General features: G+C 39.1%; 1 protein-coding gene across 1 annotated transcript; it reads left to right on the top strand.

Moving 5' to 3' along the window:
• Window positions 1–110,382: 110,382 nt before the first annotated feature.
• LOC126260400 (dynein axonemal heavy chain 7-like) lies at window positions 110,383–277,333 on the top strand. Its single transcript, XM_049957727.1, has 9 exons — window positions 110,383–110,531; window positions 121,351–121,543; window positions 121,674–121,882; window positions 138,577–138,733; window positions 185,790–185,968; window positions 191,699–191,862; window positions 263,506–263,696; window positions 276,936–277,130; window positions 277,283–277,333. Exons 1-9 carry the CDS (start codon window positions 110,383–110,385, stop codon window positions 277,331–277,333), a joined length of 1,488 nt encoding a protein of 495 aa, XP_049813684.1.
• Window positions 277,334–288,358: the final 11,025 nt, after the last annotated feature.

The raw sequence follows: 288,358 nt of genomic DNA, 5'->3' as shown, positions 1-288,358 counted from the left end.
GGACGGTGGAAAGACACTCTTGGTGGAGTGGGGAGGATTTCATGAAGGATGGATCTCATTTCAGGGCAGGATTTGATGAAGTCGTATCCCTGCTGGAGAGCCACATTCAGAGTCTGATCCAGTCCCGGAAAGTATTCTGTCACAAGTGGCCACTTTTGGGGTTCGTCTGTGGGAGGTTCTGAGTATGAGGAGATGGGGAAGTGGCTCTGGTTATTTGCTTCTGTACCAGGTCGGGAGGTTAGTTGTGGGATGCGAAAGCTGTTTTCAGGTTGTTGGTGTAATGGTTCAGGGATTCCGGACTGCAGCAGATTCGTTTGCCACAAAGACCTAGGCTGTAGGGAAGGGACAAACACAAACATACACACAAAATTCTAGCTTTCGCAACCAACGGTTGCCTCATCAGGAAAGAGGGAAGGAGAGGGAAAGATGAAAGGATGTGGGTTTTAAGGGAGAGGGTAAGGAGTCATTCCAATCCCAGGAGCGGAAAGACTTATCTTAGGGGGAAAAAAGGATGGGTATACACTCGCACACACACACATATCCATCCACACATATACAGACACAAGCAGACATATGATACATATTCTTCCACTTTTCAGCTTCCCCTTCTTTCCTTGCTATTGGGCTGCCATCTGAACTCTTGTTATTCATACAGTTGTTTCTTTTTTATTCCTAATATCTGTTTTATGTTCTTGTAGGTAGCATTTATCTGCCCCCTAGTTTTATATGCTTCTACAGCCTTGCATTTATCCTCTAGCCATTTCCTGCTTAGCTATTTTACACTTTCTGTCTATCTAATTTTTAAGACATTAGTATTCTCCTTCACTTGCTTCATTTTGCTGCATTTCGACAGTTTATCCTCCCATTAATTAAATTCACTGTCTTATCCAGGGATTTCTGCTAGGCCTTGCCTTTTTACCATTGTGATCCTCTGATGCCTTCCCTTTTTCATCTCTCAATTCTTAGAAGTAAAAATTATTGTCATATAGACTGTGAATCCCTCTCTAGGATTCAAAATGTTTTATACTCTGATGCAGAAGTGTATAACAAGTTGCTCATGGACATTAGACACAGAAATCGAAAAATCCTCAAATGCTCAGAAACAAAGTTAAGGAATACCTTATTAGTCTCTATTTCTACGATTTGTTAGAATTTTTGTACCCAAGGCTGTAAATTGTGTATACCATTAATATTTGTATTTCATTCCTGGCTATCTCCTGATGCTCAGTGTTCCTGTAGAGGAAGAAAGCTATAAGAGTAATCGCAGATATTACAAACAAAGTATCATGTCAAAAGCATTTTAAAGAAAGACTTAAACATCTTGACTGTACATTCCCTTTATATTACATGTCTTTTTTCGAAATTAGCTTGCAGAATAGCTATCCATTCCCATGAAATTAGAAACAGAAATACTAGACATGGAATTGACAAGACCCTGCAAAATCCAAAGTAGTTTTAAACACACAAGATTGAAGCTATGTAACAAGCTACTGCCATCAATGACAAATTTACCAAATGATAATTTCGAGGAGCATCTTCATAAATTGTTAGTTGATAAGAGTTTTAATAGTATTAAGGAATTTGAATAAACACAGTAAATCTTCTTATTTCCATGTATTGTCCAAACCCACCACTTATGGTAATAATTATGGTAAGAAGTGAATAGTGGCATATAGTGTGGGGCAGGTAAATAATGGGAACTGATTAATAATTGCTGCTTGAATAATCAAAAAAGGAATTGGAAAGAATAACTGAAAGAAATTGGACCATAGACATATCCTGGATGAACTTTAACTGGTACTAATATCAACAAACCTTGAATTTCAATACATTTAAGATCAATACTGCTCATTTAAAGTTACCTACTTATTCTCATTAGTTCCATTGAGCATAGAGCTGATTATGACAATGCTGTTACTGGATCACCCCTCCACTGCTCATGCAAATTCCTCGTGTCTGCTTCAAATCTCCTGATGCAGGATTCATGTTGTGGGTGAAATGATGAACAGACAGGTGCCAAGTCATAAATATATATATGGATAATCTTGGCTTCTTAATAGCTTTAATATACAGTTGGAATACACATTTTTAAACAATACTGGCATGGTGGAGCTAGCCATACGTCCCCCCACTACCACTTACAGAAACAAACAGTTGGAGATACAGTAATTAATCAAGCGAAGAGCATATCTCTTGTCTTTTTTGTATGAAAATATTATCTCTGGCACAAAGCAATTCATTAATTCATGTTTGGATTTACATGTATAAAAAAAAAAGGAAAAAAAAAAGAAAAAATAATATGATCCATTACAATTGCACCCACTGTGCACCAACATAATTTGCAGGTGCAAAGTGACTGAGATTATTTCTCTTTTTGTCAGTTAATAACCTCAGGCCGGTTTGGGCATAGACTTTATTTTTTACCAATGGAGCTATCCTATATTCTAACATTTTAGATGACAAGAATCGATGTGAAGTTGGATTCACACCTCTCTCACATCAGTTGACTTACTTGATAAGCACTGCCAAGTTTCTTCTCTGGACTGCCGGCTATGTCGATCTCCAAAAACTTCTTCTCCAAAGAGTACTGCTGGATGAGGGAATTTACCAGACTCTCTCTCTCTCTCTCTCTCTCTCTCTCTCTCTCTCTCTCTCTCTACTAATGAAAAAAGTGGATACTCGCAGAATATCTTTAGTTTAGTCTTGGTGTATTTCAACTTCCACAAAGGAGAAATTCATGATTGAAAGTTTGCAAATCAACCAATTCATTTTGTATTAGACTTGATTAAATACATGTACAATAGCATTAGTTTAACAACCACATAATTTATGAACATGTCTTTCTTCTAGCAAGTCTAACACATGAATTACTTGAAAGTCTAATTTCATTTCTTCATTTGTCCTTAACAATCATCACAGTTACTAAAAGGACAGAATAACAGTCCTTGTTCTTCTCTACACATACAATGAAACTCTGTGGATCGTACAGCAGGTACTTGTTGGTGTCGTTCGGCCTCCACGTCCACAATTTGCTCGTGCCTCTTTTTAGACCTTCACACACAAAACATGCAATGTGCAGTAGGTTGGATTCATCTCTCTCACACTTCTATTTAAAATACCATGTGTTCGAGATGGAGAAAGGCCAAGTGGTTCTAGAATTTATGATTTATGCAGAAATTCTCAAAGCACTACAGTATGGTTTCTATTTATATGGGCAAGTCAGCTTCTTTTAACACAAACACACATAAGTTTTCTATTATAACAAAGTGCTTGCTGTAACTGCATAGTCCATTTGTTGTCAATCAGTATCTGCCCAGCATTCAGCTTGCGAAGCATGTGCACACAGCACAACAGTCATTATTGTCCCAGCTCACACTCACATGTTTAATACTAGGCCAGAGTGTCTATGTTCTGCAGTTACTGTAGCTTTCACTGCCCAAATTCGTGAAGTTCATGTTCAGCGACATGATCCTTTGTGAAATCTTCGATGCTGTGACAACTGGTTTCCATGTCAGCAGCCCGAGGAATTTACTTTGTCTTGTGGCTCTCACTTATTCACTGGGGACACCAGCTGTACGTCCAACATCCGTCGACAAGGTAAGTTTCTTGCCACTTTTATGACATTGTAGAGCACAGAAAATTCATATTTTTTATGTTGTTGTCAAGCACAGAAAGTTCATGTTATATGTAGTATTGTCATCTTTAGTTTATAGTGCGCACACCAATGTATATCATACGCACACTTAACACTTTGCAGCCAGGTTTCGTATGTTTTTGCACTCTGTTTTTGAGCATATTTCATACAGTTACATAAAATTTCTGTTGTTTTCTTAACACGTACTATACACATAACATAAAAAAATATAAATACAATTACAAAATACGATTATCCTATTCATTTGCTGGCATGCCATTATCATCATCTATATACATTGTATTTTGCAACATATTCTCTTCCCTTTCCATTGCTTATTGTTTTGTTTTAGTAAATTTTGTCAAATTACAATTTTGTTTCATTGTTTAATTCCAGTTATATGAGTACACATATTACTCTCATTTGGTTACAAATTCTTTACATAACATTCATACAGTAGATCCTGTTTTCCTTTATGACATAAGTTGGGATATGTTTCTTTTTGATTTACAGTGACTTCTTGGCGAAGCATATCACTTCCAAAGAATTTAAGGAGTAAACAGTAGTCGCTACAATAGATACTACATGCCACTCAGATAAATACTTATGGCCTCGCCTCTCTAACATTCTCCAGGAAGGATCTGCACACTACAGGGTTGAGGAAATTCCAACGAATGGCATTTATGTGCTCAGTTGCATCTTGTTACCAAACTTAACTGTGATCCCAAGAACAAAATACTTTGTTGTTTACAAACACAACTCAAATCTGGCAATACTGATCATATCAAATACTTATTCAGTCTTTAAAAGTGCAACTCGGTATTCATTTGTTATCTTCATTGTGTAAAGGATAACCATTTCATATGCTGAGGTTTACAGAGTTGTATCAACAATATGACATGTTACGTACAACGAGTGTAAAACAGTGTTTACATGAGTAACAAATTTGCATACAAATTTCAATGTAAAGCAGGTGTTTGACTCTTTCAGGGGTAGTCAACACTCACAATAGTTGGGTTTCAACCCTTTGATTATTTGGTAGTGTTCAACCTTAGTTCAGCATCGTGGTATGTGAATTACTGCAGCTGTTTTCTTCTTCCCATACATTCACACTATCACATTCGTACATATCATAAACATATAACTGTATTTAACTTGCTGTGTGGTCCTCCTCATTTTTATATGGTACCTAAAACTCTACAAGTATTTATCTTTCTTCACTTTAGGACAGGTCGATGCATTGTTGCAGGTTTTATCATCATCAGGATTTCCTTCCAGTGAGCTGGGTAGGAACTTTGTGAACGATATGCCTCCATTGGTTTCTGTTCTGAAATAGCTTTTCCCTCTCCACTACATTCCATGTTACTCCTCTCCTTCTGTCCATCTCTTTCTAGGCCACCCAACTGGTCTTCTTCCTGGTACCTCCGTCTCCAAATACTGGTGTGGAGTTCGATTCAGGTGCATTCCTTCACATGACCAAACCACTCCAATCTCAAAGCACTTGTTCTCTCCTCTGTAGTCAATGCCACCTGCAGGTATCTCCTTACATGATCATTCCTGACTCTGTCTCTTTTAGTTTTTTGTAGAGCTGACCTAAGGAACTTAATTTCACATGCTTGTATTTGACTCTCTTCTCTCTTATTTATGACACAGGCCTCTAGACTATACATCATGACTGGCAGGAGATAAGTTTTATACATGGTCTGTTTGGCTCTTTGAGGGACTTCCTTGTCCCAGATTAGGTTTCATACTTGGTGGAATAAGCTAGATCTTTTTGTTATTCTGTTTAAGACTTCCAGTTTGGAACTTCCATCGCATGATATGATGCTACCCAGATAATTGAAGCTTTTCACACATTCAACCTTCTCCCCCTCCAGTTGATGTGACAAGATGTGGTTGTCCTGCTCATCTTCATTGCCACTGTCTTGTTCCTACTCACAGCTAACTTGAATTTTTAAAATTTTGTGTTCCAGTAATCTAGTCTCCTCTGAACCTCCATTTCCATCTCTCAAAAATGGCGATGTCATCAGCAAAAACAAAAGTGTTGAGATCTTCATTTTCTTCTTCCTTGAACTGCCTTGCTGGACACCTCTGTTTGTCTAAAACCATTTTGATCTTCCACCTCCTATTTGTACACTGTTCTCACAACCATCATACAGCATCTGGACTTTTTTAATTAATGGTTCAGGAACATAATTTTTTCTCAAGCATTCCAATATATTATCACTTGGTACAGTGTCATATGCTTTTTCCAAATCCACAAATACTACTATCAAGTCCTTTCCTTTTCCAGTATTTCTCCATTAACTGACAGAGGGAGAAAATGAGATCTATTGTTCCCCTATTACTTCTGAACGCATCCTGTTGTTCCTCTAATTGGTGTTCTAGAATTTTCTGCAATCTTTTTTCTATGAACTTTCCATTATCTTAAGGCAGTGTGATAACAGTATGATTCCTCAGTAGTTGGTGCATTTCTTTCTACTACCTTCCTTGAACAGTGGTATTATAATTCCTTTTTTCCATTCATCTGACACTTTGTTTTCTTTCCATATCACCCCCAGCACCCACTGTAACCATTGTATTCCATGGATTCCTGCAGCTTTAATCATATCTGCTGTCATCTCATCTACTCCGGCCACCTTCCCACTTTTCATCTGTTTCACGGAATTCTCAGTTTCTAACCAAGAGATTGGATCCAGCTTTTCCTCTAATTCAATGACTTTGGTGTCACTTTCTTGTGCAACTTCCCCATTCAGTAAGATTTCAAAATAATTCTTCATCTCTTCTCTGATAACTTCTATGTCCCTGATAATATCCCCATCCTCTGTTTCAATCATTTTTATGTCTTCTCTGTCAGATCTTTTAGTTTTCAATAAACAATATAGCAGTTTTTGGTTCCCTTTGCTATCCTGCTCTAGTTTCTGGGTGAATATTTCCCAACTCTTCTCCTTTTCTTCTTTCACAAATCTCTTTGCTTGGAGTTTCTTTTGTCAGTATTCCTTCTCCAGTGTTGCCATCTTGGTTTCATCTTTTGGTACCAGCTCCTGGTTCTGATTTTTTTTCAAGTTCCATGTTTTTACTTAATATTAACTTAAAACTAAATCTTCATAGATAAGTGTATAGTGACCCAATGGCTACTAATACCTTTTTCATATGTTCAACCATGTATTCATTCTGTTTGGTGTGCAGTCATGCTATCACAAAACTTATTTAATGTCATGTGTGCACCTCTACTTACCTTATAAATCTGAAACACATAGTGTATTAAAGGCATGGTGTGGCCTCTTATTCAGTTTACCATTTATATTGTATAATTAGTGCATGTAATTATAATACTTAAATTTGTAAATATTGTGTGTATATAGATATAATGTATATGGTAGCGTAACTTCAGTAAATATGTCATAGTTTAGGGTCCCTTTCTGTGTATATAATCTCTTAGTTTATCTTTGTATGTGTGTATTGTGTAGATAGTCACAGTTGTAGTATAGACTCTCCCTTTATTTTCTGTGTCCCTGTTTATGCAATAGGCTTTACAAATGTTAGTGAAGGATATAGCTCATAAGGTTTGTTTGTTTTCGTTGCTCCAGCACTTCCATCTGTGTATGTCTGACATGCATGTGCTTTGCTGCATCACTCTGATACCACTTATGTCATGGTGAGTTGTATATTGCACTGTGGGCTACCATGTATTTCACAAGTTCATTTGTTTGTTCACAATTGTGTTATGCACAGGGCGAAGCGTTGTATTTAGAGTATCGTCATCTTTAGTCACATAAAAGTAAAATTCTTCCTTGTTACATCCAAACATCTTATTGTTTACACATTTAACATACAAGAAAAAAATACAAACAAAGATTTTTCCTTATCAACCAATATTTAAATTCTGGAATGTGATTTCCAACATCCTAAATCTAATATTATTATACATTATACAAATTAGAGAGTATACCTGCTTTGATTGTATCTGTTAAAACAAGTGTCGATCAACCTCGTGCCCCCACTCTCCTCCATGGTCACAGAATTGGGGCCTACTATGACTGGTTCATGTTTTCTGGCATCGTGGTGGCATTGGTCTCTGAGTTAGGCATAACTTCCACTATATGTACTGTTTGTGTTTGATTATGTCCTATGAGGCTCTCGATTGAAATTCTCCTTGTTTTGCGTGTTATTTGGCATATATGCATTATTTTTCTGGCCACATTCCACAGTTTGTGGATTATTCAGCTGTCTGATATTGTTTTGCGTTTGCCAAGCAATCAGCTGATTATTGCCTGTATCTGCACATATTGTACAGGCTGGCCATTTGCTACTTGCTATTGTAGCTGTGTTTGTTAAATTTTTGCCCATTTCTTTTACATTTGCTGTTGAATTTATAGCTTTGTCCACTGGCGTTGTGATTACCATTATCATTTCCATAGTTCTGTGTGGGTTAAGGTTGCCATCCATGTTGCATTATCTGTGTATTAACAGGCTTGTGTTGTACTGGTCTCTCTTCGTATATCGAATCTATTGAGTGCGGTACAGACTGAAAGTATTCAGTGTCATGTTCCGGAATGGTAATGAGTTTTTCCCTAATGTGGGCAGAAAGATGGCTCTTTAAAATCTTCAGCATGCCTACTTGAGATACCGGGTTCATCCAGTATCTGGTTTTATTCAGAGATTTTTCTAAATAGCCCCTTAAGGTTCCATGTTAGCTAGTGAACGGAGCTGGATTGAATACTGCATGTCTGAGTCTCTCTTGTATGGCCTCAGACCAATATTTATCCAGAAAGACTCTCTCAATCTGTTCATAGTAGTGGCAATGTTGTGCCATGTCCATAGCCCATAGCAAAACGTCACCCTGCATGGATCCAACAACAAATCTAATTTCCTGGACTTTCGTCCAGGTATGAGGTAAAACATTTTGATATACTCTGATAAAGGCCACCTGGCATGTTCTTTTCCCTCCAGAGGTAAATATCGGAAATTGTCAATGCCTAAGTAATCCCTCATCTACCAGTAATGTTGACAAACACCTCACGCTGTCAGTGTCAGGTATGTTTATATTTGCTTGTGGCACAGCATATGGTATCTGTACGTGCTTGACACTTACAGCTGCTGGCAAGTATTGCTACATTCTGCATCCTTCACTATTTTCCTTCGATGAGCAACCCACATATTGTGGTAACCAGTCTAAAAGCATTGGTTTGTTTTCTGTCAAATGTTGTTTGGAAATGTCAGTAGTTTTAGCAACACTGCCTCGTAACCTTTCCTCGGATTCCTTGAGACCTGACTCTATTTTAGCTATAAGTTGACTTCCTTTCTCTTTTAGATCTTCTTCTGCAGTTGTTGTTGTTGTGGTCATCAGTCCTGAGACTGGTTTGATGTAGCTCTCCATGCTGCTCTATCCTGTGCAAGCTTCTTCATCTCCCAGTACCTACTGCAACCTACATCCTTCTGAATCTGCTTAGTATATTCATCTCTTGGTCTCCCTCTACGATTTTTACCCTCCACGCTGCCCTCCAATGCTAAATTTGTGATCCCTTGTTGCCTCAAAACATGTCCTACCAACCGATCCCTTCTTCTAGTCAAGTTGTGCCACAAACTTCTCTTCTCCCCAATCCTATTCAATACCTCCTCATTAGTTACGTGATCTACCCACCTTATCTTCAGCATTCTTCTGTAGCACCACATTTCGAAAGCTTCTATTCTCTTCTTGTCCAAACTAGTTATCGTCCATGTTGCACTTCCATACATGGCTACACTCCATACAAATACTTTCAGAAACGACTTCCTGACACTTAAATCTATACTCGACGTTAACAAATTTCTCTTCTTCAGAAACGATTTCCTTGCCATTGCCAGTCTACATTTTATATCTTCTCTACTTTGACCATCATCAGTTATTTTACTCCCTAAATAACAAAACTCCTTTACTACTTTAAGTGTCTCATTTCCTAATCTAATTCCCTCAGCATCACCCGATTTAATTTGACTACATCCCATTATCCTCGTTTTGCTTTTGTTGATGTTCATCTTATATCCTCCTTTCAAGACACTGTCCATTCCGTTCAACTGCTCTTCCAAGTCCTTTGCTGTCTCTGACATAATTACAATGTCATCGGTGAACCTCAAAGTTTTTACTTCTTCTCCATGAATTTTAATACCTACTCCGAATTTTTCTTTTGTTTCCTTTACTGCTTGCTCAATATACAGATTGAATAACATCGGGGAGAGGCTACAACCCTGTCTCACTCCTTTCCCAACCACTGCTTCCCTTTCATGCCCCTCGACTCTTATAACTGCCATCTGGTTTCTGTACAAATTGTAAATAGCCTTTCGCTCCGGGTATTTTACCCCTTCCACCTTCAGAATTTGAAAGAGAATATTCCAGTTAACATTGTCAAAAGCTTTCTCTAAGTCTACAAATGCTAGAAACTTAGGTTTGCCTTTTCTTAATCTTTCTTCTAAGATAAGTCGTAAAGTTAGTATTGCTTCACGTGTTCCAACCTTTCTACGGAATCCAAACTGATCTTCCCCGAGGTCCGCTTCTACCAGTTTTTCCATTCGTCTGTAAAGAATTCGCGTTAGTACACTCCTGGAAATTGAAATAAGAACACCGTGAATTCATTGTCCCAGGAAGGGGAAACTTTATTGACACATTCCTGGGGTCAGATACATCACATGATCACACTGACAGAATCACAGGCACATAGACACAGGCAACAGAGCATGCACAATGTCGGCACTAGTACAGTGTATATCCACCTTTCGCAGCAATGCAGGCTGCTATTCTCCCATGGAGACGATCGTAGAGATGCTGGATGTAGTCCTGTGGAACGGCTTGCCATGCCATTTCCACCTGGCGCCTCAGTTGGATCAGCGTTCGTGCTGGACGTGCAGACCGCGTGAGACGATGCTTCATCCAGTCCCAAACATGCTCAATGGGGGACAGATCCGGAGATCTTGCTGGCCAGGGTAGTTGACTTACACCTTCTAGAGCACGTTGGGTGGCACGGGATACATGCGGACGTGCATTGTCCTGTTGGAACAGCAAGTTCCCTTGCCGGTCTAGGAATGGTAGAACGATGGGTTCGATGACGGTTTGGATGTACCGTGCACTATTCAGTGCCCCCTCGACGATCACCAGTGGTGTACGGCCAGTGTAGGAGATCGCTCCCCACACCATGATGCCGGGTGTTGGCCCTGTGTGCCTCGGTCGTATGCAGTCCAGATTGTGGCGCTCACCTGCACGGCGCCAAACACGCATACGACCATCATTGGCACCAAGGCAGAAGCGACTCTCATCGCTGAAGACGACACGTCTCCATTCGTCCCTCCATTCACGCCTGTCGCGACACCACTAGAGGCGGGCTGCACGATGTTGGGGCGTGAGCGGAAGACGGCCTAACGGTGTGCGGGACCGTAGCCCAGCTTCATGGAGATGGTTGCGAATGGTCCTCGCCGATACCCCAGGAGCAACAGTGTCCCTAATTTGCTGGGAAGTGGCGGTGCGGTCCCCTACGGCACTGCGTAGGATCCTACGGTCTTGGCGTGCATCCGTGCGTCGCTGCGATCCGGTCCCAGGTCGACGGGCACGTGCACCTTCCGCCGAACACTGGCGACAACATCGATGTACTGTGGAGACCTCACGCCCCACGTGTTGAGCAATTTGGCGGTACGTCCACCCAGCCTCCCGCATGCCCACTATACGCCTTCGCTCAAAGTCCGTCAACTGCACATACGGTTCACGTCCATGCTGTCGCGGCATGCTACCAGTGTTAAAGACTGCAATGGAGCTCTGTATGCCACGGCAAACTGGCTGACACTGACGGCGGCGGTGCACAAATGCTGCGCAGCTAGCGCCATTCGATGGCCAACACCGCGGTTCCTGGTGTGTCCGCTGTGCCGTGCGTGTGATCATTGCTTGTACAGCCCTCTCGCAGTGTCCGGAGCAAGTATGGTGGGTCTGACACACCGGTGTCAATGTGTTCTTTTTTCCATTTCCAGGAGTGTATTTTGCAGCTGTGACTTATTAAACTGATAGTTCGGTATTTTTCACATCTGTCAACACCTGCTTTCTTTGGGATTGGAATTATTATATTCTTCTTGAAGTCTGAGGGTATTTTGCCTGTCTCATACATCTTGCTCACCAGATGGTAGAGTTTTGTCATGACTGGCTCTCCCAAGGCCATCAGTAGATCTAATGGAATGTTGTCTACTCCCGGGGCCTTGTTTCGACTCAGGTCTTTCAGTGCTCTGTCAAACTCTTCACGCAGTATCTTATCTCCCATTTCGTCTTCATCTACATCCTCTTCCATTTCCATAATATTGTCCTCAAGCACATCGCCCTTGTATAAACCCTCTATATACTCCTTCCACCTTTCTGCCTTCCCTTCTTTGCTTAGAACTGGGTTGCCATCTGAGTTCTTGATATTCATACAAGTGGTTCTCTTTTCTCCAAAGGTCTCTTTAATTTTCCTGTAGGCGGTATCTATCTTACCCCTAGTGAGACAAGCCTCTACATCCTTACATTTGTCCTCTAGCCACCCCTGCTTAGCCATTTTGCACTTCCTGTCGATCACATTTTTGAGACGTTTGTATTCCTTTTTGCCTGCTTCATTTACTGCATTTTTATATTTTCTCCTTTCATCAATTAAATTCAATATTTCTTCTGTTACCCAAGGATTTCTATTAGCCCTCGTCTTTTTACCTACTTGATCGTCTGCTGCCTTCACTACTTCATCCCTCAGAGCTACCCATTCTTCTTCTACTGTATTTCTTTCTCCCATTCCTGTCAATTGTTCCCTTATGCTCTCCCTGAAACTCTCTACAACCTCTGGTTATTTCAGTTTATCCAGGTCCCATCTCCTTAAATTCCCACCTTTTTGCAGTTTCTTCAGTTTCAATCTGCAGTTCATAACCAATAGATTGTGGTCAGAATCCACATCTGCCCCTGGAAATGTCTTAAAATTTAAAACCTGGTTTCTAAATCTCTGTCTTACCATTATATAATCTATCTGATACCTCTTAGTATCTCCAGGATTCTTCCAGGTATACAACCTTCTTTTATGATTCTTGAACCAAGTGTTAGCTATGATTAAGTCATGCTCTGTGCAAAATTCTACAAGGTGGCTTCCTCTTTCATTTCTTCCCCCCAATCCATATTCACCTACTACATTTCCTTCTCTCCCTTTTCCTACTGACGAATTCCAGTCACCCATGACTACTAAATTTTCATCTCCCTTCACTACCTGAATAATTTCTTTTATCTCATCATACATTTCATCTATTTCTTCATCATCTGCAGAGCTAGTTGGCATATAAACTTGTACTACTGTAGTAGGCATGGGCTTTGTGTCTATCTTGGCCACAATAATGGGTTCACTATGCTGTTTGTAGTAGCTGACGCACACTCCTATTTTCTTATTCATTATTAAACCTACTCCTGCATTACCCCTATTTGATTTTGTATTTATAACCCTGTAATCACCTGACCAAAAGTCTTGTTCCTCCTGCCACCGAACTTCACTAATTCCCACTATATCTAACTTTAACCTATCCATTTCCTTTTTTAAATTTTCTAACCTACCTGCCCGATTAAGGGATCTGACATTCCACGCTCCAATCCGTAGAACACCAGTTTTCTTTCTCCTGATAACGACATCCTCTTGAGTAGTGCCCGCCTGGAGATCCGAATGGGGAACTATTTTACCTCCGGAATATTTTACCCAAGAGGACGCCATTATCATTTAATCATACAGTAAAGCTGCATTTCCTCAGGAAAAATTACGGCTGTAGTTTCCCCTTGCTTTCAGCCGTTCGCAGTACCAGCACAGCAAGGCCGTTTTGGTTAATGTTACAAGGCCAGATCAGTCAATCATCCAGACTGTTGCCCCTGCAACTACTGAAAAGGCTGCTGCCCCTCTTCAGGAACCACATGTTTGTCTGGCCTCTCAACAGATACCCCTCCATTGTGGTTACACCTACTGTACGGCCATCTGTATCGCTGAGGCACGCAAGCCTCCCCACCAACGGCAAGTTCCATGGTTCAAGGGGGGTCTTCTGCAGTATCTATATTAATTTTGCAATCTAACACTTCCTTTTCATCAAGGGTGTTGCCCTTATCCAGCATCCTGGCTTCAGCTTTTCAGTTATTTCCTTTACATCTTCACATAGTTTATCTCTCTGTTTTTTGGCAAATTTTGACCTTTAACCTAACTGGTCTACTCTTCGACTTACTTTCATACTTTTATAGGTAAGTTTTTGCATACATCTTGCAGCTCACTGACTGCATCCGTCACAATTTTTACCTATGCATCCATTTGGGTTTTCGTTCTCCTGAATTTGAGAATATGCTTCACTAAGGTTTTGTAACTCACCGGAAATTCGTTCCTGTTTATTGTCTATGGATGATACTTTTTCTGTTAACAAATCTATACTGTGGGATATGTCAGTAATTATTTCTTGTTGTAGTTGTTTACCTAGCTCTGTCAACTTCCTGGATAGTTTGTCCAATAATTCAGTGCATATAATTTTGCTCACCTCACTGAACTTTTGACTAATACTATTCTCGAAATCATTAAATTCCTGATTTTTCAGTGTAAACTGTTGTCCTATATCCATAATTTGTTGTGTTATGCTTTCCTGAAATTCCTGTTGCCTCGTAAACTGTTGTGTTACACTTTCCTGAAAGTCCTGTTGTGTTACTAGTTGCATGAGTTGTGTGAAACTGTGTGTGTCACTAGTATTTGCATTATTTGTATGAACTGTTTCCTTTTCTTGCATTCATTATGTTGTGAGCTAATACTCAAAGGAATTTTGCTGTCACATGTTTCAATTTCACTATTTGGAAAAATGTTTACTGGTGAGAACTGACAAATTGTCTCACCGAGTGTCATAAAAGTGACATTGTGATTAAATATATTACCAGTGTCATCATTTTTTGATAGCCATTGCCCAGTTCACAAGTTGGTACATTGCCTCCAACTGTTGCCAAGCTCAGATTTCTGACAGCTTGGCATTTTACATTTTGTAATGAATTTTCAACAATGGCCATTTCCTTTGACTCCATCATGAATAGTTTTTAACAAAATCATGACAAAATTTTTCAAAAAGGAATGTTTGTGTGTATTGGTACTTTTGAACTAAAGTAGAATTATCTGCATATTCAGTAATGAACCTGATTACTCTGTGACACAGTCTTATTGAATTTGATGACTTATCTTCTTTGCACGTTAATGTTGGCTTTATACAAATTTTTGTCTTTTGTTTTAAATGTGCTTTCTGTAAAGGATATTAATTGGATAAGAAATTATTTACTGCCAGAGAGACAGTGCCAAGCACGGCCATATAAGCATACAGCGTAGGAGCTTCCTACGTTAACTGCTGAAATCAGCATTCCGGCACATCTCGTATGTAGGCAGAATTTTAATTTTAATTTGCTCCTTCAATGTTTTTTCAAAATAAATGATTTATCTCATTTTTTTATCTCAACAATTGAAAGGTCTGTTCATAACAGCGCCCTCCTTTAAACGGTTGCCATTCAATAGTGTCATATGAGTGGGGGGACAAACAATGTAATGGAAACTCATTAATAATTGCTGTTTGAATCATCTAAAAAATTAACTGGAAAGAATAACTGAAAGAATATGGATGGTACACATATCCTGGGTGAACATTAACTGGTACTAATAGCAACAGACTTCAATGGCTATACATTTAAGATCAATACCAATCGTATAAAGTTATGTACTTGTTCTCATTAGTTTCATTGGGCATAGAGCTGATTATGACAATGCTGTTACCAGATCGCCCCTCTGCTGCTCAAACAAATTCCTCTTGTCTGCTTCAAACCTCATGATGAACGATTCTTGGTGCAGGCAAAATGATGAACAGATGACAGTAATTAGTGTAAAGATATAAATGAAAAAATTTGCATTCATGATAACTGCTATAACACTTTTTAATATGCGGTTGGAGTACACATTTTCAAACAAAATTGGCATGGCGGAGATAGTCATATGTCCACCTATTACCACTTATAGAAACAAACAGGTAAAGATACAGAAATTAATCAGCTGAAGGACGTATTCTTCCCTTTTTTGTATGAAAACATTATCTTTGGCACAAAGCAATTTGTTAATTCATGTTTGGTTTTATGTGTATAAAAAGCAGAGAATGAAGAAAAAAAAAGAAAGAAAAAATAATAAGATCCATTACAGAAGGAAATTAAAAAAAAAAAAATTCCTGAAACTGTTGAAGTGCCTGCAAAAAAACTACAGAATCATATAATCGAGTGTATACAGTCCTCCTTACCAATTCCAAGTGCGCCACATCAATATGACAGTACTAAGCAAATTTCTGGTGACAGGGTAGTAAAATATTAAACCTGATGTAAAACTTGAAATTTAAGTGTCTATTTTGGTTAATGAGAAATAAATAAATATTAAAATTAAAATACCAAGAAAGATAGAAAGTGATGAAATATTACTTACTGCATGTTTTCAGTATATTATGAAGAACTTTTGATAAAATTTGTAGATAATTTGGTGGCTTACTCGGTGCAGCATTTTGACACACAGCTACAAATTCTGGCAGCAACAATAGCTTTAACCATGCTGGGTATTCAGTCTGACTGATCTTGGATCACAGATATGGATTAGTCGTACCATGATGCTTCGGTTCTGTCCCAGAATTCATCATAGTTGCTGGTGTGTGGTAGTGAGCTAGACTATCAATTAGCCATGACCATATGTATTGAGTTGAGATATTTGGAGGACCAGGGCAACTGTATCATTGTATCAAGATGGGTCAGAACAGCAAGGCCAGGATGCATCTTGCATATGTCATGAAGACTTGGAAGCTAAGACACAGCCACTAGAATTAACAGCCAGAAATGTGTCGAGTGCACTGCCATTGGCAAACCTCTTTCTGCTGCCACGTCAAGGGGAGCCTCAACAGTAGATGCTATGCTGACAGTCACTGGACCTCCAGACATCATTACATGGTCTGTGTGGATTCTGGTCTTGCTGCAAACAGGCCTTTTTCCTGACTCAAGGTCTGTGATGTGGCTGCACAGTCCTTCATGGTCACACAAACTGTTTGGCTGTTCTCCCGCTAGCTTTATGAGGCTGTTGAGATCCTGCATGGAATTGAGCATGGTCATCCTGAACCCATTGACCCCATACTCTGATTCTCATGTTGGGATTCTAGCCAACACGGGCAGCAGTCATTATATGTCTTATAAATGTGAGAGTTTGTGTGTAAGTTTGTTACTCTGTCATGCCAAAACATCTGTGCGAATTTGGAAGAAATCTGGAATGGAATTAGCTTGTACCCTGGATTAACACATATGCTACATTTAAAAGCGTGTAGTACAATCTATTATTGATTTGAAGAATATAACACAGGATGTTGGAACAGTAAAAACCAAATTGAAAATTGGTTATTTTCTTTCTTTATTGAGTTAGTACGTTTGTTAATCCTTCATGCTGAATTGGCTGGATGAATTTGGATGAATGCTGGAATGGAAATAGTCAATACCCTGAATTAACACATGCGCTAACTTTTATTCCAAAACAATTACTTTTCCTGTGGGCTGACTATTGATGTGGGGAGGTTAATATGACTCAGAAGCTATCCATGAAAGGTAACAACCGAATTAATCCTTTAAGTTTAGGACAGAGATATTGGCACCCAAGAGCCTGAGAATAGTCCTGCAGGAGGTGGTAAAACTTCACTTTCTCTGTAGAATAAGAAGAACAAAAACGATTTGTTATGCAGTTGTTTCTGGATTATTTGTTGATACATCATATACTGTAGACTAATTGGGATGATTTATATATGAGTATTAGTTGCTCTTTTTACAGTTCATCAGAATATTTGTATTCAGAGACATAAATCCCTTGTAATTGTAATACTGTTTTTGCAAAACAGTACTGATAATATAAATTACAACATTATGTAGGGTAACAAATAACAACAATTTATTATTGTTCATAAACAGTGTTGTATGAAGGAAATTTTAGTAAATTTGAGGTTGATTAGGTGAGATACAGAGTGTAAAATGTAGTAGACAGAAGTGGTATCTCTGCAGCAATAATGGTTCCAGTATGGCCGGGTATTGCATTAAACTGAGCTTAGATGACAGATATGGGTCTGTCATTGCTTGCTCCTTCAGCTGCGTGCCAGGTTTTTCTGTTATGGTGCAAATTTAAGATGCAGATTGCTAGTTTCTGCTAGGTGCAAATATTTCAGTGCTAGAGAGGAGTTGTATATGTAATATATTTACTGAAATTATTTACATTTTGAATTTCATGAAGAAAGAGTGGCTGAATGACTAGGATGAAGAATGTGTAAGGCATTTACAGTATGATGAATTAAGCATTGAGGAATTGTTAAACTGGTAAGAGTGTGTGTGTGTGTGTGTGTGTGTGTGTGTGTGTGTGTGTGTGTGTGTGTGGGCGCACGCGCTGAGAAGGCAGGTGCAATTATAGGTGGCAATCAACCTTGGCTAAAGTTAACCATTGCAAGTTGCAGTACTTATGCCAAGATGAGTTGACTTTTTCTGGGTGGTGTAGCATGGAGAACTACATCAAACCACTCTTTGAAACTGAACAGTCAGTTTAGTTTGTAATTATGTATGAAATATTTTGGAATTTAATATCATTGTCAAATCTGTGTGTATTTCATTGTAGTCTACATTCCCTTTGTATGACATAATGCATTGTTTTTCATTGCTGGCCAAAGCTAGGTACAAATACATCATTATATGCATCCACCCAGACAACTTTTATTGAGTAAAGCTAGGATGTAGCCAGGATTTTGTCGATTGGGGGGATGGGATACAATCTGTTAAAGTGGACCTTAAAAAGTCTCATGTTTTTCATTTATTCTGAAACATTCCTTAAAGAATGATAAACCATTTTATTCCAAATTAATCTTAGGTTTTTCACCGATCGGAGGTATAATTTCATTACTTAGGAGTGCTGTATTTGGCAAAACAGTAAGAAGCAGCCATGCTCCAATCTCCCTTCACCCTCCAAGGTCATTTTACACTCTTCTTCTTTCAATCTGGATTTGAGCTGAGGAAGTGACCAGGAATGTACAAGTGCTAATTTTTTGGGGACGCTGTGATTATTACCAACAAGGCTTTTGGAATAAAGATACCTGTGTTCAACAGAGAAGGCAGAATAATTTTTGATGTCTAAGACGCAAAGAATCAGGAATTATTGAGCCTTACTCTTTTTCCAGTTTTCCTCATTTAAGTATGCATCTCTCAATTCTTGCAATGTAAGAAAGATCATGTTTTGCATTAAAGAATGTCACAGCAGACAAATGGATGAGCCTAAATGAGGAGAATTTTGATTATTATTTATTTATCACATGGCATGGCCTTTCAATACTGGAAGTCTCCAAAGAGATACTCAGCATGCCTTCAATTCACCTATGTCCATTTAAGCAGAAGGGCTGCATCTTTAAGGGAATTGGAGTCTGTCAGGTAAGAAAGATTTCAGAAGGAACTGGCTGTGGCCTATAATAAGGGACCAATCCTGGTGTTCACCTAAATTAAAAATAGGAAACCACTGAAAACCATTTTCAATATTGCTGGCAGATGGGTTGTACCATCTCACCTCCAAAATCCAGAGATTCCTAGCTCACCAGACTACCCCAAAGCAGTGGAGAATTTGAAAAAAACTGGTTTTTGTACATTGTTTGAAAATAAAGTGAAATGCATCACAACAAAATATTGAATTCTGACATTGCATGTTTTTTTGGTTGGTTGGTTGGTTTTGGGGAAGAAGACCAGACAGCGTGGTCATCGGTCTCATCGGATTAGGGAAGGATGGGGAAGGAAGTCGGCCGTGCCCTTTCAGAGGAACCATCCCGGCATTTGCCTGGAGTGATTTAGGGAAATCACGGAAAACCTAAATCAGGATGGCCGGACGCGGGATTGAACTGTCGTCCTCCCGAATGCAAGTCCAGTGTCTTACCACTGCACCACCTTGCTCGGTATGCATGTTTTTTCCTTGTGCATGTTTAGTCATTTGATAATACATGAAAGCAAACATATATTAAGATTTAATTATGCATTGAATAGCTAGCTTCAGTTATTATAGTATTACAAAAGTGTAAACAGATCCTGAATGAAAGGGCAAGGGAGGAATGCAGTGTGCAGTCAGCTCAGACAAATTCAAGCATCCCACTTAGAAAATCTTTTTTAAATTATCGAACTAAAGAGTGTTCTGTCACCACGTACCCCTTCCCCATTCCACAAACTCCTCCCCATCATTCCACATTCCATATTGGAACTGTTTTTCATAACTGAGTACTGCCCTTGTGAACAAATTTGGCAATATTTTGCCATTTAGACTATTAATAAAAGAATATTGAGCAATTTAATCACCACTTCAGTGGTATTTTTGTTGGTCAACACAATTTTTGGTTGGCTCAGATGAATCCAAGTGTACTTTTATGCACTGATTTTAATCTAATATAATTTTTAATGATATTTACCTCTCCACCGCCTTGTGAAATACTGAGATCTGGCAACTACAGCGTTCTACCAGCCTCCAAATGATGACACCAGTGCTAACATTAAACTGCCGCAGATATGTAATTAGGCTATTGTAGTATTGACTACATATTTTTAACTTACCTTAATGGTAGTGGAAGAAACAGAATCAGATTTCCTCTTCTTTTTAGAAACATATCCATAATTAGAAAATATCTTGACAGTACACAACACAACAACAATAAATGGTAGCACTTACATTAAATTCAGCTGCAAGTAAGAACTGAACTGATTAACAAAACAACTATTGAACTCAAGCAAGGCCATCAACTGCTGTTAGTAAAAATAGAGATGGGCAATAACCAGGAGTGCTATGGACATATACATTGTTAAATTTATCATTTCCCTTGCTGACTTTTGATAGTGCATATCCCTTTTTCACTGTATGATTGAAAATCAAAATGTTTTTCAATTTCAGTACACCGAAGCTAGCTCATGTACAATTTCATCTAGGTGATAAGGGAGGGTCCAGAACCCCTGCCCTCCCCCCTCTTTGCCTCTTTGGATATGTCCTTGAGTAAAGATTACATTATTCAGTCAAGCACACGGGCGCGTAACACATACCTTTGGAAGTAATGGTTGTGTTTCTTTTGCAATCTTTTTGTGACATTTGTGGAGACACTTTAATACATATGTAAAAGCCATCATAACCTTCATTTTAATATAAAACAAACCTTAATAATTATTTGCAGTGTATATAAATTCATTTTAAGGCCCTAGCATAAATTTATATATGAAAATCGAATGTAGATGGACTATGAGTGTCAGTGTTACTTCTGATCTTTTTCCTGCACTAGTTCTGTGACTAAGGGATTAGTGTGCATCCCCCCTCCCTCATCAACTGTGTTCCATTTTCTCCTTTTTTCTGATTTTTCTCTATTTGTTTCCTGACTCATTCTTTCGAATAAGACACTGAGTGAAAAGTTATTGAAGCTAGAGAAAATTTGATATCTGCTGCACACTTGTGAGTTCATCAGAAAAACAGCTCAGTATTTGATAATTAGCAAACTAATGCTTCTCTTCTGTCCTCCATAGAATGAGTGCTGAAATTTGTAGAATAATTCTTTTCTGTATGAAAGATTAAAACTGTCAATAGCAATTGCACACTTTTCTCATTACTGTACATGAAATACATGTCTTAAACAAACACTTTCCTGTATAGGATTGGAAAGTGGTCACCCAGTTCCAAGGTCTCTGGAGATAGTTGACATATCAATACCAAAGGAAGGATTATTAATTGATCTAGTATACACATTTAAAGGCAAAGGAGCATGGAATTATTGGAGTGAAGTTGTCAGAACAGCAGAAATCAAGGAAAGAATTAGCCTCCAACAGACTCTAATACCAACTATGGATTCCGTGAGGTAAGCAGAAACCATATAACTAACAAGGACAGTCATTATTCCTCATGACAGACACAGTACATGTCTTTTTACAATAAGCAGGCTGCGAAATATTAAAAAAAATAAATCTAGATTTGTATCCATTTTCACATTAGCTGATAGAGAAAGTATGCTATACCCCATATTATCTGAAAACTTGAAAATTTTAAGAAACAAATGTTTGAATCCAGTAGAACTGACACTAATCAATTTTTTTAATACAAACTCAGAAAAACTGTTTACGTATTTCACTTACTAACATCGGGATTACATGGTCACCAGACAGCTCATTGTGCGATGTTTCAAAGACACTGTCCTGTTAGAAACCATCATATGGAGAACAGATAGAGCTAATTCTGTTAAAAGATAAGTGACTAAATCTGTTATCTTTTCCATTATGTTTATCAAGAGAGGTAAAACTAATAACTGGAGCCTGCATTAAAACAGTATGTATTTGTGAAATGTGAAAATGATACAATAGTGCACAATTACAGCATCATTTGTAAATCTTTCAATTCTGTTACATATATGAAGTACTTGTGAAATGCTGAAACATAGTGATGTAACCCAATAAACACAAATTATTTGGTAATGTTGAAAATTGGAAGAAATTGTAAAAGTACATTTGGAATTCTGCTGTGATTTAACCTTCATGTTTTATTGTTGGAAATCATCACAAGTGTGACTAGGAATATCTAAAAGAAATACTGCATCCACATTATAAACCATTACATTAGAGTGTATGATAGTGTTACCAAAGTGCTTGGAGAAATTAAATATTAATTCATGGAGTAAAGGAAATATGTTGACATACTTTTGAGTGAATGTAGAGAATGAGTGTTAGTGGTAAGGTGGGAAACAATACTATTTCCTGAGTTGTATATTTAATATCGGGATATAAGTGCAAGATGGCAGAGCTTAGGGGACATATGGAAACAGTACTCTCACTCCACCTGTGAGAGAAGTAAATCAAGGAATGACTAACAGTTACTTGAAGTAAGTCTTATCACATACAGTACAACAATTCATGAGGCATATGTGATGAGACATGATACACTTCTCATTTATTGAACACATTTCATTTATTGAACACATTTCACAAGAACACTTTACATTAATTATGAGTCCAGTATTAGTGTGCGCACAGATTCTTTTGTTGTGTGACAGACCTGATTATTGTTGCAGTTGCTAACAGGTACAGCATCTTCCCACCCCTCTACCACCCCTCCCCCAAGTTGGTACATGGGGTCAGAATCAGCTGACTTTGATAGATCTGACATGGAAAAAGGGACACTACATCAAATATGATGGGTTGATGTTTGTCTTTCTCATTGCCCTCTGGAAGCAAAGTTTGGCTCTGAAAAGCTACATGTGAATCTGCCTCCCAGCTCCATGATGGTATCTTTAGGAGCAACGAGGTCTAGAAGCTGTGATCATCAGAATTGGCAGGTTGAGCCAAGGAGTCAGTGAAAGATGCAGCTGCCTGTTGTGTTGGTGGTGCAGCATGCCAATCTATGCAGCCCAGAGTTCTACAATTACATACCAAGGCATGACCCCTCCCCCAGAATGTTCAGTGTTTTCTGTCATCCATCTCCTATTATCCTCAATGTACACCTCACTGTTGCACTGCCTGACCTAACTAGTCTGCCTTTATTCTTATGTTCACACACATCTTACTACCAGGTTGCCTCCCTAATTTGCAATATCTTGTTTCATCCTGACAATGAAATTGAAGATATCCCCACTGTTACATCTCTAGATGATCTCCCAGACCTTTATTTAAGGTATCCAGACTATGAATGTTAATAATTCATTTGCATTTGAATGACCCCATTATAAAAATTTCTTTTCTAGCTTGGTAAGGCAAGTAGGGAATTAAACTTTTCACTATGTGACTTTTCATTTATCCAATGATCTAAATATTTTGATCTTGAGAAGTGCAGTGCTGTATATTTCTTAAACCTTACCAACTTATGCTACTCTTGTTGTCAGGAAAGTTCCAGGACAGTTTTTTTTTTATTTTTATTTCTGAGTTTGCAATACTAATAAGGAACGAATGTTGTTTTTATGTTCCCTGATGGGTGTACATCCTTGAAATGACCTTGGCCATTTGAAAATTTATGTGCCACATAACTGTGTACTAGGTGGAAAATTTATAGTGTTTTCCAGTGATTTTTAGCCTGTTTTTTGTCTTGGACATATTACAAATTAGTACAATGCAAAATCTTATTTCCCTAAAAATTTTCTGCACAAACTCACTAAGTGGAAGGCTGTGCTTAACAACACACTGAGTAGGTATGTGTTTCAATGGAAATAGATTAATAATTACTTGAATAATGGGAAAAAAGGACTGGAAAGAATAATTGAAAGAAATTTTCAAGGTAATTTATGAATCTGTGCTCAATCCTGGGTGCCTTTAACTGATACCAATATAAACAGACCTTTAATATCAGTACATTGAAGATCAATAAATTGGCATTATGGACTGCTTCACATTAATTCCATTGTGTTTAGTCTTGATTGTGACAATGTTGATGCAGGAATGCTCCTCCGAATACCGTGTAAATTCTTCTTTTCCGCGCCGAACCTCTTGCTGCGGGATCTCGGTGGCAAATGAAATGATGAACAGATAGTAGTTGACCTCTTAACCATGTTAATAATATTCCTTTTCTAATAATGTTTTATAATACTTTTAATGAATGTTTAAAATACACTTTTTTAACAATGCTGTTAGCCATACGTCCATAAGCTACTGCTTTCCGAAACAAAAATATGAAGATACATGTATTAATAAACTGAAGAGCATATTTCTTTCTTTGTTTCAATATTTAATAATGTATCAAAACATTATACTTGCCACAAAACAACTCATTAATTTACCTTTGGTGGTGTCTATAACTGATTCAGTTTACATGTTGTTGTTGTGGTCTTCAGTACAGAGACTGGTCGGATGCAGCTCTCCATGCTATTCTATCCTCTGCAAGCTTCTTCATCTCTGAACAACTACCACAGCTTACATCCTTCTGAATCTGCTTAGCGTATTTATCTCTTGGTCTCCATCTATGATTTTTACCCTCTACGCTTCCCTCCAGCACTAAATTGGTGATCCCTTAATGCCTCAGAAAGTGTCCTACCAACTGTTCCCTTCTTCTTGTCAAGTTGTGCCACAAATTACTCTTCTCCCCAATTTATTCAGTACCTCCTCATTTGTTACGTGATCTACCCATTTAACCTTGAGCATGCTTCTGTAGCACCACATTCGGAAGCTTCTACTCTTTTCTTGTCCAAACTGTTTATTGTCCATGTTTCTCTTCTGTACATACTTCACTCTTTACAAGTACTTTCAGGAAAGACTTCCTGAGACTTAAACCATATTCGATGTTAACAAATTTCTCTTCATCAGAAACTCTTTCCTTGCCATAACTAGTCTACATTTTATATCATCTCTAATTCGACCATCATCACTTATTTTGCTTCCCAGATTACTATTTTAAGTGTCTCATTTCCTAATCTAATACCCTCAGCAGCAATTTAATTTGACTACATTCCATTATCCTTGTTTTGCTTTTGTTGATGTTCATCTTATATCCTTCTTTTAAGACACTGTCCATTCCGTACAGCTGCTCTTCCAGGACCTTTGCTGCCTCTGACAGAATTACAATGTCATCAGCAAATCTCAAAGTTTTATTTCTTCTCCATATAACATTCATACAATAATAGATTCTGTTTTCATTTATAGCACATATTGACATACATTTCATTTCAATTTAAAATGACTTCTTGTTTTAGCTTATTCATAGATTCAAAAAGAATCAAAGAAGTAAACAATAGTCGCTACAGTAGATACTATGTGCCATTCAGATAACTACACATGGCATCACCTCTAGCATTCTCCAGGAAGTATCTACACACTATTGGGTTGTGGGAATTCCACAGAAAGGCATTTATGTGCTCTGTTATGTCTTGTTAATATACTTAACTCTGACTCCAAGAAAAAAATAGTTTATTGTTTCTAAGCACAACTAAAACCTGTCGATACCAATCATATCAAATACTTAATCAGTGTTTAAAAGTGAAGCATATTATTTCCTAGTTATGTTCATTGTATAAAGGGTAACCATTTATTGTGCTAAGGTTCACATAGTTGTATCATCATTATGATATGTTACGTATAATGAGTGTAAAGCAATGTTTGCATAAGTAAAAAATGTGCATAAAAATTTCAATGTAATTCAGGTGTTTGACACTTGTGTAGTCAAGGCTCATTGCAGTTGGGTTTCAAGCCCTTGATTATTTGGTAGTACTCAATATTAGGTCAGCATTGTGATATGTGTCATATTGCAACTCTTTTATTCTTCAAATACTTTCACACAATCACATTCATTCATATTATAAACTTACAACTATATTTACTTGCGGTGTGGTCCTTTCTTATGTTTATATGGTACCTAACCTCTACAAGCATTTATCTTTCTTCACTGTATATAGTAGCATAGCTTAAGTAAATATCTCATAGTTTAGGAACCCTTTCATGTATATATAATTCCTTAGCTTATTTTTGTGTGTGTGTATATTGTGTAGATAGTCGTAGCTGTAGTATAGACTCTCCCTTAATTTTCTATGTCTCTGTTTGTCCAATTGCCTTTACAAGTGCTAGAGCAGGCTGTAGTTCATCAGGTTTGTTTGTCTTGGGCACTCCAACACTTCCAGCTGTGCTTGTCTGATGCACACGCACTTGTGGTTTTTGACTAGCCTGCTCGCCATTGTGCATGTGCTGCATCACTCTGATATCACTTGCATCACAGTGAGTTGTGTATTGCATTGCACACAACCATGCATTTCACAAGTTCATTTATTTCTGTATATCAGAGCTATGCACTAAGCAAATCATTGTATTTAGAGTATCGTCAGCTCTAGACAAATAAAAGTAAAATTCTTCCTTTTTATAACCACTGATCTTATCATTTACACATTTAACATATAAGGAAAATCACAAACAAAAATTTTCCTTAACAAGTAATAACATAAACTCTGGAATGTGACTTCCTTGCTGCTTAAATCTAATATTATTATACATGTATACAACTTAGAGGGTCTACAACCCTCCTACAATATATAAGCATTTCAGCTCATGGCCCCACTCTCCTCCCAGGTCACAGAATGGGGTCCTACCATGACTGGTTCAACTTTTCCAGCATTGCAGAGGCCTTGGTCTCTGGGTTAGGCCTAACTTCTACTATATGAACTGTTGGTGTTTGATTACAGCAGTTCGTATCCTGTGAGGCTCTTGGCTGAAATTCTCTTTGCTTTTGCATGTTATTTGGCATATGTGGATTACTTTGCTGGCTGAATTCTGCTGTCTGTGGATTATTCAGCTATCTGGTATTGTTTTGTGTTTGCCAAGCAGTCGGCTGATTATTGCTGGTAACTTGTGTCTGAACATATAGTACAAGCTGGGCATATGTTACTTACCTGATCTAGTTGTTTTGCCCATTTCTTTTATATCTGCTCTTGAATTTACAGCTTTTGTCATTGCTGTTGTGATTACCATTACCATTACCATATCTCTGTGTGGGGTAAGATTGTCACCCATGTTGTACTATGTATCCATTGTTCACTTGTTGGTCAATACGTCTCTCTGGCACTGTCTGCATATTAACAGGCTTTGGTTGTACTGGTCTTTCTTTGCATATTTAATCTACTGAGTCCAGTACAGATTGAAAGTATTCAGTGTCATGTTCTGGAACGGTAATGAGTTTATCCTTAATGTAGGCAGGTGCACGGCTCGTTAAAATTTTCAGAACGTCTACTTGAGATACCAGGTTCATCCATTGTCTGGTTTTATTTAAATATTTTTCAAAATAGCCCTTAAGCTTCCATGTTTCCTGTTGAATGGAGCTGGGTTGAATACTTGACATTTGAGTCTCTCTTGTATGGCCTCAGACCAACATTTATCCAGAAAGGCTCTCTCAAACTGTTCATTGTAGTGGCAATGTTCCACTATGTCCATAGCCCATAGCAGAATGTGACCCTGCATGTATACAACAACAAATCTAATTTTCTGGGCTTCAGTCCAGGTTTGAGGTAAAACTTTTCAAAATGCTCTGATAAAGACTATGGGGTGTGTTCTTTTCCCTTCAGAGGTATGTATCAGAAATTGTCAATGCCTAAGTAATCCCTCATCTGCAAGTAAAGCTGACAAACATGCCACGCTGACAATGTCAGACTTGTTTATGTTCGCTTGTGTTATAGCGCATGGCAACTGTGCTTGCTCAACAGTCACAGCTGCTGGCAAGTGTTGCTGCATTCTGCAACCTTCGCTATTTTACTTTGCAGGGGTTAGCCACATATTGTGGGTAATCAGTGAAAGTATCTAACTTCTCTAAAAGCATGGATTTGTTTTCTGTCAAATGTTATTTTAGAATGTCAATATTTTTAGCAATACTGCCTTGTAACTTTTCCTCTGCTTCCTTTGAATCTAAATCTGTTTTAGCTAGAAATTGACTTTCTGTCTCTTTGAGCACTTCTACTACTGCATCTACATAATTTTTTCACTCTGACACTACCTTTTCACCAGGGGTGCTACCCTTACCGATCGTCCCAGCTTCAGCTTTTTCAGTTATTTCCTTTACATCTTCACATATCTTATCTTTCTGTTTTTTGGCAAATTTTGACTCTAAACTTAACTGGTCCACTCTTAGACTTAACTTATGTACTTCTGTAGATAAGTTTCTGCACCCGTCTTGCAGCTCGCTGACTGCATTTCTCACATCTTTTACTGACACATCCCCTTGGGATTGCATCTCCTGAATTTGAGAATATGGTTCCCTAAGGTTTTGTAACTCACCTACAAGTTACTCCTTTTTATCGTCTTCAGATGATACCCTTTCTGTTAACATATTTATATTATGGGATATGTCAGTAAGTGTTTCTTGTAGTAGTTGTTTACCTAGCTCTGTCAACTTCCCAGGTAGTTTGCCAGATAATACAGTGCATATAGTTTTGCTCATCTCACTGAAATGTTGACTAATAGTATTCTTGAAATCACTATATTTCTGATTTTGCTGTGTAAAGTGGTGTCCTATATGCTTAAGTTGTTGGATTACACTTTCCTGAAATTCCTGTTGTTTTGTAAGCTGTTGTGTTATTAGTTGCATGAATTGTGCCAAACTGTGTGTGTCACCAGTATTTACATTGTTTTTATGAATTGTCTCCTGTTGTTGTGTTCGCGTGTCGCGAGCAAGTAATCAAAGGAGTTTTTGCTGTTGCGTGCTTCAGTTTCACTATTTGAAATGATGTTTCCTGGTGAGAACTGAGAAATTGTCTCATCAAGCATAATAAAAGTGACATCATGATTAGTTATATTACCAGTGTCATCATTTATTGATATTAGGAACCCAGCCTCATTGTTTTGGTTGCCATCGGCCTGTTCACGGGTCGGCGTGTTACCTTCAACTGTTGCCAAGCTCGGATTTCCAACATTGTAACACATTGCATTTTGTAATGAATTTTCAACAGTAGTCTCCTACTTTGACTCCTTTGCGAACAGTTTAAAAAAAATTATCAATCAAGTTTTTCAGAAATGAAATTTTATCTCTACCGGTCCTTTTCAATTAAAGTAAGTTTAGCTGTATTAGTATTCACTAATGAAACTGATTATTATCTGACACTGTCTTATTGAATTTAAATGACTTACCTTATACTTTAATGATGACTTTGTACACATTTTCATTCTTTCTGTAGAAATGCAATTTCCGTAAAGGATATTATTTGGAAGGGAAACAAAATATGTGCTGCCAGAGAGATGGCACCAAGTTAGGCCATATAAACATACAGCATAGCTGCTTCCTACCTTTACTGCTGAAATCAGCATTTCCAGCTCATCTCTTTTGAAGCAGAATTTAATTTTAATTTGCTCCTCTAATGTTTTTAGGTTAAAGTTAGATATAGTGTGAATTAGTGAAGTTCGGTGGCAAGAGGAACAACACTTTTGGTCAGGTGAATACAGGGTTATAAATACAAAATCAAATAGGGATAATGCAGGAGTAGGTTTAATAATGAATAAAAAAAAAGGAGTGTGGGTAAGCTACTACAAACAGTGTAGTGAATGCATTATTGTGGCCAAGATAGACACAAAGCCCATGCCTACTACATTAGTACAAGTTTATATGCCAACTAGCTCTGCAGATGATGAAGAAATTGATTAAATGTATGATGAGAAAAAGAAATTATTCAGGTAGTGAAGGGAGACGAAAATTTAATAGTCATGGGTGACTGGAATTCGTCAGTAGGAACAGGGAGAGAAGGAAACATAGTAGGTGAATATGGATTGGGGGGAAGAAATGAAAGAGGAAGCCGCCTTGTAGAATTTTACACAGCGCATAACTTAATCATAGCTAACACTTGGTTCAAGAATCATAAAAGAAGGTTGTATACCTGGAAGAATCCTGGAGATACTAAAAGGTATCAGATAGATTATATAATGGTAAGACAGAGATTTAGGAACCAGGTTTCAAATTGTAAAACATTTCCAGGGGCAGATGTGGATTCTGACCACGATCTATTGGTTATGAACTGTAGATTAAAACTGAAGAAACTACAAAAAGTTGGGAATTTAAGGAGATGGGACCTGGATAAACTGACTAAACCAGAGGTTGTAGAAAGTTTCAGGGAGAGCATAAGGGAACAATTGACAGGAATGGGGGAAAGAAATACAGTAGAAGAAGAATGGGTAGCTCTGAGAGATGAAGTAGTGAAGGCAGCAGACGATCAAGTAGGTAAAAAGACGAGGGCTAATAGAAATCCTTGGGTGACAGAATAAATATTGAATTTAATTGATGAAAGGAGAAAATATAAAAATGCAGTAAATGAAGCAGGAAAAAAGGTATACAAACATCTCAAAAATGAGATCGACAGGAAGTGCAAAATGCCTAAGCAGGGATGGCTAGAGGACAAATGTAAGGATGTAGAGGCTTATCTCACTAGGGGTAAGATAGATACTGCCTACAGGAAAATTAAAGAGACCTTTGGAGAAAAGAGAACCACTTGTATGAATATCAAGAGCTCAGATGGAAAACCAGTTCTAAGCAAAGAATGGAAGGAAGAAAGGTGGAAGGAGTGTATAGAGGGTTTCTAGAAGGGTGATGTACTTGAGGACAATATTATGGAAATGGAAGAGGATGTAGATGAAGATTAAATGGGAGATACGATACTGCGTGAAGAGTTTGACAGAGCACTGAAAGACCTGAGTCGAATCAAGGCCCCGGGAGTAGACAACATTCCATTAGAACTACTGACGAACTTGGGAGAGCCAGTGATGACAAAACTCTACCATCTGGTGAGCAAGATGTATGAGACAGGTGAAATACACTCAGACTTCAAGAAGAATATAATAATTCCAATCCCAAAGAAAGCAGGTGTTTACAGATGTGAAAATTACCGAACTATCAGTTTAATAAGTCACAGCTGCAAAATACTAACGTGAATTCTTTACAGACGAATGGAAAAACTGGTAGAAGCGGACCTCGGGGAAGATCAGTTTGGATTCCGTAGAAATGTTGGAACACGTGAGGCAATACTAACCTTACGAGTTATCTTAGAAGAAAGATTAAGAAAAGGCAAACCTACGTTTCTAGCATTTGTAGACTTAGAGAAAGCTTTTGACAATGTTAACTGGAATACTCTCTTTCAAATTCTGAAGGTGGAAGGGGTAAAATACACGGAGCGAAAGGCTATTTACAATTTGTACAGAAACCAGATGGCAGTTATAAGAGTCGAGGGGTATGAAAGGGAAGCAGTGGTTGGGAAAGGAGTGAGACAGGGTTGTAGCCTCTCCCCGATGTTATTCAATCTGTACATTGAGCAAGCAGTAAAGGAAACAAAAGAAAAATTCGGAGTAGGTATTAAAATTCATGTAGAAGAAGTAAAAACTTTGAGGTTTGCCGATGACATTGTAATTCTGTCAGAGACAGCAAAGGACTTGGAAGAGCAGTTGAACGGAATGGACAGTGTCTTGAAAGGAGGATATAAGATGAACATCAACAAAAGCAAAACGAGGATAATGGAATGTAGTCAAATTAAATCAGGTGATGCTGAGGCGATTAGATTAGGAAATGAGACACTTAAAGTAGTAAAGGAGTTTTGCTATTTAGGGAGTAAAATAACTGATGATGGTCGAAGTAGAGAGGATATAAAATGTAGACTGGCAATGGCAAGGAAATCGTTTCTGAAGAAGAGAAATTTGTTAACATCGAGTATAGATTTAAGTGTCAGGAAGTCGTTTCTGAAAGTATTTGTATGGAGTGTAGCCATGTATGGAAGTGAAACATGGACGATAACCAGTTTGGACAAGAAGAGAATAGAAGCTTTCGAAATGTGGTGCTACAGAAGAATGCTGGAGATTAGATGGGTAGATCACATAACTAATGAGGAGGTATTGAATAGAATTGGGGAGAAGAGGAGTTTGTGGCACAACTTGACAAAAAGAAGGGATCGGTTGGTAGGACATGTTTTGAGGCATCAAGGGATCACAAATTTAGCATTGGAGGGCAGCGTGGAGGGTAAAAATCATAGAGGGAGACCAAGAGATGAATACACTAAGCAGATTCAGAAGGATGTAGGTTGCAGTAAGTACTGGGAGATGAAGAAGCTTGCACAGGATAGAGTAGCATGGAGAGCTGCATCAAACCAGTCTCAGGACTGAAGACCACAACAACAACAACAACAACAATGTTTTTATGAATCCCAAACTCACAGACATGTAACAAATACAATGAAAGTTTCATTAGTTCCTTGTAACAATAATATGCATCATTTATCTCAAAAACTTCTATCTCAGCAATTGAAAGATGTGTTTATATTTCGTTTGGTGCTGCCCTGTCATGGTTGCCATTGAATAAGTATGTGAGGTAATGGAAAAGGATTAATAATTGCTTGAATAATTGGAAAAGCTTATTGGAAAGAATAATTAAAAGAAATTTGAAAGGTAATTTATGAATCTGTGCACAATCATGTGTGACTTCAACTGATACAATTATCAACAGGCCTTTGGTATCAATACATTCGAGGTCAATATTCCTAATTTGCATTACATACTGCTTCATATTAATTCCGTTGTGTTTAGTGTTGATTCTGACAATGTCAATGACATAGTGCTTCTCCAGATAATGCGTAAATTCTTCTTGTCTGTACCAAACCTCTTGATGTGGGATTTCGGTGGTGAGTGAAATGATGAACACATAGTAGTTGACGTCTCAACTGTGTGAATAAATATTCCTTTTCCAATAACTTTTTATAATACTTTTAATGAACAGTTAAAATACAGATTTTTTAACAATGCTGGTACAATGGATCCAAGCATATGTCCACATGCTACCCCTTTCCGAAACAAAAAGGTGATGATGCATGAACTGAACTGATAAAATGAACAGTCCATTTCTTTCTTTGTTTCATAGAGGTATTTAACAATTTATCAAAACATTATCCTTGCCACAAAACATCTCATTGACTTACCTTTGGCAGTGTCTATAACTCATTCAGTTTACATATAGCTTATATATAAGAAAAGAAAAGAACTAAAAACTAAACACTCTTTGGATTCTGGCTGCATTAGTTACCCTGACACAGTGGACACTAATTGTGAGGAAAGAGTGAATGTTAAGTTCTTTGTTATACTCAGGGAAACTCCAAGTGAAATGTGGACAATGATTAAGTAAACATATGCAATTGAGGACTTTCAAGAGGTAATGTTTTTGAGTGGCACTAAAGGTTTCATGATGTCAGTGATTCAGTGAAAGGCAATTGCAGAGCTAGTTATCCACATACCGATGCAAACATGGAGCTTGTAAGGCATTTATTGCAAGAAGTGCATCTTGTAACAGTGTGACCGATATCAGAAGAACTTAATTTAAATCATAATGCATGTCATAAGATTGTATGTGACAATTCAAGGAAATGCAAACTTAATGCAAAACTCGTACCTCACCAACTAAAAGATGAACAGAAAGAGGAAAGATGAAGAATTTCTACTGAACTACAGGATATGCTGGGGATGAAAGTCAGTGGTACCAGTATGACTTTCACATGAAGCATCAAATTACTGAATGACAGAGACCTGGATCATAAACCTCACTGAAAGTCAAATGACAACATTTGAGGACAAAGAGAGTGTTCATCATATTCTTTGAAAGTAAGGGGTTAGTTCACCATGAGTATTTTCCTCTAGATCAATCAGTGAGCCAAACTATTTACATCAGAGTCTTGGAAGATTTATGACAAGCAATTTGACATTGTATGTAATACTTAAATAACTAGCTCCCAGCATTATTTTATATGAATGTTTTCTTTTCTTCATTTGTAATAATAAATTTGTACTTTATCACAGAAGATGGCAAAGATAGCCTTTTAAAATTATCTTTCTATCAAAAGAGCAGTGTCCAGGGAATATTCAATTTTTTTAACATTTTTAACATTCTCACTTGAGAGCGTGCACAAACACACACACACACACACACACACACACACACACACACACACACATTCACCCCCCCCCCACCCCCCACCCCCCCCACCCCACACACATATATATAAGAAGAAGCAGTAATTTCTTCCATCCTGCAAGACATCTAGAAATATACCATCTGCTAATCATCAAGATTTAGTGACTTCTTGTTAAGCACCAAGTTTGCTGCAAAATATGAATTGTTTGACTTCAGTATTGGTATGTTGCATTGTATTCTTCTTCCATTGTGAGGAAGACTGTTCAGGGCACCAGTATAGTTTCAACAAGAATTTGTGCTTTAATTTCAATACTGCAAGTAGAAATTATCTCTCTTTACATAAATATCATGCCGATTCATACTCTATGTGTTAGCTATTAGCTGTTGAGCTGCCTCCCAGCACTATTATTCCAAAATCAACCAACATACCTAACACAATTGCCACCTAGATTTATGGAATTCTCAGTAGTGATTCTTACTGCTTGACAATGCAAGATCTTATACCGCTTTATCTGTTACCGAGTGTCTGGCCTGACATTCTGTTATTGTGACCTCACATCCACGATATTTGCCTGACCTCTTGATTTCTGATTTTTTCTTCTTTCTGCAAATGGAAAGGTGACTGAAAGGAAAGCTTCATCAAGATATCACAGACATCCAATAGGCTGTGACAAATTGGTTTTTAGACAACCAAGGGGACTACTTTGCTAGGAGTTAGGATAATTACTTGGTAAGTGCAATTTTATATTTTTACGAAGACCAGTTCTGGAACTTCTCTGACAAAGAGTGTATAATAGTATTGATCTAATAATTGTAGCACTAAGTTTTACTGTTTAATAGATAAGCAGTATTACTTTTCAAACTTTTAAATTTTTCTTCAAAGCCATTTCATGGCTTCACTCTTCTGAGTGTGTAGTTCCCCTCCTGTTGCATTTTCTTCCAAATCTACTTTTTAACTGTCATCCCATCAATTTGATGATGATTTTCAAAATGCCCTCAGAAAATAATTTTCAGTTTTTAATGTTGGGAACCACTTTGTTAAATTTCTCCCTGCTTCCATCAAAAATTTCCCTAGAAATTATTTTTATTATTTGTTTTCTAACCATGTCTTTAGTCTTTTCCAATTCATCCCAAATTTTCCTAAATTACTCTTCTGTTATCTATTAAATGAGTTTTGTCTTTTGTGTTATGTTACACTGTGTCATTCATTCATGCCTCTAACCTTGTAAAAGAGGAATCTGAAATAATTATCCCATATAATTGCTGCAATAGGCCAATACATTTAATCTTACAAGGGACTGCTTGAGTGTGTGTTCGAAAGTTCAGTGTTTAGCGAGGCTCATTCAAAAATGTTGTGTTAATAATTATGGCAGAAAAAATATAATCTGCTTATGACTCACCATGTACTCAGGAGGGTGGACAGAAAATGAGTGTCTGGTAGACGCAGAGATCAAACTTGTGTGTGATGTATGTATTACACTTTACAAAATGGACATCACCAACATTCAAGAAATGTTCAAAGCAAATCGTTAACTTGCACCATGAACACCAAATGAAAAATGGCATGCCTTAGTGCTCAGAAGGGTTTGCACCATCAAGATTGAAGGCAATTTACATGGGAGCTACAAACGATGCGGGACATTCAGCTAGGTATCCACTCTTAAAAAATGCTTATTGTATTGTATTGGTGTAAAGGGGTGATGATAACTGATGCGACATTATGGCATGCAACCAAATGTGAAACAGTCAGTCATGAAGCTTATTGTAAAATTGGCTATCCTTTAAGGTGTGGCTGAGGATAGTGTAATAATATGTTTTATAGACACAGAAAAAAACAACATTCAGAGGCTGAATTTTGTTCAGTGGTTTCAGGTGTATAAAATGCAATGTCACACACTTTTCAGGAGGGACTGTTTGTTCTAAAGGAGTATGATTTTTATATTCAACCAGGAATGAAGCAAAAGAAAGTTATTTTCACCAGCTATTGGCCAAAAGTAGTGCTCATATCATAGTCCACACTCTTGCTTGCTCTGACATAAATATTCCATACTGCCCTTGCAAAATCAGGCACATGAGAAAGAATCATAGGGCACAGAGCACCTATAACTTCTTGCAGCACAATAAATAACATTCCATCCAAGTTACCATCCAGATTAACAATTGGAATAATTATATGCAAATGCATTAAGGCATTAATGTTAGCTGACTTTCATACAGCTCTCTTGGTACCACTAATTTCCAGGGTTCCTTTCATACACATTTCCTCTTCAAATCCCAGAGTTTTTAAAAATCTTACTGAACAACGAGATAAGTTTATTTATGTCATCTATACATCTTTTAGCCAATTCTGCAGTTTGCTGTGCATTGTCAAGTTGACACTTTATTTGAAATTGTGTTATTTTATGTCTTCCAGTTCTGTAGCCCTGTTTGAAGTCACATGACTGTTTCCCTTGAAATCACTGTAATCCATATCATGCACAATTTAATGGGCATGATATAGTAGGTCACTATCATACACATCCCATAAATTGTATCGAGCATCCTTGAAATGTGCAAACACCCATTGTTGTAACAAGTGTGCCTTGTCCTCCCATGAGTATCTGCAGTTTGTCTCATGCACTGTGTGGTCATATTGCTGCAGACTTACTTGAAATTTGTTTCATAAATGTTTTTACTATGCTGTTGATGACCTTCCATCTACATAATTATGTTTAGTGTCTACTCTTTGGACAACAATTGTCCTTTACTATGTTTCACCGGAGACAGGATTCGTGGCTCCCTGTCTGACAGGGATGATGAACTACATGGCTTGACAACTGTTTCAGTATCATTTTCACTTCTTACATGTCTATCTTCATCATTGTACACCGCATGTACATTGTCTGCACAGTTGAGTGACAACACACATTCCACTGATTCACTTGCAGAAACACTAATATTTCATCTGGCACTTCTTTCTCACTCAGCAAAATCCATTTGGTTCCTTTCTAAGGAAATGTCAATTTCAGCAACTGCTGTTGTAGATATAATGTAAAATTTGCTATGTTTATCATTGCCATAGTTCTGTTTTTTATCAACACCACTAGCCCTGTAGCGCTCATTTAATGAAATTTTTCTTGGAATCAGTTCAGTCTTTACTTGGCCTGATTCTGTAAAATATTCATCATATTTTCAAGCTTGCTGATGTGTTTAAACTTGTTTCTTTCAATTAATAATCATTTTTCTTATTTCAACATTTATTTATTCAGTTTTGTAATTATTTTTACAAGCATATATTTATTTAATTTCGTCATCTTTTTTCAGTTTTTAGCATCTATACTTTCAGCATTAATGTGTAAGTCATCAAATAATGGAAAATCCAGGATGTAATAATGACAGTTTTCTGAAAAGGATAAACTGCTACTCACAATATAGAGGAAATATTAAGTCACAGAGAGGTACTAAAAAAGTCTGCTAAAAATGTGAGCTTTTAACCAAAAGGCCTTCTTCTAAAGTAGACAACACATACATTCATGCAAGCATAACTCATAAACACATGACCACTGTCTCTGGCCTCTGTGGCCAGAGCCAGTGGCCATGTGTGTATGAGTTGTGCTTGCCTGAATGTGTGTTTTTTATCTATGTTAGAAGAAGGTCTTTTAACTGAAAGCTCACATGTTTAGCAGTCTTCTTGTTAGGCCTGTCTGTGATTCAGTGTCTCCTCTATATTGTGAGTAGCAGTCCATACTTTTCATAATATTTAAATCATGTGTGGCATGAAGTTGTAAAAGGCAACAATACCACTGAATTTAAGATGAATAAGTTGTGTCCCAACACTTGTGGCATGAAACTGAAAAGTTGTCATGATGGTCACTCTATTGGTAAAAGATTATGGATTAGTCCTCCATTCTGATGTACTAAAGGCATCTCCCAAATGGGAGGTAACTATGAGAAAATATTGGGTAACAAACATGAAGGTAACATTCTATGTATCAGAGTGTGCAGTGTCAGAAGTTTGAACTTAGTAAGAACGCTAGGAAATCTGAAAAGGAAAAAAGGATATGTTTACTACTTAATCTAAGTTAAGCTAACCTCCCCTATGAAATTTCATATCAGTCCAACCATAAAACCTAACCAACCACAGCAGATATAAAAATCCCTAATACAAAATACTTTGCATACCATGTTTCGACTAACCAATAGAACAGTGTACAAAACTTGCAAAATATCCACAGATGTACTAGCCCACTACATCTGCATGAGGAATCATAGGAGATACACTGCAGCATGTATAGATATGTAATATTTTTATCATTTTTATCTAACAGCAGTCACATCCTTAGAACAGCTAGCAAGTTTCACTTTGTTGCATACTCTTATTTATTCACTTATTGTTCCCTGTATCATGAAAACCACATAAAACTCAGACACTTGTGTCCTTACCTTTCATTTATTAAATCTGTACAAACAATACACAGCAGAACTCAACTAGATTCATCTACTTTTCAACTTTGAAGTAAGTCTCAAAATCAGTGTTACTCTGTTCCTATAAGAAGCATCAAGTACACATCCCTAAACAGCTATTTAATTTTCACAGCAGTAGCCTATATATTTTGATATAGGTCATTCTGTTATTGGTACACCTACCCTAATAATCAACAAATTAAAACATAATATTACAGTATTCTGCTTAATACTCCATACCAATGTACTGTCCCCCTTCCTCATTTATTTTGAATGATTCACTCCTCATGTATTTAGAATCCATACATGATAGCTGAGGTTCCTCATGTGCTTCCTGGCAAGTATACTCATTTGCATTCGACTTAATATGGCTAAACCTTAATGAATAAAGTTTGTTTTTAATTCCTTTTTGCTGATGTGGGTTTATGTAACTCCTTTTAAACTTATCTGGATGTCAGCACATCAGACAATTAGCATACACATAAGGTTACCTTCTCTTTGTTTCCCAGTTTGATTACTGACAGCCAGAATTAGCATCATGCATATTTGCTATGTGCTTATGCTGATATACTTCTCAACCCATATGTACATCACATTAAAAAAATTAACTAGAAATATATCATTATGTAGATAATCTCTACTAACTATCTGAAAATCTAGCATGTTGGTGTCCATTATTTATGATTATTATTTTCAATATCTTATGAACATGTTACTTGTTCATAAGATATTGAAAATATCATATGCCAATGTTCAGCATTTTGAATTGGTTAGTTAATTCTGTAGTGTTGGCTCTGATTGTTACTATATTTGTATTTTCTGCCTGTAAAATTACCTGCAAGACATAGTCATGAATGGATATATGGATATTACCATTTTACCATTTGAGCAATTTAATTATGGACATGACATTTCTCATATATTTTGCTAACTAAGCATAAATGAAGGTAGTAATCATGGTAGTTATGGTATTTATTATATTAAGTTATTAACACAAGATATCATTTTTCTGTTAGAGAAGTGGCCACTTTTGACTTGTTATGTACACAGGATTGTTTAAGATAACACAGTTTTAAAAGATGATTGTAAGAAGAATAAGAGACTGCTACATGGAAATATGGATAGGGAATTGTATAACAGACAACTGGGTGCCTTGAGGACATTGTTACACATATTTAATGTAGAACATGGACTTTCCTTAGGTGTATATTCTAGCCTCATATCTTTTTATCATGTCTGTAAAGCCCAATCTCTTTTTCTTTGCTATTTGATGAATCTACAAGAAACTCTATCTTCTGGTGTGGAATACATATTATTTTAAATGGGTCTTCCTAACTGTGAAAAAATGTACTCATCTTTTTCTTTAGGTGAGGACTTGGATGGACATATTTTACTAGCATCATATTGTCCTCATGAAAATTTCATGGAATTACTTTATGATTATCTTCCCATACCTTACAGTATTTTGTTTCATTCTTTTGCGGAAACATGATGGATAACAATTTCAATTGTTATTATGAAACTGTGAGTTTTCCTCCTAAATATAGTTACCTCTTTTTTTGTTTGATTTACCCAGGCTGTCAACAAATATCTATAAATGTTTCACCATTGTCCATCCAAGATACCATATTTATTACCTTACATGATTGGGTAGCCTACATACCAATTCCTTAACCAAATGAGTCTCCTCTACAGGATCATCCAAGTATTTAGATTTAGTTAGGGGCCACTCGAAGTACTTATTATAGCCACCCCAACTATGATTATAGTACCTGGGGTCTAATAAACTCAGCATTAACTTTTCTTCTGGACTTTTCAGCCAATATTTCAAATTTAAATTTCTCCTGAAAATCATCCCATGGAGGGGATTCTTTCTGATGAACAGTTCCCCATTCAGCGGCATCCCTTTCAAATAACTTAGCAAAATCAACTTGTTGTCTGAATCATCATGCTGCTTTCATAGGGATATAGAATACAGCCCTAAAAAGATAGGTAGTATGAACATCAGTTTCCAGTTTAAGTTTTGAAAGTAGTTTGGATAAGTCCATTCCACACCCCAGGTCCAATTCCTCCATTAACTCTATCAGACACATCTCCTTTTTTTTCAGTTCATCCAAGTGACACTGAAATTCACACTCAGTTCTACCTATCTCTGCCATGGAATCAGATGATTCAGATATTTCTTGTACTTTTTCTTCAATTAAATCACTGACACACCCCTCCAAAGCTGCCACAGTAGACTCTGCGATGGCAGTTACATCACAACCTTTACTGCAGTTGTATGTGTGTGAGTTGTGTTTTCGTGTGTGTGTGTGTGTGTGTGTGTGTGTGTGTGTGTGTGTGTGTTCTATTTTTGACAAAGACCATACTGGCTGAAAACTAATGTGTGACAGTCTTTTTGTTGTGCCTATCTGTGACTCAGAATCTCTGCTATACAGTGAGTGCAACTTCCCTTTTCATAATTTGTTACATTCCATGCTGGATTTTCCATTGTTTGATAATATTTAATTCAGTTTTTATGTCTGAGATCTTTTTACACACTTCCAAAAATTCCTGTTTAGCAAAATATTTACTCTCTTTCAGATCCTTATTTACATACCTCTTCTGCTCATTAACTTTATGCCTCTTCTAGTCACATTGTTTAATTAAGTCAGAATGTAACTCCTGTGCTAGAGCAGATATTGTGGCTTGTAATTTGGAAACCTTATTGTTAATTTCTACTTTTTCTCTTTGAGGCTCAGTAACATGTCCTTCAAGTTTCTGTACCTGCTTATCTATTTTATCTTTTAAATCAGTGCTAGTAATTTCTAGTTTATTGTTTGATTTGGCAATTTTTTGTTCTTTTGTCTTACTCAATGTCTTTTTGAAATTCATATCTTGAGCTTTTATTCATCCCACTAATTCAGTTTTAGTTCCTTCTAGCTTGGTATCTAGTTTATTTAGTTTAGTGTCTATTTGCCTAATAAACTCCTTGCTCCAGCTCGTCAAAGATTACTCCATATAATCCTAAATGATTCTTTTCACTATAGGCATACAATCACAGTAATAAGAGATTTATGATTAATCATAGTATGTTCTCAACTGTTACAGTACTGTGAAAACTTTGTTGAAAAAGTGTAAGGACTCTGATTTTCAAACCCACTCCTGGCTACCAACACAGTACATACACCACCACCGCTAAAATCAGTGAATATCACCTTGGATTAAATAGGGCTCACCAAACAATACTTGAGTAACTTGCTGCATCACAATGCCAATGAGTTATTGGATGATTACCCTATACGAATTGTGTTGCTGCTGTAGGAAGGAGCATGGTTGAAGGTACCATTGCCGTAGATGGATGTGTAGCAGATATGATTAACATTAGCTGCTGGGGAAACATCATGGACATGATGACCCAATTACAGCCCTTAGAAGTTAGAGTTGCTGATCTTCCGACTAGTGGGTGTATTACATTATGTTTTGACATAATTGTAGTCAGTGGAACTAATGATTGTGCATAACTATGAATTTTTTTTTGGTTCCTTTTCACCACAGTGCTGCTACTAACTTGTGCAGTATGACATAATCTTGGATGTCGACCCCATTACTAAGGGCAACAGCTCTGTTTAAGAAAATTTTTTCTGATGAAAATTATTATTTTCTTAATACTTATTAATTTAATTTCTTTTCACCTAAATCATGTTGATTTTCCAGTATATAAATGTCCTATTTTTGAGTCGATGTTAGTTGATTCCTGACAGTTTCAGTGGACAGGTGCAGCAGACCCGCAGGCCTACCTCAAACAAGTATATGATGTGTTGTCAGAGCCCTGTAGGCAGCTACTGTTTTTGATTGTAGCTATTATCACTTCACAGTTGAAAGGTAGCAACAGTGTTGTGAGCTGTCAGGGAGCTTCTTACGCTGTCTCAGCTATAGGTTCTGCACTTGGTTGTCAAGATGAAGTATTTCATTGTTTGTGGAAATGATTTATCATTCTGCTACATCATGTAATTCTTCTGATGGATGCCTTCTTGTCTACTGCAGCGGTATCTGTGATGAAAATCCGGAAGTGCTTTTCCATTTCTTCCACTTTCTACTGATTTAATAGAAAGCACTCCTAATCATATAAAATTATATTGATCCATCAGTTACAATATACAAACACTTCATTCAGTGTTCACCTTTGAACATGATTTATGACATCACATGCTCTCAGTACAACTTGATTGATGGTTCTCTTTAGAATGACTGCTCAGCTTGATCTCTTGCTCCCGTGATGTATACCAAATGTCATGTTATTCATTGTTGAAAGGCATTTGATGTGTGTCCGAGCTGAGGTGAGACTGCAGGGAAATAAATAGCCCAACCAGCACATACAGCAAAGTGTGATACAGCTGCTATTGCCATATCTTCTTGAAGAAATGCTGCATCCATTCCAGAAACCATGTACATGCACAGTTAACAAAAGGTTATCCATACAGTATGCAATTCTAAACGAATTAACTAAAAGAAAATGTACTTTCTTGAGTGGCGATTATTCATCGGTACTGTAGTCATTCTGCAACACATCCCTTTACCAAAGTAAAATGTTACAACACACTCCATTGATGAATTTCTTAATAGAACATAGATCTGATATATGTATATGTTATTAATAATATCAAATAAAGTAAGTGTTTTAAAAAGTATGGCATCTGTACGTATTCAGTGCTCTTATGTGATAAATATAAATAACTGCTGCAAACTGCTTTCTGTCTGATGATATATGGCTACTGTAACCAATGAATTAACTTTTGCATCTCTGTGTACGTACATTTTGAAGTTTGTAACAAATTATCGTTACCAATTATGTGGAAATATCTTCCAGGTTTTTTATTTATTCCACACCATTGTGGGCCAGTTCACTTAATATCTATTTAAAGAACATTCACATATCACTTTCTCTCTCTCTCTCTCTCTCTCTCTCTCTCTCTCTCTCTCTCTCTCTCTCTCTCTCTTACCATGTATTCTTGTTTTGTGACATGTGCATCTTTGGAGGTCTCTGTGTATGTATGGAACAAAATACAAATTTATTCTAATCTTCTTCACTTTGTTTTGCTGATTGCATTATCAGCATCTCTAGTCTAGAAATCACAACTGTAAAAGTAACACATTTTTCTTGTCTGTGTGTTACAACTAGTAAGATCTTTGACTAATTTCATAAGGTGGTTTACTAAGTCCCATATTTCACAACACCTTACACCCTAAAATTAAAAGTCTGGTCATGTTGTGCTGTGGTAGTGCCATCTGTGGTTTTGTTACTCAGTCTTAACTTGTGACAAGTGCTGTGAATGATACATATAGAATAATTTTTAATAACTTAGCCTAGCAATGTGTTTTTGGCACTATTTCTTTGAATTTAATTTTAGCTCAAGTAGTTTGTTGTTCTCATTATAAATTGAATCTTTAAGTAAAAGTCATATATTTAGTGATATGTGATATTGCTGATTTTATTAAAGACAGGACAATGAATACAAAGAATGAATTACATGATATTAACATACCTTGTATTTTAGAAACTTTATGAAGAGCAAATGAGAAAAGTAACTTTGAAATTCTTTTTGTTTCAGAATGCATTACTTTATGGAGTTACATATAAATCACAAAGTGCCAATGTTGCTCGTGGGTCCTGCAGGGACTGGTAAAAGTTTTCTCTATCAGAATATGCTGCTATTTAAATTGCCCAAGGATGACTATGCTGTGGACTTCATAACATTATCTTCCAAGATAACAGCAAATGAACTTCAGGTAATGGTAGTGAGTGTATATAAGATGCACTCTATTTACAACAAAATATGAGTACTGGATAAGAGGAGAATACATGCCATCAATAGGTTGAAATTAATTAGTCATATGAAATCAAATAAATTGCATCCAGCAGTATTACATTCAGATACAATAAGCATGAAGGGATTCATGGTTTTCTATGTTATCCTTTTTATTACATAGTGACATACATACTACTGATGCTTACAGGCTTTTTATCTCTAATTGAAATATGTAATCCACTCCTCCCTCACAACATTTGTTAATTTTCACTATCTGTATGGTTCACTCTTTTAATAAGTTGCGAGAGGAGTAAGATTTACAATAAACTTTTTACTTATCTTCTTTTCTCATAGTTGGATCCAGTTCTTCACATATAGGGGCTGATTCTTGAAGTTGTAATTTTTGACATTATCGGTTCTCATGCTTCCAGTTGACATAATAAGTTTTAAAGTAAGCATTTTCAGATAATTTATTCTCTCACGTTTCTCTGTATCAAACTGTCTATTGAATTTTCACATTAACAAAGCCAAAATTACATTGTTATTCCAAACTACAAAAACATGTCCAATCACATCAGAAGCATGCCCACTACTACTTCACTCTGCAGGAATAACAGTATTCCAAAGGGCTTACAAATTGTCTTGGCAACTGAATTTATATTAATTTATATTACTATTTTATAAATGAATCCAAAAATAAACATAATAAATAGGATCAGATTGCATAATTAATAACAGAAATTTTAAGTGTGTCAAATAGTGTGTAACGTCAAATATTTTTAAAAATATTTTTTTCTTTACATTGGCAGCTAGTACAGACCTGTGGAACATACTGTCACAAGACAAATAATACAAAGTTAAAACTACAACATTACAACACTAAACTAAAGAAATAAGTGTAGAGGTGATGTAAGTTACTAGAATTACAAATTTCAACTTCACATAAGGTCACACCTTTAAAATCTTAAAAAGAGAAGAGAAAAAATTCAGAGCCTAAATGTACGATGAGTGAAGCAACTCAAAAAACTCACAATGATGACTACAGACCAGAAGAATATACTCATCATGAGTAGGAATATATCACAAAACCAATCAGCCACATAAACCAGAGTATTTAAGGATATGTTGATTCATGAAAGGACAAAATAATAAAAAAAAAAAATATTAGAGCCTAAGCTTACGATGTGGGTACCAACTCATGAATCCAAACCACATTGGGTACAGAGCAGCAAAAAATGTTTCAACACAACAAAATGAATAAAGTTCATAATCATATCAATAATTTCAATCATACATAAAGAGTAATTATAGGAAGCATCTAGCCTCAATCAATAGTTGTACAATCTTCTTGAGCACACATACATAGTCACGATGACCAGGGGTTCCCAAATCAGAGTTAAGCATGAGTTTGCCAAGAACTCAAGTTCCAATCAGATACATTATTGCAATACTCAGGATAAATACAGGTAATCAGAGTTATAAATAGCTTTGAACGGTGCCATAATCCAGTAGCTTGAGTACCAAAATCAGTGTATGAAATGAGACATGTATACATCTTGTTATACTGTCTATACTAGTAATGTCTTCCAGTCTATTTGCTAATCATTCATACAAACTAACCTACATACATAGTGGCCTAGAAGATTCATTTACAATTGAAAAAAAAGAAAATGCACTGATTTAAAGTTACATAATGTATTGGGAACTTAAACCCCCGACTTGAAAAAACATACATTTATGTGGATTAACACTGTCCATGCCAGTGATGTGTTCCATGAATTCTTCATACAGGATGATTTCTTGTCTAATAATTTACAAATCTCTGTCACAACTCTGATGTAGTTGACAGATGCTTGAGTACATTAACCAGTGCCTATGATCTCTTGTATCTTGGCTGGTCCAGCAGGGTGCAGCTATACAGTAGTGTGGGAGTGGATCTACCCACACCTTTCAGTTTCCTCCCTAGATTTCTCATCACACAGTCCAACAGATAGGTATCTTCCTGTCTAGGATTCACATCAAATCCTAAACATTGTTTTGTGTACTAAATACTCTGTTCAATACCTTCCTGACTTCACATGGCATATACTGTCTATATTTATATTGCAAAAGCAAGTATATAGGATTTATGTCACATAGGATTAAAAAGAGTTCATATATGAAACTTTAATAAACAGAGTTAAATGCTATGGAAAAATGAACTAGTAAGGTGATAAAACACAAATGTATTACAAAACATAATTCAGTAGTTGTATGAACTTATAAATATAGTATGTCATAGATTTAAACTCAGTCAATATATAAGACACAACTTTAGAAATCACATGATGTTACATACTAAATTCCTGACCAACAAAACACAATTATATAGTCACATGAATCTGCAAACACATTGTATATTTTCTTCCAGACTAGGGATCATTATGCATCTATGTTCAAAGGTCTCGATACTAAAAGTTAAACGTACTTGACATTTTACAAACTTGCTTTGCTTACCAGTAGCTCCTCTTGTCTTCACACGTACAATGGACATTGTCAGAAAATTCTCATTATAGCTGATCTTGTCTCTAAATTATACAGATGTACTACAAATTGGACTACCTGTTCAACCAAACAGTTACCTTCCCACTGATCAATGCTAATCTTAATGTAAGGACACCAAAAATCTGAATCATCTTCTCTGTTGTTAGATACTTCATGTAAAAGATCACTTTCAGTTTCATCAAATGCTACATCCACACTGTCTTTACATGGTTTTATCAACTGTACTGGTATCATAGCATTACTTTGTTACACATGTTGTCAGGTAAAGACTGAACACAATGAATGGATTCCATGGCACAACTAACATCACTTATTACAGAAGGAACACAAAATATATCACTGTCAAATTTACACTTCCTGCTTAGATCGTCCTTCACTTCATTCCACCAATTTGGGTATAAATTTTGACTAACCACAGCTAACTTATTCCAGAATTCACATTTATCTATGTTATCATAAATCCGGTGCCAAAAAAACTTAAAAAAGTTTTCACATTTGTTGTCTAGGCACACAGATAACGCACCTTTACTGCTTAGATCATTACTCTGCACTACATTAATGAAAAACTGTTTTGACTGGACTGGTATTCCATGACTCTCACTTACAGCATCACATACATGATTTACCTTACCTGTATTGTCCACATCATTCACAAGTAACTCTGAAACTTTTTAATCTTAAACTCCACAAATACCTGATACTCATCATTATCATATTCCTCCAAAATTCCTAATCAACAACATCTCTAACAATACAAGTTTCATCTTTATCAAAGCCACTTACCTCACCTACTTTCATTTGCAATAAGGTACCAGTCTCAGACTTACCAACCCCAGTTATTTCACAGCTCTCATTCAAGTCTGCATAAAAAATACCACCTAGTTCACATCCAATTCAGTCAGCACCAGATTTACATACATCAATAACACTGTTTTCTGACTAAGAGAAGAATTCATTAGTACATACTGCATCAAAATTCTCACTATTCTCACACTCTGGTTTGTGATTAGCACCTACATCACCATAATTAAACATAGTGCCCCAAAACTTCTGATCAAAACATAAACAAGAAATCTGATATTCCTTCTGTTCAATTTGAGGTACATGTGCCATATCATTAACACCGTTATTATTGTGTAATTGCAAGTGAAACTTGGGTTTCCTGCGCTTGTTGTGTTTCCTCACCCACAAAACTGTGGACCTTCATGAAGTGAACTGCCATTTCCTGAGTAGTTACCTTTATTTTTGTTTGTTGTATTAAAATGCCCATGGTTATCTGCATTGTTCTTATCCTGTTGGTGTTCAAAATTTCTCTCTCTATTGACACTTTGTTTCTGTAATTATTTCTATTGTAATTTCTACCATTCTGATTATTATGGTATGTATTTCTTTGTATTGCCCTATCCAGCCTGTCAATATATCGTACAAATTTTTCAAGACAATCATCAGGTCCGTGTACTAAATCCCACTTCGAACTTCCTGGTAACCTCCTTTTAAGGGCATCAATCAAAGTCATTTTGTCAAATGGTTTGTCAAAGTGTGTTAATTTTTTAAGTTGATTCTTACGAAACTCTTTCAAAAAACCTCCCTGTTCCTATAATTGGGACCATTCCAAAATTCACTTTTCATTCTCCCCTGTTCACCTTCCGACCAAAACTTATTTAACCCTGTTCCACTTCTGACCAAAATTTTTTTAAAAAAAACTTTTCTTGAAACTTTGATATGTTTCCCATTGACTTAAATTTAAATGTACCCATGATAGAGCATTGCCTTCAAGACATATTTTAACAAATTCAATATTTTGATTGTCATTCTATCTCTACAGTGATTCAGAATATCCACTGGATGTAAATTGTCTGATGGAAAAGTTTTGATTGGAGTGTTGGACCACACAAGATCATTGTTTGCACATAGACTTTGGTTCTTACACATTTCCTGAACTGGCGAAATTTTTTGATCTGAAACAGTTAGGTTAGCTTGCATATTGTTTTCAACATTTAAAATGATTTGGTTGAAACTGAAGATGTTTTGTTCCATTTTTTCTGCTACAGCCATCTGTTCAACACTGATGTCATTAACGTTCTTTGATTTCCTTGCTGATTTGACTACTAGCTCATTTTCCAAAACAATAAAGTTATTTTCTAAACATCAACCTTTCATTCACACTTTCTAACCCCTCTGACATCCTATTTTTTATCTCTGTATCTTGATTACAAAGTTGGTTCATTTTATGTTGTACCCTGTCCATTTTACTATTGTTTTGAGTTTTCATGTAATTTAATTGTCCTTGTAGTAAAGTAAATTTGCTGTCATTATCTGTTCTTATTTCGGTTAACTGATCATTAACCGCACTAAATCTGCTATTTTTATCTGTTCTTATTTCAGTTAGTTGATCATTAACTGCACTAAATTTGTTATTAGCTGTCTTAATTTCCTCTCGTTTTGTCAAAATGAACTGCAAAATATCAGTTTTTACTGTTTCTTTGCTGACTATGATTTCACTTGGCTCAGACATGTCCTGGCTGGATCCTACACTTTCACTTCTACATCACTTCTACCCTTGTCTCTATTCATATTGTTAACAAGCACGAGTCCACAAACAAACTAACTTCACAAATAGTTTGTACTTATCTTTCTTTTTTGATGTCCCTGGTTGTAGTTGTAAAGTCCTCTTTTATTCGACCCAGTCCATTATTGTTGGTAGCACCTCTGTGCTGTTGATACTATTTACTTTGTTGGGCAGCCCTAGGTCTTCTTTCTTCATGTGATCAGAAATCCATTCATATATTAACTGCAAATGACACAAGTTACTCTCCCTTCTTCTGCAACAGACAAAACTTAATTATTAGTCATTGATCCCAAACAACGCCATCGCTTGCAATCTACCCCTCCCTCACATCATTTGTTGATTGTCACTGTCTTTATGGTTAACTCTTTTAATAAGTTTCGAGAGGAGTAAGCTTTACAATAACCTTTTTACTTATCTTCTTTTCTCACAGTTGGCTCCAGTTCTTCACGTTTAGGGGCTGATTCTTGAAGTTGAAATTTTTGACATTTAGGTTATCATGGTTCCAATTGACATAATAAGTGTCAAAGTAAGCATGTTCAGACTATTTGTTTTCTTCGTGATAATTTATTCCCTCACATTTTCTGTATCACACTGTCTATTCAATGTCCACATTAACAATGCTGAAATTACGTTGTTATTTCAAATTACAAAAACATGTCTGATCACATTAGAAGCATGCCCACTATTACTTCACTCTGCGGTAATAACAGTATTCCAGAGGGTTTACAAATTTTCTTGACAAATGACTTTCTATTAATTTATATTATTATTTTGTAAATGAATAGAGAAATAAACGTAATAAATAGGGTTAGATTGCATAATTAATAATAGAAACTTTAAGTGTGCCAAATATTTTATAATTTCAAATTTTTTTTTTTTAAGTAATTTTTCCTTTACATTGAGACCTATTATATATCAATTGTAACAAAGGAAATAAATTAATTTCCTTTTACAGATTTTAGCCTGAAATATAATACATCATGTACAAAATCATATGAAATTCTTTTTGGAAAAACAGCTGATATAATGTTAACTATTCAAAATTCATGGATATTTCTGGTATCAATTGCTTCTGTAGAGGAAAAGTAATGCTAGAGGAGGGTCTCTGTTTACAAGTATTTAAGAAAAAAAAAGTTAACCATACTGAGATGTATAGCATTTTGTTGGTACCAATTTACGGATTCCTTATTCAAAGGAAGTTTAGTCTCAGAATTTCTAAATGTGAACTAGATTTTTTCCTAAGAATTATTTATGTAAGTGTAGTATGTTACTAAATGTTCTTTTTGGTGTGACAGGTTACCAAATAGTTTCATAAACTTTCCAACTTTTATCTTTTCTTCGCTGCAGTACATCTACAGCAGTAGTTTTATTGAATGACAGTGGCACTAAAACAGTGTACATGACTAATTTTGGCCATTGGGCCATTTTCAAGGGTTTCACATCTGACCAACAGGGTCCCTTTTGTCAAATAGGACACTTGTACATACTAAAAGGCTCCTGTTATTCTGTTCTGAACACATGGGACTTAGTCTAAGCACCGAAACTAGTTATGTACCATTTTTTATTGCAACTAGATATGCAGTTCAGTAAATCGAAAAACAAAGGAATATACAATACTTCACTCTTGAAAACCTCTTGCAAGTAGGTATTTTATGTCATTTTTGTCACTTTTGTCAACTGCCAATCAATTTGTCTAATAACTATTTAGTAATACAGCTGAATTGTTTCTTAACTTGTAAGTGTAATGTTCACTGCAGCCGGATGTTGCTCATCTGCCTCTAGTCTCCTGAGCCTGTTATTTAGCAAATTTGTGTAAAGCACATTTTATAAAAGACAGTATAGACCCAAAAACATAGATTTTAGACACAAGAAGAGATATAAATCCAAGTTGCTCTTTGCATACCTGCTTGTACTTGATCTTAAGTCTGTATTTCTGAGGAAAGTCCAACCCAAGTTAATCACAGTTCAGTCTATTAGAAGTAGAATAATACCACAGGCAATTTAACAACACCCTCCCTCTCCCTCACCAACCTCATCATTGCACTTCCCACACAGTGATCACCAGAGGAGACAATGAAGATAGTCTGTGGCCCAGAGGAGCAGCCAGCAAAGAAGGCAGCAGTAGTCAGTGTAGAAGGCTGGTGCAAAACAAGGCTGAATAATAGCTGATTGGAACCACAGACCAGACATCTGCCAAGGACAAAGAAAAAAGTGGCAGCTAACTAGGCTAGTGGAGAAAAGTTGGGTTAGACGGCACCGCAGAATTCTATAGGTGGAGGCCACACTACACTTCATGTACCTGTGCCAATGGAGATTGTCCCACAGATCTGCCTGGGAGGTTTAGCATCAGTGTAGTCTGAAGAACATTGTGTACATACAACCCTTAGTTGGAACCCTTTTAATAAATTCTCAAATTAATGTGCATCAAATGCAGGAAATTCTGTGAGTGAAATTCTAATACCTATAGTGACAGTACAATTGAACCACACTTCAAACATGTATGAGCTAATAAGCACCACTATTATAGCCACAGTTGGGCTAATTGGGTCCTACAAACTGCCTTGTCATCCATCAGCCAGTGAAGTCATATGGATGCAGTATGGAAGGGTGGTGGCCATTGTTGGATAACAGACCTGGTGCCACTACCACGCAGCATGTAGCTCCTCAACTGGTATCACAAGGGTGAGTGTAGCTCCTCAACTGGTATCAAACGTTAGTGCACCCAGTTACTGTCCTACCACCAAGGAAAATTCTTGGCAGTAGCAGGAATCAAACCAGTGTCGTCCGCATGGCAGTCAATGATGCTGACCACTCAGCTATGGAGGCAGACACACTTTGAATATACGTTACGAAAACAATCCATGGCATGATTGAATTATAGCCTGATTATCTCAAAACCCTCAAAAATATATACAGTATGACTGAATCATGGCTTAACTCAAAACGTTGGCTTTGGAAGTAAGATTTAATTTATGAAGAACAAAATTAAGTTCAAGATGCAAGTGCATAAGTAGATACAAATACAAAATTTCTGTACACAGTAACTATTGTGATTCTTCAGGCTTTCCCAGCAACCTGTTGACATTTAGAAAAAACAAGTCTTCTTTTGGATGTTTGTGACATACTTGCACGATATTTCGACGGTGTAACTTGCTGTCATCTTCAGGTGCTACCCAAGAATGATCCTTGGGTGGATCAAGTCCAGTATTTATGCCTGTAAGGTACTGGGCACTCCCTGGTCAGTCTGCAATACATCGGGTGTTCCCTCCATAGTCTGCGCCTGCCAGACGCAGCTCCCTTGCTTCTCCTTGGTGTTCCCACTGCTGTCCATGCCCAGCTCGGCCGCTCACTGGGGTCACAGTGCTCTGTAGTGTCTGGTGCTCTGTATCATAAGCAAAGACATTAATTATCAATGTGTGGTAAGGTGCAGACAAATGAAAAAAAAAATCATTCATTTTTCTTTGTACATGTTTCATTTCTCACTCTCTCATATGTAGAAGTTCTGTTAAGATGTGCAGTTTGGAGAACAATGGGCTATGAGTGTTTTGTATCATATATGTTGCAAAATAAAAGAAGTATCAAGTATTTTTTATTGAAGTGAGGTGGAACCAAGGAAGGAGGATTTTCTTATTTCTGACATGCCAAAAATTGTACAATCACACATTTCTAGTTATGCAATTGTAATGTATGTTAAATTAATTTTTTTCCATCCATACATATTTTTTATTATTATTATTATTATAACAGAATGTGTACAGTGGTCAACATGAGTGACAAGCAGCTTGACGAGACCACCTTAAAAGTACTCAGCAAGGGCCTCAACTGAGAAATGACACCTAGGTACATACCTGTTGCAGCTTTCATCAGTGCAGTTGTGCAGGTTACCAACAGGCTACCATCCAGTGTGGCTGAAGAGATCCACAGAGAGACATGCAGGACACTCTCCTAGACAAAGCCATCCAAATCCAACATCTCAAGTGATAAAAGGTTGTCACTCAGGCAACTCTGGGAGGATGACAGCATTGGGGTGATGCCAGCAGACAAGGGGAACTCCGTAGTCATCCTAAAGAAGACAAAGTGTCACAGAAAAGTGCAACAACTTCTGGAGGATCCTGCATACAAACAAACAAGTGACCCCACAGACAAAGTGCACAAAAAACCAGGGCCCTGCTGAAGGAGATGGGCCTGCCTGAACAAGTCATCCAACAGCTGCTTTCCAAAGTGCCAATACCAGCTAGACAGTATAGACTCCACAAAGTTCACAAGAATGGCATTTCTCTTCGACATATTGTTAGCAACATCGGCACTGCCACCTTCCTACCTAAAGAAGATGCTGGTACCACACATGGGCAAATGTGTGCACCACATTTGGAATTCAGTGGACTTCCTACAATGACTGACGCAACTACACATTGTGGACTCTGACATAATGATCAGTTACGATGTTGTGTCTCTTCATGTGAGTACCACTGAATGACTTACTTGATCTTATTGGAGAGAGGTTTGATGGAGCTCTCCTCGGCTTATTCTGTCATGTACTAACCTTGATGTACTAACCTCGATGTACTTCCTATATGGGGGTCAATTTTATGAGCAAATGGAAGGGGTGGTTTTTTTAGATATGTGGATGATACCTTTGTCATTTGGCCCCATGGAAGGGAGAAGCTAGATGATTTTCTGGAACATCTGAATTCCTACCACCTGAATATAACATTCACAATGGAACTGGAGAAGGATGGACAACTCCCATTCCTGGATGTGTTAATCAAGAGAAAGGCTGACGGCACATTTGGGTGCAGTGTGTACCGCAAAATGACACACACTAACTTATACCTACAAGTCATCAGCTGACACCATCCAGCACAGAAGTATGGAATGCTCAAAACTCTAGTCCACAGACCATATACTCTGTCACACCCCAACAGTTTCACGATGGAAAAAGAACACTTACAGTCAATGTTCACCAAGAATGGATTCTCATCTAGAGACATCCAGAAGGCACTTTGACCCACCCAGGCTACTATGGGATCCAGTAGAAGAACCAGAAGAGATGTAGAGGGTGGTATACTTGCCATATGCTGGACCAATCTCTGCTAAGATCAGTAGAATACTTATGAAACATGATATCAAGAGCATATTTTGCTTGCCCACTAAGATTGGGACAATGTTGGGGAATGTAAATGACGACCTGGGGTTATGGAAGCCAGGCATTTACAATATACCATGTGAATGTGGGATGTCATACATTGCCAGACTACCAGGACTGTGGACATCAGACATAAAGAACACCAGAGGCACACCAGACTCAGACAGGCAATGAAATCAGCCATAGCAGAACACTGTCTATATCTCGGTCACTCAATGAACTACAATGACACCAAGATTGTCACACAGACCCCTAGATATTGGGACACTGACATGAAAGAGTCTATTGAGATCAAGACCATGGAGAATCTCAAAACTGTGATACTGGTTACCAGCTCAGCACAGCCTGGAATCTGGCTCTCAAACTTCTGAAAACTCAATGCAAAACACATCGAGATTTCACAATTAACAGGAGTGGTGACCAAGAAAACAGCCAGGAGACAGAGCAACAGACACTACAGATTTGTCCTGACACTCCTGAGATGATGGCCAGCCACATGGAGATCAAAAATGGGCCTGCAAAATCTAAGTGGATACACTTCCATGGCTCCACAGCATCAGCCAAAGAGAAAACTGCCAGTCAGGTGCAGCTTATGCCAGATGTGCAGAACATTGATGGACCACATCTGCAATGACGGATTTAATATTTGAACAGACTGCATGTTATCATGCCAAAACTATTCATCTGGTACATCCCCTGTAGGCCTTATGCAGGAGGCACAGCACTCATTGCACCATAAAGGAGGAATTAAGAGGTGGTAGTGGTCCTTCTCTCAGACACACCATAGTACACCTTGATTTCAGTGTAGCTGATGGTACAATGTTAAATAATGGTGAATTTTGGTCCCGAGCATAATGTCCTGCCATCTGCATTGTATAAAGTCAACAATGTGACATAACATTGGGTACTTGTGGGTGTTAGTCACAACATCAGTTGATGTTATGGGAAAGGTGGAAATGACCAAATCTAGATCAGTATATCAAGCAGGAAACACACCCATTTATGTTTGTTGAAGTCTGGGTTTGGTCACATGGGGAATTGGGACTGCATGTCTGTGTATGCATGTAATGTCCCTGTTTGATAGTGGATAGAATAATGAAAATTAGACAAATACTGTACCCAGTGCTGGAGGTGGTTTGATCTGGTAAGCAATGATTGGGCCCAAAGACAAACAAACAACCTAAGATTATGCACGACAAAGTGAATTTTCTACGTAAATGAATGAGTCAAAATTTTGATCTGTGTAAATAATAGTGAGGGCCTTCTTCTCTGTTAGAGAATAGTGTTGCTGAGAAACAGACTAAGTTTAGAAACACATGTCATAGTATACTTGGTGCCGTCAAAGTATTTATGCTACAGGACTCTGCTAATAATGAGTGAGGATGTCTCCATTGTTATTACCAGAGGCAAAGCAGGAGCATACATCATACACAGTGCCCACTCAAGGCAGTCTTTCAAATCCTAGAAAGCTTGTTACTAGCAATGTGTCCACTCAAAACATATTCTTTGGTGCTGTAGCTGGTTCAGTGGTTAAGAGTTGTGCTACATTTTCAATAAATGTGTCGTAATAAGAGATCTTTGACATTCATGAGAGGCTGCATATTATCAATTGCCATAACTTAATACTTCATTGGTTGTAGTCCATTTACTGAGAGTTTAAACCCCAAATATGGAAAGGAAGGTTGCGTAAAAGAACGCTTACACATGTTGCAATTACGTCGTCTTGTTGCCAGTCTTTGGAACAAGAGCTCAAGGTTGTGAAGCTGATGCTCTGGCATTGCACCTGTGACCAAAATACCATTGAGGTGTGCAGCACAGTTAGGAATGCTCTGTATTAATTGAACCACAAAATGCTGAAATACGCCAGGAACTGAACAGTTCCTAGTTATAATGCTACCATTTGTTGTGGTAAAGGCCAGTGACATGTTGAGCCCTAAGTAAATTTGGGTGCTTCATCCAAACAGGTATGAAAATATATCTCTGGATTGTGAGTTGTTACTGAATAAAATGGCATGGCATAATTTAGTGTAGAATTCATCCAGGATTGATGAAGGGTAAATTTCCACTTCAGCTTGTGTGTTGATTGTTGCTGTGAAATCACCAGGAAATCTTAAGGTGCCATTTCTGTTGTATACTGTTAACAAGGAAGTGGCCCATTGTCTACTGAGAATAGATTGTAACACACCTTCATGAGTGAACTTATCCAACTGTGTTTTGAGAGTGTCCTCATGAACCAAGAGCACTGGTTGGGCTTTGAATAAACACATTAAGAGCGACATGAGATTTGAAATCAGTGATAAATGGCCTTTTTACCACAGTCAGTTTTTGAGCTGACACAAGGCCCTTTGAATAGCATGATGTGCAAAGTTTCAAGTACCATAAATCCAAAAATGTGGAAAGAGTCTACCCCAAAATCATTGTTCACTTTGTGGTCAAGGACCACCAGAAAATTTACTAAACAAGTTAATTGTTTATGAGTAAGTACAAATGGACAATATCCTAGAAACGGCACATTGTGACATCCAAAGGTCAAAACATGTATCTTGGCTCTCAGCAATGGAGGCAAACCTAAATTTAAGTAAGTATATTGGTTTAGCAATGACACATAACACTTGTGTCCAAATGTGACCTCACAGGATGTTTGTTAGTGAGTGCATCAAGTATATTTCTGGTATGGATTCTAGAAGCTACCACTTTTTTAGGTTGCTCACTCACTTTGTTCATTTCCATAGGTTAGGACACACTGGAACTGCTGTAATATACTTCTTGCAAGTGTCCTCCACCTGTGTCATGTTATGCACCAGTGGGGGCACAAGCTATATGCATGGTGAAGGAAACAATGTTTGCATCTGGGCAATGGTGCTGAAGTGCCCTGTCAACAGAGGTGTGATTTTTAACAAGGTCATTCAGGCTGTGCAGTAGGTTTGGCCCCCACTAGAGGTGGTGTGACATCATGCATAGCCGGTGTTGGAGAACTGACTGCTGCCACATTTAATTCCATTGAAAATGAACTCTCAGCTGTTTGGCCAGTTATTTAGGCTTGAGCTATTTTGCGTAACTTCCATCAGAGGTGGATCTGATTTCTTCAATATGTAGTTCATCACTTTCAAGCCATGTGTAACTGAGCTACAATGTCCTTGATAAGACAGTCCATGAAGTCTTGTCCACACAGAATTTATAATTTCATTCCTACTTAACATCTGTAGGTTGATGACCTAGGCCATATTTGTTCAAACAGATTTTGGGTTTGCATCCTGTTGTCATTCAGTACATTCCACAATATTTCAACTTGCCATCTGCCAGTCATCCTCAGGTGAGCCACTGAAGACTGATGTAGGTGGCCTCCATTTTGTGGTATATATTGCACTGTGAGTACTCCACACTTGTCAAAATCAAGTTAACTGATGGACATCACTACCCATCAGCAGGACACTCACTGGTGGAACAGTGGGGCTCAGCTGTCCACTGCATTACGACTTGCCATGGCCATTGTCACACTCTGACATGTTCAATTACAGCAAACCATGGAGATGATAGGATTCCAGACACTGTCCAATTGGTAGCTGCTATCAAGTTCATCATAATTTTTCCAGGTGTATTTCCATAGATTCTTTGATAATGGACTCCCAAAATGATGTTGCTGTGGTCAGAATAACTGTTTTATCACCCTCCATTGAATGTCCAATGGAAATACAATGTTCATACCAGCAGGTTTGCTTGGCTGAAAAAGGTGAGTGCAGCATTGATGATCAGAGCAGCACTTTTTCTCAGTCGTCTGGTCTGATCTATGTAAGCCATACCATATTGGCATGGTATTTTGTTAATTCCAGCCTTTTGCAATGATAAATCATCCTGTAGTGATCCCAGAAAATCTGCAAACTTAGAAGACATGTGCAAAATAACTTTCACCTGAAATTTACAAGGGATTCTGCTATCTTAAATGAATTGTTGCCCACAAAAGGAAGAAAAGCTAAACATTTTGCCACCATGTTCTCCTAAGCTGCCCTTAAACCAACTGCACTGAACATTGATGCTTCTTTTGCCTTTTGGAACCAAGCAAGTCCACTAATGCCAAACATTATATTTCCACTGGATATTCAATTGAGTATGATAAAACAAGTTATTCTCACCATGGCAAATTTTTTTGGTATTCCATTATTAAAGAATCTGTGGAAAGACACCCAGAGGAAAATCTGAGAAACCATGATAGTGGGCTACCAGTTGAAGTATTTTTTCATTGTGCACTGTTCGCCCCCATTAGCTGAGTGGTCAGTGCGACAGAATGTCAATCCTAAGGGCCCGGGTTCGATTTCTGGCTGGGTTGGAGATTTTCTCCACTTAGGGACTGGCTGTTGTATTGTCCTATCGACGTGCAAGTCGCCAAAGAGGAGTCAAATCAAAAGACTTGCACCCGGCGAATGGTCTACCCAATGGGAGGCCATAGTCACATGACATTTACATTTTATTATGCACTGATTTGGTGTTTACACTACATGTAAAATCTGTCACCCAGAAGTATGTATGTTAATTAACTTCGCCTCATAAACAAATTTCAGTCACTGTTGTAGTTAATTTTGTGATCCTGCCATGCAGTGTCACACAGCTGTATTGTTGGACTTCTTCTTGTTGTTGCAATGTCTGGCCACTGGAAGAGAGCCCTGTGTGTGTGTGTGTGTTTGTGTGTGTATGTGTGTGTGTGTGTGTGTGTGTGTGTGTGTGTGTGTGTGTGTGTGTGTGTGTGTCTTTGTGGTGGGGGAGGGGGGGGGGGGGTGAGGATTACTTGCCAACAAGCCTTGGCAATGTCTGGAGCTGATGTGACTTACACTTCACATACACATTCATAAAACAACAGTTTGCATTCTGGTCTGTTGTTGAACTAAGTTGTTTTAGAAGTTCCAAAATGTGCTTGTTCCAGTTTAAATTCTCATCAGTATGGATATATACGAATTTAGAAGTTTAAACATTCCACATGGGAAAAATACACTCCTGGAAATGGAAAAAAGAACACATTGACACCGGTGTGTCAGACCCACCATACTTGCTCCGGACACTGCGAGAGGGCTGTACAAGCAATGATCACACGCACGGCACAGCGGACACACCAGGAACCGCGGTGTTGGCCGTCGAATGGCGCTAGCTGCGCAGCATTTGTGCACCGCCGCCGTCAGTGTCAGCCAGTTTGCCGTGGCATACGGAGCTCCATCGCAGTCTTTAACACTGGTAGCATGCCGCGACAGCGTGGACGTGAACCGTATGTGCAGTTGACGGACTTTGAGCGAGGGCGTATAGTGGGCATGCGGGAGGCCGGGTGGACGTACCGCCGAATTGCGCAACACGTGAGGCGTGAGGTCTCCACAGTACATCGATGTTGTCGTCAGTGGTCAGCGGAAGGTGCACGTGCCCGTCTACCTGGGACGGGACCGCAGCGACGCACGGATGCACGCCAAGACCGTAGGATCCTATGCAGTGCCGTAGGGGACCGCACCGCCACTTCCCAGCAAATTAGGGACACTGTTGCTCCTGGGGTATCGGCGAGGACCATTCGCAACCGTCTCCATGAAGCTGGGCTACAGTCCCGCACACCGTTAGGCCGTCTTCCGCTCACGCCCCAACATCGTGCAGCCCGCCTCCAGTGGTGTCGCGACAGGCGTGAATGGAGGGACGAATGGAGACGTGTCGTCTTCAGCGATGAGAGTCGCTTCTGCCTTGGTGCCAATGATGGTCGTATGCGTGTTTGGCGCCGTGCAGGTGAGCGCCACAATCAGGACTGCATACGACCGAGGCACACAGGGCCAACACCCGGCATCATGGTGTGGGGAGCGATCTCCTACACTGGCCGTACACCACTGGTGATCGTCGAGGGGACACTGAATAGTGCACGGTACATCCAAACCGTCATCGAACCCATCGTTCTACCATTCCTAGACCGGCAAGGGAACTTGCTGTTCCAACAGGACAATGCACGTCCGCATGTATCCCGTGCCACCCAACGTGCTCTAGAAGGTGTAAGTCAACTACCCTGGCCAGCAAGATCTCCGGATCTGTCCCCCATTGAGCATGTTTGGGACTGGATGAAGCGTCGTCTCACGCGGTCTGCACGTCCAGCACGAACGCTGGTCCAACTGAGGCGCCAGGTGGAAATGGCATGGCAAGCCGTTCCACAGGACTACATCCAGCATCTCTACGATCGTCTCCATGGGAGAATAGCAGCCTGCATTGCTGCGAAAGGTGGATATACACTGTACTAGTGCCGACATTGTGCATGCTCTGTTGCCTGTGTCTATGTGCCTGTGGTTCTGTCAGTGTGATCATGTGATGTATCTGACCCCAGGAATGTGTCAATAAAGTTTCCCCTTCCTGGGACAATGAATTCACGGTGTTCTTATTTCAATTTCCAGGAGTGTATATTAAAAAAGATGCTGTGACTTACCAAACGAGAAAGTGCTGGTAGATAGACACAATAAAAATCACAAAAACACACACACAAATTTCAAGCTTTTGCAACCCACGGTTGCTTCATCAGGAAAGAGAGAAGGAGAGGGAAAGACAAAAGGATGTGGGTTTTAAGGGAGAGGGTAAGGAGTCATTCCAATCCCGGGAGCGGAAAGACTTACCTTAGGGGGAAAAGGGACAGGTATACACTTGCACACACACACACTTATCCATCCACACATATACAGACACAAGCAGACATATTTATTGTGTCTATCTACCAGTGCCAGCACTTCCTCATTTGGTAAGTCACAGCATCTTTTTTTAATATACGAAGTTTATTTATTATTTCGTCACCATTAGTGTAGTACTGAATATATTGTGTCTCTTTAAGAAAGAGGGTAAAATGTAAATGTCATGTGACTAGGGTCTCCTGTCAGGTAGGCCATTCACCGGGTGCCAGTCTTTCGATTTGACGCCATTTCTGTGACTTGTGCATTGATGGGGATGAAATGATAATCATTAGGACAAAATAACACCCAGTCCTTGACCAGAGAAAATCTCCGACCCAGCCTGGAATCAAACCTAGGCCCTTAGAATTGACCATCTGTCGCACTGACCACTCAGCTACGGGGGGTGGACAAAATTGAGGGTGAGACCATTTGTAGAAAATCAGTCAATGATGCTTTTAAGAACATCATTTACCATATCTTCTGTTTCTGTGTATATGCTTGAATTGATTACAGTGCTAGTGTCATTTGCAAAATAGAACTAATTCTGTGTGTTGTATATTAATCAGATGATCATTCATGTACATGAGGATTAATAGTGGACCTAAGTTTGAGGCTTGGGGAATCCCCTATATGACTTCTTCTTAGACAAAATAATGTCCCTGTGCTACAATGACTTATTTGCTAAGTACAAATTTTTGCATTCTTTTGGTTAGATATGATGTTATACATTGGTGGGCTATACCATCAACCAGTCCCATAAAACTTAATGTATCTCAGGGAATACTGTGATTCACACATTCAATTGCCTTAGATAGGTCACAGAAAATACCAACCAGTGTTATCTAATAATTTAAGGTCTGTAGAATATGGTGAGTGAACATGTTAATGGCATCCTCAGTAGAGCAACTCTTCTGAAATCGAAACTGTGAGTTGCTGAAAATTTAATTGTTGCTCGAATGAGGTTATATTCTAGAATACATCACAGTCTCAAAAATTTTGGAAAATGGTGTCAGCAGTGAAACATGTTAGTAGTTGTTGACGTCTCTTGTATCACCTTCTTTAAATAGGACTGACAATGGCATGTTTTAGTCTCTCTGTAAAAATGCCTTGAGTTAGTGATGCATTACATATTTCAGATAAAACCAAGCTTCTTATATGAGAAAAAATCTTTTGTACACTTCCATACTGATGTTATCTTCTTCTGTGACTGGTTGTCTTCTCTCTCATTTCATACATTCCATATAGCATTAATTAAGTCTGCTTTTGGAATTAATGACTTCTGACATGTCCATGTTCCTCGATTTTTTAAAACTTTTCTTAGTAATTTTGGGTAGTATTTGTAGTGTGCAGCTACTGCAGGATCCCTACATGTTCTTGCCAACAGATACTTACCCTTTTCCTTTCACAAGACACTTTAATCCCTCTAGTACACCATGGTTTTCTACATGAATGTTTAATGCCCTTTATGATTATCTTATGTGTAAATCCATTTTCAAATAATGACAGGAATTTATCATGGAACAGATTAAACAGATTAAATTTTATGTTAGAATTTGGATCATTTTAAATTCATCCTAGGTCATCTCTTGTAAATTATTCTTAAAAACGTATGTCCTGGAGTCATTAATTACTCTTAACTGATTTCCACTGAGGAGTATTCACACTGTAAGACATTACATTACCTATCCTAACTAACTGTGCATAATGATCAGTGAGAGCATTGGTACTGGGTAAACAGTTAGTTTCTTGTTTTGAGCTTCAACAAAGAAAACATTATCAACCGGAATCCTACTGTTTGGTGATGGAAAGTCAGTTATTGAGATCAAATTGTAGGATCCAAATAAAGTTTCCAGATCATTTTTCATATCAGGATCTTTTAAATAATTGACATTGAAGCCATTGCAGACTATTAACTGTTTGCTGCTATCTGACAGTAGCATAGTAAGGAATCAAGATTACTCGGTGGGGATCTGTATACAGTTACAGTTAAAACAACTATTTTTCAGTATTAATTCAGCACACACTTCTGTGTCCTGATCACTACAAACTCTATTTGTCTGACCATTTGTGAAATTGTGTTATGTCTTTATATATGTAACAACTCCATCAGTTGTCCTATGTCAGTTATTTGTCTAAGTGTCTTCTTGTCATATGTGTCTTACTACCCCACGCAATCCTACTCCAGTAGATTGTAGTTGCCATGATGTGGTCTGCAGAATAGAAGGGTATCAGTGATAGAAATGTTTGAATGTGCAAACACGGAGGATAGAATTGGCATTTCTAGTGGAGAAGTTGGAAAATAAAAAGTAAGACGGAAGTTTCGTTAGGTTTGAAGAAAGAAAGAAAACAGAGCCCCAAAGATAGAATCCCATACCATCCCCCTACCCAGGCTCCCTTCCCTGATGGGTTCTTGACTGAGATGCTGGAAGATGAAGTGTGGTTGGCACACCCTACAGAATGAACTTGTCTCAGCTTTACCCATACAGGCCCTGAAAATTGATCCTAACATAACCCTATTGTAAGGATTGTGGTATGGAGTAATAACAGTCATTCCTTAAGCAGTCGTCATAACAAGTAAATCAGTCTATTGTCATCATCCTCATAAGCTGCTACTGGCTTATAATATGTAACCTTCAATAAAAAAATATCAGGCAAAACCCAATTATACTATTTCATAGCATAGAAAAGATATAAAATTCCCATTTTCTGTAACATACATAATACATGCTGTACTTGCCGATCTAGAATTGTCAAGTATCATAACTGTAACAGGTTTTGTTGATGGTTTCTGAATTTATAAGACAAATCTTGTAAGTTACTCTGTAAAGGAATAGTAATCATCACCCTGTCACTTTTCACCTAAAATTATGGTATGAGAGTGTTGGATATAATTAAGTTAGGAATAGAAAGAGAAGGAGAAACTGCTTTAAAGAAAATGATATGTGAAATACTAAAAAAGCTAACTCAGACACCTAATGGCTGTAAATCTATCCAAAGGTCACAGATTCTCCTGGCTGTTTGAACTTCTTTAACGTGTCAATATTATACAATCCCTCTTTTTACCATTGTCTGGTTCTCCTAAATATGTTGCTTTTGGGTGAGGGAGAGCCAACACCTTGAAGGGTCCTCTGTACTGTGAAAAAAATTTGCTTGTTTGTTTACTCAAATTTGAACTAGGATGGGAGTCCATAACCAACACAAGGTCATCACCCTGAAATGCTGGTGTAATTCCTTGTAACATAACAGGTGAAATTGTGCACAGAGAATGGAGTCATCCACAAATACATAAAGCTATTAGCCTCTGTGGGGACAATTTGTACCAATGTTTCATTTTCATATGTTTATTTAACAACAAAGTTATGTATTAATCATTGTAGAAAGATATGAATAACATGATGCAAAATTGGCAAGAAAGAATAAAGTAGTTGTTTTGATGAGCAATTGCTGCTCTGGTTCATGCAATATATAAAAATGAAAATAATTGTAACAAGAAGATATAATACTAGGTGATAGAATAAGTGTGTACAGAATTGTGTAATGTGTTTAGTTTAAATATTTGTATATTGCGAAAAGTGTTTGTAAATGTATGGGGGTAAGGTATATGGATGTTAATTTGACAAGAGCAGTGTGACGCATGACAAAATGCAGGACAAAGATGCAAGGTAGAGATCATGGTCTTTTGTGTGTTGGTGGGCTAGAACAGCCTGGGCACACGCGTGGTTTAGTTCAGAAGTAGGATCACACTTATAAGATTATTCAGAAGCTAGTTTATCAGTTTTTGACCGGTGAACATCGTGGAATTTACAGAGACGGTGATGTGGTGAACTGTTTGTTGCATGCAACTGTGGTGCTGAAACTATTTTGAGATTCTATTGGACCATTGTGTGTAGGACCATCATTCACAGCTAAGCCGGTTTCTATGAATAAAACAATGATATAAATCCAACATGTGCTAAACATATGTTAATATCCTTACTTCTTGATTTCATTGCTCAGTTTATTCTTATACACCTGTATTTCACTGACTGACCTTATAAGCCATTTCACTGACTGACCTCATAAGCCGCCTTAATAAACATTATAATGATTAATGGAATATCTCATACAAAGATGTGAAACAAATATTAACGAAGAGATAGAGGGGCTGGCCAGTACTTACCTCAGCTCAGTACAGCCAATAGATACACAAAATAGAACAGAAAATTTACATTTCCTAGCTTTCAGAACTTTGTTCCTTTGTCAGGTAGGAGAGACGGGAAAAAAAGGGGAAGAAGGGAAAGTGGATTCAGTTACTCACAGCCCAGGTTATGAAGCAACAAGGGAAAGGTAAACCTCTGTAACATCCTTGTCAAACCCTACAATATTCCCAGACCACCTTCTCTACCCAGCAGTTCCCACCCCTGTAACCGACCGTGCTGCAAAACCTGCCCCATGCATCCCCCCACAACCACCTACTCCTGCTACTTGTAAAACACGCAATTCAACGCAGGGCCACATGTGAAACAACATATGTCATTTATCAGCTGACATGCCTGCACTGCACAGCCTTTTACATTGGTATGATGACAACTAAACTGGCTGAGCTCATGAACGGGCACAGACAAACTGTCCTCCTAGGAGATGCCCAGTACCCAGTAGCAGAGCATGCCCTCCAGCATAATTCTAGGGACCTAGGAATATGCTACACCGTATGTGCCATTTGGCTTCTCCCACCCAACACCAGTCCCTCAGAACTGCAGAGATGGGAACTTGCACTCCAACACATCCTTTCATCCCGCCATCCCCCTGGACTGAACCTACATCAACCAACCTCACTCCCATTTACTCTTCAGTCTTCTCCTATTTCCCTTTCCTCTTTAGCCATTCATGCATCTTTTCATCCTACATAGTTGTGTTTATCTTTATACTATATACCTCTTTACTTCTGTATGCAACCTCTTTGGTTTGAAGCTGGCACAGTACTTACAGTAGAATATCTTTGGCTTCCCTCTGACACCCACATTTACCTTTCCCATATTGCTGCATAACCTGGGTTGTGAGTAACTGAATCCACTTTCCCTTCTTCCCCTTTTTTCCCCTCTCTCCTCCCTGATGAAGGAACAAAGTTCCAAAATCTAGGAAACGTAAATTTTCTGTTCTGTTTTGTGTATCAATCAGCTGTAATGAGCTGAGGTAAGTACTTAATAAACATTATTCATTTGTGTAAGGGCATAAAGCAATGGTGTGCAATGAAACCCCTGTGCAGATGATCCATTTAACAGGTTGTGCACTCACCCCTTGCTGGATTGCTAGCAGCATGAGTTACCGCTAACCATTGATATCATTGCATGCTTTTTCATTGTTGTCCTGTATCCTGAATTGTGCTTGTTTCTGGAGATTTGACTCAACAATATCATGTAATTCTTCCTAGTTAATTTTACTGAAAGTGGCCACTTGAGTAACTTTAAAGAGTGGTTCACCAATACAAGTTGTATTCATACTCTATACCAGTGATAAACCTGTGGACATATGTGATAACTGATTCAAAATGGTTTGGAATTCAGGAATCTTCTGAGCCCATGTAGTATGCCATATCGAATAATATGTTCTACATAGATGCCCAGTCTCTTTCACCAGGGTAGATTCAGGATTATATTTTGAAATGCCTACATGTATCACTCCCTTCCTCACTAAGTGTTCTTTAAAGTCTGTCATTCATTGTCTGCAAGTAGATGACAAAGCCTACCTACATCTTTAAAATAGTTTCTTATACATTTGATTTCTGTGTGTGAGTTGGCTTGTTTAATGGCATATAGTTTTATTTATTTTGACCAACATTGTATTAGTACAAAGATGTCAGTTACCCATCCTTGACCAGTAGGTGATTGTCCAAAAGATCAGCCAAAGTTAAAGCTTGTAACCCTTTTTGTTTTATTGGTGGTAGATTACATTGTAAATAGCCATTACCATGTTTAACCTTCTGGCATACATTGTACAATTAAAGTATGTTTTACTAATTTGCAGCTTCAGTTTCTACATAATTAAATTTGACCATGTGCCTTACACAGTACCGAATACCAAAATTGCCATGGGTTTCCAGATAAACCGGGGACGATCCTCTTCAGTGTACTGCAGTATGCATAATTTCCTTTGTATGGCATACTATTTTGTCTCCAGAATAATTTACCTTCAATTTTTGCCCATATTGTTGCCTCCTCTGGTGGCAACAATACCTGTTTGCATTGCTGAAGTTAGTACTAAAATATTCATGTGTTCTTACTGTGTGCTTTATTAATAAATCTAGATTTTGTACGTTATTTTTAGTTAAACTTAAAGCCAAAAATATTATTCAATGATGGTACTTGGTCCCTCAGTCCATCTATTCACACAAAAAACTAATCTAGACAACGAATCAGGAACTTGTTTCTGAGAACCTTTTAAGTAATTGATTTCTATCTGAAATTTTTGCAAAACCAGAGACCACTTCAGTAAACAGATATGCAGTAATCTGTTTTCTATTAGGAATGATAATGCTTGATGGTCAAAATGATTTTTTTTTCTCCATTTCAATGTCTAGATATTTTGTATACTCCAAATGATAGCCAGCAACTCCTTCTCACAAGCTGTGTAATTGCATTCATGCTTGTTAAGGCTTCTACTCATGAAAATGATATCCTCAGTTTTGTTACTGTGTGTTGGATTGGTGGCTACACTCCATCTGTCATCCAGAAGTATGTATGTTCACTTTATCTTGTAAATAAATTCCGGTCACTGTTCCTGTAGATAGTTACTTTTTTGATCCTGCCGTACAGTTGTCGGACTTCTTCTCCTTGTTGTGATGAGTGAGTGCTGGAAGAGAACTTTAATAATCCATCCAAAATACCAAATGACGTTGAGATGGATGTTCGGGTCTGTTACACCAAACAACACCTTACTATCAGGAGTTCATTTATTCTCCTCTTTACACAGGCAAGGCTTACAAAGAACTAACTATGGTGGAAGAAAGCAAAGATAATCTCAGCTTAGTGTCCAAAGACAATGCTCGGAGTCTAGAGAAAAGCATATATCGATGCTGGTGTCAACCTCATTGGCGCTACATAGCCCCCCCACCCCTGTACGGAGTACTCTTAAGAAGCCGGGGGGGGGGGGGGGGGTGAGGGGGGGGTGACCAAGGTGTCGGCAGGGGTGGTCCATGGGAGCTGGACCACGGTCAGCTCGACAGCTTCGTCAGGGAGCTGCATGGGTAGATGACATGAAGGAAGGTTCGGCCACCGAACCTGGAAGGCGACAGGTGGGCCGGTGGTTTGCGAGTGGAACGGAGCGATGACGATGATATCTCCAGTGGGCATGGTGAACACACAAAGCATGTCCAGGTTGACATCAGGTGAGAGGGGAACACATTTCACCAGGTGGCAGGGAATGGCAGAGGTTGTGTCACGAGCACCGGATGAAGGGAAAAACATGACGAACAGTGTATCATCATGTAGATGTCGTGGATAATGTACAGGAAACAGGCACAAACACCTCGAGCGAGGGCATGTTCAAGATGGGGGGTGTGAGAAACCTTGACAGGGTGAGGCAGCTGATGGGGGAGGGGTCAAAGGGACCGGCGAAGGGCCCGGTGGCGAGGGCGTGATCGTAGGTAAGCTCGATGTGGGGAGCATGGGGTCACTCGTCGGAGTGCGTGAGACCGGAGTAGGGAGCGAGGTCAGAGGAGAGCTCGACGAATGGAGCTGGAGATCACTCAATTGAGTGTGTAAGTCCGACATGGAGGGAGTGGTCAGAGTGTCGTGAGGCACAACAGTGAGTGGCATGGTCGTGGCCTGAAGGGGTGTAGAAGAAGGCTTGACATGAGCTGGCTTAAGTCTGTTGATAGAGACTGTGACAGCTGAATCTTTCATCTGGATGTCATAGGTGTTGGCTGAGCGCTGGAGAACTCGGTACAGGCTGGTATAAGGATGTTGGAGGGGAGCACGGACAGTGTCATCTCGGAGCATGTCGTGCTCGCAATTGTCCAGAGATTTCGGGACATGAACCTTAGGGCGGGAATGACTGGCGGGCAGAGTGATGTGGAAGTTGATGAAGTGGTGTCTGATGCAGTCCACGAAGGAAGAGAAGCAGAAGGGCTCACGAGTTTTCCAGGGAGAGCAATGTTCTGGCCGTATACGAACTCGGCTATTGTGCCTTTGAGGTTCTCCTTATAGATCGCATGAATGACGAGTAGCACCAGGGGAAGGGCCTCCGTCCAAAGAGAGTCGTGGCATCAAAGAGCCACCTTGAAAGTGCGGTGCCAGCACTCAACTAGCCTGTTACTTTGCAAGTGATATGCTGTGGTATGGACGTCCCGGATGCCGCAAATGATATAAATCTTGTTGAACAGGGCCGACTCAAATTGTCTGCCCTGGTCAGTCGTGATTATACCTGGACATCTGAAACGCGATACCCATGACTCGACAGAAGCTCGAGTAACAGTTTCTGCCGTAATATTGGGGAGGGGGACAGCCTCGACCCAGCGAGTTGTTCGGTCGATAGACGAGAGAACGTAACGAGAGCCGTTAGTGGGGGGTAGAGGGCTGACGATGTCAATATGAATATGCTGGAAACGCCCAGGAGGGATCAAAAAGGTGCCGAGGGGGACGGGGGGGGGGGGGGGGGGGGGGTGAAGTGTGCTTGTGTACTTTGCATCGTTGGCACATGATGTAGCAGCGGTGTGCCAACTGCTGGCAATCCTTGTTGACATTCCTCCACACAATGCGCTCCGCTACAAGTTGGGCAGACGCACGAACACCAGGGTGGGCTAAATCGTGCAAAGCATTTAAGATAGCTTGACGGAGCGTGGTTGGGATGAGGGGGCGTAACGTGCCCATACTTTGGTCACACCAGATCTCACCAGAAATGCCAGGGAAGGTGGTGCGGATGAAGTGTAGTGAAGAGGTAGAATCTGAGATCAGGTTTTGTGTGTCCTCGTCGGCAGGTTGGAGGCTAGGCAGTTCAGAGAGGTCTAATAGCAAATGGACGGTGTCGACTCGTGAAAGGAAATCAGCAGCTATATTGTCAGCACCCTTTATGTGTCTGACATCGGAGGTGAACTGAGGTATAAAGTCCGTGTTTCTGAAGCGGCGAGGAGGCGGGTCTGCTGGCGGGTTTGTAATGGCCACAACCAGGGGTTTGTGGTCCGTTAAAACATAGAAAGGGCGTCCCTCAACGTCAGTCTTAAAATGCTTGATCGCTTTGTAGACCGTGAGAAACTCCCTGTCACACTCAGAATATTTCCGTTGTGCGTTGGTCAGCTTGCGCGAGAAGAATTGCAGAAGCGAAGCCTGGCCGTCGATTGTCTGGCTAAGGACAGTGCTGATGGCAGTATCGCTCGTGTCTGTGGTGATGAAAAGCTGCGCATTGGGATGAGGATGTGCAATGGTGCAGGCCTCGGCAAGAAGACTTTTGAGGGTGGTGAAAGAGTCAGTCATAGCAGGGGGCCATGGAACGGTCCGAGATCCAGAAGTTTGGGTGCCTGCCAAGGCGTCTTTCAGTGGAGCCTGAATCTCCGCAGCCCGAGGTAGATGTCGGCGATAATAATTAACCATCCCCAGAAAGCGCCAGAGCTCTTTGAATGGCGCAGGTCTGGGTAGGTTTAGTATTGTTTGTACCTTCTCAGGGGGAGGCGAAATGCCATCAGCAGAGACCCAAAAACCAAGAAAAGAGACAGCGGGTTGATGTAGCTGCAATTTGTCCTGATTGGTCTCAATGCCTGCTGCCACGAGAGTGTTCATAACAGTTTCCATTTGTCGAATGTTGTCCTCGACGGAGGAGCTGAACACAAGAATGTCATCAAGGTATGCAAAACAGAATTTTAGGTCAAATAGCACTTCGTTGATGAAGCGTTGCCAGGTTTGGGTTGCGTTTTTTAGACCGAAGAGCAAGAATCGAAACTGAAATAACCTGATTGGGGAGGTGATTGTTGTCTTCTCGATGTCTTCAGGTGCCATGGGCATCTGGTGGTAGGCCCGTTTGAAATCAATGACAGAGAACGTGGTCTCGCCTGTGAGGGAACTGGTAAAGTCGGCAATGTTGGGTATGGGGTAGGTGTCCATAATTGTTCGTGCGTTTAGTCGACGGTAGTCTCCGCACATGTGCCAGGACCCGTCTTTCTTGGATGTCATATGAATGGGCGTAGACCAGCTACTGGCAGAGGGTTTAATGGCGCCGGAGCTCACAAATCTGCTTTTTAAGGTTGGAGAGGCACTCGGTACAAAGTCGATATGGTTTTCAGGAGATCGGGGGGCCTGATGTGAGGCGAAGCTTGTGAACCGTGCCGTTGGTGATGACGGAAATCTTGCTGGTGGCACGGGAGGTGGTTTGTTTACAATGTGTGTGTGGCGGGCAGGGCAGGAAAGGCGTGGTTGTGGTGTTCGGAGCCACTCAGCAGATCCAACGGGAGCCGAGGCGGTGAAGTGTCCCAGGAGTCAATGCGACAAGATGGCTGCCGGCCCGAAGCAGTTGTAGTGGTTTAATAAAAAGGAAAATGAAAATGAGAAGAAAAGAAAAGGAAAAGGTTGGAAATGTGGGAAGAAATGGTGAATAAAAATGGGTTTTTTAAAATCGTAAATGACCGTGAAAAAAAGGGAAAGAATGAAAAGCAAATCGGACTTCGTATTACAGAAAAGCCATCGGACTTCGTGATTCGGAAAAGCTATTGTTGGGGTGGTCCTTGTGGCGTTTTTGAGCAAAAGTTAAACCAGTTTCCACTACAAAAAGTATTGAAAAAGAACAGAGAATAACAAAATGTAACTGACAGGGGGAAATGGCGTAGATAAGAGTTCATCCTTTACCAGGTTAAACGTCGTCTTTCATGCGGCGTCCAGGTCTTCAAAAATCTCCTTCATTTCTGCGTGAAAGGTCTGCTCCAAAATCTTGCAATAGTCCAGGAATCACTAATTTATACCAATTAAAATCATCTTGATACTGTATGCCATTTAATTTATTTGGCTACTTCCATCCTCCGAATTTCTTAACAACTTCCACAACATGTCTACACATTAAAATCAGATCAAGACTAGCTAATAAGTTTTTTAACGTCTTCATCAGATCACGTCTGCCTTAAGCTTCGGCTATCAAGAGACAATACAAGAAACGGATAGAAAACAAAAAAGGTTACAATTTTGGTATTTTCTCTGCCGTCGAGCGCTCATACCGCTGCGACAGGATACTTTTATCTGAGGGAACTGGTGTAGCGCGGCAAAATTCAAAGTCCCGCTACATTTTAACAGTTCACTTTGTCCAAGCATGTTTATACCGTTAATTATGAAAGCTTACATTTCGTGGTCACATTTCAAAATATATTGACAATATGCAAAGTTTTAACACATATATAAATTTACAAGAATATACACGTGAAATATTTACACTAAAAAATTATACTAAGTCCCATTGGCTTTCTTTTATTGGGGTTTATGGTCATTTTGATTTTCTTTATTAAGGTTTTGACGTGCCAAGGGATATAAGACTTAATGTTTAAAGCACGGGCTTTCCTTCATTTATTATTTCTTTCTTTCTTTTGATTCCATATCTTGGCTGGCTAGTGGTTAACCAGGCTTGTAATGCCATTAATATTCATGTCTTTTTATTCATACCTGAAAGTTTACTGTCACACATTATATTCTTACATTCCATAAACAAACAACACCCAGCTGCAGGAGGTGGTAGGATAATGGAGAAAGAAAGAAAGATAGACTGGAAGAAACTATTCACTACCTATAAACTACCAAATCCTACAGCTACTACATAAAAGAGAACATAATACATTATAACATTTGCATCACCTTCAAGAGGTGTGTGAAAGGAGGTGCTTACAATTTACCAAATCATGGGTAAATGTAAGTGTCCTTACGTCAAGTCTGTGTAGTGTAACGTCATGACAGATTCTCTGTTTGTGTTGTGATTGTTCATATGGCTTAGTGTATTATACCTTAACAAATCCTTGCATGAGTGAATCGCATATCTGCTCAGTACTTCCTCGATATCTCCACTTCTTGTGGATACCGTCTATACAAATGGAAAATATATCTCACAGATATTGTCTCTCTCATAATGTGTATTATATAATAACACATCAAATTTCCTCTCAAGAGTTCAACCATGAACTTTATTCTACTTTAATGAAGGTTAAACATTATGTATGGTGTGTGTGTGTATATATATATATATCATTTCTTTCTATGAACATAAATAAAGAAGTAGTCTTATAATTGACAGTAAAATGTATCTTTCTCAGTGTCCGTTGCTCGACGTCAGCTGCACGCGTGGTCACTTCTCCTTTGCACTTACCTTGCATAGCCTGAAAAGTCAAATGTTGTCTTCAACATAGATGTAATTTTGTCATCTGTTCGCTTAAGTCGAGGTGTCGTACGAGTTGCAAAAACAGCCTTAATAACTCTCCTATCTTTTGCTTCCTCAGGGTTTTCTGTCATATGTAAGTATAAGTACAGTAAAGGCTAACACGGCACTAAATTTCACTTTCATTTACACAAACGTATTCACATGAGGGCTGTGTGAAAACTATATTTCAACTTAATTTCCTTAAAATATCATTCTCCTGTCTGTATAAATGTTTTCTTCCACACCGTGGCTTAACAAAACTTAACAAAAGGTTACCAAGTTACACTTCAAGGTTACCAAGTTACACTTCTGAAATAAATTAAAACTAATGTGTTTCCAAGTTACATTCTTATTACATTTCTTTCAACAGCTGTAATCATCCCATGTTCACTCTGCTTTTCTTGCATTCGTTCATTTTCAAGGGCACTGTAAATAAATTCACATTTAACTTCTTGTACTCACATGTTCTAACTCATCACAAATGTTTCCTTTCAAACTAAAATTCTTATGTAATCTTAAAAATGTAGACGGTTTACTCACTTATCTATGTAGCACAATATTACCAAAACATTCTCACTCATTCCTTATTCACATATTCATAATATATATATCCTTATACATTAAACATATTCCTCATCAAACATTAATATATCAAATACGTGAGGCACTTCCATTCTCATAAAACTCCAATAATATTTTCCTCAAATAATCTCTTGTCTCCATCAACTACTTCACAGTAACTTACCTTCTTATATTAACCTAAATATTAACTCATTCATACTGATCATTCATTCATACGTCCTCATTCATTCTGCTACATACCTATGTCATTACTGATCTCAATAGCTATTATCTCCTGTCATTAGAGTGCCTTGAAATAACTAACTAATTGTTGATTCATCTTATAATTTACAACTAACAACAAATGTAACCTGTGTAGATCTCATTCCTATATGAATATCTCTTCTCATTCAGTAAGTGTACTCACCTGGGTTTACATTCCCTTCATAATTATGTGTACAAGTGTAACTGCAGTATATAATTTCCATAAATTAATGTTTGTGTTCTTAGGCTGTATAACTTAATGTTCGTGTATTCAATACAAGTATTTATAATCTCGTTTTCACAGCAACTTGCTCATGTTCAAATTAGTTGTCATTATATTATGTTGTTTTAGTGCACAAAGGGTTTCAAATTTCTGTGGGGATGCAGCCCCCTCTGCTTGTGAGATAACGGGTATTCTAGGGAGTAGCAACCTGGGTGAGGTATGCTTGCTATTCTGAAAGGACCTGAATATAATAGCTGCCATTTTCTGTTCAGTTGTTTTAATTTTGTAGCCTTGGGATGTGAACGCAAAAGAACAAGGTCATCAACCTGATAGGTTCGTTAATTCCTGTTCTGCTGTCATTTTGTCGTCGTACCTGAGGAAACAAACCGTCTCAGCCGTTGCGCTCTTACAACACCTCACGACCGAAACACGAGCGCTTAGCTCGTTCGTCGTCTGTTTTCCGTCACCTCCTGTGTTTGGCCGGGTTCATTGACCAGCTCCACTATGTTTACATTCCGTCCGGTTGGCACCCACGCGTCAGCTGATGGCGCGCCCCAATTGTTATTGCTACTTCGTGGCGGGGAGTGCATAACTGTACTGGGGAACGGCAGTGGATTCCGTGGAGGGTTATGATTAGTCATGCGTGAATTTTGTGTGTTCCACATATTCTGTCGGTGATTGTTGGGATTGTTCTTGTTTTGGTGGTAATTATGTCTGTTATATGTCATGTTCCTGTCAAAATAACTCGGGTTGTACCGGTTATTCTCACGTCTCGTATTGTTGTTGTTGTACTGTCTGTGATTTTCATTTTGCTTGTAGTTACCATTTTGATATGGGTGATAATTATTGTTGTTATTATTCCACGAATTTCTGCGGTTGTTCCTACCGTCATACACGTTTCCATTTGAATATGTTTCGCGCGCAGGCATCTTATTGTGTCGCGGCGCAGACGGATGGTTCCACCAACCACCGTCACTACAATTCCTTTGGGGTGGGTGCTGATTTTGTTTACTAATATGCGTAAAATTCGAATGGCGTGAATCGCCTCTGTAAACTACGTCCATTTGATCTAAGAAGTTTAAGAAAGTCTTAACGTCATTCTCCGGTACTCCTATTAATGTCTCGGTATGGAAAGGGTAAGTGGCTCTTTAAAGTGTCAATTATAGCTGGCAAGTCGGCTGGTTTGGACCAGTACAGTGTCTTGTCTCGGTACCTCTCAAAGTATTGTCTTAATGTCTCTTTTTTAGGGTCATAGGTCTCGGGGTTGCACACTTCTCTCCTTAGAATCTGTTGCTCATTCTCGGACCAGAATTCGTCCAAGAAGGCTTGTTCGAACTGTTCAAACGTAAGGCACCGCCGTTTCATAGCGGCACCCCACTTAGCTGCTCGTCCTCTCATGAGATTGGTGACGTATCTGATTTTATCGACTTCTGACCAACTACGTGGAAAAACACCGTCAAATGATCTAATAAACACAATAGGGTGGACTTTGTGCTTGTCCTCACTGGAAAATGTCTGGAAATACCCATGTCTTACAAATGTGTCATCGGCCATGCCGGTTGGCGTAACTGTATTGACGTAGTTTGTGTCACTTGCTACTCTAGGTGTCGTACCGTAATATTGCTCGTTTGGTGGAAAAGAAAGCTCCACATTGTAATTTTGATTGGAAATAGGTGATTTCACAATAGGTGTTCTGTCTGTGTCATTAGCCATGGTCTTACCTGTTTTGTCGCTTCCTAGGGATGCGTTTGCACCAATCGCCAAACACGGCACAACATTGTCTCGTAATTTTGTCACTTCGTCATCTATGTGTTTTGTCCCGTCATTAACATGTGTCTTTGCTTTTGAAAGTATGTCCTGTGTAATTGTTTCAAGTTTTTTGTCCAGATAGTCGTCACACAATTTACATTCATGTACAATTCTTTCGGCCATGTTGGTGTCGTTGTTTAGTGACGCGAGGTCCGCTCGGTCTTCTAATTTTTCTATCTTTTCTTTGAGGTGGGTTTGTTCAAGAACTACCATTGTGAGTTGTTGGGTAATATTTCCCACTTCTTTAGTCAGCTTTTCTTGGGTGGAGCTAGCTGAAGTGTGGGCCTCAGCTAACTCTTCCACACGAGTGTTCACTTCCTGCTGCACATTAACTATTTGAGTTAACTGATTCTCACATCGGGTGATATTGTTTTTTGTTTCGTGTGTGAATGTAACCAAAGTTTCTTCCTGTTTAGTGACTCGATCGGACAATGTCTCAAATCACTGGCTGAGCTGTTGAGTGGTGTTATTTAATTCTGTCATCTGTTTTGTCGTCCGTTCAAAATTTTCGGTCATAGTATGGTTTAATATGTCAATTTGCTGACTAACGTCTCGTTTCATGTCTGCAAATAACTCTAATAGTCGGTCCAGTTTGTCAGTTTCCTGTGTCCGTTTTGTGTCACATTGCTGAATTTGTCTCATATTCGGTTCTGACATTGATGTTAACAATGGTGCTGACGGTCTAGTCTCGCGTCCATTCCACATTTCGTCATTTAAAGTCGCCATCTGTGTATTATCACAAATGTTGCGAGTTTGAGGCAAAGTCATTGCATTGATCTGTGAACTGGTCCATGGAGGGAAACGCGGAGTTTCTTGTTGGTTGCACGATGAATGTAGTTCACTTAACTCATCTGCCGAAACTATCTCTACCTTACCACGTTCCATTGTAATAGGATGTATAATCGTAAGTCAAAAGGGAATAATATCAGTCTGATTAATAAAGATTTGACTCAAATTTAGGTTGAAATATTTTCTCGTCAATGTAAATGATTGCTCTATTGCAAACAATGGTTGAGAAAGATGCAGCAGGGCGGACAAAATTTTTCGTAACAAATGACTGTTTGGCGGTCAAATTTACGATCTTCATATGCAGCTACAACAATACTATAATTACCACAACCTACAATAGAGATAGATAATTTTGGAAAAATCTAGAAGAAAACTACAGGATGCGTGGAAAGGGAAAAATGGATTCTGCAGTTGGCTATTGAATGCTTGAATGAAACATAATTGTGTGACTCACCATTAAATTTTCTGTCCTGCAGCGGCTGGTCAAACACTTCTGCATAAATCGTATTCGTCAAAATATGGGTTTTCTTAACACATCTCCATCGGATAATCACCAAAAGGTCTCAAAATAACGGTTTTGCATCAATATATGCCATGCAAAGAAAAACAGATTGAATTAGTTACAAAAATTCTTTACAATATTGTAGTGTAATCATTCGCTTAGGTACAATAAAGTTGGTGTTATTGTTACCCTTTAAACTTCATGATTTTTGGTTATTCTCTGTTGGGAAAAAATACAAATTAAAGTTTCAAATTTGCTCAAAAACGACACATCCGAAAATTGCGTCCTGTCGCGGGAGCCAGTTGTAGTGGTTAATAAAAACAAAAAAAAAAAAATATTAGAGAAGAAAAGAAAAAGGTTGAAAATGTGGGAAGAAATGGTGAATAAAAATGGGTTTTTTAAAATCGTAAAAGACCGTGAAAAAAAAGGAAATAATGAAAAGCAAATCGGACTTCGTATTACAGAAAAGCCATCGGACTTCGTGATTCGGAAAAGCTATTGTTGGGGTGGTCCTTGTGGCGTTTTTGAGCAAAAGTTAAACCAGTTTCCACTACAAAAAGTATTGAAAAAGAACAGAGAATAACAAAATGTAACTGACAGGGGGAAATGGCGTAGATAAGAGTTCATCCTTTACCAGGTTAAACGTCGTCTTTCATGCGGCGTCCAGGTCTTCAAAAATCTCCTTCATTTCTGCGTGAAAGGCCTGCTCCGAAATCTTGCAATAGTCCAGGAATCACTAATTTATACCAATTAAAATCATCTTGATACTGTATGCCATTTAATTTATTTGGCTACTTCCATCCTCCGAATTTCTTAACAACTTCCACAACATGTCTACACATTAAAATCAGATCAAGACTAGCTAATAAGTTTTTTTAACGTCTTCATCAGATCACGTCTGCCTTAAGCTTCAGCTATCAAGAGACAATACAAGAAACGGATAGAAAACAAAAATGGTTACAATTTTGGTATTTTCTCTGCCGTCTCCCGGGTTCGATTCCCGGCGGGGTCAAGGATTTTCTCTGCCTCGTGATGGCTGGGTGTTGTGTGCTGTCCTTAGGTTAGTTAGGTTTAAGTAGTTCTAAGTTCTAGGGGACCTATGACCACAGCAGTTGAGTCCCATAGTGCTCAGAGCCATTTGAACCATTTTCTCTGCCGTCGAGCGCTCATACCGCTGCGGCGGGATACTTTTATCTGAGGGAACTGGTGTAGTGCGGCGAAATTCAAAGTCCCGCTACACAGTGGCACTGTGGTCGGGTGAGCTTGGTAGAGCTCATGAATCATTAGTGAATCCATTGTCTGAGGGTGCAGCCTGTTGCAGCACGGTCGCGGGCGAAGTGCTAAGCACGAGTACACTGTTTGTGTTGTCAGTGGCGGTCAAACGGCGGCGTGCAGAAGCCGAAGTTGCATAGTTTGAGGTGCTGTCCACGAGGGGAGGGGTAGGAGCTTGTCAGTTTGGAAACACGTTACGCTTGTCGCGCATGCGCACTCGTGTCCAGCTGAGTGTCAAATGCTGCTACATTAGGGGGGTGTGGTCCTGTGGAACTGTCAGTACACATTATGGTAGACTTGATAGCACAGTTGCGAGGGGTAGTGGGAGGTATGCACATGGAGGCTCGATTGCTGGGACTACAAGCAGATTCGGCGCACTTACTGACCTTGCTTTGTCTTGCTACAGTGTCTATAATTCCTTTTCTGTGTCAGAGAGCTGGAGCTGAATTTCGTGGAGCCAGAGGGAGAGCTCAAAGTTTTCCTTGTGTAGGTGAGCATCGTTTTCAATCTCGACAAGGCACTTGTGCGTTGTTTCTTGTAACAAGATGAGCATGTACGGATGAGATGAGCCTGGACCGACATGTCACGGGGGGTTTGTTCGACGGAGCACAGGGGAAGTGAGTTTTGGACGGGTGATGTAACATGGTGTTTCACATGAGGTCCGGTGAAAGTTTGTGGTGTCGCAAGAAGTCAATACCTAGTATAGGTTCCTCAATATCGCACACTAAAAACATCCACTCGAGTTTGCAGTTTGCGGTGAGTGAGAGGACATGGGAGGTTGAACCCGAGCACTTTAGTTTAGTAGAATTCATGGCTTGCAGTGAAGTATGATGAGGGCGGATGTTCAATAACACTAAGGACATAGGCAGCAGCAAAACATCGGTGCCTGTGTCCACTAGGAAAAAGTATCCCGACGAAATGTCTTTAATATAAAGTCGTCCGTTATTATCCGATTGTTCCTGGACAGAATGGAGCACTGGGGGGTGCCTGTTATGTTGCACGCAGGAGGCGGCACCTGGACCTACCTGCAATTGGCGTTTGGGAAGCAGCAGGGTGGTCTGCAGTTCCGCACTGTCTCACTAAACCGTGTGTGGAAGTAACAGTATGGGTAGTACGGTTGCATTTCCTGCGGAAAGTTCATTGCCATAGGCGGTGGCCGAGGTTCGGTGGCTGCAGCAGGTTCAATTATAGGAGGGGGCATGACTGTGGACGGAGCCGGTGACATCCCAGCTGCTTGTTTACTGCTTCCCGGAGCGAGCGGAACTGTCAGTACAGTGCAGCCCCGGCCGCGTCTGGCCGCGAGACGAAGAGCCTGAATCTGAGACTTGCCAGGTAGGCAGTGGCTGGCGAAATAGAGCAGTGATGCATCATGTAGTTTGTCAGCAATTCTCATTCATTGCTCGACAGGTTCGGGAGACCTCTGAGCCAGAGGAAAGCGGATGTGAGGAAGTAGTTTATCTGACCAGATGGCGTGGAGAGCTATGTCAGAGAGTAGATCGTCGCTGACCAGGGCCCGCACCTGTCTCCAGAATTGGGAAGGTTTGTCGTTGCCTAGCTGCTCGACGTGGAACACTTGCCATATTGCTGTCTCAGTTGAGTGCACAAGCCGACGTAGAACTGTCTTTTTGGCTAGAGTGTACCGGGTAGCTGAGTCTGGGCCATCGACCAGGTCAGCAATCAAGGCCTCCTGGTCGTGCAGGTGGGTGATAAGGCACAGAAATCTGATTGACTCATCGAGTTTGTGATGGTCGAACACTTCGTCCACAATTTTGAACCAGGTTGTTGCCCTGTTGGGATTAAATGGCGGCAGCATCAGTAAGCATTGTAGAATGTTTGGAAGAACAGGTTTAGTTGAATTCATCGGGGCACTGCCTGAAACGAGCTGTTGTTGCAGTATTCCAGGAGAGTGTGTCTCCAGGATATGTGGCGACAACGGCTGGCCGGGTGGCAGCGTGAAGGTGACACGTTGTGTTTGAGCGTGATCCATCACGACGCAGAAGGCCAACACAGGTGAGACACCATAATGTGTTGATTGCGGTTGTCGAAGTTCAACACGTTGCAGTTGTGTTTGGATTGACGTGTCACAGAAGACCGTCACGGATGAGGCACCGAGATGTGCCGAGAATGGTAGCAGAAGCTTGACTGGAGCCGGTACGTGGGCGACAGGTGAGAAATAGTTCAAAGTTTGAAAATGCGTGCTATTCCACGGAAAGCTCGACTTATGATCAGAGCTGGAGCCACCTGTGTTGCAGGGAGGCTATGGAGGTATGGGCTGTCCAGAAGCACAGTGCAGAAAATGATGTCGAATGTCGGACGGAATGTGTGAATGTTCACTGTTCATGGTCACTCCACTCAGGACGATGTGCAGATAAGGTGAATGCCGTGGCACAAAACACTTAGGCACAGCAGTAGGACAGAGATGGGGGTCAGGCACAGAAAAAAAGTTATTGTTCCTGTTGCAGAACGAGGTATCGAAGCAGGAAGGCATGTGCTGATACTGAACCGAGGCAGGCGCGGGCGTGGTCGGATGCTGAGGAGGTTGACCTGTGAACAAAGCAGGTCCGGTCATGTGGCAGGAATCTGTGTGGTACTGCACAGATTGCAGCATGGCAAATCATTGTCCTGGCGGTGGTAGGTTCTCCAACGAAGCATTTTCAGAAATAGGCATTGGTCCCACACTGCACAGAGATCCATAAGAGGTAACTGCACCATCGATTAGGGAGGGCACATGTGGTGGGATAGCCAGAGTCATGCACACTCCTAACCTCACTTATTGTTGCAGGCTCGAAAACATCCGGCGAAATCAGCGTAATCGTCGAGTGAGAGGCATCGTGTTGCAGTCCTGGCAGGTGTACATCGCCTGCAACACGATGCAAGTTGATCACAAAATCCGGCGTTAGGCGGTGGGCCGCAGCCATTATTTGAATGTTGTGTTGATGTAATACACGTGAAAATAACCAACGCGGAGACTGCGGACACAGTAAAACGGTGAAAACGAAAGACATTACAACTCGGGGTCACCAGTGAGGTGGATGTTCGGGTTAGTTACACCAAACAACACCGTATTATCAGGAGTTCATTTATTCACCTCTTTACACAAGCAAGGCTTACAAAGAAGTAACTATTGCGGAAGAAAGTAAAGATAATCTTAGCATAGCGTCCAAAGACGATGCTCGGAGTGTAGAAAAAAGCATATATCGATGCTGGTGTCGACCTCATCGGCACCACAATGTAAACAATTTAGTGTCAACTCTTCTCTGTTTTACACATAATATTATCTTTGTACATTTTTGACTACAATCGTGGGTAAACAGATCTATATAACTTCATAGCTCAATGACAGATTACAGTATATGTAGCTTGCTTTGAAATCAGATAACAAGTTCATTTAGTCAATAAATGATATTTTTATGCAACCAACTTTCAACTGTTTTTAAAATCATTCACATTCTTGCATTTGCTGCTTCGCTCCTTGGCCTTCAAGGCATTAACAACCCATGACACCCAAAGATCAAGTGCTCTGGCATAGCAGGTGGAGCGTTTTACTTAACGTCGCAATGTGTGGAACTGACATGACTTACAAGTCACCGGCACATTCATAAAACAAGAATGTGCACTGTGGGTTGTCCTACACTTAACAACTACCTAAGGCTACATTATCAACCTGCAAGAACATCTCTTGCCAGTCTAAGAGGATAAAAGAGGAACATGTTGTTCCACCCTATATTATGGTACACAGTTTGATGGTGTGTGTAACTCTACCATCCCAACAATTTACTATAGCCAAAGACAACACAGAGTACTGACAGCCACAGTTGACAATAATGCAGAGGACGGATGAGTTTCACAGTTCCACCAGTGAGGATGCTGCCTCTGAGTAGTGTGGTCTGCCTGTCAACACGAGTTTGTTGCCTGTACAGAATACTCACAGTGCGCAGTATATGGTGGAATGAAGGATATCTTTATAAGTCTTTGATGGCTCACGTGAGGATGACTGGCAGCTACCTGGATGAAATATCATGGAATGTATTGAATGATGAACAACTGCAAGCCCAAAATTTGTTTGAGAACTCTGTTCATTAGGAAAATTGTAAAATTTACATTAGTTCCTATATTTTTAATTGTGACCTTTTCTTCACTGCCAAAATTCCAATCTGGCTGCAATAATATGTTTTTTCTTTGAAAAAATATTCTCTCAATGAAGGATAGATTCTAGGCATCTCAGGTTCTGCCAGATTCATAAAAAGTTATAGTTTTGTATCAGATGATATAGTTTGTTATTTCCTAACAAGAACATAGCCTTTTGTCTTTTTGTATTGGAAATTCGAAAACACCAAAAATATAACTGCAGTTGTCAGCAGTAAGCGCCCCGCTCCTTATGATTATTTATTAAGTGGTTGAAAGGCTGTAAACATGGGTGGTGTGGGAGACATTACTATTTCATTTGATAGCACTGCTTGTAATATAGCTGCCATTAGCTACTGATAACTGTGCACAGTTTTATTTAGAAGCTGTTCTAAACATTCAATGGTTGAAAATCCACACTGTCACCCAATTGCAAAATTGTTCAAAACCATATTTGCACATCACAGGTCCCTGTGCATCACCACTTTTATAAAAGGTAGTCTATGCCTGCAAACATTGAGTTTATTCACAATAATAGATATATGGAGAAGATGCCACTACGGGTAGTGTAAGCTATCTGAAGTCCATATGCCCAAGGAAAGTCTGATCCGAGCACTGTCAGATTTCTATCTATTACAAATAGATTTCAACAGAACAACACAATAGGAAGTATGACAACACTTGTAGTGTGCACTCTAATATTTGCATCAACACAGGTTTAGGCCAGCCCTCAGTTGTCTTATTTTCTTGAGTCTGGTGTGATCCCATCAGAGCATGTGCCTGAGGAACAGCAGCAAACGAGTAGTGGTACTACAGCAGTTGACGGCAATGTTGCACCAACTACTCAGTTTCTATTGTTACATCAGGTGGCACCACTACAGCACATTTTTTGTATTTAAATGACATACTATTTTATTTTTTCAGTTCTACCCAAGCTGCAATATGGCTTGAACCATCTAAGTGACTTGTGGTTTCCAGAAATGGTATGTTGGAGGAAGATATATATATTTCAGTTTTAGAGAGTGTGTATTGTTAATGATGTATGCACTGCCAGCCTATAAAATTGTAACACCATGAAGGTGACATACAGCAAATGTAAAGGTAGCACGAAGAGTACTAAATGTTTGGATATGCAAATGCTTAATGTTTCAGCAGAATGACACAAATAAGTAAGAGTAATGTCATTTATGTTCTGTATACAAGGAAAAATTATGCAGTTTATATCCCATTAAGAAATCACATTTGAATGTCTGTTGTTTATCAGATCAATGTATGCCTCAAATAAGAAGGAGAAATAGCTACCAGCATTTCTCAGAGTTCATCATCTGCAGCATAGTTCCTTATTGAGAATGAGGTATATTATTGCATGATATTGCTTCTCGCATTATTTGAGATCCCATGACACTAAGATGGGTATGAAACTGATGGCTTGAGAAGACTCATACTCAATGCCATGCAGAACCTCAATGGCCCAATATGATTGTCACCCAAGAAAGGAGACATTGTTCACTCAGCCATGCAGATTGTTCAGTCATGTCACATATCTCGAGGCAAGGAATAGGCTTGTTTGCTGTAAGTAAAATATTCACATGGACAGTGCAGTGATGTCTGGAGCACCACTGACTGTCATTAAAGCTACATTTGTTGCTGCTTCCCTTGGTGGGACACCAGAGAGAGGAAAGCTAGCAGTAGTTTGCCCAATGACCATTGTTGCTACTTCCCTTGAAGTGACAGCAGAGAGAGACATGACAACAATGGTGTAACCAGTGAGAATGCAGGACACTGCAGTGGCACAGGGTTGTCTTTTCAGATGAGTCATGTTTCTGTTTTAAACATTGCAATAAACATTTTTGTGTGAGCAGACTCCAGAGAGAATTAATGCTGCCAGATTGCATTCATCATTGTTGTATGGGCCAAGCATCTGGTGTGATGCTGTGGAATGCCACTGGATACAGAACATAGTCACCTTTGAGTCAAAAAGCCAGTCATTACATTTGTGATGTGTTAAGTCCAGTGGCTGTGCCCTGTCTCTGAGGTGTCCATAATTTCATTTTTCAGAAGGGTCTTACTGCAGTGGCTGTTACCCATGACGTCCTGATCTTGATGCAGAGGCTTTTGTCCATTGCCCAGGCCAGCTTGTTCTCAGTCTCTGCCACCCATTGGAAATATATGGCCATGGGTTGCCAAGGAATTTGAATGCCTCCAGTTGTCAGCCACTATGATTGATAAACTCTGGCATAGATCTGAAGCAACATAGTTTTGCATACTAATCTCTGTCATCCAATCTCAGTTTATACTTGATGCACAGTCAGGTTAGACCCTATGTCTCTGCTGTAGATGCCAGGTCTGTGTGCAAAATTTTGCCCCCCCCCCCCCCCCCCATATGAACTACAAGTTTAATCATGCATTCTTTCTATTATACTTTGTATACCTAATTAGTGAAATTTCATTATTCTCTATCCTTCCTGGTGTTGCTGTTTTAGAGGTTAGATTCATACTGTAGAGGTAATTAATCCCATACCACTTATGAGGAATTTCCCTTGTTATTTCACTTACAGTGATGTATTTTACCGAGCACAATTACATTGTAATGAACTAATTTTTTAGTTCTGATAATGTATAAAATAGTTTATAAGAGAATAAGCATCATATTTGAAGAAAATGTTTATTAATCTTGCAGTGGTTGTCTCAGTGTTGGGGCCTTTTTGTTTCTTTCATCATAACTGATAAAAGATTTGTCCTGGATTCTTTGTAATGACTAATGCTGAAACATTATAGTTATTGTTTTCCATTGTAGTTTTTTATTTATATTTGTTTGAAAAATCACTTTTGTTTACATATACATAAACACTTCTTCAAATACACACAGTATAAAACTTGCTCACATCATACAAAGATCATAGTCTGTCGGTCCGGCACACAGTTTCAATCTGCCAGGAAGTATCATCTCAGCACACACTCTGCTACGTAGTGAAAATTTCATTCTGGAAACATACCCCAGGCTGTGGCTAAGCCATGTTTCTGCAATATCCTTTCTTCCACGAGTGCTAGTTCTGCAAGGTATGCAGGAGAGCTGCTGCGAAGTTTGGAAGGTAGGAGATGAGGTACTGACAGAATTTAAGCTCTGAGGATGGGTCATGAATCATGCTTAGGTAGCTCAGTTGGTAGAGCACTTGCCCACGAAAGGCAAAGATCCTGAGTTCTAGTCTCGGTCCGGCACACAGTTTTAATCTGCCAGGGAGTTTCATATCAGTGCACACTCCACTGCAGAGTGAAAATTTCATTATGTAAACATCCCCCAGGCTATGGCTAAGCAATGTCTCCACAATATCCTTTCATCCAGGAGTGTTAGTTCTGCAAGGTATGCAGAAGAGCTTCTGCAAAGTTTGGAAGGTAGGAGACGAACTACTGGTAGAATTAAAGCAGTGAGGACTCATCGTGAGTTGTGCTTGGGGAGCTCAGTTGGTAGAGCACTTGCCCGCAAAAGGCAAAGGTCCCGAGTTTGACTCTCAGTCTGGCACACAGTTTTAATCTTACAGGAAGTTTCATATCTTTAGCAGTTGCTGGCATCTTTCTAATTTCCAGATGAACTTTTTGTCTTCAGAAGTGATGCTACATGAACAACAATATCCTTTCTGATACTTACAGAAATTAATTTACTAAGAAAATATTACATGCTCTGTTGTCATGTGAAAACAGCCTCATAATCTGGTTACCTTATGTAAATGTATATGTTTCAGAGTCTGAAAAAAAATGAGGTAATGAATGAAAACATTTAACATAGAATACATAGAAGTCAGTAATATAATATACAACTCTGATTTGTGAGTTGGTAATACACATTTTATTGTAAATAAGTACTTAGAAATGTAACTCACCCATGACTGGCTATGAAATGTAACAGTCCAATCAAAACTAATAAAAACATATAAATTTTAACCATAAACAATAGTTTCTGACATAGAGGTGTATGGAAATATGTACTTGTGAAAAAGTTACAAAGGAAATAAGTATGGAATCTTAATTACACTAATGTGTAGAAGTCTTTATTGGTAGGAACATTTTATATGATATGAATCTTCTATAATTAGTAAAGATAACAAGTGTGTTGTTAACATTTGATACCTAAGCACTTATATCTTGCCTCAACTTATATAGAGATTAGAATTCACTCATGTGTTTAATATATAAGAATCTAGGTAATCAATGGAATGTGTAATTTGTTTTAGGATGAGAGTTTTAATTGTTAACTAATGAAATAATAATTTTAAACAATGCCAAGGATTGTTCATGATAGTTAAGAGATAATAAATAGTGACTGCCATGTTGGCTTAGTCAGTCAGTCTTGTTTTGGGTTTTGAGCAGTGAGCATATAGCTGCTCCTTTTGTCTACATCTACATCTACATCTATACTCCGCGAGCCACCTTACAGTGTGTGGCGGAGGGTACTTATTGTACCACTATCTGATCCCCCCTTCCCTGTTCCATTCACGAATTGTGCGTGGGAAGAACGACTGCTTGTAAGTCTCCGTATTTGCTCTAATTTCTCGGATCTTTTCGTTGTGATCATTACGCAAGATATATGTGGGCGGTAGTAATATGTTGCCCATCTCTTCCCGGAATGTGCTCTCTCGTAATTTCGATAATAAACCTCTCCGTATTGCGTAACGCCTTTCTTGAAGTGTCCGCCACTGGAGCTTGTTCAGCATCTCCGTAACGCTCTCTCGCTGACTAAATGTCCCCATGACGAATCGCGCTGCTTTTCGCTGGATCATGTCTATCTCTTCTATTAATCCAACCTGGTAAGGGTCCCATACTGATGAGCAATACTCAAGAATCGGACGAACAAGCGTTTTGTAAGCTACTTCTTTCGTCGATGAGTCACATTTTCTTAGAATTCTTCCTATGAATCTCAACCTGGCGCCTGCTTTTCCCACTATTTGTTTTAAGTGATCATTCCACTTCAGATCGCTCCGGATAGTAACTCCTAAGTATTTTACGGTCGTTACCGCTTCCAATGATTTACCACCTATGGCATAATCGTACTGGAATGGATTTCTGCCCCTATGTACGCGCATTATATTACATTTATCTACGTTTAGGGAAAGCTGCCAGCTGTCGCACCATTCATTAATCCTCTGCAGGTCTTTCTGGAGTACGTACGAGTCTTCTGATGTTGCTACTTTCTTGTAGACAACCGTGTCATCTGCAAATAGCCTCACAGAGCTACCGATGTTGTCAACTAAGTCATTTATGTATATTGTAAACAATAAAGGTCCTATCACGCTTCCTTGCGGTACTCCCGAAATTACCTCTACATCTGCAGATTTTGAACCGTTAAGAATGACATGTTGTGTTCTTTCTTCTAGGAAATCCTGAATCCAATCACAAACCTGGTCCGATATTCCGTAAGCTCGTATTTTTTTCACTAAACGTAAGTGCGGAACCGTATCAAATGCCTTCCTGAAGTCCAGGAATACGGCATCAATCTGCTCGCCAGTGTCTACGGCACTGTGAATTTCTTGGACAAATAGGGCGAGCTGAGTTTCACATGATCTCTGTTTGCGGAATCCATGTTGGTTATGATGAAGGAGATTTGTATTATCTAAGAACGTCATAATACGAGAACATAGAACCTGTTCCATTATTCTACAACAGATTGACGTAAGCGAAATAGGCCTATAATTATTCGCATCTGATTTATGACCCTTCTTGAAAATGGGAACGACCTGCGCTTTCTTCCAGTCGCTAGGTACTTTACGTTCTTCCAGAGATCTACGATAAATTGCTGATAGAAAGGGGGCAAGTTCTTTAGCATAATCACTGTAGAATCTTACGGGTATCTCGTCTGGTCCGGATGCTTTTCCGCTACTAAGTGATAGCAGTTGTTTTTCAATTCCGATATCGTTTATTTCAATATTTTCCATTTTGGCGTCCGTGCGACGGCTGAAGTCAGAGACCGTGTTACGATTTTCCGCAGTGAAACAGTTTCGGAACACTGAATTCAGTATTTCTGCCTTTCTTCGGTCGTCCTCTGTTTCGGTGCCATCGTGGTCAACGAGTGACTGAATAGGGGATTTAGATCCGCTTACCGATTTTACATATGACCAAAACTTTTTAGGGTTCTTGTTTAGATTGTTTGCCAATGTTTTATGTTCGAATTCGTTGAATGCTTCTCTCATTGCTCTTTTTTTAAATAGAATAAATTTCCTTTACTTCCCGTCTTGGTCACAAATTTTTATAGCATCGGACTATGGGTTGCGGTCTATAACGACCCTTGTAATAATACGTTAATTTTGTTTTGAAAGTATAATAAATGTGTTTAAAAAACATAATACAAGATTGATTTTTTAATTTTAACTTTTCCGAAGTTAAAATTCTTTACAGTTACTGAGAACTCAGGACTTCATCTGCAACAGATCTGCAGAAAGGATGAGTACACAAAAACCCCAATATAAATTCTTAACCTAAGAATAGTTATGTTATAGCTAGCAGAGCCCTGAGTAGCCACATGTGCCTACTGTGTACAAGATAGTGCATGCTGAGTATTGACAGAGTTTGTCGAAGATTATCAGTGCTAGTCACAGCTGCATGAGTACTTGTACAGCAGGCCATGCAGCTGGCACAGCCGCATGAGGGCTTGTTCACAGCCATGTCGATTTCACGTGACTGCACTCACTTCCACATGGGCTTCAAATTTGCAGAGTGTGCATGCATAATGCACTTCACTTCACAGAGTGCTGAGAAAAATTTATGTGAATGGTGAATAAAGACTACAGACATAAATTATTATTATTGTTATTATTATTATTATTATTATTAGTCGTAAAGCTCCCAACATGGAAGACGCTAAGTAAAGATGGTTCACTTCTGGGGCTTCTTATTCTTCTTGTTTGCCCACCAGGTCTTCATTCTTTGCGAGAATTCAGCTTTTCTTTCTTCGCTCCATTTTGTTCCAGTTCTCGGCGCTTTTGTCTCTGGTTTGACCTCCCATTTGTCAACTTTAAGTTTGAAATTGTTTCTTTTGTTCATGTCTTCAGTAGTAATGTTGGCTAATTCCAGATCTTTCTTTACATTTTTTATCCATTCTCCTCCATTAACAAGGGATGCTACGTATCTTACTATTTTTTTTGTAAGTCTGTGATCGGGAAGTCTCATTATGTGGCCATAGAATTTTAGACGCCTCTTCCTCATGTCTATCTCTATGTTAGAATATTCTTCAATTTTAGAATTTTTCTGTAATCTATACCCCTCTTTGGTCCATCTTGGTCCCAGAATTTTCCTAATGATTTTCCTTTCCTCTTTCTTCAGGTTTTCCATATCTGTTTTCCTTTTAAGTGTCAAGGTTTCGCTGGCATATAGCATTATTGGTTTAATTATCGACTTATAATGTTTAATTTTTGTATTTATAGATAGAATTTTTTATTGTAAATGTTTTGGACCAGCCCTAGACCCCTACGAGCTTTTAATATTCTTTCTTGTTGTGAGTATTTTTCAGAAATTATCTCTCCTAAATATTTAAAGTATGGTACCCTCTTAATTTCTCCATATTTGGTTTGTAACTTAGAAATTTCTAGATTTGTTGTTGTAAACACCGTTTTCTCAAAAGATATTTGTAGGCCAACTTTTCCTGCACACTCTTTTAAGGTTTCTATCTGTTTGACTGCCATTTCACTAGAATCTGCCATTATTGCAAGATCGTCTGCGTAGGCTAAGTAGGGGATTTGTAGGTCATCTTTTTTGGTTCCCAGTGATATTGGTTTCCAGTACTTTTCTTTTTTGAGTTCTTTTTCCCATTCTGCCATGACTCTATCCAGAACTAAGTTAAATAACAGAGGTGATAATCCATCACCTTGTCTAACCCCAGTTTTTATCTCAAATGATTTTGAAAGTTTTCCCGTGAATTTCACTTTGCATTTTGTATTTGTTAATGTCTGCTCTATGATGTTCCGTGTCTTCTTATCCAGTCCTTGTTCTTCAAGAATTTTAAATAGTGTGGGTCTGTGAATTGAATCATATGCCTTTTTAAAGTCAACAAAGACATATACTGTAGGCTTCCTTCGCATTTGTCTCATCCTTGTAATCAATTTCAAGTTTAAAATTTGTTCTGGACATGATCTGTTTGGTCTGAAACCAGCTTGGAAATCTGAGATTTTGGGTTCTAGCAGTTTTTGTGTTCTTTCAAGAAGACAAGCTGATAATATCTTGTATGTGACGGCAAGTAAGGAGATTCCTCTATAGTTGTTCACATCCGATTTATCCCCTTTTTTATGTAACGGATGTATTAGGGCACATTTCCAATCTTCTGGTATTTCTTCAGTAACCCATATGTTTTGAATAATTTTAACTAGCTCATTTCTTGAGTTAGACCCTAGACTTTTGAGAAATTCGGCTACAATTCCATCTTCTCCTGATGCTTTGTTATTTTTGAGTTTGTTTATGTGTTTGATAATTTCTTCTTCAGTTGGCGGTACAGAGTCTTGCTGTTGCGGGGCTTTAGTGCTGGATATTGGAAGAGCTTCTGTTGGTTCTGGACAGTTTAGTAGCATTTCAAAATATTTGGCTAATTCTTCAGTTTTCTTCATCGCTTGGTGCCAGATTCCCATCTGATTTCCGAAAACAGACATTTTGAGGGATATACCCTTTAATTTGGTTTGCAAAAGTTTTGTAGAATCCATGCGTATTATAATTTTTAAAATCTGCTTCTATTGATTCCAGTTGCTGAGTTACATACTTTCTCTTCTCTTGTCTAATAAGTTTATTTGAAAGTTTCCGTGTTTCTAAAAAGTTTTGAAGAGTTTTCTCATTTTTATTTGAACTGTACTTCGCAAAGGCTTCTGTACGAACTTGAATTGCCTTTTCGCATTCCATATTCCACCATGGATGTTTGTGCTTCTTCTTCAGTGGTATTTGCTCCTTCGCTATTTTTGTGATTTTTTCCTTGAATGTTTCCCAGTTGTTTGCGGGAGAATTTTCCCATTTTTTAATTGTTTCTGATTCTGTTAGTTTTTGTAGGTCAAATTTTGGGATTGCTGGTGGAATTCTTGGTGTTTTCCTTCTTGGGGTGAATTGGACCAGAACTCTTGTGAGATAGTGATCTGAGTCAATATTTGCACCTCTCCTAACCTGGATATCTCTGATCTCTTTTTGGAAGTTATATGAGATGGCCACATGGTCAATTTGAAATTCTCCCAATTGGCTTATAGGGGATCTCCAGGTCTTCTGTTTTCTTGGTTTCTTATTGAACGACGTTGAGCTGATTTTCATGTTGAATTGTTGACAAAGTTGGATTAGTCGCATGCCATTTTTGTTGGTCAATTTGTGTGCTGGGTATAGCCCAACCGTCTTCCTGTATTTCTTTTCTCTGCCAATCTGTGCATTGAAATCTCCAAGAAGTATTTAGACATCATTCCTCGGTATCTTTGACATTTCAAGTTCTAATCGTTCCCAAAATTTATCCATATTGTCTAGGTCCTTTCTATTGTCAACGTTGCAGGGTGCGTGAACATTAATTAGGGTGTAATATTTATTCTTGTGTTTCAACCTAAGAAACATTAGTCTATTGCTAATAGTTTTTACAGATTTTACAAATTTAACTGAGGATTTTTCGACCATAAAGGCCATACCAAGCATGTTTGCCCCTTTACCAATTTTTCTGTCCGTTCCACTTTTGAAAATTCTGAAGCCATTGTAGTCAGTGATTTGATTATCAGGAAATCTGGTCACTTGTACTGCTAGGATTTGGATTTTCAGCTTCTTTAATTCTTCTGTTAATGTGTATAATTTTCCGGTTTGTATTAGTGTCCGTATGTTTACTTTTCCAATGTAATCTTCATTTTTGGGAAGTTTTCCAGAGTGCTCCGATCCACTCACAAGTCGTGTAGGTCCGGTCTCCCCAGAATCCGATAGACCGGTTGCCACCTTTCTGCTAGGTGGATGGATTTCACCACCTGGGGTACTTTTGTTATTACATACACGAACCATGATTTTACTTGTAATTGTATTTTGGTCTGACATGTGCCAGTTGGTAGGATCAAGGTTGTGGAGCCTTGAAACACAAATCAGCCGCCACTAACATGTGGAACAGATGCTGTCGGGAAACCGCCACTGATATGTGGAACCGTCGTGCCCTAGTTTGCTAGTTTTGGTCCACCCCGGGTATTTTATTTCCCCAGTACCCACCATATCTGGTGAGCATTCCCCTATCCGCCACCTGGGGAGGCGCCTGGTAGGAGACTAGCAACTCCCCCAGGATAAATGATTATTTGTTATTCATGAATAACAAAATGGCGTCAGTAACAGCATTGTGTGATAGTTTCTCTCAAGAAAACAGTAATTCTAAAGTAATCATGTGTGTAATCTGTAATTCAAATGTGCAAAATGGTTTCAGACTTTGCTTAGAATCACAAGTATGGATACATTCTGCGTGTGTGAGATTCATTAATGCAAAAACTGCGTTTTCATGTGAATGTGATCAGGGAAGTTGTAACGGATTTAACGCCATGTTAGTCGCTTACGCTACCGGACGTGAAATTAATGTGTTACAAAGTGTGTTGTATGAATTGCAAAGTGCTAAAAAAACAATAAATGTCCTAAAAGCAAAACTTTGTGAATGTGAATTGAATGGAGTATCATCACTTAACACAAACTCCGAAATCTACAGCACATCTATTCTTCCAAAAACGAGCGAAAATTTTAAAAAATACGAACTAAAAGCAACTAAAAAGATCGCTGTACAAAACAGATACAATGCTCGGGAAATATGTGACGAGATAAAATCTTGTGGAGAGAGAGTGGAAGCAGTAAGTGTCGTGAGAACTGAAAGTAAACAAGCCTCCGAAAAGTTCGTTACACCTAACATACAAGCAACTGTTAACAGAAACCTTGAGCGAAAACTTAACAACTCAGCCCATAATGTGCTCAAAACGTTAAAATCTGTTAATAATATAATACATAGAGACTGTGAAAAGAAAGAAGATCGTATAATAGTCTGCAAAACTTCGGAAGACTTGAGCACAACAAATAATGCTTTTACTGTACATATACTTGCCGACAGTCTCGGAAAAAGACTGGCAGAAACCCTATATAACTCAGGATGCAGTGTTACTAGTGTAATAAAACCTGATGCTCCACTGAAAGAGATCGTCAGCAACTACGAAAATCTGAGTATCAAGATAAAGAAAAATGATTGTGTTCTAATCCTAGGGGGCGGAGTAGACGTCCGCTGCAATGATGTATTATCAGCAAGACGAGCGCTAAGAGAGATGCTCGAAAAGCTCAAAAATGTACATGTGATGGTAACCAGCATTCCATACGATTTTTTTTAAGAAATCTCGTGTTAACGAAGAAATAAAAAAAACTAACAGACTGTTTCACAAAATAACAAAGTGCTACCCAAATTCAACATTTGTCCAGCTAGATTTCAGAAAACATCATTTAATAAACAGTGGAGATCTCCTAAATAGAGCAGGACAACTGTATGTCTGTGCTCAAATTATGAAAACAATAAATAATTTCAATGATCAACACAAACTGCCTGGTATCCTCACCATAGCAGTAACTGAGCAAATGGAAATTTGCAAGGAAACGTCTAAGATGAGAGAGTGGGGGTAAAACTGTTTAGGACCCACTTCAGATTGCCAACATATTTAATGAACATTTCACAAATATAGCCATAAATTTAATTAAAACTAAATGCAATTCCAATAGCAAGGTAAAAATCCCCATGAATGACATGACAATGTTCCTTTATCCAGTAACTGATTCAGAGGTACTAAATGCTATAAATAAGTTAAAAAATAAAATGTCATGTGGGTGTGATGGGATTCCTGACAAATAAGCAAAGTGCAAGAAACATAGCCTCGCATCTCACTGAAATTATAGATGAATCTTTTAAGACAGGGGTGTTCCCATCAAAACTTAAAATGTCTACTATAAAGCCACTTCACAAGAATGGTGATAAATATGATGTTAGTAACTTTAGGCCTTTATCAATGTTGTCAGGTTTCTCAAAAATAATAGAAAGGATAATGTATCAGAGACTATACAAATTTCTTATTAAGAATAGAATATTGGTTAATGCGCAAAATGGTTTCCGTAAAAATAAATCAACTGAAACAGCTATCTTCAATTTTTTGCAACTTGTTCTAAATTCCATAAACAGAAAGGAATTAAATTGTGGATTGTTTTTAGACTTATCAAAGGCCTTTGATGTCATCGACCATAAGTTACTGCTTAGGAAGTTATATGCCTATGGGATACGTGGAGTTGCCCACAAATGGTTTGAATCATATCTGTCAGACAGGTATCAGAAGGTGGAGATAAGCCAGGCAGATAGGACATATTCATCAAGATTCGAGAGAGTTTTGTATGGAGTACCCCAGGGATCTGTATTAGGGCCATTACTGTTTTTAATATTTATCAATGACCTACCAAGTCAACTATCTGAAGCAGAGGAAGTACTGTTTGCTGATGATACAAGTTTGTTTGTTAAAGCAAATAGTGAAGCTGACTTACAGGAAAAAGTCACATTAGCAACAGACGAAGCAGACAGATGGTTTAATGAAAACAGACTCATTGTGAATGCAAAAAAAAACAACGTGTATCAACTTCAGACATATTACAAATAAAATAAAAACTAACCTTACAGTAGAACTGGGTAAGTGTAAGATTGAACAAGCATCATACACTAAATTCTTGGGAGTATGGTTTGATGAACACTTAAGATGGGAAAAGCATGTAATATCATTGAACAAAAAATTAAGTCAAACATGTTATATACTTAGAATGCTTAAAAGCTCATGTAATATTAAAACAGTGTTATGTGTTTATTTCTCATTCATGCACAGTTTATTAAGATACGGCGTACAGTTTTGGGGGAACATCAGTCTAACAAAACACTCATTTAGACTACAAAAGAAGGCAGTCAGAATAATAAAAGGTATAGGATATAGAGACTCTTGTGGGCAAGCTTTCAAAGAATTAAAAATCATGACACTACCATCTTTATACATATATGAAAGCATATGTTTCTTAAAAGAACACGAGGAATTTTCTACATTAAACAGAGAATTTCACAACTACGAAACAAGGAATAGAAATGATTTCCACAGAGAAATTCATAAAACAGCTATGTATCACAAAAGTGTACTATATCAACCCAAAATCCTCTACAGTGCTCTCCCCAAAGAACTAAAAATAATACCAAAACTGTACATATTTAAAAGAGAATTAAAAAACATGTTATTGAGCAATAGTTTTTACAGTATTGAAGAGTTTGTGAATCGTTGACAATAAAAGCGCAGTTCTATGAAAGTGTGAAACGGTTAATGTAAGAATGTAAATAATCTTTGATGTGAGAATCACTAACCTTTTTTTTTTTTACGTTGTTATCCTACTTGTATATTTTTATGTTAATGTTCTAAAAGTTCTATTAAAATTGTAATGTCTAAGTGACAAGTAAATTCAATTAAAAATTTTCATGTATATGTATTTTAAATTGTAATGTTTATTGACAAGTCCTATATCATTTCGATGATGTACTACAAGGACGCTAATAAATTGAATTGAATTGAATTATTTGAAACAGTATTTATTTACACAAACCAAAACATTCATCATCTGTAAATAAATGGTGTTCAGAACAAAATATAAATCTGAAATGCAGTGCCATTTATTGCTCCAGTTCTTTGTAATTTATTAAAGGTATGCACCTTTTGTTTCTTTTAGGTTAGTGTTCACTACAACTGGTTTTTTTATTATTTTATTTTATTTTATTTCATTTTATTTTACTTATTTTTTTGAAATCTCACCAGAAATGTCTGATTTTTGCAGATTTTCCAGTGTGACACAGATATGGTCTGCACCCTTATAATGCACTTCTTAATTTGTCTTTAATCATAGTAATGATATATGACTTTCAGCTCACAATCTTCATCCGCAAAAATTGAGAAAATATCAGTTCTGCTGCAGGTTTTGGCAAATAATTCATTGTGATTCCACTTTAAATTCAATTGCTCACCATAATATCATTGAAAACTCGTGATCCAATTTCTTACACATCTCTTTGGCTATTACACTGTCCAGTCACATTTACATGAGCCTGAGTAACCATCTTTTGCAGTGTGGATGTCCAGGAAGAGTGTCAATGATATTCTTGAAGGTACTGACAGTGATGTATAACCACACCAACTGCAGTGCTGTGCCCATCTGTACTAGGTTTCTTAGCTGAGTATCCAGCCCAACTGAGGTAGTCCCACAGATTCTTGATTGGGCATGAAAACGGGAAGTTTGATGGAAATTTTTCCCATTTGCTCAGTAGTCAGAAAATAAGGGATTTTTTCCCAAGCCATGAACCCAATGGAACTTTCACATCCATCTTGGAAGTTACATGTGACAAAATGATTTCTGCTTTTGGTTGATTGGTTTATTGGGGGAGGAGGGTGTGTGAGGAACCATACAACAGGGTGATCAGTTCCTCGATCCAAGACTGGTGTATGCAGAAGTAGAGACATCCTCCCACCTCTGCACAGACTTATGCAGCCAGTTAGTGAGGAGAACATCATTTTGGCATGTAATCCAAAATAAGGTGCAACTTGACTTAGCATTGTCGTCATTGTTATAGGTGAAAGATGTTATAAGTAACAGAGAAGCTCATAGCACCAACTGGGCATTGAACAGTAAGCCTTTAGTTTCGTAGTCTTGAACGTAAGCCACTGAGCCACAAAGGGACATTTGTGGATAAACCATTAATAATTTATTTATCAAACAAAAACTGCACTAAGCCATGGGAACAAATACTAATTCTGTACAAGAAGTAAACAAAGAAACTATTGTGGCATTATATGTTATACATTATTAAAGTTAGAGATAATTAATTGGTGAATAAATTTGTTTTAAATAATCTATTTATTTTAAGTATTATCCAGATAGAGATTTATTCAAATAACACCCATCTCTTTTCACCACTACACCTTATGCTTCCTTTCTCTCTCCATTCATATTATCAATTAGAACAAGTCTTATTAGTTCATTTGCTCAGTTTACTCATAAAGACCTATTATGTAGCTGGATTGAAGTTATTTTTTTTAATTACAAACAGAGTTAGCTATTATAGTCCATTGTCATGCTCTTCAATTAAAATCTCATTATTCTGTTCAAAATGTATCCCAATGTCCAGGTGATTTTAATAGCTGATTGAAATCAAACATTATTTCATCAGCTATTCTTTTACATGCATATATATTTCCACAGCTAAAACAATGATCTTCAATAACATTCAACTAAAAATAAATTCTAATAGTAAATGCATTTGAATGGTTTCTGGCACCATTAATGTGGCTACACTGTGACCAAACTGTGTAGAGTCTATGTTGCCTTATCCAGGTAGTAGGACACTGCAGCTGTTGCACATCACTTGATGAGTGACAAAAGCATGATACCTAGTGAGTGAACTGCTAGGCACGTGCTTTCACACGCATGCGTGAGTGATGTACATGAGCATTAGTCATGTGGATTCACCATGCAGATCCAGTGCTTTTTTGGCTACTGTGTGGTATATTTTCATATACTGATACTGAAACATTAACTTTCAAGAGGCTGCAAAATATCAGTAAATAATTATGTATCACAATATCTTCATAAATATCATATTACCCAGTGCAAGATGACCTTGTCTGTAAGACATCAATTTTGGTAAGGAGCTCTGGGGGAATATTGTATCTTTAACTCATTATGTCTAATCAAAATTACAAACTTTATTAATGATGTAAAATATTTGCCTAACTAACATTGTGTCTATTATAAACTTATGCCACTGATTACTTAAATTTTAATAATACGAGGAGAAATAAAATATATGAAATGAAATGATTTATATTAATTTTTATCTTTGCTTCCTCATTTTCTTACTATCTAAAATAGTAGTCTGTGGTAACACTGTTTTTAATAATAACCATCATTACTATATTTGGAAGCTTACTAGTATTTCTTCCTTCCTGATGCTCCTCTCACAGTATGACATCTTTTGAGCCATCCACCATACTTGCAATACTTTTTGAATACTTTCATAACAGATTCGCTGGAGATTCTGCCCCAGGCAGTAAAGATCCACTGCTTTGGCATGTATATTGAGGGTTTCTTTGAGATCACTCCCTGGAGCGAGAATATGGACTTCTTGAAGAAGTCACTCACTGTAATACTGTCATGGATGAACCTTAAAAGATCTTTTCACAACACCATCAATTATTTCAAGTAGTGTGAGGTACTGGCACCAGTAATTATTATTAGGTTTGTCATGTCCTTTGCTGTCAGATTATTAACTTACCGGCTGATGTGTCCCTTGAAAAAACCCAGCACCAATCATTTCCTTCTGTTAAGCAAGGAGCATGGTGATGTGTCCCTAATGACCTTCAACCAGTCTATCATCAGGTCATTTGTAATCATCCCTTTTCTTAGCATCTAAAAATAAAAGGGAATTTTTCATTTGGCATCATTTCCCTGTTAAGAATCACATATGGTGGCAGCCTCCTTCCATCTGCTAGTGCATTACTGTTACTCTTGCCTTTTCATTGTCAAAACTTCTTATAGGAACACTTTTCATGCCCTTTACAAAAACAGTAATATTTGATGGCACATCAAAGTAAACCAGTGGCTGATTGCATTCAAACCAGCAGACGTTATTCAGTGCCTCCAGTTTTCTGAGTGGCTGTTCACTGAGATAAAAATGAATGGCGTGGGCATGGATCTGTTCTTTATGTCTGATGATGTCTGATTTCACCTGAGTGTGTCAGCTCACAGATTCACAGGTTCTGGGCAGTGCAGATTCTGCACAACTTCCATGAAATCCCATCACTTGATCAGAAGATTAGGGTTTGGTGTGCAGTGCCTGCATGCCACAGTAAAGCTCCCATCTGCTTTCATCAGATGCTGACTTTAATGCATTACATTGCCAATATTGAGAAACCATTTGTGGCAACATTAACGGAAGAGGAAAAGGCCTACAGTTACTTCCAACAGGATGGATCAACTGCCCATACATCTGGTCAAACCCTGGAGCACATTTACATAATCATCATGCCAGATGATGTTGTTCACAGGGGTCTGCCCTTCAGATCAAAAAGCCAAATAATGGTTTCTCGCACTCAATGATGTTATTCCCTACAACACAGGAAGAAGTCTACAAAGCAGTCAGCAAACTGAAAAACAAAAACTCAGCTGGTCTGGATGAAGTCCCCATTTTTATAATTAAGGACTGCATCAAGAGCCTACTTCCACCTTTAGTTGATATTATAAATCAATTTTTCAAGCAGGGCTACTTTCCAGACTATTTAAAATATGCTAAATTACTACCTCTGTCCAAAAAAGGTGATGCAGGAAAAATTGAAAATTATAGGCCAATTTCTCTTCTCTCATACTCTGCAAAAATATTAGAAACTATTATGAAAGATAGGCTAATAAATTATTTAATTAAATACAACTTACTGTCTGTTGACCAGTTTGGATTTTGATCAGAGAAAAGCACAGAATCAGCAACAGCACACCTCACAAAACACATTCTAGAAGCATTAGATAAAGAGAAATACACAACAGGTATATTTCTTGATCTAACTAAAGCATTTGATATGGTAGACCACTACATATTGTTAAATAAGTAAGATGAAGTTGGAATAAGGAGACTTGTGAAAAAGCGGTTCCAGTCATATCCAAAAAATAGAAGACAGATAACTGAAATCTCACATATTTCAAGTTTCTCAAACTATATAGTAAAGTATACTTCAGACCCAAATTATGTAAATGTAGGTGTCCCACAGGGTAGTGTCCTTGGCCCAATACTATTCCTCATTTACGTAAATGTCTTCCCATAGAGCATCAAACATGGACAAACACTATTGTTTGCAGATGACTCAAATGTTCTAATCAGTGACAAATCACCAGATGCACTGAAAGAAAAAGCCGAACAAACTCTGAACAGTGTACGTGAGTGGGCATCCAAAAAAAAAAGCTTTTAACTTCTATGTCTGCAAAAAACCACACTATAACAACTTTAAGTTAAACGATTAAACTATAGAATGTGTAGACTACACAAAATTTCTTGGTATGCATGTTGACAAAGTGGGAAGAACATATTAAAATACTTAGTAACAGAATTGCTACAGCATGCTATGCTCTTAGAATTCTGACTACAGTGTGTGATACTACATGTGTCAGATCTGTATATTTTTCTTATATTCACTCTGTTATTACATATTGAATAATATTTTGGGGAGTCAACAGTAAAAATATTCAAATAGTTTTCAAATTACAGAAAAGATCAATTCATGTAATAACCGAGAGTGGCAGTAGGGCTCACTGCCTTGAACATTTCCAAAAGCTGGAAATCCTAACTGTCCCCTGTGAATACATTTTTCAAAGTATTACGTATAAAAAAAAAAAAATAAAAAAAAAATTGACTGCTGTGTTAAAAATTCCTTAGTACACAGCTATGAAACTAGAAACCAATGCAATTTGCATCTAGAGAGGAAAAATAAAGTCAAAATTCAGCAGATCTTGTTGTACAATGCCGTTAAATTATCTAATAAATTACCCCAAAATATAAAAGATATTGACACAATTGGATAGTTCAATACAAAACAAAACAAAAAAAAAAAAAAAAAAAATTAAATAAAAGTTATTACGCAGTAATGGACCATCTGAATTAAAAGATGTAGTGTAATTAAAGTAGCCTGCATTGTAATACATGAGGAAATAAATATAATATGAAATTGAGAATTGTACAGTACTATAAGAAAATTGCAAAAGGATGTAAAACTAATGTAAGATACCTTAAAATGTGTATAAATATTAATTTTATGTGTATAAATTGTAGGTATATTGTATTTTATATGATTTTGCTGATGAAATCCACACAATGTAAATTGTTATATGGATTAATAAAGAAATCAATCAATCAGTCTTGTTGCAGCTCTAGCTGACCACCCAGATCCCTGATGTCAGTGTGCAGGCCCCCAAGTCTAAGGTATAAGGCAACAATCCTCATAGTCTTCCAAAACTGCAGCAGAACATTGTGGATGAGATTGCAGCAATTCCAGTGTCTAGATCTGATCCACCTTCATCAACTTGCTGACCAGGACCCAAAAGTCCTGGTCACTTTTAACATCTGCTGTAGTCAGGTTAGTACTGTATTTGCTTTCCTCTGCTCTGTTTCTTTGTGCCCTGGACCAATGTTCTCCAGGCCACTTTTATTTGTCCCATCCCGTATGGTGCTGACATGCAAGCAGTTTTTCATCATACATCTTGAAAAGTCACTGAGATAGAGTTTTTCTGCATGACAATGTAAGCTCTGGCCATCCTCATGCACCAGCCAGTATTTGCTTTGAGTTCCACGATGCATGCAGTTGGAAAATACTTCTTCATCTCCAGAGGCGTCATGCAGATGGTTTCTTGAATAATTAGCAAGCCTTAATTTTGTTTTTCTTGCCCATATTGAATGACCTGCTGCTCCAATTCACGAAACCTTCCATGCATTGGTCCCCCCTTCTGTAACTTATTCTTTATCTGGTGCTACCTAATGATGATCACTTTTATGACTCCAAATTTTCTTACTGCTGTGCAACTGTTAGTGGCCTCTGCTTCATGAACCAATAATAAATTTAAATTAGCACTCTGTAGTCTGCATGAACCAACTACAAACTCGTTGGTCCTTGTTTTTCAACAAGTCACTACTGTAATTCATATTTGTTATCAGTTGCTAAAATTTGTATTTCTTAGAGTATTGACAAAATAAGCAAACTGAATGACAACAATACATCATCGTTTCGATCCCTTTACAGCTGAAATCAGCAGAGATCATACAACTTCAGATTAACACTGTAGCCAGCCTTGAAAATAAACAATCTATAGAGCAACAGCAGCTTTAGTGACAATGTTGAGGCTAATGTTTCATTTGTTGTGCTGTTTTTCAAGTGTTCCCTGTAAACATATTTTTATTTTCCTTAATTTGTCTCCTGGGCTAAAATCTATATCAGGGCTACTGTCATTCATGTAGGTGTAGGTTGGTAATGCATCAGTTGCACGTGGGCAGTGGGATGATACTTCCACCTAACCAGTGAGAGGTGAGAAAAGTGGAAATGAATTTCTATATACAAGCATCAATGAAATTTACAGTCTTGGTTGTCACAAATATTTGGTTGTTTCTTTGGGGTGGTTTGCAATTTCAGAGGTGGAGGTTAGGGTGGGATCTATTAGGATAGCTTTAATTGCTGTGAATCACTCATCTACAAATATAATCTGGTTTGTCACAAATATTTGGTTGGTTGTCATAAATATTTGGCTCTTTCTTCTGAATATGTTGTCATTCCTAAGACTGTGGTTACAGTGCAACATGAGAAAATGGCTATTTTTTCTGAATGCACAGAAGGTTTTACGTCTACTAAGGAATGTGACAGTATTCCTTCATGTCTTACTTCCAAACATGGCATCTGATTCTTGCTTTTGTATTGGCTGCATAGAACCAGATACACCTCCTTTAGTTGCTCTCATATCTTATGGTGACTGTTGACAACATCACTACAAAAACATTTCAGTGTGCTATTGGCCCCTATCTAGACTTTTAAATGTGTACTATTGCAAAAATTCAGTCATAACCACAAATTGACTCAGTCAAACTGCCGTATAAAAATGTTAGATGTTCATAAAAAGCCCAGTTACATGCTACGCATTCCCATTGTTGTCAGCACAATGAAATTCACTGCCCACTCAGTACACCCCTCCCCACCCACCATTCCCCTCCCCACATTCTTAGTTATTCTTAACCTAGCTGGCATCACTGATCCCTTTCCAGCCCTTCTGAATTCTTCAAAATAAATATGACCTTGCTGTATGTGACCTCAGTGGCCAAAGCATCATCTGCAAAAGTAAAATGACCCTTATTTTTTGGGTAATGAGTTCAGGAAAAAGCCTTGTTTTATATTTGGGTAAATAAGACAATTAAAAAAGGTTTTTCATAAGCTTGATGGAATAATAGCATATAAAGTTGGTAAACCTGTTCAACTTGTAACCATTCACATTCCATATTCCTGAGAGCTCTACTTGAAGATGGTAGGTATGGAACACGATGTGTGAAAGTATGAATGAATGTCAGTCCACACTGTAGAATCATGCTACATTTAACTAATTGTGACAGTTTAAGAAATCAAAATTAATAATTTTGATAACAGTTGTTCATAATAAAGCATGTTACTGAATAATATCCAGCTTATATGATGTAAGAACATTTTGCACTTCAGTTAAATTAACTACATAGCTCTGCAGAACTTAAGGATGAAAGTATCTTTCACAAGAAGTGTTACTGGCAGGTAAAATAGCTCAGTGAAACTAGAATCATACTTAGAAAGAACTGATACAATACAGAATGTAACTGAAGAAAGTGCACAATAAGACAGTCAGAAATGACACATTTATTCAAAGACAATAATTACACTGAAGACACTGTGATCTGTGATGATCCCCACAACATTACAAAAGGCAGAACATGGCTCTTAATAGGTTGTGTGATCACCATGGATGACGATACGTACCATGAAATGTGCTCCAGTGGTGGCCTCGATGTTGGTAAGGAGTTCTTGTGGTAAACCAGATCAGTTGACAACTGCTGTCAGGAGGGGGGGGGGGGGGGGGGTTGCAGGTATGTCTGTTTGGTGAATATCCTCTCATTTAATGAGCTCTTCCAACTACATTATTCAGTGCAGTGCCACATTGTCACCAATAAAAATGAAGTCAGGGCCAAATGAATGCCTAAAAAAATGCATGTGGGGAAGGAGTCACAATAACATTGACTGGTGTGTTCCATGTTCAAAGATTTGGTCAGTACTCCCTTGCAATGTTCTGCCTCCCCACACTAAAATACATGGATCACCAAAATGACCATTCTTGACAATGTTTCTGGTTTCATTATGTCGTTCTACTTCTTGTTATATGAGAGGATGTAACGCACGCAGGAACATTGATGAACATGTTCATTTTGGTGATCCTAGTGTTATGGTGTGGGAGGTATAATGTTGTGTAGGTATACTGACCTCCATATCTTTGAACATGGTATGCTCAACAGTCAACATTATTGTACTCCTTCCTCATGTGCACCTTTTCAGGGGTAAATTTGGCCAGGCCTTCGTTTTTGTGAATGACAGTGCATGATGGTGTCAAACTGCAAAAGTGGAGGAGCTCTCGGAATAAAAGAATATTCAGTGAATGGATAGGCTTGCCCATTTCCCCAAGTTAAATCATATCAAGTACAAGTGAGGTGCAGTGGGGAGATGTATTACAGGAAGTCCACATGCACCGGGGGACCATTCAGTAGATCTCAACTGCAATGATTGGAGGGGAGGAATAGAATGCATTACCACAAGAACTTCTTACCAAACTCGTCGCCAGCATGGAAGCATATTGTAGAGTATGCACTGCTGCCTGGGGTGATCACATACCCTATTAAGAACCATGTCCCATCTTTTGTGATGTCGAGGGTATAACATTCTTAGGGGTTGTTTTACTCGTCGTATCAGGCAATCTGTCGCAGCATAAGTCCTGGAGACAGTTACTGTAAAATTCCAACTTCAGAAAAGTTAAAATGAAAAATCATCTTGCATTATGTTATTTTAAATACATTTATTATATTTTCAAAACAAAGTAAAATATTATTACAAAGGCAAACAATACTTACAATACAAGAGGAGCAGTTACATGCTCACTGTTCAAAAACTAAAACCAGACTGACTCCCTATGCCAACATGACAGTCACTATTTATAATTTTTAAACAATCCTGAACAATCCTCGGCATTGTTTAAAGTCAATTTTTGATTAATTAACAATTAAAATTTACATATAAAAACTGAAAATACATATATATAAACGTATGTCTGCTCAGAACAGTAAGTACACTACGATATTAGTACATGTCTATTATTTCATTCGAGAATAAACTCTCAAATAAGGAAGTACAATAAAACATTTATATTTTTGTTAATTACTGGAGACTCCCTTCACGGGAATTATTCCCTTCATTTACAGCGCTTCTACACTTTGAACTGAAATAAATTCAACAGTTATTTTCTCAGTTGCAAGTTTTTCTAGACGAGTTACATGTGCGATCCTGAATTATACTGGCAATTGTTCATTTTAAAAGGGCCTTAATGGACTGTTACGTTTCAAGGGGAACATCGTATATCATTGTGACATAAGTATAGTTATTGTCTTTCAATGAAAGTGTCATTCCTGTTTGTCACATTGTGTATTCCTTTCAGTTGTCTTCTTCACTATACTGTAGCAATTCTTTCTATGTATGATCCAAGTGTCATTGAGGTGTTTTACATACCAGTGTCACATCACTCAAAAGTTACTTTCTGCCTTGTGTTTTGGACTGCAGTTTCTATAGTAAAATGCAATTTTTATTTTCTCAACAAACAGTGTATATTTAAAAGATCTGTGTACTAGTATAAAAAGGGCTATTAAGTATGTCATTATATAGCATTCAAGAAATCATATTGTTGTACTGAATGGGTTTAATAATATAGCTTCAAGCTAAATACCAACAATTTCATTAGAAATAATGAGTATACGGCAACTTGAACAATATTCTTCCAGATTATAAATTTGATAATGTAAACCAATATTGTGTAGATTTGAATATAACAGAAAAGGTCTGGCAGAATTTAAGTAATTTAGGAGTAAAATAGTCCACTCAACGAATAACAGGAACAATGTATTGTTAACAGGCACACACAAGAGAGAATGAAAACTTGCTTACTTTCAGAATCAAACCTTTCTCAAGCTATATTTCAAACACACACACACACACACACCTACCTTTGCCCCTACGTAGTGTCGACTGGATGAACAGTGCCATGATTGCAGTTGGTAAGTGGAGTGGATGGGATGTGTGTTGGGTCAATTGTGTAGAGATAGTGAGAGGGAGAGAGGGGTGGGGGGGGGCAGTGGGCAGAAAGAGGGGTTGGAGTGGATAACTAGGTGCTCAGAGGGAGGCCACTGGATTGCTGGTCAGGCATACAGGATGGTGAAGTTTCAGGTGCACTGTTTAGGCATGAGATGCATAGGTGATGAAGCCAGTGGGGAGCACTCAAGCTCAAGACAGAACTGATTCAGAAAGCTAGTTTGTTTTCTTTCAGTGATTCAATTATTCTGCTATTCAGTGGGTGGTCTACCTTACTCTTAAATTATTTAACTGCATAGATTGGAAAATCTTATACTCATTTTCCTTATACAAATAAGTACCAGAAATTAACAAACACATTCACAGAACACTTGGTACAACAAGGCACTTTAACAAAAAACCATGTGGCCTTATTTGGTCATTAGTTATTTGAGATTCACTCATTAATATGGCACCTCATAAACTTGTTTTTAAATCCTGTCCTACCAGATAATGCTGCAGATAAATTGAAATGGATTATCACTTGCAAGTTGCACTATAAGTGAAAACTTAAGAAAATCTAAAATTCATTAATTATGTCAATTGCAGCAAAACAGAGATTTCATCCTACTGTGACTTATTTTTAAACCCAACTTTGTTATCACTGTCATTATCCTAGCAATTCCTCAAACTAAACTAGATAACAAGAGGGTTGTATTTATGATCTACATTCCCACTAGATGATTTTCTGCTGCACTCTCGGAAGAAATTTTGTGGTATCTAACCATCAAAAATAACATTTCCGAGCACTTTCTGGATTAGCTGCCTATAGGACAGTATATAAACTTTATTATTTAATTATGTAAAGTTTTACAATAAAATTTATGAGAACAACAACATGTTGTAACTATAATTAAATATGTTTACAGACAAAAGCAAGATAGGCAAAATGAATGTAACAACTAGTCTAATTTTACTTTAACTCATACACAATAGTTCCCACACAAGCAGCCCGGAAATGACAGTTTCAAATAATCTTACTGGATTATTGGGTTACACCTACATTTCAGTTAATGAAGCTATTTATAAAGCAATGGAAACTCCAGGGAGGAATATCAACAATGTAGGAAAAGATAGATTGCTACTTATAATAATGAAGACACGCCAGGTTGCAGATGGGCAGAATTAAAAGACACAAACATATAGCTTTCAGCCACAGCCTTCATCAGTGAAGAGAGAGACACACACAAAACACACACACACATGCGCACAAACACAAGCAAGCACACCTCACGCACCATGAGATGCTGGATTTGGCGGTCATGTGTGCATGAGGTGCACTTTCTTTGTGTGTGTGTGTGTGTGTGTGTGTGTGTGTGTCTCTCTGTACTGACAAAGGCTATGACCGAAAGCTATATGTGAGTGTCTTTTAAGTGTGACTGTCTGCAACTTGACGTGTCTCCATTATGGAAAGTAGCAATCTATCTTTTCCTACATTGCTGAGACTACTTATAACATCTTTATAATGTAGTTGTCTTGAAGTATTACTTTCAATTTTCTGCTAATACAAAGAGTTGAGATTCAAAGGCTGTTTTTCACCAATTTAAGATTTTAAAATAATGTTTTTACACTGTTGTTTGTGACCATAAGTGACAACTATACTCTTACATTAATCTCAGTATCTGGGAAACAACCTATTACTTATTTCCTTTTCCAAAGGGAACGGATCTGTCTCTCATGACTAATTACTTTTTCTCTTTCCTTATCATCAATTTGCAACTCATAGTAAAAAGCTTAAAGTGAACGGTCCATTTCCCAATTGATTGTCTTAAGAGACCCACTTGTGTGTATGGCAAGACCCACAATAGATACTCTACACCATAGAACAATGCATACTCTACTCTGTCATGTGACTACTCTAAACAACCCAAAGAAAACAAGTATGTAGTATGACCCACACAACACTACTGCAGATATGACAGAACAAACTATAAGGAAATTTCAGCTACGCATGTTGCATAATAGATCAGATTTGATTAACTAACTGACACGAAAACCCCAACATGAAAAACACTTCTGCGAGTGTTACTGTGTATGTAGATCTCAAACTTTAATGTCTCCGTAGTTTCAAGGATGACTTTGGATGGCAAGTGGTAGTATATTATCATTGTTTTATGGATCTGCAGATGAACATAAGCAAGAACTTCACAAAATCTTCATACACCATCACTTAGCTGAAACTATTCTTTGTTTTATAAAATCTTTCCTTAGGTACTTCTGGTTTAAAATTCCTCTTTGTTTTTGTGGCACTTAAGATGTATTTTTGGGTGGTCCATAGCAGTTCAGTGTAGAAAAACAGTTGTTATTCAACAACAATAACAGGTACAGCAGTCTCAACAGTTGGTGTCTTGTATTGTATAATGCTAAAATAGGGATGTTGACAAATTTTTTTAAGTGAATTCCAATTGATGATAGTATAATTATTTTGATAAATAAATTTCATAAGTGTATGTTCCAATTTTTCTTTAAAGTGCTTTTCATTATTTGACTTTGACTTTCCTGATAAAATTTTCATGTACTTGCATGACCTCTCTATTTCATCATCAGTCAGGAAGCTACTTTTCAGGCATTATGGATCCTCCAATACTGACAGCATAGTTAATAAAGGAAATCGTGCCAGAGGTATAATTTTATTTAACAGAACTCTAAATTATTAATAAAAACAGCCACTGCAGTTCACAGTTGGTAGCAAAGCCATAAGAGTATAAATGGACAGATCTTTTTCATTGACTACATACCAACTAGTTTGGAATTCAGTGTGCCTGAACTATCCAGTTCAATAATCAGAGCACAAGAAGATTAATTATACCTTTCTTAGTTTGAAATAGTTGTAAGATCTAAACTTTTTTCTTGAGGAAGTTAAGTATTATCTGTTATACTATTAAAACATTGTAAGATACTGTGTTGTCCTTCTCTATACATTTTAACTAATTTTCATCATGCCCAAAAACATGACATTATTTAAGGAAAATTATTTCCACCATGCAAATGAAATCAGGAATAAGTAAAATGTCATACTCCTTCTCCACAGCTAAAGATATACGATCTGACGCTGCAATACATGTCTATGCTAATTTACAGAAGTTCAAGCTATAAGATAAGAATTTTAAGAATACAGTATGAAGTGTCTTAAATTAAGTGGTATTTTTTGATGCTGAAATACTTGGGTGACAATATAATAACATGTGAAATACTTAATATTATAAGCTTAAAATTAACTTCGTTTGAAGCTTAATCACATACTTATCTTTCCACAGTCCATAGTAGTTTCAAAAATGGTGAAGGAAACAAAAGGCAAATTCAGTGCACCAGATAATAAAAGGATGGTCATTTTAATAGACAACATGAATATTGTAGATCCTGAACCACTTGGTGCACAGCCTCCTCTGGAACTTTTGAGATATTTCCTGGAGTATGAATTCTGGTAAGAAATGTCCTTTAAGGAAGCTCATACAGTTAAACTTCATATCTTAAAAGTGCACTGACTGGATTAATTGGTCATTTTTCTGTACTGATCTCATACTGGTGTCAAATCCTAAGTCTTGACCCATTACTGCAGTTTGATGTTTCCTCTTGCATTTTACCTCATTGTGTTATTTAGCCAGAGTAGTTGATGAAAAACTATGCCCTGTGGCATAATTGTTTGGTTATTATCATTTAAAGTAGAGTTGGAATTAATAAATGAAAAGCTCTAGTTTGCTTTTGTTCTACAATATCACTTTTATTGTTTTGACTAGTTTTTGGCTTACAAGGCCACCTTTAGACATTTATTGACTATTGTCACCAAAGAAGTTATTTGTAATATATTCTGATCAATGTAGACATTAACAGGATGCAAGAGTTGGTGGTAGTCATAGCCATCCAAGGTAAATCACTTCAGCAACAAAGTGTGTGAGCATTGCTGTATGTAGGCATTGACAAATAATTTGTTAAAAGTGACCTTGTGCATCAACAGGAGTTTCGCATACTGTAAGTTGAAAACTCTAAAGATACAGGTATTTAGAAGACACAGAAACTGAACAGATGAACCAAAATGGATACAAACTAGAATCACATTACTGTGGATGTAATATAAAGAAAGATAGAGTGCTAATGTACTCAAAAATGGAATAAAGTTCCAGGTCAAAGACTTAAATGAGTACTTCACTGAGAAGCTCTTTGTGTGTTATACTTCAGTAATAGAGCTGGAAGTATGTAAAGAAATGGTTACAACAGTGTACAGCCCAGAAAACCCAATGTTTTAATCATCATTAAGAAGGTAGAGATGCTATTAAAGTACATAGTAGATATAACTAGAAAGTGATTGTACATGAAGATTTGAATATTAATTTCATCTTAGACAGTTCTGTTCAGTGACCTCTAGAGTTGCTGTTATTTATTTCACATGTGATACTGTTTGACTATCATAAGCACATCTGGTGAAAGCTTCCAAGTGATAGTGAACATAAATACAACTCAGGGATAAGGTCTTAGGCATACTCCAGCTGGGTGACTGCTGAATACAAGGCAGAATGAACCGGTAGATGAGTATTTCCTTTCTTCCCTCCCAAACAAAGAAGACTGTGCCAAGCATAGTTAGTTGTATTTTGAATGTTTTTCTCCATCCTCTATCTAAGGAAGAAATGAGCTCCCATAAGTGATAAAAGCCTGTCTATAAAATGCAGTGTAAATGTATCATATGCTTTTACTGTATCATAATAATGTGTTATGTAATTAATTTCTATATGTCATGTGAATGAAGATAAGTTAAAACTAACAAACAAACTGCAGTAACAGTACTGAGTTAATGAAAAATTTGTGACATTTTAAAACTTAAGAAATCTATGTTCATAGTATAAGTGATGGATGGAATGTCAGCCGTTTTCATTAACTGGGTTCTGTTACTACAGTTTGTTTGTTAGTTCTAACTTAACTTTGTTCACATCACATATTCAGATTAATTACACAGCTCATTGTTATGGTACAATACAAGCATATGATATATTTATACTCCAATTTTTATCGCTTATGGGAGCTTCTTTCTTCCTTAGGTACAGAAGGGAGAACAACATTTGAAATAGGACTAAAACATTACCCATTGTTAGCCTAACTATGGTTGGTGCCGCCTTCTTTGTTTGGGAGGGAAGAAAGGAAATACTCATCTACTGGTTCAAGGATCTTATGAGGAAATGTTACTCGTGCAGTCATGGACTAGTTCCCAAGGAACTTTTATTTCATGGAAGTGATGTGTACTAACTAATCATTCATGTACTATCATATTGTTAATGCACTGGTGCAGTTTACTTACATTCACATATAGCTTAGTGTTAAATATGGAGTTTCAACTGTCATAGACTTATCTTTCTCACATACTTGGAAATGTCGTTATTTATGCTTTCATGTGACATGATAAAAATTTAAATAGATTTTGTAAAAATCACATCCTTAAATGCTTACATGTAATCTGCAGTGAATAGGTACTGGTAAATGTCATGGCTATATACTGCAACAATGCATATTTTCATTTTTCATTTGCCTTATGACATTTGTATAATTATCCTTATAACTAAATTGTTTACCCGAGCTGTGGCCCAGTTCTTCATTTGGTACCTGTTACTCTTGACATAATTCTCTTCTTCCACACCATGACAATGCACTGGTCACTGAAAGAAAAAACTTAAAACTAACTTAAAATTAATTGCATTACATAGCTTGGTGGACACTGATATATTTGATCAGTGCATATTTCCACAGATATTTCCATTCTTTGTTTAAATTCATAGACATTCATTTGTTCTGTTACCCATTATGGTCATTTACTCTGCAAAGAAAATTATTTAACAACTCTAATGGTATTTTGTCATTAGTCCTTAGCTTACCCGTCTCATATAGTTTTTCATAATGCTTTCTTTTGGTTGTAAATATGTTGTATATAGCTTAGTATTTAATTAAATCTCTGTGTACATATATCAATAGGTTCCTTAGTTCTTAGACAGTAAATGTATTTGTAAGGTATTTTCATTTACTTTGTATTTAGTTTAGGTACATATTGCATTCCTATTTTGCTTGCGCCTTTTACCAGTATATCATGTATGCACACAAGTCAATGCCTCCTCTCCTTCTAGTGACATCAGCGTGTAGTGATAGGCAACAGCTGAGCCTCAAGCTTATTTCATTTATACCTTTGCTTGGCATGAAGCAGTGTGTTACTTCTCATTACTGTTAATTTTTATGCCTAAGTGTACAAGTCAAAAGAATTACTTATGGCTATACACATTACTTTATCTTAAAATACACTCCAGAAGAAAAATTACACTTAGAATTATGTACACTATGTACAATTAAACTGTGATTTAAAAAGAAAATGTTACCACACTCAATCATTCTATAAAGGCTTTTATATCTTTGTGAGGGTGGAGACGCTTGTCTTTCCCTGATTCCTCGTAGGCTAATCTGTATGTCTCAGGGTATGGTATTTTGGAAATTACATTGATTCTGAATAGAGTAATTGCCACTTCTTATTTAGTTTCCCAAATTTTGCCAATTTAAGGTGCAACTGTAAGAGGACTCATTGCCCTTCAAAAAATTGTGTTACACGTTTCACTTTCTTGTTATAAATTTTCCTTCTATACTTGGCCCTGTTTTCTAGCATAAACATGGCTTGCTAGATTTTATCTTTTAGTGTCATTTCTGTAGTGGGTACCTTTGGTATGGGCGACTCCCACTCATTCGTTTGCTGTGTTCAGAACATCAATTTTTTAGGTGTGAAACCTGTTGTAGAATGTGGAAGGTTCTTGACAACTTGCATGAAAGGAGTTACATGTTGTACCCTTAGCGTGTGTTTGTCAGGGGTGTATGTCCTAATAAACCAGTTAAATTCTTTAAAGACTCATTCTATGGGGCTTGCGTCTGGGTGAAAAAGACTTACTAATACGTGCTTTATAGGTCATAACTTGTTTGCTCTTTAGTGCAATGAAATATGAAGCATTATCAGTTAGTAGTACCTCTGGTTTACCTACTCTTCTCAAATAGTCTCCTTCCGTCCTCTTTCTGATATTTGTTGCTGTTGCATTTTTAACGGCATTATTATGATATGTTTCGAGGAAACTATCATATAATGCTACAATGTATCTTACTCCACCTACACTTTTTGGATATGGACCAGCTATGTCCAGCAATACTATATCTAGAGGGTTTTTGTGAGTGTTGGGTGTAGCTCATTATGTTTTGACACATTGGACTGTTTTGATTTTTGAGATATTGGACACTTTCTTAATACCTGTAGCAATCAACTTTCCAAATATTGAAACTAATAAAGTAGATGAATTTTTGCAATACATTTGCTCACTCAACAATGTCCCCATACTTCATGTGTATGTCTTATAAATTTGTCGATATAATCTTTAGGAATACACACACACACACACACACACACACACACACACACACACACACACACACACACACACCATTGATCAGATTTTAATGTTTCCTATGAAAAAACTTCCTTCTACTCCTGATACCATTTACTTACCTTTCCACCTTCACCTTGCATAAGGTTTTGCATGGCTTTACTCCATCTATGATCTTGCTGTTGCATAATTTTCATTTGCTTGCAAAACTTGTGGTAATCAGATTGTTGTGCTGTACCTTGCATTAATAACATTTTGATTTCTGCTTCTTGCTCTGTTAATTCACTCAATGCCTCTAAAAATTGAAGTAGCCTAGACAAGGCATCTGCAATAACATTTTTTTTTCTTTTAATTTAAATTATTTCGAAATTGAATTCTTGTAAATACAGACACCACCTAACTAATTTACTATCCAATAGTCTACATGTTAAAAGAAATAACAGTGACTGATGGTCACAGTAAACTTTGGTATTCTTGCCCCACAAAAAATATTTGAACTTTTTAAATGTCCATATTACAGCTAAACTTTCCAATTCTGACATAGAGTAAGATCTTTCTGCTTCTGATACTGTCTGACTAGCAAAACTGATGGCCTTAAATACTTCTTTACCTTCTTCTTCTCGCATCTGGAACAAACATGCCTCTAGCCCTTGAGATGAGGCATCTGTGCATAGACAAAAATCCTTGCACATGTGCGAGTGGCTCAGAATTTTTGCATAGACTAATGCCTGCTTAATGTTATTAAAGTCCTCTTGACACTTATCATCCCATAACCAAAGCTTATTTTTTTGTAACAAGCTGAGCAATTCATCACTGTTCATCAGTTGTTGTGGCTTTTTGTTGTTTTTTATCCCTTGGAGCTGGACACCCCCTATGTATGGCATAAAGTTTTTTTGGATGAGGTAATATACTTTGTTCTGTCACAACATGTCCTAAAAGTTTGACTTGCTCCTTTCCAAAACTAGACTTTTTTAAACTAGCTGTTACTCCGTAATCTACAAATCGTTGAAGAACCTGTCAATGAGCCTGATATGTTCTAACCAAGTGGGTGGAGCTATTAGCATGTCATTTACATAAACAGTGACTTTACTAAGCAACTCTAGTCCTAAAACCTTGTCCAGTGCAGATATAAACATGCCTGCACTAATGTTCAATCCAAAAGGTAGAATACGGAATTCGTAATTTCTGCCGCCATAAACAAGTACTGTATATTTTCTACTTTCTTAGTGGAACTTTATTTGCTGGTAGAACATCTTGAGATTAAGTATACTGAAATATTTCATATTGTAGAACTTTAGAAGCTGTGCGTCCAAGTTGTCTGTTCTTATGTGTACTGGTACTATAATCTTACTGATATCTGTAGCATCGAGAACTAATCTTACAGAACCATCTGGTTTGCTTACTGGTAATATTGGACTACAACAGGGTGAAAAGGTAGGTTCTATAAGTCCCCATTTAATCATATGATTGATCTCTTCCCTTACTGCCTCTCATTTTTCCCGTGAGTAGGATATGACATTACACAAAATGTCTTGTGTGTATAGACTTCAAATTTATATTCATAGTCTTTGATTACTCCTAGATGCTTACTGAAAACATTGGAAGACATAAATAACAAGTTCGAAATTTCTTGTTGTTACATCTCATTTAGTACCTGTGATGCGCTTAGTTTCTGCTCTACCATTTTGTAACTAACCTCATTGTTTGCTTTTTGTTCAGTATCAAATTTGTTTGTGAAATATACAGCTGGAAAGGAATATTGTGCTACTGCATTTGACTCTGGTTTGTTTTTGTTACTTTCATCAGGTGCTTTGACTAAGTCAATAGAAAAGATGTGATCCTTTATATAAAAGTGGCATTTACCATTACCTATGTCAATCTGTGTTTTGTAAGTTCTAAACATGTCCATGCCAATAAGGCAATTAATTATAAGTTTGTCAATTAAAAGAAAGTTGCACTTCACTCTAAAATGTTCAGTTTGTAATGGAAAAAGTGCCTGATGCTTAACCAATTTAGTCTTACTGCCTTTAGTAGTTTGCACCTTGCAATTTTGGACAAGAAATGTTGGGAATTTGCATCTCTTCTTCAATTCACAAAAAATGCATTTTGCATTAGGTTGGTAGTTGAACCTGTATCTAAAATTAACTGTGTGACAATATTAAATACGAGGGCGGTTCAGAAAGTAACCTCCGATTGGTCACAGTGCGGGTTGTGGGGGGAGTAGCGACGCCATCTGTGCGTTCACACACTCAACAGGTCAGTCGGCATCAAGCCGTGGTCGAGTGAACGTCGTACCTGCGCTAGTTTAGTTTTTGTGGCAGTTTGAAATGTGTGCTGCAATAGAAAACCCCGCCAAATGTGAAGTGCGTGCTGTCATAAGGTTTTTTACAGCCAAAGGATATTCTGCAGCAGCTATTCATCGTGAGCTTTGTGCCGTGTACGGACCAAGAGTTATGAGTGAAGGAGTTGTCCGTGAATGGGTACGTTTATTTAAAAGTGGACGAGAAAACGTTCATGATGAAGAGAGGAGTGGTAGACCATCATTGGTGACTGACGAACTCGTTCAGACAGTTGATGAAAAAGTTCGTGAAAATCGACGTTTCTCAATGTCGGAGTTGTCTATGGCTCGGGTCACAGCGGTTTGATGATGACGAAGAGCTCAAAGATGCGGTCACAGGCTGGCTCCAGGCACAAGCGGGTGATTTTTATGCAGAAGGAATTTCAAAGCTTGTGAAGAGATACGATAAGTGCCTCAATCGCTATGGAGACTATGTAGAAAAATAGTGCAAAGATGTAATTGTAAGATGTATATATTAAAATATTTGTATTTAACTTGATGTATTTTTTTAAATCAACCGGAGGTTACTTTCTGAACGGCCCTCGTATTTTCACCTTAATGATTCCTTGTATTTTTACTTCCTTGACTTTAACCACTACATGTAATTCATGCTGATACAGATCATCCTTGATGTCACCTTGTTTGTCAAACCTTATGAAGCATGTTTGTAGTTCCCCCCTCCCCCCCCCCCCCCCCCCCCAGTCCCTGAGAGGTCAAATTGCCTGGGGCTTAACTATGACTGGTTGGTGTTTTCTGACAGCGTATCATGAGTTAGTTAATTACTTGGAGTAATTTCAGTGAGTTGCACTATGTGTGTACTTCACCAACTTGTGTCGTTAGCTGCTGTGCAGTTTTTTTGGTGTCCAAAGGTTGGCAGTTGTACAGCGTAAGGCATGGCATTGTTTCCATACATCAGCCACTGCTGTGGCTGACTGTTCCTACTCATGTTCGGCATAGGGCCTTGTGATGCTGAATTGTAATTCACTCGTGCATTGAAATTGCCCCTGTTGTTTTGAAAATTTCTTTTAAATTGTTTGGTTTTTTCATTCCCATTACCGTATCATTACATCAGGGTATGTAACATTGCTGTTGTGTGTACCATCTTTGCTGTCTGTTTAGATCATGTTCTACTGACTTATTTACATAAGTATGTTGTTGTTGTGCCTGATTTTCTGTTGCTCTATTTGGTAAAGCTCTTTCCTCATCAATTAAGTTGATAGAATCAAGCACTGACAGAAAATATTCAGTGTCGTGCTCTGGCATTGTGACTAATTTTTCTCTAATGTGCAATGGTAAACGACTTTTCAAAATTTCTAACACATGTACCTGTGATACTGGGTTAATCCAGTAGCACGTCTTGTTCAGATATTTTTCAAAGTATCCACGAAGAGTAATGTATTTGCTCTTGAATGGTGTAGGGTTGAAAACCTTTGTGTCTGAGTCTTTCTTGCACCACCACAGGCCAGTATTTGTCGAGGAAAGGTCGTTCAAATTGGATATAAGTGCTGCAATGTGTGGCCACTTCAGTTGCCCATAAAAGCACATCACTTTGCGTACATCCCAAGACAAATCTGATTTTCTGTACTTCCATCCAGTTGCGTGGAAATACATGACGAAAAGCACTGATAAATAGTATAGGATCCATTCTTTTACCTTCCTAGTGAATGTGGGAACTGTCACTGTCTCAGCAAACCTTCATCTGCAGAAATAGTTGATAGGCATGTGGCATTTTAGGTTGTATTTATGTTGTCATTGTAGTTACCTGTAATTCCAGATGGTAATTGTTCAGGTACCGGTATTGTGGGTATGTTTACATTTGTCATTCTCTAACTGTCAATCATACCTGCAGTGGGACTTGGGACAATTTGTGGATGAATACTGACAGGTTGTGGTTTGTTCGCTGTAGCCTGTGTATTATATACATATTTTGAGATCGTAATATTTTCTTCTAAAAGATTGCGGATCCTATCTTCCGTGGCTTGTAGGTTAATGTTTACCTTGTTCACAATTTCATTTCATTTTTTTCTGAATACCCTATTCTACTAAATCTGAGTATATCTTACAATTGGTTACTAACTTCTGTCCAATGATATTACCCTTATCTAATGTTCCTGCTTCAGCTTGACTAATAATACCACTCAGATTTTCATTGATCTTCTCTGTCTCCTTCTTAGCACATGCAGAGTTAACTTCTAATGTTGCTACCCTTAAAGTAAGCTCTTCTACAGCTAGAGGCACACTTTCATAGTCTTTATTTAGTTTGTAACGACAGTGGTCGAAACCAACTGGTTTTTTGTGGCTTCAACGTTTGTGTTTGCATCTGTGATTTTCTTTAACTGCTGCTCTACTAGATCATGATGGTCATTTAAAGAATCTACCTTCTGTTATACCTCTGTAATGTTACTGTTAATGTCAGAAAGTACTTCATGCTTTACCTGGTTTTTCATATCATTACATTTTTCTTTGATTTCAGTATGAAAATTTTTGGCTAAGTCAATGAACTTTAGTGAGACCGTGTCTTGCAAATCACTGAATACTTGTTTTTGTTCTTGTTTCATTGTATTTACGTCTTGTGTAACAGTGTCTTGTTGCTGTTTACCATGTTCATATCTTGTTTCATATCACTGAAATTTGTATTGATACTATCTGATTTCATGTTTATGTAGATAATAACTGCCATAGCAGAGAGTTAGTTGTACTACTGTGGTTGCTGCCAGCAGTACTTTCAAAGTTAATGTTTGTGTTGCAAACAAGTGATGTTTGTAACGTGTTGTCAAAATTCATATTTAAATCGCTCTCCAATGCAATTGTTTGATCACACAGTTCTATGCCATCTTGGCTGATTGCGTTTTCACTATCACTATCAACAATGGACATATATTTTTCTGCCATGTTGCATGAATAAGCAAAAAGTAGAAATTTCACAAAAATGTTAAAATTTCATATTCTAATTATTACACTTGTTAAACGTAATTTACGTAATGTCAATGCTTGTATCTATTATGATGTGCAAACTATTGTGTCACAGTTCTTTGTTTTATTGACAATGAGTATCACACTGAAAAATTTCTGTAAAATTTTCACAAATAAAATTGAAGGAAGGGAATAATGAGGAAAAGGTTTTTGTGTACATCAAAACAGGTGATACCACATGTAACAATGCAAGCAACTTGTGTCACCATCCTACCTATGCTGCGCCTAACAAAACAGCTTACTATGGAAAATTTTAGGTGACCTGGGTCCAATTCTTATTCCTTTCCAAAATGTCACCTCAATTTTTGCCGTTTTGCAATACTTGCTCCCAATCATGATCCATGCAAACAGAAAATACAGACAATTAGTTTTATGACTCATAACAATGACATAGAAATTTCATACTGTAACAATACTTAACAAACACTACTCATGACCGGTGCCCTGAAGTCCTGGCACACAGGTCAACAGTTGTGTTGAAGCAATAAAAAATTAAAAATAAATAATAAATTACTATTTCTTAAATACTATTGATAATGCATATGAAGACACATTTTTGTGAGATACAATACAATTGCATTATTGGAAATGTTCTGTGCTTATTTGAATTTTTTTCTTGCTATCGGACTTCGCTCACATTTAAATTGTAGTTACAGGCAGTGGATGCCGAGAATCTTGGCACTAGTCCTAATCAAGAAAATCCTCCTTATATGATCTTCACTTCACATCAACAAATAAAAAATACTTGATACTGTATTTCATGTTATTCATGCACACATATGATACATAAAACACATAATACTTCATATTTAAAATCGCGCATCTTCATTGTCCTTCATATGAGAGACAGTGTGTAAAAACATAAAACTGTAGAAATAATTCAATGAATCTTTTTTTTTGTTTTTCTGCACCTTACTGCACATTCATAATCAACATCTTTGCCAACTCTTCAGGTTGACTGGTGTTTCATTTCTTTCTTTTTTAATTAATATTATTAACTTTACGATATCCTAGGGGTCTTCCATCAAGTACCTACACATACCTCACTGATAAAACTAATGGCCTAAAAATTATACACAAACATTAAAAACTAGAAACAATGTTTAAGAAGAAGAAAAAGCGAATAAGCTGGTTCCCGTGAATAATCAATTCTGTACACAACATACTGTATTAAGTTTCCATCATTTTGTGATTACATCCTCCCAAAGTCTCTGATTTTATGTTCAGCACAACTCCCTTTTTATTTGATTTTAAATTGTACCATACACTGTAGCACTCACATTTTGTATATTTCATTCAATAACTGATGTCATTACAGTGGGATTGACTTATGTAATACATGAGAATAAATTGATATAAGGCATCTCTAGTTCCATCTTAGAAACACACTGCACTTATTTGACAACTGTCACAGTTTTAGTTCATGCACTTCAAACATTTATCAAAAAATAAAAGTTTTGGTTTCATCTGTTTATGTGATCACATGTTTGATACATTGAGAATGTAAAAATTAATAATCTAATCTACTTTCTTTTTCACAGGTATGACTATCAAGATTCAAGCAAAATTACTTTAAATGATGTTATGTTTGTAGCTGCACAACAAAATGATGGAGCCAACAAACACAAGATATCTTCTCGTGTGCTACATCATTTCAATGTACTTTCAATTAACACTTTTAATGAAAACACACTGTCCAGAATATTCTCAAATATTCTTCTCATTGCTCTCAAGGTATCAGAAACTGTGCAAAATAGCTGGTATGAATGTAATGGACAAAATGTTGATTGTTGACTCAATATAGACTTCTTCACTAATCTGTATAATGGAATGTAATAGAAATTGTCGATTATTTTTGTTACAGCAAAATGGTTTTACACAAGAAGTGTGGCCTACTGTGCAGAACATGATTGCAGCTACCATTGATATATGGCAAACAGCAAAATCGTGTCTCTTTGCTACTCCCAAAACACCCCATTACATATTTGATATGATGGACATCTCAAAACTCATGTATGGTTGTTCTATGGTAAAAAGGCCTCCTACAGCTGAAAGGAATACATTTTATGGAAAGTAAGTGATTAGAGAGATGCATATTGTCAAATAGGCTTCTTAATAGAGGGTCAAAATGGTGAGACCTCCTGATTAAATTGCTTGTTAGTGAGGTAGAGAACGTGGGCTTTCCAGTCTAAATTTTCATCAATTTGCACATCTAAGAATTTTGTGCCAGCTACCTGTTAAATTTGTTTATTTTGAATTTTGAGGTTCACATCATGATGAGACCCCCCATGAACCATGGACCTTGCCGTTGGTGGGGAGGCTTGCGTGCCTCAGCGACACAGATGGCCGTACCGTAGGTGCAACCACAATGGAGGGGTATCTGTTGAGAGGCCAGACAAACATGTGGTTCCTGAAGAGGGGCAGCAGCCTTTTCAGTAGTTGCAGGGGCAACAGTCTGGATGATTGACTGATCTGGCCTTGTAACATTAACCAAAATGGCCTTGCTGTGCTGGTACTGCGAACGGCTGAAAGCAAGGGGAAACTACAGCCGTAATTTTTCCCGAGGACATGCCGCTTTACTGTATGATTAAATGATGATGGCGTCCTCTTGGGTAAAATATTCTGGAGGTAAAATAGTCCTCCATTCGGATATCCGGGCGGAGACTACTCAAGAGGACGTCGTTATCAGGAGAAAGAAAACTGGCGTTCTACGGATTGGAGCGTGGAATGTCAGATCCCCTAATCGGGCAGGTAGGTTAGAAAATTTAAAAAGGGAAATGGATAGGTTAAAGTTAGATATAGTGGGAATTAGTGAAGTTCGGTGGCAGGAGGAACAAGACTTTTGGTCAGGTGATTACAGGGTTATAAATACAAAATCAAATAGGGGTAATGCAGAAGTAGGTTTAATAATGAATAAAAAAATAGGAGTGTGGGTTAGCTACTACAAACAGCATAGTGAACGCATTATTGTGGCCAAGATAGACACAAAGCCCACGCCTACTACAGTAGTACAAGTTTATATGCCAACTAGCTCTGCAGATGATGAAGAAATAAATGAAATGTATGACGAGATAAAAGAAATTATTCAGGTAGTGAAGGGAGACGAAAATTTAATAGTCATTGGTGAATGGAATTCGTCAGTAGGAACAGGGAGAGAAGGAAACATAGTAGGTGAATATGGATTGGGGGGAAGAAATGAAAGAGGAAGCCACCTTGTAGAATTTTGCACAGAGCATGACTTAATCATAGCTAACACTTGGTTCAAGGATCATAAAAGAAGGTTGTATACCTGGAAGAATCCTGGAGATACTAAAAGGTATCAGATAGATTATATAATGGTAAGACAGAGATTTAGGAACCAGGTTTCAAATTGTAAAACATTTCCAGGGGTAGATGTGCATTCTGACCACAATCTATTGGTATGAACTGTAGATTAAAACTGAAGAAACTGCAAAAAGATGGGAATTTAAGGAGATGGGACCTGGATAAACTGAAAGAACCAGAGGTTGTAGAGAGTTTCAGGGAGAGCATAAGGGAACAATTGACAGGAATGGGGGAAAGAAATACAGTAGAAGAAGAATGGGTAGCTCTGAGGGATGAAGTAGTGAAGGCAGCAGACGATCAAGTAGGTAAAAAGACGTGGGCTGATAGAAATCCTTGCATAACAGAAGAAATATTGAATTTAATTGATGAAAGGAGAAAATATAAAAATGCAGTAAATGAAGCAGGCAAACAGGAATACAAACGTCTCAAAAATGAGATCGACAGGAAGTGCAAAATGGCTAAGCAGGGATGGCTAGAGGACAAATGAAAGGATGTAGAGGCTTGTCTCACTAGGGGTAAGATAGATACTGCCTACCGGAAAATTAAAGAGTCCTTTGGAGAGAAGAGAACCACTTGTATGAATATCAAGAGCTCAGATGGCAACCCAGTTCTAAGCAAAGAAGGGAAGGCAGAAAGGTGGAAGGAGTATATAGAGGGTTTATACAAGGGCGATGTACTTGAGGACAATATTATGGAAATGGAAGAGGGGGTAGATGAAGACGAAATGGGAGATAAGATACTGCGTGAAGAGTTTGACAGAGCACTGAAAGACGTGAGTCGAAACAAGGCCCCGGGAGTAGACAACATTCCATTAGAACTACTGACGGCCTTGGGAGAGCCAGTCATGACAAAACTCTACCATCTGGTGAGCAAGATGTATGAGACAGGCAAAATACACTCAGACTTCAAGAAGAATATAATAATTCCAATCCCAAAGAAAGCAGGTGTTGACGGATGTGAAAATTACCAAACTATCAGTTTAATAAGTCACAGCTGCAAAATACTAACGCGAATTCTTTACAGATGAATGGAAAAACTGGTAGAAGTGGACCTCGGGGAAGATCAATTTGGATTCCGTAGAAATGTTGGAACACGTGAGGCAATACTAACCTTACGACTTATCTTAGAAGAAAGATTAAGAAAAGGCAAACCTACGTTTCTAGCATTTGTAGACTTAGAGAAAGCTTTTGACAATGTTAACTGGAATACTCTCTTTCAAATTCTGAAGGTGGCAGGGGTAAAATACACGGAGCGAAAGGCTATTTACAATTTGTACAGAAACCAGATGGCAGTTATAAGAGTCGAGGGGTATGAAAGGGAAGCAGTGGTTGGGAAAGGAGTGAGACAGGGTTGTAGCCTCTCCCCGATGTTATTCAATCTGTACATTGAGCAAGCAGTAAAGGAAACAAAAGAAAAATTCGGAGTAGGTATTAAAATTCATGGAGAAGAAGTAAAAACTTTGAGGTTTGCCGATGACATTGTAATTCTGTCAGAGACAGCAAAGGACTTGGAAGAGCAGTTGAACGGAATGGACAGTGTCTTGAAAGGAGGATATAAGATGAACATCAACAAAAGCAAAATGAGGATAATGGAATGTAGTCGAATTAAGTCGGGTGATGCTGAGGGAATTAGATTAGGAAATGAGACACTTAAAGTAGTAAAGGAGTTTTGCTATTTGGGGAGTAAAATAACTGATGATGGTCAAAGTAGAGAGGATATAAAATGTAGACTGGCAATGGCAAGGAAATCGTTTCTGAAGAAGAGAAATTTGTTAACATCGAGTATAGATTTAAGTGTCAGGAAGTCGTTTCTGAAAGTATTTGTATGGAGTGTAGCCATGTATGGAAGTGAAACATGGACGATAACTAGTTTGGACAAGAAGAGAATAGAAGCTTTCGAAATGTGGTGCTACAGAAGAATGCTGAAGATAAGGTGGGTAGGTCACGTAACTAATGAGGAGGTATTGAATAGGATTGGGGAGAAGAGAAGTTTGTGGCACAACTTGACTAGAAGAAGGGATCAGTTGGTAGGACACATTTTGAGGCATCAAGGGATCACAAATTTAGCATTGGAGGGCAGTGTGGAGGGTAAAAATCATAGAGAGAGACCAAGAGATGAATACACTAAGCAGATTCAGAAGGATGTAGGTTGCAGTAGGTACTGGGAGATGAAGAAGCTTGCACAGAATAGAGTAGCATGGAGAGCTGCATCAAACCAGTCTCAGGACTGAAGACCACAACAACAACAACAACATGAGGAGACTTTGTTTTCCTGTAATGTATATAATTAGGTTTTGACATATTTAAGGTTAGCCTTTTCTGTTCAAACCAGTTTTGTATGTATTCCAAAACTCTGGTTGCAGATGTTGGATATACCCTATTTATGTCTGTTACAACAATATTTGTGTCATCAGCAAAAAAAGTTATGTACGTACCACTGATTGGGATCTTGATATCATTGATAAATATAAAAATAAGAGAGGTCCTAGAACGCTATCCTGAGGTACTCCGATTGGTACAGTCTGCACGTCCGATCTGTACACAATGCTTTGGTTTTTATTGTTTGCTGAGATAATTTCTACTACCTGTTTTCTATTGTGCAGATATGACTGAAACCATTTTAAGGCAACTCTTCGTATACCTATAGCTTCTAGTTTGTCTAGAAAGATATCATGATCAACATTATCGAATGCCTTTGATAAGTCCAACTTTATTCCTACTGTAATGTTATTTCTGTCAAGTCCTATTACAATGTTTTCGATGAATTGGGTAATTGCTGTTTTTTTAACCCACGCCTTTGTGAATGTTGGTTTACAGCTAAAAATTGAATTTTTCGAGGTAATTTGTAATTAATTTTTCATGACAGTCTCTATTATTTTTGAAAATACAGATAACACAGCTATTGGTCTATAGTTTCCCACTTCATATATTTATACAATGGTTTTATTTTTGAAATTTTTAATCTTTGTGGGAATGCCCCTTCTGTTAATGATATGTTCATGATATGTGAAAGGGGTTCTGCTATGACACTAGCACATTTAATTATGACTGAACCTGGTAACTCATCTATTCCATAGGTCATTTTATTCTTCATTGTTTTTGCTATCTTAAGATCTTCTAATTTGTTTGTGGGACATAGCAATATTGAATTAACACTTTGCTCTCTTTGAACTGTGGTACTACTATTACTAGCAAATATTTTACTCAGATTGACGGGAGTGTTTATGGAACAGTCATTTTTGTAATTTGCTAGAGTCCCGTTTCTGAGTAACACACCTCAATAATCTTTTAACCCTAGGACGCCTAAGGGGGGGAGGGGGGGGGGGGGGGAAGGTTCGTTGAACCCACAATTTTTTTATGTCTCCTGCTATTGCCCAAGTAATTTTCATACTACATATTTCCTTTGAGTTATTGTTTGTGGATATTTTATCAAATTCCATGCTATAGAAAATTTCCCATAGTAGGATTTCGTATTTCTCATCTTTACAACAATACAAGTTAGTTTCTTGTTGGTTGGTATTCTTGATATTCACAACAATCAGTTTACTTTCAGAGGAAGTGATTGTTGATGTCAGTCAGCTGATATTTATCTTGTAAACTTGCAGTGAGTTAGTGCAGTTCCCAACACGTAGGCCTCCAGTAACTTTGGTGTCCTACACAGCAAAAACGAAACCAAGTAAAAACTTACTGATGTTGTCAAAAATGCATCAAGATAAAGTCACTGTTGGAGGAGAGAAGAATAAAACCAAGATAAATGCATATTATAATTCCACTAAAGGTGGAATTGATACCATTGATCAAATGGCGCATATGTACACCTGCAAGAGGGTAACAAAGAGATGGCCTCTGTCTGTATTTTACTCTCTCATCGACATTTGTGCTATCAATGCAACCACCATATTCATCCAGCAACATCCAAGGTGGAATGAAAAGAAACACAACAAACTGAAACTCTATCTTCTGCAAGCTGAGATGCAACTAGTGAAATTGCAGGTAGAAGAAAGAAGTGCCAATGCAAAAGGGTTATCTAAACAAATTGTTCAATCAATGGAGACTATTCTACAAAAGAAAATCAAAGAAGGGACAAGAGAAGCACGTCAGCCTCCTACAGGGAGAGGTCGGTGCCATATTTGTGTAGGAAAAGCTGAAACAAAGAAGCAGAAGTACAACAATCTAAGGAAACCAAAACAGTATTGTGGACAGTGTCATAAACATGTGTGTAACACACATTCAGAAAAAATTGTGAAGTGTGTCTCTTGCCTTGAAGTTGAGGACTCAGAGCAGTCTATTGTATATGAACACATCTGTATTTTGTATTCTAATATGTCAATTTTTATTCACTCAATACAATATTTATAACAATTAACAACATTTATAAACCAATGCCTTAGGTAAAATACATAAACCATTTTGAAAGTTATAATGTTTTGTCAGTAAACTTATTTAATACCTGTGGGCTCGCCGAATCCCCTCCCCCCGGCCTCCTTTGGGCATCCAAGTTAGAAAAAAAGGCTTGGCTGTCCTAGGGTTAATATAATGTCATCTTGCTTTTTAACACTTTTGTTTGTTTCCTTTTTTACTATATTCCATATTGCTTTCGACTTATTTGCTGACCCTATGATTACTTGTCATTGTGCATTGTCTTGGCTGTTTCAATTACTTTCATACAAATGTTCTTATATGTCTTAACATATTCTGCAAAATGTTCATCTTAGTAGTCTTTTCTCAATTGATTGAGAAGTTTTAGCTTGTGACTGGATACTCTGATAGTATTGTACAAAAACTTTACCACTGCTTCCAAATTTAAAAAAAATTGTTTTTTCACCTAGTGGTTACCTGTATATTGATATGACAATTAGATTTTTATGCTTCTCCTCAGATGTTAGCTCTATAATGTTTCTCAATATTTAGATAGTATGTTTCAGATCTAACTTTATAGTGCAGCCCAGTTCTGATGTATATGCATACTCCACCATTTTTACAAACACTGCGGCAATAATGAGATGCTAATTGAGTTGATTTACTGTTTGAATATGACAGATCTTAATCACGGAATAGTCAGCTAGTTGATATGTTGCTTAGCAACCCATAAACAGATTGTGATAGAATTACCAGAACGATCATTTCAATCATCAATTCTTGTCAGATTTTTCTAAAACACATCTCAAATGTGGACATGAAAGTATTATAAAATGCACTGAATGATTCATCAGTTGGTGATTTTGAGTACACGTCTTCCCAGGTTTCTTTTGCTGATGAATGAATAAAACTATTAACCTTTTCTGAGTAGAAGTGCCTTTTACATTCCCACTTGTATTTCACTATCTCAGGTACAGAAGAATTTATGCATGTTACTAGTGTGTTGTGGTCTGAAAGACTTAAGTTTATGTTTTGTGTCTCAGTAAGATCATTTTCGATATTTGTTAAGACATTATCTAATAGGGACGAAGATGACTCTGTTATTCTAGTGGGGTCTGTGAAGAGTGGTTTCATGTGAAAGCCGTTTAGGATACTCAAAAGCTGCATTTTTTCTTCACTTTCAATGTTAAAATCCCTACATAGTAATAAGTTCACTTCATTATTGTACAAAAACTTTACCACTGCTTCCAAATTTAAAAAAAATTGTTTTTTCACCTAGTGGTTACCTGTATATTGATATGACAATTAGATTTTTATGCTTCTCCTCAGATGTTAGCTCTATAATGTTTCTCAATATTTAGATAGTATGTTTCAGATCTAACTTTATAGTGCAGCCCAGTTCTGATGTATATGCATACTCCACCATTTTTACAAACACTGTGGCAATAATGAGATGCTAATTCCAAATTGCTTATAGATATCTACAAAGTTGTTTATGGCGACTTTTAATTCTAACACTTATATTCTCGAGACATTGAATGTTCTGACTCATTATCTTGAAAGTTTTGCAAGTGTTTGTTATTTTGTCAATACCTAGTGAAGTGCTGCTTTTTGCTGATTTTTGACGCTTATCTGCAAATTTTCAGGCTGATTTGTCACAATCTCTTCCTTTTCTTCGTTTGGTGCCATAAAAAATCATCACTAAGTGAATCTGCTGTACCTAGCCTTTGGCTCCTCCTCAGGCAGTGTTGATCAGCTGCTACTGTTGTTGGAAGTTCAGTGGCTACTGCTGTTGGTGCTGTCAGTGACATGGTATCTCATACAGTGACTGTGTTTGCTTTTTTTACTGACACTGTTTCTGCTGGAGGTGGCACTGCTGCTGTAACTGATATTGGTTTTTCCTCAGCTACAGACAGTTCTTCTGCTGTTGATGTAGGTTTAGTTGTTATTGCTGTTTCTGCTGGAGGTGGGGCTGCTGCTGTAACTGACGTTGGTTTTCCCTCAGCTACTGATGGTTCTTCTGCTGTTGATGTAGGTTTAGTTGTTATTGCTGTTTCTCTGTTGTTGTTGTTGTTGTTATTCATGTTGTACTTGCTGCATCTGGCTTTGGTGATTTTGCTGATACTACTGTTTGTGTTGCAGATATTTGCAGGTGCCTCTTGATCTTTTCCAGTAATTTCTGGGTCACAATTTCCTTCCCTAGACTGTTCAAGTGAAGGACACGTGATGTGTGAAACCTGCAGCCAATGTCGCTAATATCAACAATATCAATGTTTTTGAATTGCTTGCATATATCAGAAAGAAGGTCGTTGGCAGCTCTGACATCCTTGTTTACACAAGACCAATGTGGCAAATTGTAGTGGTGGGGAATGGTCTCAAAGAGAATGTTTGTGCGCAACATACGAACCAGTTGTTTCCTTAATTCTGAGCAAGCTGTGGATGTTTTTTTTCTGTATATATCGTTTCAGCAGCCAAACAGGGCTATAAAGTCGCCCGAAGATAACTCCATAATTTCTTTATAATGGATATGTAGCATTACATGTGCAATCGTCGGTGTAGCCCTCCTAATCTTTAAGAAATAATCTTGTGGGGTTGTCCATAACAGTTGGATATACCGGTACCTTGTGTCCCATGAGAGTAGGAGAGTCATCTGAACTCTAGGTTTTTTTGTTGTGAGATCTTTGCTGAGTGATTGACACAGTATACATGTAAATCATTTCTAAATTTTATTTGTTATTTATGGAGTAAAGAATTTAATTAAATAGAATATGTTTTAGGATCAATAGGTAATGAGTCTTTATGAGATGGATATAAATGTGCTTTGACATAGCAGATCACAATGCTGCGTTATGCGTGATAAATCTCTTTGAGAAGGATGATACCTTCTGAGTTCCTCGAGTGCGCAGACAAGTTGTAATCGAGTGTGGGTCCTCTGTAATTTTTATGAATGGACATAGAACTGATAATTCACAGCACGCAGCTGGTTTAGAAAATATTCTAGGGAACCAACACCAAACCTTGTTACAAACAAATCACCTGTTGACTTTGAAATATTGGCGCGAAGCATGAAGTAGGCTACTGCCCGTTATAGTCACATGAAGGATTAAGTGACACTGACCGTGATTTACTGACATTAACTTAATAATATTTATCAAAGAATTATTGGAAGGGATAGTAAGTGTTCTTGATGCTTAAAGCAAGTGTGAGTTGATTTACTGTTTGAATATGACAGATCTTAATCACGGAATAGTCAGCTAGTTGATATGTTGCTTAGCAACCCATAAACAGATTGTGATAGAATTACCAGAACGATCATTTCAATCATTAGTAACCACTACACACACACCAGAAAACTAACTACTCTCGTTGTGGATAACATTTGGAATGGATGAGTTTTGTTTCAGCTCCTTGGGATCAATAAACTTCATATGAAGTTGAAACATTACAAACTGTGTCATGTTCCTTCAGTTTGGTAGATCGTTATACATTATAGCCTACACTACTCTGTACTTTTTTTTTTTTTTTTTTTTTCCAAAAAGAGAGCACTTACCTTTTTCTTTTAGAGGAATGTTTCTTCTTCAGTCATCAATCTTCTCAAAACAGAGATAAGGATGACACACATAGCACTACGTCATCGTGATCAACCACACACATGTGCCCCCTTTCTGCCTCCCTTTTAGTGTTGAAATCCCTGAGATATAAGCATGGTACAATGAAGGAAGAGGGGAAGAGCGAGAAGAAAAGGAAGAGAGGGCAAAAAAATGGAGGTCACAGATAGCATTCATTATTTCTGAGAGGGGCGGTCCTGGCTTGGCAAATCTTGTGGCTTTCACAACTGCTGTCTCATTAACATGTGAGGTGATTCCACGTCCATGGCTATCGGCTAGAATATAAAGTTTCATCAAGCGATTACGAATTTTTTGCTGCAACATAGGTGCATGTTGTCATAGTTTGCGGGTCTTCAGGGGTGCAGAAACGTTTGGTTTATATATCTGAATGTTTGTTGTTGTTGTGGTCTTCAGTCCTGAGACTGGTTTGATGCAGCTCTCCATGCTACTCTATCCTGTGCAAGCTTCTTCATCTCCCAGTACCTACTGCAACCTACATCCTTCTGAATCTGCTTAGTGTATTCATCTCTTGGTCTCCCTCTACGATTTTTACCCTCCACGATGCCCTCCAATACTAAATTTGTGATCCCTTGATGCCTCAGAACATGTCCTACCAACCGATCCCTTCTTCTGGTCAAGTTGTGCCACAAACTTCTCTTGTCCCCAACCATATTCAATACTTCCTCATTAGTTATGTGATCTACCCATCTAATCTTCAGCATTCTTCTGTAGCACCACATTTCGAAAGCTTCTATTCTCTTCTTGTCCAAACTATTTACCGTCCATGTTTCACTTCCATACATGGCTACACTCCATACAAATACTTTCAGAAATGACTTCCTGACACTTAAATCTATACTCGATGTTAACAAATTTCTCTTCTTCAGAAACGCTTTCCTTGCCATTGCCAGTCTACATTTTATATCCTCTCTACTTCGACCATCATCAGTTATTTTGCTCCCCAAATAGCAAAACTCCTTTACTACTTTAAGTGTCTCATTTCCTAATCTAATACCCTCAACATCACCCGACTTAATTCTGAATGTTTGCAGTAGCATTTTCTGATACAGAGTAGTCACTTACTGTAAATTGTATGTTATATTGGTTTTTTAAAAGAATTGGTGAATCTGGTAACTCTCTGCTGTTACCGGTTTCACATTTCCACTCTGATATTGTGTTTTTGGCTGTCTTGTGTGACGGATTGAGTTTTTTGTACCGTAAATTGAGCTCTATTTTGCATACAATGCATGACACCATTTTGCCACCTCTGTCATAGTTTTTACACATGTTATAACTTGTTTTAGTGTTGGTACAAGTTCTTGTATCTGAGTGAAATTTATAATACAATTTACTTGCGTTCTGTTGCATTCCTCTGTTACAGTCATGTCTTAAAACTTTTATCTCCTCTGATAACGCTGAGATAATTTTGTTTGAACAGTCTTTTCCGTTAAGTTTGTGAACCAAATCATCTGTGAGACATTTAGAGCAGAACCATATCTTACGTTTTGGATCTGTATTTACACATTTATAATGGATCATTGTTTTACATACCACACACATTACACCTTTTGCTGCATGTTTCTCGCAGATGTAGTGGTCCGAATGTATTATTTCAGTTGATTCGTCGTAAGATGATGTGGACGCTCCATGTGTGAAGTTTTCTTCATGCCTTCTTCTGGTTTCATTGTTCTTTTCCGTTACTTTTCTGTTGATGTAGCATGAAAAACACAAATACTCAGGATATACCGGCACATCGATTCTATTACACATTGTACACTTTTCCTTGTTCTTTTTGTACTTTTGTTCGGACCTAGTATTCTGCCAATCTACACTCGGCACCATGTTACCTCCAGTAATGCAATACACTTGCATACATTATTAATTTGATACTTTTGCAAAAAATACATTTACATTGTAGTTAATTAATGAATTTTGAGAGAAAGTAATGTTGACAGTTTTGAAAATTCCTTGCAAGATAACAGTTTCACGAAGCCATTATCATTTCATTTTTTAATACATAAAATTAAATACAATAAAAATGACAGCATAAAAATATGATTTACTATTACATTATAGTGAATTAAACATTATTAACAGATTCCTCCTATTTTACATCAAGTAATTTTTACTGAGCTAATTGTTTATACTTTAAAATTTCATGATATCTAGACTCTGCAGTTTGTTTATGTTCAGATAATGATCAAGCATTTTCCAGTGAGATAGTTTCATGAATGTTTTATTTTTTTCATTACTAAACAGTTTAATCATATCATTATCATCATCAGCAGCAGATCTTTCAAGGAGTAGGCTGTTGCCTGTTTCGAAATCACAAACAAAATCATTCCCATCTTTTCTAGGCCTTGCATTCTCTTTTCCCATTTGGCTTGTAGTACAGGATGAGGAATTCTGTGACCTAGCATTCTCATGAGGTGTTTCCTATCTTCACGATATTTTTGAATTTTTTCATTCATGCCTAAAATATCATATCTCTTTTTGTGCAGCCATTCATCTTTCTTAGGAATCTCATCTGTGCTGGGTGTTTTTTGGTAATACAGCTTTCATGTCTTTAGGATAGCACCAAAACTGTTATTACTTCATAGAATTTCATGACGGTTTCTCTTTGTACCACAGACAACTTGGAATCTGTGTGTCTTATTTTCAATATCTGGGTCCAAATCAAAACCTATAGCACAGCCTAAATAAGAGATTTGAGGCATTTGTTCTAAAATTGAACTATCCAAAACAATTTTTGATCTGATTGAATATTTTCCCCAGAATGACATTGTTTTTGTTTTTTTACTAGAAATTTTAAATTTGTACTTCTCACAAATTTCATTTAGCTGATATACTGATCTTTGGAGGTCATCTTCACTCTTTTGAATAATGACTATGTCATTGGCAAACAAAAGTATATTGAGGTATTCCTCATTAATTATCTTATTTCGTTTGTTTAATTTATATTTCTGTTTGCAAAGAATGAAGTCAATGTAGATATTAAAAAGGATAGGTGATAGTCCACATCCTTGTCTAATACCGTGGTTAATAATTATTTCCTTTAATCGATCACTATATGTCTTTCTTACAATGCATGTAGTTTTGTAAAGACTTTTCACTACCTCTGTCAGATGATAGGGATATCCACATTTAGATGTAATGTTCCATAGGCTATCATGGCTCAAACACTGAAAGGCCTTCTCAATGTCAATAAAGGCCATATGGGTTTCTGTATTAAATTATCCGTGTTTTTCTGTGATGTTTTTAATTACAAACCCACTGTCTGTCTACGAACAACATGATCGAAAGCAGCCCATTTTGTTCTTCAGAAGTTATAGCTTCTGTAATATTCTTCATGCAGTTATTGATGATCTTTGAGTATAGTGTGTAGTGTCAGTGTTTAGTCACTTCAGTGCTGGGTGGGAGGGTTTGTGTGCTTTGATGAAGTCGAGAGCTGCATTGGTGACAGTGTAGCTGCTGGCAGGGTAGCTATAGTCAGAGTGGTCTCAACTGAGGAGCCAGACAAAGACTGTCCCACAACCGAGTGCAATGAGGGATCTAGAAGTGTGTTGAAGCCAGCTTCCCCAAGGGAGACAACCTGACTGGAAATCAGGCAGATCACGATACGGGAGAGGTGGCAGCCCCATCACATGACTTAACCTGTGCAGCATTCATAATGCAACCAGGTGATTGTAAAATTACTGGCAAACTCACGAACAGCCTTGAATATAAGACAGGAAACAGTCGATACAAGTTCTTATGAGTAAAGGTATTCTGCTGTTATAAGTATATGTACATATATCAAGCTGTGACTAAATACAGTATGTGATTTTAGTATCACAATCTCTCTTTGAATGATTCATGATAGTCATTTTATTCAACCACATTCTGCTGAATTTCATAGCTAATATATTTTGACCACACTGGAGTGTGAAGTGATAATAGAGTTATTTTTTGTTCTTCTTATACACTTAAGTACCTTCCCATTTCTCTCTGTAGAACTGTCAAGAATGAATTGCACAGCTATGAATGCACATGAAAGGGATCTGCATTATGGTAATCAGAATGCATATGCTACATGTTTGAAATCAGTGTCCCGCAGGTTTTGCAGTTATCGAATTGGCTGGGATAAGAAAGATAATATTGTGAAACACCTTATACCAGCGGATCATTGTCTCTGCTTGTGGGAAAATGCTGCTGCTTCTCTACAGAAGCAATTATTTGTTGAAAGCTTAAATAGAGCTAAAAGGAGAAAACAAGGAAAAACATTTAAGTTTTTGTAAAAGCGAATGCTATACTCAGAAAGCTCTTATTTTAGAGAATAAAATCTATTTATTCTTTTTTATTATTATTATCAGTATTGTTATTATTATTATTATTATTATTTTATCTCCAATCTCTGCCTTTCGTTACAGTCAGTTTTGTCTGCAGGCATGTAGTCCAGAAACTTTTTAAATTTTATATCTAATCATTAATGCAAAATAAATAAAATAGTAGTTTTGACAGCAACAGATGCTAATTTCACCAAAAATAGATGATAGTTTCATCAAAATCAGAATTTTTGCTGCGTTTGCCATTTGAAACAGTGCTTCATTCTAAAATAGTAAAGTCAAATGCATGTTTATACAGGCATCTTGCTTCTTCATTAGGTAAGCAATAGTGACCCAAGCCATTTGACTCCAGCTTTGAATCTACACTTTCATCCATATTCTGCAAACCACTGTGAAGTGAATAGCAGAGGGTACTTCCCAATGTCATAATGACGCTGTCCCATCTGGTAGCCTGAACTGAGATTTTGTTTCGCCTTAATTCATGGGGTTCTTGTATTCTGCCCAGCGTTTGCCCATAGCTTAAAGTGAAATTGGTATTTCATACATCAAACCTTCACTGTTCTGGTCATTTGGCCAGTATATAAGATACTATATACCTGTGGAATGCTGTTGCTTCCCAGCTTTTATTAAGCTCAAACTCATTGTATACCTTGTCAGACAGGCCGTTTGTCTTGGTCAGTGTCGTATTACTTGTGTGACACCACATTTTTTGGGGATTTGCTGATCTCTGTAATAATGGCCTCTGCAAATGGCAGGTACATTAATACATCTAGGTTTTACTCTTCTGTTTCTTCTTACTACCTCAATGATGACAGATGACATCCATGTTCAGTTTGGAGAGCTGAATAAGTATTTGTGTAAAAAATACATTGTAAATGTTAAAGTGAACAACACAGATGCATCTAAATAATGATTTATCAAATTCCTTAAGGCAATGCATAGCCCACACATGGTTAAATGTTACCTAAACACACACATGCAAAACACTGTGAACTTTGGCCAATGCCTGAATGGTCTATGTATTATAGATACTAACATAGAATTCAGCATTGCCATGCAAGGTTGTGCTGAAAAGTGATGCCCCTGAATGTTTTACTGAAAACTCTTAAAGCTTTTTAAATAAGACAAACTTTATTAACCTTCTACATTTTTATTCTCCATGTCTACATATTCTACATATTTATTTCTCAACATGGTCACCCTGGCTACAAACACATTTTTCCCAAGAAGAGACACGGTTGTTAATATTGTCATTATTGAACGTTTGACTTCGTTTACCGAGCAACAATTTTGCTTCTGCTTACACTGCTGCATCACTATCAAAGTGAAGTGCTCAAAGATATTCTTTAAGTTCTGGAAACCAATTAAAAATTTGGAGGATGATCTGTGATGGTGAACTCAAGGCTTTGGTTTGTTTCAGATGTCACAGTGTTTGTGTGTGGCCTGACATTGTCATGATGAAAGAAAGGGTGCTACTCTTGTGGATGAACTCTTCCAATTTGTAGTTACAGTTTTCTGAGATTCTTGCAGTACCTTACAGTTTATGGTGGTACCCTTAGGCATGAATTCCAAATGCATCACACCTTGAACATCCCAGAACACTCTGAGCATGACTTAGCCCACTGATGACATAGTCTTGAACTTCTTTGGTGTCAGTGATACTCTGTTGTGGAACTCCATTGGTGCTGTCTTGTTTTTAGGGTCAAAATGGTGATCAGAGCTTTCATCACCTGTCACAGTGTTGTTAAAGGAACCCATCATCCACCGGTTAACACGTTTTTCTGTACTGTAGTTCTGCAATGATGGCCAGTACATCCTCTCATGGTTGCCACACTTACCTGAGAGTTACGCCCATGTTATCCAACGATTTTCTCTGAGGCGTTCCTCAGCCTGAATCTGATAAGTCTCATCAGTAGCTGTATGCTGTCATCCACTCTGATCTCTGTCACACATATATTAGCACCACCATTTACTGCATTATGACCGTGGACAACCCAGTCTCACACATTACTGATGTCGAATCAATCATTGCCATCCACAGCTTTCATTCTACTACAGTTTTCAGTTGGAGACATGTTTACTGCTTTTAGAAACTCAATTACAGCACACTGTTTTGCATACATGGACATAGTTCTGTTACCCACTTCCATGTTGCATGCTACAGATCAGAGCCCATTAGTGTCAGTGGTTTGCATCTTGCATCAGCAAAGCAGAATAGTTGATCATGTTATATGGATGACTTATAATCAGTACTGAGAACAGAATAATAAATTTGAGGCATTGCTTTTCAGCACATCGTTCTATTACCATGTTTAGCAAAGTGCAATTGAAGGATTTATGGAACCTTAGTGAAATGGGAGACTCCACATTGATGAACCTGTTCAAACGTGTTGACATTTACATTCTTCCTGTATAAGACACAGCATTATGAACAAACCAACAGTGTAGCAATGGATGGTGTTTATCTTACACTCTTAGGCAAATAGCTATTACCATCTTGCTTAGAAGAGTATGTCCCATAGAACTTGGTTCAAACTTCGTGCACCATGTCAGAGAAAAAGGTCTTGGCTTCTAAACTTTGAAGTTATTAGGGGTTTTCCATCAGAATGGGTATTCCACTGTCCATTAGCATCCAAGCACAATAAGAAATATAAGTGGACAAATATGGTGTATGTACCATATGTAGGGGCCACGTGGAAAGCTCAATAGACTTCTCAAGAACATTAGTACATCTGAAATGTAGTAATGTGATTGGTGTAATCAAACATTGATAATTAAATACATTTGGTGATATGTAAGTACTTTAAATGAAGAATTATTGTGTGTTTTTCATATGTACTATTTATTAATATGTGTTAGTTTCTGAGTACCACCATTAAATCCAAAAATATTAATTCCTTTGTGCAATGTGTGTTATATACAGTGCTATTCATACATGTTTTACATTCACAAGTAATTCCTTAATGTGAATTTATGGAACAAACAATTTATTTAATCTAATCATTGCAACGATTAAATAGTTGGCTATTACCAAGTTTTAACCTGTGGATTTAAGTCCTTTGTAATGCTAAGTGTTTTTCAGCAAATATATAATAGAGCTCTGATAAAATGTTCTGTACTTCATTTTTATTTTGAAATTGTTTGTCCTTTAGACTGTGGATGCATGAAGCATTAAGAGTTTTCTATGATAGACTTTCAAATGGTTTGGACAGAGAGACCATATTTGCAAAAATATGCAGTGCTATAACTCAGTACTTTCCTGAACCACCTGAAATATTCCTCAATCATCTCTCATCATTTGATGGAATGGTAAGAAAAACCATTGAAAAGAAAACTTTTGAAAATTGTTCTAAATGTAAACTGTAGCCAGTGTGAACTGCCTTTTTCTTAATTTTATTATGGCTTACTGTTTCACTTGTTACCATATAAAACAGCTATTATATGCTAACAAGTTTGCATATTGTCCTTCAAGATATCTTCATTTTCGTAAACCTATCATCAGATAAACTAGAGTTCTGTAGCTGTTACTATTCTTTTATTCAGTGTGAATGAATTCGTCAGCTGTATTTAAAGGATTTGTGTTACTTGCTATTGCTTTTGGTGCTTTGATGCACCATTTTAGGTGAAAACATGCTGATTATGTGAATAACTGGGTAACCACCATAATACGCTAAACAAAGGGCACAATCAAATTGATGTCCACAATGAAGATGCTTGCAATGTTGTTATGCAGGCACTTTCAATTTAATAAGGAATTCAAGAGGAATTTATCATCATACACTGATTTGCTTGTGCCCTCATTGAGGCTTATTAATGCGGTGCCCAGTTATCTAAATAATTGTCCAGTTTTATCATAATGGTGCCTGAAGATGGTGTATTGTAGCACCGAAATTGATAGAAAATAAAGCAAGACCTTTAAGTAGAGCTGAAGGATTCATTCTTGCTCATACAAAAGTAATCTACTTTGCCAAACAATGGAAAATCCAGGATGGAATAATGACAGTATTATGAAAAGATGCTAAGTCACTGACAGGCACAACAAAAAGACTACTAAACTTGTAAGCTTTTGGCCAGAAGGTCTTCTGAAATAGACAAAACACACACACACACACACACACACACACACACACACACACACACACACACACACACAAGCAAATACATCTCTCACATATGCCAAAAACTTACATGTTTAGTAGTCTCTTTGTTGTGCCTGTCTGCAAGTCAACATCTTTGCTATATGGTGAGTAGCCTTTTCTGAGTATATGTGTGATACATAAATGGACATTCGTTGGCCTTGGCACGAACTTCACTAGATAACTGTGTATCACTGTTTTACTTTCAAAACATCCAAAAGAATTATAATTTATGTTTTAATTTAGACAAATGCATAGTTCAATTGTCTTTGACATGATACAGTTCCAAAATGTGTGCTTACATATTTATCATACTGTATTTATACCAAATAAGACAAAAGTTGTACTTGTGTATGTTAAATAATATACAAAATTAAATGAATATTTTATTACATCATTGATCAGAAAAATTTTAAAATTAATACCAAAAATACCACTGGTGTCACAGAAGGCTTCTAATAGTGTGGAAGAGAAGTATTGTCTTTTGGAGGATGAAAATAGTTTCTCTAAATTTTCTTAATATAAATAAGTGGAATGGAATAAACATACACTAATGAAGTGTTCTACCGTATCTTCCTTCGTCGGCGGCGTTGTCGTTGTTACCGTGAGAGACTGTTATACCAAGAGGAAAAGCGCGTCGATCTTAGAGCATGAGATATGATGACCTTGAGCCATTGACAACACACAATGGTCACGGTAGCACCTGATTCCAGAATAGCTGCAGTAGTTAGGATCTACGAACTATCCCCTCTTGACCAGGTCCCCAAAACTTAACTCGTAACGAGATCCCTTCAAAGCAAATTGTCATAACGATCGTCTATAAAGGCTTCATACAACAAGAAGAAATGTTACAGTTTATGGAATAATGACAGATACGACCAAACTGTCTTGTATCTTCTGCTTTATTTAACATAACTTCGTTCACAGTTTCATTTCGCATTCACCACTCATTCACCGAAACCCTTGGATGAACAGTTTTGGTTGCTTGACACCAACAGTCAATGATAATGATACAGCTTTTCTCCTTTTTATAAATTGAAGCCCGCTCTCCACGATATAATTAAAAAAAAACGGTCTCAATACCGCGTCCCTCGTGAGATGCGAATATACTTATCCCGGAATTTACCGCCCTGTAGGTGTACTCAATTTAGTGACCACACTTCACTGTCCGCTATTTTACGTAACTGAATGTGGTAAGTCATTATACACTTTCTCAAATTCATAAATCCAATCGATCCATTTATAATGTTGTTTGGGTATATACGTCCGTAAAAATCGGTTCAACTCTCGGAAGATTCTTTCAACCGGATTTCCACAAGGGTAAAATCTTGAGATGTAAATGTGCTGGATTCCTTGTTCTTTCATAGTGTCTCTCCATACTTTGCTTGTATAATAAGCAGCATTGTCTGTCAAGATCATTATAGGTTTGCCGAGCTCAGTTATATAGTTGTTGATAAATTTGCGTAACATGGGTCGAACATGGAGATTTTTCAAAGGATATAATTTCACATATTTTGAAAAGAGATCATAGAAAGCCAAAACATATTTGAACCGTCCACATGTCATGGGACATGGCCCACAGACATCACATGACACCAACATTAAAGGTTGTTGTGGGATGATCGGATGTAATTCTATCTTCCAACAATAGTTTATGGGTATTGCCTTCTGACATATTTTGCACTTCTTAAGGATATTTGTTGCTAGACGTCCCGAATTTGGATGATAGCAGTATTGTGCTATTTTGGCTGTACATTTAGCGACACCAAAATGACCCCAATTCAAGTGAGTGTACCATACTAGTGATTCTAAATATTTATTTGGAACACAAACTTTCCAAACATCTTCTTCATCCTTCCTCCGATACAATATTCCGGATTTTAATTGATACTGTTCTTGAGAGTGACTTAGCGTTTTGCTTTCAACAGCATGTCTAATGGCTTTCCACAACTTATCATCTTCTTGCAGTTGTGGAAGACTTCGACATAGCTGTGAAATCTGCCTCTCACAATATTGCCTTGATAAATTCATGACTTTAAAGTCAATTGTCCGTTCTTCATACTCGTCATCATTCTTTCTTTTCGGTAGTCCTGAAAGAGCATCGGCAATGATGTTGTCTTTCCCTCTGATGTACTTGAGCGTAATATCATATTCTTGCCGTAGCAAGGCCCACCGGGTTAAACGTGAATGGAACATCTTTCCTGTTAAAATAAAAGATAAAGCTTTGTGGTCGCAGAATACAATGATCTTCTTTCCATATAGAAAATAGCGAAACTTTCTAAGGGACCAGACCACGGCCAGTACTTCCAATTCAGTAGTACAATATGCACGTTCACAGCTAGAGAGTGTTCTGCTGGCAAACCCAATTATTTTGATGGTACTGATATCTTCTGGATTGTACATCTGGAAAAGAGTGGCACACAATCCTGTTTCAGAAGCATCCGAAGCAATATAAAAATCTTGATCAAGTCTCGGATGATGTAAAGGTACGTTTACACTGGGATACATGTATCGCGACATGTATGAGCAACATGTCAATTTGACATGTCACGATACATCACCTCATACAAAAATTCACGGAACTTGTATGCGGACCCTCCAGCTCATACATGTCGCGTATACATTTTGTATATCGCTTTTTGGCCATATACGCGACATGTATGAGCGACATTTGAAGAACTCGCGCATGCGCAGTACTATCATTTCCTGTCGTCTTGTTGACTGCCGCTTATTTCGACGATTAGCGCATGCGTAGTACCAGGCTCTTTGGCGGCTGTTTGAGTTTTGAAGGTGCCGACTGTCGTTTCGACGTTAATGTATCTGCATAGAATATCAAAAAGTGCCATATGCAACATTATCCTTCGTGTTTGCGAGGCCATTGTGCAAGTTTTATCCCAAGAAGTGAAGGTAAAAGTTTTATATATATCAGAGTATGTAATACATTATATAATTTTTTCATGCATCTGGCACGTATATCAATGTTTTGCTATTATTCCGGCGGCCTCGCGTGATAACGTTGACAACGGATGCTAATGCCGACAATCGTGTGTGAGACGTTGGCATTAGCAATCGCGCGACAATGCAAATATTTTGTCATGAAATCTTCATTTTACGAGGAATTCCCAGTGGCTAAAAAACGAAGTGTTACTGCCAATGATCCTTTGGTGGAATCACTTCCCGAAAGTTTGTGTTGGTTTTGGACACAAGAGGAGCCACAAGTGATAACAAACCGCGGAAATCCTCCATACTCATCCTAACGTAATTTCTAAAATATGCGCCATCCTCTAGCGTCAATTCGCGAGAAACTCTCTGTGCCACCATCTACGCTTCCTCCGCCTTCTTCCTATCATCTTCCAAAAGAGCAAGTGTATCAGCACATAAAAATGTGAAATCTTCCAAATCATCGTCTGAAGCTATCGCACAGTGATACATATCAACCAGTGTAAACGCACGCTCATACATGTATGAGGTTGATACTTTTCAACTCATACAAGTCGCGATACATGTCGCAAAGTCGCATATACATGTATCTCATACATGTGCCGATACAAATCGCAGTGTAAACGCACCTTAACAGTGGAGCATTAGTCAAAGCATTGCGGATGTTATCAAAAGCTTGCGTGCATTCAGAATTCCACTCCCACATAACATTTTTTCTTAACAGCCATAACAAACAGTCTTGGCTTCCTAACTGATTGGGTAAAAATCGTCGAAAAAATGAAACTAAGCCGATAAATTACTTTAATTCCATTCTATTCTTTGGATAAGCACATCTGTTAATTGCATCCATGTTTTTAGGATTTGGTTTTATCCCTTCAGGAGTAATTATATGTCCAAGAAATTTCAATTGGTTATGAGCAAACTTGGATTTGCTCAAATTTACAGTAACTCTGTATTCCAAAAATTTCGCAAAAACTCTTCTTAATAAGTCCAAATGTTCCTTCCAAGTTTCAGAAGAAATTAGCAAATCATCCACATATAAAGTAACTTCATTCAAAAGGTCTCGGCCCAGTACGGTATCTAACACTGATATGAAAACACCACCGCTTATTTTTAACCCAAATGGCATGACGGTAAACTGGTAACTTCAGCCCAGAAAAACGAATGCAGTATATTTTCGAGATTCTTTCAATATTGTAGTTTGCCAATATGAACTACGCATATCCAAAGAAGTTAAGAAGCGGGCACCATAAAACTTTTGTACTAACTCTTCTAGGTTCTCTGGTCGCGTTTGTACAGGTATAATGATCTAATTGATCTCTCTGGCATCCAACACCAATCTGATGTCACCATTGGGTTTAATTACCGCCACAAGAGGGTTACAATATTCAGAATCTGAGGGCTCAATAATACCCCATTTTAACTTTTTATTGATTTCCTTTCTGACTACTTCTTTCTTATGGGATAGAATAGGAAGTACGACAAAAGGGTTTATGTGAATACGCCTTTATATGGTATTCAAAGTCTTTTATTATACCCGGATGTTTACTAAAAATTGACTGATATGCTTCCAACAAGTAGTAAAATTCGTCCCTTTGGATAACAGATAAATATTCTGATTCTAACACCTTTTCCTGCAATGACATTTTATCCAATATTTCTTCAGAACAATCAGTAAGGCAGATATCATACACATTTTCATCATCAATACTAACTTATTTTACCATTAGATTCATACACAATTGATTTGGAATTACTCGGCCCTTTCTAAGGGTGGCTGTCAAAACATTATCATTGGAATTAAATATACATTCACCTTTCTCTAAATTAATGATTGCACCAGTCTCACATAAAAAATCCAAACCCCAGATACATGGTACTGTCATTTTAGGAACAACCAGGAATGTACTTTCTATTTGAGCCCCCTGTATTGTAACGTCGACACGTACCTGTTTCACAACTTTTTGCATTTTTGCGCTGAACACGCCAGACACGGTACATCTTGTTATATGAAAAGTTGGCATTTTTAGCCCTCGGCTTATCTGTTTTAAACAGTCCAGCGTCATGACACTTATAGTCGCTCCAGTATCAATTAATATTTCAACATCAATATTATTTATACTTGTTGGAATTATTGCCTGTAAAATTTGTCTGTATTTATTAGAAACTTCAGGTTTTTCTTCAATTAATTAATTCCTTATATCCTGCTCATTATTGTACCTTAATACTCTCAGTTCAAATTGATGCCTGCCTTCCTTCTCCTTTCCAGTCATCCTAGGAAGGCATTTGGTGACTGGCATTAGTTTAATCTATCTCGTTGAGTCATCGGTGGGGGTTCATGAACTTCCACAATCCGTACAGTAGGATCCGAGTTATGGTATTCACCCCGTCGCACATTGGAGGCTCCTTCGCCCATTGGTATAACTCCTTGTGCTGGATGAGGACTCGAGGCATTTGTTCCATCCTGCCGATGAACATTATGCTTCGAATTATCTTCCCAAGGTTGAATACAATTGGGTTCATCACTTGGGTACCTGTTACTCTTATTAATATCACTACTATGCACATTTGCGTCACTATATCGAGGTTTACCTGTAGCACAGTAAGTATCTCTTCTATATTTATTATAATCATTGTTTTTATTGCAACCATAGGATGAAGATAATCCACGCTCCTGTGATGCGGGTTTGACCTGGTTTTCAGTATTATTATTATCATACATTAAATTATTATTGTAATTATTCGTATTGCTATGAGTGTGAGTCGACATTTGATTACTACTCATTTGTCTTGCGCCTTCCATAATCATATCTATAGAGTCAATTACCGACAAGAATTGTTCTACATCGTGGTCAAGAACATTTATTAACTTTTCACGTATATTTATGGGCAACCTTCCCTTTAAAAATTCTGATCACTTCCTTGTGAGAAATTGGATCACTCCAATAACGTGTCTTATTTATGTACTTTTCAAAATATTGCCTTAAAGTACTCCTTTTACTGTTAAAATACTCAGGTTGGTAAACCTCTTTTCTTAATTTCTCTAGTTTACTCGACGACCAGTATTTAGCCAAAAAAAGTTGTTCAAACTCAGCGCAAGTATGGCAACTTTCACTTACTTCGGCGGCCCATAATGCAGCTTCTCCGGTAATTTTGGATACTATAAATTGAAGTCGGTCGTGTTCTGACCAGCTACGTGGAAATATTCTTTTGAAATTATTGATAAGGATTTTCGGATGCAGGTTCTTCTTTTCAGTGGAGAATGTTGGGAATTATCTACTGAAAATGCTGTTCTCTACCTTTAAACAAGACAAATATCCTCGCTGACCAAAAGAATCATCATCTTTACCAACCGAATCATCAACTTCCCAATGCAAATTTTCACCACAATTGTACTTCGTATTATCACACGTTCGGTTGTTTTTCGACCTATTCTCCGAGCGTTCGTCCTCTGTCAACAAATTTTGTGATGACTTTCGTTCTAACTCCGCCAATTTATGATTGGTTTCCTTTTGCCATTTAGGTAACTCATCAACTATTTTGTCTTTTATTTTCTGAATTTTGCTAGTGAAGAGCTTCATTAATTCATCATTTCTACTTAGGTGCTCATTGATATTTTCATGTGGCTGGGATCCAATAGTAGTCTTAACCTTGTCTACAATTTCATTTCCTTTTATTTCTATCCATTCAGATAGATCTTCATCAAGTCTTTTAGTTTGATCTACTAAATACTTGTCAATCCCCTTACGAGCATCGGACTCAAACTCGACTATTTGTTTCGAAAGCTCTTCTATCTGTGCCCTAGCATTGAAACAGCTGCTTTCACACTTAACCATCCTATTGAACAGGCCATCATAACTCTTCGAAACTACCTCGTATTTTTTTTTACGTCATGAAGTTTTCCCTTTAAATTGTTATATTGCCTTTCTAAGGTTTTAGAAAACTCTACATCTAGTTCTCCAAATTTCGCATTTAATTGAGTCTCCCAGTCCACCTTTAATTCTTTCTTAGTATTTTCCAGTTTATAATCAAAGGTGTTCAGTTTGCTTTCCAAATAATCCATTTTAACTTCTAATGAACCAAATTTGGCCTCAAATTTTTCATTTAACTTTTGATTGTCCTCTTTTAATTGCTTATTATCTTTTTCTAGTGAACCAAGTCTTCCATTCATTACACCATTTGAGTATTTATTGATACCAGCATATCAAACATTTTTTGATTAATATTTCCATTTTGAGGATCAACTTGCTGATCTACTTCCGAAACCTCAAGATCTTTATGTTCTCCAATACTGCTTACCTTACTTATCATTGTATTTGAATCTCCTAACGGCTCTAAATCAATAACTGTATTATTATCTGTACATGTCTCCTGTCCCACATTGAGCTCATGGGATGCATCATCCATATCCTCTTCACTTTCCTCTCTCTCTCTACTCATTACTCTACTCAACTGCACATTATCATGTATTCTTTTTGTTCGTTTTGACATGATTATTCACTATCAAGACATACACTTATTTTCACTATGTATTTATATATATTTATCTACCAAAAACATAAGTCTCCACTTCCTTTTTTTTTTATAATTATACTGTTATTTTAATCATACCTGGTAGTATCGCTCATTTTTAACGATTATTGAAGAATACCTCTCTCATTGGACAGACTAACTGGCTGCTACAATATTTTCCAACTCTAGGGTTCGTGAATCCGGATGACACTTGACTCAATGCAGCAATCCTCCTCGATCGAGCCGCACGTTGTGGTGCCACTTCTACTGTATCTTCCTTCGTCGTCGGCGTTGTCGTTGTTATCGTGAGACACTGTTATACCAAGAGGAAAGGTGCGTCGATCTTAGAGCATGAGATATGATGACCTTAAGCCATTGACAACACACAACGGTCATGGTAGCACCTGATTCCAGAATAGCTGCAGTAGTTAGGATCTACGAACTATCCCCTCTTGACCAGGTCCCCAAAACTTAACTCGTAACGAGATCCCTTCAAAGCAAATTGTCATAACGATCGTCTATAAATGCTTTGTACAACGAGAAGAAATGTTACAGTTTATGGAATAATAACAGATACGACCAAACTGTCTTGTATCTTCTGCTTTATTTAACATAACTTCGTTCACAGTTTCATTTCGCATTCACCACTCATTCACCGAAACCCTTTGATGAACAGTTTTGGCTGCTTGACACCAACAGTCAATGATAATGATACAGCTTTTCTCCTTTTTATAAATTGAAGCCCGCTCTCTGTGATATAATTAAAAAAAAAAACGGTCTCAATACCGCGTCCCTCGTGAGATGCGAATAGACTTATCCCGGAATTGACCGCCCTGTAGGTGTACTCAGTTTAATGACAACACTTCGCTATCTGCTATTTCGCGTAACTGAATGTCCATTTGTTAGTCTGATTATACACTGTAGCTATTTAAAATTCGCCCCTATATTTTTCACAACGCACAATTAGCACTTCTTTACTTGTTTTTTTTTTCTAAGAGTAAACGGAAAAAAAAGTACAGCGTGTCATCGGCTTCGTCGATATAAAGCAAAACACCTTAATATGCCCAATTTTACCTCTTCTTATAGGATCAGCTACCTTACTCATTAATTTACTACATATTATTTCCAATAACACTAACAGGTATCGCCGTTATATTTTAATTGTATTCAAAAGCATGTTATTATTATTATGACCGACCAAATCGTAACAAATCGCGTTGCGTGCGTTTTTAATGATAACTTTACGCTATTCAAATTTCGTTACATCTATCTTGACTCGTAATGTTACAGTGTTACCCATGTATATCAGCTTGTTGGTGTCCTCAGATGTTCAGCATTCGTTTTCTTGGTACTGTCCTGGAGACCCCAGGTTTCCTGAATTGGGGACTGGTAAGTGCCACCAGTCCTCTGTTGCCATAGCCCTGGGCATGGTGTAGGAAGCACTGCCTGGCACAGTGATTAAATGTTGTGTACCACAGGGAATGGGGATCTTGGCTCAACAGCCTGGATCATGAAGATGGTAGAAACCTCTATAAAAATACTTCATCCCAGGGTGGACTACATGATGATGAGATGCAAGGTTATTGAGGTGGAGCAGTTGTTAGCAGGCCACCTCTAAGAAAACTGCCACACCTCAGTTGTATAAAGCTTACTCAGGCAAATGGCGCTCTGTCAGAGTGGGCTTTTATTTCCCCAGCTGCTCATGGGACTGAGCTGAAAGCGTCAAAATTTTCTCCTCCACCTTTCAGCAGAATGAATGGGTTGCTGGTAGGTACGAACATCCACTCTAACAAGAGGGCTTGTGTAGCCAGTCCTCAGGAATTATTCTGAGTGATGCCATTCAGAAGCAAAATTTGTTTTTAAATAGTCAAATGGAAAGAGGGTAGTTTTTAGGAAGTGTCACATTTTTACATTAAAAAGGGTTTTTTTTTTGGGTGGGGGGGGGGGGGGGGGGGGGAGAGAGATCTGTGACAATTTAAAATCGGTCAAGCACTTACACAATGGGACACTGTTAGTGGAAATTTCTAATTCCAAGCAAGCAATGAGCCTTCAAAAAACTAGATGCCTAGGGTTATTGCATAATCTTATTGAATATTTTATTGAATTGAATTGAATTTTATTGAATTCATGTAATTGGGGCAATTGCGAATTAATGTAAATACCGTGTGGCTAGAGCCTCCCGTCGGGTAGACCGTTCGCCTGGTGCAAGTCTTTCGAGTTGATGCCACTTCAGCGACCTGCATGCCAATGGGGATGAAATGATGGTGATAAGGACAACATAACACCCAGTCCCTGAGTGGAGAAAATCTCTGACCCAGCCAGGAATTAAACTTGGGCCATTAGGTATGAGATTCCGTTGCACTGATCACCCAGCTACCAGGGGCAGACAACTACAAATGATAAGATGGTGGACTGTGAAAAAATAAACAAATGAAAAAATGCCAAAGATTTCATATCTAAAATTAATATTGAAGCACATTAAATGAAAAATCTACAACCAGTGTGCTATACTTGTTCTAGTCTATGGCAGTGAAACAGAGAATCAAAAGGAGTGTGTAGAGGATAATAGATAGGGACAGAAAGTTAAAGACATAATAAATAGAAAATAGATAAACTGCACCAGTTGGAAGTTCTAGTTAATGAAATACCTAATACCAAATTCATAGAAGAGTAGACAGTGTAGGCAACTAATTATAACCACATACAGCTTTGCCCAAAATCCTTTATTTTTCCGACTCAGAAAAGAAAAACTATCTCAACTAACAGTCAAAGAGTAAAAACTTATATCTAACGTCTGCTGCACTTGCACGGAGTAAACGAAGCATGCATCACTGGCTACTCCCACGTTCTCACAGTCCCCCACCCATTAAAGTGCAGAGCACCCGGGATAAATGGGCACTTAAACGTGACTTGTCTTCCCGCTCTTGTATGGATGACTTGTTGCTGCAAGAGTGAGGGAGCCATTGCAGGCTGTTGCATTGTGGTTCCATGTCCTCTTGCCATTGGTTCTTCTGCCATATCATGTGTAGTGGATTCCAAACTTTGGTCCTTCTCATCCTGTTGAGTGTCATCACACTCCAGTACTGGTAAGACCTTTGCTGGTTTTACCCTCTCTACGGACACTCTAATAGTTTTGATGTTCTGTGAGATGTCCATAGTATGGGTGTTGCGTCATACTATTCGATAAGGTCCAGTATATGGAGGTTGTAGTGGTGCTCTGACTGAATCTGTGCAGAGCATGGCATGTGTACAGTTTCCCAACGCCTTGTGCATGAAAACTGGTAACTCACCATGTCTAGATACCATAGGACTTCTCATTGTTTCCACATGCTCATGAATTTCACGTATCAGTGATGATGGGTTTCTTGGTATTGGTGATGTGGCAGCAGTTAGGTAATCTGCCAGGATTCTCAGTGGTTCCTCATGCACTAATTCTGCCACTGAGGCACCAATTGTCCATCTTGTATGCGGTCCATCATTGAAGGAGAACCAATGGTAATGCTTATGTCCAGCTTCTATGATGACACTTGAGAGCTGCCTTCAATGTTTTGTGCCACCTCTCCACCATACCATTGCTTGTGGGATGGTAGCTTCTTGTAGGTTGGTGCTGGAACCCACATAAATTAGCTAGCTCATTGAACAGTCTAGACTCAGACTGGCAGCCTAAATCTTTTGTGATATGTAGGGAGCACCCAACGTGAGCTAGCCATTGAGAGATAAATGCCTTTGCAACTGTTTCTGTTGCTGTGTCAGTGATCAGAATGGCCTCTGCCCATCTCGTGCATCTGTCTACCACTGTAACAAGTATTTATAGGTATCCAAAACTGGGAGTGGCCACACTAAGTCCAGATGGGAATGGGCAAATCTTGTTGGTGATCCTGTGAAATTCCCAATTTCCGCATGAACGTGTAGTCCTACTTCGCAGTGCTGACATTGTAGGCATGCGCAAATCCATTCCCTGGCATCCTTTTTAATTGGTGGACAGACAAACATGCTGTCAGTAACTTGATCGTGGCATTTGCCCCTGGGTGTGCCAAGCCATGAATGCTGTCAAATACCACCTCACAAAATTGTTGTGGAAAGTATGGGCGTGGCTTCTGCCCTTTATGTATCACACCATAACTTAAGCCTTCTTCCTGGCATGAGTATCGGCTATATTTTTAGCTCTGTTGTTTGGTCTGTCAATAACTTCTGTAGATCCTGATCCACTTCCTGGAATGTCGTGAGTTCTTCGTAGTCTATGTGCCTCTTATCCATGGTGAATTGACTGACAAATGCAATATGCCACAACTGCCTTGGTGTGCACTTGTCACTGATGTTGAAAGCTGACACTATAGGTTTATGATCAGTGAAAATTGTTACTGGCCTGGCTTCAACATACGAATGGAAATGTTTGATGCTTTCATATAGTGCCAACAACTCTCTGTAATATGCACTCTATTTTGTCTGTCAGAGTTGTAGCTTCTTTGAGAAGAAACTAAGAGGCTGCCAATGTCTATCAAGCTGTTGTTGCAAGGCTGCACCAGTTGCGACCTGGCTGGTGTCTACTACAATACTACATGGTGCTGCAGGTATGGGGTGCATGAGTAACACTGCCTCCTCTAACCTTCTTTGCAAGTCGCCTAAAGCTTTGGTCATTTCTTGTATCCATTGCAGCTTTCCCTTTCCTGTGGTCTTCTTGCCAGCCAGTGCATTCATAAGTAGTGCCTCTGTTTCAGTGGTAACTGGTAAATGACGTCGGTAAAAATTTACCATACCGAGATAATGCCTAAGTTCTTTGTGGTCTGCAGGTTTGGGTAGGTTGCACAACATGTTGATTTTCTCTGGTAATGGCTGTATACCAGCAGCTGGTACTATATAGCTGATAAAACTAACTTGACTCTTGCCCACAACGCAGTTGCATTCATTTGAAACTGCTACATACGTATCGAGCCTCTGTTGTACCTCCTGAATATATCTATCATGTGATTGCATATCCTCTAAGAATACTAAAATATCATCCAGATATGCATAACAGAAAGGTAATCCCTGTAGCACTTCATCACTGAATCTTTACCAGGATTGGGCCGCATTTTTGAGTCCAAATGGTGTAAACAGAAATTTGAATAGCCCGAAGTGTGCGATCACTGTCATCTTAGCCACATCAGCCAGAGCCACAGGAATCTGATTGTATGCCTTATGACAATCCAGTTCTGAGAATACTTCTGCACCCTCTAGAGCTTAGGTAAATTCTTGAATGTTGGTATGGGTACTTATCTGGGATTGTTATGTTCAATCAGTGGTAGTTGCTACAGGGACGACATGTGCCATCTCTCTTGAGTACTGGGTGGAGAGGTGATGCTCAAGAAGTGTCAGACCTTCTAATTACTCCAGCCTGGATCAACTCCTCAAATATCACTTTTGTCTCCACTAATCACTCTGGGGCTGACCTGTGGATGCGTCTTGATACCAGCGGACCTGGGATGGGGCGTATATAATGCACTATATTACATTTAACTACTGGAGTCTTTATGGCTTCTCATTGGGGAGACTGTATAGCTGAGCTACTGACTAATCCTAAAACATCCTGTGCTGCACTGCACCGAAAACCTTTTATCATGCCCCTATTTGAACCAATAGTAAGACAGTTATTTGCCAAGTCCACAGTGAGTGCAAAATGAGACAAGAAATCTGTGCCTAAGATCGGCTGTAAAATACCTGCCACCACAAAATTCCACTTACAGTGGGTAGATAAACCAATATCTGTTGTGAGCTCTTTATAATTGTACATATTTATACTTGAATTGTTAACTGCTATCCATTTCAAAGGCTCCCATGTGTCCTTCTTAACAAAGCTCGAGGCCAGCAAGATACTCACTTCCGAGCCACTCTGTATCAGGAAGTTAAGTCTATCAACCACTTGTAATCTGTGTGATGTTATCTTACACTCCAAGGGTGACTCAAAGTGGCATAAAAGTATAGCATACAGGAAGTGTTCAAGTGCCTTACTTTGACTGTGCATATTGCTGCCTGCAACTGTCACCTGGTTCCTTGTTCGATGTCTGTAGCTCCAAGTTATGTAGCCAAGTAGCCATATTTTCCATCACATCTTGTAGTTTCCTGATCCCCTCAGGGATGTTTGGTTTTTGTCTGTAACCTGTGTCTGCACAACTTAACTTTGATTCTTCTAACCACTCCGATGAGTCATCATTGGCTTCTGTTGCAGAGGTGGCAGATGACATTGCTACGGACCTTACAAGTGTTGACTGTAAAGTAGAAAAAGCTCTGACAGCTATTTGCAGTTGTTTGTTGAGAGTCTATCTTTTGTACACAATCAACATCAGTTGAACTTGATGAGGAAGCTGCTGTCATAAGACATGCTGTAACAACTCATTAGATATCATGCTTGCGTCCACTATAGTGCTTAAGTGTCTCCAAAATTCAGATGGACTTCTGTCCCCGTGTTTCTCCTGATACATCACATGGAAAAGTCGCTGTTCAGCTAATTTCATGCAGCAAGTGATCAATGATGTTTTAAGTGTGGTGTATGATTGTTGGCGTGACAGATGTATTCTCATATTAGAGACTGTCGCTATTGCCCTCTGATCCAGGTTCCTAATTGTGAGAGTAAATTTTTTGCAATCTTCATTTACGCATTGGTACTTGAACATATTCTCTATTAGCACAAACCATTTGTCTGGTAGCATAGGCGTGCATGGAGTCACTCTTAACTGCATCCATGGAGCGGGTAATAACGGCGTGTTCGTGCATGAAAATTTTTTGCATGTGAGTATGTTTGGTGTGGCAGCTATTACCAGAGTTTGCAAATTCATGGATTCCATTTTGCTATCATTCTTCGGCATTGTAAGCTCCAAAATCCCAATCTCTTGCTTTAGCCATCATATCTCATCATTTTCTGCTTGCAAAATTTTGTTAGATTCTTCCATCTTTGTCGAAACTGCCACACAATACTAAGTTCTGAGAGTTTTTCTACATCTACATCTACATCCATACTCTGCAAGCCACCTGTCGGTATGTGGCGGAGGGTACCTTGAGTACCTCTATCGGTTCTCCCTTCTTTTCCAGTCTCGTATTGTTCGTGGAAAGAAAGATTGTCGGTATGCCTCTGTGTGGACTCTAATCTTTCTGATTTTATCCTCATGATCTCTTTGTGAGATATACCTCGGGGGGAGCAATATACTGCTTGACTCCTTGGTGAAGGTATGTTCGCGAAACTTCAACAAATGCCCGTACCGAGTTACTGAGCGTCTCTCTAGCAGAGTCTTCCACTGGAGTTTATCTATCATCTCTGTAACGCTTTCACGGTTACTAAATGATCCTGTAACAAAGCGCGCTGCTCTCCGTTGGATCTTCTCTATCTCTTCTATCAACCCTATCTGGTACGGATCCCACACCGGTGAGCAGTATTCAAGCAATGGGCGAACAAGTGTACTGTAACCTACTTCCTTTGTTTTCAGAGTGCATTTCCTTAGGATTCTTCCTATGAATCTCAGTCTGACATATGCTTTACGAACGATTAATTTTATATGGTCATTACATTTTAAATCTCTCCTAATGCCTACTCCCAGGTAATTTGTGGAGTTAACTGCTTCCAGTTACTGACCTGCTGTATTGTAGCTAAATGATAAAGGATCTTTCTTCCTGTGTATTTGCAGCACATTACACTTGTCTATATTGAGATTCAATTGCCATTCCCTGCACCATGCGTCAATTCGTTGCAGATCCTCCTGCATTTCAGTACAATTTTCCATTGTTACAACCTCTCGATATACTACAGCATCATCCGCAAAAAGCCTCAGTGAACTTCTGATGTTATCCACAAGGTCTTTTATATCTATTGTGAATAGCAATGGTCCTATGCCTTTAAAGTGTAAGTAGTTCAAATATGCATAAACTTTAATGTTGTTTTAGACACATATTAACATAAAAACAAATAATATTTTGACATTGAAACATCTGGAAGCTGTAGTAATGGAACTGACTGATTAATTACTTCCAAAATTTGTATAACATATTGTTGTTAAAAACAGAATCATACATGATTTTGGATAGGAAAGTTTTCTGTTTAACGAAAGTATTTATTTCAGGTAAGTCATTCATTTATGCAGACTTTGTTGGTTGTAGATGTTTGATCCCTTATTGTAAATCAAGATGAATTATGAAGGTAAGTCAAATATAAACTGGAATTATTGTTTCACATATCTTTTTGTAAATGGAGAGATACTAGATCTCTGCTCATTGTTTCTTTCATTTTGTGATTGTTCTCCACTGCTAGAATGTTGTTGTGACATTTCTTTAATTTGAATCACATTGTCAGAGCAAGAGGTATGGTCGTATGTTGCACAACACCTTATAATCACGCTTCTCACAACAAAGGGTGTAAAATCCTCTGAAATTTCAAAAAAGACTTGCCTGCTCCATCTGGAGACAACACCCTGAGAAAAACTCAAGTGTATGCTTGACGCAAACAGTTTTTACAAGGATGAGAAACAGTTGTGAATGCATCTCATTGATGTCACCTGAGGACCAGCATGATTGAGCAGAATATTTACATTGTTAGCCAGCTTACTGAAGAAAATCCCTAAATAACAGTTGCTGAAATTGCAACTGAGGTTGACATAAGCTATGGTAGTGCTCAGGTGATCATTACTGATAATATTGGATTTCAGAATGTGTCTGCAAGGTGGGTGCCTCGTCTTTTAATCGCAGTTGGATATGTGTGTGTGTGCGCGAGTGTATACCCGTCCTTTTATCCCCCTAAGGTAAGTCTTTCCGCTCCCGGGATTGGAATGACTACTTACCCTCTCCCTTAAAACCAACATCCTTTCGTCTTTCCCTCTCCTTCCCTCTTTCCTGTTGAGGCAACAGTTTGTTGCGAAAGCTTGAATTTTGTGTGTGTGTTTGTGTGTCTATCGACCTGCCAGCACTTTCGTTCGGTAAGTCACATCATCTTTGTGAGACTTACCAAACAAAAGCGCTGGCAGGTCGATAGACACACAAACAAACACAAATATACACACAAAATTCAAGCTTTCGCAACAAACTGTTGCCTCATCAGGAAAGAGGGAAGGAGAGGGAAAGACGAAAGGATGTGGGTTTTAAGGGAGAGGGTAAGGAGTCATTCCAATCCCGGGAGCGGAAAGACTTACCTTAGGGGGAAAAAAGGACAGGTATACACTCGCACACACACACATATTCATCCACACATACAGACACAAGCAGACATATTTAAAGACAAAGAGTTTGGGCAGAGATGTCGGTCGAGGTGGAAGAGTAGAGGCAAAGAAGTTGTTGAGAGACAGGTGAGGTATGAGTGGCGGCAACTTGAAATTAGCGGAGATTGAGGCCTGGCGGATAACGAGAAGAGAGGATATACTGAAGGGCAAGTTCCCATCTCCGGAGTTCGGATAGGTTGGTGTTGGTGGGAAGTATCCAGATAACCCGGACGGTGTAACACTGTGCCAAGATGTGCTGGCTGTGCACCAAGGCATGTTTAGCCACAGGGTGATCCTCATTACCAACAAACACTGTCTGCCTGTGTCCATTCATGCGAATGGACAGTTTGTTGCTGGTCATTCCCACATAGAATGCATCACAGTGTAGGCAGGTCAGTTGGTAAATCACGTGGGTGCTTTCACACGTGGCTCTGCCTTTGATCGTGACCACCTTCCGGGTTACAGGACTGGAGTAGGTGGTGGTGGGAGGGTGCATGGGACAGGTTTTGCACCGGGGGCGGTTACAAGGATAGGAGCCAGAGGGTAGGGAAGGTGGTTTGGGGATTTCATAGGGATGAACTAACAGGTTACGAAGGTTAGGTGGACGGCGGAAAGACACTCTTGGCAGAGTGGGGAGGATTTCATGAAGGATGGATCTCATTTCAGGGCAGGATTTGAGGAAGTCGTATCCCTGCTGGAGAGCCACATTCAGAGTCTGGTCCAGTCCCGGAAAGTATCCTGTCACAAGTGGGGCACTTTTGTGGTTCTTCTGTGGGGGATTCTGGGTTTGAGGGGATGAGGAAGTGGCTCTGGTTATTTGCTTCTGTACCAGGCCGGGAGGGTAGTTGCGGGATGCGAAAGCTGTTGTCAGGTTGTTGGTGTAATGTTTCAGGGATTCCGGACTGGAGCAGATTCGTTTGCCACGAAGACCTAGGCTGTAGGGAAGGGACCGTTTGATGTGGAATGGGTGGCAGGTGTCATAATGGAGGTACTGTTGCTTGTTGGTGGGTTTGATGTGGACGGACGTGTGAAGTTGGCCATTGGACAGGTGGAGGTCAACGTCAAGGAAAGTGGCATGGGATTTGGAGTAGGACCAGGTGAATCTGATGGAACCAAAGGAGTTGAGGTTGGAGAGGAAATTCTGGAGTTCTTCTTCACTGTAAGTCCAGATCATGAAGATGTCATCAATAAATCTGTACCAAACTTTGGGTTGGCAGACCTGGGTAACCAAGAAGGCTTCCTCTAAGCGACCCATGAATAGGTTGGCGTACGAGGGGGCCATCCTGGTACCCATGGCTGTTCCCTTTAATTGTTGGTATGTCTGGCCTTCAAAAGTGAAGAAGTTGTGGGTCAGGATGAAGCTGGCTAAGGTAATGAGGAAAGAGGTTTTAGGTAGGGTGGCAGGTGATCGGCGTGAAAGGAAATGCTCCATCGCAGCGAGGCCCTGGACGTGCGGAATATTTGTGTATAAGGAAGTGGCATCAATGGTTACAAGGATGGTTTCCGGGGGTAACCGATTGGGTAAGGATTCCAGGCGTTCAAGGAAGTGGTTGGTGTCTTTGATGAAGGATGGGAGACTGCATGTAATGGGTTGAAGGTGTTGATCTATGTAGGCAGAGATACGTTCTGTGGGGGCTTGGTAACCAGCTACAATGGGGCGGCCGGGATGATTGGGTTTGTGGCTCTCCCAATCCGAAACCTCTGTCCTATCCAAAGGCCTCACCTTCAGCCCCACTCCCAGATTCAACCAAACAGCACTCGTCAAAGATTTACTGTCCTACACCTGTACTCTCTGCTGGAAATATCACTTTGCCACGAAGAAAAATGATCCTAATCCTACTCCTAATGATCCAACTCCCCAAGACACCATCCAAATTGAACCCTGCCTGGAACAGTTCCGTCCTCCGTCACAGCGGGACCCACCTCCTCTTCCTCAAAATCACCCTCTCCAAACCTTCCAGGAATTTCTGACTTCCAGCATTGCATCTCAATCCTTCTTAAAAAACCTTAATCCTACACCCAACATCACCACTGCTGAAGCCCAGGCTATCCGTGATCTGAAGGCTGAGCGATCCATCGTCATTCTTCCGGCGGACAAGGGTTCCACGACCATGGTACTTGATCGTCGGGAGTATGTGGCTGAGGGACTGCGTCAGCTTTCAGACAACACCACATACAAAGTTTGCCAAGGTAATCCCATTCCTGATGTCCAGGTGGAGCTTCAAGGAATCCTCAGAACCTTAGGCCCCCTGCAAAACCTTTCACATGACTCCATCAACCTCCTGACCCCACCGACACCCCGCACCCCAACCTTCTACCTTCTTCCTAAAATCCACAAACCCAATCATCCCGGCCGCCCCATTGTAGCTGGTTACCAAGCCCCCACAGAACGTATCTCTGCCTACGTAGATCAACACCTTCAACCCATTACATGCAGTCTCCCATCCTTCATCAAAGACACCAACCACTTCCTTGAACGCCTGGAATCCTTACCCAATCGGTTACCCCCGGAAACCATCCTTGTAACCATTGATGCCACTTCCTTATACACAAATATTCCGCACGTCCAGGGCCTCGCTGCGATGGAGCATTTCCTTTCACGCCGATCACCTGCCACCCTACCTAAAACCTCTTTCCTCATTACCTTAGCCAGCTTCATCCTGACCCACAACTTCTTCACTTTTGAAGGCCAGACATACCAACAATTAAAGGGAACAGACATGGGTACCAGGATGGCCCCCTCGTACGCCAACCTATTCATGGGTCGCTTAGAGGAAGCCTTCTTGGTTACCCAGGTCTGCCAACCCAAAGTTTGGTACAGATTTATTGATGACATCTTCATGATCTGGACTTACAGTGAAGAAGAACTCCAGAATTTCCTCTCCAACCTCAACTCCTTTGGTTCCATCAGATTCACCTGGTCCTACTCCAAATCCCATGCCACTTTCCTTGACGTTGACCTCCACCTGTCCAATGGCCAACTTCACACGTCCGTCCACATCAAACCCACCAACAAGCAACAGTACCTCCATTATGACACCTGCCACCCATTCCACATCAAACGGTCCCTTCCCTACAGCCTAGGTCTTCGTGGCAAACGAATCTGCTCCAGTCCGGAATCCCTGAAACATTACACCAACAACCTGACAACAGCTTTCGCATCCCGCAACTACCCTCCCGGCCTGGTACAGAAGCAAATAACCAGAGCCACTTCCTCATCCCCTCAAACCCAGAATCCCCCACAGAAGAACCACAAAAGTGCCCCACTTGTGACAGGATACTTTCCGGGACTGGACCAGACTCTGAATGTGGCTCTCCAGCAGGGATACGACTTCCTCAAATCCTGCCCTGAAATGAGATCCATCCTTCATGAAATCCTCCCCACTCCGCCAAGAGTGTCTTTCCGCCGTCCACCTAACCTTCGTAACCTGTTAGTTCATCCCTATGAAATCCCCAAACCACCTTCCCTACCCTCTGGCTCCTATCCTTGTAACCGCCCCTGGTGCAAAACCTGTCCCATGCACCCTCCCACCACCACCTACTCCAGTCCTGTAACCCGGAAGGTGGTCACGATCAAAGGCAGAGCCACGTGTGAAAGCACCCACGTGATTTACCAACTGACCTGCCTACACTGTGATGCATTCTATGTGGGAATGACCAGCAACAAACTGTCCATTCGCATGAATGGACACAGGCAGACAGTGTTTGTTGGTAATGAGGATCACCCTGTGGCTAAACATGCCTTGGTGCACAGCCAGCACATCTTGGCACAGTGTTACACCGTCCGGGTTATCTGGATACTTCCCACCAACACCAACCTATCCGAACTCCGGAGATGGGAACTTGCCCTTCAGTATATCCTCTCTTCTCGTTATCCGCCAGGCCTCAATCTCCGCTAATTTCAAGTTGCCGCCACTCATACCTCACCTGTCTCTCAACAACTTCTTTGCCTCTACTCTTCCACCTCGACTGACATCTCTGCCCAAACTCTTTGTCTTTAAATATGTCTGCTTGTGTCTGTATGTGTGGATGAATATGTGTGTGTGTGCGAGTGTATACCTGTCCTTTTTTCCCCCTAAGGTAAGTCTTTCCGCTCCCGGGATTGGAATGACTCCTTACCCTCTCCCTTAAAACCCACATCCTTTCGTCTTTCCCTCTCCTTCCCTCTTTCCTGATGAGGCAACAGTTTGTTGCGAAAGCTTGAATTTTGTGTGTATATTTGTGTTTGTTTGTGTGTCTATCGACCTGCCAGCGCTTTTGTTTGGTAAGTCTCATCATCTTTCTTTTTAGATATATTTTTTCCACGTGGAATGTTTCCCTCTGTTATATATATATATATATATATATATATATATATATATATATATATATATATATATAGACACACACTCCTGGAAATGGAAAAAAGAACACATTGACACCGGTGTGTCAGACCCACCATACTTGCTCCGGACACTGCGAGAGGGCTGTACAAGCAATGATCACACGCACGGCACAGGGGACACACCAGGAACCGTGGTGTTGGCTGTCGAATGGCGCTAGCTGCGCAGCATTTGTGCATCGCCGCCGTCAGTGTCAGCCAGTTCGCCGTGGCATACGGAGCTCCATCGCAGTCTTTAACACTGGTAGCATGCCGCGACAGCGTGGACGTGAACCGTATGTGCAGTTGACGGACTTTGAGCGAGGGCGTATAGTGGGCATGCGGGAGGCCGGGTGGACGTACCGCCGAATTGCTCAACACGTGGGGCGTGAGGTCTCCACAGTACATCGATGTTGTCGCCAGTGGTTGGCGGAAGGTGCACGTGCCCGTCGACCTGGAATCGGACTGCAGCGACGCACGGATGCACGCCAAGACCGTAGGATCCTAGGCAGTGCCGTAGGGGACCGCACCGCCACTTCCCAGCAAATTAGGGACACTGTTGCTCCTGGGGTAACGGCGAGGACCATTCGCAACCGTCTCCATGAAGCTGGGCTACGGTCCCGCACACCGTTAGGCCGTCTTCCGCTCACGCCCCAACATCGTGCAGCCCGCCTCCAGTGGTGTCGCGACAGGCGTGAATGGAGGGACGAATGGAGACGTGTCGTCTTCAGCGATGAGAGTCGCTTCTGCCTTGGTGCCAATGATGGTCGTATGCGTGTTTGGCGCTGTGCAGGTGAGCGCCACAATCAGGACTGCATACGACTGAGGCACACAGGGCCAACACCCGGCATCATGGTGTGGGGAGCGATCTCCTACACTGGCCGTACACCACTGGTGATCGTCGAGGGGACACTGAATAGTGCACGGTACATCCAAACCGTCATCGAACCCATCGTTCTACCATTCCTAGACTGGCAAGGGAACTTGCTGTTCCAACAGGACAATGCACGTCCGCATGTATCCCGTGCCACCCAACGTGCTCTAGAAGGTGTAAGTCAACTACCCTGGCCAGCAAGATCTCCGGATCTGTCCCCCATTGAGCATGTTTGGGACTGGATGAAGCGTCGTCTCATGCGGTCTGCACGTCCAGCAAGAACGCTGGTCCAACTGAGGCGCCAGGTGGAAATGGCATGGCAAGCCGTTCCACAGGACTACATCCAGCATCTCTACGATCGTCTCCATGGGAGAATAGCAGCCTGCATTGCTGTGAAAGGTGGATATACACTGTACTAGTGCCGACATTGTGCATGCTCTGTTGCCTGTGTCTATGTGCCTGTGGTTCTGTCAGTGTGATCATGTTATGTATCTGACCCCAGGAATGTGTCAATAAAGAAGTTTCCCCTTCCTGGGACAATGAATTCACGGTGTTCTTATTTCAATTTCCTGAGAGAGAGAGAGAGAGAGAGAGAGAAGAGAGAGAGAGAGAGAAACATTCCAAGTAGGAAAAATATATCTAAAAACAAAGATGATGTGATTTACCAAATGAAAGTGCTGGCAGGTCGACAAACACAAACATACACACAAAATTCAAGGTTTCGCAACAAACTGTTGCTTCGTCAGGAAAGAGGGAAGGAGAGGGAAAGACGAAAGGATGTGGGTTTTAAGGGACAGGGTAAGGAGTCATTCCAATCCCGGGAGTGGAAAGACTAACCTTACTGGGAAAAAAGGACGGGTATACACTCGTGCACACACACACATATCCATCCACACATATACAGACACAAGCAGACATATTTAAAGACAAAGAGTTTGGGCAGAGATGTCAGTCGAGGTGGAAGTGCAGAGGCAAAGATGTTGTTGAATGACAGGTGAGGTATGAGTGGCGGCAACTTGAAATTAGCGGAGATTGAGGCCTGGTGGGTAACGGGAAGAGAGGATATATTGAAGAGCAAGTTCCCATCTCCGGAGTTCGGATAGGCTGTTGTTGGTGGGAAGTATCCAGATAACCCGGACGGTGTAACACTGTGCCAAGATGTGCTGGCCGTGCACCAAGGCATGTTTAGCCACAGGGTGATCCTCATTACCAACAAACACTGTCTGCCTGTGTCCATTCATGCGAATGGACAGTTTGTTGCTGGTCATTCCCACATAGAATGTGTCACAGTGTAAGCAGGTCAGTTGGTAAATCACGTAGATGCTTTCACACGTGCCTCTGACTTTGATCGTGTACACCTTCCGGGTTACAGGACTGGAGTAGGTGGTGGTGGGAGAGTGCATGGGACAGGTTTTACACCGGGGGCAGTTACAAGGATGGGAGCCAGAGGTTAGGGAAGGTGGTTTGGGAATTTCATAGGGATGAACTAATAGTTAACGAAGGTTAGGTGGACGGCGGAAAGACACTCTTGGTGGAGTGGGGAGGATTTCATGAAGGATGGATCTCATTTCAGGGCAGGATTTGAGGAAGTTGTATCTCTGCTGGAGAGCCACATTCAGAGTCTGGTCCAGTCCCAGAAAGTATCCTGTCACAAGTGGAGCACTGGTTCTTCTGTGGGAGGTTCTGGGTTTGAGGGAATGAGGAAGTGGCTCTGGTTATTTGCTTCTGTACCAGGTCGAGAGGGTAGTTACGGGATGCGAAAGCTGTTGTCAGGTTGTTGGTGTAATGTTTCAGGGATTCCGGACTGGAGCAGATTCGTTTGCCACGAAGACCTAGGCTGTAGGGAATGGACCGTTTGATGTGGAATGGGTGGCAGCTGTCATAATGGAGGTCCAGCTTCATCCTGACCCACAACTTCTTCACTTTTGAAGGCCAGACATACCAACAATTAAAGGGAACAGCCATGGGTACCAGGATGGCCCCCTCGTACGCCAACCTATTCATGGGTCACTTAGAGGAAGCCTTCTTGGTTACCCAGGCCTGCCAACCCAAAGTTTGGTACAGATTTATTGATGACATCTTCATGATCTGGACTCACAGTGAAGAAGAACTCCAGAATTTCCTCTCCAACCTCAACTCCTTTGGTTCCATCAGATTCACCTGGTCCTACTCCAAATCCCATGCCATTTTCCTTGGCGTTGACCTCCACCTGTCCAATGGCCAGCTTCACACGTCCGTCCGCATCAAACCCACCAACAAGCAACAGTACCTCCATTATGACAGCTTGTGTTTGTTTGTGTGTCTATCGACCTGCCAGCACTTTCGTTTGGTAAGTCACATCATCTTTGTTTTTAGATATATTTTTCCCATTTGTAATGTTTCCCTCTATTATATTAATATCATTAATTTGAACCCAACAATTACGTTTGTTATTGTCACTGTTGCATTTCGAAATCTTTCCTGTCGTCTTATTTTCTCTTTCTGTTTTTGCCAGTAGTTTCACTTTGTATTCGCCTTCTCCTTTCTACCGTAATCTGCTATACAATTTTATCTCGCCTATATATACTCAATAATACGTAACCCACTTCCAAAAATTTTTTTTGCCGCTTTCAACACTACCGCTGCTATAAAATCCACCGTTTCTAGTTCACAAACAGTTCCTTTCACCTTTTAAACAACCATTTCGGCTATTTCTAATAACTTTCGCTTTATTTCCATTTTTCCCACATCACTGATAATTTTTAGCCGCTTCCCACAGGTTTTAACGTCATTATTTATTCGTCAGACAATTGTTAGCCTAATTTTCATAATCTGCCACCACAAAACCACTCCTTTTAATACATTACACGCAGTTTTTTCGAAATTTTCCCGAATTTCTCCGTCCTTTAACGTGTTTTCGCGGCAACACAACCACCTAACCTTTGTGCACATCATTGTCTACCAAACCAAGTCCAACATAGCCCAGCTGTAACCAACACCTTTTCACCTTTTTCACACCACATCTCCAGTTACTTTCCAGTTCACCTTTATCTTTCCCCATATATTTTTATTTTCATTTTCATTTCAGCCTCATGTTTCACTTTCCACCTTCTAATACCATGTCACCCTTACAACACCCCCACAACGACCCCATTAAGTTTTATTTACATTCCCTCCGCAAACATGCCTTCGCCCTAGCTAGATTACGCTCCCATATTTTATTTTCTCAGGCTTGTCTAACATTTGGCATTAACCCCAAAGGCCTCACACTTAAAGTTCCCATCTCTGGCTGCAACCCTTCTATCCATCAGTCCCTATACCAGTTCCAAACTGAACAATCCATTGCCCTCACCCACCTAATCCTTCACCTACACATCAACTTAGCCAATGAACACACCCGTCAACTCCTATCCTTAATAAAAGTCCTTAATCTTTCCTCTCCCACATCCACTCCGGCTGTTCAGAGCATCCTCCTACAGGCCAACCGCAAATTAGAACAGCATGCCACCCTCCACCTCAAAAAACTATCCAATCTCCTGGTTTCCCACCTCCGGAAAGGCAACTCACTCACCCTTCACAACCTTTCCAGCAAACCTCAACCTCCTCTCATTGCACACAAACCCAGTCTCTCCCATCTACTCAATCTCCCACTTCCAGCTCCACTCCCTCCAAAACCTCAAAATTCCAATCAACACAATCTGGAACCACAACACCCTAATTCAGTAGTTAACCTTTCCTCCAAACCTCTCTCCCAATCCAAAACCTCTGTCCTATCCAAAGGCCTCACCTTCAGCCCCACTCCCAGATTCAACCAAACAGCACTCGTCAAAGATTTACTGTCCTACACTCGTACTCTCTGCTGGAAATATCACTTTGCCACGAAGAAAAATGATCCTAATCCTACTCCTAATGATCCAACTCCCCAAGACACCATCCAAATTGAACCCTGCCTGGAACAGTTCCGTCCTCTGTCGCAGCGGGACCCAGCTCCTCTTCCTCAAAATCACCCTCTCCAAACCTTCCAGGAATTTCTGACTTCCAGCCTTGCCTCTCAATCCTTCTTAAAAAACCTTAATCCTACTCCCAACATCACCACTGCTGAAGCCCAGGCTATCCATGATCTGAAGGCTGACCGATCCATCGTCATCCTTCCAGCGGACAAGGGTTCCACGACCGTGGTACTTGATCGTTGGGAGTATGTGGCTGAGGGACTGCATCAGCTTTCAGACAACACCACATACAAAGTTTGCCAAGGTAATCCCATTCCTGATGTCCAGGTGGAGCTTCAAGGAATCCTCAGAACCTTAGGCCCCCTGCAAAACCTTTCACCTGACTCCATCAACCTCCTGACCCCACCGACACCCCGCACCCCTACCTTCTACCTTCTTCCTAAAATTCACAAACCCAATCATCCCGGCCGCCCCATTGTAGCTGGTTACCAAGCCCCCACAGAACGTATCTCTGCCTACGTAGATCAACACCTTCAACCCATTACATGCAGTCTCCCATCCTTCATCAAAGACACCAACCACTTTCTCGAACGCCTGGAATCCTTACCCAATCTGTTACCCCCGGAAACCATCCTTGTAACCATTGATGCCACTTCCTTATACACAAATATTCCACACGTCCAGGGCCTCGCTGCGATGGAGCATTTCCTTTCATGCCGATCACCTGCCACCCTACCTAAAACCTCTTTCCTCATTACCTTAGCCAGCTTCATCCTGACCCACAACTTCACTTTTGAAGGCCAGACATACCAACAATTAAAGGGAACAGACATGGGTACCAGGATGGCCCCCTCGTACGCCAACCTATTCATGGGTCACTTAGAGGAAGCCTTCTTGGTTACCCAGGCCTGCAAACCCAAAGTTTGGTACAGATTTAGTGATGACATCTTCATGATCTGGACTCACAGTGAAGAAGAACTCCAGAATTTCCTCTCCAACCTCAACTCCTTTGGTTCCATCAGATTCACCTGGTCCTACTCGCAAATCCCATGCCATTTTCCTTGATGTTGACCTCCATCTGTCCAATGGCCAGCTTCACACGTCCGTCCACATCAAACCCACCAACAAGCAACAGTACCTCCATTATGACAGCTGCCACCCATTCCACATCAAACAGTCCATTCCCTACAGCCTAGGTCTTTGTGGCAAACGAATCTGCTCCAGTCTGGAATCCCTGAACCATTACACCAACAACCTGACAACAGCTTTCGCATCCCGTAACTACCCTCTCGACCTGGTACAGAAGCAAATAACCAGAGCCACTTCCTCATTCCCTCAAACCCAGAACCTCCCACAGAAGAACCACAAAAGTGCCCCACTTGTGACAGGATACTTTCCGGGACTGGACCAGACTCTGAATGTGGCTCTCCAGCAGGGATACAACTTCCTCAAATCCTGCCCTGAAATGAGATCCATCCTTCATGAAATCCTCCCCACTCCACCAAGAGTGTCTTTCCGCCGTCCACCTAACCTTCGTAACCTGTTAGTTCATCCCTATGAAATCCCCAAACCACCTTCCCTACCCTCTGGCTCCTATCCTTGTAACCGCCCCTGGTGTAAAACCTGTCCCATGCACCCTCCCTCCACCACCTACTCCAGTCCTGTAACCCGGAAGGTGTACACGATCAAAGGCAGAGCCACGTGTGAAAGCACCCACGTGATTTACCAACTGACCTGCCTACACTGTGAAGCTTTCTATGTGGGAATGACCAGCAACAAACTGTCCATTCGCATGAATGGACACAGGCAGACAGTGTTTGTTGGTAATGAGGATCACCCTGTGGCTAAACATGCCTTGGTGCACGGCCAGCACATCTTGGCACAGTGTTACACCGTCCGGGTTATCTGGATACTTCCCACCAACACCAACCTATCCGAACTCCGGAGATGGGAACTTGCTCTTCAATATATCCTCTCTTCCCCTTACCCACCAGGCCTCAATCTCTGCTAATTTCAAGTTGCCGCCACTCATACCTCACCTGTCATTCAACAACATCTTTGCCTCTGCACTTCCACCTCGACTGACATCTCTGCCCAAACTCTTTGTCTTTAAATATGTCTGCTTGTGTCTGTATATGTGTGGATGGATATGTGTGTGTGTGCGAGTGTATACCCGTCCTTTTTTCCCCCTAAGGTAAGTCTTTCCGATCCCAGGATTGGAATGACTCCTTACCCTGTCCCTTAAAACCCACATCCTTTCGTCTTTCCCTCTCCTTCCCTCTTTCCTGACGAAGCAACCGTTGGTTGCGAAAGCTAGAATTTTGTGTGTATGTTTGTGTTTGTTTGTGTGTCTATCGACCTGCCAGCACTTTCGTTTGGTAAGTCACATCATCTTTGTTTTTAGATATATTTTTCCCACGTGGATTTGCCAGCACTTTCATTTGGTAAGTCACATCATCTTTGTTTATATATAGTGAAACATTCCATGCTGGAAAAATATATCTAAAAACAAAGATGATGTGAGTTACCATACGAAAGCGCTGGCAGGTCGATAGACACACAAACAAACACAATCATACACACAAAATTCTAGCTTTCGCAACCAACGGTTGCTTCATCAGGAAGGAGGGAAGGAGAGGCAAAAACGAAAGGATGTGGGTTTTAAGGGAGAGGGTAAGGAGTCATTCGAATCCTGGGAGCGGAGAGACTTACCTTAGGGGGGAAAAAAGGACAGGTATACACTCGCACATACACCCATATCCAACCACACATACACAGACACAAGCAGACATATATATATATATATATATATATATATATATATATATATATATATATATATATATATATATCCCCTTTTTTTTTGCATTGCCTGCTATCTTTTTCTTCTTAATTAGTATTATTCATCTCACATGTATCTCTTTATATCTAAAACTATCCTCTTTACATTGACACCCTTACTTCACATTTGATTACCTTAACTTTTTGCATCATAACCTAGGTTATGATGACATGTATCCACTTCCCATTCTCTTCCTTTTTCATTTATTTTTTTCTCTCCTCTGTCTTCTGTGATGAAATAACAAGTTTCTGGAACCTAGACTGTATAGCTGTTGCCTGGGCTGAGCTAAGGGTAAGTACTGTCTCTTCATATATTTTTCACATCGATGTGTATGGTTTTTGTTTTAATCATGGATAACAGCCAGTTTCTTCATAAAGAAATACGTCAACTTCAAGAAGTGCTACACTCCAGACAGTTGGATAGCTGTTGAGGTGTAACAGACGTTAGTAGGGAAACTATGGGGCACCTTCTGCACCACAGTAGTGTTAAACTGGTCTGTATACTAAGAGGCTCTGTATTTTCAGCTGCCTAGAAACTAAATGGTGCTTTGTTGTGTACTGGTATCCCCATAACTACCTTTCTGAAGAATGATGCTTGTGAACTATTAATGAGATAATGATGTAATATCTAGCAGAGTGCAGTTGTGCTGTGCACATTTGTATGTGCTCTGCACATGACTAGTCATTTTTAGGGATGATGAGGGTCTTCAGGATGGGATGATCATTGCATTAACTGTGCAAGAGCAAGTACCAGGTGGGGGCATTTCACCTCACTCAGTGCATCATTGTCTCAGGTCAGAGAAGTGCATTGATCCTGGATCAAGAGGCAGAGTCAACAATGTTGACAGCAATTTAAAAAAACAAATGAACATTTTCAATGTATTCATTTTCTGGTTACACATAGAACTGTCCAGTTGATGTTTGTAGTCTTACCTCATATGTCGAGAGAAAAGTGTATGGGGATTATGTATTAAGAAAGTGTTGAGAAAAGAATTTCCTGTACTGTGATCAAAGAATGTGTGGAGAATGTCATTAAGGAATCTTGTCTTATTTACTCACAAGAATTTGATGCTATGTTAAAGCATCTTATTTCCAGAACTATTTCAGACTGCAGAAGAGAAGATGTCTGAGAGAATTGCACAGTCACAGTCAAGAACTTCATCAAACTGCATACTACTCAATAACCACAGATCAGTTGCAAACTCAAACTACAAAAAGTCAGTATTCTCCAAATCAGAAACATCAGATTCTGGCCCTGGTGACAGGACCCAATGTTTGAATTGAGTCAAACTGCTGGAGATTGTTAATAACTGTAACTAGGAATCATTCAAAAATAATTTGTATTTTCATTGAAGATTGACTGGCAAGCTATCATTCTTCTCATTCACAACCAAGTAAACAACAGAATATTACAAGAAGGGCATATACACTCCTGGAAATTGAAATAAGAACACCGTGAATTCATTGTCCCAGGAAGGGGAAACTTTATTGACACATTCCTGGGGTCAGATACATAACATGATCACACTGACAGAACCACAGGCACATAGACACAGGCAACAGAGCATGCACAATGTCGGCACTAGTACAGTGTATATCCACCTTTCGCAGCAATGCAGGCTGCTATTCTCCCATGGAGACGATCGTAGAGATGCTGGATGTAGTCCTGTGGAACGGCTTGCCATGCCATTTCCACCTGGCGCCTCAGTTGGATCAGCGTTCGTGCTGGACCTGCAGACCGCGTGAGACGACGCTTCATCCAGTCCCAAACATCCTCAATGGGGGACAGATCCGGAGATCTTGCTGGCCAGGGTAGTTGACTTACACCTTCTAGAGCACGTTGGGTGGCACGGGATACATGCGGACGTGCATTGTCCTGTTGGAACAGCAAGTTCCCTTGCCGGTCTAGGAATGGTAGAATGATGGGTTCGATGATGGTTTGGATGTACCGTGCACTATTCAGTGTCCCCTCGACGATCACCAGTGGTGTACGGCCAGTGTAGGAGATCGCTCCCCACACCATGATGCCGGGTGTTGGCCCTGTGTGCCTCGGTCGTATGCAGTCCTGATTGTGGCGCTCACCTGCACGGCACCAAACACGCATACGACCATCATTGGCACCAAGGCAGAAGCGACTCTCATCACTGAAGACGACACGTCTCCATTCGTCCCTCCTCCATTCACGCCTGTCGCGACACCACTGGAGGCGGGCTGCACGATGTTGGGGCGTGAGCGGAAGATGGCCTAACGGTGTGCGGGACCGTAGCCCAGCTTCATGGAGACGGTTGCGAATGGTCCTCGCCGATACCCCAGGAGCAACAGTGTCCCTAATTTGCTGGGAAGTGGCGGTGCGGTCCCCTACGGCACTGCGTAGGATCCTACGGTCTTGGCGTGCATCCGTGCGTCGCTGCGGTCCGGTCCCAGGTTGACGGGCACGTGCACCTTCCGCCGACCACTGGCGACAACATCGATGTACTGTGGAGACCTCACGCCCCACGTGTTGAGCAATTCGGCGGTACGTCCACCCGGCCTCCCGCATGCCCACTATACACCCTCGCTCAAAGTCCGTCAACTGCACATACGGTTCACGTCTACGCTGTCGCGGCATGCTACCAGTGTTAAAGACTGCGATGGAGCTCCGTATGCCACGGCAAACTGGCTGACACTGACGGCGGCGGTGCACAAATGCTGCGCAGCTAGCGCCATTCGACGGCCAACACCGCGGTTCCTGGTGTGTCCGCTGTGCCGTGCGTGTGATCATTGCTTGTACAGCCCTCTCGCAGTGTCCGGAGCAAGTATGGTGGGTCTGACACACCGGTGTCAATGTGTTCTTTTTTCCATTTCCAGGAGTGTATAAATACAAAAATGGGAAGCATTTAGGAGGGAATAATTTTGCTTATAAGTAACACTTATTGTCAAAAGATAGATTTCAGAAGAATAAGTCCATGGGCCAAGAGTTGGATGAATGGTTGCTGACACTATGAGGGTAACAAAAATGTTCATTGGGTCTCTAGCAATTATGCAGCAACTAACAGTACCAGCATCAGCTGATCACGAACCTACAACAATGTGGTTCCACTGAGTGCTGCTATCCATATTGTCATCAGCCTCTCAATTTGATGAGCTGCTGAGGTAAGTTCAGTGAGATTACTGAAGCCAAATTAACTTTTTTTGAATTTTCTTTCTTGATGGTGTGTGTTTAGAGTAGATGAAATTGTTTTTGTTTTCGTAGTATTTTATTTAAGGGAATTTTCCAACAATTTGTAAGTTGTTTGTGATAGAAGAGCAACTGAAACTTACTATTGCTTTAACAATCTGCCTGAACTGACCAGAAGGGTGGAGGAAATGCTCAAGGCTGTATCTGAGATAAAAACTAGAATAGGACAGTTAGTACAAGAGAAGGCTAGCTTAAAGGCCCAAGGTGACACACTGTATGAAAAACTATGTACAATAAGCGATAAAACTGCTAATGCTAATATAAAGGCAGTGATAAAAGTAGACTTAGAGCCTCAGACTGATAACCTAAAGATTCATGTTGATACAGGTAATTAATTAAACACAACTGTAAACACTCAAGGGTTTAAGGCTAATCAAGCTACAGCTGAAACAAATGTTAAGTTAGAGATAACAATTACAAATATAGATTAGCGCATTACTGAATCACGTAAAGAAGGATTAAAAATAAATATAAATTTAGTAGAATAAAAATCTCTGTTGTAACCCACTGGTTACTACACCTACCCCAACACAGCATATGTGAGTCAGGCCACTACAGCAAGTGTTGTGCACAGCCCACCCACAGCTGCCCACGGAGGCTGCCCGAGGCAGCCTAGTCACTGATTGCAGTCATCTCTTCTGACACACAAGTGCAGCATGACTTCAGCAACACCAGACAAAGGCCATACATATGCCTTCATGCTCTCAGTTGCCAAAAGCACTCGTTACTTGTAACTACATCCAGTATGTTCTCAGTGTTGTCATTCCATGGCCTGAAATTACTGGTTTACAGCTGAGTGTTAATTGTTTTCTTAGAGTACACATGGTTACAAAGATCAGATTTTTGTGTGTTTTGGATCTTGTCATTTGTCTCCCATTAGGCTCTTCCATGGAGGCTCTATTCTAGATTCTCCAGCAACAACAGCAGACTAATGCAGCCATGTGGGAAAAGTTATTAGCTACACTGATTCAGGGTCCATTGCTGGTTATTCACCTGCTGCTGTCCCTCTGCCCCCTCCTCTTGCCTCCCCACCTCCTCCTACAAAGAATCCACAGAAGACTGACACTTTGACACTTATAAGAAGTTTCTTCACAGACATTTCATGGCATTCTGGATGGTTGAAAAGGAGGTCTGTAAGATTCTTTTCTTATCTTGCATATGTCTTCATATGAATCAATAACTGTGCCAATTAGCTCCTCAGCAAGGTCTAGCATCACTTTCTTTTGATGATATGTGTCACTTGCTTTCTTCTTATCTTTGCAAGCATATACATATAGTTGCTTCATGTGTTGAATTCACCAATGTTTTAGGCAGCCACAGCTATCATATGAAGCATGGGTGATTGAACTTCATAGCCTCATTCATAAATGTCAGTTTGTCATGGCTAAGTCACAAGAGCGTTATGTGTACACCATGATCTGCAACACAATCATTCATTTGGCCTAAGATAAGACGGTGCATCAACGTGCCCTTCAGTTTGAAGACAGTACATTATTAGAATAGGTTTTACATATTGCACAGTTGCATGAGGTCTCCCATGATGCAGGCCACCAATTGGAGGCTTGGAATGATGTCACCATTGTTGAAAGTGTACAGGCCCAGGGCATGGAGTCTAGTGCACTGGGTAAGAGGGACATCAATACTTATTGCCATTGTCTGCAGGCCAGAACAAACTTTTCTTGAACTGTGACTGATGGATCAGCCATTATACCTACAACTCAACACAGGAATCTCCAGGCCCCTACTCAGCTCCCAGACATATGCCAGGCTTTGTTCCACACTGTTGCTACGCGTTGAGTGTCAGCTGATAAGCTACAACAAACAGTAGATTCCTATTCTCAGCCAATTCTTGGATGACACAGTTCAGAAGTCAGTTGTCCATTCTATTATATACTTGGTGGTTAATGATGCGAGTACTGAAAATTTATTTGGGTTAGATGCACATGCTACACTTGGTTTTTCTATTACAGATGCAGTGCATCTGGTGTCAGACCAACTGCCTTATCATGAATGGATACCCCGCGTTCTGCATTTTCAGATCTATTTGCCCCAGGGTTATGTTGTGAAAACAGTTTTACAGGACACTTCATCTTCAAACCCTCTACCTGCCCTCACTTTTTTCGAGTGTGGCTGCTGCCAGCAGTTTTACACAATCAAGTCAGAACGGACCTGCATTGCTTAACATCATTATGTGTGATTATACCTATTTCCTCAAGTGAATGGGCTATGCCCTTAGTGACTCTAAAGAAGCTGTCTGTTCAACTTCAGTGTTGTGGTGACTTCAAGTTCATTATTAATGCACAGGCAGCATAGACATGAATGTTGGCTGGGGGCAAGTTCATTTCAAAAATTGACTTTTTCATACATGCATGGTATGCTGTATATTCCCAACATCGCAGGTAGGTCCCTTTTCCCCTTTGCTGATCTGAGATACTCTTTGATCTGCTTTGTCAGTTTGTAAATAGTCTTTATGCCATATCTGCGGCAAAGGGTGAAATTTTGACAATGCTAGCCACTCATACTGGCAAAACGTCAGGAAAATCATAATATGAATGTCCGCTGGAAAACGCAAGACAGAAGCCAACAGGCAATTTGTGTGTTCTTGTATGATACAAAAGTCCCGTAATTACCACATGTAAAACCTTGGTTTCCATGCTTAGCTTGTCAATGTCCATACCAGACAAAGTTGCTCATCATGTTCAGCATTGGGCTCTATTATTGTCCTGCTACAATTATGAGATTCATTTTCCTCCCATGTCATAACATGAAAATGCAGATGCTCTGTCCCTGCTTCCTCTGGGACCTGACTCCTTATTCAACCTGGAGCAACTCCTTTATTTTCAGATGGGTACACACATAGGCGTGGTGTATGGCTTCCCCATCATCAGTTCTCATATTCCTTCTGCTGTAGTGGCAGATCTGGTGTCCCGGTAGGTAGTGTTGATTATAAAATATGGGTAGCCTGACCATCTGCTGAGATAGACTTCAGCCACACTTCAGAATTTTTATCTGCTATGCCATCCTGTCTATGGAAGAGGATATTCTTCGTGTCATGGTTGCAGTGACTCTCCTGTGGGTGATCCTTTGCTTATTGCATTAAGGTCACTGGGGAATCTCTTGCATAAAACTCTTGGCACAGAACAATGTGTTTTGGCCAGACATTGATTGGGAGGTGGAATACCTTGTCACAGCCTGCTGCAAGTATAAGTCAGCATGTGGTGCTATGTTCTGTTATCAGCTCATGGCCAGCCCCTACACAACCTTGGGAACGAATCCACATTGATTTTGCTGCTCCTTTCTTTAGACGCCTTCTGGTTATTGGTCATTGATGCATTTTCTTATTTTCATTATTTAATACATTATCCAGCTGTGACAGTAGATACAACTGTCTAGGTCTTGTTGAAGATATTTTAAGTATAAGGTTGGGAATGTCCTGTCTGACCATTTTAAGCAGGAGAACGGTGTCCCTCAAGGAAGTGTCCTCAGTGTGACAGCTTTTGCAATTGCCATCAATAGTATTGCGTCCACAGTACGACGGCCCGTGCAGTGCTCCTTGTTTGTGGACGATTTCTCCATTTTCTGTGCGTCTTCCTCCCTCACAGCTGCTACACGCCAATTACAGCTGACACTCGTGCGATTGCAGGAATGGTCTAAGACCACGGGCTTCAAATTCTCTTTGGAGAAGACCGTTTGTGTAGATTTTAACCGTTCCCGTTCTCTTTTTAATCTCCCTGTTTTAAAACTAGGAGACACTGCTCTCCCCTTTATGGAAAAAGTGAAATATCTCAGGCTTATTTTTGATGAGAAGCTCACATGGTTGCCACACTTAAAGGATCTAAAAGTCCGCTGTTTCAAGGTTTTAAACGTCCTTAAATGCATCAGTCATAGATCCTGGGGTGCTGACAGGGCACGTCTGCTCCAGCTTTATAAGGCCTTTGTGCGACCTCGACTGGAATACGGATGTCAAGCTTATGGCTCTGCAAGACCTTCCTACCTCAAAATGTTGGATTTGATTCACCATGAGGGTATTAGGCTTTCAATGGGGGCTTATCGCACGAGTCCAGTTGCTAGTCTGTGTGTCGAGGCGGGAGAGCCTCCGCTGTCCATTCGGCGTCTTCTCCTCGTGGTATGGCACACGTACAGGGCCAAGTCCACTCCTCGTTCATTGGCGTCCAACACTTTTTCCCAGCTGGCACTGGCACGTCTCTTCCACCACCGTCCGGCGGCAACAAAGCCGTTTGGCATCCGTGCAAAGGAGAGTCTCGAGTCAGTACACCTGGAGGGCATTAAGGTACTCCACCAGGGATGGAGTAGGGGATCTTCCTGGCGACTACAAAGGCCAAGATTACTTCTTGATCTGGCTGCTTAGAGGAAGTATTGTACCCCGGACCACCTTTTTAAAATTAAACTTACTGAGATTTTAGAACGTCATTCCGATTTTATTACTGTTTACACGGATGGGTCTAAACAAGGGGATTTTATGGGCTGCTCTGCTGTGTTTCCCGATACTGTCCATCGGATAGGGCTCCCAGAGCAGTTCTCAGTTTACTATGCAGAACTGTTTGCCATTCTGCAAGCATTAGAGCATATGCGCCGACATCGTGGCACGAAATTCATCATCTGCTCCGATTCCCAAAGTGCTCTACACGCTCTTTAACAGATGTACCCAGCAGATCGGATGGTGCAAGAGGTGCAGGACGCACTCCTGCTCTTGCAACAGCAGGGTAAGGATGTAATTTTCTGCTGGGTTCCAGGGCACATAGGGATTCCTGGAAATGAACTTGCAGATGTGGCTGCCAAGGAGGCTTGCTCCATCCCACCTCCTGCTCGCTGTTCCGTCCCCCTGCAGGCCATTACATCTTTCGTGACTCGGAAGGTCATGCGTTGGTGGGAGGCTCAGTGACTGGACGTGAGGGATAATAAGTTGCGAGCGGTGAAGGATTCTGTCCGACCGTGGCTCACCTCCTTCCAACAACGACGTGCTGAGGAAGTAGCCCTTACATGGCTTAGAATAGGACATTGTCCTTTGACACGTGGTTTTCTGTTACATCGTGAGGAGCCACCAACATGTCAGACATGTGGGACACAGCTGTCGATACGACATATTTTAACTGAGTGTGTTTTATATGCAGGTTTGAGGGAAGATTTCAGTTTCTCACCAGACCTACCCTCTCTTTTAACTAATAATGAGGCGAGTGTCGCTAGAGTTTTACGTTTTTGTGTGATGTCTGGCCTTCTTCCCAAAATATTGGGATTGAAGTCTTAATGTGCTGTCCACTGGTTTGGTCACCCATTATTTGTAAGTGGTCACTCAGCCACCGTTAATTATTTTTACCTGATTGTACTGCTATTTTATTTTTAGTTTTATCTCCCTGTTTTGATGTGCTGTGTCCAATCTTGCAATTTGAACAATACCCATTCTCTCACAATTTGGCTCTGAATTGAACTTTTGGGAACGGGCGCTGATAACCTCGCTGTTGTGCGCCCTAAAACACTAATAATCATCATAATTGAAGATATTCTCTATAGAAGGCCTTGCCTTGCACCCTGGCTTTGGACAATGGTCGTCAATTTGTGGCACAATGTTTCAAGGACTGTCTGATCCTAGGAGTGGCCAGGGACAATGAAGAATCTGGAATGCAAGTGGACTTTTGTAGACACAATGGCATTTGCCACATCACGGTGCCTTCCTTCCATCCACAGTCAAATGGTGATGCAGAAAACCTCATTAAAACATTTAAAAGTACAGATGTGCAATCAAATTGAAGATTTTCCAACATAGTAGGCTGTCACATATTTTTTAAGCTCTTACGGAATGATGCAAATTGAGACCAGGAGTCCTGCCAAGCTGCTGCATGTCCATCAGGCACAGATGCTGCTGACCCTCTTGCTGCTTTGTTATTGATCATCCCCAGCATGCCAGTCTGGCACTGGGTTTTGGATGGCACCACCACTGGATAATTTCCATCATCCAAGACCAGTTGGTCACTGCATCTACATGATTCATGATTCATGATGAACCATAACCGGTTGAATTCCAGTTGAGCACTGGTCCCCTTTCTTGAGCCATGGGTGTGATGCCTTGTTCTTCATTGGCCCTGGCCACTCCCAGGGTCAGGCAGGCCTACCCCAGTGGTTTGGGTCTCATCAGCATTGACAATGGGTTTGCTTCCTGTGGCCAGAGCTGATGCTGAGCTGTCACTGTCATCAGCAGAGATGGAAGTCACCTCTTCAGTCCATTGTCATCGCTGCCCATAACAATGCCCCTGATCATGGACTCCGACATCCACGTGGGTCGTACCCCCCCCCCCCCTCTCTCCTCCCTGTCACGAGTCCTGTCCATCGGTCACCCTGGAACCTATGGAACCTACAGGCAATGCGGATGCCCCTCTCCCAATAATTTTTCTTTATATGTGCTGGTACAAGCAGCCTGAAACATCTCATGCCTTTGACTGCTGACAGCATGGATGTCTCTGCAGTCACAGCATTGTGGATGGTGATACCTGGTCCTCTCCTAAGAAGTGTACTAACCCACCAGTTACTACACCTAGTGCCCATAGCGGAGTGAGTTTGGTCACTAAGGCAAGCACACTGACAGTCAAACAACACACCCACAACAACTCAAAGCAATCACCAGGGGCAGTCATTGACTGCAGTCACCTGTTCCATCATGTGCACACAGTACACCTCCATCTATACCACACAGAGTCAGCATCTTTATAAACCCCACATGTGCCTTCAGACTCTCAGTTCCCAAGTGTATTTGTTACTCATAAGTACACCCAGTGTGTTCTTGTGTTGTCACTTCATGACCTAATAAACCATAACTATCTTATGACTGTGTCTTTCCTCATGTTCGTAGTTAGAATAGTCACTATCTTAAATATCTTCTGATGTACTTGAACAGTCTGATCTATCTATGAAGGAATGGATGCATATTCTATTAAATTAAATACAGTTTTCAAACAGTTTCAAGACACTAGTGTGAGACTAGATGTTGCAGAAGGAGGTTCAGATTCAGATGAATTATAGACTTCATATTCTGCTTTAACAACCTTAGAGAAATGTATGAATATTGTAACAGAACTAAAGATTGGACAAAAGATTGTGTTATCTGTTGACACACCTTTTTCATTGGGTATTGTAGATGAACATTGTGTTTAGGTGAGGTTATTTACAATGAATACACAATTACAGCTGAACTGCTATGAAACATATATAAAGAAATTTTGTCTACAACTCAGAACGAACAACCACGAATTTGGTGGCCCATTAGTAGTTGATATTTTATCTTAACTAATTATTTTCATAGAGAATATTGAAATTATAACATAGTATTAACAGTAAGTAAGGTCATTACTGACAAAAATAAATGAGAGATTCAGTATATTTTTTGGAAAATGATGTTAATTACTTCCATGAACTTTTTTTAGAATCTATTTTCCTTATTTACATCCATTCTCAAGTAAGAATTTTATATATCCTTGTTTATACCTGCTGCACATGTCAGTGTGAGAAGAATATGTGGAACTACTTGTAGTTCAGACAAGTAGTGGGTCATGAGATCTACTTTTTTTTTTCATCAGTTTTGATTCACAAAAAGGGTTTTATTTTATTTTATTTTATTTTTTTTTATTTATTTAGAAGTTGACCAGGATTACAAGCTGACAAAAGAAAATTTACTTGAAAACATTTGTTTTCAGCACTACATTCATTGTGAAGAAGCCCTGCTTCAGGTTCAACGGCAGCAAAGTCACTTTTTCTCTCACATCTGTCTTGTAGTCCTCCTTGAGATACAAAAAGATTCAATTGGAACAGTAATGTTCATTCGTATTTTTAAAATAGTTTCTTGTTCTTATTAATGTCCATTCAAAAGAGCTCCACTTTTTGAACCACACACAGTGAAAATATTCACATTACATTTTTATTTATCCTTACATGTATGTGCCATAATATATTGTAGAGTGCATTACAATGTGCAGATGTCATTAAAGTCATGTTGACAAGAGGAAAATTGGGGAGGTTTTTAGTATTTGATTAGGAACGTGCTTAATGAGTTGCTATAATCCAGGCTAGACAAAAAAGGTTTGTGAGCACCTGTAGCGGCATAATTTGTCACCATCTCTGGATAATCTAATATAGGTTTTCTCTTATGTATTGCAGTGGTAATAATGACACTAACTACAATAAGATAGTAGTAAGTCAACTATAACAATAATAGAATAATGTTGTGAAAAAGAGTACTTAAAATGTAGACAAAAGGGTAAACCAAGCAATCAGGTATGTGTTTGTTGTAATGTAGGAGTACATTTGTCTCAAAGTCACAAGTGCAGACAAGAGAGAGGTGTGAGATTGTACACCTGGTGATGTACCCTAATGTATGAGATATGGAAGAAATAATATACGTGTTCTAAGGAAGGGTGGCCTACACCTGTGATGAGAAAATGGAGAAATATAGTCATATGGACACCTTCACTGCGAAATATGTAGAGCTAACTGTGAGAAGGCTTTCTGAGGAAAGATGTGTCGTAAGTAGGTTCTGCAGAGATAAAAACTGTATCATAAATGAAACTGAGATAATCGCAAAAATCTCATGCCATCCAAACTATTTCATTTCTTTTCTGAAAATAAGTGGTATTAATGGCTGAAATCTGCACTTTATCCTTTAAGATATTAAGTGAAATATTGATTTAGCACTTTTTGCAGCTGATTTATGCAGTTGGCAGGTTTCGTAAATTTATTTATCCAATTATGAAACAAACAGTCAGTTGCAAAATTCGCTATTCGTTGATATGTTAGGAATGACAGAAAAATGGAATTTAATTATTGTGAATATAAATAGAATACATTTTATTCAAAGATAAGTCTGAAAATTTTACAAAATTGGCATATAAAAATACGAAGGTGACATTATTTTACCAGGAAAAACTGATTTACTTAATGTCAAAAAGAGATCAAATATGAATGTTCAACATTGGGTCTTTTTTTAAAAAAACAAATACATCATCACATTTTTGACATTACAAGATATTGTAGAAAATAAAATAAGCTCCAAATTGCATCTTAGTAAATCACTGACAAAATTTTAGAAAGTAATAAAATTGGCAGGAAGTTGCATCTTAGTTAAACCAGTGACAAAAAATTCTAGAGAATGAAATCAGCTGAAAATTGCTTTCAAGTGACATTGACTTCAATACTGCCCATCAACTCAGACTCTTACTTAGCTTCTTCTGATGGTTGGAATTGACAGGAGTGAATCTACAGGTGCCTTCTTGCTCATTTAACACCTCACTATAGAATTTGGTCACCCAGTATTTACCAAAGTGGAGTTCCAAAAGCTTTCTGATATCTCCGAGTCAGTGATCAGTGTCAGGCCAGGGTGCTCTTCCATCCTCCAGCTTCAAAGTTGTAGAAGGGCTCCCCATGAACTGGACAAATCTTTTCATTTTTGCTTTCCATGAACATGATTTTTTTGGCCTTTTGAATCTGGAAATACCAGTTGCCAGTAACTTTCACTAATCCTTTCACGTATGTCATAACAATAAGTGTCAACACAGCTTTCAGTGCATAACATTGCTTTAACAATACTTTTCATGTCCTTACCTCTCTGTTTTGGAAATATTTCTTTTCCACTGATCAGGACACTGCTTCTGTTTCCGAAAGGGACTATAGCCCTCGGTCTCATTCTTGTCATTTGCAACGACAATGATAGGTTCAACTTCTTGCAGAATTCCTACTATTTCAATTACTTCCACTTCATTTGCACTATCATCTGCACTTAAACCGTCCACAAAATCACTTATTTTCTTCAAAACTCTCCCACAAGTCATGTCAACAAACATCCTACTGATCAGTTGAAGTGTGTTTACCAGCTCATATTTTGACAATGCATAGATAGCAAGAGCTTCATTGTTGCGTATGCATTAACCGCAGTGCAGCAAACCTAACTCTGAATAAGAAAAATATCCCTTCTAACCATAACAAACTGAAAGGCAACTTTGAATGTCTAGATTGGTAAGTCTTATTTCAGTTGGTACGCTTTGCATCTGGACATGGCACGGCAACTGCCATGTCTGTTGAAATTGGTAGGTTTTGCAAATGTTTATTTAGTGGGCTTTGCACCTGAAGACAATGTGCAGTTAGCCACGCAGGATTATCCAAGCGGTTGAAGGCGCTGCAGTCATAGACCGTGCGGCTGGTCCTGGCGGAGGTTCGAATCCTCCTTTGGGCATGGGTGTGTGTGTGTGTTTGTCCTTGGATAATTTAGGTTAAGTAGTGTGTAAGCTTAGGGACTGATGACCTTAGCAGGTAAGTCCCATAAGATTTCACTCACATTTGACTTTTTTTTTTTTTTTAACAATGTGCAGTTAGCAGCTTTTGCAGCCAAAAACGATTTTCTACAGCCAATTTCAATGGTTTATAGCAGGTTTTACACCCTGAAACCAATTCTGTTGCGTAGGCACTGAAAAAATCTATACAGTAGTGTGCTCAGCTCAAAATTGAGAAAACATGCATTTAGCTGCTTTTGCATCTGGCCTACTCAGAAGATATGAAACATCATATCTAAACAAAACAAAATAATTACTGGAGGTTATAATTGAAGAGCAGCTGCTCACAGAGGTAGTGGGAACTGTAATTATCATATGGCAAAGAAACTTGTAGATAATGGAGAACTGATTTACACTGGGAAAAAAATTAGTCCCAATTGTGGCCTCCAGGTGCAAATCTTGTGCTGTATCCTGTTTGTGTGACGTCTATGCTGTCATTTGACAGGCCATAACATGAGTATGAGTATGACTGAAGATAGGAGAGACCACGCACTGTTTGGCAGAAATTACAGTGCTGCATTGAGAGGGTATCACTTACTGGAAGGTCTGAGGAGAGGCCTAATGTCATTAAATGGTTTAAAGAAGATGATAATAAAATTTGAAAACATGAGTGAACTTGGTGTGGCACTTGGAAGATTAAGACATCATATCCCAATAAAAATTATTAATGAGGTTGCTGTTGCTGTAACTGACCAAACAGCAGATGCCCTGGACAGTGCAAGTCCTCATGCAGTCTCACGAGATTTTTCCATCGTATGGTCAACAGTACAAAAAGTTTTGTGATCTAGTTCTCATTAGTGCACATACAAGGTCCAAACAGTGCAAACTTCATGACCTACAGAGAACATGCTGAACCTGTTACTTGGTTTCTGACATTGACTGAAGTTATTGGCATGTGGTGAGGCAATATTCTGTGGAGCGATGAGGCATATTTTACACTACAGAGTGCAGTTAATACACAGAAATGCTGAATCTGGGGTACTGTGAAAATGTGTGTTGTGAACAAAGACCCACTGCACATGCCGTATGTGACTGTGTGGTGTGGGTTCACAAGCACCTTTATTCTCCATCCATTCTTCTTTGAAGAGAATACACCAAGGAGGCCTGTCAAGTGTACTGTGACATCTACATGTTATCAAGGCCTCCTTTTACAGCATGTGTGATTCCTGTTTTGTAAAAGTGCAACTGTGTGGAAACCACTGTTTTCATGCCAGATTGGAAAATACCTCATGTTGCTCACTCTGTGAACAATCTTCTTAATGCAGCCTTCCATGAACGTGTTATCTCCAGAGGTTTTCCATATGCATGGCTTGTGAGATCACGTGATATGAATCCATATGACTTTTTCTCTGAGTATATCTAAAAGAACACATTTACCAGGGACGTTTTTGGTCTGTACTTGATCTGAAAGCCAGTATATAGGAGCGTGTTGCTCAGATTCCACTGGAACTGATGCAAGCAGCTGTTGATCACATTGTTTTGCAGATGCAGCATCTTGTTGATGTCTTTGGTGATCATATTGAACAAACTGTGTAAGCAGCAGTTAATAATAAAATCAATATTATGACTTTCTCAATTGTTTGACCCTTTCTGTTCATGTCCCTTTACTAATGCATTACATACGGAAACATTTCTATACATCTTTTCTACATTCACAGTACCAGATTTGCATCTGGTGGCCAAAATTGTAACCTAATTTTTTTCTGGCATAAATCATTTCTACCTTAATGCAATTAGAATATCTACCAAGTTTGAATGTCATATGGTAATTACACCCTACACTGGACCCTGTGAATAGCTGAATTTTAATTATAATCACACAGTATTTGGACATAAGAGTAAACTATGAATTCAACTTGGATGAAGAACCTACAGTGTGCCTATGTGACACACTATACTTATGGAAAGATCAGTGTTCTTATTAAAATATTAAGAATAAGTTTTAGAGGGTTATAAAATGAAAGCAGGCAAAAACCTATTACTAAAGTCTTCAGAAGAAAATGTTAACTTTCATTGTATTGTTGAAGATAGGGAAGTATTAATTGCACTTGTTAAAAACATCCTATATGTGCAGTAGTGAATATGTAGCAATTTAAATCTCTGTGACTTGTGGTGAGATCATCGTCGAAGTGGAGGAATATGTTTTGTTACGTATGTAACCCTATGTCTGCCTTGTTGGCAACTGTGAACTGTTAACAAGTTAATGATTTAATATTTAGGAGAGCGCAACTGTTGCAGAAATTTGTTTTGTATTCACCTTGTAGCTAGTCATCTTCAGGGACAAGTACGTCCAAGGTGGTGGTATGATCACTATGCAAGAGGAATAACCTGTGAGGACATTTGTCCTCACTCCATCTGTTGTTGCCCCATGTCAGAGAAGTGCACTGGCCCTGGAGCAAGAGCCACAGACAACAATATTGATAATGATTAAAGAAAAGAAAAGAACATTTTAAATGTATTCATTTTCTACTAGTTTACTCATGTTGAGCCTGCAGGGATGGTCTGAAGTGATTACTTAGGAAAAGAAGAACTTCTTAGCCGAGAGTTTGATGTTCTGTTAAAGCGAGTTTGATGTTCTGTTAAAGCATCTTTCTTCCATCACTATTCCAGACTCAGTATTCCAGACTGCAGAAAAGATGTCTGAGAGATTAACATAGTCACATTCAAGAACTTCATCAAACTAAATACTATTCAATAACTATAGAGCAGTAGAAAATCAAAAGTATGAAAAACCAGCATTGTCAAAATTTGGAACATTGCCGTGCTTCCTAACACAAACAAACTATCTTCCAGTCATTTTGGTGGACCAACAGCATCCAAAGAAACAAGAGAACTTGGTAGTCAGACTTGATGCTTTGTCAGCTATTAGTACTAACAGATCATTCCATGAACCAGAGTAAACTTAATGTGAAGAAAACACTTCTGCAGGTCTTTCAAAATTCAGCAAGTTGGTGGTAAGTGGGGTAAGGTGGGGCCCCTTCCTTATACATTTGCCTAGAGCCTTTGTAGAATGGGCACCATAGTGCAAAGGCCCTATATGATCTTTGGAAGGTACTATCTCCTGGTAGAATATCATCTCTCTATATTTGTGACATTTACATTTTTTGTATTGTGAACCTCTTTCTGTCTGTCTCTCTCTCTCTCTCTCTCTCTCTCTCTCTCTCTCTCTCTCTCTCTCCACCTGTCTCTTCTGGCCTTTATTCTCCATTTCTTGCAGAGCATCCAACATTATTTGAACATCACCCAGACATTTATCAGTACTCGTTTCTGCATTCACTTGATATCTTGTTGAAATTTTTCCTATAAAGAGATATTTGGAAAAACTGCACAGCCATTTGTTAATATAGAAACGAAATACAGTAAAACCAAAAATATGCTCTATTGTTTTCTATCTTGTTGAAGTAAAACTGGCAACAAAATCAAATTTTACAGATACATAAATGTTACAGCATGGTAGATGTAGAGCTGCAGACAGGCACAGTGAAAATACTGTTACACATTTAGCTTTCAGCCAGAGCCTTCTTTAGACAGATAACACACACACATTCATAAAAGAAAGGAATCTCATGTGCACATGACCACCATTTCCGCCAGCTCCGAAAACAGGCCATTAAAGATGGTGGTCATCTGTGCCTGAGGCATACTTGCTTGTATAAATGTGTGTGTGCTTTCTTCCTAAAGAAGGCTTTTGCTGGAAGCTAAATGTGTAACAATCTTTTCATTGTGCTTGTCTGCAGATCAGTTTGCAACCTGTATGGTGAGTAGCAATCTACCATGTTCCTAATATTTTTGGTATTCCAAACTTTAATTTCCATTGTTTGACATTGCCTTACAGCATGATACTATCTATAACTGTAACTTTTCTGCAGTTTTTAGTGTGTACAGAATTCAAAATATTGTAATAATAATCTGTTCCATTACACACATTTTTCCCATTGAAGAACTATTAAATTTCATATTTTATCTTGTTAAAATATATATCTCCTATATATTTCATTCAAATGAATTTTCAGGTAACTGAAGACCTAGTAAAAGGGCTGTCATTTGGAAAGTATTTTAATATGCAAGATGATGAAGTTTCTCAGTGGTATGAGGAAATTTTAAACTTTGATGATATCCAAACAACTGCTGAAAGAGTGATTGAGAAATATAATGAAGAGCATGAAATAAAAATGGATATAGTCTTATTCAGGTTCTTACTCTATTTCTAACATGTTGATTTCAGATGGTAGTAACTTACATGATTTCAGGATTTTTTAATTAATTTATAACTCTTAATTAACCTCAGTGTTCTGTCTATTCTATCTTTCACTTGGCTGGTCTCCTCCCTGACTATTGCATATTGTATATTAAATGTTACTGAATTCTCAGCCACACTTATAAATTTGTCTTCAGTACGGTTCAAACTCTCCTTCCCTCATTTGTTTCTTTCCAGCCTTATTTGTCATCCTTTAAGCTGACTGCACATTTTGCAAAAAAAAAAAAAAAAAAAAAAAAAAAAAAAAAAAAAAAAAAAAAAAAAAAAAAAAAATTGGGGGGGGAGGGGGGGAGGACTACACCATTACCACAATACAGTTTGTAATAACTCCTTTTTTGTTTTGATTTATTCATTCATTTACTGTAGTATATTTGTCTCATTTTCTTATAAGAATCAATTTTTCAATTGCTTTTTATGTTAGAATGTCAATTTTTTGAGTACTATGACACTACTTTCTACTTTTTCATTTCCTTGTTCCCTATAACTATTGTATAAAGCATAATGTTGTTTTTGAATTTCACTTTTCATTAATGTGTTCTGTTTTTAAAATTTTTTTTCGTTTAAAAAGTATGTTAAACATATAAATGTAAATAACTGCTCAGGTAATTTGCTGACTATGTCATTGTTTTGTGATAGCTGTCTTGGTCATGTTATAGTGTAAAAGATGAACAGATATGTGGATTCAACAGTACCATTTCCCTGCCAGTGCCTGCAACACATCTGGGATAATTAAATATGTCTGCTTATGTCTGTATATGTGTGGATGGATATGTGTGTGTGTGTGTGTGTGTGTGTGTGCGAGTGTATACCTGTCCTTTTTTCCCCCTAAGGTAAGTCTTTCCGCTCCCGGGATTGGAATGACTCCTTACCCTCTCCCTTAAAACCCACATCCTTTCGTCTTTCCCTCTCCTTCCCTCTTTCTTGATGAGGCAACAGTTTGTTGCGAAAGCTTGAATTTTGTGTGTATGTTTGTGTTTGTTTTTGTGTCTATCGACCTGCCAGCGCTTTTGTTTGGTAAGTCACATCATCTTTGTTTTTATATATATATATATATATATATATATATATATATATATATATATATATATATATATATATATATATATATATCTAAAACAAAGATGATGTGACTTACCAAATGAAAGTGCTGGCACATCGATAGACACACAAACATACACACAAAATTCAAGCTTTCGCAACAAACTGTTGCCTCATCAGGAAAGAGGGAAGGAGAGGGAAATATGAAAGGATGTGGGTTTTAAGGGAGAGGGTAAGGAGTCATTCCAATCCCGGGATCGGAAAGACTTACCTTGGGGGAAAAAAGGACAGGTATACACTCACACACACACACATATCCATCCGCACATACACAGACACGAGCAGACATTTTCAAATTTTCTGAAAACAGCAATTGTCACCACTTTTGGCTTATTTGAAAGCAAGTACATGATATCCAGCTTGAGAAATGTCACACAATCACGACAGTGTTTTATCAACTCGGTACTGCAAGAACTGCCATGCTGTTTCACTTATCTAGATGATGTTTTAATTTTTCGTCAACTGCAGAACAACACGTTCAACATCTGTTACAAGTTTTAGAGTGGTTCAACAAATATGGGGTAGTGTTAAATGCAGCCAAATGCATGCTTGGACAGTCGCTGATTGATTTTTTAGGACACAGAATCTCGTCTAAAGGCTCACTTCCCCTACCAGAAAAAGTGGAAGCCATGCTGCAGATCACACACTGGTGCACAGCTCATGAGCTACATCTGTTTCTTGGTATGCTCAATTTCTACCATCGACATCTGGTACACTCTGCTGAAAACAAGAACCACTCACTGTGGAACCAAGGGAACTTCACTGATTCTGTGATCCACTGACATGAGTTCAGCCTCTGAAGCAGCAAAATGCAGTATATCAGATGCAGCACTCCTCACTCACTATACAATGGATGTGCTCCACTCGCATTAGTTGTGGACACGAGCCAGACAGTGATTGGAGCCGTGCTGCAGCAATTACATGAAGGTGCCTGGCAGCCTTTGGCACTTCACTCACACAAGCTCTCAGCATCTCAACATTTGTGGAGTGCATATGATCATGAACGCCTTGCGATATACAAGGCAGTAAAATACTTTTGACCTCAGCTGGAAGCAAGAGAATCCACTATTGTCAGTGATCATAAGCTATTGATGTATGAATTCAGACAGAATAACAACAACCGTTCACCACTGCACCAGCACAACCAACTAGTGTTTATTGCACAGTTCAGTACTGACATCAGATATGTCAACATTGTGGTAGTGAACTGTGTGATGACACTTGCCTGCTTTTTTTCTTTGTTGATTGTCCTCAGTGTCGATGTAATGGCTGAAAAATTAGGGGGTGTAAGTGCAGCTACTGTCTACTGTAAATGATTTAGCCGACAGAAGCACAGTTGTATTTCACAGCAGTTTACTTTTCACCCCCCCCCCCCCCATATACACATTTAATATATGCCCAGTGCACTATTGTTTAAACATACTGCTACAATAGTTTACTGTTGAACACCTACGAGCAGTAAAAGCCTAAGCACCCAGTTCACAGTCTTTCAGATAAATTGAACAGACACTCTCATTGCTTTAACATACAGCCTATTGGTGTAACACTTACATCACTATTAAGTTGATGCATTGCTATCCTTCTAACAAACACACGTTCCTCATCTGAAACTCGGCCATGGACTGACTGTCTCGTGACCAAAACTCGGGTCGTTATATATCATCACAATAATAGCTGCTGAAACTACACATTGTTCAAAGTTAAATTTTTAGAAATTACAATTAAAATTCAACTCATTAAATTAACTGAATACTTCAAAAAATTAGTTCCTTTTAACAGTTTTTTCTAATACAAGCCAGCCGGGGTGGCCGAGCGGTTCTAGGCACTACAGTCTGGAACCGCGCGACCGCTACAGTCACAGGTTCAAATCCTGTCTTGGGCATGGATGTGTGTTATGTCCTTAGGTTAGTTAGGTTTAAGTAGTTCTAAGTTCTAGGGGACTGATGACCTCAGAAGTTAAGTCCCATAGTGCTCAGAGCCATTTGAACCATTCTAATACAAGGTTTAGGTCGAATTATTTGTTTAAATAATGAAGTTAACATATATAGTTATGCAAACAATACTTTTGACAAAACTGGAAATTACTTTGGAGTTAACGAAGGGCTGGCTTTGTTAACATGTTTACGAATAGAGGCAAATAGATACTTAAAGAATACTAGCATTTCGTCTTCCAAATGCTTACAATTATTACGGACTTTATATTTGTTTATAAGTCAACAATAGAATTTAAGTTATGAAACAATTATTGATTTCACCCTATAACAAAAGATACTAATTAGGAATAGTCAAAACAAATTAGAAAATAAATTACATAGGCCTATGTAAAACTAAGCACAAAATTAGATTTGGTGTCACATTCTTTAAAACTGAGGGCCTACCTTTCTCTTTTACGAAAATGCAGATTATGCTCAGAGAAGTTAATGTTAATTAGTCAAAATTGAACAAATGGATTTTAAGAAGGCAGATGGAAAAACAAGAGAGGAAGTAAAAAATGTCCTAGCTTGCTTCGTGACAATTACTTATCCCGTGCTTCTGCCGTCATGAACAACTCGAGCATAATAAGACTTCATGGAACTTGCCAAGGCACAAAAAACAGATCAAAAACTTTTAACTGTCTCAACAATCCAGAGGCAACAATTGAGCTAAAGTTAGTAGACGTACCAGGTTCCAACATCAAGCTTTATTATGATCTCTCAACCAGAAAAACAAGACAGTTCTTACCTTCACAGCTTCATAATCCACTTTTGACGAATTACACAATTTAAGTCATTCTGGAGTCAGGGCAATAGTTCACTTTATCTCGCACCAATCTGTGTCGCCTGGAATGCAAAAAGTCTGCTGAGAATGGGCATGTAGTTGCATAAAATGTCAACAAAGCAAGATACATCATCGCATTCATGTGCCAATTGGAAACTTTCCAGCGACCTATGAGAGATTCACACTCACCCACATTGACATCGTAGGCCCAGTGCCTCCTTCCATTGGACAGAGATACATTCTAACAATGACTGATTGCCTGACATGCTGGCCTGAGGCAACTCCGATAGACAATATAACAAAAGAAACAATAGCTTCCGTGTTTACTTCAGCCTGGATTGCTCACTTTGGCTGCCCATTACATGTGATGACAGATTGAGGCTGCCAGTTTGAGTCTGAACTATTCTCTCAATTAACCAAGTCCTGCAGCACAGTGCACCACTGGACTACTGGTTACCAGCCACCCAGCAATGGTTTAATTGAGCCCTAGCATTGCACAATCAAGGCAGTGATCATGAGCCATTGATCAGACTCGACTACTGCATTACTGATTATTTTGCTGGGTCTCCAGATGGTGTACAAACCCGACTTAGAAGCTTCACCCACAGCATCAGTGTACAGCAAAACACTTTACCTTCCTGAAGAGTTCACCAAAGCACCAGTGCACAGACAGCTAGTTAGGATCACAATGACTTTAGAGATAAGCTCAGGAAACATGTCACTCAACTTTGCCCTCCCCAAGTTTGATATGTGGCATTCCTGCTACCTATGTTCATTGTGATTTAGTGTCCTGCAGTCTCATCATGCTCTGAACAGAAAGCATCAGACCTGCCCTACAACTTCCATACACTGGGCTGCACAAGGTGCTGAAACAAGGAGCACACTTCTTTGAAATACTGCTAAATGGAAAACTGTCTACAGTGTCAATTGACAGAGTGAAACCAGCTTGCATTCCACATGAGGATCCTGCTTACAACCATCCATGACTGCAGTTTCCTGCTCAATCACTGGCACCTCCTACCTCTGTCACATAACTGCCCCCAGCTGTTGTAGAACCGCCTCTGACGATGACAGAACTGCCTCCTGCTGATGCAGTACCACCATCATCTCGCACATCGAGATGGGGACAGCATGTGCACCTCCTTTTGCATTACCTGGACAGTGCTCCACTTCTGCCAAGGGGGCTACTGAGTGAAAAAAGCTCACTTTCCATCAGTGCAGTGAAGTGTCGCATGTGTTGTGCATGAGTGTGGTTTTGTTTACATCCCAGCTGTCAGTGGGCTTTCCATGCCAGCCACTAGGGGTGCTGCAATCAGCACTGAATATTTCACAACCATCATGGAGTGTTGGCAAATAATAGTTATGTTGTTATTTTCTAGTCATTTACTATTTTTGGTAGTTATGCTGAGTAAAGTAATGTTCTTCTCAGAGATACATTTATCTTTATACAATTGTGTACTTATCTGATCTGTTCACAATTCTTGCATGCCACCTCATTCCTCTGGTGCACACAAATAAAGTTTTGTTCTGCTAGGTCCCAGTGATAATTTCTTGTGCCTTCAGGATATTAACAAACAGGTTGTCACTGAAAGACTGTACTGAGTGGTTAATACTGTACTACACTGATGAGAGTAAGCTTTCTATCACACGCACATGTTAAAGAAATCAAAAGGTATGTCTTGGATTGTTAAATGTTACAATGCCGTGATTGAAGAAAACTTTCTTTTAATTTATATGAAACATTGCATATTGATCATAAATTTCCTATTTGTTTCATCCATGTGTTTTATAGTATTAGTTTCCTTTCAGGTCTGCATTAGAACATCTCATCCACCTGTGCCGGATTATGGTTACTCCATGCAGTAACTGTCTTCTTATTGGAGTTGGAGGCACATCTCGTCAGACCTTAGTACGTCTTGGTGCTGTCATAGTTGGAAATATTTGTTTTCAGCCAACCATCTCGAAAGACTATGGTAAGTATTATGAGCATATAAATGGTTGTAAAAAAAATTTGAAAAGGTGTCAGAGAACCTGTCAAGGTACTGTGTGTGGGGAGGGGTTGGGGGTAGAGGGGGGGGGGGGTTGGAGGGACGGGAATGGGGTGTGGTGGCAGGGGAGGAGGGTAACAAATCAAAAGAAATATTTATAAAAGTTGGGACATGTCGAAAGAATAATGAGAATGATATACACTCATAACCACAATATTATGTGCAAATGATTATAAATTCAATAAAAATGTGCTTACATGCAGTAGTTTCCATATTGTTTCGTGTACCGTTGCATGGCAACTATCAGCTAAAAAGTACTGAGAAGGGTAAGCAGCATGTATCATAATCACCTAACTGTAAATTATGTAATTTATATCGTTCACTTTTTCTAATCAATGTAGAAGTGTAAAAAATAATGTGTGAAAATCTTGGCTTGCAGGTGATGAAGGGCTGTTACTAAATTTAACTGCAAAGGTTTTATTTATTCGTTATAGATCTTGTGCCATATGTGTATCTGTGTAATATAAATGAGGATGATTGGTGTACACAGAATGGAATATCATGTTTATGTTGTCCAAAAGGACTGATCAAGTCCAGTGTCACTAAATACTTACTTACTTACTTACTTTGGAGGGGTTTGTGATTTCACCTGAGACATTTCCAAGGTGTCTGGTGATCAAGAACTGTACTCCCTTGCTTTCTAATTTTCAGTGACTAAGACTGTTGATGATGGTATTTTAGATAGTTGCCTCTGGATTGAACACTACTACACTGACTTGCATTAGTTACTTTGGCCAAAAATCCAAATAACTTGTAAACCTGCTGTCAAGAACAAAATATGGCAAATATTTGGCATTTGTGATAAAGTACCTTTGTATTATTTATTAGTTAACACTTGAAGTTTTCCCAGTGTAATGAGCATTCCATGATATTTTTGGGAGTGCATCCAGATGTTATCGATATCTAATCATGATATGTTGGCTTACAACTATTCAGCCACGTCCAGTGCCATGTTGACCAGCAATTTCCTGTGTGAAACACACACCTGAAGATGGTTAAATGGTTGTCAACCAAAATAATATGGCAAGATACCAAGGTCATTTGTTTGCAATCTCAAAACTTCATGATAGTGATCTACAAACATAGAGTAAGTTTCTGGAATGAGTTTTCACTCTGCAGTGGCATGTGTGCTGATTAGAATCTTCCTGGTAGATTAACAATATGAACCCTACTAGGAGTCAAACCAGGGACCTCTGTCTTTCAATGGCAAGTGCTCTGTTGATTGAGACATCCAGGGAGAATGAGAATTGCTTCTTAGTAAATGTGTGACGTGGTGAAGTAGATCATCATTTGATTGGGTCTGTTGTGATAGTGGATCACCTAATAAGAACCTGTTATCTACAGTTTCTTGAAAATGATACAGTACTTCACAATTATTGGAAGAGGTTCCTTTGGCTACAAGGGGAGGTATGTTGTTCCACTATCTCTGGCATTGTTTCAGCCTGCAATATGTAATTGCAAATGTTTTACATTAAAATCAGAAAATGAATTCCATGTATAAGCTAGGCCTTTGATGTCTTGGTTGCAACATTCTGTATTTTTCTTTTAATTTAAATGCCATGAAACAATTGATACATATAATGTTTTGCTTCCTTTTTTCCTATCTTTTCATTTGCTGTATTGAAAGACTCAATTTTTGAAAGCATACATTCAATAGCCATCCTTGTTCCGGTGTCTGTCAACTCTGATCCACTTATTCTTCTTTATTTATAGAAGTTTTACCTAGAACAGCACATACACTGAGCCTTGAATTAAATTTCAGAAGTATATGGTAATTGTTTGCCTCACTAAGACTCAAATACAGATAATTGCCTTTCAGAGCAGAGTTCTTAGTGAGTGCTTCATTGACTCCCTGACAATTTTATCTTGCCATTGGCTTTTAATTATCCTTTTCAAATTCCTCAGAGTTTCTCACTAGATTTTGTGGAAGTAGCAACTTCTAGAGTGTGAGTTTGATAAAAGGTGAACTGTTGCTGCCAATTCTGATCTACTTACCGTATTTACTCGAATCTAAGCCGCACTTTTTTTCCGGTTTTTGTAATCCAAAAAATCGCCTGCGGCTTAGAATCGAGTGCAAAGTAAGCGGAAGTTCTGAAATATGTTGGTAGGTGCCGCCACAACTAACTTCTGCCGTCAAATATATGTAGCGCTACACAGGCATGCTTTGCAGGCACAAAGATAAATACAGGCGCCAAAACCTCTGCGTCAGTAAATAAATTAAAAAAAAAAAGGTGAAAGACGAGCTTTTTTCTCCGCCCCAAATTTCGACCACTGCATTTTCATACTTTATCCAACGAAGTAAATACAAATTCCGTATTGTTCATCTTCGAATGTAGCAGCTTTTCAATGTACTACGAAAATCCGTCTGCCAAGACTGTTTGCGATGTTTGTCAGTATGGCCAATTCTACGTTCTGAATTTTTTCCTACCTGTGAGAAGAGATGGTTGCTAACACAGTCTAACATAACTGTGGTTGCTAATGGGAACTTTTATGAATTTCGAATCACATACAGTATTATCTGCACCATTAGAATAATACGAATATAAACATTTTTCCATGTATTCTTTCGTGTTTGCTGCTATCTCATTTAAATCCTGTCCACCTAATAAACTACGAAACTAGAGTGAGATAACAGCAAACGCGGAAGTATACACATATCATGTCATGTTTATATTCGTATTATTCATATGCCTAATAGTGATACAGTCAGAAATGAAGCACAGCAATTGACTAGATTTTTAAATCTAAGATGACTGTAATTTCTGTGCAGAAAGTAATGTACTAAAGAGGCATCTGCACAGATTTCAAACGGAGAAAAATTTTCGCTAAACTCTCGTTCAGAACATCTTCTATCATACGCAGTTTATTATTTGCTTCTTGTTGATCATTATCAAAGAAAGCAGCAGTGTAAATAATAACAAATAGCAGTCTCTTGCCATTGTATCGCTACTGAGACAATTCCTCTCTTCTTTTTTTTATTGTAAGCGGCGGTAGCACGCACTAGAGCAAACCATGCCGCGAGCGGCGACAGGTCGTAAACACTCATTATCAGAATGCGACAAACAATGCATGACACAGTACAGTAATGCATTTTCAGCTTAGAGTGACGTAAACACCTATAACAAAGAGAACGGCACTTATTAGATCAAAGAAAAATAAGTACTCAATTCAAACCAGACGAAGCACGTGAAAAACGAAGGGTACCCGTATAAATACGGAGGGAGTGCCTGACGCATAGCAATGGCTACCTGTTAAAGCTTAACTGCTAAGCTTACGGCTAGAACCAAACTATTGTAGCTGTATCGTCATTCATTCGACCTAAATTGTGTCTCTTATTACAATGGACCAACTTTGTTTCGATTTCGAGGTGCGGTCTAAAACTTTTCTCTCCCCTTGAATTTCGAGACTCAAATCTCAGGTGCGGCTTAGATTCGGGAATTTTTTTTTCCTTCTTTTCGAGTCTCATTTTTCAGGTGCGGCTTAGATTCGAGTAAATACGGTATTCTTCTTTACGAGGTCTGTTAAAAAAATTCCAGAACTTTGTTTACAAAATTTGTCTATACTTAAACTTTCACTTATTGTGCATAGTATCTATTGAAATACTCTCCTCCACAATTGATACACTGCTCCCAACACTGTTTCCATTTCCGCGAGGTGCCTTGGTACACGTCTTACTGGATCGCATGATGCGCCATCCGCAAATTTTCTTTTATCTTGTCAACCATAGGAAATCTTTGTCGTTTCAACAGGATTTTCAACTTTGCAAATAAAAAAAAGTCCTCAGGGGCCAGGGCTGAAGAGTATGGAGGATGACGCAGCACAGTGATTTCGTTTTTTCACAATAGTCATGCACCAACAAGGATGAATGTGCAGATGTGTTATCATGATGTCTCGCCATATTTCAGACTGCTGTCACATCATAACACATCCTGCTAGTACCATTGATTAATGGTTTGTCCCTGTGGCACAGATTAATGGTGAACTAATCCTTCAAAGTCGAAGAAAACTATTAGCATGGCTTTGACATTTGACCTGACCTGATTTGCTTTTTTTTTTTTTTTTTTTTTTTTTTTTTTTTTTTTTTTTTTTTTTTTTTTTTTGTCTTGGAGAACCTTCCCTGACTCATTGTGAAGATTTAACCTCGGTCTCAACATCATCTTATCACCAGTTATGATTCTCTTAAGGAACATCTTGTTCTCATTTGCGTGATCCAAAAGCTCTTCACAGGTTGCCAGGCGAAGGTTTTTGTGATCTTCATTCACGAGCTGTGGTACAAACGTGATGGCAATACGATGCATTGCAAGATTCTGTGTTAAGACTTCAGGGCATGATCCAACTGAAATGTTACATTCTTCAGCCATCTCTCAGGTAGGCAGTCTTCAATTGGCACGCACAGTTTTGTTGACGCTCCTGAAATGAGAGCCATCATTAGATGTCAAAGGGTGTTTTGAAGAAGGGTCATCTTTAACTCCCATCTGGCTGTTTTTACCATGTGAACCATTCGTAACACCAAGAATAGCTTAAGCACTCATCACCATAGGCTTACTGCATCATTTGGTGTGTCTCTGAAAAATTTAATGCAGACACGTTGATCCTCTAACTCTGCCATCTCAAAATTCAAAAACTGTGTAACACAATGTTCTGCTCAACACAGCACTGAATAATAACTAACAAGCATACAACAATAAACCTTCCAGCGGTTACACATTAAACACAGACATGTGCAGGGATTTACACTGTATTTGGCTCCAACATGCCAATTTTTTGAACAGACCTCATATTTATAGAAGTGTTACCTAAGCACAGCACATGCCCCAAGCCCATACATTAAATTTCAAAGGTATATGGTAATTGTTTGTCTGATTCAAATACAGGCTTTCTGAGCAGATTTCTTATTGAGGGCGCAACATGTGAGTGCTTCATGAACTCCCCTACAATTTTGATTTGTCATTGGCTTTTACTTATCCTTTCCAAAATCCTCTCAATTTCTCACTGGATTTTATGGAACTAGCAACTATGAGAGTGTGAGTTTAATAGGGGGGGGGGGGTGAATCTGATGCTGGCACATGGCCAAATCATCCTAAAGAGCACTAAGAGACTAGAGTGCTTGATGATGACACCCAATGGACAGACATTATCTACAGTGTCATATGCTCCTGCTTCGTGAGACACTGAATAGAGGTTACGGATTTAATTCTGGATGGTGGCATAGAGTATGTTGATTAGTAATTGTACACTGTCACCTGCTCTCCATTTCGTGCAAAGTGTTGGTGAGAAAAAAAGAGAAATAATAATAATAAGTATAGCACAAAGATTTTAAACAGCTAACCACAATCAAATACAACCATATTAACATGGATTTATAATTTTAGCCTCAGAGGTGGGTACGTTTTTTTTAATTCATTCATTCACACCTCACACTCAGTAAATCCAGTCTTAGGTGAGCACTCTCTGGAGTACGAGTAACGATAAAGGTACATTATCACAAAGATGAACTTCTTCTGTTGAGTACAATAATCCTACAAGCTGGTAGTGGCAATAGTTCATGTAGCTGGCACATACTGGAATCCAGAATTTTATTTAAATTGCTCTAGTGCAGGAATTATAAGTCAAACATTAAAGCAATTGTTAACAATTCTTCATTATTATTTTTGAAGCTTACACAGCCACATAAAATGTGCTTTCAGAGTGGTATATTTTAAAGAAACCTGCACCACATTCACTTCCTGTGAGTTTCCAACAGTTCTATTATGAGTCACACCCTGAAATTTATTTGAGAGTGTCCCTTTGTCTTTTCACTGGCTTGATAAATGATAAATACATTGTCCACTGAAATACTCAGTAAGCTTCTAATATTTTCACATACAACTTTATACTTGTTTTTTCTTGCCACAAAGACATTTGCTTTTTGCTGATCTATTTGCAAGATTCTGATTTCCTCATTGCCAGGAGATGTTCTTATTGGTGTGTGAATGCAGATATCTATAAACTTGTCCATTAAATTTTGGGTCTGAAATCATATAAACCATCTTTCTACTGTAAACATTTTAGTCATATGCCTTTTAGCCACCTTCAGAGTGAGCCAACAGACTGAACCACACTTATTCCATCCTTTTAAACCTGTGTAACATGCAACTGTGTATGCAGCCACAAATGCACAAACACCAGATAAGTCAATTGACTCTAAAGAAGTGTACATAAACTGAATCTGTTGCTATATGGTCAATCCATGCTGAGGTGTCTGTGTATCAATATGAGCTGGACTACAGTGTTATCTTTGCAAGTTTATTAGAGTAAGTACCAGCTTTCATTGTCTGTCCAAGCCAGAAATGCTGCCTCCAATAATTACATTCTTCTCCAAACGAATTTCAGCTGCTTCTTTCATGACCAAGTAACATAATGGAGGCAGTACTAGAATTTCAACATTTTCATTCCACATAGAATGATGGTTGTTGCTTTAGTGCTCTGCCACAACCGATTTATTGGCTTGAAAGAGCAGGGTCTACCTATTGTTGCCTGCATCTTTTATAGACTGTGGTTCATCAGCCAGATGTGAAAATGCCACACTCACAGGCCTCTTGTAACCCTAACCTTTTGGAGTATCAGCTCAAGTTTCACAGAACCCAAAAGTGCTGCTGTCTTCAGTGAAGGGTGAAAAATCACTTTAACTTTGTGCTTGGTGAGGGCCCAACTTATTGTTGATGCCAGGCTTCCTGCATATGGCAGGAAGACATAGATTTAAATCTATCTATGAATTTAAATCTATCTATTCTTCCTCATTCCTTATGCCCATCTTATATTTTATTCATAGCGCCTTATACACCTGTTGTGGAAGATGACCATTTGCTTAAAAACTCCCTTTAAAAGTTCCATTTCATCCTGACTGCTGCTTGCTTCAGCAGCACCATGAGTTCTGTGAACCAAAGTGCTGAGAACATTTGTCATTTTGGAAGAAGGAAATTAAATGAAATGATCGTATGACATTGTTGGCCGGGAAGTCCCATTCGGGTTCGGCTGCCAGGTGCAAGTCTTATTTAAGTCGGCGCCACATCGGGCAACTTGCAGCCAATGATGAGGATGAAATGATGATGAGGACAACACAACACCCTGTCCACGAGTGGAGAAAATCTCCAACCCGGCCAGGAATCGAACCCAGGCCCAGTGCATGGGAAGCAAGCACGTTACCTCCCAGCTAAGCAGGCGGATATTTTGAAAGAATAAAAGCAACTAATTGCGGGTAGATATAAGCTATTATGAGTCAGCTTCTGATGAACTGCATGTCCCAAGGTGCAACAATCTTTGCAACTAACTAAAACTTCCAAAAATGGAAGTCAACCCTTCTTTTCAGTTTCGGTTGAGCACTGATTTTTCTGTGGTAGAATTTAGATGGTTTAAAAATTCCTGTATTTATCATCACCATGCATCACATTATAGAAGTTTCATCATATCTCCTAACTGCTGTGGGTTTCAAGCTAGCAGATTCCAGCACCTTTTCTACAAAGTCCTCCACAAATAAATTGGTCCTGAAGGATGAAAAAGGACTGCCCATGGTGACACTGTCAGTCTGTTACAGCCCAATAAATTGGCTGTGACAGAGTTTTGCATCACAAGTGGTCACTATGTGTGTTATAAAAATGTCAAAATTCATCATTTTAGGGTGTTATCAAAAAAAGTTAGAGTATGTTGTGTGTTTGCTGTGTTGAAGTAGCTGAAGATATAAAGATATGGAATTTCATTGTTTGGGGGCTTATGTGCAGTTTATGTGAAATTTGGGAAAGAAACTTGAATTTGCGTTATGGGAAGTCAGACTGAAAACGTTGTAACTGTTCTAGTGTAATTATAGTCAGAATCTGTTATGAAATAGCATGAAAACATATATAGTTTATTAAGCAAAAAATGATGACATGAAATGAACATAACTGTTCTCTCACTGTGGGAGGAAGTTTCAGCTGTGGAGAATAGTTCTCAAACAAAAGGAATCAACAAATGATTAAAAATGAAGGTTATATTAAGATCAGTTGCTATGAATATTGTTTCTTCATTCATAGTATGTGCTGTGTTGTTGTGGGTGAGGTATATTAATTATATGCAGAGCACATTTCCATTAGGGTTAATATAATGATCTTTATGATACTGTGGAGTTATGTAGAGGCTATGGACAAGTAGTTTGTGAGGTTTATGGTTTTGTGATGAGGCTTACAAGGTGTATTGAAGATATAAAGATGAAGTTTTGTGATGTACGGTACTCTGTGACATTTATGATAATGTTAGGATGAAGTTGTGTTAGAGACTTACAGATGTTCTGATTTTATAATGTAAATGGATAGATAAAATATCTACTGACGTAGCAGTCGCAGGAGAACACACACAAAAAGGTTTAACACTTACAGGCTTTTGGAGCTTGTGGCTAATTCTTCTGGCAGAAGAGTTGAAGGGGAAAGAAGACGAATGAAAGAAAAGGACTGGAGAGGTTCAGGGATGGAGTACAGTTCCGAAAAGACACCCAGAACCTCAAGTCAGGGGAGTCTTACCGGACGGGTGTGTTATAATAATAATAAAAAAAATATAAAGGATAATACAGTCCCCCCCTCCCCTTGATGAGCCGTGGACCTTGCCATTGGTGGGGAGGCTTGCGTGACTCAATGATACAGATAGACGTACTGTAGGTGCAACCACAAGAGAAGGGTAGAGAAGGGTATCTGTTAAGAGGCCAGACAAACGTGTAGTTCCTGAAGAGGGGCAGCAGCATTTTCAATAGTTGCAGGGCAACAGTCTGGATTATTGACTGATCTGGCCTTGTAACATTAACCAAAACGGCCTTCCTGTGCTGGTACTGCAAATGGCTGAAAGCAAGGGGAAACTACAACCATAATTTTTCTGAGGGCATGCAGCTTTACTATATGATTGAATGATGATGGCATCCTCTTGGGTAAAATATACCAGAGGTAAAATAGTCCCCCATTTGGATCTCCGGGCGGGAACTACTCAAGAGGACGTCGTTATCAGGAGAAATAAAACTGGTGTTCTATGGATCGGAGAGTGGAATGTCAGGTCCCTTAATCGGGCAGGTAGGTTAAAAAATTTAAAAAGGGAAATGGATAGGTTAAAGTTAGATATAGTGGGAATTAGTGACGTTCGGTGGCAGGAGGAACAAGACTTTTGGTCAGGTGAATACATGGTTGTAAATACATAATTAAATAGGGGTACTGCAGGAGTAGGTTTAATAATTAATAAAAAAATTGGAGTGCGGGTAGGCTACTACAAAAAGCATAGTGAACGCATTACTGTGGCCAAGATAGACACGAAGCCCACGCCTACTACAGTAGTACAAGTTTATATGCCAACTAGCTCTGCAGGTGATGAAGAAATTGATGAAATGTATGATGAGATAAAAGAAATTATTCAGGTAGTGAAGGGAGACGAAAATTTAATAGTCATGGGTGAATGGAATTCGAGAGTAGGAAAAGTAAGGCAAGGAAACATAGTAGGTGAATATGGATTGGGGCTAAGAAATGCAAGAGGAAGCTGCCTGGTAGAATTTTGCACAGAGCATAACTTATTCATAACTAACACTTGGTTCAAGAACCATTAAAGAAGGTTGTATACATGGAAGAACCCTGGAGATACTAGAAGGTTTCAGATAGATTATATAATGGTAAGACAGAGATTTATGAACCAGATTTTAAATTGTAAGACATTTCCAGGGGCAGATGTGGACTCTGAACTGTAGATTAAAACTGAAGAAACTGCAAAAAGGTGGGAATTTAAGGAGATGGGACCTGGATAAACTGAAGGAACCAGAGGTTGTACAGAGTTTCGGGGAGAGCATAAGGAAACAATTGACAGGAATGGGGGAAAGAAATACTGTAAAAGAAGGATGGGTAGCTCTGAGGGATGAAGTAGTGAAGGCAGCAGAGGATCAAGTAGGTGAAAAGACGAGGGCTAGTAGGAATCCTTGGGTAACAGAAGAGATATTGAATTTAATTGATGAAAGGAGAAAGTACAAAAATGCTGTAAGTGAAGCAGGAAAAAAGGAATACAAACATCTCAAAAATGAGATCGACAGGAAGTGCAAAATGGCTAAGCAGGGATGGCTAGAGGACAAATGTAAGGATGTAGAGGCTTATCTCACAAGGGGTAAGATAGATACTGCCTACAGGAAAATTAAAAGAGACCTTTGGAGAAAAAAAAACCACTTGCATGAATATGAAGAGCTCAGATGGAAAACCAGTTCTAAGCAAAGAAGGGAAAGCAGAAAGGTGGAAGGAGTATATAGAGGGTCTATACAGGGGCGATGTTCTTGAGGACAATATTATGGAAATGGAAGAGGAGGTAGATGAAGATTAAATGGGAGATATGATACTGCGTGAAGAGTTTGACAGAGCACTGAAAGACCCAAGTCGAAACAAGGCCCCCGGAGTAGACAACATTCCATTAGAACTACTGACAGCCTTGGGAGAGCCAGTCCTAATAAAACTCTACCATGTGGTGAGCAAGATGTATGAGACAGGCGAAATTCCCTCAGACTTCAAGAAGAATATAATAATTCCAATCCCAAAGAAAGCAGGTGTTGACAGATGTGAAAATTACCGAACTATCAGTTTAATAAGTCACAACTGCAAAATACTACTGCGAATTCTTTACAGGCAAATGGAAAAACTGGTAGAAGCCGACCTCGGGGAATATCAGTTTGGATTCCGTAGAAATGTTGGAACACATGAGGCAATACTGACCCTATGACTTATCTTAGAAGAAAGATTAAGGAAAGGCAACCCTACGTTTCTAGCATTTGTAGAGTTAGAGAAAGCTTTTGACAATGTTGGCTGGAATACTCTCTTTTAAATTCTGAAGGTGGCAGGAGTAAAATACAGGAAGCGAACGCCTATTTACAATTTGTACAGAAAGCAGATGGCAGTTATAAGAGTCAAGGGACATGAAAGGGAAGCAGTGGTTGGGAAGAGAGTGAGACAGGGTTGTAGCCTCTCCCCGATGTTATTCAATCTGTATATTGAGCAAGTAGTAAAGGAAACAAAAGAAAAATTTGGAGTAGGTTTTAAAATCCATGGAGAAGAAATAAAAACTTTGAGGTTTGCCGATGACATTGTAATTCTGTCAGAGACAGCAAAGAACTTGGAAGAGCAGTTGAAGGGAATGGACAATGTCTTGAAAGGAGGCTATAAGATGAACATCAACAAAAGCAAAACAAGGATAATGGAATGTAGTCGAATTAAGTCTGGTGATTAGATTAGAAAATGACATACTTAAAGTAGTAAAGGAGTTTTGCCATTTGGGGAGCAAAATAACTGATGATGGTCGAAGTAGAGAGGATATAAAAAGTAGACTGGCAATGGCAAGGAAAGCGTTTCTGAAGAAGAGAAAATTGTTTACATCAAGTATAGATTTAAGTGTCAGGAAGTAGTTTCTGAAAGTATTTGTATGGAGTGCAGCCATGTATGGAAGTGAAACATGGACGATAAACAGTTTAGACAAGAAGAGAATAGAAGCTTTCGAAATGTGGTGCTGCAGAAGAATGCTGAAGATTAGATGGGTAGATCACATAACTAATGAGGAGGTATTGAATACAATTGGGGATAAGAGGAGTTTGTGGCACAACTTGACCAGAAGAAGGGATTGGTTGGTAGGACATGTTCCGAGGCATCAAGGGATCACAAATTTAGTACTGGAGGGCAGAATGAAGGGTAAAAATTGTAGATGGAGACCAAGAGATGAATACACTAAGCAGATTCAGAAGGATGTAGGTTGCAGTAGGTACTGGGGGATGAAGAAGCTTGCACACGATAGAGTAGAATGGAAAGCTGCATCAAACCAGTCTCAGGACTGAAGACCACAACAACAACTATACAATTGCAGTATTAGAAATGTTCTGCTTGCACAAATTCAGGCTATTTGGACTTACATTTCAATTGTAGATTCAGGCAGCCAATTTCAAGGACACCAATGTATGTCAAAAAAATGATGAAAATCCTCCTTACTTGGCTCCACTTCACATCAATAAAGATGCTTAATACTGTTGTTACATCTTCTCTTATTCATACACACATATAATACATAACAAAACAAAGTACACCACATAAAAGTACATCAAATTTCCTACAAGTTGCATCTGTTAAATATTTAATTTTCTCATAAGGGGGGAGGGAACAAAGCAAAAGTTATGGAAAATGTCTTCTGCAACATACAGCCAAATGACTTATCCCTGCCTGTCTATCTTTCATTGGCATTTCAATGTTTTATGCTTAAAAGAGGTTTTGCATGAACCAATAGTAAAGCACATTTGATGAAAACATTAGCAAACTAAATTTACAACATACTAAGTACATGAGACTGAATGGAAAGATAAATACACACATCAAAAATTTTTTTGCATAACCCTGGTTCCCAGAACTCCTGAATATAGACTTTGACTGTGGATATTGTATCATAGGGCCTTTCACTGTTCAGAGATGTCACTAAACTCGCCCAAAGATGTAAACAACCATGCATGAGCAGCACCTATTAGATGGATGGGATCTGACAGCCAATCAGTTCTATTCATGCCACCAGGACGGAGGTACACAGCTTGTGTTGTTTGTAGTTCCACCATGTTGAGACGGCCACCACAGTTCAATTGTGTCTGCATTGTTACTTTGTGCCAGGAAGGGTTCTCAACAAGGCATCTCGGAGTGAACCAAAGCGATGTTATTCAGACATGGAGGAGATACAAAGAGACAGGAACTGTTGATGATATGCCTTGCTCAGGCTGTCCAAGGGCTATTACTGCAGTGGATAACTGCTACCTACAGATTTTGGCTTGGCAGAACCCTGACAGCAATGCCACCATCTTGAATAATGCCTTTTGTACACACACAAGACATCGTGTTACAACTCAAACTGTGCACAATAGGCTGTACGATGCACAACTTCAGTCTCGCCGTCCATGGCAAGCTCCATCTTTGCAGCCACAACACCATGCAGCACAGTACAGATGGGCCCAATAATATGCTGATGGACCGCTCAGAAATGGCATCACGTTCTCTTCACCAGTTAGTGTCTCATATGCCTTCAACCAGAAAATCGTCAGAGACATGTATGGAGGCAACCTGGTTAGGCTGAACGCCTTAGACACACTGTCCAGTGAGTGCAGCAAGGTGGAAAATCCCCTGCTATTTTTGTTGGCAATATGTGGGGCTGACATACACCACTGGTGGTTTGGAAGGTTCCGTAACGGCTGTACGATACGTGAATGCCATCCTCTGACCGATAGTGTAACCATATCGGCAACATGTTGGCGAGACATTCATCTTGATGAATAACAATTCCCACTCCCATTTTGCACATCTTGTGAATGACTTCCTTCAGGATAATGACATCACTCGACTAGAGTGGCCAGCATGTTCTCCAGAAATGAACCCTATCAAAAATACCTGGGATAGATTGAAACGGGCTATTGAAGGATGACGTGACCGACCAATCACTCTGAGGGATTTACACTAAATCGCCATTGAGGAGTGGGACAATCTGGACCAAGAGTGCCTTGATGAACTTGTGGATAGTATGGCACAATGAATACAGGCATACATAAATGCAAGAGGATGTTCTACTGGGTATTAGAGGTACCATTGTGTACAGCATTCTGGATCACCACTTCTGAAGGTCTCACTGTATGGTGGTACAACATCAATGTGTTGTTTTCATGAGCAATAAAAAGGGCAGAAATGATGTTTATGCCGATCTCTATTCCAATTTTCTGTACAGGTTCCGGCACTCTCGGAACTGAGGTGATGCAAAACTTTCTATGATGTGTGTGTGAAATCTGTATATAATAATGTACAGTCGACTTGCAGACGACTTGGTTATTCTAACGCAGGACATCCAAATTGCTCAGAAACAAATATAAATCCTTAAAGAAACAGCAGAAAGAGTAGGTCTCCAAATCTCATTTGAAAAAACACAGTATATGACTAGCAACAAACTGGCACCCAAACTTTTGGAAACTAAGTATGGAAAAATCAAAAGAGTTTCGCAATTCAAATATTTAGGTGAAACAATCTCAGAGACTGGTCTAGAAAAAATTGGAAATGAAATTCGTTGTCAAAAGATGGAGACAGCTTTTAGACTTACAAAAGACATCTACAACAAAAAATGTCTCTCGAGGTACTCTAAATTGAGACATTACAACACGGTCATAAAACCAGAGTGCCTTTATGGGGCTGAAACGCTAATTTTAAACAGAAAAAAGGACATTCAAGAAATCCAAAAAAGAGAAAGAAAAGTAATCAGAAAAATTCTAGGTCCAAAATATACTGAAGAAGGAACATACAGGCTAAGAGCAAATAGTGAAATTCAACAATACACCAGCATATATTCAGATATGAAAAAACGCAGATTAAAATTTTATGGGCATATTAAAAGAATGGATGCTACCAGACTAACTAAACAAGTAGTGGAATTCTACGAAAATCGAAGTAAAGCTAAATTTGAGACAATAAAATGGATTGCTGCTATAAAAGAGGACATGAAAGAGGCAGATATAAAACAAGATGAAATTCAAGACAGAAAATTATTTAGGAAAAAAATTCATGACTGGGTAGTTGGTCAAGCTGAAAAACCAAAGAAAACTGGAACCACATGGTCTGATGAAAGGAAAAGAGCTCATTCCGAGAGAATGAAAACAATTTGGGCAGAGAGAAAGTCTAAAAGAAAATAACTGAATGCCCCGTGATTGTACTTCGCGTGGTCCAGTAGGGCCCAAACGTGAATAATAATAATAATAATAATAATAATGTACAGTCGTGGACAAAACGAGCGAGACCCCTCCCCTCGCCTTTTCGTTATGCTGATCCGCACGACTTTAAAGTCTGCTACACAGCATAACAGGCAAGGCGACGAACTGCTACCAACATACTATGAACAGGCGTGAAATTGACAAACTATTTGAACTTTTTTAGGCTGTTTTCAATCATTTGTAAGACTATATTAATGCTGATTAGTGTGTTAAATACAACACACAAATATAAGACAGAACTGAAAGAAGAAACGCTAATTGGTATGAACTGTACCAAAAAAAAATGAATTTCAACTTATCGAGGTAATATAACTGTTTTAGTAAGACAAAGAACCCCAGATCGTTACGAATTAGCAATATTATCCGCATTCGGCCGCGAAACGGTCTGTGTCAACGTTCAGATGAGTCATACTGGATTACCGTTGCTGACCTACCATGAAAGTGTGCAAATTTAGCAATGCGTGAAGATTCATAACGAAATTCAGTTAAAAATCATGCAGTGCCACACTTAAGTCAATTCCATTATTGACAGAAGCGGAAAAAGTAGGCAGTAACATGTATGAAATTCTACAGGAGTTTGACATCCACAGGGCGCCAGTACAGAATAAAGGTAGCGATAAAACGCATTGGGGGCCCGAGAATTTCTTAAAATTGCATTACTGATATTCTAACTGCCTCCATCGAGATTAGAACCGAAAACAAACCAGACCTCCCTTTCACTACGCTAGCAGCAACCCAGGCAAACAGCTCTCTATTATTACCCTAGACATGAATAAGCCGGCAATTTCGCAATGAAAATGGCAAAATGATCTGCATTTTCTGTTGCATTGAGCTTTCTGGACTCAAATCATGAATTTTCTTCCTTTATGTCACCGCTTATATGACAATCATTCGGGATGTTTATCGAAATAACAAAATACTGTTATTAGAGAGTAAATTTAGTAGGATAATTCTTCGCCACCCCAGGAAATAAACGGCTACATAGCTGCCAAACGTATTCCACACTGTTTCGAATTCTCCACTAGACTCGCCACAGCCAGAAAACGTTCATTAGCCGAAGTGTTTCTTAAGCTAGATAGCAATGGGAATGTTCGCACTACTAAAACGCGGTGGCATTAATACTGGGATGTGAATTACCACGTGTATGGGCAAATGGATTCTATTTGCATTCCTGTAAACGTGATTTGGATCGAAGGCGTGGCTACGATTAATATGCTGATGTATCGGCTGCAACTAGCACATTTCGAATAAAGAGTAGGGGGTGTTATTTATGCGGCCCTCATCTTCAGTAGCTGTCGTAGCTGTTTTCGTTGTTAGGATTTCGTCACCTAAACCGGTAAAAACGGAACCCTACTAGTCTCACTTTCTTGACCGTCTATCTGTCTACCCAACCCTTAAAACCCGTTTACCTCCAGAACGGGTAGACATAATAAGCGGAAATGTATCGCACTTCATGCGGTAACCGGTCCCTTGGTGGTGTAAAAAAGTGAGCTTCTATGTCAACGCAATCTAAAGAAACGGCCGTTTATGTAAAGAAAATTTCCGCGAAAGGTCAAAGAATGGCTTCAAGAACTATGTGACCAAACTGCTTAGGTCATCAGCCCCTTGACCTAGAAGTACTTAAACGTAGTTAGCCTAAGGACATCCTAGACATCTATGCCAGAGGTAGAATTCCAACCTGCGACTGAAGCAGCCGTGCGGTTCGTGACTGAAGCGCTTGGAACCGCTCGGCCACCGCACTCGGCGAGACCCTATTCACCTCGTGTATTATAATAATATATACTGTCTAGTGAGGATAAACTGTATTCGCCAGCAACTCAGATCGTTTGATCACGGAACGTTTACGAAGCTGCATTCAAACTTTGTTCGAAGTCGTCTGCAATATCCATTTATAAACACCCTAGGAACGTCGTATGCGATATCCACTTCTGAAGACGCTGGCAGATACTGCAGTACCATAACAAGCAGGTAAGAATTTATTGTTATTTGTCCATGCATGACACTTTATTTCAATATCAATTTAACGCGCCTAGGTGTTTGTATATGGCTGAAACTAATGAACAAAAAGTAAATAAACAGCAAACAACTTCAATGTTCAAATCAAATGAAAGTCACATGTCGCAATTACAACATAATTTGGTTGTTACATTTACATGACTACATGAACAGAATTTCTTTACAATCGAGACTTATGTGCCTCGCAGAAGGTTCGGACTATTTCTCTACCGTCCCACTCATTAACAGTGCGCGGGAAAAAGGACCACTTAAATCTTTTCTTGCGAGCCTTGAATTACATTTTTACTATGGTTTCTTCCTGTGCAAGTTCCCGAGGAAATAATGTTTTGGCATTCAGAACAGATGTTGGTGATTGAAATTTCGTGAAAAGATCTCGCGGCAACGAAAAACGCTTCTGTTTTCATGAATTTTACCCCAACTCGATTATCAAATCTGGGACCCTCTCTCCCCTATTTCGTGACATTACAAATCGTGCTACCGTTCCTTGGACGTTTTTGCGTGTACAGTCAATCACGTCCATCCAGGATATTATAGCAGTGGACGAACAAACGTAGTGTAGGCAGTGTTTTCAGTTGGCCTGTTGCGTATTCTTAGTGTACGGCCAATAAAACGCAGTCATTCGTTTGCCTTCCCCACAAAAAGTATGTTTTCGATCGTTCCAGTTTAACTTTAACTGGGTACTGAGATGAACTGACAGTGCTTCGACTTGAGTTTTGTCATGTAACCGAAAGTTAATAATTGTGATTGGACGCAGCTATCGTGTTTAATGTATTCCTCATTCAACAGAGTACACTCCTCGTACACCACACATAACTGTTTCAAAACATTAAATTGTTACTGATGTTACCAAGTTGCAGTGGTCGTCTGAACTTGCCGTTTTGAAACAAAGGAAAATATTATAGCGAAATGTAGCAACTAAGAAGCGGAGTATCCAAATAAACAAACATTTCCGGTTTAAGGAGTTGCAGTAGGTCTACTACACAGTAACGTAAATTAGGAGCAAAGTCCATTAGTAGATCGTTATCAGGAAAACCAGCCCTCATAATGGAAAGTGCCACTACAAGAAAGAAAGTTTCCAAACATGTCAATGAGTAGTCGAGGAAAGTGGACACATTCTGTCTACTGAATCCCAACGCACGCCACTTACGATGGGACACGCCAAGTGTCATGCCCAGATCTTGCTGAAACTTCGCTCAGTGAAAGAGGGGACAAATTAAGCGAACACGTGTCTCGGCTTATCTGCTTACACTCTACCGCTTCTGAGAAAACGACGGTCAAAGTTTTCAATGCGCTGTTGCTATAGTGTAGATACCTCTTAGCGGGTAAGGATTCAACTGAAGCGGTGGCTCTGCGGCTACCATAGCGACTTCGGAACTTTGCGCTGCGAGTTCGAAACCCAGTTTTTCCTTTTTTCCCCCCCTCACTCTCTGAATCATCTACGAATGTTTATTCCACTTTATGTTGAAACACTGTTGTCGTTATTCATCAGTTAATTTACTGTGTAAAGAAATAAGTTAAAAAGGGAACACACAGTGCGTAGTGGGGCGATCACTCTGTTGTAGAAATAATTCAAAAGCCAAGGTCGCTTAAATACTGTTTACCGGATCTACATCTACATCTACATTTATACTCCGCAAACCACCCAACGGTGTGTGGCGGAGGGCACTTTACGTGCCACTGTCATTACCTCCCTTTCCTGTTCCAGTCGCGTATGGTTCGCGGGAAGAACGACTGTCTGAAAGCCTCCGTGCGCGCTCTAATCTCTCTAATTTTACATTCGTGATCTCCTCGGGAGGTATAAGTAGGGGGAAGCAATATATTCGATACCTCATCCAGAAACGCACCCTCTCGAAACCTGGACAGCAAGCTACACTGCAATGCAAAGCACATCTCTTTCAGACTCTGCCACCTGAGTTTGCTAAACATCTCCGTAACGCTATCACGATTACCAAATAACCCTGTGACGGAACGCGCCGCTCTTCTTTGGATCTTCTCTATCTCCTCTGTCTGTACTGATTCCACACTGATGAGCAATACTCAAGTATAGGTCGAACGAGTGTTTCGTAAGCCACCTCCTTTGTTGATGGACTACATTTTCTAAGCACTCTCCCAATGAATCTCAACCTGGTACCCGCCTTACCAACAATTAATTTTATATGATCATTCCACTTCAAATCGTTCCGCACGCATACTCCCAGATATTTTACAGAAGTAACTGCTACCAGTGTTTGTTCCGCTATCATATAATCATACAATAAAGAATCCTTCTTTCTATGTATTCGCAATACATTACATTTGTCTATGTTAAGGGACAGTTGCCACTCCCTGCACCAAGTGCCTATCCGCTGCAGATCTTCCTGCATTTCGCTACAATTTTCTAATGCTGCAACTTCTCTGTATACTACAGCATCATCCGCGAAAAGCCGCATGGAACTTCCGACACTATCTACTAGGTCATTTATATATATTGTGAAAAGCAATGGTCCCATAACACTCCCCTGTGGCACGCCAGAGGTTACTTTAACGTCTGTAAACGTCTCTCCATTGATAACAACATGCTGTGTTCTGTTTGCTAAAAACTCTTCAATCCAGCCACACAGCTGGTCTGATATTCCGTAGGCTCTTACTTTGTTTATCAGGCGACAGTGCGGAACTGTATCGAACGCCTTCCGGAAGTCAAGAAAAATAGCATCTACCTGGGAGCCTGTATTTAATATTTTCTGGGTCTCATGAACAAATAACGCGAGTTGGGTCTCACACGATCGCTGTTTCCGGAATCCATGTTGATTCCTACATAGTAGATTCTGGGTTTCCAAAAACGACATGATACTCGAGCAAAAAACATGTTCTAAAATTCTACAACAGATCGACGTCAGAGATATAGGTCTATAGTTTTGCGCATCTGCTCGACGACCCTTCTTGAAGACTGGGACTACCTGTGCTCTTTTCCAATCATTTGGAACCCTCCGTTCCTCTAGAGACTTGCGGTACACGGCTGTTAGAAGGGGGGCAAGTTCTTTCGCGTACTCTGTGTAGAATCGAATTGGTATCCCGTCAGGTCCAGTGGACTTTACTCTGTTGAGTGATTCCAGTTGCTTTTCTATTCCTTGGACACTTATTTCGATGTCAGCCATTTTTTCGTTTGTGCGAGGATTTAGAGAAGGAACTGCAGTGCAGTCTTCCTCTGTGAAACAGCTTTGGAAAAAGGTGTTTAGTATTTCAGCTTTACGCGTGTCATCCTCTGTTTCAATGCCATCATCATCCCGGAGTGTCTGGATATGCTGTTTCGAGCCACTTACTGATTTAACGTAAGACCAGAACTTCCTAGGATTTTCTGTCAAATCGGTACATAGAATTTTACTTTCGAATTCACTGAACGCTTCTCGCATAGCCCTCCTTACGCTAACTTTGACATCGCTTAGCTTCTGTTTGTCTGAGAGGTTTTGGCTGCGTTTAAACTTTGAGTGAAGCTCTCTTTGCTTTCGCAGTAGTTTCCTAACTTCGTTGTTGTACCACGGTGGGTTTTTCCCGTCCCTCACAGTTTTACTCGGCACGTGCCTGTCTAAAACGCATTTTACGATTGCCTTGAACTTTTTCCATAAACACTCAACATTGTCAGTGTCGGAACAGAAATTTTAGTTTTGATCTGTTAGGTAGTCTGAAATCTGCCTTCATAGTTTGTCTACATTTCTCTTAGTGTTACTAAGATCAGAAGATAAAATCGGAGACACATTGTCAGAGGTTACTACTCTTTTGGCAACTTTTCTGGCTATCATCTCTTCTACCTATTCCTCCAGATTACTGATATTTATTATGTCAGAAGTGGCTAGATTCTCTTTAAAATTTCTTTCCACATTATCAACTCGAGTGTTAATGCCATCAATCACTGATTGGTTACCATTTTGTACTGCTCGGTACAAAATCTTGCGAAGTAACTGGACCTATGTTCGAAGGTGGATGGTTCTTCTGATAATTTTCATTATCATTATTCCAGTTACATTGGTGTAATCTACTAAGTTAGCCTCATGTCTTTTAAAATTACTATTACTATTATTACTACCCCTTCTGTAATTCTGATTTTCACTTTGATGTACATTCTCATTGTAATCTTTGTTTAAGGCCTCAATTGCGTTCACAAAGGACAATAATTCTTCTACAGTTTTCCACCCACTACATATTATATCTTTCCTAGCATAGATGGGTAAGGGTCTTATTAAAATTCGGACCAACCCTTCTTCCTCCATGGGCTTATCTAAGTACTTCGCTCCTGTTAAATGCCAGTCAAAATACTTTCTCATTGTACCCCAAATACTGTTGTAATACTTTGGGTTCCACAAATTGGAAATTAGTTTTTCTTGGGCACTCACTGACCACTCCTTAAACTTCTTCTGGAAGTCTGCCCAAGACGAAAAGTTTTTGATGTTTACTGCACCCCACTCTGAGGCTTCTCCTAAAAGATACCCCACCACAAATTCAGTCTTTTTTTAATCTTCCCAAGTCTTGGGCAAGGCTTGATTGAACCTTTTCAAAAAGTGAGTAGGATGTACTTCCCTATCCGGCTTAAACTTAGGAAACTGCCTAGTTAACCCTGAATTTGATCCCCACTGTAAATCTGTCATTACTTCACTAGTTAACACTACATTAGGAAAATTCACCCTATTTTCCACTTTGTCCTCTATAAGTTTGAATTATTTTCATAGTTTGTCTACATTTCTCTTAGTGTTACTAAGATCAGAAGATAAAATCGGAGACACATTGTCAGAGGTTACTCTTTTGGCAACTTTTCTGTCTATCATCTCTTCTACCTATTCCTCCAGATTACTGATATTTATTATGTCAGAAGTGGCTAGATTCTCTTTAAAATTTCTTTCCACATTATCAACTCGAGTGTTAATGCCATCAACTTGCGATTTCACTATAGGAATTAGTTTGTCCTGTTTCTCAACACTTTCCTTTAAAGTGTGTAATCTTTGTTTTGCAGCATCAAATGTAACATTACATACACTCTGAAATGATCCTAATTTTTTACTAAAGTCGGACTCTACACTATTACACTTATCTTCAACATTGAATTCTAACTTCTTTGCTAAATCTTGGAATAGGTTATTCAGTGTCTGATTAAAGTGAGTGAACAGCTGATTGATGTGACTACTTAAAGAACTAGTTAATTCACCTTTCAAATCTATTTTAACATTTCCAACTTTAGTGGTTAAAATGTCAAATTCAATCTTCAAATTTCCCATGCCTTCACATAAGTGGCTAAATTCCTTATTTTGTTCATCTAATTGTGTACTTAATAATCCTAAAGTTTTATTCTGAACATCCAATTTATTATTTGCTTGAGTATTCACTGTGTCTATTTCTCTACTTAAATTAGCACTCCCTGCATCGAGTTTTTCACTTAGAGTTGCTGAATCTGCTTTCTGGTCATCCAACATAGCAATAAACTGAGTACTTACTGAATCTACCTTAAGACTTTTGAGCATTTAAAACTGCACTCTGTGCTTCTAAATTTTTACTTAAAGTAGTAATTTGGGCATTTTGGACTTTGATTAAATTTACTACTTCAGACCAGTCTGGCACTTCCCTACTCACTTTAATAGCTGTGGTTGGTTCTGAAATTTCTCCTAATTGCTGTTCTTGATCCATAACTTTACGTGTTTTAGACTTTGTGAGCATTAAAAAAAATTCTACTCTACTTATAATGACTACAATATTACAGTCTATTTCAACAGTTCCCTTAACTTTATACTCAAACAATAATTGTTTTACGCTCACCCGGTGTAGAGTTCTAGCTGCATTGGTTAGCGGATGTGTATTCAGTGCCAGTGAACAGCACTGTCACTGGGATCATTGAATGTTGGTTTCAGTGTCTGAGTCAGCAAGTGGATGTGTAGTCTGCACCGGTGAGCAGCTTTGACACTGGCGTCATTGGATGTAAGGCTGGTTACAGTGTTGGCATCAGTTGTGATGTATGTGATAGCTGTGTACTCTCCACACCGAATCTTCTTAGTCAAAGTATTCTTGGTGTAACTCTTCTTAGTCTAAAATCTGAGTGTCCCAGTCTATATCCGGTAAATTGAAATCTCCACCTAAGACTATAACATGCTGAGGAAATTTATGTGAAATGTATTCCAAATTTTCTCTCAGTTGTCTGCCACTAACGCTGCTGAGTCGGGAGGTCGGTAAAAGGAGCCAATTACACTCCTGGAAATTGAAATAAGAACACCGTGAATTCATTGTCCCAGGAAGGGGAAACTTTATTGACACATTCCTGGGGTCAGATACATCACATGATCACACTGACAGAACCACAGGCACATAGACACAGGCAACAGAGCATGCACAATGTCGGCACTAGTACAGTGTATATCCACCTTTCGCAGCAATGCAGGCTGCTATTCTCCCATGGAGACGATCGTAGAGATGCTGGATGCAGTCCTGTGGAACGGCTTGCCATGCCATTTCCACCTGGCGCCTCAGTTGGACCAGCGTTCGTGCTGGATGTGCAGACCGTGTGAGACGACGCTTCATCCAGTCCCAAACATGCTCAATGGGGGACAGATCCGGAGATCTTGCTGGCCAGGGTAGTTGACTTACACCTTCTAGAGCACGTTGGGTGGCACGGGATACACGCGGAAGTGCATTGTCCTGTTGGAACAGCAAGTTCCCTTGCCGGTCTAGGAATGGTAGAACGATGGGTTCGATGATGGTTTGGATGTACCGTGCACTATTCAGTGTCCCCTCGACGATCACCAGTGGTGTACGGCCAGTGTAGGAGATCGCTCCCCACACCATGATGCCGGGTGTTGGCCCTGTGTGCCTCGGTCGTATGCAGTCCTGATTGTGGCGCTCACCTGCACGGCGCCAAACACGCATACGACCATCATTGGCACCAAGGCAGAAGCGACTCTCATCGCTGAAGACGACACGTCTCCATTCGACCCTCCATTCACGCCTGTCGCGACACCACTGGAGGCGGGCTGCACTATGTTGGGGCGTGAGCGGAAGACGGCCTAACGGTGTGCGGGACCGTAGCCCAGCTTCATGGAGACGGTTGCGAATGGTCCTCACCGATACCCCAGGAGCAACAGTGTCCCTAATTTGCTGGGAAGTGGCGGTGCGGTCCCCTACGGCACTGCGTAGGATCCTACGGTCTTGGCGTGCATCCGTGCGTCGCTGTTGTCCGGTCCCAGGTCGACAGGCACGTGCACCTTCCGCCGACCACTGGCGACAACATCGATGTACTGTGGAGACCTCACGCCCCACGTGTTGAGCAATTCGGCGGTACGTCCACCCGGCCTCCCGCATGCCCACTATACGCCCTCGCTCAAAGTCCGTCAACTGCACATACGGTTCACGTCCACGCTGTCGCGGCATGCTACCAGTGTTATAAAGACTGCGATGGAGCTCCGTATGCCACGGCAAACTGGCTGACACTGACGGCGGTGGTGCACAAATGCTGCGCAGCTAGCGCCATTCGACGGCCAACACCGCGGGTCCTGGTGTGTCCGCTGTGCCGTGCGTGTGATCATTGCTTGTACAGCCCTCTCGCAGTGTCCGGAGCAAGTATGGTGGGTCTGACACACCGGTGTCAATGTGTTCTTTTTTCCATTTCCAGGAGTGTATTAACCTAGCTCGGTTGTTGAGTGTAACCTCCACCCATAATAATTCACAGGAACTATCCACTTCTACTTCACTACAGGATAAACTACTACTAACAGCGACAAACACTCCACCACCGGTTGCATGCAATCTATCCTTCCTAAACACCATCTGTACCTTTGTAAAAATTTCGGCAGAATTTATCTCTGACTTAAGCCAGCTTTCTGTACCTATAACGATTTCAGCTTCGGTGCTTTCTATCAGCGCTTGAAGTTCCGGTACTTTACCAACGCAGCTTCGACAGTTGACAATTACAATACCGATTGCTGCTTGGTCCCCGCATGTCCTGACTTTGCCCTGCACCCGTTGAGGCTGTTGCCCTTTCTGTACTTGCCCAAGGCCATCTAACCTAAAAAACCGCCCAGCCCACGCCACACAACCCCTGCTACCCGTGTAGCCGCTTGTTGCGTGTAGTGGACTCCTGACCTATCCAGCGGAACCCGAAACCCCACCACCCTATGGCGCGAGTCGAGGAATCTGCAGCCCACATGGTCGCAGAACCGTCTCAACCTCTGATTCAGACCCTCCACTCGGCTCTGTACCAAAGGTCCGCAGTCAGTCCTGTCGACGATGCTGCAGATGGTGAGCTCTGCTTTCATCCCGCTAGCGAGACTGGCAGTCTTCACCAAATCAGATAGCCGCCGGAAGCCAGAGAGGATTTCCTCCGATCCATAGTGACACACATCATTGGTGCCGACATGAGCGACCACCTGCAGATGGGTGCACCCTGTACCCTTCATGGCATCCGGAAGGACCCTTTCCACATCTGGAATGACTCCCCCCGGTATGCACACGGAGTGCACATTGGTTTTCTTCCCCTCTCTTGCTGCCATTTCCCTAAGGGGCCCCATTACGCGCCTGACGTTGGAGCTCCCAACTACCAGTAAGCCCACCCTCTGCGACCGCCCGGATCTTGCAGACTGAGGGGCAACCTCTGGAACAGGACAAGCAGCCATGTCAGGCCGAAGATCAGTATCAGCCTGAGACAGAGCCTGAAACCGGTTCGTCAGACAAACTGGAGAGGCCTTCCGTTCAGCCCTCCGGAATGTCTTTCGCCCCCTGCCACACCTTGAGACGACCTCCCACTCTACCACAGGTGAGGGATCAGCCTCAATGCGGGCAGTATCCTGGGCAACCACAGTCTTAGTCCGATCGGGGGATGCGTGGGACGGATAACCGGTTTCAACACACTAAAGGTGCCACCATCGGATCTGAATGTAGATTAACATTTATAAACCATTTGGATATAACGATACATGAGGCAGACCAGATGATTTTAGATCAGCTTGTCTCATTCGTTTATTATTTTTTTAATTCATTAATTACGCATAAAGTTAATTGGCGGATAAGGACAACATTATTTCAACATAAATTAGAAAAAAAAACATTCGTAGATAATTCTGATAGAGAAGCAGGAAAAATAATAATAAAAAACCCAATATGGTCTCGAACACGGGAAACAAAGTTAAAAAGGAACGACGGTAGCCACTGGGCCACCGCTTCAATTGCGTTTTCAGCTGCAGAAGGTATCTACACTATAGCAACAGCGCGTTGATAACTTTGACCGTCGTTTTCTCGGAAACGGTCGAGTGTCTCCAGGTAAGTCGAAACACATGTTCGCTTATTTTGTCCTCTCCTTCACTGAGCAAAGTTTCCGGACAATCAGCCTATGACACCTGGCGAGTTCCCCTAGTTAGTCGGGTCGCTTCTTACGCCCGGAGAGAATTATGTATGCCTCAGAGTAAACTGCGCCACTTGAAAACACGGCGAGCGGGGATAAAGACGTTTTCGTTCTTATAAGGCAACCTTCTACAGCTAAAATTCACGAAGTATTCTTCAGGTTGCCTCAGATATTTCAGAAATGTTTCTTGCGTTAGGCCTGCCGCATATGCAAAACGTAAACATTTCATTTCATGTAATATTTATCAGGATAAGACATGACAAGAGTGGACCAGTCCCTTCTGAGAAAAATTACAGATTCTAAGTTGCTCCATTATGCAATGACACGGGTACGGGCTTGCGATCTCTCGTTCATGCCATCGATTTCCGTGTTACACATACTTGGTCACTGCGTTGTGGCTGCCATCGTGGAGGAGGCAGTCTGTTTCCTGCTAGCGCTGTTTCCGCAGCAGATATTAACCGCAACGAATCATTCAGTCAACGCTAAACGGCCCATCTGGCTGAGGCAGACAAGGGCGCTATAATAGCACTCCATGTAGAGGGACCTTCAAATGGCTGTGTAGCAAGAACTATGGGTCTTCACAAGTCGACGGTAGCCAGGTGGATCAGACGAAAAGAAGAGAGTGGTAACCTGAATGGGAGGCCTCATGGCCGTCGCCGCAAAACAACAGCAGCTTAGGATCAGCAGACACGCCGTTTCAGTGATAACCACCCATTTGTCAACGCACGACAAATTCAGCAAACTTTGGGTCTCAATGTTAGCAGTAAGACCGTCACTCGTCGTCTAAGGGAAGGTGGACTGAGAGCAAGAAGCGCTGCTGTGAAAGAGACATTGACTGTTTCCCACAGAGAAGCTCGCCTTGCTTTTGCTGCTGAAAATGTCGACAAACCTCTCCAGTTTTGGAGGCGAGTGATTTTCACGGACGAAAAAGTTTTCTCTACGGCATCAACCGGAAAAGTACTTGTTTACCGGCCTAAAGGTGCTAGGTATAATCGAAAATATATTTACTGTTGCCGAAGGAGTGGCAGGGAGTCGGTAACGGTATGGGCATGGATATCGGCCGAAGGCTGTGGGCTCCTGTGGGAAGTGGAAGGAAGATTCGATGCGTGCAATTACATATCAATCCTGGAGAACGTGATGTTGCCTTCTGTGACAGCAAGATTTGGCGATGATCAGATCATGTTCCAACAAGATCGCTCGCCTATTCATATGGCACGTGTGGTTAAGACGTGGTTCTACGACCATAGTAATATTACTGTAATGGAATGGCCACCTAAAGGAGCTGACATGAATCCCATTGAGAATATTTGGGCAGAAATGGTCAGAGTAATACGAGAAAAGGGGCAGTCACCGTTGACTCGCCGACAGCTTTCTGATGTGATTCATGACGCTTGGAATAAGTTACTTGAATCTCCTAGTTATGTGGCTCAAGTTGTGGGCTCTATGCCCAACAGACTTCGAGCTGTTGTGGAAGCCGAAGGAGGCTATACGCGATACTAAGCAGCATCAGCAGAGGTGTTTTTTTTTTCCCCTTCATCTATCAGCTGCAACAGCTGCTTCAAATTTTTTTTCTTTTCTTTTTTTTTTTTTTTACAGACGTATATTTTATATAATTTCAAGGAAACGCAGTAAGTGGAATGTGGACAAACAAATTAATTCACAGGAGGATTTATAATATTTAATTTGATAAGAGAAGAAATACCTTATATATTCATGCAGTCTCTAAAAAATACATGACACACGTGTATATGCAAGAAGGAAACAAAACAATTCAGCACAAATGAAAAATTTGGAGAACAAAGGTTGGGCTAGAAGGAGAGGTAAGGAGGCCCGAAAAAGCAAAGAAAAATCAAATACCCAATAGACTTTGAGTCGTCGTCGCAGAAGAGGGGGGTTGGTATATGAGATTCGAAGCAACAATAGAAGAATAGTTTTAATTACTGATTTTTGAGGCTTTATTTTGTGACGGCTAAACAGTGCTGCATCATGAGACCCATTTGTCCACATGTGGCTAAACATCAGAGGTGTAAAAAATTTTGAGAGGTGCCGAAGTTCTCTGGAAGAGTAACGTGTTTTAGACAAGAAGATGATTTTCAGTTCATTTCATTTTAACCATTCACACTGTGCTTTGACATTCTAATCTTTGATTTCATTTTATTATTATGTATCTTTCCTTCAGTGAAAGTCAACGATAGTAAGTTTCAAGATATGAAGAATAACTGGAAGTTTTTAATTTGTGGAATAGCGTATTTAACAGTTAATATTTTCAACAAATCTCTAGTTATAGGACATATTAAGAAGCAAGTCAAAAATGGCATTGTGTAAAGATCAGGTTGGTCTCTAAAGGGTAACAACGGTAAAGTAGCAAATACGAAACTATGGGTAACAACTATTGTTAATGGTGAGGAGCCATAATCGATATGCCACTATTCTGTAATTGTATTTCTGAAGTTTATCGTCAATCCTAGGACTGAAACCGATACTCTGTCTTACGTAAAGAATATAACCTTCAAAATTTATTTAGCTGTGCAGAATATTAAATCATAGTTTATAGATCAGGAACCTAATCCAACTGCCTTAATTTTATTCTCATGGATGACATTGAGACAGTAAATAACAAGAGAAATAACAAAACTCTCAGAATCAATATAGAGAATTCAAGTGTCCAGTGGCTGCAAAAGTTTTCTATAATAGCGAATAATTGCTTTTACTGACTCCTTCATGCCTACGTTTTCTGTCAGACAATGTTTGAAACTAGGACTAGCAAGGTAAACAATTTTTCCACAAAGTTTCAAATTGGAAGTCGGAGAGCCAGTTACATAAATTACGATGACAACAAACGTTTTTCAAGTAAACCGATCACAGAAGGCATCCAACGCATTTATTGTGTGTTACATGCGCAGTATGTAAACTGGCAACGCCACCAACACACAATACCACTAACAAGGGAACCTCCACATCGCAGCCCCCTCAGATTTAGTTATAAGTTGGCACAGTGGATAGGCCTTGAAAAACTGAACACAGATCAATCGACAAAACAGGAAGAAGTTGTGTGGAACTATGAAAAAAATAAGCAAAATCTACAAACTGAGTAGTCCGTGTGCAAGATAGGCAACATCAAGGATAGGGTGAGCTCAGGAGCGCCGTGATCCCGTGGTTAGCGTGAGCAGCTACGGTACAAGAGGTCCTTGGTTCAAGTTTTCCCTCGAGTGAAAAGTTAATTTTTTTTATTTTCAGACAATTATTATCTGTCCGTCCGATGCGAGGTAACTGCGCCGTAGTATGCCGACGCTACACCTAAACAAACATCGAAACACATGACGTCAGTCGACTCCAGCGCACGGAAGAGAGAGTACTCCTGCTAACGAGGCTCCCTGGCTGGCAGTTGACTGTTCGCTACTTTGGACGAGAGTGCATTAATTACGTGAGATGCATTCCGTGGGCAATATGAATCCAGCAAATATAGCTCGCGACTTCAATAACAATGTCAATGAATATTTTCCGAACTGTAAGACATCGGAAAGTTCCTTAAGGGATCGAACGATTGTCGAACATTTGTATGATTAGTTCCTACATTTGTTGATAAACAGTACGTGTGGTGATGATTGTCTGAAAATAAAAAATTATACTACTCACTCGATGGAAGACTTGAACCAAGGACATCTGGTTCCGCAGCTGCTCACGCGACCACAGCGGTCCCGAGCTCAGATTCTCCTTGATGTTGCGTATCATGACGCGGCGCCACACTGTCACTGTATGTATCAACTGTCATTTTCGAAGTTGAAGTTCTAGTTATCATCTTGCAGTTAAGCACTGGATTTTGCATACTTGAAAATAATGAAAACAGTTAAGTATTGTAAAATTGAGTCGCAAATGGAAAAAGGTGTAACATCTGCAACGCAACGTTTACTTTTGGTATAACAGAGGGGTGAATGCATAGGAGGCAGCTAGAAAGATTTGAACTGTGTTTGGAGCGAGTGCTTTTGGGGAAAATACGCCAGAAAAAGATATTCTTGTTTCAACAAAGAGCGTTCTGGTATGAATGATTTTCCACATTAAGGAAGTCTCGACTACTGATATATGTGATGGATAACCATTTTACCATCATGCGACATTTGCATTCAACAGGCAAAGTTCAGAAGTCTGGTGTAGGAGTACTGCATACTCTAATTCGAAACAACAAAAATCAACGGAGTGACTATTATTGAACATCAGGTCACTCATCGAGCATTCCTATACAGTACTGTTACTGGTGACGTGTTATGATGCCTTTATCGTTAACTTCCTAAGAAGAAATGAAAGGCTGAGCCCCACAAAAGACGTAAACTCGAGGAAAGAGTAGTGTGAACGTAATATTCTACATCTGATAAATCCAAAAGTGTGTTTTGGGGTATGAATGCTGCCCCCAGGGTGTGTGCAACACGGCTGGAATTTGTTGTCAACAACTGAGACACCTTTCGGTCGCAGTGTAAGAAAATCGATCAACAAAACTACATCACCTGTGCTACTGCACGATAACGCAGTATGTTGATTTGAGAAACAAAACTATCCAGGAGATTGATAGGAAAGTCGTCTCTCAGGCACTTGTATTGATAGGGAAGTCCTCTCTCAAGCACTTGTCCCTCTCGTCATATATTTGTAAAATTTTACCTTTCCCGCTCTTGATCGATCAACCGTCAAGGCAATTCATTTCTAGACGAAAATGCTCTTAATACTACTCTGGTTTAATGACATCGTTAGAACCAGTAGGTTTCTACAGGCGTAGAATTTGTAAACAACTTTAGCACTGTCAGATCGTTTTAGATATCGTGAAATAAAATTCTGCTGCTGATTAATTTCTCTTTGATAATTACTGTTACGTTTAGTAAACGAATGGAAAATGCAATTAAAATATTCACTGTACTAATAAAAATTAAATTCAGCTTACTACAGAAACATCACGACGGTAGTCTATCTTAATAAAGCATTAAGTGTCTGTGAGACGATTGAACGTATTTTAACACGAATTAGTAGTATATTACCGACTTTTGACTTCGAAAAGATCTGTATTTATTGCATTTCCTGTACCATTCGTAAGTATTATGAAAATGTGACATTTCATAGATAAAATTATGTATTCACAACAACAAAAAAAGTCGGCAGAAAACAAAAGTGGCATTATGAATTTGGCAGTACCGTAGGGTTTTCGCTCTGACACTAAGGGTTATTGAAAGTAGCAAGACGAATTTTGCTCGAGCGTTGTCTTACGATTCCCTTATTGAGTTTTTATCTGCCTGCTTGTAGCTGTGCTACTAAAGAATTAAAAATCTGGCTTTCAGCGAGTCTCGAATGGCGAACGAAAGCAGCTTGCACCTGGTAGCTAAGCATGTTACCTGGGAACTGGTTTTTTCCTAAAGTGGGAAGACATCCTTTTGTGGTTGAATTGTTGGCAAATATCAGTCAGACGTGTGCCGTTGATCTAAACGTTTCGGTGTGTTGAATTTGTACCAATGATTTTTCTACAGGTTTTTTCAGCCCCAAATAGACAGTTGAAGTCTCCCATTAGTATTTTCACGTCATTTTGCTGAATTTTGCTCATAGTATTTTCGAGTGTGTTCCAGAATTGTTCGATATTTTCGGTGTTTTTCTTATTTTCGATGTTGGTGGGGACACGTGCATTGATGAGTGTTTTTTACTTGGGCTCTGAATGAGCATAGTTATAAGTCGCTTGTTGAGGTGCCGGCCTCGGTGGCCGAGCGGTTCTAGGCGCTTCAGTCCGGAACCGCGCGACTGCTACGGTCGCAGGTTCGAATCCAGCCTCGGGCATGGATGTGTGTGATGTCCTTAGGTTAGTTAGGTTTACGTACTTCTAAGTTGTAGGGGACTGATGACCTCCGCTGCTAAGTCCCATAGTGCTCAGAGCCATTTGAACCTTTTGATTGTTGATGGGTGTGATTTCTTTGACAGAGTTGATGATAGATCTGTGTTCGAGAAATGCAATGCCGAAGATTGGTACGCCTTTCGCTACCTTTTGTTGTATTTTGCTCTAGAATATACAATGGTTCCCTAATGCAAGGTTTCATTGTCAGTTAGTCGTGGTTCTTGAAGAGCAAGGATGAGAATTTTTTGTCGGTCGATTTCTTTTGTGAGTTTATTTAGTTTTCGTGTTTGGATCAATGTATCGATGTTTACTTTCAAATGCATGTTTTTTGCTTGTAGGGAAATTTACCAGAGATCTTCGATATTATCTGCCGTGCTAACCTGGACTCCCCAGAATCCGAAAATCCAACTGCCGCCTGTCGACAGCCGGGTTGTGTACCACCTGGGGTTAAGTTGACTTTGCTTGCATAGTTCATGTTTGCTTGTGTTTCATTGGTTTGGCTTGGGTGATACCAGGACCGGACAGGACCAGAGGGGGTTGAAGCCTTTGAAAGCAAATATTTTCAGCCGAGCTCATTAAGCTAACAGACGGTGACCAGAGTAGCGGTGATTTTCACTCAGACGTGTCTGGATTTTGGGTTCAACGGTTTGAGTAGCCGTTCAGGATTGTGTTAGTATTTGGTTCACCCCTAGTATTTGATTTCCTCGGTACCACCCATATGGGGGAGGGTTTCCCCTATCCGCAATACGCGATTATTATTATTATTATTATTATTGTCATTATGTCATCAGCAAATCCGATGTGGTGTATCTTCGCACCACTGAAATAGATGTGAATTGTTCGATTCAGTATTTCCATCACATAAATGTGGGTTATAATTACGTTACATTGCTGCTAGAAGACATATTTCTCACTTTTTCTTAGACAGTTGCTACCTGTTACTCCATCATAGGAATTTATGTGCGCAGCATTGTTGCAATACAGACGTTCAAATTATCCGATTTCTGTAATTTCATTTCGATACCAGAGCGTCCTAATCGCATTCAGCCAGGCAGTCTTAATGTGGATATCCGACTACGACTCTCATCATATGATAGACTGGGTAAACCACATTCTTAATCGGACTGTTGAATATAGATCACTTATCTATGACAGGGCCTGAATTCTTAAACACTGTGGAAAATAATAATTCAATGTGCTTATTACAAATACGTTATTTAAATATAAATATATGAACTAACGAGATAAGTTTATTTACAGGAGCAGAGCCCCATCCATCATAGCAGAGCAGTGCGAGATTGGTTTCAGGGCCAAGAGAGGATAAAGCTGTTGCCGTTTGTTCCACGATCACCAAACATCAACCAGATAGAGAATATGTGGCAGAGGTAACAAGGCCATTGCCACGTGGATCTACAAAAGCAAGCGACCTTTGGACTAATATAGAAAACATATGTTAGGATGTAAACCATCACGCTACACTTTCGACTTTCATTAGAAATCAATTCCCCTACACCTTCGAGAAATCTTACGTAATGGTCGTTAGTGGGTTTGTTACTAAAAGTATAAAAAATGTTCAAATGTGTGTGAAATCTTATGGGACTTAACTGTTAAGGTCATCAGTACCTAAGCTTACACACTATTAACCTAAATTATCCTGAGGACAGACACACACACACCCATGCCCGAGGGAGGACTCGAACCTCCGCCGGGACCAGCCAGGCAGCCCATGACTGCAGCGCCCCAGACCGCTCAACTAATCCCGGACGGCTACTTAAAGTATACTTGTCCACCAAACCCATGTGGACAATTATCTGATAATCGATCAAGCTTTGCTTTGTCGCAGCTCTTTAACATACAAGTCCATTTACTTTCAGTCTCCACCTAACAATCCTTGCAATGCAAGGTAATTAAAAAACTCATCCACTCGACGCCAACTGAGGAATTGACTGGTGCATGTGTTGTTCAACACACAGTAGTTGTCACCCTCACTGGACTCAATGACTGTGTGTGTGTGTGTGTGTGTGTGTGTGTGTGTGTGTTTTCGCGTTCATGCACAATCTGAATCAATACTATTAACATTAGAGAGACAACCAACAATAAATATTGCATCAAATATGACTGTAAAGTATTTTAATGCGCTGGGAAGTTACAAACTGAAGTTTCACCCAACCCACGACCTGCATATTACGTTAAGTAAGATGTATTACCTCCATAGTATCGTTATCAGAGACAGTGCGCTCTTGTTGTCGTGGCTCGCAATAAGCGCAGCGATCAGCAGTGCCCAATGCCGCCGCGATTTGTTTATTTTGGCTGAGCGTGGACACTGCAGCAGACGCTTCGCAATAAACAGAAAGAAATCACCTTGGCTCTGACTGCACTGCCTGCGTGTTCTTATAGTAACCAACGTGAGACTCTACTCACAGGTGCCATGGAGCAATTGCAACGGGTATCATGTCATTAGTCATCAGAATATTAACCAGTGATGAAATGTCCACTCTATTTGAATCCCAAGAAAATAGGAACCTTCTCACAAAGGAATGTGAGGAGGTGACAACAAATTTATCCAACATACAAAAATTAACTGCAGGGCTTTCATGTATGCAGTAGTAGCACACAAGGAAATATTATGTCTTGGAAGCGTATATTTTATTTCCTCTTCTCATATTAACGCCCTTGTTGTAGAATGAAGTGAGAAAATAAACACGAAAAACTTAAGTTCGTGAGAAGCATATAAGTCATTTCCTCCTCTCATATCATAACTTTTGTTTTAGTAAGAGGTAAAAAAAAACAGTTTAGGGTTCTGAAACATAATATGACACCAGATTATTATCGTAGGCGCTATCGGAAACGCAAAAAGCAGGGAGCTGTCCATTCTCTTGTTCAAAAGTCTGTTTCCTTTCATGCATTACTCACGCTAGGAGATTCTTATTTAAGGACTTGTGGGCATCAAGTTTTTCAGCAGAACAAGCCTTATGTTATTGTGCTAATTACGGTATGGAAAAAATGCAACAAAGACGAGTTCCCCTAGTGCAGTGAGGATATTTGCACATGTCTGTATTCAGCAATGACTGCCAGCTGCCACAACACTTCACAGAATCCTTGCGGCAGGCAACCCAACTGTGCGTGCACTCAGACTTCATTCAGTAAGACGTCAGGAGATGGATGGACGCGTCAAATTAACGTTGCTTTCCGAGTCGTATTCAATCCAGAATGAGGTTTTATTAAGGTAGTTGAATGTTCTAGCAATTACACTTCTATAATTCCCATATGAGTATTTCGATAGCCAAAAGAACCCGTTAGTGTGAAACTATCGGGAACTGCATTAAATCAAACTGGAAGAACTTGAGACAATACGTGGACTCTTCTCTTCGCTAGGTGACCTATTACTTATATTTAGGATTCACTCCGTCCTAGGCGTAATGGAAATTGAACTTCAGAGGCGCTTTCCGCTATTCTTGACAAACATGAGAAACGTGTAATCACTGCGAGTTACAACTGCGTGATGATAATGGTTCAGGTTGTCAGTAGTTGTGGTGGTGTTATGCTGTGAAATTGCTTACAGCAACGTTAATGGTGGAGCACATAATTTAGCGCTGACTACCTACTTAAGTAAAGATAGTGTTGTGGCGTCGTCGCTTGTCTTTATTTGGCCTCAGCTTGAGTAATCCGATTTAACGAACATAGTACTCCATTCGCGGGCTGCTAATGATACAGTATGACTACAGAGATCATCGTGCGGGTATTACATTAATTCTGCAATGAATTGCTTAAAAAATATTACCCTCAGCTATGCAGCTGGAATGACTCATTACACAGGTACTCTATGTTGCACTTGGTTAATGATCAGTTCGCTTCAATCCTCCTACTGTTTGTAAATACTTGTATACTTCAAAAATGGTTCAAATGGTTCTGAGCGCTATGGGACTTAACGTCTGAGGTCATCAGTCAGCTAGAACTTAATCTACTTAAACCTAACTAACCTAAGGACATCAGACACATCCATGCCCGAGACTGGAGTCGAACCTGAGACCGTAGCTGTCGCGCGGTTCCAGACTGTAGCGCCTAGAACTGCTCGGCCACCCTGGCCGGCATACTTGTATACTAACCATTCGTTATTTGACTAAATATGAACTACAATCAATTCGCATGTATATGACATGAGTTAGCGCAGGCACGAAGGTATGACTAAGGATTGGATACCGTTGGAGTCCCGTTATTTTGATGGCAAGACAAATGTTCGCAAATCACCTCTATTGCCTCAAAAAACAATTGCATCTTAAATATCGAAGGACCGACGTCCATACTGTCACAGCGCGTTGAAATACAGCAATGACGGCAGATGAAAATTTGTGACCGACTGAGCTTCGAACCTAGCCCACCTGCTTACTAGACAGACGTGCTGACCACTGCACTATTATTTTTTCTAAAAGTTTGAGAAGACTTTCAGCACTAGGTAGGCGGAGGCAAAGAGGGCAGGGGTCGAAAATCCGAGGCCTGGCCACAATGCCTCCCCCATACCTGTCACTGAGCAGCTGCATTATTCACATGTATTCCATGTTTGCACTCATATATTCCTTTACATTGTAGAACAAAACTGAAGTAGTAATTAAGGTAAAATAAATTACAGATTGTCGCCTCCAATGGCGTTCGTTCCTTGTGGATCATAACTTATAACAGTGAACAGGGTGAGGGAAAAATAAATAACAAACATTCATGCAGAAATATATTCACAATTTAAGTTATTATGCACTGGATGCATATGAGGTCTATAATGAAGCCATATATTTTTCAACAAATGGAAGAAGTTTCGGAGCCGGAGGGGTTTTGCCAAATTAGAACAGTTCTGATTTTAGAACCAACGTAAAAAAATATTCCAGGAATAAAAAAAGTGAAGGAATAGTATTCTGCTTCTAATCAATAAAACTGTCCACCTTTTTGTAGCCCACATAAAGCAATAGATAAAAAAATTTTAAACCGTTCCTTATATTTGTTATTCTTCTTCAGCTTAAAATGTTCTTCTGCAATATAAAACATGCACCCTTCTAAATTTTGTTTATTACGACGTAAAACACAAACTGTCCCATAAGCCACGAATAACTGTTATTCTTTGCGGACGGGTAACATTTCCAGTCGGGTTGTAAAGCTTCATTTATCGGTATATGACTTTCTGCGGTTCTGTTGATAGTGCTAATTTCTTCCTAGTCCAGTTCCAAATTCTGATTCTATTTTCACATAGGAAGGTGTGCGCTACAGTTTCTACAAGCCCACATTTGTCGCAGTATGGAGATGGTCTCAATTTGATTTTTCATAATCGTTCCGCTGTGGGTGTGGTTTCGTTTACAACGTCGCACCATACGGCACTGACTCTAGTTGGTATAATTGTATTGTTGATATTTTTCCAGACGTTCCTCCAGTTTTTTGTTGGTTAATTTACCGGAACTGGTTTGTGTAAACGATGTCTGGTAATATAATCATAGACGGTTTTAGTGTTGGTTTGTGCTGGTGGAAGTCTTATACAGCTCCAATCGCCTTAGTACTTTCGAACGTAATCTAGGCTGGCGTGCTATATTAACAGGGGCGTTCCATCCCCAGGATCTAACGAGAGGAACAGAAGTTTCGTGATGCCTGTCTTAGAGGCGTGTATTAGTTTAAAGGCACGTCTTTAATTCCAAGTCTATTTTGCCTCTGCAAAGTCGCCGTGTGGAAGTATACTTTGAAGATATTCTGTTTCCACACATACCAAGAGGCTACAGCTAATATTTTATGTGCAGTGACCTGCAGTTTCGGTAAGACTGCTGCGACATGATAAATTTTGCTAAGTATGCATGTATTTATAAACTGAACTTTCTGAAGTCAGTCAAACGATCGCATGTCATGGTCCTTCAACAAGGTTCCGATGACATTAAGTTTCCACTCCCAATTGTTCGTGGCCATGCGCTTTGGATTCGCCCTTAACCACAATCCGAGTTGGAGTCTCTCTTCAGTTACATCTAACCAGTGTGCACCTATTGCACTATTGTAAGAACCGAGATGCAGTATTTTGGATTTAAAATTTTGCTCTAGGGGAACTCGTCTTTGTTGCATTTTTTTCCATACCGTAATTAGCACAATAACATAAGGCTTGTTCTGCTGAAAAACTTGATGCCCACAAGTCCTTAAATAAGAATCTCCTAGCGTGAGTAATGCATGAAAGGAAACAGACTTTTGAACAAGAGAATGGACAGCTCCCTGCTTTTTGCGTTTCCGATAGCGCCTACGATAATAATCTGGTGTCATATTATGTTTCAGAACCCTAAACTGTTTTTTTTTTTGCCTCTTACTAAAACAAAAGTTATGATATGAGAGGAGGAAATGACTTATATGCTTCTCACCAACTTAAGTTTTTCGTGTTTATTTTCTCACTTCATTCTAAAACAAGGGCGTTAATATGAGAAGAGGAAGTGAAATATACGCTTCCAAGACATAATATTTCCTTGTGTGCTACTACTGCATACATGAAAGCCCTGCAGTTAATTTTTGTATGTTGGTTAAATTTGTTGTCACCTCCTCACATTCCTTTGTGAGAAGGTTCCTATTTTCTTGGGATTCAAATAGAGTGGACATTTCATCACTGGTTAATATTCTGATGACTAATGACATGATACCCGTTGCAATTGCTCCATGGCACCTGTGAGTAGAGTCTCACGTTGGTTACTATAAGAACACGCAGGCAGTGCAGTCAGAGCCAAGGTGATTTCTTTCTGTTTATGGCGAAGCGTCTGCTGCAGTGTCCACGCTCAGCCAAAATAAACAAATCGCGGCGGCATTGGGCACTGCTGATCGCTGCGCTTATTGCGAGCCACGACAACAAGAGCGCACTGTCTCTGATAACGATACTATGGAGGTAATACATCTTACTTAACGTAATATGCAGGTCGTGGGTTGGGTGAAACTTCAGTTTGTAACTTCCCAGCGCATTAAAATACTTTACAGTCATATTTGATGCAATATTTATTGCTGGTTGTCTCTCTAATGTTAATAGTATTGATTCAGATTGTGCATGAACGCGAAAACACACACACACACACACACACACACACACACACAGTCATTGAGTCCAGTGAGGGTGACAACTACTGTGTGTTGAACAACACATGCACCAGTCAATTCCTCAGTTGGCGTCGAGTGGATGAGTTTTTTAATTACCTTGCATTGCAAGGATTGTTAGGTGGAGACTGAAAGTAAATGAACTTGTATGCTAAAGAGCTGCGACAAAGCAAAGCTTGATCGATTATCAGATAATTGTCCACATGGGTTTGGTGGACAAGTATACTTTAAGTAGCCGTCCGGGATTAGTTGAGCGGTCTGGGGCGCTGCAGTCATGGGCTGCCTGGCTGGTCCCGGCGGAGGTTCGAGTCCTCCCTCGGGCATGGGTGTGTGTGTGTCTGTCCTCAGGATAATTTAGGTTAATAGTGTGTAAGCTTAGGTACTGATGACCTTAACAGTTAAGTCCCATAAGATTTCACACACATTTGAACATTTTTTATACTTTTAGTAACAAACCCACCCACGACCATTACGTAAGATTTCTCGAAGGCGTAGGGGAATTGATTTCATTAAGTCGTCGACAGTGTAGCGTGATGGTTTACATCCCAACATATGTTTTCTATATTAGTCCAAAGGTCGCTTGCTTTTGTAGATCCACGTGGCAATGGCCTTGTTACCTCTGCCACATATTCTCTATCTGGTTGATGTTTGGTGATCGTGGAACAAACGGCAACAGCTTTATCCTCTCTTGGCCCTGAAACCAATCTCGCACTGCTCTGCTATGATGGATGGGGCTCTGCTCCTGTAAATAAACTGTTATCTCGTTAGTTCATATATTTATATTTAAATATCGTATTTGTAATAAGCACATTGAATTATTATTTTCCACAGTATTTAAGAATTCAGGCCCTGTCATAGATAAGTGATCTATATTCAACAGTCCGATTAAGAATGTGGTTTACCCAGTCTATCATATGATGAGAGTCGTAGTCGGATATCCACATTAAGACTGCCTGGCTGAATGCGATTAGGACGCTCTGATATCGAAATGAAACTACAGAAATCGGATAATTTGAACGTCTGTATTGCAACAATGCTGCGCACATAAATTCCTATGACGGAGTAACAGGTAGCAACTGTCTAAGAAAAAGTGAGAAATATGTCTTCTAGCAGCAATGTAACGTAATTATAACCCACATTTATGTGATGGAAATACTGAATCGAACAATGCACATCTATTTCAGTGGTGCGAAGATACACCGCATCGGATTTGCTGATGACATAATGACAATAATAATAATAATAATAATAATAATAATAACACCCCAGAGCAAACAAACAAAGAACAACAGGCATCAATTAAACAATCAGAGGAAAATGAAATTTTAAGACAGCCACCAGCACAAGCACAAATAGAACACGAAGTGACACACATGTTACATATAGAAGAAAAATTTCAGTTGACATATATAGAATACAAAGACACAAATACAGACATTAGACCATTCTTGCATAGACCACCAAATAGCCCACAAGTCGAAACAACAATAAAAACTATCAACACAATCATACACAACAAAATAAATGAATACACAACTATGGAAGAGTTACAACTACTGGTTTATGTAGGAGCACTCACTACACTAAATATACACACTAGGCAGATATCAGAACCAACCAACACACAGAAGAAACCCACAAAACCAGCATGGCAACACAGGCTACAGATCAGAATAGAAAAACTGAGAAAAGACATCGGACAGCTAACACAATTTATAAGAAATGAAATATCAGACAAAAAACGAAAAAGGTTAGGTAAAATCTCACAACAAGAAGCAATAGAGCAATTAGATGAAAAGAAGCAAAAATTACAAGCTTTGGCGAAACGACTTAGAAGATACAAAAAAAGTGAAAATAGATGGAAACAAAACCAAACATTCAACACAAACCAAAAGAAATTTTACCAAACAATAGATAACACACACATAAAAATAGACAATCCACCAAACATAAGAGACATGGAACACTTCTGGAGCAGCATATGGTCAAACCCGGTACAACATAACAGGCATGCACGGTGGATACAAGCAGAAACAGATACATACAAGATGATACCACAAATGCCTGAAGTGATAATTTTGCAACATGAAGTCACCCGAGCAATTAATTCTACGCACAATTGGAAAGCCCCTGGAAATGATAAAATAGCAAATTTCTGGCTAAAGAAGTTCACCTCAACACATTCACATCTAACTAAATTATTTAACAGTTACATTGCAGACCCATACATATTCCCTGATACACTTACACATGGAATAACTTATCTGAAACCTAAAGATCAAGCAGACACAGCAAACCCAGCTAAATATCGCCCCATAACATGCCTACCAACAATCTACAAAATATTAACTTCAGTCATTACACAGAAATTAATGACACATACAACACAGAACAAAATTATAAATGAAGAACAAAAAGGCTGCTGCAAAGGAGCGTGAGGATGTAAAGAGCAACTGATAATAGATGCAGAGGTGACATATCAAGCTAAAACTAAACAAAGGTCTCTACACTACGCATACATTGATTACCAAAAAGCTTTTGATAGTGTACCCCACTCATGGTTACTACAAATATTGGAAATATACAAAGTAGATCCTAAATTGATACAGTTCCTAAACATAGTAATGAAAAACTGGAAAACCACACTTAATATCCAAACAAATTCAGATAATATCACATCACAGCCAATACAGATTAAGCGTGGAATATACCAAGGAGACTCATTAAGTCCTTTCTGGTTCTGCCTTGCTCTGAACCCACTATCCAACATGCTAAATAATACAAATTATGGATACAATATTACTGGAACATACCCACACAAAATCACACATTTGCTATACATGGATGATCTAAAACTACTGGCAGCAACAAATCAACAACTCAACCAATTACTAAAGATAACAGAAGTATTCAGCAATGATATAAGTATGGCGTTTGGAACAGACAAATGTAAGAAAAATAGCATAGTCAAGGGAAAACACACTAAACAAGAAGATTACATATTGGATAACCACAGCGACTGCATAGAAGCGATGGAAAAAACGGATGCCTATAAATATCTAGGATACAGACAAAAAATAGGAATAGATAATACAAATATTAAAGAAGAACTAAAAGAAAAATATAGACAAAGACTAACAAAAATACTGAAAACAGAATTGACAGCAAGAAACAAGACCAAAGCTATAAATACTTATGCTATACCAATATTGACCTACTCATTTGGAGTAGTGAAATGGAGTAACACAGACCTAGAAGCACTCAATACACTTACACGATCACAATGCCATAAATATAGAATACATCACATACATTCAGCAACAGAAAGATTCACATTAAGCAGAAAGGAAGGAGGAAGGGGATTTATCGACATAAAAAACCTACATTATGGACAGGTAGACAATTTAAGAAAATTCTTTATAGAACGAGCAGAAACTAGCAAAATACACAAAGCAATCACTCATATAAATACATCGGCTACACCACTACAATTTCATAACCACCTCTACAACCCGTTAGACCACGTAACATCAACAGATACGAAGAAAGTAAATTGGAAAAAAAAAACACTTCATGGCAAGCACCCGTATCATCTAACACAGCCACACATCGATCAAGACGCATCCAACACATGGCTAAGGAAAGGCAATATATACAGTGAGACAGAAGGATTCATGATTGCAATACAGGATCAAACAATAAACACCAGGTATTACAGCAAGCATATTATTAAAGATCCCAATACAACAACAGATAAATGCAGACTTTGTAAACAACAAATAGAAACAGTAGATCACATCACAAGCGGATGTACAATACTAGCAAATACAGAATACCCCAGAAGACATGAAAATGTCGCAAAAATAATACATCAACAGCTTGCCTTACAACATAAACTTTTAAAACAACAAGTTCCTACATACAAGTATGCACCACAAAATGTACTGGAGAATGATGAATACAAATTATACTGGAACAGAACCATTATAACAGATAAAACAACGCGACATAACAAACCTGACATCATACTCACCAATAAAAAGAAGAAATTAACACAACTAATCGAAATATCCATACCCAATACAACAAATATACAAAAGAAAACAGGAGAAAAAATTGAAAAATACATCCAACTGGCTGAGGAAGTCAAAGACATGTGGCATCAGGATAAAGTTGACATCATACCAATTATACTATCAACTACAGGAGTCATACCACACAATATCCACCAGTACATCAATGCAATAGAGCTACATCCAAACGTATATATACAACTACAGAAATCAGTAATTATTGATACATGTTCAATTACCCGATAGTTCCTAAATGCAATATAACACATACCATACAGTTAAAAGGAAGTGACGCCTGATCAAGGTCCGCGTCACTTTTCATTTTTAACCAGACTTAACGTCTGAGAAAGTAAAGAATAATAATAATAAACCCCGTGGAGGCCCGGGAAAAGAATAGGCCTCCGGTATGTTCTGCCAGTCGTAAAAGGCGACGAAAAGAACAAACCACTAATAGGGCTAACCCCCCTTTTAGTGTGATTACTTGGTTCAGGACAGAACTAAAGAAGCCTCGGACAAGCGCCGTCATGGTCGGGGACGGCGCTTGAACCCTATGCCCGCCCACAATGGTAATGACACTGCTAGCCAACTGGAAAATGATTTAAATCCAAATAGAGGTGTTTTGCAGGATACTCTTCCTGCAACCACCCTAGAAGGAAAACAAAGACAGAGGATGAGAGGGTCAGATGAAGTTAATCCACACCTCATGTTCTGTTATTACCAAGCAACAAACCTAGGAACCAACACAACTGGATACAGATCACAAGTATACACAACATTTATTACCAGATACCCAGAATTAAAATTTTTAACAGAACAACGTCTAGCTGATCAGATTCGTGTAATAATAAAAAATAACAGGATACCCCAGTCAGAATTAGAAAACATCAAACAACAAGTACAACAAATACTGGAACAAAATAATGTACAGTCACAAGAAGAAGAAAATACAGTAATAGACTCAAACATCCAAGAGCAAACAAACAAAGAACAACACGCATCAATTAAACAATCAGAGGAAAATGAAATCTTAAGACAGCCACCAGCACAAACACAAATAGAACACGAAGTGACACACATGTTAGATATAGAAGAAAAATTTCAGTTGACATATATAGAATACAAAGACACAAATACAGACATTAGACCATTCTTGCATAGACCACCAAATAGCCCACAAGTCGAAACAACAATAAAAACTATCAACACAATCATACACAACAAAATAAATGAATACACAACTATGGAAGAGTTACAACTACTGGTTTATGTAGGAGCACTCACTACACTAAATATACACACTAGGCAGATATCAGAACCAACCAACACACAGAAGAAACCCACAAAACCTGCATGGCAACACAGGCTACAGATCAGAATAGAAAAACTGAGAAAAGACATAGGACAGCTAACACAATTTATAAGAAATGAAATATCAGACAAAAAACGAAAAAGGTTAGGTAAAATCTCACAACAAGAAGCAATAGAGCAATTAGATGAAAAGAAGCAAAAATTACAAGCTTTGGCGAAACGACTTAGAAGATACAAAAAAAGTGAAAATAGAAGGAAACAAAACCAAACATTCAACACAAACCAAAAGAAATTTTACCAAACAATAGATAACACACACATAAAAATAGACAATCCACCAAACATAAGAGACATGGAACACTTCTGGAGCAGCATATGGTCAAACCCGGTACAACATAACAGGCATGCACGGTGGATACAAGCAGAAACAGATACATACAAGATGATACCACAAATGCCTGAAGTGATAATTTTGCAACATGAAGTCACCCGAGCAATTAATTCTACGCACAATTGGAAAGCCCCTGGAAATGATAAAATAGCAAATTTCTGGCTAAAGAAGTTCACCTCAACACATTCACATCTAACTAAATTATTTAACAGTTACATTGCAGACCCATACATATTCCCTGATACACTTACACATGGAATAACTTATCTGAAACCTAAAGATCAAGCAGACACAGCAAACCCAGCTAAATATCGCCCCATAACATGCCTACCAACAATCTACAAAATATTAACTTCAGTCATTACACAGAAATTAATGACACATACAACACAGAACAAAATTATAAATGAAGAACAAAAGGGCTGCTGCAAAGGAGCGCGAGGATGTAAAGAGCAACTGATAATAGATGCAGAGGTGACATATCAAGCTAAAACTAAACAAAGGTCTCTACACTACGCATACATTGATTACCAAAAAGCTTTTGATAGTGTACCCCACTCATGGTTACTACAAATATTGGAAATATACAAAGTAGATCCTAAATTGATACAGTTCCTAAACATAGCAATGAAAAACTGGAAAACCACACTTAATATCCAAACAAATTCAGATAATATCACATCACAGCCAATACAGATTAAGCGTGGAATATACCAAGGAGACTCATTAAGTCCTTTCTGGTTCTGTCTTGCTCTGAACCCACTATCCAACATGCTAAATAATTCAAATTATGGATATAATATTACTGGAACATACCCACACAAAATCACACATTTGCTATACATGGATGATCTAAAACTACTGGCAGCAACAAATCAACAACTCAACCAATTATTAAAGCTAACAGAAGTATTCAGCAATGATATAAATATGGCTTTTGGAACAGACAAATGTAAGAAAAATAGCATAGTCAAGGGAAAACACACTAAACAAGAAGATTACATACTTGATAACCACAGCGACTGCATAGAAGCGATGGAAAAGACAGATGCCTATAAATACCTAGGATACAGACAAAAAATAGGAATAGATAATACAAATATTAAAGAAGAACTAAAAGAAAAATATAGACAAAGACTAACAAAAATACTGAAAACAGATTTGACAGCAAGAAACAAGACAAAAGCTATAAATACTTATGCTATACCAATATTGACCTACTCATTTAGAGTAGTGAAATGGAGTAACACAGACCTAGAAGCACTAAATACACTTACACGTTCACAATGCCACAAATATAGAATACATCACATACATTCAGCAACAGAAAGATTCACATTAAGCAGAAAGGAAGGAGGAAGTGGATTCATCGACATAAAAAACCTACATTATGGACAGGTAGACAATTTAAGAAAATTCTTTCTAGAACGCGCAGAAACTAGCAAAATACACAAAGCAATTACTTTTATAAATACATCGGCTACACCACTGCAATTTCATAACCACTTCTACAACCCTTTAGATCACATAACATCAACAGATACGAAGAAAGTAAATTGGAAAAAGAAAACACTTCATGGCAAGCACCCGTATCATCTAACACAGCCACACATCGATCAAGACGCATCCAACACATGGCTAAGGAAAGGCAATATATACAGTGAGACAGAAGGATTCATGATTGCAATACAGGATCAAACAATAAACACCAGGTATTACAGCAAGCATATTATTAAAGATCCCAATACAACAACAGATAAATGCAGACTTTGTAAACAACAAATAGAAACAGTAGATCACATCACAAGCGGATGTACAATACTAGCAAATACAGAATACACCAGAAGACATGACAATGTCGCAAAAATAATACATCAACAGCTTGCCTTACAACATAAACTTATAAAACAACACGTTCCTACATACAAGTATGCACCACAAAATGTACTGGAGAATGATGAATACAAATTATACTGGAACAGAACCATTATAACAGATAAAACAACGCGACATAACAAACCTGACATCATACTCACCAATAAAAAGAAGAAATTAACACAACTAATCGAAATATCCATACCCAATACAACAAACATACAAAAGAAAACAGGAGAAAAAATTGAAAAATACATCCAACTGGCTGAGGAAGTCAAAGACATGTGGCATCAGGATAAAGTTGACATCATACCAATTATACTATCAACTACAGGAGTCATACCACACAATATCCACCAGTACATCAATGCAATAGAGCTACATCCAAATGTATATATACAACTACAGAAATCAGTAATTATTGATACATGTTCAATTACCCAAAAGTTCCTAAATGCAATATAACACATACCATACAGTTAAAAGGAAGTGACGCCTGATCGAGGTCCGCGTCACTTTTCATTTTTAACCAGACTTAACGTCTGAGAAAGTAAAGAATAATAATAATAATCGCGTATTGCGGATAGGGGAAACCCTCCCCCATATGGGTGGTACCGAGGAAATCAAATACTAGGGGTGAACCAAATACTAACACAATCCTGAACGGCTACTCAATCCGTTGAACCCAAAATCCAGACACGTCTGAGTGAAAATCACCGCTACTCTGGTCACCGTCTGTTAGCTTAATGAGCTCGGCTGAAAATATTTGCTTTCAAAGGCTTCAACCCCCTCTGGTCCTGTCCGGTCCTGGTATCACCCAAGCCAAACCAATGAAACACAAGCAAACATGAACTATGCAAGCAAAGTCAACTTAACCCCAGGTGGTACACAACCCGGCTGTCGACAGGCGGCAGTTGGATTTTCGGATTCTGGGGAGTCCAGGTTAGCACGGCAGATAATATCGAAGATCTCTGGTAAATTTCCCTACAAGCAAAAAACATGCATTTGAAAGTAAACATCGATACATTGATCCAAACACGAAAACTAAATAAACTCACAAAAGAAATCGACCGACAAAAAATTCTCATCCTTGCTCTTCAAGAACCACGACTAACTGACAATGAAACCTTGCATTAGGGAACCATTGTATATTCTAGAGCAAAATACAACAAAAGGTAGCGAAAGGTGTACCAATCTTCGGCATTGCATTTCTCGAACACAGATCTATCATCAACTCTGTCAAAGAAATCACACCCATCAACAATCAAAAGGTTCAAATGGCTCTGAGCACTATGGGACTTAGCAGCGGAGGTCATCAGTCCCCTACAACTTAGAAGTACGTAAACCTAACTAACCTAAGGACATCACACACATCCATGCCCGAGGCTGGATTCGAACCTGCGACCGTAGCAGTCGCGCGGTTCCGGACTGAAGCGCCTAGAACCGCTCGGCCACCGAGGCCGGCACCTCAACAAGCGACTTATAACTATGCTCATTCAGAGCCCAAGTAAAAAACACTCATCAATGCACGTGTCCCGACCAACATCGAAAATAAGAAAAACACCGAAAATATCGAAAAATTCTGGAACACACTCGGAAAACTATGAGCAAAATTCACCAAGATGACATGAAAACACTAATGGGAGACTTCAACTGTCTATTTGGGACAGAAAAAACCTGTAGAAAAATCATTGGTACAAATTCAACACACCGAAACGTTTAGATCAACGGCACACGTCTGACTGATATTTGCCAACAATTCAACCACAAAAGGATGTCTTCCCACTTTAGGAAAAAACCAGTTCCCAGGTAACATGCTTAGCTACCAGGTGCAAGCTGCTTTCGTTCGCCATTCGAGACTCGCTGAAAGCCAGATTTTTAATTCTTTAGTAGCACAGCTACAAGCAGGCAGATAAAAACTCAATAAGGGAATCGTAAGACAACGCTCGAGCAAAATTCGTCTTGCTACTTTCAATAACCCTTAGTGTCAGAGCGAAAACCCTACGGTACTGCCAAATTCATAATGCCACTTTTGTTTTCTGCCGACTTTTTTTGTTGTTGTGAATACATAATTTTATCTATGAAATGTCACATTTTCATAATACTTACGAATGGTACAGGAAATGCAATAAATACAGATCTTTTCGAAGTCAAAAGTCGGTAATATACTACTAATTCGTGTTAAAATACGTTCAATCGTCTCACAGACACTTAATGCTTTATTAAGATAGACTACCGTCGTGATGTTTCTGTAGTAAGCTGAATTTAATTTTCATTAGTACAGTGAATATTTTAATTGCATTTTCCATTCGTTTACTAAACGTAACAGTAATTATCAAAGAGAAATTAATCAGCAGCAGAATTTTATTTCACGATATCTAAAACGATCTGACAGTGCTAAAGTTGTTTACAAATTCTACGCCTGTAGAAACCTACTGGTTCTAACGATGTCATTAAACCAGAGTAGTATTAAGAGCATTTTCGTCTAGAAATGAATTGCCTTGGCGGTTGATCGATCAAGAGCGGGAAAGGTAAAATTTTACAAATATATGACGAGAGGGACAAGTGCTTGAGAGAGGACTTCCCTATCAATACAAGTGCCTGAGAGACGACTTTCCTATCAATCTCCTGGATAGTTTTGTTTCTCAAATCAACATACTGCGTTATCGTGCAGTAGCACAGGTGATGTAGTTTTGTTGATCGATTTTCTTACACTGCGACCGAAAGGTGTCTCAGTTGTTGACAACAAATTCCAGCTGTGTTGCACACACCCTGGGGGCAGCATTCATACCCCAAAACACACTTTTGGATTTATCAGATGTAAAATATTACGTTCACACTACTCTTTCCTCGAGTTTACGTCTTTTGTGGGGCTCAGCCTTTCATTTCTTCTTAGGAAGTTAACGATAAAGGCATCATAACACGTCACCAGTAACAGTACTGTATAGGAATGCTCAATGAGTGACCTGATGTTCAATAATAGTCACTCCGTTGACTTTTGTTGTTTCGAATTAGAGCATGCAGTACTCCTACACCAGACTTCTGAACTTTGCCTGTTGAATGCAAATGTCGCATGATGGTAAAATGGTTATCCATCACATATATCAGTAGTCGAGACTTCCTTAATGTGGAAAATCATTCATACCAGAACGCTCTTTGTTGAAACAAGAATATCTTTTTCTGGAGTATTTTCCCCAATAGCACTCGCTCCAAACACTGTTCAAATCTTTCTAGCTGCCTCCCTTGCATTCACCCCTCTGTTATACCAAAAGTAAACGTTGCGTTGCAGATGTTACACCTTTTTCCATTTGCGACTAAATTTTACAATGCTTAACTGTAGTTCGTGATTTTCAAGTATGCAAGATCCAATGCTTAACTGCAACATGATAACTGGAACTTCAAATTCTAAAATGACAATTGATGCATATACTTACAGCGTGGCGCCGCGTTCACATGGGCGGCGCCGGATTTCAGGCGACGGGTGGCGTCTGGCAGGTAGCCGCTGCAGAGCGAGGAAATGCCTGAGCGTAAGCTGTTATGATCGCGACGCAGCCACGAGCTGTCCTGCGTAGTTGTTTCTGGAATACCTGTTATTGCTGGTGGGTAGAATGTTAAGCGAATTGTCTTCGATTCTCAATCAGACTCATAACTTTAGATCGAAATAAAATAAAAAAAAAAAAAAAAACAGTTGCACGCGAACAGGCGACCATAAGTTTAGAATGCACGAAGATTACCACGAGACCATATGTAGTCTCATTTTGTTCGTTGTATCTGCTCGGTGCGGACGTCGCAAAACACCCGTTTCAGTTCGTAGTTGATCCATTATCTCAGTTTTATATTACAGAGGGCAACTAACCCTCTGACCGAACACGCTGAGTTACCGTGCCGTCAAGACCATGGGCTCACACAAGCCGTAAACATCTCTGAAGTAGATAACACTTCCTCCTAACACTTCCGGAACTAACAGTGTTGCCAGATTATGCAGATGGCCGGACTTAGAGTTGTCAGGGGCGGTCAGTTTTATTGGCCACGTTAAGTGAACGACTCGGATTTAGTCTCTGTGGCGGCTGGCTGGCGGTCAGTTTTTATGTCTAAGACTGTACGCCAATGTGTTTCATTCACATATCTGTATGGCGCTAAAGTGTGGTTACGGATAATACGTATGCTCAGATTGCGAATCTAACATCATAAATAAAGAGAGGGATATGAATTAGGCGTCCTTCGTCTTCAGAAACATCAAATATATTTTAGTTATTCTATCTTAAATGAACTGCGCAGAAAATCATTCACCAGAAGTAAATAACTTGTTAGCAACATCAGATGATATTAACAGCTTGCCGGCGGGGGTTAGCCGTGAATTCAACGGCGTGATATCGCGGATCGCACGGCTGCTTGCACCGTCAGTTCGAATGCTTCCACGGGCATGGATGTGTGTTAGGTTAGGTTGGTTTAAGTAGTTCTTGGTCTAGGGGCTTGGATCCATTTTTTGACCTTTCACGTAAATTTTCTTTACATAAATGGCCGTTTCTTTAGATTGCGTTGACATAGAAGCTCACTTTTTTACACCACCAAGGGACGGTTACCGCAAGAAGTGCGATACATTTCCGCTTATTATGTCTACCCGTTCTGGAGGTAAACGGGTTTTAAGGGTTGGGTAGACAGATAGACGGTCAAGAAAGTGAGACTAGTAGGGTTCCATTTTTACCGGTTTAGGTGACGAAATCCTAACAACGAAAACAGCTACGACAGCTACTGAAGATGAGGGCCGCATAAATAACACCCCCTACTCTTTATTCGAAATGTGCTAGTTGCAGCCGATACATCAGCATATTAATCGTAGCCACGCCTTCGATCCAAATCACGTTTACAGGAATGCAAATAGAATTCATTTGCCTATACACGTGGTAATTCACATCCCAGTATTAATGCCACCGCGTTTTAGTAGTGCGAACATTCCCATTGCTATCTAGCTTAAGAAACACTTCGGCTAATGAACGTTTTCTGGCTGTGGCGAGTCTAGTGGAGAATTCGAAACAGTGTGGAATACGTTTGGCAGCTATGTAGCCGTTTATTTCCTGGGGTGGCGAAGAATTATCCTACTAAATTTACTCTCTAATAACAGTATTTTGTTATTTCGATAAACATCCCGAATGATTGTCACATAAGCGGTGACATAAAGGTAGAAAATTCATGTTTTTGAGTCCAGAAAGCTCTGTGCTACAGAAACTGCAGATCATTTTGCCAGGCAGGTAGAATATCAGTAAAGCAATTTTAAGAAAATCTCGGGCCCTCAATACGTTTTATCCCTACCTTTATTCTGTACTGGGGCCCTGTGGATGTCAATGTGACACTCTTTTAGAATATCATACATGTTAATGCCTACTTTTTCCGCTTCTGTCAATAATGGAATTGACTTAAGTGTAGCACTGAATGATTATTAACTGAATTTCGTTATAAATCTTCACGCATTGCTAAATTGCACACTTTCATGGTAGGTCAGCAACGGTAATCCAGTATGACTCCTCTGAACAATGACACAGACCGTTTCGCGGCCGAATGCGGATAATATTTTGCTAATTCGTAACGATCTGGGGTTCTTTGTCTTACTAAAACAGTTATATTATCTCGATAAGTTGAAATTCATTTTTATTGGTACAGTCCATATCAATTAGCGTTTCTTCTTTCAGTTCTGTCTTATAATTACGTGTTGTATTTAACACACTAATCAACATTAATATAGTCTTACAGATTAGATTAGATTAATACTTGTTCCATAGATCATGAATACGACACTTCGTAATGATGTGGAACGTGTCAGGTTAATAAAAGATGTCTGTACAAGATATTACATTACACAAAATATTGCATGACACTAATGTTTAGGTTAGTTTTTTTTTCTCCTCCCTTAATTTATACCAAAAAATTCAGCCAATGAGTAGAAGGAGTTGTCATCTAGAAACTCTTTTAATTTATTTTTAAATGTTGGTTGGCTATCTGTCAGGCTTTTGATGCTGTTTGGTAGGTGACTAAAGACTTTTGTGGCAGCATAATTTACCCCTTTCTGTGCCAAAGTCAGATTTAACCCTGCATAGTGAAGATCTTCCTTTCTCCTGGTGTTATAGCTACGCACACTGCTATTACATTTGAACTGGATTGGATTATTAACAACAAATTTCATAAGTGAATATATATACTGTGAGGTTACTGTGAGGATCCCTAGATCCTTAAATAGATGTCTGCAGGATGACCGTGGGTGGGCACCAGCAATTATTCTGATTACACGTTTTTGAGCAATGAATACTTTTCTACTCAACGATGAATTACCCCAGAATACGATGCCATACGAAAGCAGTGAATGAAAGTAGGCATAGTAAGCTAATTTACTGAGATTCTTATCACTAAAATTTGCAATAACCCTAATAGCATACGTAGCTGAACTCAGACGTTTCAGCAGACCATCAATGTGTTGCTTCCAGTTTAACCTCTCATCAATGGACACACCTAAAAATTTTGAAATTTCTACCTTAGCTACAGACTTCTGTTCAAAGTCTATATTTATTACTGGAGTTGTGCCATTTACTGTACGGAACTGTATATACTGTGTTTTATCAAAATTTAAAGAGAGTCCGTTTTCTGAGAACCACTTAATAATTTTTTGAAAAACATCATTTATTGTATTGTATTGTATTTATTGGTCCAGTAAATCTTACATGTACAGTACAGCACATCAGATATTGGACAGGTCAAAGTATATCTTACAATTAAAACACTTTAGAAACTAGAAAATTATGTTCACAAAATTTTACAGCACTTCATATACTGGGCAAGTCAATGTGTAAGTTATAATTAAACCACATTAGAAACTTGAAGTTTACAACTGAATACATGTATAAGCCAATATTAACGATTAAAGTATTTGCATGGTCCTCACTTAAGCTCTAAGGATTTTTGAGGAACTCTTCTACACTATGAACTGACATGTACACTAGAGAATTACATTCACAGAATTTTACTTCATATACTGGGCAAGTCGGTGTATAACTTATACTTGAACCCCATTAGAAACTTGAGAATTACATCTGAATGTATTTATAGGCCAATATTAATGGTTACAGTATATGCATAATCATCACTTAGACTCTCGAGGATTTTGGAGGAACTCTTCCACACTATAAAAGCATTGTGTCAACAGATATTCTTTTAATGCTGCTTTAAAATTTTTTACATCAGTCTTTACTTTAATTTCTCTTGGCAATTTATTGTAGATAATTTTTCCATGGTGTAATGTTCCTTTTTGGCACAAACTGGTTTTTGTATGGAGTACATGAAAGTCAGTTTTCTGTCTTGTATTATGATGATGAACATTTTCATTTTTGGGGAGGATACTAGGATTTGTTATTGTATATTTCTCTATAAACATTGCACTTTCAAATAGGAAAATACATGGAAGGGGAAGAATCCCCATCCTTTTAAATAATGGTCTACATGGTTTGTTCCTTTTTATTCCAGCCATGATTCTCACTATTCTTTTTTGCATCCTGAAGAGTTTTAGGCAGGATGGCGAGTTACCCCAAAAAGTGAGCCCATATTTTAGGACAGAATGTATATTAGAATAGTAAACTGTCATTAGACAGTCCTTATGACAGCAGTTTTCTAGCACTCTCATTAAATAACACATGGTACTTAGCTTCTTTAATATGTTGTCAATGTGAGTTTCCCATCTAAGATTATCCTGTAGCCAGACCCCCAGAAATTTTGTATTAGGCACACTTGCAATATCTGTGTCTGACATCTGAATTCTTATATCCTCTTCAATGTTTCTCTTGACATTATGAAAATTTAATGCTACTGTTTTGCTTTTATTTATTATTAGTTTGTTTTGGTTGAACCAGTTTACAACATTTGTTAATGCCCCAGACAGTCTTGTCTGTAGTATCTCTGCAGTCTCCCCGCTGACTAATATGCTTGTGTCATCTGCAAACTGGATAGTGCTATGGTACTGGTTGGTTGATGTTAGGTCATTTATATATATCAAAAATAGGATGGGGCCCAGTACCGAGCCCTGCAGTACTCCATATTTTACTGCTTTATAATCAGAATAGTGTCTTGTTGATTTATTTTCTTTGTGAAAATGTATTTCTACTACTTGCTTGTGGTCAGTAAGATATGATCTAAGCCAGCTGTTAGGCATACCTCTGATACCAATTCTTTCAAGCTTCTGCAGCAATAGAGTGTGGTCTATGATGTCAAAAGCCTTAGACAGATCGAGGCATATGCCAGTTACTTTTTGTCCACTATCAATTTTTTCGAGTACTTCACCCAGAAATTCATATATTGCTGTTTCTGTTGATCGGCCTTTCCGGAAGCCATGTTGGGTTGTGGATAATATTTTGCACTTTTCTAGAAAATCTAGCAACCTCTTATGAAAAATTTTTTCTAGTATTTTCGAAAATGTAGATAGCAAGGCAATAGGTCTATAATTGGCTATGTCTTCTTTCTTACCCTTTTTGACCAGTGGTTTTAGTTTCACTGTCTTTAAGCAGGAAGGAAAGACCCCATTTGTTAATGAGCTGTTGAAAATGTGGGCTAATGGTATTGCAATGAGGTCCCCCACATTTTTAATGACATAATCTGGAATCTCATCCACACCTGTTGAAAATTTTGTTTTTAACTCTCTAATTGATAGTATAATTTCCTTAGGGTTGGTTGGAGTAAGAAACAGGGAGTTGCAGTTTCTATTTTGATTGGATGGTGTTGTAGCAGGATTTTTATTTGAAGATTTTATGTCAGATAGTAATTTTTCACTAATATTTGCAAAGTATGTATTAAAAGCATTGGCTACTTCTTCTGGATTTGTAATTTTTTTGCCATCTTGGATTACCTGGAGATTTACATTTTGGGAGGTCTCATTTCCTACTTGTTCTCTGACTATCTTCCACATGGCTTTCATTTTGTTCCTGGCCATTTTTATATGGTGATCATTTGTTGTTTTTTTAGATTCTTTTATGACTTTGTGAAGCACTCTCTTATAATTCTTGAAATGCACCAGAAATTCTTCTGTAACATTTTGTGTTTTTGAGATTTCATAAAGTCTCCTCTTTTCAGCACATGATATTTTAATGCTTTTCGTCAGCCATGTAACATTTCTTTTTTTAGTTTTTAATGTTTGGTTTTTAACTGGAAAAGAAATATTGAAATAATGGGAGAATATTTCCATGAACATGTCAAACTTTTTACATGTGTCCTCATAGTTGTCTATATCATTCCATGTTTCTTTTTTCAGTAAGTGCCTGAAGTGTTCTAGGTTGTGCTTGCTAAAATTTCTACCTTTTCTTGTCATTTGTTGTTCAGTATTTCCTGCAGTGTCTACTGGGAATTCAATAAACTGTGCATAATGATCACTGAAACCTGTATTCATATTTCCAGATTTGTATAAATATTTATCTGTATTTATTAGTATCTGATCTATAGCACTGCTTGACGATTTGGTGACTCTGGTGGGGGATTTGATAGTTGTATGTATGTTGTAGGTTTTTAATAAGGCCTCAAGGTTTAATCTGTCTTTTGAGTTCTTGTTGAAATCTATATTAAAGTCACCACACATGATGGTTGTTTTACTAACTATTTTTATACTGTTAAGTGCCTTCTCAAGAATTTCAATGAAAGTAGTTACATTTCCATCTGGGCTTCTATATATGCAAATAACAATTATATTTAAATTTGTCAGTTCTGTAGCAGAAATTTCGAAGTTTTGCTCTTCCCCTAGCTGGTTAGTGAACTTTAAATTTTCGTGTTTGACGTCCTCTCCAACATATATGCATGTTCCTCCATGCATGGAGGTTTTCCTACAAAAAAAAGATGAAAGGGTAAAGCCCTCTATCCTTGTGTGATGTAACATATTTTCGGATAACCAGTGCTCACTAACACATATAACAGACACTTCTTTTAGTTCATCTGATAACAATATTTCTATCTCACTAACTTTATTTGATAAGGATTGTACATTTTGGTGCAGGAGCATAAATTTCGACGATGACTTATTTACTAGGTTGTTTTGGCCTACCTTATGTTCGACAGCTGCACATGACATATCACTTTTAACACTTTTACAATTGAAGTTTTCTTTCCAGAGCGATGTTTTAGAAGATGAAATCAACATTTCTCTGGAATCACTTGCCATAAAAAACGTTGTGGTTCTTTCCTGTTTCGTGTTGGGCGAGTTGACTTGTAGTGTGATGGCGTTTCTGCTGTAATTTTTGGAGTTGTAATTTGAGGAACCGCAACCAGGCTAGATGGGGATCCTCTTCTTGCCGCTTCAACACTTCCTGAAGTCATTGGAGTAATATGCTCTTCATTTGAAATTGGTGATTCCATTGCTGCTGCTGCTGCAATTGGAGGCTGCACTAAGCCTGGCCGATTTCGCTTTAATTGTTCCATAATTGCATCGCACAGTGTTACTTTCCCTTTCATGGTTCAAATGGCTCTGAGCACTATGGGACTCAACATCTTAGGTCATAAGTCCCCTAGAACTTAGAACTACTTAAACCTAACTAACCTAAGGACATCACACACACCCATGCCCGAGGCAGGATTCGAACCTGCGACCGTAGCAGTCCCGCGGTTCCGGACTGCAGCGCCAGAACCGCTAGACCACCGCGGCCGGCTCCCTTTCATGTTTCTGTGCAATCCATGGGTAGTGAAATCTTCTCTTTTTTGACTGTCTGCATTAATATATGTCACATTGCTGAAGAGCTTACATATTTTCTCGAACTTTCGGTTTGTTGCTTCGATTTCTGCATTCACACACGATGTTTTGATGAGATCATGTCTCATAGGGATGCTTATTACGAAAACTTTCATGTCCATAACTTTTGCCAATGTTTCCCTTAAAGATCGCAAAGCGAATTTTTCCTCGTTCTTGTAGACATCGTTTGCGCCAGCTAAAATAATGCAAGGGTTACAACTTCAATGGTTACTGTGTTTGTCAATATGCTGAGTAACTTCTCGCAGTGGAGCACCTGGCTTCACAAATCCAATAACACTTTCGTTTATTAGTTTTTCGTTCATGATCTTTGCCAGTCCTTTTCCATGACTATCAGAAAATAAATAAATAATGCCAACATCTTGTTTTTTTACGTTGACTGTTTTCGTTTGTTGTTTTCGGTTCCGAAACTTTCGTTTGTATATTTGCTTCACTTTGTCTGTTCGTTTTTTCTGATAGCACACTGAATCTGTTTTTGCACACGATATTAGAATCAGTCAATAACTTTCTTTGAGAATTTGACAGTTTACTTTTTACTACCGGTATGTTTGGAAGTTCGCGATTTCGAGGAAAGTTTGATCTGTTTTCATGCTTTTCCGCTACCATGCTAGAGTTGTTTGTTTGCACACGTTTTTGTTTACTTTCAGTTCCTTGCAACAGTTTTTCTTCAGATGGCTGTATTCCATGATTTACTACACTCGATTTTTGCACACTGTTTTTTTGTAATAAAGTTACACTGCTTCTTTGAGATTTATCTTCCTGTATAGAGTTTTCTTCGGTCACTGATTCCCATTTTCCTGTGGAGGCCGTGTCTTCTTGCTTCCCGTATTTTCCCGATTGAAGTTCTTTTATATCCTGTTTTAGAGTACCGATTATGAATTGTAGACTTTTTATACGTTCATTTAGCTTTGATATCTCGTCCTTACAACTCATACACGATTTCTTTTTTCCATCGAATTTTACTTTTTTTTGCGGAGATACACGATTTACTTTAACACTAGCCGCCATCTTTACAATTACATCACTTAATTCTTAGTTTTTGGATGTTATTACTATACTTGTATCATCAGCAAAGAGAACTAACTTTGCATCTTCATCAATGTGGAATGTATATTAAGAACAGTAAAGGACTTAAGACCGAACCCTATGGGACCCCGTACCTGATAGCCCCCCAGTTTGAGGAATCAGCTGTTGTTTTAACATTACATGAACCACTTATTTCAACTTTCTGCATTCTTCCAGTTAAGTACGAATTAAACCATTTGTGCACTGCCCCCCTCAAACCATAATGATCTAGCTTATCTAAAAGAATTCCATGATTGACACAATCAAAGGCCTTTGAGATATCACAAAAAATACCAATGGGTGATGTCCGGGTATTCAGAGCATTTAATATTTGATCAGTGAAAGCGTATATAGCATTTTCTGTTGAAAAGCCTTTCTGAAAACCAAACTGACATTTTGTTAGTACTTTATTTTTACAAATATGGGAGGCTACTCTTGAATACATTACTTTCTCAAAAATTTTTGATAGAGCTGTCAGAAGAGAGATTGGGCAGTAGTTGTTGACATCCGACGTATCCCCCTTTTTATGCAATGGTTTTACAATGGCATATTTCAGTCTATCGGGAAAAACACCCTGCTCCAAAGACCTATTACATACGTGGCTGAGAATCCTACTTATCTGTGGGGAACAAGCTTTAAGTACCTTGCTGGAAATGCCATCAATTCCGTAAGAGCTTTTACTTTTCAGTGAGTTTATTATTTTACTGATTTCAGAGGGAGAGGTTGCTGGAAATACAGTTGTTTCAAACTGCACAGGGATGGCCTCTTCTATTAGTAGCCTTGCCTCTTCTAGTGAAGATCTAGATCCTATTTTCTCCACAACATTTTAAAAAATGACTATTGAAAATATTTTCAATTTCTGATTGTTTGTTAGTACACTTGTCATTCAGTTTTATGGCACTAAAGTCTTCCTGTGCTCTTGGTTGCCCTGTTTCCCTTTCAATAATATTCCAAATTGCTTTAATTTTATTATCAGAATTACTGATCTCAGACATGATACACATGCTTCTGGACTTTTTAATAACTTTTCGTAGTACCGCACAATAGTTTTTATAATATTGAACAATTTCAGGGTCAGTACTCCCTCTTGCTGTTAGATGCAGTTCTCTTTTACGGTTGCAAGATATTCTTATTCCTTTAGTTAGCCAAGGTTTTTTATATGTTTTCTTGGAACTATGTTTAACTATTTTCTTGGGAAAACAATTTTCAAATACCCTTAAAAATGTATTGTGAAATAAGTTATATTTCAAGTTTGCATCGGGCTCCTTATACACTTCATCCCAGTCTAGCTGCTGTAGGCTTTCCCTAAAGTTTGCAAAATTTATATTGTTAATTGAACCCACTGCTTTGAAATTCTGATTTGGTATACTGCATGGAGCTATGTCATGTACTGTAACTAGCTGTGCACCATGATCTGAAAGACCATTCTCAACAGGATAAGCATTTATGTCCTTAAACTTATCTTGGTCTATAAAAAAGTTATCTATCAATGTCCTGCTGTTCTTTGTTATCCGAGTAGGAAAATCAATGACGGAGCTCAAATTGAAAGAACTGAGTAATACTACAAGGTCATTCTTCCTATTACACTCTTTCAGGGAATCAACATTGAAATCCCCACAAATGATAATTTGCTCCCCCCTGTCTGACAGATAGCACAACAAAGCATCCAAGTTTTCCGGAAATAGCTGGAAATTCCCTGAGGGGGACCTGTACACTGTTACAATTATGAAAGTGCCATCATTTAGTTTTAGTTCAGTGGCACATGCTTCCATATGTTGCTCTACACAAAATTTTTTAGTTTCTAAATTTTTTACACTGTGGAAGCTTTTGACATACATGGCAACTCCTCCTCTCATCATATTACCTCTACTTACATGTGCAGCTAATTTGTACCCATTGATGCTAACCTTTTGCATATCAGTGACAATGTGATGCTCAGACAGGCATAGTACATGTATTACATTCTCAGTTTCTATATCTTCTAAACAAAGCAGAAGCTCATCATTTTTATTCTTCAATCCCCCAATATTTTGATGAAATATACTAACATTATTTTTCACTTTACTTTTGTGAGTATCTTGAACTTTTTTAACATCTTTAGTACTTGCCTGGCTGAGTTTCCCACTGGACACTGATCTTACACTAAAAAAGAGTTTCCACCATGAGATGTAGTTCCTCCCTCCTTTAAATATTCTGCTATCAGCCCAGCCAGTTTACCCTTCCCTTTCTTGTTGAGGTGTAGGCCATGTCTAGTATAGTCCCACCTACAGAGTGAATCAACAGGAACCACACCAATGTGTGACCCTGCACCAGATCCAAGTAGCCGTTCCAACTCCAAATTAACTCTCCTGACAGAAGTGCTCAAATGAGGTCGGTCGTGGTGCTCCAGAACCGACACAAACCCAACACTGGTATGACTCCATGTTGATGCAAATTATTGAAAACAGTCTAAAAAAGTTCAGATAGTTTGTCAATTTCACACCTGTGCATAGTATGTTGGTAGCACTTCGTCGTCTTGCCTGTTATGCTGTGTAGCAGACTTTAAAGCTGTGCGGATCAGCATAACGAAAAGGTGAGGGGTCTCGCTCATTTTGTCCACGACTGTACATGTGTCATGATATGAATGAATGTCAATTCCAGGATTGGTTCATCACTTTGAGTAGGTTCTCCATCTGGAAAAGAAAAAGCAGTTTGTGATAGAATGTGGATGCAGAATACAGATAAATTGATGTATGAAGAAATACCTGTACTGATGTCATGAACACAGTCCCTTCATTCATCTCTGTTTGGCTTTTGGTGGCCCAGCCAATGTTTCTTGGGCACTATAAGGCCCACGCAAAGGGTCTTGGCAGTGGAAGGGCCAGAAAGAATGTCAGGGTTTGTGGAAAAACCAGGCTGAAGTTTTTACTAATCTTCACCGGAAAAAACTGTGACTCCATGTTTAACATTACTTTAGAGAAAACTTGATTAGAGAAGATGCATAATAAGGTAAGACATTACATTATCCTATGTTACTCCAGTTGCTTCAAACAGTGTTATTGCAAGGGGGTCATCTTCATCTTCTGTATCAAATCTGTTGTAGATGTTGGAGCAGGACCTTTCACATTGCTGGTACAGTTCCTTGCAGAACAGTTGTGCTCATCTACTCCCACACTGCCATTGGCAACCTATCTTGCATTTGCAGGATGGAAGACGAGAAAGCTTTTCAGGAGGTGTGGTATTAATGCAGTAATGGGAGACAACCCTTTTTTGTCAACTTCCACTTCCACCATGATGCTCTTAATCGAAGTAGTACGGTATATGTGATTGATGGGGACCTTCCTTTTCTTTTTTTCTTTCTTTCTTTATTTTTCATTTTTTCCCCCACAAATTCATGTGGTCAAATGGGCATATCTTCATAGAAAATTTGTGAGTCATCTACCCATTATGTACAAAGTAAGTACAATCAAACTGCAACAACTGGTGTTCAATGCACAAGAAACATTGCCTGGGCCACCGGCAGCCAAACAGAGACAAATTAAGAAACTGCAATCGTTATATCAGTACAGGTATTTCTTCCTACATTGCTAGCTCACTGTACAATTTATCTGTCTTTTGTATCCTTCTATCACTAAACGCCTTTTTTTTCTTTTCTACATGGAGAACCTACTCAAAGTGATGACCCAATCCCGGAATCAACATAACACTCATTTAATGACACATGTACATTACTACTTACAGATTTCATATTTATCTTACTTTTCAGTGTTTGGTACCTAATCTCCTGTAATTTTAATTTGTTGATGTTTTCATCAAACATGCTTCCCCTCAATTCATTCAAAGGTCTTTTAATGCTTTTAGTCTCAACAACATACAAAAACTAAGTTTAAAATTTTTCACTAAATTGGTCTTACCACCATAGTAAGCACTTTGGAACCACTGGAATTAACAGTTTTCAAGCATCCATCATTTCATGAGTTATATTTCAAAGCAATTTCACACTTTTTGTGGACACAATCTCACACCTTGAAGCTTCAATCAACTCATGATGCCTAAAACAAATTTTAATTCTAAATAACAAGCAAAAATCAACCAAAAATTTAATAAATTTATACAAGGGTACATACTGTTCCAGGATTTTCATTTTGAAACCATTCATAACAGCAGTAGTTACAACTCAAGTCTACATTTCAATTACTTGAGATATGCTTACTCTGAATGCCAGTGATCTCCTTAATATGATCACTATATATAAACAAAGATGATGTGACTTACCAAACGAAAGCGCTGGCACGTCGACAGACACACAAACACACACAAACATACACACTAAATTCAAGCTTTCGCAACAAACTGTTGCCTCATCAGGAAAGAGGGAAGGAGAGGGAAAGACGAAAGGATGTGGGTTTTAAGGGAGAGGGTAAGGAGTCATTCCAATCCCGGGAGCGGAAAGACTTACCTTAGGGGGAAAAAAGGACGGCTATACACTCGCGCGCACACACACACATATCCATCCACACATATACAGACACAAGCGCCCCCGGGATTGGAATGACTCCTTACCCTCTCCCTTAAAACCCACATCCTTTCGTCTTTCCCTCTCCTTCCCTCTTTCCTGATGAGGCAACAGTTTGTTGCGAAAGCTTGAATTTAGTGTGTATGTTTGTGTTTGTTTGTGTGTCTGTCGACGTGCCAGCGCTTTCGTTTGGTAAGTCACATCATCTTTGTTTTTAGATATATTTTTCCCACGTGGAATGTTTCCCTCTTTGTTTTTAGATATATTTTCCCACGTGAAATGTTTCCCTCTATTATATATATTAATAGAGGGAAACATTCCACGTGTTTTTAGATATATATATATACAGGGTGTTTCAAAAATGACCGGTATATTTGAAACGGCAATACAAACTAAACGAGCAGCGATAGAAATACACCGTTTGTTGCAATATGCTTGGGACAACAGTACATTTTCAGGCGGACAAACTTTTGAAATTACAGTAGTTACAATTTTCAACAGATGGCGCTGCAAGTGATGTGAAAGATATAGAAGACAACGCAGTCTGTGGGTGCGCCATTCTGTACGTCGTCTTTCTGCTGTAAGCGTGTGCTGTTCACAACGTGCAAGTGTGCTGTGGACAACATGGTTTGTTCCTTAGAACAGAGGATTTTTCTGGTGTTATCCATACAAAATTCAAACGCGGCAACCCCTCAGCGCCGCTACCATTGCTGCACGAGAGACATTCGCTAACGATATAGTGCACAGGATTGATGACGGCGATATGCATGTGGGCAGCATTTGGTTTACTGACGAAGCTTATTTTTACCTGGACGGCTTCGTCAATAAACAGAACTGGCGCATATGGGGAACCGAAAAGCCCCATGTTGCAGTCCCATCGTCCCTGCATCCTCAAAAAGTACTGGTCTGGGCCGCCATTTCTTCCAAAGGAATCATTGGCCCATTTTTCAGATCCGAAGCAATTACTGCATCACGCTATCTGGACATTCTTCGTGAATTTGTGGCAGTACAAACTGCCTTAGACGACACTGCAAACACCTCGTGGTTTATGCAAGATGGTGCCCGGCCACATTGCAAGGCCGACGTCTTTAATTTCCTGAATGAATATTTCGATGATCGTGTGATTGCTGTGGGCTATCCGAAACATACAGGAGGCGGCGTGAATTGGCCTTCCTATTCACCAGACATGAACCCCTGTGACTTCTTTCTGTGGGGACACTTGAAAGACCAGGTGTACCGCCAGAATCCAGAAACAATTGAACAGCTGAAGCAGTACATCTCATCTGCATGTGAAGCCATTCCGCCAGACACGTTGTCAAAGGTTTCGGGTAATTTCATTCAGAGACTACGCCATATTATTGCTACGCATGGTGGATATGTGGAAAATATCGTACTATAGAGTTTCCCAGACCGCAGCGCCATCTGTTGTTGAAAATTGTAACTACTGTAATTTCGAAAGTTTGTCTGCCTGAAAATGTACTGTTGTCCCAAGCATATTGCAACAAACGGTGTATTTCTATCGCTGCTCGTTTAGTTTGTATTGCCATTTCAAATATACCGGTCATTTTTGAAACACCCTGTATATATATATATATATATATATATATATATATATATATATATATATATATATATATATATATATATATATATATATATATATATAAAAACACGTGGGATGTTTCCCTCTATTAATGTATATAATAGAGGGAAACATTCCACGTGGGAAAAATATATCTAAAAACAAAGATGATGTGACTTACCGAACGAAAGCGCTGGCAGGTCGACAGACACACAAACAAACACAAACACACACACAAAATTCAAGCCTTCGCAACAAAGTGTTGCCTCATCAGGAAAGTGGATGGATATGTGTATGTGTGTGTGTGCGAGTGTATACCCGTCCTTTTTTCCCCCCAAGGTAAGTCTTTCTGCTCCCGGGACTGGAATGACTCCTTACCCTCTCCCTTAAAACCCACATCCTTTCGTCTTTCCCTCTCCTTCCCTCTTTCCTGATGAGGCAACAGTTTGTTGCGAAAGCTTGAATTTTGTGTGTGTGTTTGTGTTTGTGATTTTTGTGTCTCTATCGACCTGCCAAAGCTTGAATTTTGTGTGTGTGTTTGTGTTTGTTTGTGTGTCTATCGACCTGCCAGTGCTTTCGTTCGGTAAGTCACATGATCTTTGTATATATATATATATATATATATATATATATATATATATATATATATATATATATATATATATATAAATAAGCACTGGCACAGGAAAGAGGGAAGGAGAGGGAAAGATGAAAGGATGTGGGTTTTAAGCGAGAGGGTAAGGAGTCATTCCAATCCCGGGAGCGGAAAGACTTACCTTGGGGGGAAAAAGCACAGGTATACACTCGCGCGCATACACACACACACACACACACACACACACACATATCCATCCGCACATACACAGACACAAGCAGACATTTGTAAAGGCAAAGAGTTCGGGCAGAGATGTCAGTCGAGGTGGAAGTACGAGGCAAAGATGTTGAAAGACAGGTGAGGTATGAGCAGCAGCAACTTGAAATTAGCAGAGGTTGAGGCCTGGCAGATAACGAGAGGAGAGGATATACTGAAGGGCAAGTTCCCATCTCCAGAGTTCTGACAGGTTGGTGTTAGTGGGAAGTATCCAGATAACCCGGACGGTGTAACACTGTGCCAAGATGTGCAGGCCGTGCACCAAGGCATGTTTAGCCACAGGGTGATCCTCATTACCAACAAACACTGTCTGCCTGTGTCCATTCATGCGAATGGACAGTTTGTTGCTGGTCATTCCCACATAGAAAGCTTCACAGTGTAGGCAGGTCAGTTGGTAAATCACGTGGGTGCTTTCACACGTGGCTCTGCCTTTGATCGTGTACACCTTCCGGGTTACAGGACTGGAGTAGGTGGTGGAGGGAGGGTGCATGGGACAGGTTTTACAGCTGGGGCGGTTACAAGGGTAGGAGCGAGAGGGTAGGGAAAGTGGTTTGGGGATTTCATAGGGATGAACTAACAGGTTACGAAGGTTAGGTGGATGGCGGAAAGACACTCTTGGTGGAGTGGGGAGGATTTCATGAAGGATGGATCTCATTTCAGGGCAGGATTTGAGGACGTTGTATCCCTGCTGGAGAGCCACATTCAGAGTCTGATCCAGTCCCAGAAGGTATCCTGTCACAAGTGGGGCACTTTTGTGGTTCTTCTGTGGGAAGTTCTGGGTTTGAGGAGATGAGGAAGTGGCTCTGGTTATTTGCTTCTGTACCAGGTTGGGAGGGTGGTTGCGGGATGCGAAAGCTGTTTTCAGGTTGTTGGTGTAATGGTTCAGGGATTCAGACTGGAGCAGATTCGTTTGCCACAAAGACCTAGGCTGTAGGGAAGGGACCGTTTGATGTGGAATGGGTGGCAGCTGTCATATGGAGGTACTGTTGCTTGTTGGTGGGTTTGATGTGGACGGACGTGTGAAGCTGGCCATTGGCCAGATGGAGGTCAACGTCAAGGAAAGTGGCATGGGATTTGGAGTAGGACCAGGTGAATCTGATGGAACCAAAGGAGTTGAGGTTGGAGAGGAAATTCTGGAGTTCTTCTTCACTGTGAGTCCAGATCATGAAGATGTCATCACTAAATCTGTACCAAACTTTGGGTTTGCAGGCCTGGGTAACCAAGAAGGCTTCCTCTAAGCGACCTATGAATAGGTTGGCGTATGAGGGGGCCATCCTGGTACCCATGGCTGTTCCCTTTAATTGTTGGTATGTTTGGCCTTTGAAAGTGAAGAAGTTGTGGGTCAGGATGAAGCTGGCTAAGGTAATGAGGAAAGAGGTTTTAGGTAGGGTGGCAGGTGATCAGCGTGAAAGGAAGTGCTCCATCGCAGCGAGGCCCTGGACGTGCGGAATATTTGTGTATAAGGAACTGGCATCAATGGTTATAAGGATGGTTTCCGGGGAACACAGATTGGGTAAGGATTCCAGGCGTTCGAGAAAGTGGTTGGTGTCTTTGATGAAGGATGGGAGACTGCATGTAATGGGTTGAAGGTGTTGATCTACGTAGGCAGAGATACGCTCTGTGGGGGCTTGGTAACCAGCTACAATGGGGCGGCTGGAATGGTTGGGATTATGAATTTTGGAAAGAAGGTAGAAGGTAGGGGAGCGTGGTGTCGGTGGGGTCAGGAGGTTGATGGAGTCAGGTGAAAGGTTTTGTAGGGCCAGCTTCACACGTCCGTCCACATCAAACCCACCAACAAGCAACAGTACCTCCATTATGACAGCTGCCACCTTTTCCACATCAAACGGTCCCTTACCTACAGCCTAGGTCTTCGTGGCAAACGAATCTGCTCCAGTCCCGAATCCCTGAACCATTACACCAACAACCTGAAAATAGCTTTCGCATCCCGCAACTACCCTCCCGACCTGGTACAGAAGCAAATAACCAGAGCCACTTCCTCATCCCCTCAAACCCAGAACCTCCCACAGAAGAACCACAGGATACTTTCCGGGACTGGATCAGACTCTGAATCTCCAGCAGGGATACGACTTCCTCAAATCCTGCCCTGAAATGAGATCCATCCTTCATGAAATCCTCCCCATTCCACGAAGAGTGTCTTTCCGCCGTCCACCTAACCTTCGTAACCTGTTAGTTCATCCCTATGAAATCCCAAAACCACCTTCCCTGCCCTCTGGCTCCTACCCTTGTAACCGCCCCCACTGTAAAACCTGTCCCATGCACCCTTCCACCACCACCTACTCCAGTCCTGTAACCCGGAAGGTGTACACGATCAAAGGCAGAGCCACGTGTGAAAGCACCCACGTGATTTACCAACTGACCTGCCTACACTGTGAAGCTTTCTATGTGGGAATGACCAGCAACAAACTGTCCATTCGCATGAATTGACACAGGCAGACAGTGTTTGTTGGTAATGAGAATCACCCTGTGGCTAAACATGCCTTGGTGCACGGCCAGCACATCTTGGCACAGTGTTACACCATCCGGGTTATCTGGATACTTCCCACTAACACCAACCTGTCAGAATTCCAGAGATGGGAACTTGCCCTTCAGTATATCCTCTCCTCTCGTTATCCGCCAGGCCTCAACCTCTGCTAATTTCAAGTTGCCGCCGCTCATACTCACCTGTCTTTCAACATCTTTGCCTCTGTACTTCCGCCCCGACTGGCATCTCTGCCCAAACTCTTTGCCTTTACAAATGTCTGCTCATGTCTGTGTATGTGCGGATGGATATGTGTGTGTGTGTGCGAGTGTATACGTGTCCTTTTTTCCCCCAAGGTAAGTCTTTCCGCTCCCGGGATTGGAATGACTCCTAACCCTCTCCCTTAAAACCCACATCCTTTCGTCTTTCCCTCTCCTTCCCTCTTTCCTGACGAAGCAACCATTGGTTGCGAAAGCTAGAATTTTGTGTGTATGTTTGTATATGTTTGTGTTTGTTTGTGTGTCTGTCGACCTGCCAGCACTTTCATTTGGTAAGTCACATCATCTTTGTTTTTTTTAAAACCCAAATCCTTTCGTCTTTCCCTCTCCTTCTCTCTTCCTGACAAGGCAACCGTTGGTTGTGAAAGCTAGAATTTTGTGTGTGTGATTGTGTTTGTTTGTGTGTCTATCGACGTGCCAGCGCTTTCGTTCGGTAAGTCACATCACACACACACACACACACACACACACACACAGATATATATATATATATATATATATATATATATATATATATATATATATCCCTCATGTCAATCTCTTACAATCATTTAGCATGGTCTCCATGCTGACTGATATTTTGAATGCTGTAAGTGACTTGCTTCACATTCACAGAAGTACCTTAGAGTACCACTAGATGTCTCCATGTGTTGCAACAGCATCAGTGGTTTCATGGAAAAGGCACTGGTACTTAAAAAATTAATAACCAGTGGTACTCAAAGGGTTAAGCATAGTACACTGAATGAATAGCACTGATGAGAGATAGGCAAGTGAGAAGGTTTTTGTTTGGCTGCAGGATGCATAAGGTATGTTTCATAATTTTCACTTTTCTCCCTGCTCCCTTATGAGGAAATTAAATGTTACAGGCGCCTCTTGCAGGAAATGTAATGTATTTCATGTGTTGTGCGTTTTTTGTAGATAACATGTATATTTTTGAAGTTGTAAGGGGTGAGAATAGGCATTTTTGACATTTCTGCAGAAGGGCCAAAATATCACTACCTTCACCATGCTCAAGAGCTGATACTGCAAGTCAGAACAAATCTGACTCATGTATTTTGTGGGAAACTCTAGTCTAATTTTGTATAAATTAATCATCCATGAAAAACACATAGATTTTGATATATAAGAGAAAAACTGAAAAAAGTCCAAAAAATCAAGATTTTTGTGTTCTTCGTTGTGAAGTCAACTTTGTACAAGGCAGCAAACATGAAATTAGGATTCAGCACCTCAGAAAACATGTAGAACTATTGAGAAATAAGCTTTCTTATGAGAACACTAACTGACTGGAGTAATTTGCAAGTGAAACAGGAAAGGAAATGCCTAATGGAAATGGAAATAAATGGCTAATAGTAATATAAAATACCCCCGCATTGCATCATATGGTGGCTTGAGGATTGTGTATGTAGATGCAGATGTAGATGTAGATGTAGATTTATATGTAGTGATTATGAGGTCACATTTCTGTCATTCAGTATACACTTGTGTTCTTGTTCTCTGAGATTATTACAATCATTAGTATATATGACCACAGAGATCAATTGAAACTTCCACTTTCAGTCTGATAAACTATGTCTTAAATGCAGTGGACAACCACAGAAATATCTCAGGTTTATTCTTGGACCTAACAAAAGCTTATGATGTGATTGATCATTCTATACTCCTGAGGAAATTTGAATGGTATGGTGTAAGAGGTGTGCCAAATCATTGGATTAAATTTTTTTTTTTTTTTTTTACTCGCATTCGGGAGGACGGCGGTTCAATCCCGTCTCCGGCCATCCTGATTTAGGTTTTCCGTGATTTCCCTAAATCGCTTCAGGCCGGGATGGTTCCTTTGAAAGGGCACGGCCGATTTCCTTCCCCATCCTTCCCTCACCCGAGCTTGCGCTCCGTCTCTAATGACCTCGTTGTCGACGGGACGTTAAACACTAATCTCCTCCTCCTCTTTTTTGGAATATCGCTATCAGGCAACTGAAATTAAGTACATGGAAGGGAATGAACTCCAGGTACACCTTTCGGAACAATGTGGACTAAGTCATGGTGTTCCAAAGGGCTCCATTTTAGGTCCCTTTCTTTCTTTTTTTTTGGTCTACATTAATGATTTCCCATCACACGTTAGGGATTCTGAAACTGTACTGTTTGCAGATGACACCAGTCTATTGATTGAAGGGAATAATGAAGAAAATCTTACTGCATCTGCAAAAGATATTACAAAAGGAGTGTGTGAATGGCTTACCAGGAACAGGCTAATAGTTAATCCCCAAAAAACGGTACTCATGAATTTCCACACTGATCAAAATAAAAATCCGGCACAACCTGTAATATGTACAGATAACCAAAACATTAGTGCTGTCAATGAAAGTAAATTTCTTGGGATTCATAACCAGGAAAATCTTAAATAGAGCACTCATATCACAGCCCTAAATTCAAAATTAGCAAAAATGAGCTGAGTAGTAAGATTTCTCCGCTACACTACTAGTGCAGAAACAGTTAGGGCTGTATACTTTGCTCGTGTACATTCAATACTGAAGTACGGTATCATTTTCTGGGGAAATGTACATCAGGCCATAACAGTTTTCAGGAAAAAAAGGTAATTATAAGAATAACAAAACAAGTGAGCAGCAGAAAATCATGCAAACCTTTCTTTAAAGATCTAAAGATCCTACCCCTTCCCTGTATTTATATACTGGAAGTAGTCATGCATGTTAAGAAAAGCATACTGAGAAAAGGATACCTTTTTCCTCAAAACAAAAGTGTTGATGATTACAGTACCAGGTCAGACAGTGACATACATGTTAATCATTGTAACACCACATTTGCCAAAAAGGTGTATATCATGCAGGAACAAAACTTTACAACAGATTACCAAGACATATAAAATCTCTTCCTGAACTACAAAGCTTTAAAAAGTCTGTTACATCCTACCTTCTGAAAAACTGTTACTATTTGATCTCACAGTATGTTATGCAAGAAAAAATGTAATTGGTATCTTTAATTGTAGAAATAAGTTACAAATATACAGTATTTCAAAAATTTGTAGTTATTAACTGTATAGATCCAATTTGTCATAAAAATTTATAAAATGTATGTTTGACATTTGAGAAACCAATAGCTAAAAAGTTTTTCTGTCCAATATCCTGTGTACAATATATGTACTGAAAAAGAGATTTATATGGACAAATAAATAAATAACATGCATTATTTGTTCAATGTCTTAAGAATTCTAATCAGTTTAATCGAACTACTTCTTTTGCTTATAATGGTAGTTTGAACTAATATATATCAATTCTAAAATACAGGCCTTGAAGAGTGGAGATCTGACTTGAAACACTGTTTGGTTGAAAGTGGTGGGCACAATAAAGAAGTAACCCTTATGTTCAGTGATTATCAGATAAAATATGAAGACTTTCTAGAAGACTTAAACTGTCTTGTCAGCACAGGAGAAGTTCCCAATATGTTTACAAGAATTGAAAAACAAGAGATTTTAGATGTAAGTACAGTTGAAAGTAAATTCAAATGTATTCTAAGAATGTAACATCATTGTAACAGTTTTAGCATTTTGCATTTGGCTGTTAATGGGATTTACTGCGTATGTAGAAAGCATACAGTGAAATGGTACAACTATTTCGTTCCCAAGGTGGCTTTACCATTGCCATTACCATTCACCCAAATGTACTCATTTCAGTTTTAGTACATTTTCTACTCTTTTCACCAGTACTTCCAATTTAACCTCATAGATCCTCCCGATATTGAAGTGCATATTGTATTTTTTTCCACATCTTAAATCTGTTTATTCTTCCTCAAAAATCATAAACTGACCTTATGACTATTTGAGCAAGCATACATACTCACAAGATGTTTACAAATTAGTTTATATTTTTCTTAAAAGTTCTGTATTGTGTGAATATTTAGTAACAAGTGAAATCTGATGGCAGTTTTTTTAACTGTAATGAGTGAATAAATGACTATTATCATGGGAAGATATAGCACCTGCTCAATCCTCATGCTGTAATATGTTCAAGCAAGTTGGTATAATGACTGCAACATCTCAGTACATATGCACCTTGAACTGATTTTTCATAAATAACCCTGCTGTATATGAAACAAGTTAACACTGCTATCTCCACTCTGAGCTGAGGCATTTGATAGTCATACAAAAGAGGATAAAATATGCTTGTAAAGTAACAGAATGAGACAGCGCATAACAAGGGGTGTGGCACAACGATTTTGTAGTAACTGATACTAACTTCCGATGTATGCAGAACTTAATGAGCACCTCTCATAACAATATTGGTTGACAGAATTATTGAAAGTGAGGCACCTTGATCTAAATAATAATGAAACATATTAAAACTATGACAGAATGTAGTTTTTATTTGAGAATACCTGTAACAAATGTCAAAACTTGTTTTTACAAAATTTGTTACAGAAATCTGATTATAATTATGGTACAGATTTACGTAACAGTCTCTAACATTTTGATGAAATGAGGAATGGTGTGAAGCTGGATTGCATTCACAATTCAAACCTCTCTCTCATCAGTTGATTTACGTGACAGATCTAGCCGATCCTCTTCTCTGGATAATCAGCTACATCACTCTGCCAAAAACTTCTTCTCTGAAGGCGATCGCTGGATATAGGAATTTAAAAGACTCTGCTTTTGAAATAATTGGGTACTTGTAGAAAACTTTCAGTTCAATGATGGTATATTTTCACTTCAACAGGAAACCATTTTACCATTTCTTGCATAAACATGTAAACTCTGAGTCATCAAATATTAGACTATATTAATACACATTTATATCATGGTTTAATAACCACCTCTAGTGAGTCCCATACATGAAGTAAGTAAAAGTCTCTATTCAAAACATGCTTCATTTGTCTCTTTAATAATTATCACAGTACCATAAACCACAGAATGTTACACAAACACTCCTTGTCCTTTTAATACAGCTTCCAAGGCATGATTGGCAAACACCTGTCAGTGCCTCTCGTCTGATGCAAGTGGTTCCAGAATTTATGTGTAAATTCTCAAATCATCATGTATCACCCTCCTTAGATGGAACTTGCAATATTTCATATGTAATCATTATGTACATTAATATCGTACCTAGTAACAATCCACATTTTAAAAGCAATCATTTACTACATATGTTTATATAAACAATGTTTTTTTCAAAAATCCTTCTACTTCATAGAGCTGGCTTCCGATTTTTGTCTTTCCGCTGATTCTTTACTCTACTTTTTTTTTTAGAATGTAAGCCTCTACTTACGATATCATTCTGCATTACTCTTACTTATGAATGGTGAGGACTCTCTCTTTCAGCTCCAATCGTAAATTCCACGTGTCATGGACACTTAAATATTTCATCCATTATTCTAATTTTTTTTGCTTTTTTCCCTCAGTACTGACTAGTATCATTATTTATTGCTGTCTGAAAACTGGAGGGACTCTGGAAAAACGAACATGTTCTTTCCGACATTCATAAAACCTAATAATGCTAGCGGTATATAGAATCCAAACTTACCAATATAATTCCTACCAAATGTGTTACTTATGTCATAATACTGCCCTTTTCCCTTTAGGAACAGCACCTATACCTTACATATGGGTTGACCCTATGAGTGCACTTCCTTCTTCCATTTCGACAGGTATGCCCCTTTTAATTCCTATTCTCCTATGGTGCAGGTCAATCCCCTTCCTGGTGCCCCTGTCCGCACAGTATAGGTCATCCTTTCTTAGGGTTGCCTATCTGCCTTTTATATCCAGTAAATGCTGGGTGCGCCACCCCCTTATTTTTCCTGAATAGGCTTCATGGGTCATTGCCCTAGTATACATCTTTATGTACATTATAATTAAATATTCTCTGGAAAAATTAAAAATCTACTTCACATATCACACTTGCTTTTATATACTTCATTTCATACACTAGAGTCCTCCTTTACTCATCAACTTCTACACTTCCAGCATACACCATGCCTCCATACATTAATCAATATATTTTACTTACACTATAAGATTCCCACTATCCTACCAATCATCAGAATACTTGTTAGGCTAACCTTTTTGTATGCTTTCCTCTCTGGCTTGTGTTCTCTTTCCTTACTATTGCGTTCTTCTTATGCATACTTGATGTGGAATTGTTCTAGTCTTATATATTTATGCAATTGTCATAGTTTTTCTACACTTATGCAAATATGTGATATAGAATCTTCATTTTCCATATACCTATGTTTTCCTAAAGTGTCCCTATATAACCAGGTGTACGATGTAGAATAGTCATAGTAAATGACATTGCGTGCATCCTTTCCTGATGTACACATTCCTTTCCCCCTACAATGCTTGATGGGTCTCCTCTTTTTCATGTGTAACTTCACTGTTTGTGTAGTGTGTTTGTGTAGCCTGATTCTTCAGCCTACTTATATGAAATAAGTTGTAGGTTATTGGAAACTGAGGAAATTAGGAAGGTCTTCTGCAATAGAAGTAGTTGAATATGAAAAGAGGGAAAGATAGATAGGAACTCAAATGAGAAATAAGAAAGGAAAAAGTAGAAGTGGGTGCCAAGATCGAAGAAGTGGAAGAAGATAGTCCCAAATACAGGAAACCCTTCCCACCCCCCTTCCCCAGGATCACTACCTCACCGGTACTTGAGTGAGAAGCCGGAGGAGGTACGGTGTTAATTGTCTCCTACAGAATGGACATTCTCATCTTCACCCTTGAGGTCCCTGAAGAAAAATCTTAGTAATCTCTATGGAATGGCAAATGGTGAAGAACCAGTCACACTTGTTTGTGAGGGTTGTTTGAAAGGTGTGATGTGTGTTTAGTGTTAGTAATGCTAGAACCTACACTACCCACCCCTTTGAAAATTGATACAAACCCTACTGTACATTATATCCCATAAAAGGTGAAAAATATTCTGTATTAAGTATCAAATTATGATCATATTATGATCATTATTTAATTATTTGCACAGTATTATATCTGGTGTTAACTTAATATCCTTTTCTGTTTATCAAAATGAATATGCTTCAAAATGTATAAATTTTAACTTTTACTTGAACATATTACCTTCAGTATGAAACTAGTAATCTCATGAATTCTGAAATTATTTTAAAAGTTGTGTGCTAGCTATGGTTCTCCCTATCTACCCAGAACGCGTGGCAAAATAAGGGTTTACCACACAGCTTTCATGAAATTCATTGTTAGAGTCCTTATAACAACAGCTCATATCGATAGAACATACTCCATTAATGACATTGATTCTGTTAGACCTCTACACATCGGTTTGCAAGGCAAACTGGAGAAGAGATTACCTTCAAAGAATAGCTTAGGCAAAAATAAGACCTAACTATACGTGAATGGCGGGAGAGACCGGCTGGCTAGGCAAAAATAAGACCTAACTATACATGGAGGGCGGGGGAGACTGGCTGGCTAGACAAAAATAAGACCTAACTATACGTGGAGAGTGGGAGAGAGTGGCTGGCAAGGCAGATTTAGTCTATCTTACCTCAGGGGTAATATGCACACCCATTCCCATCTCATGTCACCGCCTACCTAGTCAAAATAAGTTGAGCTGACACAGGACAGGCAGGGGCACCCCAGGAATAACCAAGGATGATGCTATTAAATTTCCTAGCGGGCACAACTCTCTACTCTCTAACACTGAAGACGACTTAATGCAAATACTTAGCAGGCACAATCCTTTAACAACTGAGGATGACTCATTCACATACCAGGAGCAGGGTGACCTAATCACAGTTCCTTGCTGGTATGTTTCTCTATTAAACTGTAATAGGGGATAATATGATAGTGTAAAAAGTAGGGGGAATTTGGTGCAGGAAAATTTTATGACAGAAGAAATACCGAATTCAACTATGGATCCAACAGTCGTCACTCCACCCGTTAACACAGTACGATAACGTTCCTGGGAGATATACAACTTTATGTCCTTAACATTGTATTTTCCTTTTTCTGATCCTGTTCTACATCTACATCTACATCTACATCCATACTCCGCAAGCCACCTGACGGTGTGTGGTGGAGGGTACCTTGAGTCCCTCTATCGGTTCTCCCTTCTATTCCAGTCTCGTATTGTTCGTGGAAAGGAGGATTGTCAGTATGCCTCTGTGTGGGCTCTAATCTCTCTGATTTTATCCTCATGGTCTCTTCGTGAGATATACATAGGAGGGAGCAATATAATGCTTGACTCCTCGGTGAAGGTATGTTCTCGAAACTTCAACAAAAGCCCGTACTGAGCTACTGAGCATCTCTCCTGCAGAGTCTTCCACTGGAGTTTTACTATCATCTCCGTAATGCTTTCGTGATTGCTAAATGATCCTGTAATAAAGCGCAATCTTCTCCATCTCTTCTATCAATCCTATCTTGTATGGAGCCCACACTGGTGAGCAGTATTCAAGCAGTGGGCGAACAAGTGTACTGTAACCTACTTCCTTTGTTTTCGGATTGCATTTCCTTAGGATTCTTCCAATGAATCTCAGTCTGGCATCTGCTTTACCGACGATCAACTTTATATGATCATTCCATTTTAAATCAGTCCTAATGCATACTCCCAGATAATTTATGGAATTAACTGCTTAATTTTATAGGCTTGATGTTATAGGATCTACTAAAAATAAGGCTTTGGGATGTATTACTGCTTGTACTCAGTAAGGTCTTTCATACTTTTGGAAAAATTTATGTATCTCCTTCTTCAGGGCAGAGTTCTGAAGATGATGTTTTATGAGGACTAGGTCATCGACCTTGTACTGAGGTTCGATAGCCTTCTTCTTATGTTTACTCACTCATTGTTGTGCCTTGTCAACTAGATTTTTAGAGACTATTTCCTGTTTAAGTTGGTAATCGTCAGTAGGCTGTTCAGGCCAAATGAAACATTTAATTAGAGGTTCTCCTACAAAGTTTTGCCTATTACTTCTTAAAGTGTTAATCCCATCGATAAATATGGTAGGTCATTCAAAATAAGTTCAAAGTCTTTGATCTTCGTGGCCCATGATGTATGTTGTTCATGGCAGAAGGTGAGGCATAATTTCTCAATCTCCTTCATTACTCATCCACATGGAATCAAAGATGGGTTATAGTTGGATATTAATACCTGACGGATATCTTCCCATGCAAGAATTTTTTTTAAATTCGTTACTGACAAATTGCGGCCCATTGACTGTAAGAAATTGTCTTGGTTTGCCTACCTCAAGAATCACAGTTTGTGTGTTTGCTTTCTTAACAGGACACAATTTAATCTACTTTGACCAACACACTTATGAGGACAAAAATGTATAATACTCCTCCCTTTCCTTTTCGAATTGGCCCAAAGAAATCTGATGCTGTAAGATCATGTAATGCCTTAGGAATGATTGGATACATTTTGTATTTAACGTGAGTGTAACTCTCTATTACCCTCTGACAAATTTCACAAGTCCTAATTAAATATGCTACCTTATGTCCTAGCTTCTTAAAGTAATACAACTTATTAATATGAGCTATACATTTCTTTATGTTGATGTGTCCATATCCAGTATGAACATACCACACAATCTCATCCTCACTTCAGGATGCATAAACGCCAACATTGTGATGTTATACTGTCTATCCAAAACAAATTATTCCCTATAACCTTCCATTTCCCTGCTTGATTAGGAGGTAAAGGCTTCCTAATACTCATAACAAATATTTCCATAAAGTAGGGATCTTAATGGATGTTTTCATTTATCTTTGTGCCATCTCTTGTAACCTGGTGTGTGAATATTCTACTGTCATAAAATTAACTGCAAAAATTATGCTGGGTCCTTCCATACATTTTAATTTGTCCATGCCCACAGATAACATAGACAAAGTGTCAGGTACAATATTCTCAGAACCTTTTACGTACTGTATCTTAATGTCATATTTCTGTAGGAATAAAATCCATTGCATTAATCTACTATGCAACAACCGACTACTCATTAAAAAGGATAGTGTTTGATGATCTGTGTGTACATGAATTGGAATTTTTGAATACTCCATACTATTGCCAATAGTTCTTTTTCAGTGGCTGTGTAGTTTAATTCATGTTTATTAAGACTGTGGCCAGCAAAAGCTATTGATCTATGATTTACATTATCTATACACCACTCTCCTTGGAATAGTTCTCTTGTGATCCCATTATCAGATGTGTCAGCTGCAATCTTAAATGGTTCACCCATACTCGGATGATGCAATTGGGTGCTTCTACCAGTGCTCTCTTTACGTTTTCAAATGCCTCATTTGCCTCTTGGTCGCAAACCCACGGTACTCCCTTTCTTAACAAATGTAAAATTCTTGGGTCGTTCAGTTCTTGACTTCATATATATCATCTATAATATCCGGCCATCCCAATAAATCCCTTCAACTGTCTTATGTTCTTAGGAGGTGGACACTCCTTAATAGCTTTTGTGCATTCTGTATCAGGTCTAATCCCCTGCACTCCTACAATATGCCCCAGAAACCTAAGTTCTTGCCTCACAAAGTGCGTTTTAGACAACTTCACTGTAATACCCTTTTCTTTAAATTTTTTCAGGGTTTTACCCAAGGTTATACAATGTTCTTCCCAGGTAGCAGAGATCATAAGGATATCATCCACATGTATTATTAAATCCTTTAATAATTCTCCTCCTAACCCCTCGTCCAGTGCATCTATAGACATGGATACCGAGATGTTTAGTCCAAACGGTAACACATTGAAATGATATGATTTTCCATCAAACAGAAATGCTGTATACTTCTTTGAATCAGGATGTAATCTAGTTTGCCAGTATCCAGCAGTCCGGCCCATCATGCTAAAAAGACTTGCTTTCTCAAATTTGGACAACAATTCATGTTAATTGGTCTGTCTCATTCTGTCTGTCTATGCTTATTCAATTTACACGCATCTAGTACTAATTGCACACCTCCTGTAGCCTTTTTTACTACTACTAGAGGGTTATTCAGGACACTCATACTACATTCTATTATTTTATTGTCAATCATTTTATCTATTTCCTCCTTAACTGCTTCTTTCAAGCTTACCGGTATTGGATATGACTTACAGAAAAATGGAGTATTATCTTTGATTTCAAATTTACGTATATAGTCACTAATACTACCCATATGATGGTAAAATACCATTTCATACTCCAATAGAATTTTAGATAACTCTAATTTTTGGTCATTGGTTAATATTGGAGATTGGTTTTCTTTGTTTTGTACATCAGCGTGGTGTGATATGTGACTTACGTTATTGACCACTGGTGAGAATCTTGCTGTAGCAGTTAATCTCCGACACTGACTCTCAGTTGTTTGTTTACCAATACAGTTATGTGTCACAAAAGATACCCAATATCTTATGTCCCCCTTTTTGACTTTATACTCTAACAGCCAATCTAACCCAAATAAGATATCCCTGTTAATATTCTCTAATACTAAAAGAGTCTGATGAAATGAGATATCTCCAATGTTGCAATTTACTTGGGTTTCATGTTTTACTTTTCATTCCAGTTATACCAACTATGTACACTCCAGTTACTGGCAACAGCGGTAAGTGTTGTTTAGTCTGTAATTTGTTAAATAATGCTCTAGAAATCAGTGACACCTCACTACCAGAATCTATAAATATGTTAACTTCAACATTCTCCACTATTCCTACTATTATTGGTTGTGGATTGTTGTTAGTCAAGTTTTGTTCTTCTAGTAACAACCATTCTTTTGTTGGTATCTTATGCATGAAATTAACATACTACTATATTACTACAACCTGGGCCCCAGCCCTGGATCCATATTGCACTGTGTTTTCCTCATTATTGGTAATCACTGATTGGTTACCATTTTGTACTGCTCGGTACAAATTCTTGCGAAGTAACTGGACCTACGTTCGAAGGTGGATGGTTCTTCTGATAATTTTCATTATCATTATTCCAGTTACATTGGTGTAATCTACTAAGTTAGCCTCATGTCTTTTAAAATTACTATTACTATTATTACTACCCCTTCTGTAATTCTGATTTTCACTTTGATGTACATTCTCATTGTAATCTTTGTTTAAGGCCTCAATTGCGTTCACAAAGGACAATAATTCTTCTACAGTTTTCCACCCACTACATATTATATCTTTCCTAGCATAGATGGGTAAGGGTCTTATTAAAATTCGGACCAACCCTTCTTCCTCCATGGGCTTATCTAAGTACTTCGCTCCTGTTAAATGCCAGTCAAAATACTTTCTCATTGTACCCCAAATACTGTTGTAATACTTTGGGTTCCACAAATTGGAAATTAGTTTTTCTTGGGCACTCACTGACCACTCCTTAAACTTCTTCTGGAAGTCTGCCCAAGACGAAAAGTTTTTGATGTTTACTGTACCCCACTCTGAGGCTTCTCCTAAAAGATACCCCACCACAAATTCAGTCTTTTTTTAATCTTCCCAAGTCTTGGGCAAGGCTTGATTGAACCTTTTCAAAAAGTGAGTAGGATGTACTTCCCTATCCGGCTTAAACTTAGGAAACTGCCTAGTTAACCCTGAATTTGATCCCCACTGTAAATCTGTCATTACTTCACTAGTTAACACTACATTAGGAAAATTCACCCTATTTTCCACTTTGTCCTCTATAAGTTTGAATTATTTTCATAGTTTGTCTACATTTCTCTTAGTGTTACTAAGATCAGAAGATAAAATCGGAGACACATTGTCAGAGGTTACTCTTTTGGCAACTTTTCTGTCTATCATCTCTTCTACCTATTCCTCCAGATTACTGATATTTATTATGTCAGAAGTGGCTAGATTCTCTTTAAAATTTCTTTCCACATTATCAACTCGAGTGTTAATGCCATCAACTTGCGATTTCACTATAGGAATTAGTTTGTCCTGTTTCTCAACACTTTCCTTTAAAGTGTGTAATCTTTGTTTTGCAGCATCAAATGTAACATTACATACACTCTGAAATGATCCTAATTTTTCACTAAAGTCGGACTCTACACTATTACACTTATCTTCAACATTGAATTCTAACTTCTTTGCTAAATCTTGGAATAGGTTATTCAGTGTCTGATTAAAGTGAGTGAACAGCTGATTGATGTGACTACTTAAAGAACTAGTTAATTCACCTTTCAAATCTATTTTAACATTTCCAACTTTAGTGGTTAAAATGTCAAATTCAATCTTCAAATTTCCCATGCCTTCACATAAGTGGCTAAATTCCTTATTTTGTTCATCTAATTGTGCACTTAATAATCCTAAAGTTTTATTCTGAACATCCAATTTATTATTTGCTTGAGTATTCACTGTGTCTATTTCTCTACTTAAATTAGCACTCCCTGCATCGAGTTTTTCACTTAGAGTTGCTGAATCTGCTTTCTGGTCATCCAACATAGCAATAAACTGAGTACTTACTGAATCTACCTTAAGACTTTTGAGCATTTAAAACTGCACTCTGTGCTTCTAAATTTTTACTTAAAGTAGTAATTTGGGCATTTTGGACTTTGATTAAATTTACTACTTCAGACCAGTCTGGCACTTCCCTACTCACTTTAATAGCTGTGGTTGGTTCTGAAGTTTCTCCTAATTGCTGTTCTTGATCCATAACTTTACGTGTTTTAGACTTTTTGAGCATTAAAAAAAATTCTACTCTACTTATAATGACTACAATATTACAGTCTATTTCAACAGTTCCCTTAACTTTATACTCAAACAATAATTGTTTTACGCTCACCCGGTGTAGAGTTCTAGCTGCATTGGTTAGCGGATGTGTATTCAGTGCCAGTGAACAGCACTGTCACTGGGATCATTGAATGTTGGTTTCAGTGTCTGAGTCAGCAAGTGGATGTGTAGTCTGCACCAGTGAGCAGCTTTGGCACTGGCATCATTGGATGTAAGGCTGGTTACAGTGTTGGCATCAGTTGCGATGTATGTGATAGCTGTGTACTCTCCACACCGAATCTTCTTAGTCAAAGTATTCTTTGTGTAACTCTTCTTAGTCTAAAATGTTGAGGTCTACATTCCTTTGACGTTATTACTTTCTTAGGTCTATTACTGTGTTGCATCCACAACTTTCTTCCATTTGGTTCCATGGTCTCAATCCAATTACTCAAAACAGTTCTCTTATCTTGTTATGCCTGGTTGCTATGGCAACCCAAAATATCTTCCTCCCATTTCTGTCTTAAACTTTCCATTTTCTTCGAGTCCTGTTACTTAGGTCGCCACATTCTAATGTTTTGACGACACGATGAGTGGTGCAAAATGGGATTGCATTCACAATTCACACCCCTCTCTCATCAGTTGACTTATGTAATGGGTCTAGCCGATCCTCTTCTCTGGATAATCAGCTACATCGATCTCCCAAAAGCTTCTTCTCCGAAGGCTATCACTAGTTATAGGAATTTAAAAGACTGTACTTTTGAAATAATTGGGTACTCATAGAAAACTTTCAGTTCAATGATGGTATATTTTCACTTCAACAGGAAACCATTTTACCATTTCTTGTATAAACATTTAAACTCTTAATTATTAACATGTCTTGAATCTAGTGAGTCCCAAACATGAAGTAAGTAAAAGTCTCTATTCAATTCATGCTTCATCTGTCTCTTTAACAATTATCACAGTCCCATAAATCATGGAATATTACACAAACACTCCTTGTCCTTTTAATACAGCTTCCAAGGCATGACGGCAAACACTTGTCGGTGCTGCTCATCTGATGCAGCTCCTGTCCTCCTATGACAAACGTCAATCCTGCACACAGAGACATGTGTTGCACAGTAAATAGGCTCTCTCACACTTATCTTTAAAACATCGCGTGTTCAAGGTGGCAGATGGTTGAGCGGTTCCAGAATTTACATGGAAATTCTTGAATCACTACAAGTCCTGGATTCATGTATGCATCAAAATAAAACCAGGATTTAGAAAGCACATTTCAGAATCAATCACTGTTGTCAAATATGTATTTTATGAATATTGGTATTTATAACTGTATTACTTCTGCTTGTTATTTATTGTGAAAAGATTGTAACAAATTGTAAATCCAAATTCTGTAACTTGTGCATTTATTCACAGACTTTACAACTTTTAATGATCAGCTTTGTTCCATCTTTGTCATAAATAATTCATCTATAGTAACTTAAGTACACCTTGTATTGAGCTGGACTTGGGACTGCACTGTGCCTTCACATAGAATTTCACCACTACCAATGTGGGGACCATTATCGAAGCTGACTCCTGGCATATTATCATCTACTATCTGATGTTTCTTATGAGAGACTTGTCAGTAACATCACTGTATTTCCAGCTACTGGATTCCAATACAGTGCAGTGACACACAGCATCAAGCTCAAGCAGGTGGCAGAAAGCAAATGCAATGAGACCCTCAAAAATTTTCCAACCACAACATGATCACCATGTGCCTTGGGAGAGGAATCTCACAATACTGTGGATTATACTCATATGAAAATGACTGATAGCCCATCAGTTTCATGCCATCCTAGGTGTTTATTTCCTGATCATCTTGCTACAAAGCAGAATGTAACTGTATGCTCAAGGAAGGTATTATCTGCCCTTACAGCAATTTTTGCTAATCATCTCTCCATCTAGTACCAAAGAAGTGAACTTGTGGTGCCCACATGATGATTCTCATAGAAGGGCAATTCTGGATAGATATCCATATCCTGTTAAAGAGATTATAACTATGCTCCACATGCTGCTACTACTGTAAACAGTCATAATTATCACACTAAATGTATTCAGGTGTCTTCATGATACTTGACTCATGCAAGGCTGCTTGGACTTGGCAAGGTTTTATTGACTTTGTGTAGCAACGTTTGTCAGTCTGTTTTGCACATTCTAAAACCTCTATTCTGTTTAAAACCATAAAAAGTGCCAAATTTTAATTACAGTGTTGTCAGTTATTCCAAATATTTATGCAGTTGCTGCATGTGTATTTGACAGCAGAAGTCTTCAGTTATTTAAAACATTAAGTACAGAGAAAGAGAGAGAGAGGAGGGAGAAAAAGAGAGGGGAGGTGGGGTGGGGAGGGGGATGGGGTGTCAGTGAAAAGTAGTTTGCACTTACTTGATGTGTTTAATTGTTGTAGGTTCTTCTTTGAGTTGATACAATCATTGTAGGATAGTACTTCCTTCATGCTAGAGCTGCAAAGAGGTTTATCCATACATCAAATAAGTAATACTATAGAGCAGGAACATATTTTCTCTTCAAAATTATTTCATTCCCTATTTTGCAATTTTCACAAATTAACACACTTCTTGGCAAGAACTATTAACTTCCAACTGTTTTACGCTAAATTGTAACACATGCTCCAAGTGAACAAGAACAGAGGTATAATAGTTTTATTACAAATATATATGTGTATGGTTGTATAATCAATATCCTTGACCAAAAAATTGCAGTTCATTAACATTTCATAAAAGCAAAAAGAAATATAGTTTTATATTGATTTTATCTTTTCGAACAAGTAGAAAGCAATAAGTATGATTATAATTCTAAACCTAAATACTCTTGACTTCACTAATGAACAGATCTGTCAAGTAAATTATAAATACAATAATAATTTTATTTATGATAAAATAGTTAATTTTATGTCAGTATTATGCTTCATCAATTGTCATTACCTCAAAATTCAAAAAATATACAACTTGCAATTTCGATCTCTGTGGATCATGTTGTAAGTGGATAAATTCTCTGAATTGCCAAAAAACAGCATACTGGTATTCAAATTTCAGATGGTACGCAGTGCAGCACAAGGAGGTATAAGCAGTGTTGAGATCAGTTTGGTTGAAGCTTTCCAGTTTTTTATCAGCCGATGCAAACTGAAACTGCATGTTATATTGTCTTTTAATCACACATTCAGTGAATATCGTAGGCGTCTACACTCATATACTAACCTAGTAACTTGTTGTGACTGCATATGGTTTGAGGTAAGTCATCTGTGAGTACATATAATGAAAGTTGGTTCCTTTCTCTGTGTTTTACTTCAACAGCTTTAATCTGGAAATTTATAATACATAAAAAGTTTTCTTTGCTTTAGTGTTCATGCTTTACCTGCTTGATAAGTACTGTGGATTAATAGCATTTCCATACTCAGCTTGGCTCCATAAACAGTTTAATGTGTGGTGATTAAGTGTTGTGAAAATAAAATCATTAGATAAGAGTGACAGTAGTTATATGAAAACAGAGTATTAGAAATTTTGAAACAGGAAAATTTATGAAATTTAAGTCAGTCTGTGAATGCTTGATAAGACGGTACTTATCTTGAGTTCTTTGATTTTCCCTTATGTTGTTTTGTCAGAACTATAATGAACATTATAACTTAACTCCATCCAAACAGGCCTTGGAAGGCCCAACGGGACCTATCAGCCATTGTGTCATCCGCATCCCAAAGGCATCACTGGATGCAGATTGGGAGGGGCCTGTGGTCAGCACACCTCTCTCCCAGCTGTATGTCAGTTTATGAGAATGATAATGAACATCATGTGAGTAACAAATACTGTAAGATACCTTTGAAAGTGCAGAATTACATTATGATTTAATACACTCTGTCTGGAAGTTCAGAAAATAAATATAAGTCCAGCAGAAGCGCAGAGAGACATTGATCTTAGCTTCTTCTGTTTGAAAATTTCTAACTCTGTTTTCACTCTTATCTAATGAGTTTATTTTCACAACACCTTTAGTATTAGCAGAATAGCTAAATATAAAACTGACATGTATTTATTGAGATAAAACAAATTCCACTGGTTGATAAGAAATAACTGGCTGCATTTGATCTCAGTGATTTCCATGATGCAAATAAACTCATTAGTAGTTGATAAAAAAGGAGAAAAATGCTCTGTTTAACTGCAGTGTATACAAGAGAGGTAATAACGTGAAAAATCTTTATCATTATTTTATCATTACTAAGGAAACATCTATCATACACAGAAGATGCTATGAAGTTGCTATATAGGTCCATGCTCAGTTACATATTCTGATGGAAATAATGCATAAATTTAATCTGTGCCTTCCTTTAAAAAAATTAAAATAAAATATTCAGTATGATCATGATAGATGAATATCCTTGTTATAACTAGGACCACAAGGAAACATATGGCCATAAAGGATATACAATTTATTGGTTCATGGAATGACATCAACAAGAATACAATGAGAGTGGTTTACACATCTTGAACACTTTAATCAACTGGGGCTCTGGTTGCTGCACATGAATTTGTAAAGAAGCTATGCATGTCGTGTGCCACTAGTGTAGTGCCACAAGTGAATGGCAGACCTTGTGAGGGAGGTAGGTACTGAGGTGCCCCTGCAACCATCTTGGGTAGTTTTGGGTGCACTGCTTAAATGTCAGCACATGTTATGCTTGCTGTAGGACCAGACGTACTTCTGGTGTGGGTGTTATGTGTGGTATTCAGTGCATTACTACATTCCTCCTTCCCTGCAGGGGGAAAAAACCAGGCATCACCATCTATGGTGCTGTGACTGAAGAAATGTCCTTGGCATCCATGGCAGTGCTAGAGGCTGCAGGCAAAAGGGCAAGATGTTTCCAATCCACACAGACCAGCGTGTACAGTCAAAAGGAAAGGTCGAATGGCTCTGAGCACTATGGGACTTAATATCTGAGGTCATCAGTCCCCTAGAACTTAGAACTACTTAAACCTCACTAACGTAAGGACATCACACACAGCCATGCCCGAGGCAGGATTCGAACCTGCGACTGTAGCAGTCACACAGTTCCGAACCGAAGCACCTAGAACTGCTCAGCCACCGCGGCCGGCAAAGGTAAGTGGAATGAGGGTATCTCCGCTAGCTGTGGAGCCTGGCCGACTGGTGGACATGATGGTGTCAGGAGGGTGGAAGCCATGTGGATGTCAAAGTCCACAGCAGGGGCCACTGGTGAGGGCAACATCAATGGCAGACTGGAGAGGAGAGGCTCTGGTGATGGAGACCTGGCATCTGTCACTGCTGTCCATGGCACCTGCTCAACACAGTGGTATGTGTTGGCACTGGCCACAGTAAGCTAACCCACTGTGGTGAGCAGGCCTGCTCTCCCTTCAGAGAGCACAGGTCTGCCAAAGGATGAGGCACAGGCCCATTGTGTGAAGAGTGGCCCTGCACCCATCCTGGCATGCAACTGTTTCTTGTGACATGCCACAAGCCATTCTCTCTCTCTTGTGGCATGCCGCAAGCCAATCACCAGTGAGATCCAAAGGGTCTGTGCTGACTGTTGGTTACAGGCTGAAAAAAACCGTGAGAGCACTGTCCAACTGTTCTGGCCCAGACTTGTGTGCTGAGTGTGATTGTCATCAAAACCAGTGCCTCTGGGGATGCCAGCTGGCAACAAGAGTCTGAGCAATATCCACAGCTGAGGTCTGTGCAGGAGCTTGGTATGACTCTTGATCTAAACTGGCATTAGTTGGTAAGAGCCTAAAAAATTGTGAGTGACTCCTCACCCAGGTTCAGAAAAGACATTCTACATTGCTGTTTGACTGTGGATGGAAGGGAGGCACTGTGTGTATAAAAGTCTTTGAGAGAGTGTACCATGAACTGAGGAACAGAGTCCAAATCCAGGGTGCAAGGCAAGCTTCTATGGAGAATATCTTTGATGTGGCTTGACAGACCTGTCTGCTGTCACAGATGGACAGCGAATGGCACTAGAAAAATGCGAAAAAGCATCAACTGCCAGTAACCAGAAATACTCTAAAAAGGACCAGCAAAATCAATTGGAGTCTTTCCCAAGGTTGTCTATGGATCCGCCATTGTGAAAAAAGAGTGCACAGCACCAACTGCTGACCTGAGCTCTTGCAGCAAGCCATGTCAATGACTTCCACCTCCCAATAATTGCCCAGCCACAACACATGGTGGCATGCCAACTGTTTTGTGCATGAGATCCCCCAGAATGGTAATGTAATAAGTGAAGGACCTCGTGCCACAGAACTGCTGGAACCATGATGCAGGGAGTAAACCCTTCCATCAACAGGGGAATAAGGCCATCCGAGATGGAGAGACAAAGGTGCAATGAATAAAATTCTGAAGTGGGACTGATGCCTGGCCCGACTGTCCGCCGGGCCACCCAAGATGTATCGTACGTATGACCTGCCAGAGCACCAGATCCACTGTCACAATTGAGGTAATTAGGAAATTGGTGACGGGGAAACCAGCCGCCATGTTTCTTGCCTCTGTACCCAGTTGAAAACAAAGCAGTTCATCCTGGTCAAACAAGGGATCAGGGTCCATGGTAAGTCAGGACAGAGCATCTACAATTGCATGTTGTGATGTGGCATGAAGGTGGATCTCATAATTGTATTCAGTCACCAACAGAGCCCAGTGCTAAAGATAATGAGTGGTGTTGTCTGGTAAGGTAGCTGACTAACTAAGCAGGGAAACCATGGGCTTATGGTCAGTAATTAAATAAAATTTTGCACCGTACAAGAACACATGACATTTTTTTAAAGGGATGGACAATAGCAAGAGCTTGTATTTCCACCTGACAATAAAGTTGCTGAACCACGCTGAGTGTTTCTGACTCAACAGCAATAGGCTGTTCGAATCCATCTGAATTTTAATGGACCAGAACCACCCCCACCCCATACTGGAACACACCTGTGTCCAGGACCAGATATTTGCAGGATTAAATGTTGCAAGACTTGGCACAGAGTGAAGACTGTCCTTAAGCTGAACAAAAGCATGCTCACAGGCTACAGACCAAACCAAAGGATCACATTTCTGATGCAAGGGGTGGGGAATAGCTGCCAACCTGGAAATAAACTTGTGATAGTGTTCCACTTTGCAAAGGCCTGCTGTTCCATAATTTCATGCAAGCAAATCATAAGTAAGCAGTGAATTAAACTTATAGGTAAACGTTTCCAGTTGGTATAAATATAATATAAGTGTTGTTACATTAGTGGAAGTGTTAGTGAAGTGTTAAAGAAGATTAAACAGGGTAAGAAGTTTATTTTCCTTCTCGCACCTATAGCACGGATTTTAGGCTTAATTTTGTGCACACATATCGTAAGTAAACAGTGACTTAAACTTATATGTAATCACCAGTTATTTTATTCAGTACTCTTTCAATTTATATATATATATATCTGCCTGAATAGTTTTTAGGGCCCTTTGTTTATGTTTTAGTCAGTACTTAAATCAGTTTTTACCATGAGTGAGAAGTGTGTGACATGCCATAGGATTGTTAGTTCTGGGGTGTGGTGTGATGGGTGCTGTAGTTTCTTTCATTGGGGTGAATGTAGTGGTGTGGGAAATGAAGACATAAATGAAGCTCACCAGTGGTATTGCAGGATCTGCAGTAGAGTGCAACAGGTAATAGGGGGAACAGGCAAAGGAGAGTATCAGACAGCTTTGTCATAAATCTTGAAAATAGATTTGACCTGTTGCCTCAGTCAGAATTGGATGAGCCTCATGTAGCTGAAGCTGTAGAAAGGGCACAACAAGCTTTCAAGGACTTGAAAAAGGCAGGGAAATTTGTAAAGAGAAAGAAAGTTCTGTTGTTTGGTAGTTCCCATGGTAGAGGTGTTGGCCAACTACTGCAGGAAAATCTAGGTCCAGAGTACCAGGTCACAAAGTTTTTCAAGCCTAGTGCAGATCTGGGTCAGATAACAGAAGATGTAGGTTCTTTATACAAGGATTTCCCAAAGGACGATGCCGTGGTAATAGTGGGTGGTCCGGGAAATAGCATTGACAGAGACCCTGAATATTCCATAGAGAGTGACCTGGTGAAGGCAGCATCAGCAACGAAGCATACGGGTGTGGGATTTGTGTCTGTGTTGAGACACCATGATTGGCCTCATTTGAACTCTTCCATTGGGAGGGTGAACTTGGAGTTGGAGTGGCTGCTTAGGATGGATATAGGGTCCCATATTGATTTGATTCCTGCAGATGCTATCGATAGGTGGGACTGCACTAGGCATGGCCTTCACCTCAATAGGAAAGGGAAGGGAAAACTGTCTGGATTGATTGCAGAAAACTTAAGGGGGGACACTGTCACAAGTGGTAAAATACCAATGGTCACAGGTATCAGAGGGATGCCTCTTTTAGGATAGGGAAGGGGGAAAGAAAATGAGTTTTAAGAGAGATTGGCAGACACACTCAGTTTGAGAAAACAGATGAACAGGAGACAGATTTTAGCGTACAGCCTCCATTTAAACAATGTTTAACAGAAAGCAATCAGAAACTGCCAGTTCATCTTTGCCAAAGCAGTTATAATCCCATTAGTATGCAGTATCAGTTATCTTTATTACACCAGAACATTCTGGGACTCAGAAATAAAGTTGATGAACTACTCATTTGTATTGATGAAATGAATTCATCTAACCAAATTGATATAATCTGCCTCTCTGAACATCAAGTGACCACTGGTATAGATATGATAGACATTTCAGGATTCAAGCTAGCTTCCTACTTCTGCAGAGTAGATATGGATGGAGGAGGAGTTGCTACATTTATTAAAAACTGCCATAAATTCAAGAACATTGACATTAATAAATTCTGTTTGAGCAGCATCTAGAAGCATGTGCAACAGAAGTAGAGTTCTGAAACAGATACTGTATAATAGTAACTATTTACCGAGCACCTGCAGGAAATTATAATCTCTTCATAAATCATCTAGAAGCTCTTTTGGGTTATTTAACAGGAAGAAACAAACAAATTTTGATTTCTGGTGACTTTAATACAGATTTTCTAATGCAATCTTCCAGTAAACATTTACTGCAGTTAGTAATGTTGTCTTTCAATCTAACTCTCACTGTAAACTTTCCAACTAGGATCACTAAATCCTCATGGACAGCCATTGATAACATTTTTATAGACAAATCAAAGGAACAAAATCATATCATAAAACCTGTAATAAATGGACTATCAGATCATGACATGCATCTCCTTGTATTGGATGTAAATTCTAAGCAGATTATCAAGACAGCTAAATCTGAGTACAGGAGAGTAGTCAATCAACCAAAACTTGAGTGTTTTAGAAAACTACTCAAAGATCTGAACTAGAAAGACGTTTATGGTGCTCAGGACATGAATGAAAAATATGACACATTCATGAACAATGTCAGTACCATGTTTGAAAACTGTTTTCCTCTAAAAGTTACTCAAATTGAACAGAAGTTTATAATAAAACCATGAATTACACAAGGAATAAAGATTTCCTGTAAGACAAAAAGGAAAATGTATCTGTCAACCAAGAATAGGTCCAATGCTGATGATTTAGCTAAAAACAAGGAATACTGTAAAATATTAAAAAAAGTAATTCAGGCATCTAAACAAATTCACTACGAGAAGAAGATAGCAATGCCAGGGAACAAAATAAAAACAATATGGGATATAGTGAAAGAGGAGACTGGTAGAACCAGAAAGGATCAGGATCAAATAGCATTAAGGGTAGATGACACATTAGTAATCGATGGGCATAGTGTGGCAAATCTATTTAACAAGTACTTTATATCTGTTACTGATAGAATGGGATTGTCAGGATCAGTAAATAATGCCTTTCAATGTCTGAAACTAGCCTTTACAAATAGCTTCAGGTACATGAATATGTCACTCACTTCACCAAAAGAAGTAACTTCCATAATAAAATCTTTAAAAACGAAGCATTCTAGTGGTTACGATGAAATATCAACAAAGTTAATTAAGACATGTTCTTGTGAGTTTAGTACAATTCTAAGTTACTTGTGTAACCATTCAATTACAACTGGGATATTTCCTGACTGGCTAAAATATGCAGATGTTAAGCATCTATTCAAGAAAGGGGATAAAGAGATACCATCAAACTACAAACCGATTTCACTTTTGCCAGCATTCTCAAAAATTTTAGAAACAGTAATGTACAGGCAGTTTCTCAACCATCTGACCACAAATAACATATTATCAAGAACACAGTTTGGATTTCTGAAGGGTTCTGATATCGAGAAGGCTATTTACACGTACAGTGAAAATGTACTTAATACATTAAATAACAAATTACAAGCTGCAGGTATTTCCTGTGATTTGTCAAAGGCATTTGATTGTATGAACCACAACATCCTTTTAAATAAATTAGAATTCTATGGTGTCATGGGTAGTGCTGCGAAATGGTTCAAGTCATACCTCGCTAACAGGAAACAAAGGGTGTCAGTGCAAGGGACTAGTGAATTAAGTCATCAGTCATCATCAGAATGGGAAGAAATTACATGTGGTGTCCCACAAGGATCCAACTTAGGGCCATTGCTTTTTCTTGTGTACATTAATGATCTCTCATCAGTTACACTGCCAGAAGCAGAGTTCGTTTTGTTTGCAGATGACACAAGTATTGCAATAAATAGTTTGTCAAGTATAGTTCTAGAAAGATCTGCTAATGATATTTTCATGGATATTAATAAATGGTTTAAAGCCAACTCACTGACATTAAACTTCGAAAAGACTCACTATATGCAATTTAGAACCTGTAAGAAGTTTCCACCCAGCATATGCATAAAATATGAAGAAGAGAAGATAGAAGAGGTTGACAGTCTTAAATTCCTGGGATTACAACCTGATAATAAATTCAGTTGGGAAGAGCACACCACAGAACTGCAGAAACGCCTTAACAAATCTATATTTGCAATTCGAGTGTTAGCAGACATAGGCGACATAAAAATGAAAAAGCTTGCATACTTTGCCTACTTTCATTCCATAATGTCATATGGTATAATATTTTGGGGTAACTCTTCAAGTCAAACAGAACGTTTCAGAGTCCAAAAGCGTGTAATACGTATTATTTGTGGAGTAAATTCACGGACGTCCTGTAGAAACCTCTTCAAAGAACTGGGTATACTAACTACTGCCTCTCAGTATATTTACTCATTAATGAAATTTGTCCTAAATAATATATCTCTTTTTCCAACAAACAGCTCAGTTCATACATACAATACCAGGAACAAAAATGATCTGCACAAGGACTTAAAAGCACTTACTTTAGTTCAAAAAGGGGTCCACTACTCAGGAACACTCATCTTCAATAATTTGCCAGTAAACATAAAAAATTTAGTTACAAATAAAAATCAGTTTAAAAGGAGCCTGAATGACTTACAAGTGGCCAACTCCTTCTACTCCATTGACGTATTTTTTAATAGAAACAAATGATGTATTGTATATATTCATACCATTAGTATTGTTATTTCAGCTAAAAAAAATGATAAAAAAAAGTGAGACTTTGTGAGATTCTATTTGAGGCTTGTGGCCTGCAGAGAGGCTCATGGCCTGTAGATCAGTAAACAAAAAATGGAGATTAAATAGGCGATACTCCCATGGTAACACCTGTTATGACAATATCATCAGGATAGTTCATGCAGTGTGGGGCATACATCGCAACCTGTTCTAAAAATCAGTGAAAGATGCCAAGTACACTAGTGACAAACATTATCCAATGTTACTGATAGAGGCTGAAACACATGTTAGCCACAAGCAACTCATCAAATGTAATATGAAGCCTAATCTGAAGATAACAGCAAACATTGTGAAGAAACAGTATGAATATTGATATCCAATGATTTCTGCAATTACTGCTGGTCATGTACAAATCGAGATACCACTCCTATGTGATATTTCCATTCAACATTTATGGTAAGAGGCCCACCACTTGGGGTAGGTTGCCCACTCAGGCTGCATTAGAAAATCATGGCACAAAGGAGTAGTGTCTGTTCCTGCTGCCAATGACCCTTCTGTTCAGGTCAGCCCAGTTGGCTTGTATTTACTGTGGCCACCTCCTTTTACACAGCATGTTCAGCTCCAAGAGTGAGAGCTGCACATGGTCAAAAACAGAAACAGCGCTCCAAGCCTCTAATTAGCAGCTCATGGCAGGGGAGACCTCAAAACACTGTGCATTGTTAAAAACCTCTTCTAATGTACAGTCCTCAAACTGAAAGGCATGTGTGCACCTCCTTGTTTGCAGGCAAACAAGTGATTGCATCTCTGATCATGTTGTCCACAAAAGACTTCTGAGACTTAGACATGACAAATGGACACTTTTGACTGAGGTTGTGAACCTTGGCCACACAGGCGTGATACAATTGCTGTGACTCTTTATGACTTTGGTTGAATTCAGGATGCACAGTGGCCATATGTGTATGCTTTTGGTGACAGGAGGACAGCAAATGTCACATATCATTGAAAGAAAGTGATGCTGATTCTAGCAGAGGAGCTGACATGAACATTTAGTGATACACACGAGGGGGTATCTGTCATAGGAAAAGAGCTTTATGAACACACATGTTGACCACTTAGAATGCCACAAAATGTTGGCAAAGCTGCTGTCTGGGGGTGGGGCAGGGTGGAACAGCAACTGATGGTTGAGCCTGGATCAGCGTAGCCAACAGCGATTCCAACATGCCCATATGCACCTGCTGTAGTTGCAGAAGTAATTGGAGTAAAGCCTCTATGGGTGAGTTAAACTGCAGAAAAATCACAAAATTCCAAACATACAAAAATTTGACCCTTGGCATCACCACTTGTGTTCTAACTAGGATCAGAATGTTTCTTATAGCCATAAAAGAGATGAAATTTATTGGGACATGGAGTGACATCAATAAAAATACAATAAAATAGTTTACATATCTCAAACACATTTAACAAATGACCTGGGTTCTCAGTTGTTTCTTTCTACCCAGTATGGTTTCAGCTGTCTCATGTATTATACCTTTGACCATTTCCCATCGTTCTTCAATCCCCTCTCCTGCCCGATCTTCAGATTCATTAAATCTATTTGTCAAAATAGTTTTACACTGTTGTGCTGTATTTTCATCATTTCTTAACTTGGCATCATCAAACTTTGGCACACCAGGTTTCTTGTTCTGTCTGTAATTGGCTATCCTCTGTCTGTATTTGATTCTTACTAAGTAGTGATCACTGTCTCCATCTGCACCATGACAATGATCCACTTCTAATTTATCTAACGTGTGTCATCTATCTATGAGTAAGGGATCAATCTAATTTTTTTGCGATCCCATGTGGGGAGCATTATGTAACTTTCCTTAGATCCTTCCTTTGCATTCATGTGCTTTTAATAATCATGTTATTGGCAAAGTCAATTAGTCTGGTACCACTATCATTAGAAGCTTCATGCTGACTTTCTTTACCAGCTGCTTTCCTGTATGCAATTTCTCTTCGTACTTGAGCATTGAATTCCCCCATAACCACTTTAACATCATGCTTTGCCACAGTTGCTATTTCCTGTTCCAGTTCCTCATAGAATTTTTTTTCCATCAGCTCTGCATCTTCTGTTGGAGCATACATACATAGGAAGGACATATTGAAGAAGTGGGCTTTCGTTCATAGTACAAAGATTCTTTCAGCAACAGGCTTAAAGTTCAATATGGCTGCCTTGTGAGCATTATCAACCAGTGCCTCCATATCCTCTGCTTCCACGGCTGTAGAACAATGAGTGTGTCCCAGGTGCTAATATTCCACTTCCTTTCCATCTGAGCTCTTGTTCTGCCACCATCATCACATTATATTTCTTCATTTCCTTTTTCAGGTTCTGTAGTCCTCCAGTCTTGTTCACTGTATTCACATTCCATCTTGCTAAATACCTATTCATATGCTGTTTCCATTGCCAAGGCTGTTTATCCATTACATCCACTTCCTTTGTCCTGTGGTTCCATAACAAGCTTCTTTTTCTGGGGTAAGGCTATTAGTGCCACACCTAACCGTCCTCCTTCATCCAGGCTTGAGACTGGCATTGGGATTTCAATGGTATCTCCTAGTGGCAGAGATGGATGTGGTAAGTTACTGTTAGTCAAGAATGCTTTTAATGCAACAAAGATGCTAATATCAGCACCTCAATGAAGTTGAATGAGACCATGTAATAGGGCTTTGAGAAGCTGGATGTTCTTTCTGTGATATTGCAGAAAGACTTGACAGGAATGTAGGCACTGTACAAGAGTGCTGATAGCAGTGGTCACAGGAACTTACGGTCACAAGATGACTGGGCTCTGCGTGGCCACATGGCGCTACTTGGAGGGAGTATGGAATGTTCAGCATATGGCGCTGGCACATTGTATTGCATCTGCAACATCAATTTGAGCAATAATTGGCACCACAGTGATGCCACGAACTGTTACAAATTGGTTATTTCAAGGACAGCTCAGAGCCAAATGCAATGTAGAATGTATTCCTCTGGCCCTAA

Source organism: Schistocerca nitens, chromosome 5 (assembly GCF_023898315.1).
Source record: "Schistocerca nitens isolate TAMUIC-IGC-003100 chromosome 5, iqSchNite1.1, whole genome shotgun sequence".
NCBI lineage: Eukaryota > Metazoa > Arthropoda > Insecta > Orthoptera > Acrididae > Schistocerca > Schistocerca nitens.
This window is presented reverse-complemented; position numbering and strand designations above follow the sequence as displayed.

What these genes read in the sequence shown, in the direction of transcription:
- LOC126260400 (XM_049957727.1), top strand. Translation starts at nt 110,383, where the DNA reads ATGGTGAAGGAAACAAAAGGCAAATTCAGTGCACCAGATAATAAAAGG. An exon ending in TCTCATCATTTGATGGAATG is followed by an intron (nt 138,734 to 185,789) that starts GTAAGAAAAACC and finishes ATGAATTTTCAG; the next exon opens with GTAACTGAAGACCTAGTAAA. An exon ending in AAAAACAAGAGATTTTAGAT is followed by an intron (nt 263,697 to 276,935) that starts GTAAGTACAGTT and finishes TTCAAATTTCAG; the next exon opens with ATGGTACGCAGTGCAGCACA.